The 288,358-nt window shown below is 43.6% G+C and overlaps 1 protein-coding gene across 3 annotated transcripts; it reads left to right on the top strand.

The window, feature by feature from the left end:
* Positions 1 to 74,767: 74,767 nt before the first annotated feature.
* LOC141114270 (NXPE family member 2-like) lies at positions 74,768 to 202,026 on the top strand. 3 transcript variants are annotated; one of them, XM_073607856.1, is made up of 7 exons: positions 74,768 to 74,902; positions 120,806 to 120,929; positions 171,340 to 171,451; positions 175,777 to 176,462; positions 192,008 to 192,069; positions 193,570 to 193,788; positions 201,470 to 202,026. In XM_073607856.1, exons 2-7 carry the CDS (start codon positions 120,871 to 120,873, stop codon positions 202,003 to 202,005), a joined length of 1,674 nt encoding a protein of 557 aa, XP_073463957.1. In that variant the 5' UTR covers positions 74,768 to 74,902; positions 120,806 to 120,870; the 3' UTR covers positions 202,006 to 202,026. The 3 variants fall into 3 exon arrangements, with proteins under 3 accessions (XP_073463957.1, XP_073463959.1, XP_073463958.1); XM_073607857.1 differs by having other exon boundaries at positions 74,777 to 74,979; XM_073607858.1 differs by lacking the exon at positions 120,806 to 120,929 and having other exon boundaries at positions 74,776 to 74,902.
* Positions 202,027 to 288,358: the final 86,332 nt, after the last annotated feature.

Below are 288,358 nucleotides of genomic sequence, written 5' to 3'. Positions count from 1 at the left end.
TTTTCTTTTTTTTATAGCGATCTCCATAATTTTTTCTTTAGTTTTGTGTCAAGTTACCACAACACCATTATTATCTTGTATTTTTTAACCTCAAGGAGGTTGGGGTTGGTGTCTGTTAGGTACCTGGTAGTTGAGCCCGACTGGTGGAAGGAGACCTCTCTTAAGCACTGGTTCAGAAGCCACTGGAGTGGGGACAGTAGTCTACTGAGCACAGTGGGTAGGAGTGCCTGATGCGGTTTCTTGCGATGGCCAGCGCAGGAGCTGATGAGACTTCCTTCAGGGAGGCTGTATAGCGGATGCAGGCAGGAGAAGGATGTTGCAGCAGCAGAACCTGGAGCTGGAAGAGCAGGTGGTGAGCAGTGTCACAGGACACAAGCAAAGCAGAGTCAAACAGTCCGTATCAGCAGGAGATCAGGCAGGTATATGGCAGAAGGGATGATCACAGAATAGTCAGGCAGGCAGGTAATCGGCAACAGGTAACAGGATACAGCAAGGTCAGGCAGGCCGGGTTGGGTAGGAGATAGCAGAGTAGTCAGACGGAGCCGGGTCAATTCACAATAGTAACAACAGGCAGATTACAGAACTCAGGTGCAGAGCTGCAGACGAACAGCACCTGATGGAAGTAACTGACATCTATTTAAAGGGACTTTGGCGCCAAACAGCGCTAGCGTGAACGGGCGCGCGCGGAAGCGCACCAGCGCCCCCCAGTGGGGAATTTGGCTGAATTGCTCTGGAAAAGCCTCTCGTGCACCTGCGTGCACGTATGTTAGCCCGATGACCACCAACACGTCCCTGACATTGTCCCTTGTTAATTTGACATTGTATTTTTAAAATGTACCTGCCTACTCACAAACAAACTCTTTTTTTTTTTTTTTACGTTATAACAAACTGTTTATTTGCAAGATCGTACATAACATGTATAGGGTATTGCTACACAATTTTTCCCAATCATACAGAAGGAATTGCATAAACAAGGTCACTTTATAAATAGAAGAGTTACGTACATTGAATTGTTTCGGTTCTGATGTAATCCTTACATTTCCATAATCCTGTATATAGAGTATTGGAATAAGCACTATTTATGTGCACGTTGTAGATTCTTGTAGCCACCTATCCCAGATTCTGCTATATTTATTTGGACAACCTCTATTGATATAAAGGAATTTTTTGTATGGAAGAGTCGTGTTTATGTCTCTTTTCCAGTCTATCAAACGAGGGGGTTCAGGTCTCATCCATTGTCTGGCAATAATTTTCCTAGCCGAAAATAAAGTTTCTTGTAGAAATATCAAAGTAAATTTATCTAGTACATTTGGAAAAATTCCCAAGAGGCATTGCTTTGGGTCAAGAGTTCAAACTGTCCTTTTTGAAGTAAAACACATAGGCAAGTATTTGTGAAAAATAAATAGCCATTTATTATGGGTCATAACAAAATAAAGAGGAAGGCAACGACGGAGAAACTGGTGAAATTTGCGAAGCCTTTGTACCCCAGGGCAGACATCAATTATTTTACACTCAACATTTGTGGCCTGAGGAGTCCTTATAATAGTAAGCACAATCCAGTCCACGACTACAAGAGATCAGGAACAGCAGCAGATGACATATCTGTCCCCAGGCTATGGTCTTACAACAGCCTGCGTCTTTTGTCAGACCAGACTGAACCCAAGCCATCACTTTCTTGTCTTCCTTCCACGCTTGGTTCCAGGCTGTGGCTCTGGTGTTGTAGTTGTGGCAGGAGGTGGAGGAGGAGGAGGACCATGGTTGAACTCACAAACGTGGCTTTGACTTGTGAGTTCGCCCCTCAACCCCTTGTTTAGGGCTTGTAACATAACTTCCTCATATAAGAGGCGTTTGCCCTCCTCCATTTCCTGCATTTTGCAGGCTACCATATAGGCATAGTCGTCTTGATTATTGGGGGGGTTCTGAGGGCCACAGTAGCCTTCCGAAATAGACCAAATGCTGCCTCCTCCTGGTTACTCCTCTTTCTGGGACTTTTTTTGGAAGGCGGAGGGGAGGGACCTGGGATTCGGGCAGGCTACTGGACCCGGCCACCTCCTGGCTGCCACTTACCCCTGCCTCCTTCTGGCTGCCACTTTCCACAGCCTCCTCCTGGCGGAGACTTTCCTGTGTATGAAAAAGGGACATAGTTTTAGTTTTTGGTTCATCAATCACACACAATTTTCAGCTCATGACTGTTGCAAATTGAATGTTAATAAATAGAAAAGAATAGCAGGATCCCTCGTGAGGAAAGTGGGAAAGTCCTTCTGATGTAAAGTTACAACTCCTTCACCACATAAGCCCAGATACGCTTACCAGAAATGGTGGACCTCCCTACCACAGAAGGTCAAAAGCGCGTGTATCCCCACAGGGATGTTGCAAACCTCCCATAAGGCTTGAACGGTCCTCAATCACAATACGTGAAGCTCCTGTCCAGCAGAAAAATCCAGTAACAGAAGGGGAGACCTCCAAAAGCCAGTAAAGCGATAGTGTAAGCGTTCAAAAAAACAAAGGAAACACTCTAAGTGTACTCCGTTTATTAGGCAAAAGATGTATATAAAAAAGCAGTGCTAGCTAGCACAATCCATAAAACAGTATGTTTAAAAAAGAAGATCCATAGATCAGTAGCATAGAGGTGGCAGCGGGTGACGTCCGTAGAACAAGCACTGCCCCCCGGTCACAGCCTTACGTCCCGATTGGAATTCGTCAGCAAGGGGTGGAGCTAGGAGTCACCCAGCAGCTTATGTAGAGCCACTGGTGTCTGCAGGAAAGGCCGTGAGGCCGGAAGTAAATACTTCTAAAAATGGACAATACATCCAGTGGGGACATCAACGGAGAGTAAAATAAAAAAGTAAAATGATATATGAATGGGATAATTGCCAAGTTGGCAATACTAAATCACTATACAAACGGACAATGTGTACCCGCGGCCATCTCTTTAACATTCTAAAAGGCAAAAACACAATACACCAATATGGGACAAAAACAAGAAAAATATACAGACAAAAATATTCATATGTATATAAAAAATATATAACACCAGTATTATTTATTAGATATGAAACAGTTGAGGTCAAATTCAACATTTAACCCCCTTGGAACCCCAACCTTAGTTTCATGAATCCACAGGGATTCGCATTGACTCAACTGCCTAATATAATTGCCTCCTCTCCAGTGCTTATTTACTTTTTCAAGACCCCAGAATTGCAGACATCTTGGGTCCTGGTTATGGAAAATTTTAAAGTGCTTAGAGACATTGTGTGTTACAAGACCCTTTTTAATGTTGTTAACATGTTCGCCTATGTGGACACCAATAGGTCAAGAGGTTCTCCCCACATATTGGAGTCCACAGTCGCACTGTAACATGTAGACAACTCCTACCGTGTCGCATATAATGAGATTTTTTATTACATATTTTTTGTTGGTCGCTGAGGCAATACATTCTTTTCTCCTTTTGAGATTAAGTATACATTTCTTGCAGGCTGGACATTTCCCACAAGCATAGAATCCTGATTAAAAATGAAAAATTCTATTTTCTTTAGTTATTGGCGGGTCCACCACACTTGGGGCTAGCATGTCCCTCAAAGTGGGTGGTCTCCTGTAAACAAATCTCGGACATGAGGGTAGCACAGTACCTAATATTTGATCTCTTTTCAGAATTTCCCAGTGCTTTATAATTATCTTTTCAAATCTCTTGTGCTGAATGTTGTAATCTAATGTTATTTTGTACTCAGAAAAGTCTTGCTTCTTCCTACTAGTGTCCGAACCTGTGACTAAAGATGCTCGATCCATACTCCCAATGTTATTGATTTCACTGACTATCTGATCTGGGGTATATCACTTTTGTAAAAAAAGATCAGCCAATACATTGACCTGGGAAAAATAATCTGAATCCAATATGCAATTTCGCCGTAGGTGAATGAATTGGCCTCTAGGGATATTGTATAGCCATGAATTGTGGTGACAGCTATCCAGGTATATGTATGCAATTCAATCGGTCGGTTTGAAATAGTTTCTGGTCTTGAATGAACTTCCTTGCTTGAAAATTTCCAGATCCAGAAAGGCTACACAAGAAGCATCCACATTCCAGGTTAAACATATATTCTTGTCATTCCCGTTCAGTTTGGACATAAATAGCTGAAGGCTGACAAGTTCACCCTCCCACACTATGATCACATCGTCTATATATCTTTGTCGGTCTGAGTCGGTCTGCTACCAAAGACAAACTCCTCCTCCCATAGTGCCATGAAAATGTTGGTGACACTAGGCGCAAAACGGGCGCCCATGGCAACTCTGAGTATTTGTAAGGAAAACTTCCCATCGTGCTAGAAGTAATTTCTGGCAAGACAAAAATCTAAAGCCTTCAATAAAAATTCTATGAGAGCAGGTGGCAAAGTGAACTTCTCCAGAGCCCATTGAACCGAACTAAGAGCATCCTGGTGGCCTATAATCGTGTATAACGAACTAACATCAGCCGTTACAAGGAGACTATTATCTCTACAGGGGATATTTTCTACAATCTGAATGATGTGCCTCGTGTCCTTCAGGTAGGCTGTAGTGGTACAAACTAAAGGTTTAAAAAATAATCAATATATTGGCCCAAGCGGGCAGACACGGAGTCTATACCATTCACTATGGGTCTGCCTGGAGTAGACCGAGAGTCCTTATGAATCTTGGGTAGAAAATAGACTATCGGTCTCCTGCAGGCACTAGGGTCCAAATACAATGCCTCCTTCTTGTTTAAGACTCCCTGTGAGGTACCAAATTCAATCACTATTTGTAACTCATTTTTGAATTCAATGACCTTATTTAAAACCTGATAAGTGTTCCTGTCAGATAACAAACGTTCCATTTCTCCTTTGTAATATGATTTGCTCATAATTACCACATAATTCCTTTTTTAATATAAAAGGGGTCACCTACTTTTTTAATTTTCATCCTCCAAATCGCCCATAACCATATTCTTAAAAACTTCAATATGCCTATGTTCATTTTTTGATTTATTTATTTGATTTTATATCTCAAAGGGAGGAAAGAATTTATTGCCTCGGCAACCAACAAAAAATATGTAATAAAAAATCTCATTACATGCGACACGGTAGGAGTTGTCTACATGTTACAGTGCGACTGCGGATTCCAATATGTGGGGAGAACCTCTTGACCTATAGACACCCATAGGTCCGCATAGGCAAATATGTTAAAAAGGGTCTTGTAACACACAATTTCTCTAAGCACTTTAAAATTTTCCATAACCAGGACCCGAGATGTCTGCAATTCTGGAGTCTTGAAAAAGTAAATCAGCACTGGAGAGGAGGCAATTATATTAGGCAGTTGAGTCAACACGGATACTTGTGGATTCATGAAACTAAGGTTGGGGTTCCGAGGGGGTTAAATGTTGAATTTGACCTCAACTGTTTCATATCTAATAAATAATACTAGTATTATATATTTTTTATATACATATGAATATTTTTGTCTTCCTCGCAACTCAAGTAGGTGAGAGGAAGGGGTTGCACCACTGAAACACGTCCATTGATCCCCATGATGGGAGCTAGCACATGTTGACATTAGGCTTGGGATCAGGAGGGAAATTCCCATTTTGACTCTCAATTTGTGTGCATCTTCAAAATTTGGCTTTCACAGGGGTGACATCAACCCATCCAATGAAGTCAAGATCAACACAGTTTGGACATACTAATGTCTGATATTGCCTTCAAATTATCAAAGTTGAACTTTGTAAGTTCCTGAGTTGTGTATTGTTTTATGGTTTTAAACATGCCTGTTTAACACAAATAAGGCTATTTGTACTGTCAAAACCAAAAATGTTATTACAAAAATAGGTTGGTTTGTTGAAAAACCCTTTTCTAATGCACATGTGAATGTGCACAGAGTAAAAAGTTTTCTACTCAACAATGTGTGGCTTCTTATTTCAATGCTCAATAGCAGTTTTTAGACTAAGTTGGTGTTTACAGTGGCAATGGGGGTTATTTACTAAAGGCAAATCCACTTTGCACTACAAGTGCAGTTTCAAGTGCACTTTTGCAGTGCACTTGGAGTGCAAAGTGGATTTTCCTTTAGTAAATAACTCCCACAGTGCTTTATAATTTGCAACAATCAGGCCATTTTCGTGACTCCCAAAAATTAATTCATGCTGCTGAAAATGATGAATATTTATATCAGTAATGCCTTACATACATTAACAACAAAAACAAGGTGTGTGCGTAGCAGACCCACAACATAATAGTTAGCTGAAGAAGAGATTGTCACCTCATGTATCAAATAAATTACATTTGCACTATTAAAGAAAATGGCCAAAAAGAAAAGCCCATTGGATAACCTAGGAGACAGCTAAAAGAAACACAAGCAGTAAATCAAAGGAAATCTTATTTTAGTTTAACTATATTTATTTTTAAAATGTTTCTTAAACATTTTCTGGCATATCAATGGCCCCCCTACCGGCAAAGTACTCCACCTACTTCTGTCTTACTTTGCGGGTGCTTTGGGGGGGCAAGCCAGGACGGCCAGCTTCAAGTGCCGTCAGAGTTTCTTCTTGAAGTCCGGCCACAAGCACAAACTGAAGAGCAGTAATGATCTGAAAAGCACGAGGCTGAAGAGCGCGAATCGTCCATCACCAAACTTCTACTAACACGAGATTAGCAGAAGGAGCCCAAAGGGTGGCGCACTTGGTATTGAACTTTACTTTTATAGTGCCATCGTACGTGTTGTACGTCACCGTGTTCTTGACATTCGGAATTTCCGACAACATTTGTGTGACCATGTGTATGCAAGACAAGATTGAGCCAACATCCGTCGGAAAAAAAACATGGATTTTGTTGTCGGAATGTGCGATCGCGTGTAAGCGGCATAAGTCCATAGGCTTTAATATTGAGTTGGCCCACCCTTTGCAACTATAACAGCTTCAACTCTTCTGGGAAGGTGGTCCACAAGGTTTAGGAGTGTGTCTATGGGAATGTTTGACTATTCTTCCAGAAGCGCATTTGTGAGGTTAGGCACTGATGTGGATGAGAAGGCCTGTCACGCAGTCTCCACTCGAATTCATCCCAAAGGTGTTCTATCGTGTTGAGGTCAGGACTCTGTGCAGGCCAGTCAAGTTCCTCCACCCAAATTTGCTCATCCATGTCTTTTTGGACCTTGCTTTGTGCACTAGTGTGCAGTCATGTTCGGACAGGAAGGAGCCATCACCAAACTGTTCCCAAAAAGTTGGGAGCATAAAATTGTCCAAAATGTTTTCATCCATGTCTTTATGGACCTTGCTTTGTGCACTGGTCCAAATCATTTGGTGGAGGGGGATTATGGTGTGGGGTTCTTTTTCAGGGGTTGGGCTTGGCCCCTTAGGTCTAGTGATGGATTGTCACCAAACTGTTCTTGGATGGTTGGGAGAAGTTGCTCTCAGAGGATGTTTTTGTACCATTCTTTATTCATGGCTGTGTTCTTAGGCAAAATTGTGAGTGCCCCACTCTCTTGGCTGAGAAGCAACCCCACACATGAATGGTCTCAGGATGCTTTACTGTTGGCATGACACAGGACTGATGGTAGCGCTCACCTTTTATTCTCCGGACAAAGTTTTTTCCAGATGCTCCAAACAATCGGAAAGAGGATTCATCAGAGAAAATAACTGATTCTGATAAGTCACAACCGCACCCCCCACAACCACCAGGCCAGAGTTTTATGGAAGAGGCCATTGTTCCCATCAACATGGGTACAAGGTGCTTTGGGAGGCAGAGCTGATGAGTCATTGGTTAAGATCGCCCGCTCCTTAACAACCAGCTATTCTTCACACAGAATTAGAATCGGTCAATATTTTTTCGACCAAACCGAATTCGAATTGCTCCAAAAATTTGGAATTCATTAGAAATGAATAAACAAAACAAAATGAAACTAAACTAAACTAAACAAACTCTGAAATGAATCAACAAAACAAAATTAGTAACATAATGAATCTATCCTAAACAAAACAAAAATTTTTTTTCATTCTGCACATGTCTAATGTGTGGCGGCAAAACGGTGGGCACATATCCATCAATGGGTAGCCAAGGTTTCTGAGCTGAGAATGTGCTCCCAGCACAGAGACCAAGCTGTCAAAGAAAGCACTTGGTCTCTTCTAATGACCAGTAACTGGCGTGACTGGCTCCAGATCATTTGACAACTGTGACAGGCTTTCAGAACCTTTTAAAGGGATGACTGTGTGAGCGGGAAGGGGTTAATATAATAAAACGATTGTGTTTATTTACGTTTTTATTTTTTTATAGAAACTAAAGTTTTTTGACCTCCGTGAAAATGGCTGGCACAAGAACCACTTAGCCATAGACCAAACCAACAATATCTACATACTGTGGAAGAAACATGGTCACCCCTTTGTAACGCTGAGCTTCTTCAACGTCAGGGACTATGCTGATCTCACTCCCCAAATTAACCAAACCGGACATGGTTATTGTCATTACACTTGGGCTACAGTTCAGATCTTTTCCAATTTCTCTGTTCTTCAGAAGGCTCTTCAATGTTCGTAAGCCTATAGCGAACATGTTTTTACAAAGCCCAATAAAAAAGGTCATCATCAAATCTGAAAACACCAGAGAGATTCATTTGGATGTGGAATGTTTTGGAGACTTTCAATATATCTTAGTGAAGGATATCTTCAACGGTCTTAACATTGGAACGATTGGGACATGACTATACCATTTAGATCTTATGCCGCGTACACACGAGCGGACTTTCTATCCTACTTGGTCCGGCACACTTTCCGACGGACTTTGTCCGCCAGGTGCGCCGGACTTTAAAACGAACGGACTTGCCCACACACGCCGGGATTTTCCGGCGGGCTAAGTCCGCCCGTCTTTCCGACGGACTTTCGCCGGAGTTCCGGCGGACTTTCAGAATGAACGGACTTGCCCACACACGGACAAGTCCGTTCATTTTGAACGTGACTCAGGCGCGACGGGACTAGAGAAGGATGTCAATCTTGCCGCTTTTATCGGCGAGATTGACACCTTGCTAGCCCCGTCGCGGGGCATACCAGGCCCTTAGGTCTGGTATGGATTATAAAGGGGAACCCCGCTACGCCGAAAAAACGGCGTGGGGTCCCCCTAAAATCCATACCAGACCCCGATCCGAGCACGCAGCCTGGCCGGTCAGGAAAGGGGGTGGGGACGAGCGAGCGGCCCCCCCCCTCCTGAACCGTACCAGGCCGCATGCCCTCAACATGGGGGGTGGGTGCTTTGGGGGAGGGGGGCGCCCTGCGCCCCCCCCCCCCAAAGCACCTTGTCCCCATGTTGATGAGGACAAGGGCCTCTTCCCGACAACCCTGGCCGTTGGTTGTCGGGGTCTGCGGGCGGGGGCTTATCGGAATCTGGGAGCCCCCTTTAATAAGGGGGCCCCCAGATCCCGGCCCCCCACCCTATGTAAATGAGTATGGGGTACATGGTACCCCTACCCATTTACCTAGGAAAAAAGTGTAAGTAATAAAACACACTACACAGGTTTTTAAAATATTTTATTAAACAGCTCCGGGGGGGGGATCTTCCTCCGGCTTCGGGGGTCTTCTTCCGGCTTCGGGGGTCCCTCCGCTTCATCTTCTCCCGGCGTCCGGTTGGTTCTTCTCCGCTCTCCGGCCTCTTCTCCCGGTGTCGCAGGTCTTCGGCCGGCCCCTCCGCTCTCTTCATGTAGCTCTATTGCGAGCGGAGGTCCGGACTTCTTGGCTTCTTGGCTTCTCTTCTCTTCTCTTCCCCCAGATGTTGACACGACGCTCTCTCCGGCTGGACTGGTCTCTGAGGGCTGCGTTGTGACTTATATAGGCGGAGACCCCGCCCCCATATGATGTCACAGTCCCTGGGCATGCTGGGACTGTGACGTTTTAGGGGGCGTGGTCGACCACGCCCCCTAAAACGTCACAGTCCCAGCATGCCCAGGGACTGTGACATCATATGGGGGCGGGGTCTCCGCCTATATAAGTCACAACGCAGCCCTCAGAGACCAGTCCAGCCGGAGAGAGCGTCGTGTCAACATCTGGGGGAAGAGAAGAGAAGAGAAGCCAAGAAGCCAAGAAGTCCGGACCTCCGCTCGCAATAGAGCTACATGAAGAGAGCGGAGGGGCCGGCCGAAGACCTGCGACACCGGGAGAAGAGGCCGGAGAGCGGAGAAGAACCAACCGGACGCCGGGAGAAGATGAAGCGGAGGGACCCCCGAAGCCGGAAGAAGACCCCCGAAGCCGGAGGAAGATCCCCCCCCCGGAGCTGTTTAATAAAATATTTTAAAAACCTGTGTAGTGTGTTTTATTACTTACACTTTTTTCCTAGGTAAATGGGTAGGGGTACCATGTACCCCATACTCATTTACATAGGGTGGGGGGCCGGGATCTGGGGGCCCCCTTATTAAAGGGGGCTCCCAGATTCCGATAAGCCCCCGCCCGCAGACCCCGACAACCAACGGCCAGGGTTGTCGGGAAGAGGCCCTTGTCCTCATCAACATGGGGACAAGGTGCTTTGGGGGGGGGGGGCGCAGGGCGCCCCCCTCCCCCAAAGCACCCACCCCCCATGTTGAGGGCATGCGGCCTGGTACGGTTCAGGAGGGGGGGGGCCGCTCGCTCGTCCCCACCCCCTTTCCTGACCGGCCAGGCTGCGTGCTCGGATCGGGGTCTGGTGTGGATTTTAGGGGGACCCCACGCCGTTTTTTCGGCGTAGCGGGGTTCCCCTTTATAATCCATACCAGACCTAAGGGCCTGGTATGCCCCGCGCTCGCCGCAATAGGAAGATTTGTTTTTCCTATTGCAGCGAGCGCGAGATGCAATACCATCCCCTCGTGTCGTATTTGGTCCGTCGGACCAGCCTACACACGAGCGGGCTTTCCGTCGGACCAGCACACACACGAGCGGACTTTCCGCCCGAAACTGAGTCCGACGGAAAGATTTCAAACATGTTTAAAATCTAGGTCCGGCGGGCTTTTGGGAAGAAGTCCGCCGGAAAAGTCCGCCGCCGCCCACACACGGGCGGATTGTCCGGCACACTCTGGTCCGCCGGACCAAGTATGCCGGAAAGTCCGACCGTGTGTACGCGGCATTATTCATCCATTAGAGAGTGTTCTTAAGAATCAGATAAACAAGTTTTTGGCTTATCTTTATTAAAAGGTTGTAAACCCTCGTGGTTTTTCACCTTAGTGAAAAACCTTCTGTAGAGGGAGATGTGGGGCGGGGCCGAGTCCTGCTGTCTGTGTCAATGGACGCAGCAGTACTTGGGAGCGCACCCACTTGAGTGACCCCATGGAAAGCGGCTCACTGTGGGGGCACTCGAGAAGAGGAGGAGCCGGGAGCGCCGCTGAGGAACCCCAGAAGAGGAGGATTGGGCCCACTCTGTGCAAAACCCTTGCACAGAGGTTAGTATGACATGTTTGTTATAAAAAAAAAAAAACCTTTACAACCCCTTTAATGTAAAATATTGGACTTCATGAGTGAGAGTTTCTGAAAGAAGAACATATTCCCTACACCCTACAGTCATCTTATCCCAATTGTTGACCTGCATTGGAATCATTACCAGGAGTATCTGGTTGGTTGATACAGGCAACAAAGATGGATGGTTTTAGTACAATTAAAAGGGTAAGTTCACATTTTCACGAAAAATTAGAAGGTGAACTAACTCCAGACATCCTGGCCACCCCTCTGTTAGGGTTGCCACCTCATGCCTTTAAAACTGAACACATATTAATTACACAGGTTCTGAGGCTAATTTAATGCAGATAAAGCACTAAGTGAGTTTAATTGCCACCTTAATCAGCTGCAGAACCTGTGTAATTAACATGTGTTCGGTTTTAAACAGATGAGGTGGCAACCCTACTGCCCCGTGCTGCTGGTGGAGTGGACCGTATACAATACACAGCCCCGAAGTAAGTATTTATCATAATGCTTGCAATACCAAGCGCTCATTGGTCAGTGAAGCCCTGTGGGCATGCTGACCAAACCTAAGCACGTTTGAGGCTACTTATTCTGGTAGAGTGTCCAAGAAGAAGAAGTGCTTCCTTTTGGTCAGCGTGGTTTATTGCATGTGAACATAAATCTAGGTGCCACCTGGTGGCTGGAAAAAGACTACGTAAGAATCATATGTAATATTTTTATTTACCCCCCCCCAAAAAAAAAAAATCCTGTAAATTTATATTTCTTTTTACTTTTAACCAAAAAGTTTTAAAGTAAACACTTATAAAATGTAATTGATAAAGTTGTCACTAGATATATTGTAGAGTAAAATGAAATGGAACAAGTGAGGGCATGTATGTGTGTGTTGTGGAGTTTCTGTCCTTTTGTTCATTGGGTTACTTAGAAAAAAATTTTGAGGACTTTTTTTAATTTGACTTTTTTTAAATTATTGTTCCTTTTTAGTGATCTCTAAATCAGATTTTCCCTATTTCGTGTATGTGGTCGTTATTTGTAAACTGTCACTTTAAATTTTATATTTTTTTGCTGTCAGTTTCTTGGCATTGCTGATGCCTTAAGAGTTCCCTTCACTGGAACTGAGGGGCCAAGCCCAACCCCTGAGAAACAACCCTACACCATAATCCCCCCTCCACCAAATGATTTGGATCAGTGCACAAAGCAAGGTCCATAAATACATGGATGAATGAGTTTGGGGTGGGGGAACTTGACTGGCCTGCACAGAGTCCTGACCTCATCCCGATAAAATACCTTTGGGATGAATTAGAGTGGAGTCTGCGAGACAGGCCTTCTCGTCCGCATCAGTGCCTGACCTCACAAATGCGCTTCTGGAAGAATGGTCAAACATTCCCATAGACACACTCCTAAACCTTGTGGACAGCCTTCCCAGAAGAGTTAAACACATCATAGATGCAAAGGGTGGGCCAACTCATTATTGAACCCTATGGAATAAGACTGGGATGCCATTAAAGTTCATGTATGTGTAAAGGCAGGCGTCCCAATACTTTTGATAATATAGTGCATATAAGGTGATAAGGTGATAAGTGATTTAGTCCAGCCAGAATCTACTCAAAATTAAAACATCATTTTTTTGTGGACTGGTATAAGAGGATCCTTTATTTGCCTTGACACCTCCATGTTTTGGACATTTTGTCCCTGGTAATATTCTGGCTTGTGAACACTTATCAGCTTAACAATAACATCCTTTTTCCTTTGGGGTGACGTGTGCAGCACTCAGCTGTCTCCCAGGGGCACGCTCCTATATCTCATTCTCTATGTACAGCGTGCTAACTCAGGCTTTACTAGCCGTGAGTATAGTTGAATTCTTTTTAGGGGACTTTTTCCTTTATATTGGATACCAATGTTGTTATACTGGCCCCATACATGTGTAGAATGTAAGATGTTACCTGCCCCTGCTCAGAAAATCTGAAGCTCGCTTATCATTCAGAAGTTTGAAAATTTGGCGCTCACCTATGTTGTGGATGCATATAATAGTGCACTCTATTTTAAGATAGAGAGTTTTATTTCATCTGTTACGTCTTTTGAACCTTGGTCGTGTCCGGAAGAAGCCTAATGGCAAAACGCGTAGACACACAAGGGCTCATTGTACTAATAACACAGATGCACATATATGATGGTTTTTACTCTTTTTGAAGATTTTGTCTGTATTTTGTATTTTTGCAATAAATATGTTTGTTTATATTTATATTGTTATCTTCTCCATTGTTTCCTGGCCTATAAAGTCCGACATTTGGTAGTATTCCCAAAAGTACTCCCCTTTTTCCTCAAAGTTTGGTAGTCCTCACAGAAGCAAGAATTCTCTTTAACCCATTAATGCTTCTTGTTCCAATATTGTAACAGAAGTGATGTGGGAGTTATTTATATCCTACTACTTTCGATAACAAATTTTATGTGCAAATTTTTAAAACATTTTAACCTAAATTTGTTAATTCCTAATTTTACTTTACTTTCAGAGATTTAAAATATTGTTTTAATGAAAAGAAAAAATGATGGAAGAACTTGTTTATAGAGACGCTACAACAAAACAGACAATGAGCAACAGTAAAATAAACTGTTAAAAGTACGAAGTATTTATCAAAGTTCATATTGAATTAGTGGAGAGTACAATTTTATTGCAGAGTAATCCAATCTGGTACAGGTGCATCTGGAAAGTATTCACAGCACTTCACTTTTTCCACATTTTGTTATGTTACAGCCTTATTCCAAAATGGATTAAATTTATTAATGTGAAAGAAGTTTGTTTGAAATTTTTGCAAATTTATTAAAATTTAAAAAAATCACATGTACATAAGTATTCACAGCCTTTGCTCAATACTTTGTTGAAGCACCTTTGGCACCAATTACAGCTTCAAGTCTTTTTGAGTATGAGGCTACAAGCTTGGCACACCTTTTTTTGGCAGTTTCTCTCATTCTTCTTTGCAGGACCTCTCAACCTCCGTCAGGTTGGATGGGGAGCATCGGTGCACAGCCATTTTCAGATCTCTCCAGAGACGTTCAATTGGGTTCAAGTCTGGGCTCTGGCTGGGCCACTCAAGGACATTTACAGAGTTGTCCCATAGCCACTCCTTTGTTATCTTGGCTGTGTGCTTAGGGTCATAGTCCTGTTGGAAGATGAACCTTTGCCCCAGTCTGAGGTCCAGAGCGCTCTGTAGCAGGTTTTCAACAAGGATGTCTCTGCACGTTACTGCATTCATCTTTTCCTCAATCCTGACTAGTCTCCCAGTTCCTGCCGCGAAAAAACATCCCCACAGCATAATGCTGCCACCACCATGCTTCACTGTAGGCATGGTATTGACCAGGTGATGAGCGGTTCCTGGTTTCCTCCAGACATGACGCTTTCCATTCAGGCCAAAGATAAATCTTTGTTTCATCAGACCAGAGAATTTTGTTTCTCATGGTCTGAGTGCCCTTCGGGTGCCTTTTGGCAAACTCCAGGCGGGCTGTTATGTGCCTTTTACTGAGGAGTGGCCACTCTACCATACAGGTCTGATTGGTGGAGTGCTGCAGAGATGGTTGTTCTTCTGGAAGATTCTCCTCTCTCCATGGGGAAACGCTGAGGGTCTGTTAGACTGATCATTGGGTTCTTGGTCACCTCCCTGACTAAGGCCCTTCTCCCCTGATCACTCAGTTTGGCCGGGCAGCCAGCTCTAGGAAGAGTCCTGGTGGCTCCAAACCTCTTCCATTTACAAATGATGGAGGCCACTGTGCTGCACACATGTTTCTGTACCCTTCTTCAGATCTGTGTCTCGATACAATCCTGTCTCTGAGGTCTACAGACAATTCCTTGGACTTCATAGCTTGGTTTGTGCTCTGACATTACTGTACTTATGTACATGTGACTTTTTCATTTTTTATTTTTAATAAATTTGCAAAGATTTCAAACAAACTTCTTTCACGTTGTCACTACAGGGTTTTTTTTGTAGCATTTTGAGGAAAATAATGAATTTAATTCATTTTGGAATAAGGATGTAAATGTGGAAAAAGTGAAGCCCTGTGAATACTTTCTGGATGCACGGTACATTAACAGCTCCCATGAATGACCCTTATCATTACCTCATACTTTTGATGGATGCAAAAGCCCTGAGTTTCAAGTGCAGCCATGTTTTCAGGTCCCTGAGGAGGGCGTATGCAGACAGTGGGGGCTATTTACTAAAGGCAAATCCACTGTGCACTTCCAAGTGCACTTGGCAGTGCAGTCGCTGTAGATCTGAGGGGGACATGCAAGGAAAATAAAAAACAGCATTTTTGTTTGCACGTGATTGGATGATACAATCAGCAGAGCTTCCCCTCATTTCAGATCTTCCCCTCAGATCTACAGTGACTGCACTTCCAAGTGCACTTTCAGTACACTTGTAGTGCAGAGTGGATTTGCCTTTAGCAAATCAACCCCAGTGTTTATTGATTTTCAAGTGGACCCTCAATTAATGACAATGTTTCTACTCTAACTATTTCTATATGACAAGATTTGACAATTTGACAACCAATATACATTGTATTATTGAAGCTAATGAAATTACAAGAGAACAAATATATCATTTGGATGCATAAATCTTTAAGGAGATTTAATGTAAACCATTTGCCTCCTCCACATTGTAGCATAGGCATGTTTGGCGGCTAATTGACTGGCATCTTCTTATACTTCAGTGTAACCACCCTTTATTGCTATAACTCCATCATAGCGGGAATGATCAAAATTGTATCTTCATGTCAGGGAAGGCATGTTTGTGGTACTGCTGGAGTCTGTCAGCGCATGCTGACACACATGTGCAGACCGGAGAGTACCCAGGCAGATGTGCATAACCAGGGGCATTGACACGTGCTCATGTGCACGTGCACATCTGTCACTAATACAGGCGCCAAGCAGGCTATTTAAACTGGCTGCAGCTTTGATTCGCTGCTGTTTGGTCTGCAGCTTCTGTGTGTTGTATCCTGATCCCGTGTGACCTCTGATCTTTATCTGGCTTGCTTCTAACCTTTGTTTACCTGCTACCTGCCCTGACCCCATCTTGTCTTTTGGATTCTGATTCTGCTCGATTGATCTCCTGGTACTGACTCGGCTTGTGACCTGACTTCCCTGCTGTCTGTCGTCTATGTCTGGTCTGTCTGATTGCTACAGAGTCGGCTTGTCTGACCCTGCATCTCACTCATCCTGCCTGCTACAACCTTCAGTCCAGCGAGCTTCCATCCGGTGCCTGCTTCCAGCTGTTGTACAGTCTGTCATCAGCCAAGCAGTGGTGGCCCGTGCATTGTGGGCGCACGGGTGCCACCCCCTGACACCTCTGCCACCCTCCCTATTCATGTGTCCGACCCCTTTCAGGACACCGGACTACACCGGACTAAATACTATGGCGGGGATAGGCAGGGGTGTGTATTTTGAAGCACGTGATTAGAGCCAGAGGCTCTAATAGGCTTCAAAATAGGGTGGGCTTGGGGTGCAGAGCACTGCGTCCCGATCCCACCCTGATGTGTGGCATAGCGAATGAATTTTCGCTATTTTCACACTAACGTTCCTCCCTGCCAATCAGCAGGCAGATCAGTGAGACCTCCTGATTGGCCAAAGCATTAGGTGATCCTATTGGATGCCTAACGTTTTGGTGGAAGAGGAGACACAGCAGGGGAAGCCTGAGGAGCCGAACGTACACAGGAGCCGCAGCCGCCGCTTCCTGACGAGGAGGACAGCCGCCGAGGAGGAGGGGGGTTAGTGAAGTGACAGCTGAACCTGGCTGCATTTGACGGGCACAAATGGCTGCATATGATTGGCACAAGTGGCTGCAAATGATGGGCACAAGTGGCTGCATTTGATTGGCAAGTGGCTGCATATACGGGGGGGGGGTGTCTGGACGTTTTTGTTATATGTAAGCATGCTAGACATGCAATGTCCAAGTGGCTTTGTGTAATTTCCCTATTGAAGGGCGGAGTCTGAACCCCTGTTAAAACTCTTTTAATTTTCTTTAAGCTATTTTTTGATACTAATAAAATTAACTTAACTTTTTGTACCCAATATGTTACATTCCTTGTCACAGAAATAGCCTCTTTCCTTCCCTGTCTCTGTACACAAGCTTTAACAAGGCACTGATAGAAGTCACACGATTGCTTTATACTGCTTATGAGAAAAGGTATTTAGCAGTTTATATTTACCAAAATAATTGCATTTCCATGTTCTGCGTACTGTGGGAGACCAGATATAGTGAATGCAGGGACCTGGGTTTAGTAACCTTTTAATCAAAGATGTGCACTTTCTTATCCAGTTTAGTGCAGATATTTGTCATACAGTCATTTTTATCTCTAGTAGTTCCAGGTTTTAAACACTCATTGAAATGGAATTTAAATCTGTACTGAGTGGTAAACCATCACCCCCCGTGACAAAATTAAATTATGGCGCTCTCTCCAATAAGTTTAATCACCTCAAAAAATAATAAATCTAAAATATAAATCTAACCATCACCCTATTACTGGTGTGTATCTAAATAACAAAAATTGAGCAATGGGTATAAGGTAAATGACCTGTTAATACCCTCACAATATGTTCATTGAAAAAAGTCAGTGAAAATCATAATAACACCAAAATACCTAATACATAACGTGATTCAGTGCTAATATTAATCAGATGCTGCTATGTAAACTCAATATCCATATGATAGACTATAAAAAAGAAAAAATAAGTCTACAATCTATAAATATAAGTGCATCATAATAGTGTCCGTGATGGTAATCAAAAACAGCATATAATGTGCAACAACACGTCCTTCTGTTATAAGAGTGTGAGTTCTTCTAATGGAATCTTCCACCACACCTCGGTGCTCAGTGACCACTCTCCCTATGGACAGCCACTCACCAGCTCCTCATGCCTCCACTTTCGTATGAGGCTAAAAAGGCATAGATGACTGCTGCTACTGGCAAGGGTTTAAACCATGTCCATCCAGGAGGCTCGTTCCATATAAAATTGAAAAAAAACTTCCAATAGTGTAATAACGTAAAACCCTTTAATGATTCACACTGCAAAATTACACTTCAACCATTCCACTCACATTGCATATAAAACAAAACAGCACAGCAAACTCCACAGCAATCTGTCCGATGTAATATCACCAACAGCTGAGATAAACCTCCTAGGGGGTATGCGGTCACAGCGGACCCTCTAATCACCAGCGCTCAAAGTGTCTCTCACCCTCTCGCCGCTTGCTTCGTAGATGGGTATAGCTGCCTTCCCCACTGGGTTAACCAAACAGCCAGCTTCTTCCTGTCACTAGTACGTGGTGTTCCTCTTCTCACGGCCACGCCCCCGACATGTTTCGATACGCCTGTATCTTACTCATGGGATAGGCCGTTTTGGACATCCATCACCCCTTATATTCCCTCCTATCTCTAATCGAAATGAAGACGCCTAAGTGCGCATGCGCGCCTCCATATTCGACGGCCAATCGAATGTTCCCCATCTGGAATAAGGGCACCCTAGTGCGCGTGCGCATCTCTCAATCCAGCGTCTGCGCTCTACGAGTGTCCCCGTGACCGCAAATCCCCTCTGATATATACAACACAGCTCATAATATAGCTGCATACTCTGGTACTGTGCGATTAATCCCTCCCAGCCATCATACATCGCACAGTACCAGAGTATGCAGCTATATTATGAGCTGTGTTGTATATATCAGAGGGGATTTGCAGTCACGGGGACACTCGTAGAGCGCAGACGCTGGATTGAGAGATGCGCACGCGCACTAGGGTGCCCTTATTCCAGAAGGGGAACATTCGATTGGCCGTCGAATATGGAGGCGCGCATGCGCACTTAGGCGTCTTCATTTCGATTAGAGATAGGAGGGAATATAAGGGGTGATGGATGTCCAAAACGGCCTATCCCATGAGTAAGATACAGGCGTATCGAAACATGTCGGGGGCGTGGCCGTGAGAAGAGGAACACCACGTACTAGTGACAGGAAGAAGCTGGCTGTTTGGTTAACCCAGTGGGGAAGGCAGCTATACCCATCTACGAAGCAAGCGGCGAGAGGGTGAGAGACACTTTGAGCGCTGGTGATTAGAGGGTCCGCTGTGACCGCATACCCCCTAGGAGGTTTATCTCAGCTGTTGGTGATATTACATCGGACAGATTGCTGTGGAGTTTGCTGTGCTGTTTTGTTTTATATACAATGTGAGTGGAATGGTTGAAGTGTAATTTTGCAGTGTGAATCATTAAAGGGTTTTACGTTATTACACTATTGGAAGTTTTTTTTCAATTTTATATGGAACGAGCCTCCTGGATGGACATGGTTTAAACCCTTGCCAGTAGCAGCAGTCATCTATGCCTTTTTAGCCTCATACGAAAGTGGAGGCATGAGGAGCTGGTGAGTGGCTGTCCATAGGGAGAGTGGTCACTGAGCACCGAGGTGTGGTGGAAGATTCCATTAGAAGAACTCACACTCTTATAACAGAAGGACGTGTTGTTGCACATTATATGCTGTTTTTGATTACCATCACGGACACTATTATGATGCACTTATATTTATAGATTGTAGACTTATTTTTTCTTTTTTATAGTCTATTATATGGAGATTGAGTTTACATAGCAGCATCTGATTAATATTAGCACTGAATCACGTTATGTATTAGGTATTTTGGTGTTATTATGATTTTCACTGACTTTTTTCAATGAACATATTGTGAGGGTATTAACAGGTCATTTACCTTATACCCATTGCTCAATTTTTGTTATTTAGATACACACCAGTAATAGGGTGATGGTTAGATTTATATTTTAGATTTATTATTTTTTGAGGTGATTAAACTTATTGGAGAGAGCGCCATAATTTAATTTTGTCACGGGGGGTGATGGTTTACCACTCAGTACAGATTTAAATTCCATTTCATATTTGTCTTATATATTAAGTGGCAGCTATAGGTAGGTGTCATTTCACCGGAGGTGTAGCACCATCTAGGTGAAGTACCCAAGGCGCAGTGGGGGTTGACCTAGTAGAGGGTGAATTTTGTCTAGGAGTAACCGTATAGTCATAATTTAAACACTCATTATTTTAACAATAACTTTCTTTTTTTTTCTTGGGGTAGGATACATTCAGTTTGTATTCTTTGTATATTTATTCTATCAACATTGACATAATATACACATTTGATAATAGTATTCATAGTGTAATCACATTTGTCAAAAGTCACAGGAAAGACAGGCAAGTTGGTATGACACACAATTTTATGTTTAATAAGGCTCACTTCAACAACTATGCACTTTACTGCAGGATACCTAGGGGCCTGTTTCACAGTTGACTAAATTTCTAACGGTTAACAAACAATCCCATAGCGTTAGTATGGGCATTAAACTTGCGATTTACAAGAATTAACCGCTTAAATAAAGGGCATTTTCACCCCCTTCCTGTCCAGGCCAATTTTCAGTTTTCAGCGCTGTCGCATTTTGAATGACAATTGCGCGGTCATGCAACACTGCACCCAAATGAAATTTTTTATAATTTTTTTTCCCCACAAATAGAGCTTTCTTTTGGTGGTATTTGATCACCTCTGCGGTGAGTGACAAGTTTGAAAAAAAACACAATATTTTTTACTTTTTGCTATAATAAATATCCCAATTTAAAAAAAAAAAAAATGTCCTCAGTTTAGGCAGATATGTATTCTTCTACATATTTTTGGTTAAATAAATCGCAATAAGCGTATATTGATTGGTTTGTGCAAAAGTTATAGGGTCTACAAAATAAGGGATAGATGTATGTGCATTTTTTTTTAACTAGTAAATGGTGCGATTTGCGATTTTTATCGTAACTGCGACATTGCAGCGGACACATCGGACACTTTTGACACTATTTTGGGACTATTCATATTTATATTTATACAGTGATTCATATTTATACAGTGATCAGTACTATAAAAACGCAGTTATTACTGTACAAATGTCACTGGCAGGGAAGAGATTAACACTAGGGGGCGATCAAGGGGTTATATTTGTTACCTAGGGAGTGATTCTAACTGTAGGGGGAGGGGACTCACAAGGGGAGGAGACCGATCAGTGTGCCTCTGTACTGGGAACACACGATAGGTCTTCTCTCCCCTGACAGGTCGTGGTTCTGTGTGTTTACACACACAGATCCATGTCCCGGCGCAGTTACCGGCAATCGCGGGTGCCTCGCAGACACCGCGGCTGCCAGGCACGTGCACCGGCTCCCGAGTGACGCGGCGGGCGCGCGCCCCCCAGACAACCGGGAAGCCCAGAACGTCATATGACGCCTGCCCAGGATGGGAGATCCCTCCTGAGGACGTCATTTGACTATGGGCGGGGTATGAAGTGGTTAATAATGCCTATTCCATTACAGGAAATAAACTGATCCTAATGCCCCACGAACCACACCGCATCTGCCTGCCAGAGCATTTGCGAGGCTTCAAATGCCTCCTAACTCGACATGAGGCTTCAATTTTAAAAAGGCAAAAAGGAAGTGTCGCTTTAAAATTGAAGCGAAGGGGATCACCGCTCCAGGTGGAAATGAGGATATAGAACTCTCCTCAGAACTGGAACACCAGGTGCCGGCTGAGCATATAGCAACATGAGGCAAAAAGGAAGTTCTGGACAGCCGCACTCCGGAATATAGCCTTTATTTGTAAAAAGTCCAACAGATACAAGCCACAGCAAAAAAAATGGGACAAATGAGCTGACGCGTTTCACACTTAACAGTGCTTAGTCATAGCTGCCCTACTACCAAAAACAGTGCAATATATATACTAAAATGTTTCAAATATGTGACTCCGTGTGTAGTTAATTGAGTCTAATTGCTCAATTAAATCTTCAATTGAAAGAAACCCTTGATTAGCAAATGTGTTCAACGTGTGTGAGTTGGGGAAATACACGTGAATATGTGAATTCGGTGAAAAAGATGAAGCAAATGCTTTTATAATTAATTAAAATTAAATTTAAACCAACTAAAATAAAGTGTCTAAATAACTTATTTTGTTTTAATAAATTGTTCCAAGAACTGTGAGCTGTAAATATGTCCAATAAATATGTGAACACCTGAATAGTTGGTGAATAAATGAAATAAAAATAAAATGTGATATGAATTAAACATTAAATAATAGATAATAAAATAAAATAAAATAAAATAAAATGAGTGACTATATGATAATAATAAATCTGTGTTAATGATAATAGTGAAAAATGTATATGTGTAAGTGTGCCAAAACATACTTAATCACAGAGGTATATGTAAATAAATGAATAAATAAGTGCTGTCTAACACCAACTGTGTACCCTCATTTTAGATATGATGATGATTTGGGAGATCCAGGAACTACCTTAAAAAAAAAGTAGAAAAAATAAGTAATAATAGAGAAGAAAAATAGTAGCTGGTCAAATAATCTAAAACATGAAGGCCACCATACCACAAGTACAAAAAAATCGATAAGGTAAAAAAGCCCAATAAAAGCCCAAAAACCCCCCCAAAAAAACAAGTAAGGCAAAGAAATAGAATACAAAGAGAAGTTCAAAAAGGAGTTAACATCGTAAACCACATGATCAAAATCATACTGTAATGAAAAACCTCCATATACCCATATACACATATATAAATTTGACAGTGGGTATCTATATGTACTTAATCACAGAGGTCTATGTAAATGAATGAATGAATAAGTGCTGTCTAACACCAACTGTGTGTAAGGAACGTGTACTCTATATATATATATATATTATATATATATATCCGGTGTGTATACTTTTATATGGGATCCACCAGGTCTTTGTTGTTGTATTTGCAATAGGTATATCATGAAGACATAATATGGAACATTGTTAATAAGTATGTCCAACATGAAACAGAATCCAATTATAGAAATAGATACAAATGAATGCAAAACCAAGTGAACCACTCTACACTAGCATAGGGTAAAGGGGACAAGGAAAAAGGGAAACAAAAACCAAAAACCAGGCAGGGAGAAAAGAGGAAAGTAGGGAAAAAATTATTGTTAATGAGAACAGACAGTGGAAGACATAGCTATGTGTGGCCAATAACGTTTTAACTTGTGGATATATCCTCGCTCAAACCTCCCAATGGTCCATAGTGTTTATTAACATGTACCGTTTAGAGTCCTGATGACTGCCTAAACTGCCCACATGTAGGTAAAAGCCATCTAAATGTAATACTCCCCACTCATGTCCACAACACTATGCAAACAGAATGGTCAGTATCAAGACGGCCAAAGTATTGCCACACTTCCCGTTAAAAACGGGCATATACATGACAATGTTAATTGTATGAACCATAGTAAACTGAAGCCTGAATGGCAAATCTTGTCTGCACTACAACCCATATACACCACCATGAATCTAGTTACAATAGTGAGAAACGTCCCACTCAAAGTTCAATCCTGTCTGGATTCTGGTGTGTAGAGTAAATATCCAGAATACTTCGCACTTGCAAGGTATTCTGAACTTGTCCCCTCCTCTTTTGGGGGTAGTAATTTTCTCCACACCCTGTATAGAAAGGCTAGTGACATCCTTAAAATGTATGAGGTTCCAATGTTTAGCTACATTTGTTTGTGGATTTGTGTTTTTTCAATGTCGTATAGATGATTGTATAATCAATCTTTCAGCCTACGTGTAGTACAGCCAACATACTGGATCTGACATTGTGTGCATGTGATAACATAGATGAGAAATCTGGAATTACAGTCAATGAAGGATCTGATGTCAAAAGTTTTACCGTTTACACTAGAGCTCACAACTTGGCCTCTTTTTATATAGCGACAATAGTCGCATCCTTTAATACCACATTTAAAGTTACCTTTAAAGTGAAGCCAATTGGAGCCTGATTGTGTGCTGGAGAACAAACTGGGTGAAAGGGATCTTCCCAGAGTGGGGGCTCTATGGGAAACCAATCTTATACCATTTTAAAGAATTTCATTGTAAATAGGGTCATTAAATAAGACAGGTAGGTATTTAGTTACTGTATTACAAATTTTTGAAAATTCTGTACTATAGGGTGTAGAAAAAATAGGAACATTACCCATAGAAATGGAAAGTTTCTGTTTGTTGACGTGATTTTTATCTTTCTTCTCATCCAGTAAGGTGTTTCTAGGGACCTTATTGGCTGCAGAGAGGGCCCTAAAAATGACTTTCTCTGGGTACCCTCTATCCTTGGACCTTTGGGTCATGTCCATGGCCTGTTTTTGAAAAGTTTCCGGTGTGCTACATAGTCGCTTTAATCTCAAAAACTGGCCAAATGGTACACCTCTGATGGTGTGTCTCGGATGGGCAGAATCAGCTCTTAACAGAGCATTTCCGGCTTTAGATTTCCTGTATATACCCGTTGTCACCTCACCATTGATACCAAACGATTTCACATCCAAAAATTCAGTGGAGCTCTCTTGGAGGTCCCCAGTGAACTTTAGAGTAAGGGAGTTGTTGTTTAAATAAGAAAGCCAGTTTTCTTATGAAACATTATCGTCCGATGTGATAAACAACAGGTCATCTATGTAGCGACAGAAAAAAAATGTATCCAACCGGCGAGGGCTATCATGTCCAAAGTTGCGGCTCCTCTCCCACCAACCCATATATAGGTTGGCCCGTGAGGGCAAAAATATCGCCCCCATAGAGGCGCCGCATCTCTGGAGATAATAGCCCCCGTCAAACATAAAGAAATTATGTGTTAACAGAAACTCTAAAGATAGTAAAATAAACTCCTGAAGTGCCAATCAGAATTTTCCAGATTCTTTTGAGAAAAGGGGCAACTGCCTGTATCCCCAGGACATGCTAGAATATAGGCTTGTCACATCACAGGTAATCCACCTGTAATTGTCTTTCCATTGTATACCTTATAGTTTGTTGAGCAATTGTTTGGTATCCCTGAGAAACCCAGGGAGACCACAAACCAACGGTTGCAATTGACTGTCCAACCATTCACCAAGGCGCTCATTCAAGGAGCCAATTCCTGCGACAATAGGTTGACCAACAAGGGGGTTTAACCCCTTGTGGACCTTGGGTAAATGGTGGAACACATGAATAATTGGACACTCAGGAATAAACAAGTCTTTCTCTCTCTGTGAAAAGATACCAATGTGAACCGCCCTATCCAAAAGGGAAGACAGTTCTTTTTTCAAAGGTAAAGTAGGGTCAGCTCTAAGTTTTTGATAAGTAGTGATGTCAGACAACTGACTTAAAGCTTCATCTTTATATACATTAGAGTCTAACACAACTACAGTACCCCCCTTGTCCACATTTCTAATCCCAAATTTTACTGTCAGAAGATAAAGATTTCAAAGCCTGTCTCTCATTCATAGATTCTTCTGCATAGGACCCTTTCGACAGCCCTGAGCCAGCTGGGTCAAATCTCTCTCTATTCGTTTTTGAAAAAGATCGAGATCTTTGCCTCTCAGCTGGCTCGGGGCTGACGAAAGGGTCCTATGCAGGATAATCTATCTATGAATCCACAAATGTAGCTAAACGTTGGAACCTCATACATTTTAAGGTTGTCACTAGCCTTTCTATACAGGGTGTGGAGAAAATTACTACCCCCAAAAGAGGAGGGGATAAGTTCAGAATACTTTGCAAGCGTGAAGTATTCTGGATATGTACTCTACACACCAGAATCCAGACAGGATTGAACTTTGAGTGGGACGTTTCTCACTATTATAACTAGATTCATGGCGGTATATATGGGTTGTAGTGCAGACAAGATTTGCCATTCAGGCTTCAGTTTACTATGGTTCATACAATTAACATTGTCAAGTGTATGCCCGTTTTTAGCGGGAAGTGTGGCAATACTTTGGCCGTCTTGATACTGACCACTCTGTTCGCATAGTGTTGTGGACATGAGTGGGGAGTATTACATTTAGATGGCTTTTACCTACATGTGGGCAGTTTAGGCAGTCATCAGGACTCTAAACGGTACATGTTATAAACACTATGGACCATTGGGAGGTTTGAGTGAGGATAAGTCCACAAGTTAAAACGTGATTGGCCACACATAGCTATGTCTTCCACTGTCTGTTCTCATTAACAATCATTTTTTCCCGCATTTCCTCCCTGCCTGGTTTTTGGTTTTTGTTTCCCTTTTCCCCTTTACCCTATGCTAGTGTAGAGTGGTTCATTTGGTTTTGCATTCATTTGTATCCATTTATATAATTGGATTCTGTTTCATGTTGGACATACTTATTAACAATGTCCCAGTTGTGCAAACAAGGATTATGTTTATATGTGTGTGTGTATATATATATATATATATATATATATATATATATATATATATACATAGGGTCATGTATACATCCTTTGGAACATATGTTGAAGTGGGAACGGGGATCAGTTTATATGGCCATGGTTATATGTGTAGTAAGACTGATTTAGAATTTCAGCTAAGAAGCCATTCCTATATACTATGCTAAGAACATTTGTGAGATCTGTAATATTTGTTATAGGCTGTGGTTAAGACACTGAATTCACCCTTTCACCCCCCTTAACACAGACACCTGTGCTCAGCACACTGATGAACACTTTCCTATAGCTAGAGAATGTCAAGCTGATTAATAAGGCAGATAAGGAAACCGCAAGAGCAAAACCTGCAAACTTTGCAAGAGTACAAAAAGAATTTGCTTTGCTAAATTGCTTTGAACCAATAAGAGTAGGTTGACTGCTTAAAAGGGTTAAAAGGTTAGAATGTCTTATAACGGAAATGTATTGTCTGTTCGCTTATGACGTAATATGATGGAAGTTATATGAACACTTTGAAATGTATCGAGAGGATCTCTTGGCGTGTAGACACGAGTCGGGTCAGGAGTGTCCATTCTTTTCTGGCCAGAAGAGTGGAATAAAAATCTCTCATACCAGAGTTCATTGTTCAGCAGTCATTACCAATATTCTGCTACTTCATTTGGTGCATTTGGCCGTGAGGGGGGAATATCGGTGTGACCTGTTGAGGCAGGTGGCACTGTTTTCCACCAGACCTACAAGGAGTGGTCCGAGAGGCCAGCCCTGTGGGCTATATCGTAGTCTCAAAAGGTGCCTTCTAGAACTGTTATCTAGGAGACTGCGCTGTGTCCCATTTGGTGGCCTGCTGTGGACGACCTTCGTAGCGTCAAAAGGACCTGGGAATCTGAGAAGTAGATAGCTGGAGCTCCAACGGGAACAGGTGAGAGTCTTTTTACTTCTGCTTTTGGATAACAGTCAGACAGACAGCCAGCCTCTCGACGGATCGAGAGAAGGGAAGCCTGATCACCTTCCGAGAGAGACGTCCGTTCAGATGATTGTGCATCTTTCGGACGAATCCTCAGTCAGTCAGTAATTTTTGGGTGGGAATGTCTGGTATGATTGATGTGTGTATGAGACATCACTTTGTGGTGAAGTGACCGTGGTCCTCTTCTAAGTGCGGCTCCAGGCCGGGAGACCGCGCCCAGGCCACTGACCGAGGGAAGTGTTGTCTATTGTTCCTACTTGTGTCGAGGATTCAGAGCCCTTACTGAATTCTCATCATTTACCCTACCCTCTGTGTCTGTCTTGGTGTCTGTTAGGTTATAAGTATGGGTGGGAAATATAGTGTTGAATCTCCCCTACAATCCATGATCTCCAACTTTAGGAAGGGATTTGCTAAGAACTGCATTTTAAAACTTAGCCCTGAGAAATTGATAACATTGTGTGAGAAAGATTGGCCCTGCTATGGAGCGCGGTGGCCCCCACAGGGAACCCTTGACTTAGAGACCATTGACTGATTATTTGAGAATATTATGTCAGACTCACAGAAACATGACCAAGACGCACCTTCCAGGAGGAATATCCGTCCAGATGATTGTGCATCTCTCGGATAAATCCTCAGCCAGTCAGGAGGACTGTTCGTTCGGATGATTGTGCATCCCTCGGATAAATCCTCAGCCAGTCAGGAGGAATATCCGTCCAGATGATTGTGCATCTCTCGGATAAATCCTCAGCCAGTCAGTCAGGAGGAATGTTCGTCCAGATGATTGTGCATCTTTCGGACAAATCCTCAGCCAGTCAGTCAGGAGGAATGTTCGTCCAGATGATTGTGCATCTTTCTGACAAATCCTCAGCCAGTCAGTCAGTCAGCTAGGAGAAAACGTCCGTCTGGATGATTGTGCATCCTTTGAACAAATGGGAGATAAAGACCTGCAGTGGATAGAAGCCACAAAAAGAGGAACAGTGTAGAATTATGGTTATGACAAAGAGTAGTACCACTGACAAAACAAACAAGACACATATATTCTCAACCTGAAGAGACAGATCAGCCTCCCCCGTATGTAGATGAACGGACCTCAGATAGAGACAGGTCAGAGCCATGTCCAAATGCCCCGTCCAGTAAACAAGGGGACTCAAGTTGTTGTCCACCTACATCAGATTCAGCAAGTTTGTCAATGCCAAATCTCAGTAAATATACTCCTGACCGTAACACTTTGGGTATAGGCAGGACAGAAATAGGGAACTCAGTAGTAGTCAATGGGCTCCCCAATCAAGTGTCCACTTCCACTCCGAGAAATCCTGATGCAAATAGCCGGACCCTTGCCCCGTCTTTCAACATACCTCTGCAAATGCCCTTAAGAGAACAGGTGGTGGAAGAACATCGGACTCTAGTTTACACCCCTTTTTAACACAACAGATTTACTGAACTGGAAGATTCATAACCCTGCCTACTCTGAGAAGCCCCAAGCCATCACAGATTTGCTCCGGTCAATAACTCAGACCCATAACCCCACTTGGTCGGACTGCCAGCAACTTTTATTGACCCTTTTTAATACTGAGGAGAGACACAGAATTAACCAAGCAGTGCAGAAGTATAAAGGCAAAAGACCCTTCCTATTAGAAAGACTTTGTAGTTTTGGGGGGGTATCAAGTCCAACATCAGTTCCTGTACATGCCGGATTCCCCTATTCCCTTGCTGGGCAGAGACTTACTTGCTAAACTCAGAACATACATATACTTCCAATCTGACGGACAGGCTATCCTAAAATTGCCCCATCCCTTTGAAGCCCGCATACTGCAAGACATCCCGGGACTATGGGCAGAAGACAACCCACCAGGATTAGCCAGACATGTTCCCCCAATCCTTATTGAATTAAAATCAGGAGCCACTCCAGTCAGCCTGAAACAGTGCCCAGTCCCTCTAAAAGCCCTAGTAGGAATACAAAAGTACTTAAACAAATTCCTACACTATGGAATTCTAAAACCCTGTCAGTCTCCCTGGAATACACCTCTACTCCCAGTGCAGAAACCCGAAACAGCTCACTGTCGTCCTGTTCAAGACCTCAGAGCGGTCAATCAGGCTGTAATGACCATGCACCCAGCGGTCACTAATGAACTGTTACAATTACTGTGGGAGGCAGGTTGTAAGGTGTCCCGGAGAAAGGTGCAATTTTGACAAGAGACTGTAAAGTACCTGGGATTCAGAGTATCACAAGGACAGAGACAATTGGGAGAAGGCAGGAAAGAAGCTGTTTGTCAGATTCCCACCCCGAATACCAGACGGCAAGTACATGAATTCCTGGGGGTGGCAGGATTCTGCTGAATCTGGATACCAGACTTTGCCACAAAAGCCAGACCCCTCTATGAATCCACAAAGGGGGGAGAAAAGGAACCCTTTCAATGGGGAGAACAACAAAACAGAGCATTCCAAGACATTAAGGTCTCCCTAATGGAGGCTCCTGCGCTAGGCTTGCCAGATAGCCAAAAAGTCTTCTATTTGTATGTCAGTGAAAAACAAGGAATAGCAGTAGGAGTCCTGACACAATACTCTGGGTCTTGGCAGCGCCCTGTAGCATACCTTTCAAAACAACTGGACACTGTAGCTCAGGGATGGTCATCCTGCCTGCGGGCCATCGCAGCAACAGCCCTCCTTGTGGCCGAAGCTGACAAGTTGTCATTGGGTCAGGAGACTTATGTCCAAGTCCCACACCAAGTACAGGCATTAATGGATTACAAGGGAAATCACTGGTTTACTAACAGTCGAATGGTTAAATATCAAGCTATGCTGTGTGAAAATCCTCGTATCCACTTAGAGACTGTAAACACTTTAAACCCAGCCACTCTGCTCCCCACCTCACAAGAACCCCTAACTCATGACTGTCTCCAGGTAATGGATATGCAAGCCGACCAGACTTGAAAGACAGCCCCTTGGAAAATCCAAACGTTGCGTACTTTACTGACAGAAGCAGTTTTGTAAAAGATGTTTATCCCCAGATATAGACTCAGACAATGGCCCTGACTTTGTCCACAAGTGCCTCCAGGAATTAGCAACAGCACTTAAGATTACTTGGAAACTACACACTGCATATAGGCCACAAAGCTCTGGAAAAGTTGAACGAATGAACCGCACGCTCAAGTCACAACTGACCAAGCTCTGTCAGGAAACCCAAATGAAATGGACCTTGATGTTGCCCATTGCTTTACTGAGAATTCGGAGTAGCCCAACAAAGAGGACAAATCTGTCTCTTTTTGAGGTATTGTATGGTAAGCCCCCTCCCATCATTAGAGGGATAAGAGGAGACTTGCATCAGATAGGAGGGGTAGTTAACCGTAAACTGATACAGAAACTTGGGGAAAGTATGCAGGACATAGGGAAATGGGTTCAAGAGAAACTTCCCATAACTTGTCGAACCCAGTACACACCTTTAAACCAGGAGATACAGTGTGGGTAAAGGAGTGGAACTTAACCCCACTAGGGCCAAAATGGAGAGGTCCTTACACTGTTCTGCTATCTACCCCAACAGCCATTAAGGTAGCTGAGGTGACACCCTGGATACACCACTCCAGGGTAAAATGAGCTGCTGACCTCACAGACTCCTGGCACAGTACAGTAGATCCCCAAGATCCTTTGAGACTGAGATTGACCAGAGAAATCAGAAGGAAGAACTCCAGCCCTGTGTTCAGCACACCCCTGGAAGCTGCTGAATTTACGCATGGCAGAAGATAGACAGACTGCAGCCCTGCGGCCAACACACTCCTGGAAGCTGCTGGCTCAACGCACGGCGGAAGATAAAGGATATCTACTAAGCTCTGCTCCAACCACACCCCGGACGCTGGTTGGTCTACGCACAAGCTGAAGCCTGAGGATATTCATCGGTGTAATGTTTTTTTTTTTACAATAAACATGGTGTTTTATTGGTAAAGTAGATTACATACAGTGTACAGACAAGATCAATACATTTGCACTGCGTCAAGCACACATTGAAAGAGACAATACATAGGAGGTGTCAGTTGTGGGGTATATATGCATCAGGCATGTGATAGTTACGGTATATTACAGCCTTATTTCACCTTCTTAAACTGTAATGGTTAATATCCTCGATATTCAGACAGCATCAGACATGTCAATCAGGTATTGTATTGCATGTAGAGGCATTGCTTAACCAAGTATCCCATATTTTCCCGTATTTGGCGGGGCAGCCCCAGTGAGCATATATTTCCCTCCTATATGGTAATACAGTATTAATAGCATGGACCCATTCTTGAAGCGTCGGGGGTAAGGGATGTAGCCATTTCCTGGCTACCAGCAATCTGGCCGTGAAGAGTGATTCCTGGAGGAATATTTTATGAAATTTATCTGAGTCAGGGTCTGGGAAGATTCCCAGTAGACACTGCTTAAGGCACAATGTCAGAGGGGATCCCATTTCATCATGGATGAATTTAACTATTTGGGACCAGTATTCCTGTATTACCGGGCATGACCATAGAAGATGGAAAAACGTGCAGGAGGGATCATTGCATCTAGGGCATTGTGGGTCCTGGTCAGGTTTAAACTTGGCTAGGCGAAGGGGTGTCAGATATGCCCTGTGCACTATATATAGTTGAGTTAGGCGGTCTGAAAGTTTGGTGGAAACCTTTTTGCAGGCATCTAGGGCGTCCTCCCATTCATCATCTTCCAACCCTGCCACGTCTGCAGCCCAGGGGATTTTCAGTTTGTATGCGGTGCTAGCCGCTAAGGGTCGTTGTAAGGAGTTGTATAGCCCCGAGATCAACCTACGATGGTCCGAGTCCAACAAGAAAAATAGAATATCCAGTTGTTCTACATTTGGGGGGGCTTCAGCAAATTGTACACTAAGGGCATGACGAAGCTGGAGATATCTAAAGTGCATTGTATTAGGGATATTAAAATCTATTTTGAGTTGCTGAAAGATTTTAAGGTGGTATTACAGTAAACGTCTGACAAAAACCCCACTCCGTAGCTAAGCCATATTTCATAATCTGGCACTTTTAATAGTTCCCCCAGGACCGGGTTAACCCATAAGGGAGTGTGGGAGTGAGTGGGCGGCATCTCAAGCTTACGTTGAACCACCTCCCAGATTCTACAATGATGATATAGCAGTCCCTTTTTATCACTGAGCCCGCTGGTGCCCCTAAGTATAATCTGAAAGGGGTGCGTGTATTTATGACCAAAAGAGGAACCTACGAGGGATAAATAACGTTCTTTGTCTTGTTTGTCTAAATGAAAATAATGGGATATTTGCGCTGCTAGGTAGTATAAGTTGAAGTCGGGCATGGCCACTCCTCCCAGTTCCGTTGGATTCTTCAGTGCTTGCCACGACAGTTTGTGGCGGCCCGTTCCCCACACAAAAGAGTTAAGGATAGCCTCAATGGATTTGAATATTCGCAAGGGTAAATATGTAGGGGCATGCCACAGGACATATAAGAATTTGGGGAGGAGGACCATTTTGATCATGTTTACTCGGCCCATCACTCCAAGTGGCAACTTGGCCCACGTCTGTGTTTTAAACTTCATAATGGTTATTAGAGGTTCTATGTTAAGACGAACATAGTCTTCTGGGGACCGGGTCACCACAATGCCCAAATAGGTCATGGCACTAACCCTGAGAAGCGGTGAGCTGGCCTGCATCTCTGTAGGGACACTGATATCCAACGGAAGGATCTGGGATTTGTCCCAGTTGATTTTTAGACCTGAGTATCTACCAAAATTTTGTATCACCTCAAGAGCTATCTGTAAGGAAGGACCCGCATCCGCCAGGTACAGTAACATATCATCAGCGTATAAGCTGATTTTCTCCCGCAAATTACCATGGTTCAGCCCTCTGATTCCCGAGTGTGTTCGGAGAGATGAGGCAAGGGGTTCTACCGCTAGGGCATACAAAAGGGGAGAGAGAGGACATCCCTGCCTCGTGCCCCTGGAGAGAGGGAATGAGTCAGAAATTTTCCCATTGACCAAGACCCTGGCGCTAGGGTTTTGGTATAACAGTCTAATCCACTTAATGTATTTAGGCCCGAAGCCAAATTTTCTAAGGCATTCCCAAAGGTACGCCCACTCGACTGAGTCGAACGCCTTTGCGGCGTCAAGAGACACCACAACCCTAGAACCCAGGGTATCATGTTCAGCCTGGGTATTCATGAAGAGTCTACGTAGGTTAAACGCTGTGTTTTTAGCTGGCATAAACCCAGTTTGATCTGGGTGAATCAGTGTGTGGATGACTACATTGAGACGAAGCGCCAGGATCTTGGCCAATATCTTTATGTCTAATTGAAGCAGAGATATTGGGCGGTAGGATTCAGGTAGTTCCAAATTTTTCCCAGGTTTGGGAATTAGTATTATATTTGCCTCTGACATGGAGGAGGGGAGGGTCTCAGACTCGAATATGTACGCAAATAATTCATGAAGTTTGGGAACAAGGGTCTCACTGTAGCCTTGGATGGATTGAGCAGTGAGATTGCCTTTGTAATCTCCTGTTCAGTGATGGGGGCTTCAAGTATTTCAACTTGGGGTAAAGTGAGAGAAGGTAGTTCTATACTTGATAACATGGATATTATTTCTTCTGTGGGATGGTTAGCATTGGAAGAGTATAGTGATGTGAAGAAGGACCGAAATTCTTCGGCTACCTCCCCTGGGCCTGTCACCAGTCTGCCGGCGGCTGTACGAAGAGATACCACCGTGGGTGGTCTATGATATAAATGCGCTAGATACGCCAATAGGCGACCCGCCCTCTCACCGAAATCGTATTGTCTTTGCTTGTTATAGTAGATTTTCCTGTCCGCTTTCTCAAAGTGAAGATTATTAACTAGTCTGGCCTGCATTTTTAGTTGGTCTGCCGTAAGTGTAGAGGGATGGTCTGTAAAGTTTTTTTCTGCTACTAGTAAGGATTGCTCTGCTTGTCTGAGTATTTACGAGGATGTTTTGCGGTATCGGGAGATACGATGGGAGAGGATTAGGCGGGCATGGGATTTAAAAGAGTCCCAGACCACGCCAAAGGGTGCCGTGCCTTTGTTTGTGTGGAAGAAAAAGTCCCATTCTGAAGCGGCCTCTTCCAGATCAGGGATGACCTTCAGCCAAAATGGGTTAAGCTTCCAATTGTATTTTGTGGGGGGGTGAGTCAGTTTTCAGTGTAATCCAATATGGGGCGTGGTCAGATAATATGCGTGGACTGAACCCCACCTCCCCTAACAGGGGGGAGAGAGTGCGTGATATCAAAATAAGGTCAATTCGCGACATGGTGTTGTGTGATGTGGAAAAACACAAATATGTTTTACTTGTTGGGTTGCGGTACCTCCAGGTATCTATAAGTGCCAGGTCATTTATGGTCCTTCCAAATCTAGTGAATGACTGGGATGGATCTCCCCGGGGCGTCATCGAGATTCGATCCAGCTCAGCATTCATAATATTGTTAAAGTCACCGAGCCACAGTGCGGGCACAGTGGGATAGTGAGACATAAACGCCAACCCCTCATGTAGAGCGTTAAATTGAAAAGGAGGGGGTATGTAGAAGGCCATAATTAGCAATTCCAAACTATTCACCCTAGCGTGCAAAAATAAAAATCTGCCCTGGGGATCAGATTTAATAGTTAGTAGCACAAACTGTACTGTCTTTGCCACTAGTATAGCAATACCCCTGGAGTTAGTAGTATATGGCGCTTGGTATAACCATCCCACCCAAGGCTTTTTGAGTGACAGTTGAAGCTGGCCTGTAATGTGGGTCTCCACTAGTACCATGAGGTCTGCGCGCTGTGCTTTAAGGTATGAGAGGACTGCTATCCGTTTAGGTCTTGCTCTGATACCCCTTACATTCCATGTAAGACATTTAACCTCCAGCGTGCCAAGTATCTAAAATACTGAAGTGCCGGACGGAGGTCGCCCAAGGTAGCACAGGCCGTCCCAAAATCGGGGAGGCCCATACCACCTCCCACCACCCTTCAAACGTGAGTGCGGCAGGGTAGGACCGGCATCTCCCGGCAACATATCGCATGTCCAGTTTGGGTTGTAGCCCAACCCAGTACAAGTCCTCCATAAGTCCAGCCATACACCATAATTTGTTACTTTTCATCATATAACATATATACCAAACATAAAGCCAGTCAGAACAGTCCAACTGGATCTGCAACCAAACTCTGGCGTACCCGGGTGAACAATGCATCTTGTATTTGTCAAATGCAGTTTGCTGGAGCCGGGCATGCCAGGGAAACCATACTTGTGATAAGCAATAAACATAGTGAACGTTACAGAATAATTGAAAAACAGCGGGCTTCATAGGGATACCCGCAACTAGGGGAGCGACATGTCGCTGTAAAACAAGCATTAGCAAAAAAAGTGAGATCACTGAATCAGGGGGCATAGTACTTAAAGTCCCTTTTTTTTCAAGTGTCACAGCGGGTGACCGCTTGCCTTTCGGATATAGAAGATTCGGTCTAAGTCTATGTTTACTCACTGGGTATACATCCAGGGCCCCCAATTGGGAGCGCGGGTAGTTTGGGCAACACGGGGAGTAAGGATCATCAGGAGGGATAAGGCAGTCAGAAGTGAAATATTGATCGAGGAGTGATCCACTTATATGTGTGAGGAGTATTCACACGCAGTTAGTACACAAAGAGGGGGAGAAAATAGCCATCGATGGTAATTGTACTGTACCTGTGCATAGTTATATAGCCGAATTGTTCAGGAAACAAAGTATCCTCCAGGTCCGTTTCATGTCAGGTATAATGTGGTGGGGAACCGTGGCTATCAGGCTGGTTCACGGCCCGGAGGCGCCCTATTCTCCAACCAGGCAAACACCGCCTCCGGAATGTCAAAGAAGTGAGCTCGGTCTGCATCAGCCACCCGTAGTCTCGCGGGGAAAAGCATGGCATACGTGTAATGGCGGATCCGCAATTGACGTTTCGCTTCAGCCCTCTTCTTTTGAACGTCCGCCGAAAAGTCCGGGAATACCTTGATTTCAACATTTTGAAAGGGGATATTACCCTTCAGTCTTGTGAGTCTGAGGACGGCGTCACGATCTCTGAAATTTAGCATTTTAGCGATGAAGGTTCTCGGCGGCGCGCCTTGAGGAGGAGGCTTCGCCGCCAGTCTGTGTGCCCGCTCTACCACAAATGAGGTGGAAAATTCCGTTCTCCCAAAAGTGTTTATGAGCAAATTCTCCAAGAAGGAAGGGGGGTCAGAGCCTTCGGAACCTTCAGGCAGGCCAACAAAACGTAGGTTACACCTCCGCAGGCGATTTTCCATATCGTCCTGCTTAGCAAGCACCATGTTAAGTTGGTGCTGCAGGCGCTCAGTGTGGACTTGGAGTGGCGGCAACTCGTCCTCTACGGTGCTGATGCGGGTTTCCGTTTCTGTCACCCGGTCCCTCAGTTTCTGCAGGTCTTGTCGAATCAATGAGACGTCGATCTTGACCTCTTCAATTTTGCTCGTCAGCGTGCTTTTACAATCTGAGATTGCCTCCAATACACGTGCGGTGTCCTCTGTAGCCGTGTCAGTGTTAGAGGACGGGCCGGCGCCATTTTCTCCCCCATGCTCCTTGTCTGTATTCCGATATTTAGCCAGTTTAGCGGCGGGATCTGTCTTCGGTTTTGTCGGTGACATGTTCCCCGTGTGCAGGAGAGGTTAAGAAATCCAGGAGTAGACGGCAAGAAGGATTTTCTAATCCAGGATAGGTATAGTCGGATAATCGGCTAGCGGAGCTCCCGACTTTCACTCCTCACGCCATGCCAGTCCAGGCCACGCCCCATCGGTGTAATGTTTACTAAAATCTTTATAACGAGACTGTTGATAGTCATAGCAGTGATACTGGCCGAGCTAAAAAGGGGGGAGGGTAATTCATGTGACCCTTGTATAAGGACCACCAGAGTAGGATCCATAGCTATCAAGATGTTACTGTGGCACTCCCATTATCAATGCAAGGGCACAGAGACTGGTACCTGCATACATAATGGGACTACCTATTCAATGTGCTCCGTTGAAAATCAGATAACCTGTTATAACCCTACTTATGCTCCCTATAAAACTTGGCTAACCATTCGGAGCTTTAGCTCCACCGGTAAGCTGGTAAACCATACCCTGATCACCAACTCAAGTATTGCAGAGATAAGTTTTAATTATTTTCTGATTCTCCCTATAGTGTATGGAGTGCTAATATTTTTTTTACTCTTTTTGCATTCTTATTGTTACCATGGGCCAAGGGTCACTATCCCAGTGTTTTATAAGTTAATGAGAGACCCGGCTGGAGCCGACAATGAGGATTAATCTTGGTAGAAGAATGTTTTGTGCCTGCTAGTGAGGTCACCATAAAAAAAAAAAAACAAAAAAAAAAAAAAACTGTATGTTATCTAGTGATGCTTAATCTCGCTCATATTAATCGCTATGATTATGATCAAAGGGGGGAATGAAGTGGGAACGGGGATCAGTTTATATGGCCATGGTTATGTGTGTAGTAAGACTGATTTAGAATTTCAGCTAAGAAGCCATTCCTATATACTATGCTAAGAACATTTGTGAGATCTGTAATATTTGTTATAGGCTGTGGTTAAGACACTGAATTCACCCTTTCACCCCCCTTAACACAGACACCTGTGCTCAGCACACTGATGAACACTTTCCTATAGCTAGAGAATGTCAAGCTGATTAATAAGGCAGATAAGGAAACCGCAAGAGCAAAACCTGCAAACTTTGCAAGAGTACAAAAAGAATTTGCTTTGCTAAATTGCTTTGAACCAATAAGAGTAGGTTGACTGCTTAAAAGGGTTAAAAGGTTAGAATGTCTTATAACGGAAATGTATTGTCTGTTCGCTTATGATGTAATATGATGGAAGTTATATGAACACTTTGAAATGTATCGAGAGGATCTCTTGGCATGTAGACACGAGTCGGGTCAGGAGTGTCCATTCTTTTCTGGCCAGAAGAGTGGAATAAAAATCTCTCATACCAGAGTTCATTGTCCAGCAGTCATTACCAATATTCTGCTACTTCAATGTGACTTCATGATCTACCTATTGCATATACAACAACAGAGATCTGGTGGATCCCATATAAAAGTATACACACGGCGTGGTTTGGAGCCGCTCTAAGATGGACGCGTTGTGCTGAAGCTCCCGTCCATGAGGTTTAACTTCTTTAGCGAACCGCCACTATACAACACTCTGCTATGGTAAGGACAGCCCGCAGTACCTCAGCATCCCGATCCAGATCCCCTCAGAACCAAAATCCCCCACGGGAAGGACATATTCCTGAGATCTTCCGCTCCCGACCCAGAGGAGCCATGCAGGCCGCTCAGCCAGCCGCCTCGAGTAGATCACAGCCCAGAGCGCCTGCCCCCCTAGCTCAGGCACACAGAGCAAATCAAGCATGGGGACAGAGCAGAGACACCCACCCGCAGTCAATTTGGATGACCTCCACAATGTTGCAGCGGACATTAAGAACACCCTGATGGCAGCTATATCTGACATGAGGTCTGATTTACAAGCAATATCACTCAGAGTTGAGGAGGTTGAAACAACCCAGATGCAACACGAGGCCTCCCTGTGCCATGTACAGCAGCTCACAGAATCTCATGCCATACACCTGAGAGACATAAATCGCCATACGGAGGACCTCGATAATCGCGGGAGACGCCGCAACCTCCGATTTAGGGGGATACCAGAATCGATTGACTCACAACAGTTATCTCAATCGGTTACAACCATTGTGAACGAACTTTTAGACAGACCCCAAGATGCCCCGGTAGTCTTTGAACGCATACACAGGGCACTACTACCAAGAGGGAGGGACACAGATCCCCCCAGGGATACAGTTTGCTGCCTTTTAGATTTTTCGCTTAAGGAAGAGGTCATCCAGAAACCGAAATCAGATAATCTTTCAAGGCTCAAACATCAAGATATACCAGGATCTTTCAAACATCACCCTGCAGAGGGGACGCGAATTAAGGCCCTTACTAGACACTCTGAGAGCCAGATCTATTGTATATCGGTGGAAATTTCCCTTTGGCTTGTCTGCAACACACCAAGGCCGAACGGCTCTCCTCAGAGTCCCAGAAGACTTAGAACACTTCTGTTCTACACTAGACATCCCAATTGTCGCTCTGCCAGACTGGTACAGTGATTTCCGTCTTCCTCAGATGCAAAGAGCTACATCGATGGATGGCATTGCAGAAGCAGGCAACTTCCACCTTGGACGTCGCCGACATCACCAAGGGCCTCACCTCTCACCGCTAAGAGATCCAGGCATGCCAAGGAACGGCAGCCCCACAGCCTCCCCTGCACATCGCAGAGCCCGGATCAATTAAAAGAACGGTAATATATCTTTCATCCTTTGGTATGATCCAGGAGTCAGCTTGAAAGTGATCCCAATGGCTATTCTTCCCCGTTAAATGGTTACAAATACCTGTAAAACCCGAACAGACATGCCTATGTCCTTTTCCACGCACCACCGTGATGTTGGACAGCCCCACTACCCATCTAGACGTGGCATGCCACCCATGGCCCATCGCCACTTCCGTCATGGTAACACCACTGAGAGACAATGACATTTTTGCTAACCGAATAGAAGTATGCAAAGTCATGGATAAAGACCCCCTTACTTTGCTGGGACACAATACCTTCACTAACACTCGTCTGAAATAGAAGCTACGGTCGGTAATACTTACCTTACCCATCTACACAGACCCGGATCTAAGTTGACGCCTAACCAGAAGACCAAGAGCAGCTGCTCTGATATATTAATAAGGACTCCTACAGTAAATATTCATATCTTTCTAACTCCTTCCTTCCCCCTGCACACCCCTGCTCTCCTCCTCCTACTTATCCTCATCTCTCAGGACCTTCTCCCTAGCTCTCTTCCCCTTAGAAATAATTCAGTGACTCACCCTATGGTATATTCCCTCAAGCAAGGGTCTCTTATCCTAACAACAACAATTTAATGGGTATATGAGAGCATGAATATTACTATGGTGGTTACGTTTAGGTGGCATGCCATACAACCCTGCTCCTCCCTAGTCTCTTTTCTGTTTTCCTTTCTGGTGTATAACTCAAAAATTCAATCCATAGGCAATTTGGAACAACTTAGTCTGTCTGGAAATCGACAGGGGCGGGCTCAGGTAAGCGAATTACATCAAAACAATCTATTTATCCACACACTCAGTATACACAAAATTAACCTAGCTGCCAGGGGAAGAACTCCTCCAGTGGGAGTAGGGGGGCAGCAAAGGGAAAGGAAAGACAGATTCTGGTGGTAGGGGACTCAATTCTTAGAAGGACAGAGAGGGCAATCTGTAACCAAGACCTGAAGCGCCGAACAGTATGTTGTCTACCGGGCGCTCGGGTTCGGCACATCACGGATCTTGTGGACAGATTACTGGGAGGGGCTGGGGAAGACCCGGCTGTCATGGTGCACATTGGCACCAATGACAAAGTCAGAGGCAGATGGAGTGTCCTAAAGAACGATTTTAGGGACTTAGGAGCTAAATTGAGGAAAAGGACCTCCAAGGTAGTGTTCTCAGGAATACTACCGGTACATCGAGCCACACCAGAGAGGCAGAGGGAGATTAGGGAAGTAAACAAGTGGCTGAAGAGCTGGTGTAGTAAGGAGGGGTTTGGGTTCCTGGAGGACTGGGCCCACTTCTCAGTCAGTAACCGGTACTATAGAAGGGACGGACTGCACCTAAATGAGGAGGGTGCAGATCTGCTGGGAATGAAGATGGCCAAAAAGTTAGAGGGGTTTTTAAACTAGGCGATGGGGGGGAGGGTCCAGAGACAGTGATAGCCAGCGCGGAAGATATTCCAGAAGGTAGTATTGGGGGCATTAGTGGTAGGTTAACCAAAGCACAAAAACACAAGGTGAGTATAGTAGCAAGTCCAAGTTGCAATCTTGAAACACCCAATACGAGGACAATATGCGACCGGTCTAAACTATGTGGCATGTTCACCAATGCCAGGAGCCTGGCGGACAAGATGGGTGAACTAGAGGTACTGTTGTACAAGGAGGATTTGGATTTTGTGGGAATTTCAGAGACCTGGTTCAACAGCTCTCATGATTGGCTGGCAAACATTCAAGGGTATACCCTATACCGCAAGGATAGAGAGGGTAAAAAAGGGGGAGGGGTATGCCTATATATCAAGAATAATGTACAAGTGAATGTGAGAGATGACATCACTGAGGGGGCTAGGGAGGAGGTGGAATCTTTATGGGTAGAGCTCCAAAGGGATGAAGCTAAGGGGAAAATAATACTGGGAGTATGCTATAGCCCCCCTAACCTGAGGGAGGAAGTGGAGACGGATCTCCTATCACAAATTGGATTAGCAGCAAGGATGGGAAGTGTTATCATAATGGGGGATTTTAATTATCCAGACATAGACTGGGCGGAGGGAACCGCGCATTCATTTAAGGCTCGCCAGTTCCTTAGTGTCTTGCAGGACAATTTTATGGGTCAGATGGTAGACGCACCAACTAGAAATAAAACATTACTAGATCTACTGATTACCAACAATACAGACCTGATAACAGATGTGAAAATACGGGGCAATTTAGGTAACAGCGATCACAGGTCAATTAGTTTCAGTATAAATCACACAAATAGGAGACATGAAGGGAACACAAAGACACTGAATTTCAAAAGAGCCAACTTCCCTAAACTACAAACCTTGCTAAAAGGCATAAATTGGGATAAAATATTAGGAACAAAGAATACGGAGGAGAGATGGGTTTGCTTTAAGAGCATATTAAATAAGGGCATTAGCCAATGTATCCCATTGGGTAATAAATTTAAAAGAGCGAACAAACATCCTGGATGGCTTAACTCCAATGTAAAAATGCATATAAAAGCAAAGGAGAAGGCCTTCAAAAAATACAAGGTTGAGGGATCATCCACAGCATTCAGAATTTATAAAGAATGCAATAAGAAATGTAAGGGTGCAATTAGGATGGCTAAGATAGAACATGAAAGACACATAGCGGAGGAGAGCAAAAAAAATCCCAAGAAATTCTTTAAGTATGTAAACAGTAAAAAAGGGAGGACAGACCATATTGGCCCCATAAAGAATGAGGAAGGACATCTGGTTACAAAGGATGGGGAGATGGCAAAGGTATTGAATTTATTCTTCTCCTCAGTCTTCACGAGTGAATCGGGGGGCTTCAGTAACCAAAACTGCAGTGTTTATCCTCATGACACAACACAGGAAGCACCTACATGGTTAACAGAGGACGGAATTAAAATTAGACTTGAGAAACTTAACATTAATAAATCACCGGGACCAGATGGCTTGCATCCGAGGGTACTTAGGGAACTCAGTCAGGTGATTGCCAGACCGTTGTTCCTAATTTTTACAGACAGTCTACTGACTGGAATGGTACCAGCTGATTGGAGAAAAGCCAATGTAGCACCAATATTTAAAAAGGGCCCAAAAAACATCCCTGGGAATTACAGACCAGTTAGCCTAACATCAATAGTATGTAAATTCTTGGAGGGGATGATAAGGGACTATATACAAGATTTTAGTAATAAGAATGATATCACTAGCAGTAATCAGCATGGATTCATGAAGAATCGTTTTTGCCAAACCAATCTATTAACCTTCTATGAGGAGGTGAGTTGCCATCTAGATAAAGGAAGGCCCCTAGACGTGGTGTATCTGGATTTTGCAAAAGCATTTGACACAGTTCCCCATAAACGTTTACTGTACAAAATAAGGTGCGTTGGCATGGACCATAGGGTGAGTACATGGATTGAAAACTGGCTACAAGGGCGTGTTCAGAGGGTGGTGATAAATGGGGAGTACTCAGAATGGTCAGGGGTGGGTAGTGGGGTTCCCCAGGGTTCTGTGCTGGGACCAATCCTATTTAATTTGTTCATAAACGACCTGGAGGATGGGATAAACAGTTCAATCTCTGTATTTGCAGACGATACTAAGCTAAGCAGGGCAATAACTTCTCCTCAGGATGTGGAAATCTTGCAAAAAGACCTGAACAAATTAATGGGGTGGGCGACTACATGGCAAATGAGGTTCAATGTAGAAAAATGTAAAATAATGCATTTGGGTGGCAAAAATATGAATGCAATCTATACACTGGGGGGAGAACCTCTGGGGGAATCTAGGATGGAAAAGGACTTGGGGGTCCTAGTGGATGATAGGCTCAGCAATGGCATGCAATGCCAAGCTGCTGCTAATAAAGCAAACAGAATATTGGCATGCATTAAAAGGGGGATCAACTGCAGAGATAAAACGATAATTCTCCCGCTCTACAAGACTCTGGTCCGCCCGCACCTGGAGTATGCTGTCCAGTTCTGGGCACCAGTCCTCAGGAGGGACGTACTGGAAATGGAGCGAGTACAAAGAAGGGCAACAAAGCTAATAAAGGGTCTGGAGGATATTAGTTATGAGGAAAGGTTGCGAGCACTGAACTTATTCTCTCTGGAGAAGAGACGCTTGAGAGGGGATATGATTTCAATTTACAAATACTGTACTGGTAACCCCACAATAGGGATAAAACTTTTTTGCAGAAGAGAGTTTAATAAGACTCGTGGCCACTCATTACAATTAGAAGAAAAGAGGTTTAACCTTAAACTACGTAGAGGGTTGTTTACTGTAAGAGCGGCAAGGATGTGGAATTCCCTTCCACAGGCGGTGGTCTCAGCGGGGAGCATTGATAGCTTCAAGAAACTATTAGATAATCACCTGAATGACCGCAATATACAGGGATATGTAATGTAATACTGACACATAATCACACACATAGGTTGGACTTGATGGACTTGTGTCTTTTTTCAACCTCACCTACTATGTAACTATGTAACCTGACCCTCCCTCACAAAACTTATAGTACAGGTTACGCAACAACCCGCGGAGAGCAAAACACAGAGTTATCACCCAGAGATTATAACTGAGCACGCCCCTCTCGATACCAGAAAGAGTTTGTTGAAGGCTCACCTTTTCTTTTACAGGTACAATTATTACTGTTAACCTTTTGTTAAGTTTAGTTCATTACGTATGTAACCGAGCAAGTTTGCTCAATGTTTTATATGCTTCCAAGTTCACTGGGGTTAGAATGCTTACACACCCAAGAACTCTACCCAACGCTTACATAGTTTTCTAAGCGTAGATAACAATAACTATTTTACTCACTTTAACAACAGCCAACCACAGTCCTCTGGGCATAAGAGGCAGAATGACACTGATACCACTCCACAGACTCATAATGTACTTACGAGACACCGACGACCCTCTAAAGTACACCGTCTAAACCAAAACCGCTTAAAATCATGAGACCTAGATCACCCTTCACAACATATAGATCTCCTACATTAAGGATGCGTTACTATCTCTATTACACCATAGTCAGAAAACAGCTAAGTTTCTAATCGGGCTCACAGTAAGACCCCCACCCACGTATTAAGCAACCACATAGATAGCTCCACACGACCTCTATGGGACACAGGACATCCTCCTATCGCCGAACGTCACCTTCCACTCCCGCACCCAGCGGAATCCAGTGGTTCTTGCTGACTCATACCGGTCCCCCTCATAGTTAATAAGTGGGTTTGCAGGCCAGCCCACACAACCTTATCCTAGTGTACTTTCCCTGAAGTTATACCCTCATACACCCTTCCCTCACTCCTCTACACCAACCCTTACCCCCAATCCTAAGTTGATAATCCTCAACCTTCAACCCCGACACATTCACAGCCCAGTCTCTGACTCCTCCTAAATATCTTCACAAATTTAAGTATCCAAGTCTCTTAAGGGTAATAATGGCCCCTCGTCAAGCTCCATCAACTACCCCCCGTTATTTAAGAACCGTCAGACGAGGAGACTCCGTCACACAGCGGGAGCCTCCCTCCATGCCAGCATGGGTGCGGAGCGGCCTGGAGAAGAAAATGAAGAAGAGAAGAAGAGAAGAAGGAAGAAGAGAAGAGGATGAAGAAGAAGATGAAGAGAAGAGCGGGAGCCTCCCCCCATGCCATGGGTGCGGAGCGGCCCGAGGAGAAGAAGATAGAAGACACCGCGGAGGAGATGCTGGACGAGAACGCCGGAGGAAGAACCAGAAGAAGATGAAGGAGGATAGAAGAAAGAAGAAGCATTTAAATAAAGGAATTGTCAAAAACTGTCTCTTGTCATTTTTAACATTTTTGACAGTTTTTTTGTGAAATGGTAGGGGTAAGTACCTCCTTACCATTTCACACAGGGGGGGGCGGGATCTGGGTGTCCCCTTGTTAAAGGGGGCTTCCAGATTCCGATAAGCCTCCCGCCCGCAGACCCCCACAACCACTGGCCAGGGTTGTGGGGATGAGACCCTTGTCCTCATCAACATGGGGACAAGGTGTTTTGGGGGCTACCCCAAAGCACCCTCCCAATGTTGAGGGCATGTGACCTGGTACGGTTCAGGAGGGGGGGGCCTCACTCTCGTCCCCCCCTCTTTTCCTACGGCCTGCCAGGTTGCGTGCTCGGATAAGGGTCTGGTATGGATTTTTGGGGGGACCCCACACCGTTTTTTTTTTTTTTTTTTGGCGCGGGGTTACCCTTAAAATCCATACCAGACCTGAAGGGTCTGGTATGGAATTTAGGGGGAACCCCACATCCATTTTTTTTTAAATTTTGGCCGGGGTTCCCCTTAATATCCATACCAGACCTGAAGGGCCTGGTATGGAATTTAGGGGGACTCCCACGTCATTTTTTTCTTTAATTTTGGTTCGGGGTTTCCCTGTGTTGAATTCCCATGCTGTTTTTATCAATGAACTTCTATGTGTATTGTTGGCAATGCAATAGCCGCAGGTAGTTTTAAATAGAATTTTTCCTTCGAAATGTCATTTTGACTGTTCTAAACACGGGAAACATGCGCCCCTTTACAGGCATACTATAGACACCCCCCAGGTACGAAATTTAAAGGGATATTACACTTTTATTGTTTGACTTTAAGCATTATTAAAATCACTGCTCCTGAAAAAACGGCCGTTTTTAAAACTTTTTTTTGCATTGATCCATGTCCCCTGGGGCAGGACTCGGGTCCCCAAACACTTTTTATGACATTAACTTGCATATAAGCCTTTAAAATTAGCACTTTTGATTTCTCCCATAGACTTTTAAAGGGTGTTCTGCGGCATTCGAATTTGCCGCGAACACCCCAAACTGTTCGCTGTTCGGCGAACTTGCGAACAGCCAATGTCATCCCTACTCCTCTCCAAGAATATACATTTGCAAATATCGGACACATTGACAGACGTACAAGGCAGATTCATCTTTATTAAAGGCACATTCAAAAACAAACCAATTACCCTGGCAAACATCTATAGCCCTAATACCTCCCAAGTACCATTTTTTTCGCACAATAACGAGAGAATTAACATCCTTTCAGGAAGGTCTTCTGATCCTGGGAGGGGATTTTAATGTCCCCCTAGACCCTATTGTAGATTCCTCAACAGGTAAATCCCACTTACCGTACAGAGCCCTAAAACAGATCAAAAATTGTTTACAAGAACTATCATTGCATGATTCATGGAGAACCCTGCACCCAAAAGACAAAGACTATACCTTCTTCTCGGCCCCCCACAATAAATATTCCCGTATTGATTACTTGTTCCTATCACAACCGGACCTCCCTACCCTCTCAACAGCGACTATAGACCCTATGACATTCTCAGACCACCATCCCATTTCAATGTCGCTCAATCTCTCAGACACCCCCCAAAGACCCTACTTGTGGAAATTAGACCATGCACTCCTAACGAACGAGCTACAGGTAGAAGAAATCCATTCCTGTCTGAAGGATTACTTCACAGAAAATAACACCCCAGACACGTCCCCTCTGACGCAATGGGAAGCGCACAAATGCGTCATAAGAGGGAAATTGATATCCCTTACAGCCTCCATCAGAAAAGCCAAGAAAACCAATCTATACAACCTTTTCACAAAACTAAAGAAACTAGAAGCGTCCCACAAACAAACGTTAGCACAAAACACCCATATAGAACTAAAAGAGATCCGTAAACTTATCAAAGAAGAAATATATTCCAACATTAAGAAAAAATTCATTCTCTCGCACAAGTTATTCTATGAGTTTGGTAACAAGAGTGGCAGACTGTTGGCAAGGGCCTTACGCAAACAAAAGGCTAATAACACAATACACAAACTACAATCCGCCTCCGGAACGACCCTTACACAAAATGAAGAAATAGCAAAGGAATTTGCGACATATTATTCCTCCCTATATGACCTACACACATCGGAACCCACATCTACCCCTGCGTCAGTAAGAAACCGAAACATTAAATCATTTTTAGATCTATATATCCCCGAGAAATTAACTCCAGAGATAGCTGCATCTCTTGAATCACCAATTACTTCTCTGGAATGGTCCCAAGTACTTAAACAACTTAAACCCGGTAAAAGCCCAGGCCCAGATGGCCTCCCGGCCGCCTATTACAAAACGTTTACAGAGACCCTTCAAGCTCCATTCCTTAGGACCTTTAACTCTCTCTCCCCTACAAACCCCCTCACATGTGGAATGTTAGAAGCCCATATAGTAGTTATCCCCAAAGAAGGTAAGGACCCCTCCCACACGAGTAACTATAGACCGATCTCTCTGCTAAATGTAGACATCAAAATCTTCTCTAAAATATTAGCCAACAGATTACTTACCCTTCTCCCTTCCATCATATCCCACGATCAAGTCGGTTTCATCCCTGGACGAGAAGCCAGGGATAACACGAGCAAAGCAATTAACCTACATCACCTGATTACACACACTAAACAAAAGGGATTCTTTTTGTCACTAGACGCAGAGAAGGCGTTCGACAGAGTATCTTGGGATTACATGCTTGCAGTTTTACAAGCCATAGGACTTGGTCCACAGATGACTGGATTTATTATGTCATTATACAGCACTCCATCAGCGAAAGTGAGGATCAATGGTACTCTGTCGAACGCCTTCCCGATCCGTAACGGAACGAGGCAGGGGTGCCCTCTGTCACCCCTCCTATTTGTATTAACTCTAGAACCCTTCCTAAGAAAAATTAAACTTAACCCAGATATAAAGGGAATTCATTCACCAGAAAAAGAATACAAGTATGAGGCTTACGCGGATGACATACTTTTATTCCTCTCACAACCATTAACCACTTTACCAATCTTACTAACAGAATTTAAGATCTTCCAATCCCTATCCAATCTGAAGATCAACTTCACTAAATCTTTCGCTCTGAACATATCACTAACCCAAAATATAGTAGACCAATGTAAACACAACTTTCCATTCCAATGGAAACAAGACTCTTTAACGTACTTAGGAATACAGATCCCATACACACTCTCTGACCTATACACTAAAAATTTTCTCCCCCTTTTAAACAGGTTATCCTCCGACTTCGAAACTTGGAACAAATTGACATTTTCATGGTTCGGCAGAGCAGCCATACTAAAAATGAACGCCCTTCCCTGTATACTACAGACGATCTTGATACAGATTCCTCCTCTGTTTTTCAAATCATATAGACAGATCAGCTCTAAGTTCTTATGGGGTAAACACAGACACAGAATTAGCCACCACTTGCTCTCCCGCCCGAAAAATCTAGGAGGCATAGGCCTTCCCAACATTTCCAATTACCACACAGCTACCCATCTTACCAGGATAGTTGACTGGAATGTACATACTCAACAGAAAGACTGGGTCTCCCTTGAAGCCTCCTTTATGAAATTAGAATGTAAATCACTCCCGTGGATTTCTTTTAACCAAATTCCACAAGAGATTCAAACACACCCGACGATTGGTCCCACCCTACGTTGTTTTCACCTAATATGCAAAACTCTCCCGATCTCTTCCACTCCCAGTCCATTGACACCAATAAAACTGAACCCGGACTTTCCTCCAGGCATGCACCATCAGTTTTTAGTTGATAACTTACCACATGGACAGACCAGAGCTCATCACTTCCTCCAGCAGGGCAAAATTCTCCCCGCAACGCAAATTGCAACACGCTTTGAAAAAACGCCTATCCCACAATGGACATATCTAATGATAGCACACTACCTCCTAACTCTCGAAAAGAAGGGTCAATGCTCCAGACAACTTACACCCTTTGAAACATTATGCACCAAAATAACACCACAAACACACCTTATCTCACAAATACATAATATGCTTTTCGCTGACCTCAAAGCAAACGACAGTCATCTTTGCAAAAAATGGGAGAAGGACCTATCCATACAAATTACGGAAGAGAGCTGGGAGCGAATATTCTCGCACATACATAAGGGTTCAATTAATATCTCCACTCAAGAAAATGGATTCAAAATTTTGTCGAGGTGGTACCATACCCCAGCATTACTACACAAATTCAAAACCAATATTCCTGAAACATGCTGGAGGTGCCATCAAGAAAAGGGCACTCTACTCATATTTGGTGGTCCTGCGCCCCCCTCCAAACTTTTTGGTCGGAGGTCCACAAAATAATTGGTCAGGTCACCACCTATAATTTAGATTTCGCCCCAGCTCAATTCCTCCTTCACCTATCTCCTTATCCACACAGCACCTACCACAAGTCACTCATGATGTATTTGATCAACGCAGCAAAACAATGCATCCCCATACATTGGAAATCAAACAAGATACCCACTCTGGCAGAATGGTTCGTCAGAATAAACAAAATAGCAGAAATGGAAAAACTAATACACATTGCTCAAGATACACCAACGAAATTTAGCCACAAATGGGCATGTTGGACCCACTTTAAGACTCTGCCTGAATACAAGTCCATTTTGAACTCTCCTACATAACGTGACAGGGTTAGCTAAGGTCACTACCCACACATACAAACTAGATATATTTACCCTTTACCCCCACCTTGCTGAAGTCTTATCCCCTTATAGAACAATACTCAAACATTTTGGAAATACCCAGATATTCGCACCATTATCTAGAGGAGTCAGAGACTTCCCAGTCCCACCTTTCCCATCCCTACCGCCCCCTCCCTCATGCCCCACCTACTCCCCTCACCCGCCCCTCCATCCTCCCCCATCCCCATTCTCTCCCACGCCAGGCTTCTCACAACCAATATGAACATGCAAGTCACCCGCGCATCATACCAATCAGATACCCAACTTGAGATATATATGCCAGTGATTTATGAGAGTGTCTGACACGAATAAAGGGAGGTCCCTACTCCTCGGATAAAGTTCTCCCATGATTAGTAAACCAATTACCTACCACACACCGAATAGATGACAGTGAACAGAACAAGGGAGTCTAAGCTCTTAGGCTGTTAAGACCCTCTCACAGGCACATGCTGGGTTCTTTTTTCTTTATTGACGATGTTAGTATGCCCGTGACTATCAAGCCCGGCTGGGATTTCTCTTAAGTTTTAAACTCATACTGTAAAAGTATTCATGATCTATGTTTACTGTTGTTTGTTACACATTTGCTGTAAATCCTTTACAATTTTCAATAAAATGTTTGAAATAAAAAAAAAATAAAACAAAAGAAAAAATGAAAAAGAAAAAATGAAAAATAATGAATAAAAAATAAAATGAAGATACACATATTACACCTTTACAAAAATAAATATAAGTCAAAATCGGAATTAACCCTTTCAGGCTCTAAAAAGTATACACACAGGATATACATATATGAGCACACATTCCTTACACGCAGTTGGTGTTAGACAGCACTTATTTATTCATTTATTTACATATACCTCTGTGATTAAGTATGTTTCGTCATATCATTCAAATGTTTAATTCTTATCACATTTTAATTTTATTTCATTTAATTTCATTTATTCACCAGCTATTCAGGTGTTCACATATTTATTGGACATATTTACAGCTCACAGTTCATTGGAACAATTTATTTAAACAAAATGAGTTGTTTAGACACTTTATTTTAGTTGGTTTCAATTTAATTTTAATTCATTATAAAAGCATTTGCTTCATCTTTGCACTGAATTCACATATTCACGTGTATTCCCCCAACTCACACACGTTGAACACATTTGCTAATGAAGGGTTTCTTTCAATTGAAGATCTAATTGAGTAATTAGACTCAATTAACTACACACGGAGTCACATATTTGAAACATTTTAGTATATATATTGAACTGTTTTTGGTGGTAGGGCAGCTATGACTAAGCACTGATTTATATAAATATATGACTCAGAGGGTTGGGTGTGTCATTGCCATCATCCCTTGTAACTTTAACCACTTGCTTACAGGGCACTTAAACCCCCCTCCTATCCAGACCAATTTACAGCTTTCAGCGCTGACGCACTTTGAATGACAATTGCGCGATCATACAACACCGTACCCAAATGAAATTTTTATCATTTTTTTCACCACAAATAGAGCTTTCTTTTGGTGGTATTTGATCACCTCTGCGGTTTTTACTTTTTATTAAAAAAATGTAAAACCTGAATTTTTAAAAAAAAAAATGTTTATTTTTTTATATTTTGTTATAAAAAATTTTAAACGGGTAATTTTTCTCCTTCATTGATGTACGCTGATGTGGCGGCAGTGATGGGCACTGATAGGTGGCAGTGATGGGCACTGATGGGTGGCAGTGATGGGCACTGATGGGTGGCAGTGATGGGCAGCACTGGCAGGTGGCACTGATTGGCACTACAGGTGGGCATTGATAGGTGGTACTTGTGGGCATTGATAGGTGGCACTGTGGGCACTATTAGGTGGCACTTTTAGTGGGCACTGATGAGGCAGATGTTCCTCTTCCACTTGGGGACCGATGTCCCTCACATCCGATCCGGTGATCGGCTTTTTTTTCTACTCGCGCTGTCAGCGTGAGTAAAAAAAAAAAACGATTACCGATCTTTTGTTTACATCATGTGATCAGCTGTCATTGGCTGACAGCTGATCACATGGTAAGGGGCCGGGACCGGCCCCTTACACAGATCGGTGATCAGCCAGGTCTCAGTAACTCGGTGATCACAACGCGCCCGGCGCGCGCCCTCCCGGGCGCGCGCAGGGAGCGTGCACAGGGGAGGCCGTCATATGACGGACTCCCGGGAATGTAGGTCCACGCTGTGGCCGTCATTCGGCTATAGCGCGGATGTCTAGAGGTTAAAGACCAAATATATACCTCAAATTGGGATTTTTTGGGCAATGTAATGATTAGAAAAATTGTTAAATTAAAAGCATTTTATTGATACAAAAACGAATAGAATACATATAAACGTACAAATCAATATATGTTTTTGGGGTATTGAATGGTTAAAAAAGACATCAGATACATGAAAACAAATGATGCATCCTACTGCTAAGTACAAGCACCACCCCAAGTTGGTACGATGGCGTCCTGATAGCAGATTTCCAACGCGTTTCAACTTTTATTGTTAAAGCAAAGTCTTCCTCAGGGAAGGACTGCATCACATTCTAAAATTTCAAACAACAACATGATTACTATTATATATACACATGTGCATATCACTTGTATCTAAAGCAATCGCATTTCAACTAAAAAATGACATATGCGACTTACATTGAGGCATGTAGCTGTGAAAAATGCTTCCCCAGTGCTGGCGGGGGCCCTAATCACCGATTGTCTATATTGCTCAAATATCCTCTACGGGGCGGCCTGGTATATTTAAGAGAACCAATATTTGGCAGCCGTGCAGATTAAAAGGCTGAAAAACATAAGATATTTTAAATAAGAAAAATATTGAATGAAAAAAGAAATTTCAAAAAAGATGAAAAAAATGAAAAAAATGGTGGTTCTTAGGAGGCTAAATTTCCCAGAACCGCCACAAAGTAAAGAAGTCCAATACCTTGAGATGGTCATATAAGGTGTAAGGGTGAGATTCTAAGTTGTTGTTAACAGAGAGCTCAGGTCCTAGAGTACCTCTCTATAAAAGAGCCAGTTGTGGAGTGCTGCCCTTGGCCGTCCCTGGCGTCCTAATATATGGGGTGTGGGCATGGTCAGGTGGTGGGCGTAGCATCAATCTAGATAAAGTCTCCTATTCATTGGTGATACAGTGGAGGAGGCGCGGCTTCAGTTGGCCGCCGTCACTGTTAAGAAAAAACCCTTATAAGGTATGCTAGAAGGGAGCGTCACATACTGCCTGTTGTCTAGGCGATGGACGCCTGCCCTCCTCCCTTCATCTCTCCTCCCCGGCCGTGACGCGAGGCTGTCAACCATCCACGTATCCCAGAGGGTGTGGGCGTGGCCTGAGGCGGGGAGAGAGGTGCGTCAAGTTACCAGGGCAACATCTCACATAGGGAGTGTTTGGCATATGTGACGGAGTCACGTGACTCCGATGTCCATTCACTTGAGGGGAGGAGCGCTGTGTGATCTCCACAGCACTATTGGTTGGTTTGTCTGTGCCGCGTGGGGTGTCAAAACATAATAGCCCCGCTGTCTGTCAAAAAGACATCCAGGACTCTAGACGCCACTGATGTGTGCAGCAATGTGAATGACGCCGACATTGTAGAAATAAGCATTGATAAGTGTGAAAAGCGTCAGCTCATTTGTCCCATTTTTTGCTGTGGCTTGTATCTGTTGGAGTTTTTACAAATAAAGGCTATATTCCGGAGTGCGGCTGTCCAGAACTTCCTTTTTGCCTCATGTTGCTATTTTCTTAGCCGGCACCTGGTGTTCCAGTTCTGAGGAGAGTTCTATATCCACATTTCCACCTGGAGCTGTGATCCCCTGCGCTTCAATTTTAACCACTTGCCGCCCGCCATATAGCAGAATGACGGCGGCAAAGTGGTTTCAATAACCTGACTGGGCGTCATATGACGTCCGCAGGATATTGAACCGCTGCGCGTCCCCGGGGGCGCGCATCGCGACGATGGTTGTTGCGGGGTGTCAGTCTGACACCCCGCAACACCGATCTAGGTAAAGAGTCTCTGACGGAGACTCTTTACCACGTGATCAGCCATGTCCAATCACGGCTGATCACGACGTAAATAGGAAGAGCCGGTGATCGGCTTTTCCTCACTCGCGTCTGACAGACGCGAGTAGAGGAGAGCCGATCGGCTGCTCTCCTGACAGGGGGGGGGGGGTCTGTGCTGATTGATTATTAGCACAGCCCCCCCTCGGATCCTACCCAGGACCACCAGGGAAGCCGCCCAGGACCACCAGGGAAGCCGCCCAGGACCACCAGGGAAACCAGCCACACTGGACCACCAGGTATGCCCCCTAGACCCCCAGGGAAATACTAATCAGTGCCCAGGCAGCTGCCAATCAATGCCCAGGCAGCTGCCAATCAGTGCCCACTCCAATGCCTACCACTGCCAGTGCCACCAGGGATGCCTATCAGTGCCGCATATCAGTGCCACGTATCAGTGCCCATCAGTGCCACCCATAAGAACCCATCTTTGCAGCCTTTCAGTGCCCATCAGTGTCGCCTATTAGTGCCCACCAGTGCCACCCAGTGCCACCCATGAGTGCCCATCAGTGCCGCCTATCAATGCCCATCAGTGCTGCATATCAGTGCCACCCATCAGTGCCACCTACCAGTGCCCATCAGTGCCGCATATCAGTGCCCATCGTCAGTGCCCGCTCATTGGTGCCACCTCATCGGTGCCGCCTTATAAGTGCCCATCAGTGAAAGAGAAAACTTACTTATTTACTAAATTTTTTAACAGAAACAAAAGCAAAACTTTTATTTTTTAAAAAATTTTCGGTCTTTTTTTATTTGTTTCGCAAAAAATAAAAACCGCAGAGGTGATCAAATACCACCAAAAGAAAGCTCTATTTGTGGGAACAAAATTATAAAAATGTAGTTTGGGTACAGTGTAGCATGACCGCGCAATTGTCATTCAAACTGCGACAGCACTGAAAGCTGAAAATTGGTCTGGGCAGGAAGGTGTCCAAGTGCCCTGTATTGAAGTGGTTAAAGCGAGACAACGCTTCATTTTTTGATAGTGTAAACAGCACTATATGCTTTCCATTGTATCATTTGCATAGGCGTCTGAGGGACACTTTTAACGCCTCTCAAACTCCTGCTTTTAATGTCAGTGTAAACTTAGCCTAATAGGGCGAAATGTCCATGACAAAAAACACAGAGAATGAGCGTTTTATGTAAATAATAACTGTATTTGCCAACTTATTCCAATGGGTAACATATACTGTATATAAAAGAACAAAATGGAAACCAGTGTGGCTAAATTCTAATGTATGTAGCAGTACTTCTGTAGGGGCTGCTGAAAGTTGTGGTCCACCTGTTACCCTGCCCAGCCCGGCATTCACTTCCCAATCACCTTGAGTCAATGAACAGTCCTTATGTTTGTTTTTGTGTTTTTATTGATGGATTTGAACTTGGATAGGGTTGGGAATTCATGGGATGCCCAGTAGTATTTTAGAACAGTCAACTTGGGACAGAACTATGTACACTCCTTGTACATGACACTTCTTCAATCTCCTCCTGCACAACACTTGCTTGCAGACTATCACTCTCTCCTCTCTCCTGCTCAACACTTAACTCCAGGCACAGCCAGCACATGGTTAGACAGGCAGGGACCATGGGTCCCTCTTCTGTGTAGCAAAAATAAATTAGGAAGTCTTTAGTGCTAGCTGTCTTATGGGGGACTACTGCTCCCAGCAATCCCTCTTCAGGCCCTGCCAGCTCTCCTGGCTGCAGCTGCCCGACCCCATTGCCTGTGACATTTCAGTCCTCACTGGCTCTACACCCAGCTCTGACTGTTGCCTCTCAGTCCTCTCTGGCATGCCTCTCCAGTACTCAACATAGCACATGTCACTCACTAGCCCTCCTGGCTGTGCACACGCCGGTGGTTCCCTCCTGAAGACTTGCCCAGCAGAACTAGCTCCAGCTGTACTCTCTAACTCCTCTCTGTGCCTCCTGTCCATGCGGTCTTGAAGGGATCCTTCCTGCACCTGAGTCCCAGGCCTAAGGTCACCCCCAGAATGGGGAGCGCCCTCAAAGGCCCCGACAGCCTACTATTCCATCCTCAGTTCTTCTACCCGACAACTCCTCCCCAGCTGGGCTGACCCTGGGTATATCAAGGAGGCCTGCCCCCTGCCAATCCTAGTTGGGGATTGGTTAGGGCTCCCTGAGACACCTCAGACAGCTCCACCTCTCTACCCCTCCTCTCCTCTAGAATCCTCTAGAAGCCAGAGGGGGGTAACCGAGAAGTGATGCTATCTGTGAGTCACCAGCCTACTCTGAGCCGCTCCCATCCCACTCAGATCAAAACAATCTTCCAGCTAGGCCTGCCTAAATTTACCTGCACTCACCAAAAATCTCACCTCTAGCACCTACCTAAGTAGAGGGTACTACATGTAAAAAAGCAAACACATAAAGAAAATGGACTTTAACCACTTCTGGACCAAGCCTATTTTTGACACTTGTTAAAATCAGTATTTTTTGCTAGAACATTACTTAAAACCCCCAAACATTTTATATCTATCTATCTATATATATATATCTATATAGATAGATAGATATTATATATCTATCTATATATCTATATCTATATCTATATCGATATCGATATCGATATCGATATCGATATCGATATCGATATCGATATCGATATCGATATCGATATAGATATATTATATAGATATATATAGATATATAGATATATATCTATATATATTGATATATATATAGATATTTTAGCAAAGACTCTGGAGAAAAAAATGTCGGTCGTTGCAATATTTTATGTCACATGGTATTTGCGCAGTGGTCTTTCAAACGCAATTTTTTGGGAAAAAATACACTTCACTGAATTAAAAAAAAAAAACGAAACAGAAAAGTTAGCCCAATTTTTTCATATATTGTGAAAGATGATGTTACACCAAGTAAATAGATACCCAACATGTTACAGTTTAATCGCTTGCCGACCAGTCGCCGTCATTATACGGCGGCAGGTCATCACGATCCCGCGAGCTGTCATAGCCGACTCCTTTAAGCGGGATAGCAGGCGTGCACTGCAGGGGTGCAGATGCTCGTGGCCGACGGTCGCGATGACAGCCGGCCACGAGCGATCGTGGGCAAGGGAGGCAGAAAAGGGACGTGTGTTCAGTTCTGTTCTGTGAGGAGAGACAGATCGTGAGTTCCTAATAGCTAAGAACCACGATCTGTCACTTCCTCTAGATCAGTCCCCTCCCCCTATAGTTAGAAACACACACTAGGGAACACAGTTAACCCCTTGATCCCCTCCTAGTGTTAACCCCTTCCCTGCCAGTGACAATTTTACAGTAATCAGCGCATTTTTATCGCTGTATAAATGCCCATGGTCCCAAAAATGTGTCAAAAGTGTCCGATATGTCCGCCATAATGTCGCAGTCCTGATAAAAATCGCAGATCGCTGCCATTACTAGTAAAAAAAAGAATAATAAAAATGCTATAAATCTATCCCCTATTTTGTAGATGCTATAACTTTTGCGCAAACCAATCAATATACACTTATTGCGATTTTTTTTTTACCAAAAATATGTAGAAGAATACATATTGGCCTAAACTGAGAAAAAATTTGCTTTAAAAAAAAGGGGGATATTTATTATAGCAAAAAGTACAAAATATTGTGTTTTTTTCAAAATTGTCGCTATTTTTTTTGTTTATAGCGCAAAAAATAAAAACCGCAGAGATGACCAAATACCACCAAAAGAAAGCTCTATTTGTGGGGAAAAGAAGGATGTCAATTTTGTTTGGGTGCAGCGTTGCACGACTGTGCAATTGTCAGTTAAATCAACACAGTGCCAAATCGCAAAAAATGGTCCGGTTATTTGGCAGCCAAATGTTCCGGGGCTGAAGTGGTTAAAATTGTGCACGCCCTCGTGGAATGGAGATAAACTACGGTACTTAAAAATCTCCATAGGTGACTCTTTAAAAATTTTTAACAGATACCAGTTTAGCGTTACAGAGGAGGTCTTTTGCTGCAATTTTTGCTCTTGCTCTGATAATCACGGCGATACCTCACATGTGTGATTGTAACACCGTTTACATTTGCAGGTGCGACTTACTTATGTGTTCTTTAAAAAAAAAATATATATTTATTTAATTATTTTTTTACCAGGTTCCCGACTGGCGCACGCCGATGTACGTCGGCAGAATGGCACGGCTGGGCAAATGGGCGTACCTGTACATCCATTTGAATTCCCCGCCTTGCCACTGCATGCGTGCCACCAGCGGCGCGCGCGCGCGCCGGCCGGGTGCTCCGTGAGTCGGGTCGCGGGTCCCGCGGACTCGATTGCCGCGGGGATACCCGCGATCGCCTCACGGAGAGGACGAACAGGGAGATGCTGATGTAAACAGCATTTCCCCGTTCTGCCTAGTGACAAGTGTCACTGATCACTGCTCCCTGTCATCGGAGCAGAGATCAGTGACGTCACACACACAGCCCATCCCCCTACAGTTAGCAATCACTCCCTTAGGACACACTTAACCCCTCCCCACCCCTAGTGGTTAACCCCTTCACTGCCAGTGTCATTTACACAGGAATCAGTGCATTTTTAATCGCACTGATCGCTGTATAAATGACAATTGTCCCTAAAATGTGTCAAAAATGTCCGACATGTCCGCCATAATGTTGCAGTCACATAAAAAAAATCGCTGATCGCCGCCATTACTAGTAAAAAAAAAAATATTAACAAAAATGCCAAACCAATTAATAAACACTTATTGCGATTTTTTTTTTTTACCAAAAATATGTAGAAGAATACGATCGGCCTAAACTGAGGAAAAAAAATGGGGTTTTTTTTATAAATTTTTGGGGGATATTTATTATAGCAAAATGTAAAAAATAATGCGTTTTTTTCAAAATTGTTGATCTTATTTTGTTTATTGTGCAAAAAATAAAAATCGCAGAGGCGATCATATACCACCAAAAGAAAGCTCTATTTGTGGGAAAAAAAGGACACCAATTTTGTTTGGGAGCCACGTCGCACGACCATGCAATTGTCAGTTAAAGCGAAGCAGTGGCGAATCGCAAAAAACGCTCTGGTCAGGAAGGGAGTAAAATCTTCCGGGGCTGAAGCGGTTACACTGTCTCTTTAGAAAAAAATCTGATCACTTTTATTGATGTCACAAGGTATGTAATGCCTTGTGACAGTAATAGGCCCTGACAGGTACTCTTTATATAGGGATCTTAGGTCTAAAAGAAGCAAATCACTTCTTTGCACTTAAAAGTATTCAAAACACCAAAATCGGCATTTTGGTATACTAGGGATTTTTTTTAAATCAGCACCATTGGCAGCCAAGTAAACCGGAAGTGACATTGTGATGTCGATTCCGGGTTACTACATCGGAGACCCGATCGAAGCTGATTGCGTCTTTGTTCCAGACTCCGGCCAGCTGGTCGCTTGAGCCTTCCGGTGGGCAAAACGCGGCAGTACGGGGGGGGGGGGGGAATCCCCTCCCACTCCTTATGATAACAGCTGAGCGGCTAACATCGGAAAGCTGACGACCAGCTCTAAAAAACGGTCCCTGGGTAAAGCCTGCAGCTGAGGGCTTTATCTCGGTACAACCATTTCCTCAAAAGGACGTACAGGTACTTTGTTTCCTGTAAAGTGGTTAAGAAATAAAAATAGGAAAGTACATCCTCTGCAATTTCTGAGTTACAAGGAATGCTTCAAGACATGCAAAAGAACAGTCAGGGCAACTAAAATAAAATGCCGAAACATTGCTACAGTAAGAACACACCAAAATAATTCCTAATAATATAAATTATCAAAACTATCAGTAGTAAAAAGTTTTTCTCCATCACTCAGCTAATGTGACCTCAAAGCTGATGGAGAGGGGCAGGGATGGTCAAACAAGGATGATATATATTATATATATATGCAGGCAACATACATTCTCCTTATCAAATGATGATCTCATTGGTCATTCAAGGTCAGCAGCTAGATGGCAGTAATGGTGCTCAATGAAACCCTGTGGCTTTGTGTAACTTAACCACTTTAATACTGGGCATTCTTACCCCCTTCCTGCCCAGTCCAATTTTCAGCTTTCAGCACTGTCACATTTTGAATGACAATTGCGCGGTCATGCGATGCTGTACCCAAACAGCATTTTTATCATTTTCCCCACAAATAGAGCTTTCTTTTGGTGGTATTTGATCACCAATGGGGTTTTTATTTTTTGCAGTCCAAATAAATGTTTTCTTCGTTTTGGTTACAAAACCTTGTAAATAAGCACGTTTTCTCCTTCACTGATGAGCACTGATGAGGCTGCACTGATGGGCACTGATGATGAGGCACTTATATGCAGTACTGATGGGCACTGATAGGCAACACTGATGGGCACTGATAGGTGGCACTGGTGGGCACTCATAGGCGGCATTGATGGGCACTCATAGGTGGCACTGATAGGTGGCACTGGTGGGCACTTATAGGTTGCACTGGTGGGCACTTATAGGCAGCACTGATGGGTGGCACTGATGGGCAGCTGCGATAGATCGCACTGATAGGCAGCACTGATAAGGAGGCACTGACAGGCAGTCACTGATGGGCACAGAGTGACACCCTAATGAGCAGTGACTGGCATCCCTGGTGGTCTCCACTGGGCATCCCTGGTGGTCTCTAGTGGGCATCCTCAATGGGTCTACACTGATAATCAATGCCTGGGCACCCTGGTTGAAAAAGGCTGGTTTATGCAAAAAGATAGTCAAAACAGTAAGTCACCAACTTGAGTTTAGGAGCTCTTGGCTTTTTTTGCCAAAGCTCCTAAACTGAACTCCATAAAAGCCTATGTGTGAATGTACACATAGGCTTTTGGCAGAGTTTAGTTGCAGCTGCGGGTAGGGGAGCTTTAACCTCCCTCTCCTGAATGTAGAGGAATTGAAGTAGGCTATGTGTACATGAAGCCTACAGCTAACAACTTTGTATTGAATGTACCACTGTGGCTGATAGAAAACTGAGTTAAAAAAAGATTAGAAGACTTAATTTCAATAAATTGCCAGCACCAGACTGCTTGCATCCACGAGTCCTTAGGGAACTTAGCTCTGGTTTGGACAAACAATTAAAAAAAAAAAACTGTTTGGAATGGAGCAAATGTGGTATCAATTTTACTAAAAAGGGTTGAGATGTATAACAGGAAACTGTACATCAGTCACTTGTAGAGTATTGGAGGAAATGAACAAGTCAAGATAATAGTGATAAAGGAGTCATTCTCTAAATGGTCTAATGTTGTGAGTGATGTGCCTTAGGGCTCTGTCACGAAACCAATCCATGTGGCAATGGTAGAGGAAGAGCGTAATCAAATAGGGAGGTGGGCAGCTATATGGCAGATGAGGTTCAATATTGAAAAATATAATGTAATACACTTGGGTGCTAAAATATGCATGCAAAATACTCATAAGGAGGAGCTCCTCTGGAAGAATCAGTGATGGAAAAAAAAGTTGAGTGTCCTTGTAAAATACAGACTAAAAGACCGCACACATGGGCCAAATATCAGGCGGCATCGGTCGGTTCAATAGAAACCGGCCAACATTTGGCCCGTGTACAGGAGCTTCTGTCGAAGGGGCATGACCGAAAAAGCATCTGATCAGCATTTTCAGCCAATGGCTAAGAGCGCTGACTGGTGTGTTCTGGTGGGGGGTTGGGGGCAGCGTCCATTTGTCAGAACGCAATAGCTCAGCAGGGGAGATTGCTGTACTAACATTGGATTGCTAGTACAGTGGCTAGTACAGTGGCTCTTCCTGGGCTTTTCGTTCAGGCTGCTGGGTTGAACAAAATAAAAAATGGATAGTGTGTGCTAGGCTTTAGCAATAGCATACAATGCCTATCTAACAAAGCAAGCAGAATATTCTCATGCATTATATTCAAAGGATAAATCAATATTTCTACCACTTTTTGGAAAAAGCTGGTTCAGCCTCTACATGAAAATGCAGTATAGTTTTGGTCACAAAGCCACAGATTTTCCTTGAACTAGAAAGAATTCAGAAAAGGGCAACAAAGTAATAAAAGGACTGGAGGATTTCAGTTTTGAGGAACAATTGAAAAGATATTTAGCCAGGGCCAGATTTACATCTCAGGAGCCTATAGGCAGAGAATTCTGAAGCACCCATTCCCATTTACAGTATTGGTGGGTGGTCACGTTGTGTATTTCTGCGCCTGTGTTTGATGCTGCAGCAAGATCACAGCAGGTAGCAGCCCACGGCCACAACACAAATGTATGCACCATATATATACAGTGCATCCGGAAAGTATTCACAGTGCTTCAGTTTTTCCACATTTTGTTATGTTACAGCCTTATTCCAAAATTGATTAAATTCATTATTTTCCTCAAAATTCCTCAAGCAATACACCATAATGACAATGTGAAAGAAGATTGTTTGAAATCTTTGCAAATTTATTTAAAAAAAAAATACAAAAAAAATCACATATACATAAGTATTCACAGCCTTTGCCATGGTGCTCAAAATTTATCTCAGGTGCATCCTGTTTCCACTGATCACCTGTGGTAAGGAAAAGCACACACCTGTCTATATAAGGTCTCACAGTTAACAGTGCATGTCAGAACACACACCATGCCATGAAGTCCAAGGAATTGTCTGTAGACGTCCAAGACAGGATTGTATTGAGGCACAGATCTGGGGAAGAGTAAAGAAAAATTGTCTCAATGAGCACAGTAGCCGCCATCTCCATAGATGGAAGAAGTTTGGAACCACCAAGACTCTTCCTAGAGCGGGCTGCCCAGCCAAACTGAGCAATTTGGCTAGAAGGGCCTTAGTCAGGGAAGTGACCAAGAACCCGATGGTCAGCCTGAGAGACCTCCAGCGTTTATCTGTGGAGAGAGGAGAACCTTCCAGAAAAACAACCATCTCTGCAGAACTCCACCAATCAGGCCTGTATGGTGAAGTGGCCAGACGGAAGCCACTCTTCAGTAAAAGGCATGTGACAGCCCATCTGGAGTTTGCCAAAAGGCACCTGAAGGACTCTCTCTTTGGCCTGAATGGCAGGTGTCATGCCTGGAGGAATCCATGCACCACTCATCACCTGGCCAATACCATCCCTACAGTGAAGCATGGTGGTGGCAGCATCATGCAGTGAGGTTGTTTTTCAAGAGGCAGGAACTGGGAGACTATTCAGGATAAAGGGAAAGATGAATGCAGCAATGTACAGAGACATCCCTGATGAAGACCTGCTTCAGAGCGCTCTGGACCTCAGACTGGGGCGAAGGTTCATCTTCCAACAGGACTACGACCCTAAGCACACAGCCAAGATAACAAAGGAGCGGTTATGGGACAACTCTGTGAATGTCATTGAGTGGCCCAGCCAGAGCCCAGACTTGCACCTGATTGAACATCTCTGGAGTGATCTGAAAATGGCTGTGCACCGATGCTCCCCATCCAATGGATGGAGCTTGAGAGGTCCTGCAAAGAAGAATGGGAGAAACTGCCCAAAAATAGGTGTGCCAAGCTTGTAGCATCATACTCAAAAAGACTTGAGGCTGTAATTGGTGCCAAAGGTGCTTCAACAAAGTATTGAGCAAAGGCTGTGAATACTTATGCACATGGGATTTTTTTTTTCCGTTTTTTATTTTTAATAAATTTGCAAAGATTTCAAACAAACTTTTTTCACGTTGTCATTATGGGGTATTGTTTGTAGAATTTTACAGAAAATAATTAATTTAACCCTCTGATTCCCTGTCCAGTTTGGATTTTGCACTTCTTCGGTTTGGTAATTTTGGATCACCTGAAACTCAGAGTCAGTGATTGAGAGCCTGGGGGGAAGAGAAGAGTCATGTCTGTAGGAGCTGAAGGTTGGTCAAAGCTGTAAGGCTGGGTTTACACCATTGCGAATTGGATGCGGCTTCTTCGCATCCAAGTCGCAATAGCAGGAGATTTTGACCCGCTCTCTATGAAGCCGATTCACATATGTCTGCTGCGGCTCTGGTGCGAATTGCACAGGAGCCCTGTGCGTCTTTTGGTTCGTTTCAGGTCCGAAATCAGCCAAAAAATTTGAGCTGAAATCGGACCTGAAACAGTGAATGGAGACGCACCGGAACCCTGAAACTGCATATGTGGTAACTGAAAAACATTAAGCTTGCTCAGCGTGGGGCTAAGCATGTGAGAGATGCTCACATGTGAGAGATGTGAGAGACGCTGACTACTGGAGTTCCGACGGATATCAGCTGTGAACGGCCATCAAGCTATCGAGCTATCAAGCCTAATGCCCTGTACACACGACCGGTTTTGCCGTCGGAATAAACTCTGAAGGTTTTTATGACGGAGTTCCGACGGAATTCCGCTCAAGCTGTCTTGTATACACACGGTCACACCAAATTCCGACCGTCCAGAACGCGGTGACATACAACACGTACGACGGGACTAGAAAACGGAAGTTCAATAGCCAGTAGCCAATAGCTTCCGTCTCGTACTTGCTTCAGAGCATGCGTCGTTTTTGGTGCGTCGGAACAGCATACAGACAAGTGTTTTTTCCGATAGTAATTTTGTTCCGTCGGAAAAATATAGAACATGTTCTCTATCTAAGTCTGTCTGAATTTTCGACAGAAAAAGTTCGATGGGGCATACACACTGTCGGAATATACCATGAGAAGCTCCCATCAGACTCTTTCTGTCGGAAATTCCGCTCGTGTGTACACGGCATAAGAAGGAGAGGGGTGAGGGGAGGAAGGAATAAGGAGAAAAATACTTTTTGCTGTTTGGACGGAGCTGGACGATAGCTACCTGCTGTGTATGCTGTTTATGCCAGATGTGCACTATATACCGCTAAGACTCTGAGTATCAGCACTGCCTGTATTCAATACATTACTATTGTTTACCATTTACTACAGAGACTGCTGAAGAGAGACAGTGTTTAACAGGTGGCAATAGTAATAAAGTGGGTGCTTTAGCAGGTATATGGACTTGTACTTTATTACCTACTTTGCTACTTTGCTCTGCTACTTTGCTGCTGGTCGCTGACTACCTTTATACCCTTTATACCCTGACACCCCATTACCCTGCTGCTTACATGCACTACCTTGCAACGGCCTACAACAGTTGTGTCACTGTGAGCTCTCCCTGTATTCACCCTGCATCAATATCCAGCCATTAGAGCAGTGATGGCGAACGCGTGGCACGTGTGCCGTCACGCCGAGCCGTCTCTCTGGGCACGCCATGACAATTGAGAAATTATACACTGACAAATCATTGAATCGTTCACACCACACCCGCAAACTACATCTTCCACAGTTCTCTGGGGCTAGCGGTGACGTGTCCGAGTGGGCATGACGCATGCTCTGAACGTAAGCACTGAAGCCACGCCCCCATTCTCGAGCATCTGACGTTCCCTGGCGATGCACCTGCTGACATGCCTGCTGTGGGAAATCCCTTCCTCGGAGCTACGGACACCACCGGAGCGACCGGGGACTAACCCCACACCGCAGCCCAGCTGGAAACCGGAGGACAACCGAGGACAGCAGAAAGAACTACCCTATGCCTGTTTAAACTACTCAAATGTGAGTTTAACCACTTGATGACCAGGCCATAGCCTAAAGACGGCTACAGCGCGGTCGGCTTATTCTGGGAGGGCGTCCATGGACATCCTCCCAGAACCTTGCTCCCGCGCGCCCCCTGGGGCGCGCTCCTGGAAAAATCCGTGACCATCGGGTCTGGTAGACCCGGCGCATCACGGATCACGGTAAATGGCCACTGGTAGCGGCCGTTTACCACACGATCGCTCCGTCAAATGACGGAGTGATCACTTGTAAACAAACCGGCGTCATGTCATGATGACCAGGCCATGAAATGCCACTTAGCAGAAATGCTGTAAGAGAACTCACACAGCAAGCACCTGTCTCCATGCAGCAGCTGCCAACCCTCATTCCGCTAATGCCAATGTGCATGCACGGAACCGAAGCCAGAGACAACTGAGATCCAGAGTGGGCATGCACAATTGCACCTCCATGCGAACAAGCGCTAACTCGCACCAGCGAGTGCCAACGCGCTAATGCGCATGTGCCAATGTGCTAAGGCACTGATGCCCATGCGCGCGTGCACGCATGTACGCTGCCGCGAATCCTGGCACACAGCACTCTATATAAACAGAGAGTCTGCCTAGCATCAGTGCTGGATCGTATTCAGCTTGTCCCTGTGTTCCTGTTGTTACTCTGCCTGATTGACCTTGTTCCTGAAAACCCGGCTATCTTCTGATCATTCTCTTGGATCTCCCTTGCCTGTTGAACCTGCCTCTACCTGCAATACTGACCTTGGCTTGGACTTATGATTACAGCTCTGCCTCCTGATTCTGTACCCTGCTGCCCATCTGTTGCCAACCTCTGCCTGTTCTTGACTATGGTTTTGCCTTCTGATTCAGTACCCCCGCTGCCATCCTGTTGACGACTCCTGCCCACTTCTTGATGAGGTACAGGCACAGTATAATACTTTACTTATGTACAATAATGTACGGTGGCTAAGCAGAGGATGGGTCTTGGAGAGATTTGCAGCCTGCTTGGATGAAATTAGGCTGTTTATGAATGAAAAGGGGCAGGAATATCCACACTGATATGACCTGGCTCACCAACCTCATGTTTTTTACTCATGTTTTTTACTGATTTTACAATACACTTCAGTGTACAGAACAAAAAACTGCAAGGTTTAGGGAAAACAGCAGAAAGGATGTTTTCTGATATCAGAACATTTGAGAGAAAACTGCAGGTTTTTGAAAGAGACCTTGAAAGTGGGAAGCTGACATATTTTCCAAATCTAAAAAATGCATTTGGAAAATTCTACAACATTTACAGACAATCCAAACAATCATGAAATCTACAAGGAATTTTCTAGCATTATAGCAGTTGCAAAAGAGAATTTTAGTAACAGATTTTTACAGTTCCGTAAGATGGAGACAACCCTGTGTTTTCTTACTTCTCCAGATAAAGCCAAATGTCAAGAACTTGATCTTTCCTACTTACACTGGTTAGATTTAGAAAATCTTGAAATGGAGCTACTGGAATTTCAAGAAAGCTTGAAAATTTCTGGAAAAATAAATTCCATGACCTGAGTGCAACACTTGAGAATATGGAGTGTGAAGGGATGACAGAGGACAGCACAGTTGCTAGTTCGGAAAATGAAACCCTTTAAAGTGTGGAATTCTCTGCCAAGTAATTTTACGCCAATGAAAACACTTGGGATTCCTTTTCTTACTTTGTTTGGGTCATCCTATGCTTGTGAGCAGCTGTTTTCAGCATTGAATTATACATAGCTGCCAACATTGTAAAAAAAAATTTCGGGACACTTTTTTTGGCTGTAGACGGAGTCACACTATAATTAGGGGGTGGGGCATACGTTTGTAGGTGTGGCATAGGGAAAAGGGAAAATGCGGCGCACAAAGCGAAAATGAAGGGAAAATGCAGAATCAGTGGGACCCCTGAGTGTGTCACCTGCCACGTCGCCTGCCACCAGATGCCATCAGGTGCCCCCAGCAGAGTCCGTCCTTACACCAGGTGCCCCCAGCAGAGTCCGTCCTTACAGCAGGTGCCCCCAGCAGAGTCTGTCCTTACATCAGGTGTCCCCAGCGGAGCCCCTCCTTACATCAGGTGTCCCCAGCGGAGCCCCTCCTTACATCAGGTGTCCCCAGCGGAGCCCCTCCTTACATCAGGTGTCCCCAGCGGAGCCCCTCCTTACATCAGGTGTCCCCAGCGGAGCCCCTCCTTACATCAGGTGTCCCCAGCCGCAGCAGCAGCAGCTTAATTTCTATTGTAGCCACACGTTGATATCAATACTAAAAGCTACCATACTTCCCATACTATAGGCGGGGCAGCACCTATCAGAATGCTACTTTTGGAACAGGCTCCATGGAAGACATGCTTTCCTCACAAGGATGACATTTAAATGAAGCCCACTTTGTCTGCACTGGGCCCCCGTGACTGCACTATCATTTGCATTATAAAGTGAGGGTTTTCTTTGCCAGGTGTGAGCGGACACTGAGAGCTGAGCAGATTCTCATACACAGGCCACGCCTCCCTGCTATCTCTCATACTACAAGCGGAGGATAATACTGGACATCACCAGTCACATGACCCAGAATCAGCTCCTTACAAACCACAAGTGCAAGGAGGCGGGCAGAACGATGGAGCTGCACTGTGATTGGTCCTAGTGCTTCCTGCTCTGTTAGCATGGCAGCGGTTGCTATGGCAGCGGGGAATGCGGCTTGGCTCAGCGTGGAGTGTGATTGTCCAGGTCCGCCGTCTCCATGTCCTCATACCCCGAAGCCCCGCGTAGAACCGCCGTGCCCAGAGATGTGCTTCAGTCATTGCAGAGCCTGGATCTGAGCGTCTCCCCTAAAAACTTCCGGAGGTATCAGGGGAAAGGGGGAGAGAGGAACCCTGGGGAGATAAGCTGAGGGACTGCAAGGGCCGTTCTTCTAATCTTCTTAAAAATGGTGGCCGCGGACCTCTAGCGGCCGCTTGCTGTGAAAAAACTTAAACAGGTAAAAAACGGATTTCCCAGGAAAAGGGTCTAAATCCCGTGAATGTCCCGGGAAATTTGGGACAGTTGGCAACTATGAATTATATCAAATGTGATGCCAGAGATGAACTGAGTGCTGTATGTGTTGCTCTCAAACTAACGGAGTATGAGCCAAGGTCTGACAAGTTATCAGCATGCATACAACAGCAAAAATCACATTAAATGTGCAAAAGCATACCAAATGTCAACTTTTACCGAATACAGAGTTTGCAGTCCAAGACACAAGTTGTTTCTGTGTTAAGAAAGTTTAGTTTTCTTGTTTATCTTGCTCACCCTCATACAGATTGACTTTTACTTTTACTAATACAACACCTATAGAAGCAGGGAAAGGACCCAGAGTATGGCTTGCCCAATACAATTTCAGCAATTACCAGTGATCAGCATCACTAACCAATGCCCAGCAAAGGCATCCTTACCAATGCCCAGCAAAGGCATCTTTAAAAATGCCCAGCAAAGGCATCCTTACCAATGCCCAGCAAAGGCATCTTTACCAATGCCCAGCAAAGGCATCTTTGAAAATGCCCAGTAAAGGCATCCTTACCAATGCCCAGCAAAGGCATCCTTACCAATGCCCAGCAAAGGCATATTTGCCAATGCCCAGCAAAGGCATCTTTACCAATGCCCAGCAAAGGCATCTTTACCAATGCCCAGCAAAGGCATCTTTGAAAATGCCCAGCCAAGGCATCTTTACCAATGCCCAGCAAAGGAATCTTTACCAATGCCCAGCAAAGGCATCTTTACCAATGCCCAGCAAAGGCATCTTTACCAGTTCCCAGCAAAGGCATCTTCGAAAATGCCCAGCAAAGGCATCTTCGAAAATGCCCAGCAAAGGCATCTTTGAAAATGCCCAGCAAAGGCATCTTTGAAAATGCCCAGCAAAGGCATCTTTGAAAATGCCCAGCAAAGGCATCTTTACCAATGCCCAGCAAAGGCATCTTTGAAAATGCCCAGCAAAGGCATCTTTGAAAATGCCCAGCAAAGGCATCTTTGAAAATGCCCAGCAAAGGCATCTTAAAAATGCCCAGCCAAGGCATCTTTATCAGTGCCCAGCAGAGGCATCTTTACCAGTGCCCAACAAAGGCATCTTTACCAGTGCCCAGTAAAGGCATCTTTACCAATGCCCATCAAAGGCATCCTTATCAATGCCCAGCAAAGGCATCTTTACCAATGCTCAGCAAAGGCATTTTTGAAAATGCCCAGGGAACTAGGTCCTTACTCCTGACTAGGCAGAAAAAACTGAAGGCCTGTAGCGGAGGGGGGGTGTATATCACCTAGGACTGCCCATGGGCGTAGCCAAGTCTTTTGTCTGCCTAGTGTCCTACTCCTGTAGGGGGCGATATAACCCTATAGCTCTGAAAAAAAAAAAAAAAAAAACCTTTCCTTTAACCAGTTTCCACCTGGCCTAAAGCAATTTGAGATCCTCCCAGAACAGGGCATGCTGCGGGCACAATCTGTCACTGGCAAAAATAAAGGCAGATAGCCATTGGCGCACTGCAGCTGTATGGAAAGGGCATAACAAGGTGGCCAAGCCAGTGTATCAGGTTTGTATGTGTCTTTAACCACTTGCCGACCAGCCGCCGCAGTTTTACTGCGGCAGAATGGCCCGGCTGGGCGAAACGACCTTATGTAAAGTCGCTTCGCCCTGTGGCCCTGTGCTGCTCACCCCCGGAGCCGATGCGAGTGCCGGCAGTCGCGATGACCGACAGGCTCCCTCGATCGCTCATGACACACCGAGAACTGGGATCTGTGTGTGTAAACATACAATTTCCGATTCTCTGAGGGGAGACGAGACTTATTGTGTGTTGATACAAAGTATGAACAGTGATCTGTCATCACCGATAGACAGTCCCCTCCCCCCTTCAGTTAGAACACAGAGAGGGAACACAGTTAACCCCTTGATCACCCCCTAGTGTTAACCCCTTCCCTGCCAGTGACATTATTACAGTAATCAGTGCATTTTTATAGCACTGATCGCTGTATAAATGACAATGGTCCCAAAAATGTGTCAAAAGTGTCCGATGTGTCCGCCATAATGTCGTAGATCACCACCATTACTAGTAAAAAGAATAAATAAATAATAAAAATGCTACAAATCTACCCCCTATTTTATACGCTTATTGTGATTTTCATTACCAAAAATATGTAGAAGAATACATATCGGCCTAAACTGAGAAAAAAAATTAGCCTTTTTAAAAAAAAAATGGGGATATTTATTATAGCAAAAAGTGCAAAATATTGTGATTTTTTTCAAAATTGACGCTCTTTTTTTGTTTAAAGCGCAAAAGACGAAATTCATTGCTATAAGCAATCATAATATGTAAAATAAAAAAATAAATTCTGATCACTTCTCCAGAGTAGTACAATGTTATTATGGTAACATTATTTTGCTCTGGTCACAGTGTGTTAAAAAAATTGTAAAAAAAAAAATGTAATAAAAAAAAAAAGTTAAAAAAAAAAAAAATATTCCCTGATCACTGCCACACCCATTATAAAATGACGCTTTACTGCACTGGTGAGAGTATGTACAAAAAAAAAAAATTGTGAACACTTTTTTTTTTTATTTCTTCATTTTCCCAAAAAAATTATGATAAAAAATGTTTTTCCTTGGGATCATATCATAAATCATAAAGTGCAAGGACTTGGAAATGACAGTCGAATAAGGAATTTTCTTTTTTTGATATTTATATGCACAAATTTATCACTGATGGAACACTGGTATTAATAATTGAAATTTTTTCACAGCATCTTCGTGGGATTTTTTGTGGGATTTTTTTTTTTTTGTGCGTTTTTTGTTTTTTTCATTGCACAATAGTAATTATCACACTATTTTAATTTTGAATGTATATGTATTAAGTTATCACTGATAGCACACTGGCATTCAATGAAAAAAGTTTTTTTCACAGCATCTTTCTGGAATTTTTTTGTGCAATATTTTTTTTTTTTTTTGTGCAATTTTTACTGCATTTTGTTTTGCGTTTTCTGTTTTTGTTATTGCACAATAGTGACTATTACAGTGGGTGTAATCTTGTTTACCTATCACATGCCAATTTTAGGATGTATGTAGTTTAATTAATGCCTACTTTATAATTTTTGTTTGATTTATTAGTGTGATTCACACCTAAAGGGCCAGCTGTTACACGTATCCACATAGGGTTGGCACCTTTTTATATTTTGAGATAATTTCATGTTTTGTGAATGTCTGCTTTGTTTATGTGCTGAAGGAAACTTGAGTGGGGTGGGGACTGGAAGTCTGGGGACTGAGGTCACATCAGTCTGATTAATTGTTTTGTTTTTTCCCTAGAAAGAACTACAGTGTTTTGAGAAACCAGTTGTATGGCTCTACAGACACCACCACCACCACCACCACCACCACCACCACCACCACCACCAGGTTAGACCAGCTCATCTAACAGTAAGTGTTTTATCTTTCACACCAATACAGCACACATATATTTTGTCTTTGCAGCCTACTGCATAACGCAAGTGGGCAACACAGAAAAGCAACATTATTTTTCTTCTTTCTTTTTTTAAACTTGTACACACATAACATTACAGTTTGGTTTATGAAAATATTGGTTAGGGTTACGACCACTCTTAGTGGAACAGGCGGTGAGGGAAAACCTGCACATGGGGACGTCTGTTCCACTGAACACTGTTGCAAGGTGGTTTAAACAAAATATATTATTATTATACAATGCATTACTGTCTGTTTGGTAACTGCAATATCACTTGCTTATTGATGCCTCTGTGTCCCAGATGGGGAAATTCGCCCTCTATTTGCCCTGTTTACCATTATCACGAAATCCAGAACAGAAATGAAGGAGACCTTTTTTCTATTGATCTTGGTGGCTACCTGAGATTTCCTCTCACTTTCTGTGTTGGTGGCTATTTGGCATTGGACCTGAAGTTGAAGGTATACCTCTCCTGTTGGACACAGGTGACAAAACTGCTGGGTTATATTAACCTGACCTTCATGTAAATGGAGAATTTTTTTTTTACTTTTGTTATGCCTTAAACACATTGTCAACAGCACTATCTACACGTTTGTAGCTTAAATGTCGATATCTGTACTGTTTTCCACTGAAAACAGCCATTTTATGGACTTATTTGAAGTGACAGTTAAAAATTTGTCTCTGTCAATATATTTTGTCATTTATGCCAGTAAAAAAAAGTTGATGTCAGTAAATTTTTGGCATCCTGTAAGTAAATTTCACTTTGCGAGGTTGGCAACATTGCTCCTGAAACCCGTGTGTGCTTTTTCGCCCCGGTTCTTTAGATATGTCATGTGCCACCATGCATCCCTTTGAATAACTTCAGACCAGGCTTAGGACAGTTAACAAAGTTTAAAGCGGAGTTCCACCCAAAAGTGGAACTTCCGCTTTAAGCACTCCTCGCCCCCTGACATGCCACATTTGGCTTGTCATTTTTTTTTTTTTTGGGTGTGCACCTTATTTTTAGTGGGACTTCCTATTCCACTTCTTCCTTCCTCTTTTTGGCAGCTAGGCAACTCCTCCTGTCACCCTAGGTGGCCCCTCCCTGCCAGCGATCTTCTGGGACACAACACAGGTCCCAGAAGATTGGCTGGCCAATAGCAGAGCACAGCGCGAATCGTGCATGCGCAGTGCGCGCACGGCAGTGAAGCCGTAAGCTGTCACGGCCGGGTGCCCACAGTTACTATTACGCTGCCGAGGAGAGGAGGGGGAGAGGAGCGAGCCTCTGGGCGGCCGCATTGTTGGACCATGGGCCAGGTAAGTTTCAGTTTATTAAAAGTCAACAGCTATGCTTTTTGTAGCTGCTAAAAATGGATGGAACTCTGCTTTGACTGAAGTTCTCGTGGCATCAAAACTCATAGCACAAGAATCACAGTCTCATAAATACTGTTCATCAACATCTTTGAAAATGCCCAGCCAAGGCATCTTTACCAATGCCCAGCAAAGGAATCTTTCCCAATGCCCAGCAAAGGCATCTTTACCAATGCCCAGCAAAGGCATTTTCGAAAATGCCCAGCAAAGGCATCTTTGAAAATGCCCAGCAAAGGCATCTTTGAAAATGCCCAGCAAAGGCATCTTTGAAAATGCCCAGCAAAGGCATCTTTGAAAATGCCCAGCAAAGGCATCCTTGAAAATGCCTAGCAAAGGCATCTTTGAAAATGCCCAGCAAAGGCATCTTTGAAAATGCCCAGCAAAGGCATCTTTGAAAATGCCCAGCAAAGGCATCTTTACCAATGCCCAGCAAAGGCATTTTTGAAAATGCCCATCAAAGGCATCCTTACCAATGCCCAGCAAAGGCATCTTTGAAAATGCCCAGCAACTCATCTTTGAAAATGCCCAGCAAAGGCATCTTTGAAAATGCCCAGCAAAGGCATCTTTGAAAATGCCCAGCAAAGGCATCTTTACCAATGCCCAGCAAAGGCATCTTTACCAATGCCCAGCAAAGGCATCTTTACCAATGCCCAGCCAAGGCATCTTTACCAGTGCCCAGTTTGGTTAACTGTACGGGTTGTTTTTTCTGAACTAAAACCTCGGTATTCAGGTTTAATTGCAGTGTTGGCACTTTGAAAAAAATAAGTTGTTTTGTGTTGCAGTTCGGGCACTCGGGCTCAAAAAGGTTCGCCATCACTGGACTAGAGCAATGGGGAAGAAACTTAAGGATGCTGGTGCTGGTGCAGGAAAAGATATAAAAGACATTACAGTGGAGACTGTAGAGAAACCGGACAAGTTAGTCAAGTTGGACAAGTTGGACAAGCTAAACACGGAATTACAGGTGAGAGGTGATGCAACCCAGCCCTGTACACCGACTACAGTGAAGGATAAGCGTGGAGAAGCAGCAGCGGCTAAGCTCGGGCGCTTTGTGTGGAATGCAGCTAAGCAACTGGATTTGGGTAAGGAGCCCCCCGCTACGCCGGCTATAGGGACTCTGGGAATGGTGTCAGCAACTTTAGAAATTCAAGAGGAGTTGGTGAGTGCAATAGAAGTGGAAAAGGGAGCAGCAAAACCAGCAGCGAAAGCTGTAAAGGCTGCGAGGGCTACAGTGGAGGCAATAGAGATTGAGACTGAAGGAAGACAAGCAGAGGGTGGTTTGGTTACTGATATGTTGGTGAGAGGGGGGAGAGAGAAGGACGCTCTGCAGTAAGTGTATTAAGTGTATCAAATACCCCTGCTATTGCTATTGCCTCTGCTAAACGAGCTATCCCCAAGTCTGTAATTATTGATCAAAATACTCAAAATGTTTCTATCTTAGAGGGTGAGCCAACCCTTAAGAGCCCATTCACACAGGGGCAACTTTGGATCCAACTTCAAGTCGCCCCAAGTCGCCCCTAGTCGCCTCAAGTCGCGCTACATGAAAAAATCAATGTAAATGAATGGATCTGTCTTAATGCACACTACTGCAGTCGCTCCGACTTCAGAAAAGGTTCCTGTACTACTTCAATCCGACTTGAAGGCAATTTGTACCCATTGATTTCAATAGAAGTTGCCTCCAAGTCTGATCACTGTTCATACTGAGGCAACTTTACAGGCAGCAGAAAGGAAACAGAAAGTAATTTCCTCCACTAAACAGCCAGCCCCCTCCTTCTCACACACAGCTGATAAGCTCTGATTGGCCACTTGTAAAGTTCCCTGTCCTGGAGGCGACTTCAAGTTGTGTTGTAAGTTGCCCCAAGTCGTGCTGTGATTCATACTCAAGTCGTGTCCAAGTTGCCTCCCAAAGTCGCGCTGGAAGTCGTGTTGCCCCTGTGTGAATGGGCTCTAAAGATGTGTTTCTTGCTATACAGAACTGTAACCATAATTTTAATGCACTAGCTGCTCCGGTTAATTGTTTAAGAGAGGATGTTAATATGCATTTAGATATCCAGAAAGTGAGAGATCACACGACAGTGCTAGAGAACAAGGTTTCCAATATAGAGAAGGAGTCAGCCGGTACACAGCAGGGACTTAAGACAATGAGTCTTCAATCTAGATATCATGCAAATCGTATTGTTGAGATTGGAAACAGACTTATGCCGCGTACACAAGATTGGAAATTCGGCCAGCAAAAGACCGATGAGAGCTTTTGGTCGGAAAATGCGACCGTGTGTATGCTCCATCGGACTTTTGCTGGCCAAATTCCAGACAGCAAAAGATTGAGAGCATGTTCTCAATTTTTCGGTCAGCAAAAGTTCCTATCTGAAAATGCGATCGTCTGTAGCAATTCCGACGCGTAAAATTCCTACGCATGCTCGGAAACAATTTGACGCATGCTCGGAAGCATTGAACTTCATTTTCTCGGCTCGTCGTAGTGTTGTACTTTACCACGTTCTTGACGGTCGAAAGTTGTGGGTGTGTGTGCAAGGCAAGCTTGAGCGGAATCCCGTCGGAAAAGCCATCATATCTTTTTCCGACCAAAATCCCGATCATGTGTACGCGGCATTAGAAGGAACAATATATGTATTCTTTGGTCCCCGGAACGCATGGAAGGGAGAAACACTGCTGAGTTTATTAAAAAATGGTTGCTGGAGGTGTTTGAGAAAAAAATTTACACTCTTCTTTGCGGTAGAACGGGCGCATCGTATCCCCGCTAGACCACCTCCCCTCGGGTAATATGCCCCGACCGATTATTTTAAAAATGCTCCATTATAGGGACAGAGACAAAATACTGTCTTTAGCCTGTACCAAGGGGAATATTGAAGTTAACAACTCTAAAGTCTCTTTCTTTCCGGACTTTTCGGTTACAGTCCAAAAACAGAGAGCTCAGTTTATGGATATTCAAATCCAGTATGCAATGCTCTATCCCGCTAAACCAGATCATGGTTAAAGGAGAGATTATGTTTTTTGTTGATCCTAAAGAGGCAAATGATTGGCTTGATAGAAATGAGCAACACTTGAAATGAGCAACACTTGATTTGATACGTGACTGCCCCTGATTCTAGTATTCTAGTATGCATATTGCTTGCTGGCTGGAATATCCTCCCCCCCCCCCCCTTTATTTATTTTTTTAAAATTTTTTTTTCTGTGGGGGGGGTGTAGGGGTTCTTTTTTTTTAGGGTGGTGTAGGTTTTCTTTTTTTGGGGGGGGTGTAGGGGTTTTTTTTGTTTTTGTTTGGTGGGTGTTTTTTTGGGACTGAATTTTTGGACTTTTGTACATGTGAAACGTGTAATGCATATATAACTTGTTGTGACCTACTATAGCTTGCCATAACTTGTGCTGTAACCTGGTGTGGCATGCTGTAATTGGGGTATAGCTGGGTATTTGATATATGCTATGTTGTGTTATGTATTATGTGGCCTACGTATGGCTTTCTATAGGACTTATGTTATATTGCTTAATATATTGCTTATTTAGAGTATCTACTATGCAGTTAAATAGTTTCGCAGAATTTTTTTTTTTTTTTTGTGCTGGGGTGTAAGGGTTTTTTTTTTTTTTGAATAAATTGGATTTTGGATTTTTTAATTTTTGTATATGTGAAATAGAGGTCGACCGATATATCGGCCGGCCGATATTTGGCGTTTTTTACTTAATCGGCATCGGCCGATTGTGCTGATAAAAAAGGCCGATTATAACTTCAGCCGTGACTTGCAAATGACTTCTGTAATAGAAGTTAATGCAAGTTTCCCTAAGTTATCTGTGGAGAGGATTCTCCCCTCCTCTGGGCAGCCTGCCAAGTCTGATAAGAAGATACATTTGTATCTCTTTCAGGTTCTTTTTATCAATAGACTGAACTCCGTGGAGAAGTTTTCAGTTTAACCATTTAAAGACTAAATCTTTTCTGACACTTGTTGCTTACAAGTAAAAATCCTGTATTTTCTGCTAGAAAATCACTTAGAACCCCCAAACATTATATATATTTTTTTAGCAGAGACCCTAGGGAATAAAATGGTGATTGTTGCAATATTTTATGTCACACGGTATTTGCGCAGCGGTCTTTCAAACGCAATTTAAAAAAAAAAAATACAGTAATGAATTGAAAAAAAAAAAAATAAGCAGTAAAGTTAGCCCATTTTTTTTCGTCCAAAAGTTTTGATTACCTGTTTTTGTGTATTTATTATTTAAGATAGTTTTTTTTTTTTTTTAAGGTTTTTTTTCTAAATTATACATACAAGTGAACTGATTGAAGGTTTGTTTTGTTTAATGTTTAAATGAAAAAAAATTTCTGTATTACTTAAGGCTGCTTTCACACTGGAGCGGGCAGGCGTTGATGGTAAAACGCTGCTAGTTTTAGCGGCGCTTTACCGTCATTTTAGAGGCGCTATTCGGCTGCTAGCGGGGCGCTTATAACCCAGCTAGCGGCCGAGGAAGGGGTTAAATGCGCCCCTGAAGCGCCGCTGCCAAAACGCTTTGCAGGCGCTTCGGCAGCGGTGCGCATTCATTTCAATGGGCAGGAGTGGTGGAGCAGCAGTATACACCGCTCCAAAGATGCCGCTTGCAGGACTTTTTTTTACATCCTGCCAGCGCATCGCCTCAGTGTGAAAGCACTCGGGATTATCACACTGAGACTGCAGGGGAGCCGTTTTACAGGCACTTTACAGGTGCTATTTTTAGCCCAAAAGCGCCTGAAAAACGCCCCAGTGTGAAAGGGGTCTAACTGTTAGATTTTATGAGATGAAGGGAAAAAAGAAAGGAAAAAAAAAATCGGCCAAATATATCGGCCCAAAAAAATCGGCATCACATATCGGCCATCGGCCACCGCGATTTCTAAATATCGGCATCGGCATCGGCCAGAGAAAAACCCATATCGGTCGACCTCTAATGTGAAATGCATATACAACTTGCTGTGACCTGTTATAGCTTGCCATAAGTTGTGCTGTAACCTGGTGTGGCATGCTGTAATTAGAGTATAGCTGGGTATTTGATATATGTTATGTTCTGTTATGTTATGTGTTATATGGTTTACTTATGGCTTTGTATATGACTTACATATCTATGGATTTATAATGAATTATGTCCAGTGACCCCGAACTTCGAACAGGCCGGACCGAACACCTAGAACTGTCTAAAAACAAGACAGATAAGTAATGGGTTTTCCTGTTTCGGATCCCATGTGAGGCACTTCAGCAGAGTGATGTAGCACTTGGCGAATGGGAAGGTGATGGTGCACACGGAACGCGGACGGATGGTGTTGTTGGCTCCACATTCCAGAATATCCTGATCCTCATCCACCTGGTATATGACGGAGATCCTGATCACCTATTTGGATTGCTTCCTATCTATATAATCCGTATGGGAATGTCTATGTGACCCTCTGTAATTAAAGGGTCCTGGTCGTCGGGTGAGAGGCCATTCTGTTTACTGGTGAAGGGCACATCTATCAGTCACTCATACTGCCATTACATCACGCTTGTTTGGTGGAATCTCATCGTTTTAAGGACACTTTATATCATATTGTTATCCTTATATTAAGTTGCACTATGTATATTATCCCTTTATGATTATGTTTTGTTCTACTTAGCGCTGCACCCTTTGCAAGCCTGGATGAACTTTTTTTTTTCTCCCCATTTACATCCTTCTGCATGAAATTGGTTCTGCATTCATAAATTATGGATGCATGTGCTGATTGTTTTCTTTTTTGTTTTGTTTTTTTGTTTTTTTCCCCCTTTTTTTTTGGGTTGTTCTGGTTGGGTTGTTTGTTGTTTGTTTTCCCCCTTCCCCTGCCCGCTCTACCTTCAAACAGTTTTTTTGTATTTATGGTCTTATCTCCTCCCCTGGATATACTGTATTTTTCGCTCCATAAGATGCACCTGACCTTAAGACGCACCTAGGTTTTAGAGGAGGAAAACAAGAAAAAAAATATTCTGAACCAAATGGTGTACTAAAATATTTTGCAGTGCCCATGAAATGAAGCCTGACCAGTGCCAAAGAAATGCAGCCTGACCAGTGCCATAAATGCAGACTGACCATTGCCAATAATGCAGAGTGATCAATAATGCAGACTGACCATTGCCAATAATTCAGAGTGACCATTGCCAATAATGCAGAGTGACCATTGGCAATAATGCAGACTGACCATTGGCAATAATGCAGAGTAACCAATAATGCAGAGTGACCATTGCCAATAATGCAGAGTAACCAATAATGCAGAGTGACCATTGCCAATAATGCAGAGTAACCAAAAATGCAGACTGACCAATTGTCCATTGCCACAAACACAGCCTTACCTGATGTTATCCCATCCGGTCTTAGGAGCAGTGTCAGGCAGGCCCAGCCGGGAGATCGCCTGGCGCTCACAGGGGGTTTGGATGTCTGTCCCCTGCTCTCCTGTCTCTTCCAGTGGTGACGGCGGTGGGAGGCGCCCTGCCATCATCGGCAGGGAGTGGTGCCAGCGCTGATGGGGGTGGTGCCTGATGTATATTCGCACCATAAGACGCAGAGACATATTCCCCCATATTTCTGGGGGAAAAAGTGCATCTTATGGTCCGAAAAATACGGTATGTTTGGATAAATGCTTGGGATCCCCTTCTGCTTCTGTGTACTATGTCTACTATGTATCATTTAGGTGGGGATGGATACTGGTATATTGTTATATACGGGTATAAGGTATATAGGCATAGTACTAATAATAGTTTATATTTGTATAAACTGAAAGATGGCGACTGAAATATTAGAGGAATTGGGGGCAGGAGGCGGAGCCTAGCGGAGCAGACATGCATTGTTAGAGCTCCACACCGCTGAGGAGAGAAGAGAAGGACAAAGCGGAGCCTGCAGACTCAAAAGGTATCCATTTGAACCTTTTTGCCCCAGGGAACAAACTGTGAAAGTTTGGGCAGGAAATATGGTACTGGGAGGAAACCGTGGCAGAAATAAAAATCACCTCACAAAGAGCTCACAGGCACTCACTGCAGCTGAAGCAGCTCCAGTCACCTCACAAGATACAGCATCAGGGCGCTCTCACAGACAGAAAATGTCACAGCAAGACTCTCCATTTGAGTCAGATACAGAACAAATCCTCTCACAAACTTCTCCACAAGCCTCCTCAGTATCCCCAGTAATATTATTACAATTTGAAAAGATGCTTCATAAGGCTTTAAAACAAACCTCAGACCAAATAACAAAAAGCCTAACCAAAGAAATAAGAGAGCTGGGAAACCGCACCGCAGCCTTAGAAATAAAAATGGATGAAATTGAAATTACAACCCAAGAAAATATAACAGAATTGGAACAATTAAAAAAAGAGAATTTAATACTTCAAACTAAGCTCGAAGATTACGAAAATAGAGCCAGACGTTCAAACTTGCGCATAAGGGGAATACCTGAAACTGTGACAGACCTGCAATCTACTATTACTGCTCTATTACAAGAACTAAAGCCAGATATCCCTATTGAACGTTTAGAACTGGACAGAGTACACAGAGCCCTCACAGCCAAAAAGAAAGATGGACCCCCACGTGATATAATCACAAAATTTCATTATTACAGAACGAAAGAACAAATACTAATTGCTGCAAGAGAAAAAAAGGAACTTAATTTTCAAGGACACAATTATCAAATTTTTGCTGACCTATCCCAACTTACTATTACTAAAAGACGATCCATGAAACCCCAACTAATGGAACTGCAACGCCACAACATTATGTATCAATGGGGCTTCCCCTTTTCAGTCAGATTTAACTACCAAGGTACAATTTACAGAAGCAGATCAGCAGATGAACTACAACAAACCCTTTTAAAATTAAATCTGACAGAACCCACAAGCAGCAACACTCCCACACGCATAAGAATGGCATCATCTTCACCTTCAGGCAGCACCCAGAAAATTTCAGAACAAAATGGGAATCATCATTCTCACAAAAGAGGCCGTTATGCCACATCATCCATGGACCAAGAAGATTCAATGGACTGACATCCTAATTCCTGATATCTCTTCATTTATTATACTAAGAGATGGTTCTCTATAAAAAACCTGTATTTATAACTGAATGTAACTGCATTCTGATAGTCACACACTGTGTGGGATCATGTTACATTCCAGTTATATTTCTTATTACTTCTGATTCATATAGCCTTAGAATATATAAGTGAAATAAGGAAATTCTTGTTCAGTTATATATTATCAGGTAATAACAATAGATTTATTACTTTTTAGGACAAATATGTTCAATAATCCAGAAGTAATGGAAGCTTTTTCTTTCTTTTCTTAAAACAAATATATTATTACCTAACTAGTTCCTAGAATTATGTTTTTGTTTATTCTAATCTGAAGCAATACAACCTCAATTTTATGAGTTAACATATCTAAACAGTTACATATGAATAAAATATGTAATTGTTTACTCTAAAAGGGTTAAAATCCCAAAATAATTCAAACTATCTTCATCAATACCAAAGTTATTACCAGTACCTTTCTAACTGAATTATTTAGCCTAGGGCAAGACTAACCATATACAACCACCCTGGAATAAATAATTTCAACAAAAACTATATTCTGCACTCCAATTAATAAAACATCATTTTGATGTTTTTTGACATAGCACTTCTCTCCTGTAAGCGGAAGATCCGTGTACCCCCATTAGCCCTCCTCATTCTCCCAACCATATTATGTGGGAGTGTGACGAAGGCACTTATTCCCCTGAGAGAGATATTTATTCTCTTTCACGGGTAAATTGTGATTACTTGCAATCTAATCTCATATGTTTTTTGTTTACTCTTTACTCCAGAATTCACTGGTTTCTTTTCTATCTATTCATCTCTTCAGTCCACACAGGTTGATCTGCGCAGTCAGCTCTGCATAACAAAAAGTAAGTCAAAACTATTTGATCTGTTGCCATGGCACCACTGAATATACTTTCCCTGAATGTTCAGGGAATAAATGTCCCTCAAAAAAGGACCAAAGCCTTCCGTACTTTCCATAACAAGAAGGCTCACATAGTATGCCTCCAAGAAACACACTTCACCAAAGATTCTACTCCAAAATATATTTCTCCTTTTTATCAACAAATTTACACGGCTTCTGCCTGTACCAAGCAAAGGGGAACTCTAATTGCATTTCACCGATCCACACCATTCACCTTATCATCAGAAATTAAAGACCCAGAAGGTAGATACCTGATACTCATGGGTTATATAATGGATACAGCAATCACGGTGATTTCCTACTACGCTCCTAACAAACAACCTACACCATTCCTCTCACATATATTACAAGTGATTAATACACACAAAATAGGAACAGTGATAATGTGTGGGGATTCGAACCAGGTCCTCCTCCCATTTCTAGATAAATCACCTTTTACACCATCCAAAATAACCTCTAGATTACCTTTTTCTCAACTTCTTTCCAAATACAATCTGGTAGATTCATGGAGAGAAAGTAACCCAATGAAAAAGAAATTCACTTATTTCTCGCACCCTCATCAAACCTTCACCAGAATAGATCATATTTTTCTAACAATAGGAATGATACCAGAAATTATTGCATCAGATATAATTCCGATTCCGTGGTCTGACCATAATGCAGTATACACTACTATAGCCTCAGCCATACCAAAAGCGCATGACCCAACGTGGTACTTACCGGACATAATGCTCAAACACCCACTACATCAGATGGCCATTGAACAAGCTTTAAAGGAATACATATCAATTAATAATACAACAGACATCTCCCCAATAACACTGTGGGAAGCTCATAAGCCTGTCTTGCGTGGTACAATACAAAGACAAATAGCACTATTTAAACGGGAACGCAAAAATCTAGCAAAAAAACTAGAACTCAATTTTAATGCAGCCTACATATCATTTCAAGATAATCCATCTCAGAGTACAAAATCTCATCTGGAAAAATCTAGATTGGAATACGATCTATTTCTCACTGAGTCAGTTGATAAATCCCTCAAACGCTCCAAACACAATTTCTACATGAATACAAACAAACCAGGTACATATTTGGCTCGGGCATTAAATTCAACTAACAAATCTTTCAAACCAATACGTTTGAAATTATCAAAAAATGTTTACACTTGTAATCCAGTTAAAATAGTCCATAAATTTCACTCACATCTCGCAACTTTATACAAGACAAACAATGAATTTAATCCTACAGAGGCTGAATCCTTCTTCTCAAAAATAACCTTACCTGAGTTATCTCAGAATCAAAAAAGCAGTTTGGATGAGCCTATAACTATAGATGAAGTTGCTAACGCCATAAAAGACCTAAAACTTAACAAAAGACCAGGCCCAGACGGCTACTCGGCTTTATACTATAAAACATTCTCAGAAATACTCTCTCCCATTCTCACTGAAACTTTTAACAAACTTCTAGATGGACATTCTTTTCGGCAAGAAACACTAATGGCAATTGTTTGTATGATCCCAAAACCCCTTTCTGATGATACTTCCTGTGTGAATTATCGGCCTATCTCTCTGTTAAACCTCGATATTAAATTATTAGCAAAAATAATAGCAAAACGCCTCAATAGCATTATAGGAAAATTAATACATAGAGATCAAGTAGGCTTCATGCCAAATAGACAGGCAGGCGATAATATACGCAGGGCAGTGTTATTGGCACATATTGCTAAAAAACGGAAAATTCCTTTATGTTTTCTATCTCTCGATATTAAGAGGGCATTTGACACAGTATCCTGGCAATATATGCAATATTCATTACAAAAATGGGGTTTTGGACCCCACTTTTTAACATGGATCAAAGCATTATATAATAAACCCAAAGCCTATATAAAATATGCTGGATACAAATCTGAAGCCTTTAATATCGAAAGAGGTACCCGACAGGGTTGCCCATTATCTCCCTTATTATTTGCCCTTATACTCGAACCCATGGCCCAATACATCAGAACAAACCAAACTATAACTGGCATTGAAGTAGGAGGTATTACACACAAATTATGTATATTTGCAGACAATATATTACTTTTTCTATCATCACCACAGGTCTCTGGTCCTAACTTAATACCAGCTCTTGATGGATTTGCAGCCCTATCCGGCCTTATGATTAATCCTAAGAAATGCCTAGTGCTTAATATTTCACTCACAAACATGGAATTGATCCCGGCTAGGGCTGCACTCCCATTCACATGGGCAGAAAAATCAATCCCATATCTTGGAATTCATTTAACAGCATCTCATTCTGACTTATTCTCAACCAATTATCCTCCTGTATTAAGACAGATCACAAATCTAATAAAACAATGGTTGCAACTTCCTTTATCCTGGATGGGGAAAATTAATGCAATCAAAATGACTATTCTACCCAAATTGCTTTATCTATTCAGAGTCCTCCCTATTCCAATTCCTTCCTATTTTTTGAGAATAGTACAAAAAAGAGCAACTTCGTTTATATGGGGCTCTTCTAAACCACGTATACCTATACACACACTACATCTTCCCAAAAATAAAGGAGGCCTGGGATACCCTAATTTTACTAACTACTACAGAGCAGCACATTTGGCCAGTCTGTCCAAATACCATGCAAAACAGGAAATCCCATTATGGGTATTTATAGAGGCTTCAGAAAATGACCCTCTATTAATATCAAATTTATTATGGCTTGATCCTAAAGACCGCTTTAAAATTCATAATCCCATAACTAAACACTTCTTATCTCTCTGGGATAAACTAAAAACCAAATATCAGTTACAATCTCCACACAATCCTCTCCTTTCTTTTATCAGAAATCCGGCCTTTTATCCGGCATGGATCTACCCAAATTCTTTTAAAGCTTGGACAACATCAGGCATTCAGACACTAAATGACTTCATAGCATCTAAATCATTCCTTTCATTCCCATCGCTTAGAGAAAAATATGATCTACCAAACTCTGAGATATTTAGATATCTCCAAATCAAAAATTTCTATACACCATTCCTAAAGGGGGATACACCATTATCCCAATTATCCATTTTTGAATCAATCTGTACAAAAGATCCATTTGCTAAAGGTACAATTTCATCACTTTATAATCAATTATATGGAGTAGCAAATCTTAATAGACCCTCTTACGTTCAGAGGTGGGAGGAGGACCTGGGACGAACTTTAGAAGACACGGACTGGTCTAACATATGGCTCACATCTAAGTCATCTTCACCCAACATCTTAGCACTGGAGACAAATTATAAAGTCCTAACTCGCTGGTACCTTGTACCCGCTAGAGTGGCAAAATATTCACCTAATACCTCAGCTCTTTGTTTTCGAGGATGCCCAGAATTAGGCACATATTTACACATATGGTGGACGTGCCCAGTAATCCAAACCTTCTGGAAGGAAGTCTTCGTGATTGCATCTAAAATATTTAAAAAAATAATACAACCAGATCCATATTTAACTTTACTTAATCTAAAACCGGAATGGTTAACACTCTCTCAATTCAAACTAATGATCCAACTAATAACGGCTGCAAAACAAACAGTGGCCAAGGCATGGAAATCTCCTACATTGGTACTAGCAGAAATAATTCACAGAATGAATAATACAATGTCCCATGCTAAGATGGTAGCCATCGATCAAAATCAAATTCCAAAATTTGAAAAACTTTGGCATCCTTGGATAAAACAACAGTTCCTGTCAAACTTCAATGACTCTGTCTTGTTGCCATGGTAACAGATTAAATGACTTACAGAGACACCCATTCTAAGGCTTCAAAGAGAACTAAAAAGAATAATAAACTGACGAGCGGGACAACCTTGTGGACCATTACCTCTACCTTTCAACCCTTTTTCTTCTTTCTCTTTCCTTTTCTCCACCTTACGATTAAAGCTCATTATCAGAATTTATTTGACCTATATACACTCTACTTGTAAACAATATGTATAGTAGGTATAAATCATTTAAATACCTACAAAAGTAACTAAGGAAATTATATATATCTTTAATTTAGGTTTATGTGAACCCAATGTTTAATATTTGAAATTTCATGATATTTACCTATATAAACCTTACTGTAAAACAATGAGCTTACTTTATAGATCCTTGTAAATTTACTTTATGTATCTTTATAACATTGTATACTCAATAAACTTCTTTGGACAAGGAAATATTAGAGGAATTAAGGATCGTATTAAGAAACAGGCTAAGTTTAATACTTTGAGTCAACATTCACCATCGATAGTATGCCAGCAGGAAACACAGGCTTTAACTCAGGCAACGTTTACCTTGTTACAGAATAAAATGTACCTTACTCAGTATCATGCTGTATACTCTACATATGCTAGAGGTACAAGTATATTTTAATTTCATCTAAATTACAATTTTCCTGCAGGATACCCCGTTTTATAGGTATTGTAGAGAAATAGGTCTACAGGACATATGGCGTCTTAAAAACCCGTCATCTTATGCCTACTCATGTTGTTCTAGTACTTACCAGACCCTATCTAGGATAGATTTGACATTAGGTACGGAATCAATTCTTCAATGGGTATCAGATATACAATATTTGACCAGGGGTTTAATCAAAACTAGGAACAAACCTAAGTGGCGTGTTCCTAGTTTTTGGCTAAAAGAACTGTCTCAAGGAGTAGAGCTATAAGTGAATTCTTCTACAATAATGAGAAATCGGCGTCACATCAGGTGGTATGGGACACCATGAAAGCTTTTTTAAGAGGGGTCCTTTTGAAGGCAATAAGCTTTCGTAAAAAATCTGATTTAGAATGGGAATCGGCATTAGCAGCGGAGGTGCAGCAAAAGGAAGCCCAGTTCATACAAAATCCAACCCCTTCTAACCGATGCGCCTGGAGAGATATACAAATGTTATATGAACAAACAGCCTTGGATAATGCTAATTGGGCTTGGTTTCTCTCCAGGTGTCACGGTTTTGAGGAGGGTGAGAGACCAGGTCATATGCTAGCGGTAGTAGCAAAATCTCAAGAAATGAACAGTTTTTTCTGCCTATAGGCAGAGAATTCTGAAGCACTCATTCCCCCCATTTACAGTATTGGTGGGTGGTCACGTTGTGTATTTCTGCACCTGTGTTTTGCTGCAGCAAGACCACAGCGGGTAGCAGCCCAGGGCCACAACACAAATGTATGTACTATATATATATATATATAGTACATCCAGAAAGTATTCACAGTGCTTCACTTTTTCCACATTTTGTTATGTTACAGCCTTATTCCAAAATTGTTTACATTCATTATTTTCCTCAAAATTCTACAAACAATACACCATAATGACAATGTGAAAGAAGATTGTTTGAAACATTTGCAAATTTATTAAAAATAAAAAATGAAAAAAAAAAATCACATCTATATAAGCATTCACAGCCTTTGCCATGGTGCTCAAAATTTAGCTCAGGTGCATCCTGTTTCCACTGATCACCTGTGGTAAGGAAAGGCACACACCTGTCTGTATAAGGTCCCACAGTTAACAGTGCATGTCAGAGCCATGAAGTTCATGCCATGAAGTCCAGGAAATTGTCTGTAGACCTCCAAGACAGGATTGTATTGAGGCACAGATCTGGGGAAGGGCAAAGAAAAATTGTCCCAATGAGCACAGTGGCCGCCATCATCCATAAATGGAAAAAGTTTGGAACCACCAAGACTCTTCCTAGAGCAGGCCGGCCAGCCAAACTGAGCAATTTGGGTAGAAGGGCCTTAGTTAGGGAGGTGACCAAGAACCCAATGGTCAGCCTGACAGAGCTCCAGCGTTTCTCTGTGGAGAGAGGAGAACCTTCAAGAAGAACAACCATCTCTGCAGAACTCCACCAATCAGACCTGTATGGTAGAGTGGCCAGATGGAAGCCACTCTTCAGTAAAAGGCATGTGACAGCCCACCTGAAGTTTGCCAAAAGGCACCTGAAGGACTCTCTCTTTGGCCTGAATGGCAGGCGTCATGCCTGGAGGAATCCATGCACCACTCATCATCTGGCCAATACCATCCCTACAGTGAAGCATGGTGGTGGCAGCATCATGTGGTGAGGATGTTTTTCAGCGGCAGGAACTGGGAGACTATTCAGGATAAAGGGAAAGATGAATGCAGCAATGTACAGAGACATCCCTGATGAAGACCTGCTTCAGACTTCTGGACTTCAGACTGGGGCGAAGGTTCATTCTCCAACAGGACAATGACCCTAAGCACACAGCCAAGATAACAAAGGAGTGGCTATGGGACAACTCTGTGAATGTCATTGAGTGGCCCAGCCAGAGCCCAGCCTTGCACCTGATTAAACATCTCTAGAGTGATCTGAAAATGGCTGTGCACCGATGCTCCCCATCCAATGGATGGAACTTGAGAGGTCCTGCAAAGAAGAATGGGAGAAACTGCCCAAAAATAGATGTGCCAAGCTTGTAGCATCATACTCAAAAAGACTTGAGGCTGTAATTGGTGCCAAAGGTACTTCAACAAAGTATTGAAAAGGCTGTGAATACTTATGTACAAGGAATTTTTTTTTCGTTTTTTATTTTTAATACATTTTCAAAGATTTCAAACAAACTTTTTTCACGTTGTCATTATGGGGTATTGTTTGTAGAATGTTAAAGAAAATAATGAATTTAATCCATTTTGGAATAAGGCTGTAACATAACAAAATGTGGAAAAAGTGAAGCGCTCTGAATACCCTTCTGGATGCACTGTAATTGCAAGCGCATTATATCACTGCACTACCGCAATATATATATATATATATCTATATATATATATATATCTATATATATATATATATATATATATATATATATTTAGATATACAACAACAATGTTGCTACATGATCATCCTGACCCCCCGTGGGTGGCTGAAGCCCTAGGTCTGAAAATAAAAAAAAACGGTGGAAAAAAAAGAATGCCTACAGTGCCTATTGCGAAATCCAGCTCTGGGTGTAGCAGGGTGTCTTAGAGGGAGCCTGCAGAGGTCCTGTTCAAGGTTTAAACATTCCCTAGGCTCCTCTCGTACACTTTTAGAGACCTCTGATTCCCAGTCCAGTTTGGGTTTTAGTCATTTTGGATCACCTGAAACTCAGAGTCAGTGCTTGAGAGCCCTGGGGGAAGAGAAAAGTCATGTCTGTAGGAGCTGAAGGTTGGTCAAAGCTGTAAGGCTGGGTTCACACCATTGTGAATTGGATGCGGTTTCTTCGCATCCAATTCGCAATAGAAGGAGATTTTGACCGGCTCTCTATGAAGCCGATTCACATATGTCCGCTGCGGCTCTGATGCGAATTACACAGGATCCCTACTCGTCTTTTGGTCCGTTTCAGGTCCGAAATCAGCAAATAAATTTGGGCTGAAACAGTGAATTTAGACGCACCAGAACCCTGAAACTGCATATGTGGAAACTGAAAAACATTAAGCTTGCTCAGCGTGGGGCTAAGCATGTGAGAGATGTGAGAGACGCTGACTCCTGAATAGGGATGGGCTCGGGCGTGTTCGCACAATCCACATGCAGAGCCCGCCAGGAAGTCGGCATGGCGCTAATCACAGGCAGTGAGACATTGTCCCGATGCGCGGCTGCAGAGATCGGGAAATGTCTCACTGCCTGTGATTAGCGCCATGCCGACTTCCTGGCGGGCTCTGCACATGGAGTGTGCGAACACGCCCAAGCCCATCCTTATGCTGGCCATACACTATACGAAAAATCGGCCGAAAAATCGTTCGTATAGACACTTCGTTCGTTTTTCGGCAAGTTAATGGGCACAAATCGATAATCGTTTGTTACGTTTTTGTGGGAAAAAAACGAACGGGAAGTTTGGAAAATTTCTGCCGAACGTACGATAAATTGCAAGGTTAATGTGTTTCCCGTCCGAACTGTCTGCACTAGGTATATGTAAAAAAACGAACAAAAAATTATTTATTCATGTCCACTGAACAATTTATCGGTCATTATATGATGGCACGATCGTTTGCGGTCACGGTCGAACGTTCGTTTTTCGAAAATGGGTTCGGCCGATTTTCTGTATAGTGTATGGCCAGCATTACTCCTGGATCTCCGACGGATATCAGCTGTGAACGGCCATCAAGCTATTGAGCTATCAAGCCTAAGAAGGAGAGGGGTGAGGGGAGGAAGGAATGAGGAGGAAAATACTTTTTGCTGTTTTCTGTTTGGATGGAGCTGGACGATAGCTACCTGCTGTGTATGCTGTTTATGCCGGATGTGCACTATATACCGCTAAGACTCAGAGTATCAGCACTCTGAGTATCAATACATTACTATTGTTTACCATTTACCGCAGAGACTGCTGAAGAGAGACAGTGTTAACAGGTGGCGATAGTAATAAAGTGGGTGCTTTAGCAGGTATATGGACTTGTACTTTATTACCTACTTTGCTGCTACTTTGCTCTGCTACTTTGCTGCTGGTCGCTGACTACCTTTATACCCTGACACCCCATTACCCTGCTTCTTACGTGCACTACCTTGCAATGGCCTACAACGGCTGTCTCACTGTGTGCTCTCCCTGTATTCACCCTGCATCAATATCCAGCCATTAGAGCAGTGACATGAGCAATGGGGAAGAAACGTAAGGATGCTGGTGCTGGTGCAGGAAAAGATATAAAAGAAATGTCTGTGGAGACTGTAGAGAAACTGGACAAGTTGGTCAAGTTGGACAAGCTGGACACTGGATTACAGGTGAGAGGTGATGAACCCCAGCCCTGTACACCGACTGCAGTGAAGGATAAGCGTGGAGAAGCAGCAGCGACTAAGCTAGGGCGCTTTGTGTGCAATGCAGCTAAGGAACTGGATTTGGGTAAGGAGCCCCCCGCTACGCTGGCTATAGGGACTCTGAGAATGGTGTCAGAAACTTCAGAAATTCGAGAGGAGTTGGTGAGTGCAATAGAAGTGGAAAAGGGAGCAGCAAAACCAGCAGCGAAAGATGTAAAGCAGTGGTCATCAACCCTGTCCTCACGGCCCACTAACAGGCCAGGTTTGCAAGATAACTGAAATACATCACAGGTGATATCATTTGCTGCTCAGTGATTGCAGTATTCTAGTCTGCATCTCCCCAAGGTAATACATAAAATCTGGCCTGTTAGTGGGCCCTGAGGACAGGATTGATGACCACTGCTGTAAAGGCAGCAGAGGCTACAGTGGAGGCAACAGAGATTGAGACTGAAGGAAAACAAGCAGAGGGTGGTTTGGTTACGGATATGTTGGTGAGAGGGGAGAGAGAAGGATGCTCTGCAGTAAGTGTATTAAGTGTATCAAATACCCCTGCTATTGCTATTGCCAGTGCTAAAGGAGCTATCCCCAAGTCTGTAATTAGTGATCAAAATGCTCAAGATACTCAAAATGTTTCTATCTTAGAGGGGGAGCCAACCCTTAAAGATGTGTTTCTTGCTATACAGAACTGTAACCGTACTTTAAATGCACTAGCTGCTCAGGTAAATTGTTTAAGAGAGGATGTTAATATCATGCATTTAGACATCCAGAAAGTGAGAGATCACAGAACAGTGTTAGAGAACAAGGTTTCCAATATAGAGAAGGAGTCAGCAGGTACACAGCAGGGACTTAAGATAATGGGTCTTCAATCTAGATACCATGCAAATCGTATTGATGAGATTGCAGCCTGCCAAAAGTACCCTACCATTTCACAAAAAAAGTGTCAAAGATGTTAAAAATAACAAGAGACAGTTTTTGACAATTCCTTTTTAAAGTCTTCTTCTTTCCATCTTCTTCGTATCTTCTTCCTTTCTTCTTCCTTCGGTTTCTTCCTCCATCTTCTTCTTCCTCTGGTTCTTCCTCCGATCCTCTGCTTCTTGCTCCGGTGTTCTCGTCCGGCATCTTCCTTCACGGCGTCTTCTTCTCGGCTTAGTTCTTGGGCCGCTCCGCATCCATGGGAGGCTCTCGCTGTGTAGCGCTTCTCTTCGTCTGACACTTCTTATATAAAGGAGGTGACCCCGCCCCCCTCTGAAGCACGGGGACCTGACAGGGACTTCCCTATGGCTTTCCCCGTGACGTCAGAGGGGACGGAGTCACCCGGTTACGTAACTGGTGACCCCGCCATGGATGCGGAGCGTCCTAAGAACGAAGTGGGGAAGAAGACGTTGCGGAGAAAGATGTTGGACGAGAACACGAAGCAGAGGATCGGAGGAAGAACCAGAGGAGGAAGAAGATGGAGGAAGAAACCGAAGGAAGAAGGAAGAAGACCCGAAGAAGATGGAAAGAAGAAGACTTTAAATAAAGGAATTGTCAAAAACTGTCTCTTGTCATTTTCAATATTTTTGACACTTTTTTGTGAAATGGTAGGGGTACTTTTGTACCCCATTACCATTTCACACAGGGGGGTGGTATATGGGGGTCCCCTTGTTAAAGGGGGCTTCCAGATTCCGATAAGCCCCCCACCCGCAGACCCCCACAACCACCGGACAAGTGTTGTGGGGATGTGGCCCTTGTCCTCATCAACATGGGGACAAAGTGCTTTGGGGGCTACCTCAAAGCACCCTCCCAATGTTGAGGGCATGTGGCCTGGTACGGTTCAGGAGGGGGGGGTCGCTCTCTCGTCCCCCCTCTTTTCCTGCAGCCTGCCAGGTTGGGTGCTCGGATAAGGGTCTGGTATGGATTTTTGGAGGGACCCCACGCCATTTTTATTTTAAATTTTGGCCCGGGGTTCCCCTTAAAATCCATACCAGACCCTGCAGGTCTGGTATGGATTTTGAGGGGGACCCCACGCCATTTAAAAAAAAAATTTTGGCATGGGGTTCCCCTTAAAATCCATAACAGACCTTAAGATCAACAAACAGCAGCTACAGGCCTGATATTCTTCCACGCCTTTATCCAGACCCTTTGCCGCCATCTGTCTTTCTCAAGACCCCGAATTTTCCCTACCTCACCAAGAATCTCACACACCACCACCGGAACAGGAAGGACTTTCTGCCGAAGGGATACCTGACACCGTGCATTCCAGGTGTAATATCAGACTACTAAGCTGACTAGAAAAAGAGTGTCCAAATCAAATCCCTTGCGATTCTGCAATGCTCCATACACCCACTCAGCATAAGACATGCAAGGCAGGAAAGGAATATTCAGAGCCCTCCCCACCTTTTTATAGACTTCTATATTGAAAGGGCACTGAAGCAAGAAGTGGTCCATGGTTTCCACTTCACCCTGACACTCCACTCTTGGACAACCACGATTGTCCAAAGAGCGGCACTTCACGTTCCCCCTCACATAGAGCCTACCGTGGAAAGCGAGCCAGGCCTGGTCCCTAAATTTCAAGGGAATCCGCTGAGAATTTATTAAACGTAAACCCTCCCTCATAATATGACCTGGGCAACCCTTAAGGCCAGTGGCGCATGAAAGACAGTACCCACGATCTTCTCCCCCAGGAGTCTCCTAGGAAGGGACCTGATATCCTCCGCTGTCACATGCCACCGTTTAAGAATTTTCAGGCACAGGGCAACATAAGCCGGGAGCTTACCATGCTTGATCCTTAGGCTTTTCACTGGCCTGCCACTCTCCCAACAGCCCAGAAAAGGTCTAAACCAGATCTGGAAAATACCTACCCATCCAGGCGGTCTCTCTGCTAGCATGTTACCAAAATTGTGTTTCAAAAACATCAGAGAGAAGAACACAACCGGGTTGACCATCCCTAGGCCACCCTTCCACCTAGATAGGTAAGTCACATTCCGCTTCACAAGATTCAGCCTGTTCCCCCATAATAATTGGAAGAAACAACTATAAATCCTGGTATAGCAAGACTCTGGCAAGATGCAAACAAAGCTGACATACAAAAAGGTAGGAATCAGGTAGGTCTTAATCAAGTCCACCCTTTCCCTCAAGGAGAGCCGCCACCCTTTCCAGCATTTCACCTTGACATCAGCATCATTCAGCCTGGCTTCCCAATTTGACTTACTGTAATCATCAGGGCCAAACTTGATGCCTAATACTTTGACTTTCTGCTGAGGCCTCGGGAAGGTGTCCGGAAGTGCAAAGCTCTCACCTCCCTCGCTCATCCAAAAAACTTCACTTTTATCACGGTTGACCTTGGAGCCTGATGCCTCAGAATACTGCTCTATAACTGAAACCACCTCCTGTGCCTCCTTTGTCCCAGAGATAAAGACAGAAATGTCATCAGCATAGGCTACAACCCTCAAGGGCGGCTCACCAGTAATGCCCACCGGCACCCCGCACAACGGTCCGCTCTCTAGCCTTTTGATGAAGGGGTCGATTGCGAACACGTATAGCAAAGGGCTCAGCGGACACCCCTGGCGCACCCCCGATCCAACCCCGAAGGGCCGTCCAACCCAACCGTTAACAAGCATGAAGCTCTCTGCCTCTCTGTATAAAGTCTTAAGCCATCCAATAAACCCACCCTCCAGGCCATACTTGTCAAGGAGAAGCCAGAGGTACTCATGATTGACACGATCAAAAGCCTTCGCCGGATCCAGTGCCAGCAAATACTTTCCCCAGCCTTCAGCCCTGCAACGTTCCAGAGCCTCCCGGACAGCTAACACCGCTGAAAAAGTGCTTCTGCCCTGGACCGAACAGTGCTGCTGACGAGAAAGCAATCTGTCTGCTACTGACGACAAGCGCCAGAAAATTATCTTCGCCAGAATCTTTCTATCGACATTGAGAAGGCTAATGGGGCGCCAATTCTCAATCATCGAGGGATCCTTGCCTTTTGGACAACAGAATCACAGCAGATTGTCTCATGGAGGGAGGGAGCGAACCCTCCTGCAGACAGCCGTTAAATACCTCCACAAGATAAGGTACCAAGCTGGATTTGAAAATCTTATAAAATTCAGCCGTCAATCCGTCTGGCCCAGGGGTTTTCTTAATAGCCAGACCATCTATAGCTTTGACTACCTCTTCTGCTGTGATTCCCCCTGTCAAACTTGCAAGCGGAATGTTATTACCCAGACCTGGTTGTAGAATCCAGAAAACTCGACATCTTTGCCTGATCGAGGTACTTCTCCCCCAGAAGATCCACATAAAAAGACCTTGAGACCTCCAGGATCCCTGACCTGGATTTCGTCAAAGAGCCCGTACTATCCCTTAGCCCAACAACCGTCTTAACTGCTGCGCTTTGTTTGCAGTTCTGATAAGGGTCGGGCGAGTGATATTTCCCGTAGTCCCTTTCCAGAACCAAAGAAGCGTGCTGGTCATACTGATACTTCCTAAGGAGAAGTTTCACCTCAGAGATTGCCCCGGAATCTCCACCACCCGAGACAAGGCGATCAAGTTTTCTCCGCAGCTGCTGGTAGGGAATGTACTTACCAAGCTGTTTCCTTTTTCCTATGGCTTTGAAAAACCCACTAATCCGGCTTTTGGCAAGCTCCCACCACTCCGACTGCTGCAGAAATCCAGGATGGTTACCTGAGCCTGAAAAAAATCCTCAAAAGATTGTCTTACCTCTTCGTCATCCAGCAGAGCCGAATTCATCCTCCAAATACCCTTTCCTTTAGGTGGCATATCTGAAGCATTGAGAATCACAGACAGCAAAAGGTGATCAGAAAACTCCACCATACGACACTCAGGAGCCGAAAAGGCAGAGTCCCCTTTTTAAAAAAAAACTATCTATCCTGCTCTCACAACTGCCTCGCCTAAATGTGTACCCCGTGCTGTCTGGGCAACGCTTAATATGCGCATCTTCCAGACCTGCTTCCCTGGCTATCGTATTAAGAAAAACGCTATCATATCTCAGGCTGTCAGTGGAGCCTTTCCTGTCTTTGGGCCTAGTAACGGTGTTAAAATCACCTCCAAAGACAACTTGCCGAGATGTAAAAAGGAAAGGCTTAATCTTTGTAAAGAGGCATTTCCTCTCCCATCTAGTCTGTGGTCCATAAATATTTATTAAACGCAGATCATGCCCCTTCACAGAGACGTCCAGGACCATACACCTTCCAATCTCTACCTCGATAACCCGCCGACACGTTACCATGCCAGTAAAAAGTACTGCAACTCCGCTGTAAGGCTCAGCCGCAAGAGACCAGAAGGAGGGCCCACGCCTCCACTCCCTCTTTGCCAGGTGGACATCGGCAAGTCCATTTAGCCGGGTCTCTTGCAAAAATAAAATATCAGCATCCATCTCGCTGAGCAAAAATAAGGCCATATTACGAGCCCTTACAGATTTTATGCTGGCAACATTAATCATTGCCAACTTTATCGGAGTGGGAACTGCCATCAGGATGATTGAGGTAGGCGTTTCTTAGCCTGAGCTCCCTCCCCCCTTACTGGAGACTAGGGATGAGCTTCGAGTTCGAGTCGAACTCATGTTCGACTCGAACATTAGCTGTTCGCAAGTTCGCCGAACACCGAACAATTTGGGGTGTTCGCGGCAAATTCGAATGCTGCGGAACACCCTTTAAAAGTCTATGGGAGAAATCAAAAGTGCTAATTTTAAAGGCTTATATGCAAGTTATTGTCATAAAAAGTGTTTGGGGACCCGGGTCCTGCCCCAGGGGACATGGATCAATGCAAAAAAAAGTTTTAAAAACGGACGTTTTTTCAGGAGCAGTGATTTTAATAATGCTTAAAGTCAAACAATAAAAGTGTAATATCCCTTTAAATTTCGTACCTGGGGGGTGTCTATAGTATGCCTGTAAAGGGGCGCATGTTTCCCGTGTTTAGAACAGTCTGACAGCAAAATGACATTTGGAAGGAAAAAACACATTTAAAACTACCCGCGGCTATTGCATTGCCGACAATACACATAGAAGTTCATTGATAAAAACGGCATGGGAATTCCCCCCAGGGAAACCCCGAACCAAAATTAAAAAAAAAAAAAATGACGTGGGGTTCCCCCTAAATTCCATACCAGACCCTTCAGGTCTGGTATGGATTTTAAGGGGAACCCCGCGCCAAAAAAAAAAAAAAACGGCGTGGGGTTCCCCCAAAAATCCATACCAGACCCTTATCCGAGCACGCAACCTGGCAGGCTGCAGGAAAAGAGGGGGGGACGAGAGTGCGGCCCCCCCCCCCTCCTGAACCGTACCAGGTCACATGCCCTCAACATTGGGAGGGTGCTTTGGGGTAGCCCCCCAAAACACCTTGTCCCCATGTTGATGAGGACAAGGGCCTCATCCCCACAACCGTGGCCGGTGGTTGTGGGGGTCTGCGGGCGGGGGGCTTATCGGAATCTGGAAGCCCCCTTTAACAAGGGGACCCCCAGATCCCGGCCCCCCCCCTGTGTGAAATGGTAAGGGGGTACTTACCCCTACCATTTCACTAAAAAACTGTCAAAATAGTTAAAAATGACAAGAGACAGTTTTTGACAATTACTTTATTTAAATGCTTCTTCTATCTTCCTTCATCTTCTTCTGGTTCTTCCTCCGGCGTTCTCGTCCAGCATCTTCTCCGCGGCGTCTTCTATCTTCTTCTCCTCGGGCCGCTCCGCACCCATGGCATGAGGGGAGGCTCCCGCTCTTCTCTTCATCTTCTTCTTCATCCTCTTCTCTTCTTCATCTTCTTCATCTTCATCTTCTCTTCTTTTCTTCTGCGGGCCGCTCCGCATCCATGCATGGAGGGAGGCTCCCGCTGTGTGACGGCGTCTCCTCGTCTGACGGTTCTTAAATAACGGGGGGCGGGGCCACCCGGTGACCCCGCCCCCCTCTGACGCACGGGACATGACGGGACTTCCCTGTGGCATTCCCCGTGACGTCACAGGGAAGTCCCGTCAAGTCACCGTGCGTCAGAGGGGGGCGGGGTCACCGGGTGGCCCCGCCCCCCGTTATTTAAGAACCGTCAGACGAAGAGACGCCGTCACACAGCGGGAGCCTCCCTCCATGCCAGCATGGATGCGGAGCGGCCCGCAGAAGAAAAGAAGAGAAGATGAAGATGAAGAAGATGAAGAAGAGAAGAGGATGAAGAAGAAGATGGAGAAGAGCGGGAGCCTCCCCCCCCAATGCCATGGGTGCGGAGCGGCCCGAGGAGAAGAAGATAGAAGACGCCGCGGAGAAGATGCTGGACGAGAACGCCGGAGGAAGAACCAGAAGAGTCAGAAGAACCAGAAGAAGAAGAAGATGAAGGAAGATAGAAGAAGCATTTAAATAAAGGAATTGTCAAAAACTGTCTCTTGTCATTTTTAACTATTTTGACAGTTTTTTAGTGAAATGGTAGGGGTAAGTACCCCCTTACCATTTCACACGGGGGGGGGCCGGGATCTGGGGGTCCCCTTGTTAAAGGGGGCTTCCAGATTCCGATAAGCCCCCCGCCCGCAGACCCCCACAACCACCGGCCACGGTTGTGGGGATGAGGCCCTTGTCCTCATCAACATGGGGACAAGGTGTTTTGGGGGGCTACCCCAAAGCACCCTCCCAATGTTGAGGGCATGTGGCCTGGTACGGTTCAGGAGGGGGGGGGGCCGCACTCTCGTCCCCCCCTCTTTTCCTGCGGCCTGCCAGGTTGCGTGCTCGGATAAGGGTCTGGTATGGAATTTAGGGGGAACCCCACGTCATTTTTTTTTTAAATTTTGGCCGGGGTTCCCCTTAATATCCATACCAGACCTGAAGGGCCTGGTATGGAATTTAGGGGGACCCCCCCAATTCATTTTTTTTTTTTTTAATTTTGGTTCGGGGTTTCCCTGGGGGGAATTCCCATGCCGTTTTTATCAATGAACTTCTATGTGTATTGTCGGCAATGCAATAGCCGCGGGTAGTTTTAAATGTGTTTTTTCCTTCCAAATGTCATTTTGCTGTCAGACTGTTCTAAACACGGGAAACATGCGCCCCTTTACAGGCATACTATAGACACCCCCCAGGTACGAAATTTAAAGGGATATTACACTTTTATTGTTTGACTTTAAGCATTATTAAAATCACTGCTCCTGAAAAAACGGCCGTTTTTAAAACTTTTTTTTGCATTGATCCATGTCCCCTGGGGCAGGACCCAGGTCCCCAAACACTTTTTATGACAATAACTTGCATATAAGCCTTTAAAATTAGCACTTTTGATTATTCATGTTCGTGTCCCATAGACTTTAACGGTGTTCGCATGTTCGAGCGAACTTTTTTCCTGTTCGCATGTTCTGGTGCGAACCGAACAGGGGGGTGTTCGGCTCATCCCTACTGGAGACCTTGACCTCTTTAGAGAACACTCTACCTCATCTTCCTCCATCTGAGACACGGAATTAGAAGACTCCTCCTCCTCCTCAGATAAGGACCCAAACTTGTTTCCCAGCGGTAGATCATCTACCTCTAAGGATGAAACCGAGGAGGCAGAGGTCAGGACTACCTTATTCCTCCTTCTCCCCACCTTGGTCCACTCTCCCTCCTCCCCTGAAACATTACCCTGAAAGACCTTATCTACATTATTAGCAGTGGCAACTTCCCCCTTCTTCACCTTAGAACCTTCACTAGAGGTTTTACGCTGCCTTAGGGAAGGCCCTGATGAAGCTGCCACCTCAGATCTGCACGAATCTGCCCCTTTGGCAGCCTCAGACAATCTGGATGACTTATTTACTTTTGGAACACTGGGCACTTGAAACACTGGGGAAGAACACACAACAGAAGTAGACACAGGCACAGTAGGGAGCACAGACTGGGGAGAAGACACAGTAGGGATCACACCTTCAGGCTGGGAAACTGACACCTGGGGGGGGTCCTCAGGACTAGCTGAAACAGCTCCACCAACCCCTTGCTGCCCCCCACGTTCCTCCTCCTCCTCCATCCTCAGAAGTTCTTCCACCACCTCTGGCTGATTATGGAGGGCTTCAGGGCAAAGACTATAGGGGTGACCTAACTTGTTACAAAGATTACAACGAATACTATTGCAGTCTTTTGCAACATGCCCTGAGCCCTGACAGAGGGAACATTTCTGCACAGAACATGAGCTTGAAAAATGCCCCTTTTCACCACAGCGATGACACAACTTTGGTTGCCCTGCATAAAAAGTAATAATCCTATCACGACCTATAAAAGCAGACGAAGGGATGTGCTTAACAACATTACCCGTGACATGCAGTTTTACCAACACCGTCCAACCTCCTGTCCAAATCCCCCTATCATCTACAACTTTCCTCAATGGAGCTTGGACATCAGCATATCTCCCCAACCACACCACCAGATCCGCAGCAGGAATGGACTCATTGCGTACTAGAATGGTGACGTTCTTATATAATGGCTGGCGAGAGATTACTTGGGTGACAAACCTGCCCATTTTGGGGACTCCTTCCACCTCTGCTCATACCTCTCCCAAAAGACATCTAATCCTTCCGCCTTGACAAAGGAGAGGTCATACTCATATGACCCAACTGGGCTGATAAGGGCAAAAACCTCCTCTGCTTTAAAACCCATCCCCAGAATACGGTCCACCACATCTCTCCTATTTGGGGGGGGGGGGGCCTTCTCCAGTCCACCTCAATTGAACCACATTGCAGCGTTTAAAGGAGCTACCAGATGGTGTCAGATTGGCCTGACCTTCACTCACATCAGTCCTAGTGACCGCAGAATAACTGGCCCTACTCACCCCTGGGACAGGTGCAGCCACCGCTGTAGCATAGGAAATAACTGCACTCCTTGCAACATCCTGCACATCACTTTTAGTTACAGACCCCTCTTTGGATAAGTTAGAAACAACATTATCATCAACAGATGGAACAGAGACTTCTGACACAGAAATATCATCTACATTACCCTTGGTAATTCTTACTTCATTACCAGTAACTAAAGGGTTACTAACAGCGGAGATGTCTTTATCAGCACTCTTCACAGCAGAGTCTGCACACCCCTCACTGGCTCTCTGTACACAGGTGGTAGTCTCAGCCAGGAGATGAGCTTGCTCTCCACTGCCCTCTACAGCACCATCTATAGGAACTACATCTCCATTATGTTGTATAGGGAAATCTTTAACAAAAACGGCTTTTTCAGCCAACCGATGTTTCAAAGGTTTTGGGGGGACATCACTATCCTCTTCTTTATCCTCAGATGATCCAGACACGGCAAACTTGCGACCATGCAAAGGGGATTCCATTTCTGTGATTAACTTAAGCATTCCTGCTCCCTTCACAGGCTCAGATGGATCATCTTGCTCCATAGCCTCCTGCTGCAGTGACAAGGGCACAGAACTTCCTTGGCCCAGTGGCATACTGGCAGTCAAAACACCTGACTGCTGATCACTCACAACCTGTGTGCCAGAGCTTTCTCCACTTTCTGTAGGCATACTGATACTTGGCTCAGAATGTAAAGATTTTCCAGCGTGCTGGCCAGAAACACAGTCCAAGCCCGAAGAAATTTTTTTAATTTGCACTGACCTTTCTTTCTCGCACTCTGGTGATGCTTCTCCTCCACTGGACTCTATGGTCCCTCTGCGCATTGTACGGAAGCGATCATCATTGCCATATTTCTCCTTGAAAGCTTCGCTGGTTTCTTTCAATGCAGCCACCAGCAGACTCTGCTTTTCCACTTTAGCCTCCAAAGCCATTAACTCAGGCTGCATTTGTCTTCTTTTGGAACTGTGAAGCCGGTCATTTGCAATTTTTTTATGTTTGAAGTCAAACTTCAACTTCGCCAGTACTTCCTCCTCCTTGGCAATTCTCGCAATCCTAGCACAAATCTTCTTTCTGTAGGCTGACAGGCTTTCACCTTTAGCTGGGCCATTTCCCAGGTCCTCAAACACTGGTATGGGAGGACCGGTACTCTGGCCATCCGGGGAATCCTCCCCGGGGTCCACCCCAGATTCCTGCATCCACTCTGGATATAGGGAGTAATCAAGCTTCCTGGATCAGTAGCCCTCTCTGGAGCTCAGGAGATCAGCAATAGTGCAGCCACACCCTTTGCAGCTGTAACAGCTTCAACTCTTCTGGGAAGGCTGTCCACAAGGTTTAGAAGTGTGTTTCTTTGGGGCTATTTGACCATTCTTTCAGAAGTGCATTTGTGAGGTCAGGTACTGATGTTGGATGAGAAGGCCTGGCTCGCATTCTCTGCTCTAATTCATCCCAAAGGTGTTCTACCAGGTTAAGGTCAGGACTCTGTGCAGGCCAGTCAAATTCCTCCACCCCAAATTCGCTCATCCATGTCTTTATGGACCTTGCTTTGTGCACTGGTCCAAATCATTTGGTGGAGGGGGGATTATGGTGTGGGGTTGTTTTTCAGGGGTTAGGCTTGGCCCCTCAATTCCAGTGAAGGGAACTCTTAAGGCGTTGGCATATTAAGACATTTTGAAAAATTTCACACTCCCAACTTTGTGGGAACAGTTTATGGATGGCCCCTTCCTGTTGACTGGGTACCAGTGCACAACGCAAGGTCCATAAAAACATGGATGAGCGAGTTTGGGGTGTAAGAACTTGACTGGTCTGCACAAAGTCCTGACCTCAACCCGATAGAAAACCTTTTGGATGAATTAGAGTGGAGACTGAAAGCCAGGCCTTTTCGTCCATGACCAGTGCCTGACCTCACAAATGCGCTTCTGGAAGAATGGTCAAACATTCCCATAGACACACTCCTAAACCTTGTGGATAGCCTTCCCAGAAGAGTTGAAGCTGTTATAGCTGCAAAGAGTGGGCCAACGCAATATTGAATACGGACTAATGCCCCGTACACACGGTCGGACTTTGTTCGGACATTCCGACAACAAAATCCTAGGATTTTTTCCGACGGATGTTGGCTCAAACTAGTCTTGCATACACACGGTCACACAAAGTTGTCGGAAAATCCGATCGTTCTGAACGCGGTGACGTAAAACACGTACATCGGGACTATAAACGGGGCAGTGGCCAATAGCTTTCATCTCTTTATTTATTCTGAGCATGCGTGGCACTTTGTCCGTCGGATTTGTGTACACACGATCGGAATTTCCGACAACAGATTTTGTTGTCGGAAAATTTTATCTCCTGCTCTCCAACTTTGTGTGTCGGAAAATCCGATGGAAAATGTCCGATGGAGCCCACACACGGTCGGAATTTCCGACAACATGCTCCGATCGGACATTTTCCATCGGAAAATCCGACCGTGTGTATGGGGCATTAGACTGGGATGCCATTAAAGTTCATATGGATGTAAATGTAAAAAAATATATAAACTAAATATATATGCTCGCGCTAATGGTGTATCCAAAAAAATAAATATATAATACAAAATGCAGCTGCTATACACAAAGTACTAATCACTTGAAAAACTTTCAAAAAGATATAGCGCTCACAAACACAGTGGGTGAAAATGCAATAAATGGTGAACAAACAAAGTCCAAATAAAAGTGACTAAAGGTGCTCCAATCCAAAGTAAAGGAAATATAAGGTGCTTCAAAAATATTCAGGTGTACAACACCCCCTCATGTATCCCCACTCACCAGATCAGAACGACCCCCAGCTTTTCAGTCTGGTGGGTCACTTAAAGCTTGGCAAAGATATCCTGGGATGGAGGATATGGTGTCAAATCATCAGGTCCAGAATTCCTTTATGAAGTTCCTCAGCCAGGCAAACAGGTACCCAGAAGTAAAAAAGAATGGAACTGATAGTGAAGTACCATTAAAAAAGGTTTTATTGTAAAAGGGAGTGGGTACTTACAAAAGATGAGATCAAACAAGCCTCAAATATGAAGCTGTGAGTATAAAAATGCCGTTCCTGGCGTGCGTTCCACGGGACCGGAAGTGACATCAGTGACACCAGAAATTGCGTCAACGTTTCGCCCTCCCAGAGGGTGGGGATACATGAGGGGGTGTTGTACACCTGAATATTTCTGAAGCACCTTATATTTCCTTTACTATGGATAGGAGCACCTTTAGTCACTTTTATTTGGACTTTGTTCACCATTTATTGCATTTTCACCCATTGTGTTTGCGAGAGCTATATCCTTTTTCACATGTGCATGTAAAGGCAGGTGTCCCAATACTTTTGACAATATATTGTATGTTGCAGGTCAAACACTTATTCAGGCATAGGAGGGCACTGTTTATCCACAAGGCAGTTTCCAAAAGTAATATTACAGACATTTACATACCACAAAGCCAGAGGAACACTTCCCTAGGATATTATTAGTTGTTGACACTGCATTCCACATATTCTTGCAGATATGCGGATGCCAGTGGAAGACTGTTCCAGGAAGCTAACAGAGTAATAGTAAACCTATTCTTTCCCTCGTTGATAGGTACCTCTCCCAAACCAGTGTGGGCTTTGTCACTATCTTACTCCCACACTGTAGAAACATTGAATTTTACAGTATCCTACTATTTTTTGAATCCTTAGTCAAGATGGCTGCCCATGCACATGATTCTGTCTTTAAATTCTCTTCATTTTAAAATGTGCTAGATCCATTTTATAATGTTTTGGTGTTTGGTCCTGGTTGATTGTTAGAGATCTATTGATTTCTCCCTAAGTTTGGCCTTGTTGCAATTTTCTCTTCTACCACTAGGTGGTACTTAGTGGTACTAGATATGAGAAGGGCAACATAAGGTCAGGTTATGGGTATGTGGGGTGTCTCAGCCAATGGGCAGGGGTTTTCTTGGATCCCTTGGCCTGCTGGGAGAGCCTATATATTCGTGAGAGGTCATGTGATCTGTGTTCTGTGCCACCTGGACAGCTGTCTGGGTGGATGCGTGTTGTATTGCCCAGGCTGCTAGGCCAGAGATTGGGCCTATCCCAGGCACCTCTGGCTGCTAGGCTGGCAAGTAGACATGTGCATTCGTTTTCGTCCGAATGCATTTTCGTCCGAATTTCAGGTATTTTCGTTATCGTTTTAACCAACGATAACGAAAGTGCAGAGTCCGAAAAACGAAAGATCCGACATAAACAAATGCTTTATTTTCATTTTCGTTGCTACAACAGTTCGATATAGATAGGAGATTCGACATGATGATGACAATAACAGTCTGTGTCCATCAAACCTGTGGTGCGAATGTGCCTAAGCTTAGCTCTATTAGTCCAAGATTATTCTACATAGAGAGAAAAGATTCGACGTAGAGAGAAAAGATTCGACGTAGGGGAGGAAAGATTCGACGTAGGGGAGAAAAGATAAATAAAAATAATGATGATGATGAATGTTATTGGCTGATTGTAACCAAAGAGGAGGAGCAGTAAAATAGCTAGAACTAAGTACACACGTACTTTGGCTTATGGTGTCTGTTGAAAGTTCTAAGAAGATTCGACGGAGCAAGTAAACTATACGGCGTTGTACAGTTTAGCTGCTCCGTCGAATCTTCTTTGCACATTCGACAGACACCATAAGCCTTCAATGACAGATTCGACCTTAATTTGGATTTTCGGACGAATGCAATTTTTAACGAAAAACAAGATAAATAAAAACGAATTTCTGGAGTAACTAAATACATTTATTTTTCGGACGAAAACGAAATTCCGAAACGAAATATTTCAGTGTGCACATGTCTACTGGCAAGATAGCAACGCAGGGTTGGGATTGTGGCTTGCAGTCCAACCAAAAGTGATGGTTCTGCCATCCAGAGAACCTGTCTATTACTATTAAGATGGCTGCCCAAAAGGATTGCTGTCCTCTCCAAAATGACTGCCTGGAGCCCATAGCAGGAGACATTTATAGGGCGTACACATGGTCGGACTTTGTTCAGACATTCCGACAACAAAATCCTAGGATTTTTTCTGACGGATGTTGGCTCAAACTTTTTTTGTCTACACATGGTCGCACAAAGTTGTCGGAATTTCCGATCGCCAACCACGCGGTCACGTACACCACGTACGACGAGACTAGAAAAGGCCGGTTCAGAACCAAGCGCGGCACCCTTTGGGCTCCTTTTGCTAATCTCGTGTTAGTAAAAGTTTGGGGAGAGACGATTCGCGCTCTTTCAGACTCGTGGCTTTCAGATCGTTTTCTGCCGTTCAGTTTGTGCTTGTGGGTTTGTATCTGCTCTTCAGTGCGTGCAGTCAGTTCGTATCGGAGTTTTCTGTGTGATCTTGCCCGCTCGTTGCTGTTTTTCAGGTCGCTCTTCACAGGCCTTGCTGTTCTTCAGTGCGTTCTGTTACTTCGTTCTGAGCAGCCGACCGTTTTCTAGCCATGTTTCGTATGCGTACTCCTCGTAGAGTTCGTGCTGTGCGGGGGCTTGGTGTTGGGGTCCTGACCTTGACACAAGTCCAGTCCATGAACAGGGTGGGGAGGAGTTCATGGACCAAGAATTGGTTGCTCCAGCGTGACCAGTTCTGTCATATGCCTTTGCTCCGTGAGATCCGTGAGAATAATCCTGATGATTTCAGGAACTTTCTCAGGATGACGAACCCCGTGTTTCACCGTCTGCTGGCTTCGCTGACCCCCTATATCAGCAGGCAGGATACCTGCATGAGGCAAGCCATCACTCCGGAGCAGAGGCTCGTCGCTACCCTGCGGTACTTGGCGACGGGGAGAAGTCTGCAGGACTTAAAGTTCTCGACAGGCATCTCCCCCCAGGCTCTGGGGATCATTATCCCAGAGACCTGTTCTGCCATCATACAGGTCCTGCAGAAGGAGTATATGAAGGTAAGATTTTTATCCTTTTATATCACATTTTATTGTATATAATGTTTGCTAATATATTGTATTTCTTTCCTCATTCCCTAATTACCATGCTTGTAATATGCTGTGAATGTCCCCTTTGTCCTCATGCATGCTGGATTTTTGTGTAATTATTATTTTAGGTCCTTCATACATATTTGCCCTTCACTAACCTCCCCAGCATGGTGTCTCCTGGCCCTATATTCACCTCATGTAGTCACTTAACAATGTATTTTATCAGCTCCATAGTAGCGCTTTACCCCAAACACCCCCTAAAATGTTTGGAAATGTTATTTTTGATTTAAATTCAGGCAGAGTGGCAGAGGCTTTTTTTTGTGGTGTCCCCAAATAATTTTTAGTAACCCTCCCTCCCCCAACTGCTAAGTCAGCTGATCCCAATTCTCTATCTATCCTCAATCATTTATCTGCTGACTTTGCCAAACCCATACACACTATACCCACCTCTTTAGTGCTCAGATTTATGGATGAATTCCCCAAAGCATGTAGTGCAAGGGCCTGCCTGTATACTTTCCAATGGTACTGTTTAAAGTTTTTGTATCCTATTATTATCTTGATAGGTAATAGCAGAATGTCCAAATGTCCTCAAATGTGTACAGTATGTATTTATATCTTTGTATTCAGACACTTCTTACCTGTCCAGTGGTCTGCCAATAGTGTAACTAAGGAGGGGCTGTTCAAAGTAATACCCATTATTTAGGCATTCATCTCTCAATGAAGTGAAGAGGGTTACCTGTCCAAGATTTCCACACACCCCCTATAATCTTAGAAATGGCTCATGAGAGGGGGGGGGGGGGAATATGATAGGTGTACCTTATACTTTGGCGTTGTTAAATTCCCCTTAGTAAATGCTATCTGGAGGTTGCCCCATAATGTTTGTGTATAATCTGCTTTCCATGTTTCAGAGTAAAAATAGTAATGTTTATTGTTTTTTCATCAACAGTTTCCTTCCACGCCACAGGAATGGCAGACTGTGGCCTCCCACTTTGCCGAGCGGTGGGACTTTCCTAACTGCGGAGGGGCAATTGATGGGAAACACGTCCACATCGTCCCACCACCCAACTCGGGGTCGTACTATTATAATTACAAGGGGTTTAATAGTATAGTGATGTTGGCGGTGGTGTCGGCTAATTACGACTTCTTGTATGTGGACGTGGGGAAGAATGGCCGGATGTCTGATGGTGGAGTCATCGCCCAGACGGAGTTCTACAGTCGTCTCCAGAATGGCAGCTTGGACTTGCCAGCTCCAGAGGACAATGTGGAAGGACTCCCATTTGTGTTCGTTGCTGATGAAGCGTTTGCACTGGGGGACCACCTGATGCGGCCATTCCCAATGAGGACCCTCACCCCGGAACAGAGGGTTTTTAATTACCGGCTGGCCAGAGCCCGAAGAGTGGTGGAGAACACATTTGGAATCCTGGCCAGCCTGTTCCGACTATTTTTGACACCCATCCATATGGCAGAGTATAAACTGAACCATATTATACTGGCGTGCTGTGTTCTCCATAACTTTTTAAGGAAACATTCGGCCAACTATGCTGGCTCAGTTGGGCCTGAGGCCGGAATCCTACATCAAACCACACTGACGGCGCTTGAAAGTGGCCGTCCTGGCTTGCCCTCCCTGAGTGCCCGTGATGTCCGGTTACGCTACCTGGAGTTCTTTGCGGGTAGGGGGGCTATCGATATGCCAGCAAATCTGTGAAGCCTTTTTTATAATAATAAAAAAAAAGAAATTCTTGGTGGACATTTACTGCTTGTGTTTGTTTTAGCTGACCCTGACAGAAATGTGTTGAGTCCAGAAAATGTCGTGATTGTGTAACCTTATACAAAGCACTGTTGGCTGTTATTTCCTAAATGCAAAAACACATTTCACTACAAGTGCACTTGCAACTGCACTGAAACTGCACTTGTAGTGCCAAGAGGATTTGCCCTTAGGAAATAACACCCATTTTTGCAGAAAACAGCAATGACATCACCCAAAAGTGTTGTATTGTAGTGTTGAGACAATAATCCACACATTCTTGAGTAAGCAACTTTTTTATACCTGCACAATCACATGTGCATTTACCAAAGGTTTTTAAAACAAACCAACATGTTTGTTGTATAACAATTTTTGCAGTAGCATTATCAAAAATAGAAATGTCCATTTCAGATAAAACAGGCCTGTGTAAAACCAACAAGAAAGCCATATCAGACATCAGTATTTAGGAACTGGGTTTGATATAGCGTTCAGATGGGGGGAAATCACCCCTGGAAAAGCCAAATTTGGAAGATGCACACCAATTTACGAATGTCAACATGTGCTATCTGCCATCAGGGGGGATCAAGGGACGTGTTTTGGGGGAGCAAGCCCTTCCTCAACGCTACTTTATAATTGAGGAAGGGGTTGCACCCCCAAAACGCGTCCATTGATCTCCCGTGATGGCAGATAGCACATGTTGGCACACTGTGTGCATCCTCCAAATTTGGCTTTTCAAAACATTGCAAAAAAATTTAAAAGATTGGACCACAATCCAAAAAGTGATTTTGTGGGGTTTTAAATTCGCCCCAAAACATCAATGATGTTATTATTTTTTTTAATAACATCATTGATTTTTTGCTGTATGTTTTGCAGTTCGACATTACACCCCATGATCTCCCCGATCAGGATCTGGGCACTTTCTGATGTGAAACGTTCTGGATCCACAACATCACGATCACCTAAAAAGAGAGAAACAAAACAAAAACAGGTCTCAAAAATCTGCCACCATCCATCTCGTTTACCTGAGCCTGTGGTCGCAGACACTCACCTGTTGTGGTGCCAATCTCCACCACATCTTCTTCTTCCTCCTGCTCAGCTTGGGTTGGTGGTATTTCACCTTCTTCCAGAGGTGGGGGGTCTCTGGTTTCCTCGGATGGGGGGTGTCCTCCGAGTCTTTTCTCCCCTATGTAAAACAAAAATGGTATAATTAGCACACAGATATTTGCAGAACTATAAATAGGAAACATTGCTTGGAAGTGGGGTACAATTGTCTATTTTAGCCGAGTTCCAAGATGTATTTTTTTTATTGGCCTTTGTCAAGCTGCAATACTTTACCTGTTTAGTACAAGCTTCACAGATGGAGACCCCCCTATAGTATACACTGGAGCACCTGTGTGGCCCCCCTAATAAAAATGGTGTTCTTGTGTCCCACACTAGTGCTCCAGTGTCCAGATGTGAAAACAGCTGCTCAGTGTCCTCTCCTTACACAGAATCTAGTTGGCATTTCATTCTAGTAACAAACCCATCTACACAAACAAATATTTGGCATCCAAGTAGGCCCAAAAAAAATGTGGGAAAATGCATATGGCCTAAACAATGGTGTTTTAGAGGCCAAAAGAAAAATGTTTGATACGAACGAATAATGGGCCCATGAACATTAAAGTTGCCCTTTTAAACTGTACAATTAAGAAAAGCATATGGAGCAGCACGAATGCAATAAAGACAGAAAGAATAGGAACACAGCACAACAACTTACTTTTTTGCAGCACTCTCCGGATCTTTCGGTACTGCTCTGGCTCTCTTAATTTCAGGTCCGACCACCGCTTCCTGAGCTGATCTTTCGATCTTCGTACCCCGAAATTCTTGTGAAGGCTTTTGACCACTTTCGCCATGATCTTTGCCTTTCTGATGTTGGGGTTGGGGTAAGGCCCATACTTTCTGTCATAGTTGGACTTCTTCATGTTGTCGACCATCTCCAACATCTCCCCAAAGGACAAAACGTCTTCTTCTGGATCGGGACGTGTCAGGATCTGGGCTTTCCTCCTCCTCCTCCTCGTTGCTATAATTAGCACACACCTTCTCTAACTCCACCATGTGCTCTTCACTCACTGCGCCGAACGAAAAGGGGCGGGGAATAGACTAGAAAGAACGCCAGGGGCGGGCGGAGTTACACGCATGCGCAGTGTGTATAAAGCGTAACACGCGTGCGTATTACGTACTATCTGTGAGCGGAGGAAGGAGCATTGGACGCGCCGATCGTAAGAACGAAGGTAAGAGACAAACTTGTGCCTATACTGCTTCTACATTGAAGCCTATATTGTAACAAGATTAGGAGAGTTTTGTCTGACATTAGGCTTTGTCTTGTGTTGTGTCTTGCAGTGAACATGGATATCTTAGTGAAAGACAATGACTTCATGTCAGTATTCATAGATATCTTAAGGGAGCTGCCCTGTCTGTGGGAGATTAACCACTCCCATTTCAAGAACCAAGCAAAGAGGAAGGCAGCACTGGTGCAATTGTGTGAAATTGTGAAGCAGGTGATCCCCACGGCAGACATCACCTATTTAAAGATTTTCATTGGTGGCCTGAGGAGTACATATCTAAGGGAGCGCAAGAAAGTCCAGGATTCCCAGAGATCCGGAGCAGCAGATGACATCTATGTCCCCAGGATGTTGTACTACGACAGGCTGCATTTTCTGGCAGGCCAGACTGAACCCAGACCATCCCTCTCCAGTCTTCCTTCCACGCTTCCTTCCCCCCCCGGCTGAGGCTTCTGACGCCCAACCTGGGCCTTCCAGGCCACATGTGGAGGAGCCCAGATTGAGCCAGGTATAGCACTCCTCTAAATATTTCTGCTTGTCCAATCAATGATGTTAACTAGATGTTAGTTTGGAGTAATAATTTAGGATTGTGAGTGATGAAGCAACAACTAAAACCATGTCCCTTTTTCATACACAGGGAAGTCTCAGCCAGGAGGTGGCCGGGCCGAGCCGGCTGGCTGATCTGCAGGTCCCTCCACCCCCCCTGAAAAGAGAAAGTAGCAGTAGGAGGAGTGCCCTAGAGGAGGCTACCGGAGGAATCTTTTGGAGGGCTACAGAGGTCCTGGGAGCACCACAGACCGTGGAGGAGGACATTGCTGCCGTCATTGCCTATAAAATGCAGAGGATGGAGGAGGGCCAACAAGTCTTGTGTGAGGCGCTCATATTGGAGGCTCTTAACAAAGGTATGAGGGGCCAAATGACAGCTCAGACACACCTTTGCGATGGTCCATCTCCTCCTCCTCCTGCAGGTCCTCCTCCTCGTCCTCCCTCTCCTCCAGGTCCTCACAGTCCTCCTCCAGGTCCTACTCCTCCTCCTGCCACATCTCCAACTGCACAGCCACAGCCGGGAATGAAGCGTGAAAGGAAGACCAGAAAGTGAGGACCCTGGATCCAGTCTGGTCGGCCAAAAAATGCAGCCTCTTGTGGTACCACAGCCTGGGGACTCAGATGTCATCTGCTGCTTTCCAGATCTCTGAGAATTCTGGACCAGACTGCCCTCCCTTACATATGCACTCCTCAGGCCACCAATTTTGATGTTCAAGAATTGATGTCTGCCGTGGGGGTCCCAGGCTTCGCTAATTTCTCATGTTGAGCCAGTGTTGCCTCCCTCTTTGTTTGGTTCTGATCCCTTAATAAAGGATTTTTGTTTTGAATTATACTCTCCTATGTGTTTTACTTCAAAAAGGACAGTTTTTTTGTGAGGATTCAGGTACATTTCAAATATACAATGTGAAATGAACAAGGGACACCAACACCAAACAATCTCCTGGAGATTAAATAATAAAAGATATCAATGGTGTTGGGGTAACTTGACACAAAAACACACCCAAAAATATTCTGGAGTAAAAATAAAAATAACATTGAACAAAGATCAGCCTTTGAAAAAATCCAAACATTAAATATAAAAAAAGGCTTAAAATCCCCAAAAAAATTAAATAAAAAAAAAAAAATTCTGTCAGATGTGACAACTAATAACAATATATTCAGGGAATCCCAATAAAAAAAACAAAATAAAACTTTGTGAGAAGTGTGTGTGAATATGAGCAGCAAAACGACTTAATTCTTGTCACATTATAAAGAAGAAGAGAGTGCGCTGTATTAAACCATTTTTAACATTGCAGCGTGACGAAAATGCTGTATCCATTGCGAACGCTAAGTTTACCAGAACGAGCTGTTCCATCTTGGAATTTCTTCTGAGCATGCGTGGCACTTTGTGCGTCGGAACAGGCCACACACGGTCGGAATTGACGCGATCGGATTTTGTTGTCGGAAAATTTTATCTCCTGCTCTCCAACTTTGTGTGTCGGAAAATCCGATGGAAAATGTCCGATGGAGCCCACACACGGTCGGAATTTCCGACAAGACGCTCCGATCAGACATTTTCCATCGGAAAATCCGACCGTGTGTACGGGGCATTAGTCTTCAATGAGTACATGATGTTCAGATGTGGTAAAGGTTCGGTATAAGATTGGTAAAGGTGCAGACTAAAATTTGTAAGTTTGGTTTTCTATAAGTGCAGTATAGAGTACAGTATGCAAGCGGTATGTGTTTGGCACACTTGGTGTCCTGCTCTCAGTGACAAGCAGTATCAGCAATGGGCAAATAGCCCTCTCACCAGTCCCTAGGGTGCTGTGGTGAATTCGGGCTGTGGAAGGGGGGCCCCCTCTGTCTCTCCCCAAATGCCACCTGTGATCAGTGGTGGGTAGCAGAGGGTGAGTGAATGCTTCAGTCTCCCTGCGGCAGTGGTGCAGGTGCTGTGATGTGGATAATGCTGTGCTGCCCCCAGGTGTCATCATTCCCAGTCTCAGGCTCAGATCTGCACTGGCACAGTCTACCGCTGGCAGGCAAATATTCAGGACAGAGGTTTTTTCTTTCTAACTCCCTCAGCACCAAGAAGAAGAACTTTCCTGGCCATAAAAATCATCATTCACTCTACTGCACTAGATTCACTATTGGGATCTGTAGTGCAAAGAGTCAATTGGCCCCATTTTATGGCTGCCATCTCAAACTACAATTTGCAGGATTCTCAGCGCTCTGCATAGAAGTCCATGGGCTTTAGCTCTCCCCCTCCTGGCCGGAGGAGAATGGTGCAGCATAACATCAGTATCTCAAGAGAGAGAGAGAAGAATAAAAGGCATTACAGCTATTTTGCTGTAGCCTAGCACCTAAAACATTTCAAAAAGACATCCTGTAGACTGAGTTACTGGAGCCGGAGTGCATGGACTTGTGCTTGTGGTGGTGGGCAGCCTCTAGACTATTAGAGAAGAGCCAGCTCTTACCAGCAGCCCCTGCAGGGGTTGCACTCCACTAAAAATTACCTAGAATTAAACACAAGATTCACCCCACCCACTTCCTCATAGGCGTGCCAGGGGTGCCTAGGCACACCCTAATCACCCTGTGTGATGCAGAATCCCAGTGCCGAACCCCCAGTGGCAGCTGAGGCTACAGAGAAAAGGACTGGGGAATCTCTGTCCTCAGTTCCTTTCTCTGCTATTTCACCAAAGCCTCTCAATGGGGCTCCTAACAAATTTAGAAAAAATTAAAAAATATTAAAAATAACATTATACAAAAATTATTTTAAAAAAATATTGTAAAAAAAAATTAAAAATTATTAAAAATAATATTACCGTATACAAAAATAATTTTTAAAAAATTGTAAAAAAAAATAATAATAATTTTAAAAAAATGACACCATCCACTGTTCCACTGACACCACCCACTGCTCTACTGTGCATGTGTGTTTGAACTTTGGGGTGCACACCCTAATGCAATAGACTGCGCACACCTATGCACTTCCTCCATTGACTTCAATGGGATTTGCCTCTAAGTTCAGATTTGCCGAACGTTAAACAAGATTCACAAAGCCCTGGGTAAATCGACCCAGACAGATTTGCCCAGTTGTTCTGTGTTGCATCATCTTCGGTCAAGAAAAATATTCAGAATCACTAACATTACAATTCTTGCTCACTTGTGTTGCCCTCCCCATGTCCTGCTTGCTGACATAAGAGATGGGGATACCTGGCACACCAAAGAAAGTCTCCAGATATACAGTATATCTGCATTCATAAATTCTGTGTTCGAATCAATAAATATGTTTGCGTAATAAAATACAAATGTAGAAAAAAATATACACAAGGCTGCAAGCACAACACAGTATGTCAGCCTTTCTCAACCTTTTTACCACAGAAGTACCCTTGACATAATTTTCAGATCTTGGAGAACCCCTGCTAAAAGTCATTAATTGGGGGCAATTTTGTTGTTGGCCAGTAAGAAAGATGCCCCACTTACAATGGTGGTCAAAACACCACCCTTACAGACAGCTATAAAGATAACTGGTTTCATACAGTTGGCTCTGGCACATGGCACTGGACCTGGAATTGTGAAGGCACCACCGAATGGGAGGTCAATCAGTCACAGCTCAAGGAACCCCTAGCAACCTCAGGAGGAACCCTGGTTGATAATGATTGATGTATATACTAAACCAAAAATAAAAACGCATTGGTACTGCACTATGTATACCAAATACAGTATGTGACCCTTCAAAACCAAACATGACAAACTTGAATAAAAATGGTAATACAAACACAATAAATGAGTCCTGTGATTTTTACACCACATTTATATGCAAAAAAAGTCCTTGTGGCAGAAGGTGAAATCTGATCAGGATTGACTGAACTGAATTGTAAAGACCACCACCTGAGCCCCAAGAACACTATGAGGCTTTTTTCCTTTTTTGAGCTGGATGCTTGACATGTGCAATTCTTTTCAGTCCGAATCTCTGCATAAAATAGTAACGAATTGCATTGAAATTTGTTTACTTTCACTTTATTTTCGAATAAATTCCAAATTGTCTGAACAATTTGAATTCGGATTGGTTGAAAAATGATTGACTGATTCGGATTCCGTGTGAAGAATATCTGGTTTTTAAGGAGCAGGCCTGGGAAGCCAGCTGCCACATTCTTAACAACTGATGCCTCACAGCTGTCAGCGGGCTTGCCCACTGACAGCTGAAATGTAAACAAAAGAATGCCAGCAATAGAAAAATCTGAAAAAAAGCAGCGTGGTGTCCCCCCCAATCCATACTAGATCCTTATCTGAGCATGCACCCCAGCAGGTCAATAAGGGAGGGAACGAGCAAGCGTCCCCCCCAAATCATACCAGGCCACATGCCCTCAACATGAGGGGGTGCTTTGGGGCAGGAGGGGCCTGTCCCCCCACCTGAAAGCACCTTTTCCCTATGTTGATGGGGACAGTGGCCTCTTCCCTGGGTGGTGGTTGTGGGGATCTGTGGGCGGAGAGCAATGGATCTACATTTGGCAACATTTTTTTTTAATAAAGGAATTGTCAAAAACTTGTGTACTGTCTTTATTCACTTTTTACACTTTTTTGGTAAATGGGGAGGGGTATTATATATCCCATACTCATTCACATGGGGCTGGGGGGGGATCTGGGAGCCCTCTTGTTAAAGGGGGCTTACAGGTTCCAATAAACCCCCCGCCCGCATTCCCCCATAACCACCGCCCAGGGTTGTGGGAAAGAGGACCTTGTCCCCATCAACCTAGGGACAAGGTGCTTTGGGGTAGAGGGGGCAGAGCCCCCCTGTCCCAAAGCACCCACTCATGTTGAGAGCAGGTGGCCTGATTGGTTCAAGAGGAAGGGGGCGCTCGCCCCCCCCCCCCCCACTTTCCTGGCTTGCTGGGCTTCATACTCAGATAAGGGTCTGGTATGGATTTTGGAGGGACCATTTTTTTTGGCATGGGGTTCCCCTTAAAATCCATACCAAACCCGAAGGACCTAATATGGTTTGGGGCGGGGCACGCAGTTTAAATTCAGAATTTTCTATTGCCGACATCCTTTTGTTTACATGGCACTGTAGGGCGCACACTCACATTGAACTAAACATAAAACTAATAAAAAATACTTGACACAGTAAAATTTGGTATTTAACCCTTTCATGACTAAGCCTATTTCTGACATTTGGTGTTTACAAGTTAAAATCCGTATTTTTTGATAGAAAATTACTTAGAGCCCCCAAACATTAGATATATATATATTTTAGCAGAGAATCTAGAGAATAAAATGGCAATTGTTGCAATATTTTATGTCACACGGTATTTGTGCAGCGGTGTTTTAAACGCAACTTTTTGGGAAAAGGGACACTTTCGTGAAATTTAAAAAATCGAAACAGTAAAGTTAGCCCAATTTTTTTGTATAATGTGAAAGATGATGTTACGCCGAGTAAATAGATACCAAACATGTCACGCTTTATAATTGCACGCACTCGTGGAATGGCGACAAACTACGGTACCTAAAAATCTCCATAGGCGACGCTTTAAATTTTTTACAGTTACCAGGTTAGAGTTACATAGGAGGTCTAGTGCTAGAATTATTGCTCATGCTCCGACGATCGTGGCGATACCTCACATGTGTGATTTGAACACCGTTTACATATGCGGGCGCGACTTCCGTATGCGTTTTCTTTGCTGCGCAAGCTCGCGGGGACGGGGGGGCGCAGTAACATTTTTTTTTTCTTATTTATCTTATTTATTTTATTTATTTTTATGTTATTAAATTGTGTTTTTAAAAAAAAATTGATCACTTTTATTGCTGTCACAAGGAATGTAAACATCCCTTGTGACAGTAATAGGTGGTGACAGGTACTCTTTATGGAGGGGTCAGGGGTCTAAAAGACCCCCGATTCCCCCTTTGCACTTCAAAGTATTCGATCAAGGGGTTAATATGGCGCACAATGGAGGTAGCCGAGTACATATAACTAAAAATGGTGGGGGGAAGGGGGTGGGTTGGGGGTTCCTGAGAGGGGGAACTTATTAGTCCATGTAAGGATAAAATGGAAGGCAGCCAGTCTATAAAAGCTAGAAGAAGCTCTGGAACAATAAAAAAGAAAGAAGGACGGCGCCCTCTAAGTGCAGCATGTATGTTAAAAATATTTGTTACAATAGATAAAAACACTCACATTTGAGTTGCTAAAAACCAGCATGTAAAGTAGTTTCATCTGCGTGCTCTCGGGGGATGTGGGTGTCACGGGCCAGTGGGGGGGTTCCTGGGATGTGAGTCCTGTGACCTGGGTCCTGGTAGCTGTTCCGGTGGTGCCGAGGGTCCTCGGAGCCTCCGGGCGGCCAGGATGTCGGTCATGGATCCTCCGTGGAGCGCCGTGCTGACCTGCGTCTTCACTTCCAGGAGCGGGGTGAGGCGGGCGGTGCTTCGCGTTCGGGGCATGCGTGCTCCTTCATCAGGCTATGCTCAGGTGCATCGGTTGTTATCCCTGGAAAGCCGATGGTCCGCTCTAAGAAACGGTAACGGGATGATGCCTGCAGCTGTGGGCATCATCCCGGTATAACCCCCGAAAGCCGAGGCTGCACATCTGCGTACGCTCGGCGGGAAGGGGTTAAAATGGCCGCGGCACCTTTATTGGTATTTAATTTGAAATCTATTAAACTTTATTCAAATATCAATAAGTAAATTAATATATATCCAAAACTTTAAACAAACTTAAAATTCGCTCAGTCATAGAACTTGTGCTATAAATGAATAATTCATAAAACAAAGTCCCCCCTTGATTCAAGGGTGACATAACCACATAACGGTGCCAGCGACAGGGTGGGAGGGAGGGAGGGAGGGAGGGGGAGCTTGCCAAGCCAATCCAGGACAACTGCAAACGGGTCTGACAAGGGGGGCCTTTTATAGCCCCATACACGTGCAGGAAAAATGTGTTTCCCGCCTAAAAACTTTGTGATAGGCTCTCTTTTAAAATTTTATAAAAAAAAAAAACTTTATTAAAAAACACGACGGCCACAATCCTATGTTAGGGGCTCTTAATTTGTGCCCACTTGTCATTCATCTGTCAGCGGGGAAGCCTGCTGACAGCTGATGAGTCATCGGTTGTTAAGGACGTGGTGGCTGGCTTTCCGGCCCGCCCCTAACAACCAGCTATTCTTCACACAGAATTCAAATCGGTAGATAATTTTTTGACCAATCCGAATTCGAATTGTTCCTAAAATTTGGAATTCGTTAGAAAATTTGTAAACTGAATGCAATTAACCACTTCCCGACTGGCTCCTGTAGATATACGTCGGCAGAATGGCACGGCTGCGCAAAGTAAGTTACTTTGAATTTGTCACCGCGTGTGTGCGCGTCTGCCGCAAGCTCCGTGAGTCGGGTCACGGGTCCTGCGGATTTGATCGCCGCGGGGATACCCAGGATCGCCTCACGGAGAGGGTGAATGGGGAGATTCTGATGTAAACAGCATCTCCCCGTTCTGCCTAGTGACAGTGTCCCTCATCTCTGCTCCCTGTCATCAGGAGCAGAGATCAGTGACGTGTCACACACAGCCCATCCCCCCTACAGTTGGAACACATCCCTAGTACTGACTTAATCCCTCCCCGCTCCCTAGTGGTTAACCCCTTCACTGCCAGTGTCATTATACACAGGAATCAGTGCATTTTTATAGCACTGATTGCTGTATAAAGGACAATGGTCCCAAAAATGTGTCAAAAACGTCCGATATGTCCGCCATAACGCCGCAGTCACAATAAAAATCGCTGATCGCCGCCATTACTAGTAGCAAAAAAAATTATTAATAAAAATGCCATAAAACTATCCCCTATTTTGTAAATGCTGTAACTTTTGCGCAAACCAATCAATAAACACTTATTGCGATTTTTTTTTTACCAAAAATAAGTAGAAGAATACGTATTGGCCTAAACTGAGGGAAAAAAAATGTTTTTTTATATATATTTTGGGGATATTTATTATAGCAAAATGTAAAAAATAGTGCATTTTTTTCAAAATTGTCGCTCTTATTTTGTTTATAGCGCAAACAATAAAAATCGCAGAGATGATCAAATACCACCAAAAGAAAGCTCTATTTGTGGGGAAAAAAGGACGTCAATTTTGTTTCGGAGCCACGTCGCACGACTGCGCAATTGTCAGTTAAAGCGACGCAGTGCCGAATCGCAAAAAGTGCTCTGGTCAGGAAGGGGGTAAATCCTTCCGGGACTGAAGTAGTTAAACAAATTCCTAAATGAATCATCAAAGCGAAATTAGTAATATAACAAATCTATCTGAAACAAAACAAATTTTTCTACTCTGCACATGACTAGCCTCTGAGGCTGAGTTTGTTTCTGTGTATATGGTTATTTGCCGATTAACAGCAGAGTGTGTAAATGTGTCTATAAACATATCCACCTGCAGCTGCCATTAGAGATCATGGGCTTATTGTTCAAAGGATTCATTGTCCTCTGTAATTAGGGCCCACCTGAGAGGTGAGCGCACGGGTCCTGTTGGTGGGCTTCATAATCGTGTTCAATTGATCTCGAGTGGATTTCACCTTCTCAAACACTGACTTTTTTGCATATAAATGTGGTATTAATAATCACAGGACTTATTGTATTTAAATTTACATTTTACATTCAGACTTGTCACATTTGGTTTTTAAGCGTCAAATACTTTCCATGTGTTTTGTTTATATAACAAAGCACCAATATATTTTTACGTCTGTGTACAAAATCAGAATTGCAAATTTTCAATCAGGACAGAAGGTGGAGAAAATGCTCTGTGACACACCTCATGGCCATCACAGATCTATTTCAAGAAACAGTAAATTAAAATATAATATATTAGGGCACATCTCAAATCAGCTTGCTTTAGAGATGCACAATCAGCTATAATTATAATAGCCTATTAAAGAAAAACGTAAATAAGTACAGATTTAGGAACAACTGGAATGAGTAAACACAATTCTTTTTGTCCTCTAGTCTATAGGTGTGTCTACATGACACGTAATCGCTGAGTTTTGAAACACATACATCACAAAATAAGAATGACAAAGAATGGAAACGATAGAACAGTTGGTGGCAAAGACTTAAAAAAGACAATCAGGTAATAGACTTTGCTTTTAATTGATTGTGTTGATTTATATGATGGCATGTATTTTATTATAATATGCAGCGTATATGTGTATTTTAACAGGTCACATTATAAAATGTCATATTTCAAAGTATATTATGCAGTCTAAAATATTCCTATAAAATAGGTATGATGGGTTATTTTCTGTTTTATAATAGGCATAATATGCATTCAATATATTAGGTCTTTTATAATATAATGTGAACTTTCTATATAACATGCATGTTAGTTTGTTATTCCATTTTAAAGTTTTGTACTGTATGGAGCATAATATTTTAAAGACTTCAGACTTCGCTGTCCAAAGGGGTGAATTCACTATAATGCATGTGAAACGTTGTCACCTGCACTCAAAAATGCTATTTCTATGTAGCAAACTAATGTACTGACAGTTTTCATGGAATCCAATTAAAGAGCTAATATTTGATTTTCCTGGACCTCCCCATGTCAGCCTACTATGGGTCAGCTCCGCCCCCTCTGACCCCTCCAGGACCACCTCTTTTCTAGCCCATAAAGGGCGGCTGGCTGCCCACACCAGTGTTAAAAAAAAAAAACAAGCCTCGCGACAGATAAACTGGGTGGGAATCCTCCAGCTGATATGGGGAGGATCCAGGAAAGGAAAATTACGGTAAGTATGGACAACAATTTTCCCTATTCCTGGACCTCCCCATGTCAGCCTACTATGGGTCAGCTCCGCCCCCTCTGACCCCTCCAGGACCACCTCTTTTCTAGCCCATAAAGGACGGCTGGCTGCCCACACCAGTGTTCAAAAAACCCCGCCTCGTGACGGATAAACTAGGTGGGAATCCTCCGGCTGATATGGGGAGGATCCAGGAAAGGAAAATTACGGTAAGTATGGACAACAATTTTCCTTATTCCTGGACCTCCCCATGTCAGCCTACTATGGGATGTACCAAGCAATATTAAGAAGGGAGGGAAGACAAAAAATAAAAAATAAGCCAAACCCTCAATGCAATGTTACTCAAAAATTTTTAATGGGCAACAGCTGCCGTAATACTGTAGAGCCAAATGTTTCCTCAGGCGGAAAAGCCATATTAAGCTTGTAATGCCTAAAAAAGGTGTTGGGCATGCTCCAGCTTGCTGCTCTGCAAACTACCTCAGGGGCGACCTTTGCGTATGCCCAGGATGCTGTCATACCCCTCGTCGAATGTGCTTTGATCTCTGAAGGAGGAGGAAGGCCCAGCGTTTTGTATGCAATATGCATGGTCTTGACAAACCAGGAAGACCCAACTCTGGATGTTGCTGGCATACCCTTTAGGCCCCATTGGGAAAACCTACAGCTGATCTTGTTTGCCAAAGCTTTTAGTCCACTTCAGGTAGGTTGAAACCGCAGTGACCAGGTCTAACCTACTCCACTCATCAGCTGTATCCACCGGAAAGGCTGGGAGAATGACCTCCCAGTTCATATGAAATTATGTGGCCACCTTAGGTAGAAAGCTCAGTATCGGTCTAAGGACTATCTTGTCTGGGAGCACCAAACAATATGGTTCTTTAGATGAGAAGGCGCACAACTCTGAGTCTCTTCTGGCCGAGGCCACGGCTAATAAAAAACAAAACTGTAAAAAGAAATAATGAACAAGAGAAAGCTTGATCAAACGGAGGAACCAGCAATGTTCCCAAGACTAGTGTTAAGTCGTCTTTTTTTGAAAAAACAATTTCAATGGAGGACTGATTTCTATGGCTACCCCTAAAAATCAGATCACAAATGCATGTAGAGCATATCTTGTACACAACATAGCCGACAAGGCAGGGATTTGACCCTTCAGGGAATTATAAGCTAACCCTTGGGACTACTCTGCAGAAACTCCAAAATGTTAGATACTGAAGGAGATCCAAGGTCCCAACCCCTTTCCGTAGTATTCCAGATCCGGTGATAGGTTACATTCGTTCTGACGATCCTGTAATAATGTCATCAACTTTATCCTCCTGCGGTTCGGGTGTCAGGCCTCATTCTGAAGAAGGAGACTTTGACAAGGAGGCAGAGGGATTGGTGAGCCCAACTTTATCCTCCAAGCCTGAGGGAACCACAGCTCCCTGAGCCAGTAAGGTAGGACTACTATTGCTGTGACCCTTTCTTGCTGAATCTTCAGCAGGATTTTGAGAGCAAATAGAAGCGGCGGGAACACATACACCAAGGGGAAGTTCCAAGACCTGGAAAGAGCCCCTGACACAATGCCTAAGGATGCTAGGTCTGGGTGAAGAAGCAAGGCAGTTGACAATTCTCCAATGCCATAAGATCTATCAAAGGCGTCCCCCAGATCCTGAAGATCTTGCATAGGTACTTGGGGTTGAGGCCCCCATTTGTTGTGATCCCCCTGCTGCGTCTCCTCCTCGGCACCTCCCCCCTGCTCCCGGCCAGTATGATTGCTTCTCCTCCTAGGTCAATCGGGTCTCAGGACCCGCTTCCTGATTAGCCGGGAGGAGAAGCAGGAAGACAATAGGGAATATTAATTTGCTATTGTCACACAACTGGGTGGGTTCAGGGCGCAGTGCTCTGCGCCCCAAGCCCACTCTTTTTTTAAGCCAATTAGAGCCTCAGGCTCTAATCACGTGCTTAAAAAAAAAATCCATGCGTCTGGGGCCCTGTATGTAGAGTAGGGGCCGGGTGCATGGATTAGGGGGCAGCGCCCCTGCGCCCTAATGGAGCTACCGCCACTGATATTGGGGTTGATTTACTAAAGAATTAGAAACTGCCTACTTATCAAAGTGAATGTTCACTACAATAAGATGAAGCTGTGTTCAACTATTTACATGCTAGTTAAAATTCAGTTTTAGTGTAATTGCCTGACACATGAATGGGCATTCGAAGTGAACATAGCTTCACCTTATTTACTAGCATTCACTTTGCAAAACAAACATTCATATTGCAAAGTAAACAGCCTGTGCTCTTTTGATTAATCAACTCAACCATGTTACTGAGGATAATTTCCGGAGCTTTGTTATTACATGATCTATGATCTACTGATAATCAATGATTACTATGATCTAAAGCAACTTTTGTGAACCTTTTTGTAACAGAAGAACCCTTGACATTTTTTAGATTTTGGGGAACCCCCACTAAAACCAATTCATTGGGTTGTTTGGAAAAATGTCCTTTACATTGGTGTGGTCAGTAGGAAAATGTTCCCTTACAGTGGTGGTTAAAATGCCACTAATACAGACAGTTAAAAAAAGATAATTGGTTTTAGGGATGAGCCGAACACCCCCCCTGGTTCGGTTCGCGGCAGAACATGTGAACTGACAAAAAGTTTGTGCGAACACGCAAACACCGTTAAAGTCTATGGGACCCAAACGTGAAAAATCAAAAATGCTAATTTTAAAGGCTAATATGCAAGTTATTGTCATACAAAGTGTTTGGGACCCGGGTGCTGCCCCAGGGGACATGTATCAATGCAAAAAAAAGTTTTAAAAATGGCCGTTTTTTTTCGGGAGCAGTGATTTTAATAATGCTTAAAGTGAAACAATAAAAGTGAAATACTCCTTTAAATATCGTGCCTGGGGGTGACTATAGTATGCCTGTAAAGTGGTGCATTTTTCCCGTGTTTAGAATAGCCCCTGCAGCAAAATTACATTTCTAAAGGAATAAAAGTCATTTAAAACTGCTTGTGGCTGTAATGTATTGTAGGGTCCCGGCAATATAGATGAAAATTATTGAGAAAAATGACATGGGTCCCCCCCCCAGCCCATTACCAGGCCCTTGGGTTCTGGTATGGATATTAAGGGGAACCCCGCACCCAAATAAAAAAAAAGGCGTGGGGCCCCCAGACCCTATATACTCTGAACAGCAGTATACAGGCGGTCCCCGGGTTACAAATAAGATTTGGAACAGGTACATTTTTTAAGTGTAGCTCCAGCCAAAAAATCTATTTTTAAGCTTTTTGGATAACATAGGGAAGGGTTATCACCCCTGTAACATTTGTTTTGCTGTCTGTGTCCCTGTTCAGGAGATTTCACCTCACTTTCTGCCTAATGACAGTTGAATTTTGAAAATTTTGGGTTATTAGATAAACAAGGATTGGTGATAAAGCATAAGTGGGGACACCTTTTTCCCATATTAACTCTTACAGGAGAGAATTTCCCTTCCTAGGGGTAGATTTCCTCTCCCTTCCTGTTGTCTCCCTCCGTTTGTAAGTAGGAGTCGTTTGTAGGTCGGATGTTTGAAAATAGGGGACCGCCTGTATATATTATACAGCCTGCCCTATATACTCTGTGGAAAATTGGGCCTTAGGTGTTGGTGGTACCAGAACACAGTAAGCCCTCACAATTACTCTTGGTGGGCGCTGGAACGGGCCCTGCTGTGAAATATTGTATTAAAAATTGTAATTACATGCCACTGTTAAACAGGGGCAGAAAAATTGGGCCTTTGGTGGTGGTGGTGCCACAACACTGTAAGCCCTCACAGTTACTCTTGGTGGGCGCAGGAACGGGCCCTGCTGTGAAATATTAGATCAAAAATTGTAATTACACGCCCCTGTTAAACAGGGGCAGAAAAATTGGGTCTTAGGCAGTGGTGGTGCCACAACACTGTAACCCCTCACATATTCTCTTGTTGAGCGCAGGAACGAGCCCTGCTGTGAAATACTGGAGCAAAAACTGTACTTACATGCCCCTGTTGAACAGGGGCAGAAAAATTGGGCCTTGGGCGGTGGTGGTGGTAGCACAACACTGTAAAGCCTCACAGATACTCTTGTTGAGCGCAGGAACTGGCCTTGTTGTGAAATATTAGATCAGAAATTGTAATTACACGCCCCCGTTAAACAGGGGCAGAAAAATTGGGCCTCAGGCAGTAATGGTGGTGGTGCCACAACACTGCAACCCCTCACAGATATTCTTGTTGAGTGCAGGAATGAGCCCTGCTGTGAAATATTTGATCAGAAATTGTAATTACACGCCCCTGTTAAACAGGGGCAGAAAAATTGGGCCTTAGGCAGTGGTGGTGGTTCCCTGAAAGAAAAAAATTCTTAGAAGCTATCATCATGAAGATTGAGGGGGAATAGGATAGCCACTCAGCATAATAGGATAGTCACTCAGCATTAGGGATGAGCCGAACACCCCCCCCATTCGGTTCGCATCCAGAACATGCGAACAGGCAAAAACTTAGTTCGAACACGCAAACACCGTTAAAGTCTATGGGACACAAACATGAAAAATCAAAAGTGCTAATTTTAAAGGCTTATATGCATGGTATTGTCATAAAAAGTGTTTGGGGACCTGGGTCCTGCCCCAGGGGACATGTATCAATGCAAAAAAAGTTTTAAAAATGGCCGTTTTTTCGGGAGCACTGATTTTAATCATGCTTAAAGTGAAACAATAAAAGTGTAATATTCCTTTAAATTTCATACCTGGGGGTGTCTATAGTATGCCTGTAAAGTGGTGCATGTTTCCGTGTTTAGAACAGTCCGAGGGCAAAATGACATTTTTAAAGGAAAAAAGTTATTTAAAACCACTATCGCTAGCGCTGGCTCTAATGAATTGTTGGTCCGGCAATACACATAAAAGTTCATTGATAAGAACGGCATGTAATTTCCCCACAGGGGAACCCCGAATCAAAATTTTAAAGAAATGCGTGGGGGTCCCTCTAAATTCCATACCAGGCCCTTCAGGTCTGGTATGGATATTAAGGGGAACCCTGCGCCAAATTTTTTTAAAAAATGGCGTGGGGTCCCCCCAAAAATCCCTACCAAACCCTTATCCGAGCATGCAACCTGGCAGGCCGCAGTAAAAGAGGGGGGGATGAGAGAGCGCCCCCCTCCTGAACTGTACCAGGCCACATGCCCTCAACATTGGTAGGGTGCTTTGGGGTAGCGGCCCCCCCAAAGCACCTTGTCCCCATGTTGATGGGGAGAAGGGCCTCATCCCCACAACCCTTGCCTCGTGGTTGTGGGGGTCTGCGGGCGGGTGGCTTATCGGAATCTAGAAGCCCCCTTTAAGAAGGGGACCCCCAGATCCTGCCCCCCCGTGTGAATTGGTAATGGGGTATAAATGTAACCCTACCATTTCACAAAAAACTGTCAAAAATGAGACAGTTTTTGACAATTCCTTTAATTTCTTCTTCTTTCACAGCTTCTTCTTCCATTTTCTTTCTTCTGGTCTTCCTTCGGTGTTCTTCTTCTTCCTCCATCTTCTTCTTCCCCTGCTTCTTCCTCCGCTGCTTCCTCCGGGCTTCTCATCCGGCATCTTCCTCCGGCTTCTTCTTCGATTCGTCCTCCGCACGATCCGCCTCAGTGGGAGTCTTCCGCTGTGTGAACGCTTCTGTTGAGGTGACAGTTCTTATATAATGGAGGGTGGGGCCACCCAGTGACCCCGCCCCCCTCTGACGCACAGGGACTTCCCTATGATTTTCAGAGGGGGCAGGGTCACACATTTACGTAAACAGGGTGACCCCGCCCCCCTCATAGGGAAACACCGGGGGTCAGAGGGGGAGGGGTCACCGAGTGGCCCCGCCCTCCATTATATAAGAACTATAACCTCAACAGAAGCATCACACAGCAGAAGACTCCCACTGAGGCAGATCGTGCGGAGGACGAATCGGAGAAGAAGCCGGAGGAAGATGCCGGATGAGAAGACCGGAGGAAGCAGCAGAGGAAGAAGCGGGGGAAGAAGAAGATGGAGGAAGAAGAAGAACCCCGAAGGAAGACCAGAAGAAAGAAAATGGAAGAAGAAGCCGGGAAAGAAGAAGAAATTAATAAAGGAATTGTCAAAAACTGCCTCTTGTCTTTTTTTAACATTTTTGACACTTTTTTTGTGAAATGGTAGGGTTACATTACCACATTACCAATTCACACGGGGGACCAGGATCTGGGCGTCCCCTTGTTAAAGGGGGCTTCCAGATTCTGATAAGCCCCCCGCCTGCAGACCCCCACAACCACTGGGCAAGGGTTATGGGGATGAGACCCTTCTCCCCATCAACATGGGGACAAGGTGCTTTGGGGGGGGCCGCTACCCCAAAGCACCCTCCCAATGTTGAGAGCATGTGGCCTGGTACGGTTCAGGAGGGGGGGTGCTCTCTCGTCCCCCCTCTTTTCCTGTGGCCTGCCAGGTTGCATTCTTGGATAAGGGTCTGGTATTGATTTTTGTGGGGAACCCACGCCATTTTTTTAAAAAATTTTGGCGCGGGGTTCCCCTTAAAATCCATACCAGCCCTGAAGGGTCTGGTATGGATTTTGACGGGGACCCCCACGCCATTTCTTTTTTAAATTTTGGTGCGGGGTTCCCCTTAATATCCATACCAGACCTGGAGGGGGACCCCCACGCATTTTTTTTTTTTAATTTTGGTTTGGGGTTCCCCTGTGGGGAAATTCCATGCCGTTTTTATCAATGAACTTTTATGTGTATTGCCGGACCGACAATTCTTTATAGCTGGCGCTGGCGATAGTGGTTTTAAATGACTTTTTTCCTTTAGAAATGTCATTTTGCAATCGGACTGTTCTAAACATGGGAAACATGCGCCACTTTACAGGCATACTATAGACACCCCCCCAGGTACGAAATTTAAATGAATATTACACTTTTATTGTTTCACTTTAAGCATTATTAAAATCACTACTCCTGAAAAAATGGACGTTTTTAAAACTTTTTTTTGCATTGATACATGTCCCCTGGGGCAGGACCCGGGTCCCCAAACACTTTTTATGACAATAACTTGCATATAAGCCTTTAAAATTAGCACTTTTGATTTCTCCTATAGACTTTTAAACGGTGTTCCGCGGCTTTCGAATTTGCCGCGAACACCCCAAATTGTTCTCTATTCGGCGAACGGGCGAACAGCCAATGTTCGAGTCGAACTCATGTTCGACCCGAACATAAAGCCCATCCATACTCAGCATAGGCAGTCTTCAAGGGATCCCACATCCATAGAAAAATCAATCAGTTACATCAGCATCACGTGCTTGGTAGCTGGTGATCCAAGACTGATTCATTTTTATGAATGTGAGCCGATCAACAGAGTCTGTGGACAGGCGCACTCTGTGATCGGTTACAAAGCCTCCAGCAGCACTGAATATACATTCAGAAAGAACGCTGGATGCAGGACAGGCCAGTAGCTCAGTTGCATATTGAGCAAGCTCTGGCCAGTGGCCTTCCGAAGATGTTTCATCCTCTGCTCCCTCTGCGAAGGCTGGATAAGTTCTGCAACCTTACCCTTGTAACATGAATCAAGAAGGGTTGCCAGCCAGTAATGATCCCTCTCCTTGATACCACGAATCCTAGGGTCCTTTCGCAGGCTTTGCAGGATCAGGGAGGCCATGAAGCGAAAGTTTGCAGAGGCATTCAATCCTGAGTCCTCTGGGTCACTAAGGATTACATGATCCGCAACCACCCCCTCCCAGCCACGTACAACTCCATGGGTTTCTGGGGACTGAAAAAGATCCCTTGAAGTCTGCTGCTGATGCGGAGTGTTATCCTCCAACTCCATGCTGACACAATCCTCCTCCTCTTCTTCTTCTTCCTGTGTGATCGGCAGGCCCACAGGAATACTATCTGGATAAAGGGGGCCTTGAGAGGTAAAGAAGTCCTCCTCTTCCTCCCACTGTTCTGCCTCAAGTGCCCTGTCCATTATTCCACGAAGCGTGTGCTCCAACAGGAAGACAAGAGGGACAGTATCATTGATGCATGCACTGTCACTGCTCACCATCCTTGTGGCCTCCTCAAATGGTGACAGGACAGTGCATACATCCTTGATCAGTAGCCACTGGCGTGGTGAAAAAAAACAAGCTCCCCTGACCCTGTCCTGGTGCCATACTCACACAGGTACTCATTGATGGCCCTCTGCTGCATGTGCAGCCGCTGCAGCATTGTCAACATTGAGTTCCACCTGGTGGGCATGTCACAAATGAGGCAGTTCATGGGCAGGTTGCATTCCCTTTGAAGGTCAGCCAGCCGAGCACTGGCATTATATGACCGGCGGAAATTACCACAGACTTTCCTGGTCTGCCTCAGGAGATCCTGTAAGCCCGGGTACCTGCTCAAGAACTGCTGCACAACCAAATTCAGGATGTGAGCCAAACAGGGAACATGGGTCAAGTGTCCCTGTCGGAGGGCGGAGAGGAGGTTGGTGCGATTGTTGCATACAACCATTCCTGGCTAAAGCTGGCATGGCGTCAACCACCTCTGAGCCTGCCCCTGCAGAGCTGACAGAATCTCTGCCCCAGTGTGGCTCCTGTCCCCTAAGCAGACCAACTCAAGCACCGCATGGCATCTTTTTGCCTGAGTGCTTGCGTAGCCCCTTGAATGCCTATGGAGCACCGCTGGTTCAGAGGACAAATCTGCAGAGGAAGAGGCTATAGAGGATGAAGAGGAGGAGGGGGTGGAGGAGAGAGCTGTGGCAGAATCACCACTAGCATTTTGGAGGCGTGGTGGCGGAACAAGCTCCAACAATACTGAACCCTGTCCTGCATTCTTCCCAGCTGCCAGCAGAGTTACGCAGTGCGCCATGAAAGAAAGGTAACGTCCCTGTCCATGCCTGCTGGACCATGAGTCAGCGGTAATATGCACTTTACTGCTGAACGCCCTGTCCAATGAGGCCAAGACATTGCCTTCCACATGCTGATAGAGAGCCGGAATAATGGCCTTCCCTGAAAAGAAATGGCGTTTGGGAACCTGCCACTGAGGTACCGCACATTCCACAAATTCACGAAAGGGGGCAGAGTCTACCAGCTGAAAAGGCAGCAGTTGAAGTGCTAGCAATTTGGCCAAGCTAGGATTCAGACGCTGAGCATGTGGATGGCTGGGACCGAATTTCTTTTCACGGTTTAGCAACCGGGGTAGGGAAATTTACCTGCTAAAATCAGATGTTGGTGCACCGCTATCAGATTGTCCGCAAGTACTTGGGACACCTATTTCTATACTATTTCTATTTCTCTCAGTGCAGGTTTCTGAGAGGGCTGGAGGTATAGTGGGGTTGGAGATCCCAGCTTATGAGGACCAAGAAGAGGTCCGCCTTGTTCTTTGATGTGGGTCTTTTAAGTGCTGTTGCCAACAGACTGCAGGAGAGGTTGTCATATGTCTGGTCAAGCATGTGGTGCCCAAGCGGCTGCTGTTTTGGCCACGCTTGATACGCTTCAGACATAGGTTGCAAACAGCAACGGTGCGATCTGCTGCACATGTGTCAAAGAAGCCCCACACCAAAGAACTTTTCAAAATATGCGGGGAGTCAGCAGCGCCCTGCACCTATATGCGGTGTGATGCAATAGGGTATCTGCCCTTTAGCCGCCCCCTGCAGGGCATCCTGCCTCGTTGGAGATGTGCCTCCTCCTCCTCTCTTCTATCAGGCACCCAAGTTGAGTCAGTGACCTCATCATCCCCTCCCTCCTCGTCACTGGAGCAAACTTGGCAGTATGCAGCAGCTGGGGGAACATGACTGCCAGTTTCTTGTCCTTCTTGGGCACCCCCTCTCTCTAGGCTCAAGTTACTCCCTTCCTCAACCTGGGTACCATCATTGGAGCCTGCGCATCCTCCTGCAGCATGTACCAGACACTGTGGTCGAATAGTTCGGGGGACTCCTCTGTGCATGATGGTGGAGCTAGGGATGGAGAGACTGCTGACATGGAGCCGATGTAATAGGCCTCTTTGGCAGCTGCATTGGCAGGCAAACTACTCTGAGCCTGGGTGACAGAGGATGAGGAGGATGAGGATGGCTTTGTTATCCATTCCACCAACTCTTCTGCATGTTGTAGCTCAATAACACAGCCACTTGCGGAAAAAAAGGAAAAGCGTGCCCCACGGCCACGTGCTGAGGATGCACCGTGTCCACGACCAGCATTGTTGACTACAGACACAGAGCCTGCTTGCCCTCTTTTAGTGGCCTGTGAGCGTCTGCCTCTCCTTGGTGGCCTTCCGGACATGCTGTAAATTTTGTTTAGCAAAACCACACTACACTGTATTGTGTACTGTGTAAACCACCAGAAAAGCAGTAGCAACTGCACTAGGGGTGCACGGTACTGTGTACACCACCAGAAGTGTAATAACAACTGCACAATAGTAGCAACTGCACTATGGGTGCACGGTACTGTGTACATCAACAGAAGTGTAATAGCAACTATGGGTGCACTGCAATGTGTACTGTGTACACAACCAGAAAAGTAGTAGCAACTGCACTATGGGTGCAGGGTACTGTGTACACCACCAGAAGTGTAATAGCAACTATGGGTGCACTGTATTGTGTACTGTGTACACCACCAGAAAAGTAGTAGCAACTGCACTATGGGTGCACGGTACTGTGTACACCACCAGAAGTCTAATAGCAACTATGGGTGCACTGTATTGTGTACTGTGTACACCACCAGAAAAGTAGTAGCAACTGCACTATGGGTGCATGGTACTGTGTACACCACCAGAAGTGTAATAACAACTGCACTATAGTAGCAACTGCACTATGGGTGCACGGTACTGTGTACACCACCAGAAGTGTAATAGCAACTATGGGTGCACTGTATTGTGTACTGTGTACACCACCAGAAAAGTAGTATTAACTGCACTATGGGTTCACGGTACTGTGTACACCACCAGAAGTGTAATAACAACTACACTATAGTAGCAACTGCACTATGGGTGCACGGTACTGTGTACACCAACAGAAGTGTAGTAACAACTATGGGTGCACTGTATTGTGTACTGTGTGCACCGCCAGAAAAGTAGTAGCAACTGCACTATGGGTGCATGGTACTGTGTACACCAACAGAAGTGTAATAGCAACTATGGGTGCACTGTATTGTGTACTGTGTACACTGCCAGAAAAGTAGTAGCAACTGCACTATGGGTGCACGGTACTGTGTACACCACCAGAAAAGTAGTAGCAACTGCACTATGTGTGCACGGTACTGTGTACACCAACAGAAGTGTAATAGCAACTATGGGTGCACTGTATTGTGTACTGTGTACACCGCCAGAAAAGTAGTAGCAACTGCACTATGGGTGCACAGTACTGTGTACTGTGTACACCGCCTGAAGTATATTAGAAAAAGTACACCAGGAATGGCCTGCAGTCAGATATAGGCTTGGCTACACTGGATGCAGTGTATATATATATATATATATATATATATATACGAAACTGACTGTATGTGTATATATATATATATATATATATATATATTAAATACACTGCAGCTAACTGAATAATCTGCCTGCCTGCTCAATCTAAATCACACTCTCTCTCCGTCCACACCAACAACAGACTACACAGGGCTGACGTGCAGGCAGCCTTATATAGTGTGGGGCGTGGACTTAGTCCCCCGGAGCCATAATTGGCCAAAGGCAACTCATGTTCGACCCGAACATAAAGCTCATCCCTAATTGGTTTCCTGCAACTTACTCTCTGCCAAGTGGTGTTACTATTAGATGAGAGGTCAATCAGCCACAGCTCAAGGATCATTACCAAGTTCTGGAGGAACTCTGGTTGACAAAGGTTGAAGAAAATTAATATCTGTTTGGTTTATATATACTGTATGGTTATAACGAACCAGATATTTTTTTTTTATTTTCAATATGTTTATCCTGAGTAAAGATTAGAATTCAAAAAAAAAAAAGTACTACTTTAAAAATGTTCAGTTTTTTTGTCAGTGTCTGTGGACATTAGACCCTTGTTCTTAGATATTTTGCCAAGATCCAGTGACTGTTTATCTGTCTTTGGGACTTTGGAAGATATCGTTAGATATAAACTTGTATTGATCACCCATTGACCTTCTGAGAATAGCAACAAGTGATGTAGGGCCTTATGTATCAGCATGTTCCCTTTGAAACCTAGAGGAAAATTAACACAGCCACCAATGGGATGCAGACTTTCAGGTAGGTCAAAAGCTGATTGGTGGCTGAGGAGAGGTTTTATTTTTTTAATGCATGACCTACATTATAAGAAACTGTCATAATCAGTGGTGCTAAGTATGTGTTATGGGGTATATCACTTATTTTTTTGGGAAAATGGATGAGAATTCTACTTTATGTAGGCCAGAAAAAAGCAGGTCAGATATCAAATTGATTAAATACAAGGGTGTGGGCTGAATATCAATTTTTGTTTAAACTGCTGGTCGGGGCTTTAAATAGAATCAGTTATATTGGAATGATGCAGAAATCTTAATGTGAAGTAATGAAATGATTCCACCCTACATGTCCTGACCTAGTGCAGACTCCCATGAAGAAAAATACAATTTACAGAGGAAACAATTAATTTCATTATTATAGTGAATACAAAAATAAAGTCTTCCCACCCTAAGTTAATCCTGTGGTGGGATCCTTCCGGGCCTGCCTCCCGAGCTCCAGCCCGAGGTAAAACCAATTTCCGACATGGGTCCCTTAAGAGCCACTGACAGCCTCCCTCAGGACTGCTTCTCCATTTTCCACCTGACTCCCCTTGCTGGCATGGCTCATGTCTATTTAAGGGCTTGTTGAGTGAACGGTTTGGGACAAGCAAAAGTTTGGCCCGAACATCGCCTATTCGCCCGTTCGCCCAACACCTGAATTTTGCTTCACAGTGCATTCTAGGGCCCTAATTAGATGGTCAGGTGCAAGAATTTGCCAATTAGGGCACAGAGCCCTGATTGGACTTAGTGATAATTACTTTGTCCAATCACTTATTGTGACTCTGAGTGTAGAGTGTTAGTGTAGTGTTAGTATAGTCTGAGTATAGTGTGTCAGTATAGAGTATCAGTATAGTAGGTCAGTAGAGTGTATCAGTAAAACGTGTCAGTATAGTGTAGTGTCAGTGTAGTTCAGTGTTTAACACAGCATTACATAACATTTAGTGTATTATACAGTGCTGTATACCCTGTACACCGCAGTTTTTCTGACTGCGATGCTGGTGTTACCCCTTTCTTATATATATATATATATATATATATATATATATATAGTTTTTAAATTTCTGTTAAATGTAACCACTTGCCGACCAGCTCACGTACTTTATATTGTGGCAGATTGGCAGCGCTGTGTGAATCACTGTATCTGTACGGCGGCTTGCGCAGGCGAAGTTGCAGGCGGGAACACGCCTCCGGCGGCACGCTCTCGCTGCATGCTGCGGGAGCGTGCCCGCAGGTTTGGTGGACTCGATGTCCACCGGCAACCCACGATCACCTAGTACAGAGGCATTACGGGGATCTGCCAGTGTAAACAAGCGGATCTCCGCTCTGACAGGGGACATGTCAGAGATCTTTTGTTCCCAGCGATCGGGAACAGTGATCTCTGTCATGTCCCAGTGATCCCATCCCCCGTACAGTTAGACAACACCTAGATAACACTCTTAACCTCTTGATCACCCCCTAGTGTTAACTCCTTCCCTGCTAGTGTCATTTTTACATTGATCAGTGGATTTTTATAGCACTGATCAATGCAATAATGACACTGGTCCCCAAAAAGTGTCATTTGGGGTCAGATTTGTCTGTCCCACTACAATTCGCAGATCGCCACCATTACTAGTAAAAACAATAAAAAATAATAAAAGTCCATAAATATATCCCATAGTTTGAAGATGTGATAACTTTTGCGCAAACCAATAAATATACACCTCCTTTTTTTTCTTTTACCAAAAATATGTAGAAGAATATATATTGGCTTAAACTGATGAATTAATGTGTTTTTTTTAATATATATTTTTACTTTGGATATGTATTAAAAGCAAAAATTGTCGCTCTTTGTTTGTTAATAGCGCAAAAAATAAAAACACATAGGTGATCAAATATCACCAAAAGAAAGCTCTATTTGTGGGAAAAAAAGGACGTCAATTTTGTTTGGGTACAGCGTCATATGACCGCGCAATTGTCAGTTAAAGCGAAGCAGTGCTGTATAGCAAAAAATTGCTTGGTCATTAAGGGGGCAAATCCTTCCGGTCCTTAAGTAGTTAAAGTGCACCAAATACTACTTTTCATTCAAAAAAGTGCATCAAATTACACATTTCCCAGTTACTTTTAAATTTGGTTGATAAGCCCCCCCCCATCATGTCTGGGAGGCCAACAGGCAAAGGTGGATGTGGTTCGTCCTCAGGCAGTTTCCCGTGCTATCCAGCCACAGTTAGCAGAGGAGGTGGTGGACTGGCCTACTAAACTATCCTCATCCTCCTCATCCTCTATGACCCAAGCTGACACTGGTGTGCAGTCCACCGCAGCTGCCGGAGTGGCTTATTCTGCCTCCTTGTCCACAGCTACTCTTGTCACAGCCCCAGCATTATGCATTGAGGAGTCAGCTGAATTATTTGAACAAAGCGTCAGCTACTTGCTTCTTGAGAATACACAGACATTACTTGATTCTGATGTTGGTTCTCAGGTAGAGGAAGGGATTAACATGAGTCCACAGAAAGGAGAGAACGCTGATAAACAACAAAATGGCAGCCATGTTCCCCCAGCCTCAGCGTATTGTCAAGTTGGCTCCAATTAATGAGGCTAGAGGGGATGATGATGATGAGGTCACTGACGCGACTTGGGTGCCTGATAGAGCAGAGGAGGAAAGTTAGGGGGAGAAACAACCTCAACAAGGCTGGATGTCCTTCAGAGGCAGCCATCATGGAAGAGTAGAGAGCAGCCACCTCTTTCCATCAGATTATGAAGCTGTTATCTCCCGGTCCACTTCCCGCAGCTCAGCTGTGTGAGCTTTTTTAGCACATGTGCTGCCGATCAAACTATTGCAATTTGCAATCTCTGCCACAAACAGATCAAGCGTGGCAAATACACCAGCATTTTGAGTACCACATGCTTGACAAGACATTTAACCTCCCACCACTCAGCCCGTTGGCAAGAGCACCTGAAAGCCACATACAAGGGACAGAATTTTTCTCTTCCTCACTGCTCACCTTTCATGTCTACCCCTGCTATATCTCATGACCTCTCAGCAGCCTCCACTGACAGGAATGATGGTATAACAAAGGGTCTCACAGGTCTTTGCAACACGTCTGCCAGAAGCACACTACCAGCTGTAGAGTATAGCAGGCACATTTCTCAGCTCCAGCTGCTGCATCGAAAAGAAAAAATAACACCCTGTCACCCAGATGCCGGCATCTAAATTCTAGTTTGTCCAAATCGCTGGCTTTACAACTCTGCCTTTCTATTTGGTGGATTCTGTCCCCTTCCGGGAATTTGCAGAATGTGTTGTACCACAAAGGCAGGTTCCCAGCCGCTATTTCTTTGCACATAAGGCCATTTCAGCTCTGTGACATCACGTGGAAGGCAAAATTTTGGCATTGTTGGGCAAGGCAGTCATCCACATGGTGCACATTAGGGATGGGCCGAACACCCCCCCCGTTCGGTTCGCACCAGAACAAAAAAATTTGTTCAAACACGCAAACACCAATAAAGTCTATGGGACACGAACATGAAAAATCAAAAGTGCTAATTTTAAAGGCTTATATGCATGGTATTATCTTAAAATGTGTTTGGGGACCTGGGTCCTGCCCCAGGGGACATGTATCAATGCAAAAATAAGTTTTAAAAAAGGATGTTTTTTCGGGAGCAGTGATTTTAATAATGCTTAAAGTGAAACAATAAAAGTGTAATATTCCTTTAAATTTTGTACCTGGGGGGTGTCTATAGTATGCCTGTAAAGTGGCACATGTTTCCCGTGTTTAGAACAGTCTGATATCAAAATGACATTTCTAAAGGAAAAAAAAGTCATTTAAAACTACTCGCAGCTATAATGAATTGTCGGTCCGGCAATACACATAAAAGTTAATCAATAAAAATGGCATGGGATTCCCCCACAGGGGAACCCCGAACCAAAATGTAAAAAAAAAAATGCGTGGGGGTCCCCCCAAATTCCATACCAGGCCCTTCAGGTCTGATATGGATATTAAGGGGAACCCCACGCCGAAATAAAAAAGATGGTGTGGGGTCCCCCTCAAAATCCATATGGGTCTGGTATAAATTTTAAGGGGAACCCTGTGCTAATTTTTTTTTTTAAAATGGCGTGGCGTCCCCCCAAAAATCCATACCAGACCCTTATCCGATCATCGCAACCTGGCAGGCCGCAGGAAAAGAGGGGGGACGAGATAGTTTACGTAAACGGGTAACCCCGCCCCCCTCTGACACGAGGGGAAAGCCATAGGAAAGTCCCCGTGCATCAGAGGGGGGACGGGGTCACCGGGGGGCTGTCACCAATAAAAGGAGCGTCACACAGCGGGAGACTAGCATTGAGGCGAATCGGAGGACAAAGTGGAGAAGAAGAAGCCGGAGGAAGATGCAGGACAAGAAGACCGGGGGAAGAAGCAGAGGAAGATGGAGGAAGAAGCTGGGGAAGAACAAGATGGAGGAAGAAGAAGAATACCGAAGGAAGACCAGAAGAGGATGAAAGAAGAAGCAGAGAAATTCACACATGGGGGGCAGGATCTGGGGATCCCCTTGTTAAAGGGGGCTTCCAGATTCCGATAAGCCCCCCGCCCGCAGACCCCCACAACCACCGGGCAAGGGTTGTGGGGATGATGCCCTTCTCCCCATCAACATGGGGACAAGGTGCTTTGGGGGGCTACCCCAAAGCACCCTCCCAATGTTGAGGGCATGTTTCCTGGTACGGTTCAGGAGGGGGGGCGCTCTCTCATCCCCCCCTCTTTTCCTGCAGCCAGCCAGGTGGCATGCTCGGATAAGGGTCTGGTATGGATTTTTGGGTGACCCCACGCCATTTTTTTAAAAAAGTTTGGCGCGGGGTTCCCATTAAAATCCATACCAGACCTGAAGGGCCTGGTATGGAATTTGGGGGGCCCCCACACATTTTTTTTTAATTTTGGTTTGGGATTCCCCTGTGGGGAAATCCCATGCCGTTTTTATCAATGAACTTTTATGTGTATTGGCGGACCGACAATTCATTATAGCCGCGAGTAGTTTTAAATGACTTTTTTTTGATTTAGAAATGTCATTTTGATGTCAGACTGTTCTAAACACGGGAAACATGCACCACTTTACAGGCATACTATAGACACCCCCCAGGTACGAAATTTAAAGGAATATTACACTTTTATTGTTTCACTTTAAGCATTATTAAAATCACTGCTCCCGAAAAAACTGCTGTTTTTAAAACTTTTTTTTGCATTGATACATGTCCCCTGGGGCAGGACCCAGGTCCCCAAACACTTTTTATGACAATAACTTGCATTAACCTTTAAAATGAGCTCTTTTGATTTCTCCCATAGACTTTTAAAGGGTGTTCCGCGGCTTTTGAATTTGCCGTGAACACCCCAAATTGTTCGCTATTCGGCGACCGGGCGAACAGCCAATGTTCGAGTAGAACTTGTGTTTGACCCTAACATAAAGCCCATCCCTAGTCCACATTACTGCTGACGCGTGGTCAAGGACGCATGGTCATGGACAATATATTTTGTTCATAGCACACTGGGTAACTCTGCTTCCAACTAGGAAGTATGCAGGACAGGGCTCAGTGCTGGAGCTTGTTTTGCTGCCACGTCTCCATACAGCTGGTGGTGATAATGCGAGATCTGTCAGCTCCCCCGTCTCCTCCTCCTCCTCCATGCCCTCCTCTGCTGGATTGTGCTATGAACCACCAGTACCCCTAAGCGTTCAATATGCCATTCAATGAGTCAGGCAAAAACATGCCATGCAGTGCTTTAGCTGGTCTGTATAGGGGACAGAAGCCACACCAGAGCAGAGATTCTTTCAGCGCCGCAGGGGCAGGCTCATAGGTGGTTCACGCCATGGAAGCTTGAGCCAGGAATGGTGGTGTGCGATAGGGGTACCTTCTGTCCGCCTCCCAACAGGGAAAGTTGACACGTGCCATGCTTGGCACATGTCCTCGATTTGGTGGTGCAGAATTTCTTAAACAGGTACACAGGTGTTAGGTACCTTTTCCGAGGCCAAGATGCTGAGAGAGGCTCCCCTTGCAGCTAAGCGCAGTATACCCCTGAAGGTGGTACAGGAGGTATAGGGCTCAAAGAAGCACGGGTTGCCAGCAGGTTGAGAAGGCTTGAACTGACGATCACTTGGAGACTTTGCTTGAGACGACGACAAGGAGTATTCCGGACACTTAGTAAAAGCCTGGCTGAGGGTAGAACACAGGAGAGCAGATTGGAGGCTGTGGTGATGCCAGCTGAGGGTCAATCACAGGTAAGTGATAAGCAAAGTCCGTGAGCCAAGTCGGGGGTCAAACACAGGTAATCAGGCAGTTGCAAGTATAGCAAAGTCTGTGAGCCAAGCTGGGAGTCAAACACTAGAGAGGAGATCAGAGCAGGTCAGGAGGCAAGCTGAGGTCACAACAGGAATCACTTGGAAGTATAACACAGGTTCAAGAACAAGGAAGAGCTGAAGACAATCCAGCAACTTGGGTCAGACGGAGGCAACCTTATATAGGCCAGCAAGGGAACCATCTGTCACATGATGTGCCTATGGTGCCCATTTTTTTTCTACTCGCAAGATTGCCAGTACTTCCACGGCCTATTCCCTGACACTATTTCTCTGACAGTACCCCTCCCCCCCTCCAAGGGGCAGCCTCCGGATGCCCAAACTAGCCATCTTTCTTGGATGTTTGTTGTGGAAGGCTTGTATAAGATGTGGAGCATGCACATTGCTAGAAGGTTCCTAGGAATTATCTTCTGGGGGTTACCCCTTCCATTTGATGAGGTATTGTACTTGCCTCCCTCTTTTTCTACAGTCCATAATGGCTTCCACTTCAAACTCCGCCTTGCCTTCTACCAGAACTGGAGGTGGTGGTAGTTCTTTTCTCCTGGGAAAGGGACTTGGGACCACCGGTTTTAGTAGCGAGACATGAAAAACTGGGTGACACTTGTAAGAGGCAGGTAGTGATAATTCAAAGGCCACCAGATTTATCATTCTCTTAATCTTGAAAGGCCCAATGAATTTTGGTCCTAATTTCCATGATGGGCAGGAGATTTTAAGATTTACAGCAGACAGCCATACAACATCTCCTACTTTGAAAACAGGGTTGTCTCTTCTTTTCTTGTCGTGGTATTTTTTATAGTTTTCTTGGGCCTGTTGCATGGCTTTCTGGAGTTGCTGGTAATTGGTCTGAATGAAGTTTATCCGATCCTGGACCGCAGGTACTGAAGCTTCTGGTATGGAATTAGGTAAAAATAAGGGATGGAACCCATAATTTGCCCAAAAGGTTGATTGATTGGTGGCAGTATGCAAGGGATTATTATAGGCAACCTCTGCACACAGAAGAAGGGACACCCAGTCGTCTTTGTAGCAGGTACAAAAACACCGTAGGTATTACTCCAAGGTTTGATTTGTCATTTCTGTCTGGCCATTGCTCTGTGGGTGGTATGCTGATGAAAGAGATACTTCTATTGCCAAGGATTTGCAAAGATCTCTCCAAAACATGGAAGTAAATTGTACTCCTCTGTCAGGAACAATGTTTTCGAGAACCCCATGTAATATAATGATCTCTTTGATAAAAATATTTGCTGTGTCTGGGGCAGAGGGTGTGCCAACCATTGGTAAAAAATGTGCCATCTTTGAGAGGCAGTTCACTACCACCAGGATGGTAGTGAATCCCTTGGAAGGAGGTAATTCAACAATAAAGTCCATAGAGATCTTCCTCCAGGGTTGTTCTGGAATAGGCAAAGGTCAAAATAGACCCCAGGACTTGGCATTGGACCTTTTGTTGTGTTTGCACGTGGTACAGGAACTGACAAAATTCTTACAATCTTGCTTCCAACTGGGCCACCAAAAGGAGCACTGTATAAGGTCTGATGTTTTCTGTACCCCGAAATGACCTGCAAGCTTGTGGTCATGGAAGGTTCTCAAGACTTGGAGTCTCACTTGTTGAGGAATGAAAATCTTGTCCTGAAACCATAGCAACCCATCTTGAGTCTTCAGGGAGGAGACTTCAGGTTCAGTGCACTGGCTGGAGGCTTGTCTGATTGCTGTATTCAGATCAGGTTGGATGAGCAAAAAGTTTTGTGCAGATAAAATGGTACTGGGCTCAGTTGTCTCAGGGACATCTGGAAACATTCGGGAAAGGGCGTCAGCTTTCCCATTCTTGTAGCCTGGCCAGTAAGAAATATGAAAGTTGAACCTGGAGAAAAATAGCGCCCATCGAGCTTGTCGGGGTCTTAGACGTTTCGCTGTTCTGAGGTACTCCAGGTTCTTATGATCTGTGAAAATCATGATAGGGTGAGCAGCCCCCTCCAGCAAATACCTCCCTTCCTCCAAAGCAAATTTGATGGCCAATAATTGCCGGTCGCCCACGTCATAATTCCTCTCTGGAGGAGTCATCTTCCAAGAGGCAAAGGCTACAGCCTTAGGTCCTTGGCGTTGGGACAAGATTGCTCCTCTAGCTATCTCCGAGGCAGCTATCTCCAACACATAGGGCAAGGCTGGATCTGGGTGCTGTAGTATTTGAGCAGAGGTGAACAGATTTTTCAATTTATCAAACGCTATTTGCGCCTCTTGAGACCACTGAAACCGTAACTGCTGACGAGTCAACTGGGTAATGGTGGAAATGATAGTGGAAAACCCCTTCATGAACCTCCAATAGAAATTAGAGAAGCCCACGAATCGCTGGACACCTTTTTTGTCTACAGGGGCTGGCCATTCCAGAATTGCCTTTACTTTTTGTGGGTTTGTTGCGATTCCTTTAGTGGATATAACAAGTCCCAAAAACTGTACGACTGTTTTCTCAAAGTTATACTTTTCTGCTTTAGTGTAAAGTCTGTGTTCCCTGATAGTTGCAAGTACTTTCTTTACATGGGTTCGGTGGAGTTCCAATGTGGCAGAAAAAATTAGGATGTCGTCTAGATAGACGATGACAAAGTTGTCAAGGAATTCTCAAAAGATGTCGTTTACCAGGTGTTGGAAGGTAGCTAGAGCATTGTATAGTCCGAATGGCATAACAAGGTATTCAAAATGACCAAACTGTGATCTGAAAGCCTTCTTACATTCATCTCCCTCTCGAATTCGAACAAGATTGTAGGCTCCACATAGATCCAGCTTAGTAAAATTCCGAGCAGTTCAGAATCTCTGGAAGAGTTCTGGGACAAGAATGAGCGGGTAATGATTTTTAATGGTGATCTTATTAAGATCTCTATAATCCACACAAGGTCTGAGAGTACCATCTTTCTTCTAAACGAAGAATATACCAACTCCAGCTGGGGAAGAAGAAGGGCGTATGAACCCTTTTTTCATTGATATATTCTCATAAGGACTGCAACTCGATTTCTGATATAGGGAATATCCGGCCAAACGTAATCTCAGTTTCTGGTAGCAGTTCGATTGGACAGTCATAAGCTCGATGGGGTGGAAGATTTTCGGCTTTTTTCTTACCTAAAACGTCCATAAGCCGTGGGGACATTCTGATGAGTATTTGGTATTGACTGAACAGTCAAACAGTTGGCCGAGTTGCTGTAAACAATAGACAGAGGAAAAGGATATTTCTTTCTTGATCCAATTTATTTGAGGACTATGGGCCTGTAGCCACGGAAGTCCCAGAATGATGGGGAACATGGGTGAGCATATAACATCAAAACAGATGAACCTGGATTAGGCTCTCAGGGGTATATTAGGAATCGAGTAGTATTGCCACGTGACTTGTAAAGGTGGCCCCGCCCCTCCAAAACGTGTTGTCATAGCAACAGAGCAGCCATCCCATACGTTGTGCAGCTCCGAGCTCTATGTCAGCTTTAACAGCACCCACGAGTGTTATCTCTCTGCCGCCTCCCACATTGCGGCTTGCACTATCACTATAGGACTCAGCTCAAACTGGACTCTGACAGTGTCTCCTGCAGCCATTTCTATCTTTGGAGTTTGCCCCATCCATTGGGCTGGATGTCAGATCAGCCAGCAGCAGGCTGTGGAAATCTCCCTGGGTGTTCTGTTCTGCATTTTTACACCTGCAGCGTCCCAAGAAGGAAAATCATCCAAGCTGTCAGTTCAGACATTCTGCTGGGGGATGAGATCAACACAGTGGCTACGAAGTAACCATTTGGGATGTCATGCCTGATAAAAGCCTCAGTTTGTGAGTGCAACTTTTTACATTGTTTTTAATCGTTTTGGTAATAAAGGTACCTGCACTATGAGCCTGTGCGCTCCCTCTCTTTTGTTCTAAATTAAAGTTTAAGTATAGCCAAAACATTAGTTGTTTTGGATAAAGTAGAGAAAGGATTAGACCTGGTTTTATTATTGTCTGTGTGCCTGCTGGGGAGATTCAGCCTCTCCATTTGTTCTGGTACAGTAACTCTTGTCACTGGGTTAGAAAGTGATGAGAAATGCAACATTATGGGAATTCCTGTTTTTTAAACACTCCTTCAGTCTCCTCTCGCATTACTAAGTTACTAACTGACATATCAGCATGGATGTCGCACCACTTCCTTAAACTAAATCTCTCGAAAACTGAGCTATTAATATTCCCCCCCGCCCGTGCCCCCCTCCATGACTTTTCCATCAAAATGAACAATGCAACCATCAGTCCCTCCCCTCACGCCAGGGTACTAGGTGTAATCCTAGACTCTGACTTGTCATTTCAGCCTCAAATCCAATCGCTGTCAAAAGTTTGTAGAATTCACCTCCGTAACATCTCTAAAATTCGCCCTTTTTTAACAAATGAAACCACCAAGCTCCTCATTCACTCCCTTGTTATCTCTCGCCTTGACTATTGCAACTCCCTTCTCATTGGCTTACCGCTCCATAGGCTATCCCCTCTTCAGTCTATCATGAATGCTGCTGCCAGACTTATCCACCTTACCAACCGCTCAGTGTCTGCCAACCCTCTACTTCAATCCCTACACTGGCTCCCAATCACCCAGCGAATTAAATTCAAAATTCTAACCATAACATACAAAGCCATTCACAACTCTGCCCCAAGCTACATCACTAATCTTGTCTCCAAATATCGCCCAAATCGACCTCTCCGCTCTTCTCAAGACCTCCTGCTTTCAAGCTCTCTCATCTCCTCCTCCCATGCTCGTCTCCAGGATTTCTCCAGAGCCTCTCCCATCCTCTGGAACTCGCTACCTCCATCTATCCGGCTATCCCCTACTCTTGCTACCTTCAGGCAATCCCTGAAAACTCATCTCTTCAGGAAAGCCTATAATGTCTCCAACTAATCTCCTACCACTTCCACCAGCTCATTCCCCACAGTTACAACCTTTTGTACCACCTGCCCCACCCTATTAGATTGTAAGCTCTTCTGAGCAGGGCCCTCTTAATCCTATTGTATTGTATTATAACTGTATTGTCTCCCTTTTATATTGTAAAGCGCTGCGTAAACTGTTGGCGCTATATAAATCCTGAATAATAATAATAATAATGTTCTACAAACTGCAGCTCGGGGGGCCAGATGTGGCCCTTTGCTTGCTTTTATCTGGCCCATGGGGCACTATTTCATCCACTGATACCAACAATGGGGCATAATTCCCCCCTACTGAGACCAATGAAGGAGCACAATTCCTCCCATTTACACCAACAATGGAGCACAATTCCTCCTAATGACATCAACAATTGGGCAAAATGACATCAATGATGAGACAATTCCTCCCACTAACAACAACGATGGGCATTGTTTATTCCCACTGACATCGGGAACTTCTCTACTCCCATTGGCCACAGTCCAGCCCCCCCACTGAGACCAGCGATGGGGCACATCTCCTGCCACCGACACCAACGAAGGGGCATAATTCCACCCCTCCCACTGAGACCAACAATTGGGCACAATTCCTCCCAATGACACCAACAATTGGGCCCAATGACACCAATTATGGGGCACAATTCCTCATTGGGCCCAAAGACACCAATGATGGGGCACAATTCCTCCCAATGACACCAACTATGGGGCATTGCTTATTCCCAACAAAGTCGGGATCTTCTCTACTCCCATTGGTGAGTGACAGTAACTGTAGAATTTTTTAAACGTCGCCTATGGAGATTTTTAAGGGTAAAAGTTTGATGCCATTCCATGAGCAGGCGCAATTTTGAAGCGTGACATGTTGGGTATCAATTTACTTGGTGTAACATTATCTTTCACAATATAAAAAAAAATTGGGCTAACTTTACTGTTGTCTTATTTTTTATTCAAAAAAGTGAATTTTTTCCAAAAAAAGTGCACTTGTAAGACCGCTGCGCAAATAAGGTGTGAAAAAAAGTATTGCAATGACCGCCATTTTATTCTCTAGGTGTTAGAAAAAAAACAATATATAATGTTTGGGGGTTCTAAGTAATTTTCTAGCAAAAAAAAAGTTTTATACTTGTAAACACCAAAATCTCAAAACGAGGCTAGTCCTTAAGTGGTTAATTATTGTTTAGTAGGAGGAAATAATTATACTCTTTGTGTTGTAACGCTCTTGACGTTTGTGTATTTATTTTAGTTACATGCATAGATTACTATCTTTACTTGGCAAGAAATGGGGTTGTGACCTGTCCACTTATTTTTTATGAAAATGCACCAACGTGCCTCCATCCCAATAATTACAGAAAAAACAGAGGATGGAAGCGGGACTTTGTGTGAGGCACGTTGGTGAATATATACCAATTAAAAAGAATGTCAAAATGGGATATCAAAAGCAAATCTTATATATAATAAAGTAATTCAAAAGAAATATTGCAGGGTGATGCTGGTATAAAATTTAATGACAGATCTTAAAACCAGATACAATAGTGAATAAACACGTAATGAGTCACCATGAAACATATTGCAAACAATATAAAAGCAGACATAATTCAATTGCTGGTTGTACATTCACAGAGAAAAATAAATTTTACTGTAAAATATTATGTGCATCATAAGTTGTTAACTCCACGTGTTTCTTGGCTTGAAACCAATCGTCAGGAGTCTGATGCAGTTAAGGTGCATTGAAACAATAAACGTATATTATTATGTGTACCGGGGTATGGAGGAAAGAGACATTAGGAATGCAAGTAACTGATATACTCACACATAATGCGTAGGTCAGTGTTGACCCATACATAAAAGTGCAGCATTGATCCGGGTCCACCAAATCTCCCCCGGGGCTGAGACAGAGAGCGAGCCCCAAGAACCGCCGGCCATGGCCATCAATGGGGCCAAGGCACCCACGGGGGTCGCCAGGCCGAGACAAACAGCGAGGCCCAAAAAACAGAGGAAGAACTGTGGAGGTAAAAGGAAAATAAAGTATGAGAGGTAACCTGAATGTGGGGGTGGAGAGTGAATGTGAGGGGCCGAGGAGAAAGTGAGTATCTATGTGTGAATAAAAGCCATGAGCAGAAGATATGTGTGGGGGAATGAGTGGAGGAGGTATTGGTGCGTCTAAGGAAGCCACTGCTGGTGTCAGTGGAGCGGTGTGGAGGTGTGCAAGAGGATTACCGTGGAAAGGAATGCCGGGCCAGGCTGCATGCCGCAAGGAGAACATGGCGAAACCTCGAGGTACCCGGCCAATGACAGCCGTTATATGGCCGCGGGTCAGGGGCGTGCTCACGCCAGCGTCATGCAAGGACGTGATGATGCGACGGGGGAGGCAAGGGGAGGGGCAGCCAGGGAAACGTGTTTTTTGTGCAGTCTGGTGAGATTTGCAGCCATTCAAATAATAGGCTGCAAAATCGCACCACACTGAATTGCACAGAAACTTGGAGCAAACTCCTTTGAAAACTGATTCACGCGCATTTTGCTTTTCAGAGGTGTTTGGCAGGTGGTGAGGAGGCGATATATTACTTCTTTACCGCCTGATTTACACCTACAATGGTTGTACTTTCAAACTGCAATTGCATGCATAGCAGTTAGAGCTTTAAATCAGTGGGATGGACAGGGGGACAGAGGGACGGACAGGGGGACAGAGGGACAGGGGGACCGTGGGAAGGACAGGGGGATGGACAGAGGGACGGACAAGGGGACAGAGTGATGGACAGGAGGACAGAGGGATGGACAGGGGGACAGTGGGATGGACAAATAAAAATGAATAAAAAACATATTAATGAGGGGGACATCAACTGTTATTGATAAAACAGTTGATGTCCCACTCAATATTTAAACCATTGGGGGCATGAGAATCCAACATATAGATCCAGTTTGTTTGGGATCAAGAGATGGTTCTCCTACCATTGCTGCCGCGCCAATGGGGTACGTATTTCTCTATACCAATAAAAACAGTTCCCTTGGGGTCCCTGTTATGCACAAGGTCATAGTGTCTAGAGACACTGTGCTTATCAAAGCCTTGCTTAATGTTAGTAATATGCTCTCCTAATCTAACATTCAATTTCCTGATGGTTCGTCCCACATACTCCAACCCACATGGACACCTAAATAGGTATACTACACATTTAGTGGTGCATGTGATGAGTGACTTGATGGAGTATGTGGCACCAGTACCACTAGAAGTAAACTCAGTCAGTCTCCTGTCATGTAATGCATTGACCCTACAAACATTACATCTCCTACATGGGGAGAAACCTTTTAAATCCCCAAAAAAGGTAGGCCTAGTAGGTGGAACTGGAATATTAGGTGTCAATAGATGCCTGAAACTGGTGGCTCCCCTAAATAAAACACGTGGTTTATCCGATAATAATGGTCCAAGAACCCGATCATTCTTAATAACCAGCCAATGCTTTTTAATAATCCTTTTAATCGCCCAATGCTGACTCGAGTAAGTCGTGAGGAAGGCCAATCCAAAGTCCTCCCTATCAGCGACTTGAGGGGGTCTATCACTTAATAAATCCCTACGGTCCTTGTTCCCTACCTCCTTAATCAGGGAATCTAGGTTAGCTTCATCATAGACTTTATCTATAAATCTAGATTTCAGTGTTAGGGCCTCCCTATAGAATTCATTTAAGTCGGAACAATTCCTCCATAAACGCAAGAATTGGCCCTTGGGAACTGCGGTGTCACGAACACGTACTTACCGAGGCCGAGATGCCGAGAGCGGCTCGCCCTTACGACCACGCGCACCCAGACCCCCGAAATGGGTACAGGAGGCTGGGGGCACGCGGAGGCACGGGCTTCCGGACGGATAGCAGGTTCAGAAGCTGGAAGCGGGTGCCCCGGGATCCGGGGGGGAGCAAGGCTGCAAACACAAGCAAAAGTTAGGGAATAGGCAGGTATAATAAGGATAGTCCAGCAGAGAAGTGGTTAACCAGGCCAGGGGTTTGGTACACAGATCAGGCAGAGGTTACTTAGGGACAATCCAGGAGAGTAGTGGTTAATTCAGGCAGCAGGGTTCGGCACACAGATCAAGCAAGGTACTAGGGACAATCCAGGAGAGTAGTGGTTAATTCAGGCAGCAGGGTTCGGTACACAGATCAAGCAAGGTACTAGGGACAATCCAGGAGAGTAGTGGTTAATTCAGGCAGCAGGGTTCGGTACACAGATTCAGGCAAAGCACTAGGGAACACAGGCTCAAGGAACAGGGGAGAGCTGACGACAAACCAGCAACCCGACTGGGTGCTGGAGCCGTCAGATATAGCCCCCGTGCCCGGCGAGCGCGTCAGTGTGACGCGCTACCGGGCACCCGCACGGGCCACGGCGCGCACACGGGGACCGCCGTGCACCCGCGCGCGCCGCACCATCAGGCCGCGGACGGGTGTGCGGCGAAGCGCTCGTCCCGTGCGCATGCGCACCGGAGCCCGGCGAGCGGAGACGCTCCCTGGCTCCTGACAGTGCCCCCCTCCTAAGGGCGGACACTGGACGCCAAGGCTGGCCATTAGTTCTGGATGATCTTGATGAAATGCTCGAATTAACTGTGGAGCGTGTAGATTCCTGGCGGGCTCCCAGGAATTATCTTCGGGGGGGTACCCCTTCCATTGAATCAGGTACTGTAACTGTCTGCCCCTCTTCCTGCAACCAAGAATGGATTCCACTTCGAATTCATTCTCGCCATCGATTCTGACTGGCGGAGGAGGAGGTTCTTTTCTTCCTGGAAAAGGGCTGGGCACCACAGGCTTCAATAGTGACACATGAAAAACGGGGTGAATCCGGTATGTCTTGGGAAGTGTCAATTCCACCGCCACAGGGTTGATAATCCTCTTGACTTGAAAAGGCCCAATAAACTTAGGCCCGAGCTTACGAGATGGCAGTGGTAATTTTAGATTGATGGTGGACAGCCAGACCTCGTCTCCTACGTCAAATTTTGGGTTTGTCTTCCTGCCCCGGTCGTACTGCTTCTTATAGTCCTCCTGGGTCTTGCGTAATGTATCTTGAATCTTTTGAAAATTGGACTGTAATGAGATTATCCTATCCTGGACTGCAGGAACTGCCGTTTCGGGAATGTTGTTAGCGAAGGATGTGGGATGGAACCCACAATTGGTCCAGAAAGGAGTCTGGTTGGTGGAGGCATGGATAGAATTATTGTACGCAAATTCAGCGTAGGAGAGGAGGCTCGCCCAATCATCCTGAGAACCCGAGCAGAAGCATCGGAGGTACTGCTCTAGCGTCTGGTTGGTCCTCTCTGTCTGACCATTGCTTTGGGGATGATAAGCTGAAGAGAGACAAATGTTGATACCCAAAGTCTTGCATAGTTCCCTCCAGAATTTGGACGTGAACTGAACGCCTCTGTCTGACACGATGCTTCTTGGTATTCCATGGAGCCTAACGATCTCCTTGAGAAAGATGTTGGCCGTGTCTACGGCAGAGGGAGTACCCCTCATGGGCAGAAAGTGGGCCATTTTGGAAAGGCGGTCGACAACAACTAGGATGGTGGAGAAACTCTCTGAGCTGGGTAGGTCAACGATGAAGTCCATGGACACGTCAGCCCATGGTCGTTCCGGAATGGGCAAAGGTCTGAGCAAACCCCAGGATTTGGTGTTCTGGCCCTTGTTTCTCTGACATAGGGGACAGGACGCCACATATTCCCTACAGTCCCTTCTCCATCCTGGCCACCAAAAAGAACGAGAAAGGAGTTCGGCCGTCTTCTTGTTCCCGAAATGTCCTGCCATCTTGTGATCATGACACATCTGAAGGGCTAAGGACCGAGTCACTTGAGGTACAAATATTTTTCCCTTAATCCAGAAAAGGTCTTCATATTTTTTTAGGGAATGCACAGCTGATTCCGTACAAGTGCCTGATGAAGATTTGATGGAGGATATTAAGTCTGCTTGAGTTAGTCCAAGAAAATTTTGAGGAGAGAGGATCGTGCTGGGTGTTGGTGTTTGGGAGTCTGCGGAAAACATTCGTGACAGGGCATCGGCCTTCCCGTTCTTTGCCCCAGGTCTGTATGCAATATGGAAATTAAAACGAGAGAAGAACAGGGCCCAACGGGCTTGGCGGGGTTTTAACCGTCTTGCTGTTCTGAGGTACTCGAGGTTTTTGTGATCCGTAAAGATCATCACCGGATGAACTGCCCCCTCCAGCAGATACCTCCATTCCTCCAAAGCAAACTTTATAGCCAACAGCTCTCTGTCACCCACGTCGTAATTGAGTTCCGGTGGGCTGAGTCTCCGAGAAGCGAAAGCTACTGGATGCAAGATGGCCTTTGGTCCCTGTCTCTGGGAAAGAATTGCTCCGGTTGCAATTTCTGATGCGTCTACCTCCAGTACGAAGGGTTGAGTCGGGTCAGGATGGCAAAGGATTGGAGCAGAACTGAATAGTTCTTTTAACTTAAGGAAAGCCTCTTGAGCGGCTGCGGACCACTGGAACGAATGATGCTGCCGAGTTAGTTGGGTAATAGGTGCCACGATGGCAGAGAATCCCACGATAAATTTCCGATAGAAATTGGCGAACCCTATAAACCTCTGTACTGCTTTTTTATTTGATGGAGCTGGCCACTCCTGAATTGCCTGAATCTTCTGGGGGTCCATTGCAACCCCATTGGTGGAGAGTATGAATCCCAAGAATTGTATGGTTGATCTCTCAAACTCACACTTTTCGGCTTTTAGGTATAGCTTGTGTTGCAGAAGAATAGCAAGAACTGTTTTAACGTGCCTCCTGTGCATCTCTAGCGTAGGGGAGAAGATGAGGATGTCGTCCAGATACACCACCAGGAAGTCATCTAGATATTGTCGGAAAATGTCATTCACTAGATGTTGGAAGGTGGCTGGAGCATTGCATAGGCCGAATGGCATCACTAAACATTCGAAGTGACCGAATCTGGATCTAAAGGCCGTCTTCCATTCGTCTCCAGCCCTGATCCTGACGAGGTTGTAGGCCCCCCGGAGGTCAAGTTTGGAGAACACCTTGGCCGATCGGAACCTTTGAAATAGCTCAGGAATGAGCAGCAACGGGTACCGGTTCTTAATTGTGATGTTGTTGAGTTGTCGATAATCTACGCAGGGTCTTAGGGTACCATCTTTTTTTCCCACGAAAAAGATACCTGCTCCGGCGGGTGAGGATGAAGGGCGGATGAAACCTTTCTCCAGATTTTCGTCTATGTACTGCTTTAGAGCCTCCAGTTCGGTTTCAGAAAGGGGAAATATCCGGCCAAATGGAATCTCGGAACCAGGAAGAAGGTCAATTGGACAGTCGTAGGCCCTGTGAGGTGGTAGGCGGTCAGCCATTTGTTTACTGAAGACCTCTTGAAACTCGAGATACTCAGAGGGGACGTGTTGGAGGTTGTTTGGCGGTACCGCCATTGTGGCACAAACTTTGGAATCCGGAAGCAGGCAGTGTTGGGAGCAATACTGAGAAAGGAAGGATACTGACTTGGTGCTCCATTTGATTAGCGGATCGTGGGCTTGCAACCATGGTAGGCCAAGTATGATGGGGAAGATTGGTGAGCGAATTAGGTCGAGCCGTAAGAACTCCCGGTGGCCGGAGTCTGTGACTACTGAAATAGGTTGGGTCTCCTGGGTGATGGGACCCGAGCAAGGAAGGGATCCGTCGGCTAGGTGTATTTGTAGATCCTGCTCTTTGGTTCGTAGAGGGATCTTCAATCTGTGTGCCAAGGCGGAATCTATGAAGCAGCTGCAGGCCCCGGAATCAACGATGGCCTGCAGGCGAGTCTCCTTTTCCGGAAGCTGCAGAGAAACAAACAACATCACATAAGCCTTAGGGATGTTATGGTTAGGAAAGTTCAATATGTTTGACTGAGGAAACTTACTGGGCCTGATCGGACAGCTGCGCAAGAAGTGCCCGGTTCCTCCGCAGTAGAGGCAAAGGTTAGACTGCCGCCTGCGCTGCTTCTCCTCAGAGGTCAATGGACCTCGGACCAACCCGAGCTGCATTGGTTCGACTTCAGGGACCGATGCAGTGGTAACTGAAGGTGAAGTTTGAGGTACTGTAGAGTGAGGTCGTGGCGACGCCCAGGCAGGGCGAGGCTGCTGAAACCGTTCTGAGCGCCGCTCCCGAAGGCGCCGATCGAGCTTTGTAGCTGCTTGGATGAGTTCCTCTAAGGAAGCAGGGGTCTCCATCCTAGCTAACTCATCTTTGAGTAACTCAGACAGGCCTTGGCGATACTGGTAACGTAGGGCCGGCTCGTTCCAGTTGGTGTCGGCCGCCCACTTACGGAACTCTACTGTATAGTCCTCAATAGGTCTTCTTCCTTGGGACAAATGGTGCAAGATAGCTTCGGCGGTGGCCATGCGTTGCGGATCATCGTAGAGCTGGGTCATACTCTCAAAGAATGCTTCGATAGTGTTCAGGGCAGGGCTGCTCTGTTCCATCAGGCTGTGGGCCCAAGCCTGGGGTTCCTCGGAAAGCAGGGAAATGACAAACCCCACCTTGACGATTTCTGAAGAGAAGGTTCTTGGCTGTAGGGCGAAGTAGAGGGAACATGCGTTTTTAAAAGCCCTAAACTTCTTGCGATCTCCCGAGAACCGTTCAGGTGTAGGGACCCTGGGCTCAGGAAGGGCCATGACCACAGTGGGGTTGGCCGGAGCTTGGGGAAGCGGACCCCCACTGCTGGGTGCAGGAGCTGCGGCTGCGGAGGGTAGTAACCCGGTGATCTGCTGTAGGCGGTTATCAATTTGTGTATAACCTTCTTGTAGCTTCTGTACGGAGTCCGCCAGGGTAGACACTTGCTGGCACAGGATCTCCAGAGGAGAGCGCGCTCTGTCGGCCTCAGACATCCGGCTGGTTTGTACTGTCACGAACACGTACTTACCGAGGCCGAGATGCCGAGAGCGGCTCGCCCTTACGACCACGCGCACCCAGACCCCCGAAATGGGTACAGGAGGCTGGGGGCACGCGGAGGCACGGGCTTCCGGACGGATAGCAGGTTCAGAAGCTGGAAGCGGGTGCCCCGGGATCCGGGGGGGAGCAAGGCTGCAAACACAAGCAAAAGTTAGGGAATAGGCAGGTATAATAAGGATAGTCCAGCAGAGAAGTGGTTAACCAGGCCAGGGGTTTGGTACACAGATCAGGCAGAGGTTACTTAGGGACAATCCAGGAGAGTAGTGGTTAATTCAGGCAGCAGGGTTCGGCACACAGATCAAGCAAGGTACTAGGGACAATCCAGGAGAGTAGTGGTTAATTCAGGCAGCAGGGTTCGGTACACAGATCAAGCAAGGTACTAGGGACAATCCAGGAGAGTAGTGGTTAATTCAGGCAGCAGGGTTCGGTACACAGATTCAGGCAAAGCACTAGGGAACACAGGCTCAAGGAACAGGGGAGAGCTGACGACAAACCAGCAACCCGACTGGGTGCTGGAGCCGTCAGATATAGCCCCCGTGCCCGGCGAGCGCGTCAGTGTGACGCGCTACCGGGCACCCGCACGGGCCACGGCGCGCACACGGGGACCGCCGTGCACCCGCGCGCGCCGCACCATCAGGCCGCGGACGGGTGTGCGGCGAAGCGCTCGTCCCGTGCGCATGCGCACCGGAGCCCGGCGAGCGGAGACGCTCCCTGGCTCCTGACATGCGGACAACCAAGAGCGATGATGGCAGGAATCAAGCGGAATGAAACTATTCCTGTCGTTTGATTTAAAATAGGTGGAAGTAGTAATTACACCATTAACAATCATAATAACCAAGTCCAAAAAGTGGATTTGGGTAGGGCTGGCTTCATGGGTAAGTACTATACCTCTGTCATTATCGTTAAGAACAGACAGGAAAGTGGTAACAGAATTGATGTCGCCATCTCAGATGAACAGAACATCATCTATAAATCTTCTCCACATGACCAATTGGGGTGGTTTATCACGTAGGACTATGTCCTCCTCCCACTTGGCCATGAAGAGATTGGCCATACTGGGAGCGTATTTAGCTCCCATGGCCACTCACTCCCACTCTCTTTTGGACACAGCTGATCACAGATCGTGTTAAGGGGCCAATCACAGCAGCCCTTTGCCATGTGATCCGCTGTGTCCAATCACAGCTGGTCACATGTAAACAGACTTGCCAGTTATTGGCAGTCCTTTCCTCACATACTGTCTCTGTGTGAGGAAAGGAGAGCCGATAACTGGCAAGACGGACAATACATTATTTACACTGAAAATCAGGGCACTGATAATCAGTGCAGCCCCATCAGTGCAGATCAGTGCAGCTTATCAGTGCCCATTAGTGCAGCTTATCAGTGCCACCTATCAGTGCCCATCAGTGCCGCCTCCTCATCAGCGCAGCCATATCAGTACTTCCTCATTTGTGCCCAATAGGGATGAGCTTCGTGTTCGAGTGAAACCCATGTTCGACCTGAACATCGTCTGTTCGCCCGTGCGCAGAATTGCGAATGATATGGGCCGTTGGCGCCAAATTCGTGTGGCGTGTCATGGCCCATAATTCACTGTGGCATTGCAGTGCATTGCTGGCTGATGATTGGCCAAGCATGCACTATGACCCGCATGCTTGGCCAATCACAGCGCCGTCTGAACAGAGAGCTGTAATTGGCCAAAGCCAAGGAGGCTTTGGCCAATTATGGCTCAGGGCATTTAGTACACGGCGGCCCTGTGTAGTGTGTGGTCCGGCGTTGAAAGAAATAGACAGAGAGACAGTGTCATTTGATTTAAGTTAGATAGATTAGGCAGGACTGTCAGTGAATTAGCTGCACCTACAGTGTATTGTGTATATATATGCATCCCAGGTGTTGTGTATATATATATATATATATATATATATATATATATATATATATATATATATATACACTGTATTCAGTTTAGCTAGATCCGTTCCTGTTATCTTCCTACTGACAGGCAGGCTTGTCTTGTTACAGTATTTACAGCTACCTGAAGAAAATTGCTGGTGTTCTTTTGATCCTATTAGTACTACAGTCAGGCAACTAGACTATTTACAGTTAGTGTAGTGCGTCCTCCTCACAGTGTTCAGTTAAAGCTACAAGTTAGTTTAGTGTGACCTCTGCACAGTGTTCAGCTAAAACTACAAGTTAGTGTAGTGCGTCCTCCTCACAGTGTTCAGCTAAAGCTACAAGTTAGTTTAGTGTGACCTCTGCACAGTGTTTAGCTAAAGCTACAAGTTAGGGTAGTGCGTCCTCCTCACAGTGTTCAGCTAAAGCTACAAGTTAGTGTAGTGCGTCCTCCCCACAGTGTTCAGCTAAAACTGCAAGTTAGTGTAGTGCGACCTCTGCACAGTGTTCAGCTAAAGCTACAAGTTAGTGTAGTGCGTCCTCCTCACAGTGTTCAGCTAAAACTACAAGTTAGTGTAGTGTGACCTCTGCACAGTGTTCAGCTAAAGCTACAAGTTAGTGTAGTGCGTCCTCTGAACAGTGTTCAGCTAAAGCTACAAGTTAGTGTAGTGCGACCTCTGCACAGTGTTCAGCTAAAGCTACCTGTAGAAGGTTGGTGGTGTTTTCCTGATCCTATCACTACCGCAGGCAGCTAAATAAGCTACAAGTTATTTTTTTTGCGAGCTCTGCACAGTGTTCACCTAAAACTACCTGTAGAAGGTTGGTGGTGTTTTCCTGATCCTATCACTACTGCAGGCAGCTAAATAAGCTACAAGTTAGTTTTTTGCAAGCTCTGCACAGTGTTCAGCTAAAGCTACCTGTAGAAGGTTGGTAGTGTTCTCATACTACAGGCAGGCAGTTGATTTTGCTAGCTGCAATATCAGTATGTATATATATATATATATATATATATATATATATATATATATATATATATCCCAGATTAGTGCAGCTACAGGCCATCAGTATGTCTGGAAGGCCAACAAGGAGAGGCAGACTGTCACAAGCCAATAAAAGAGAGCAAGCAGGCTCTCTGTCTAGAGGCAACAGTGCTGGTCGTGGAGACGGTGCATCCTCATCAGCACGTGGCCGTGGGACACGCTTGGCCTTTTTTTTCGGCAGCTGGCCGTGTTGAGCCGCAACATGCGGAAGACTTGGTCGAGTGGATGACCAAGCCATCCTCCTCCTCCTCATCCCCTCTCACCCATGCTCAGGGTACTTTGTCTGGCAAAGCAGCTGCCAACGCGGCCTCCTACCTCGGCTCAATGGCATCAGTGACTCCTTCCCTAGCCCCACCATGTCCTCTTGAGGAGTCCCTCGTACTGTTTGACCACAGTGTTTGGTACATGCTCCAGGAGGATGCCCAGCGTTTAGAAGGCTCTGATGATGATACTGAGCTAGATGAAGGCAGTAACGTGAGCACGGACAGAGGGGGTGCCCAAGAAGGACAGCAATCTGGCAGTTATGCTCCCCCTGCTGCAGCATACTGCCAGGTTTGCTCCAGTGATGAGGAGGGAGGGGATGATGAGCTCACTGACTCAATGTGGGAGCCTGATAGGAGAGAGGAGGAGGAGGAGGAGGCACATCACCAACGAGGCAGGATGCCCTCCAGGGGCCAGCCTAAGGGCAGCACACTGACTGCATCACACCCCAAAGCTCTGCATGTGCAGGGCGCTGCTGTCTCTGCGCGTTATTCCAAAAGTTCTTTGGTGCGGGCCTTTTTTGAGACAAGTGCATCAGATCGCACCGCTGCTATTTGCAACATATGTCTCAAACGTATCTCACGTGGCCAAAACATCTCCCACTTGGGCACCACATGCTTGACCAGACATATGTTGACCTGCCATGCAGTTCGTTGGCAAGCATACCTAAAAGACCCACACCAAAGAACAAAGAGGACCTCTCCTTGCTCCTCGTCAGCTGAGATCTCCAACCCCACTATACCTTCAGTCCTCTCTGAGACCTGCACTGAGAGGAATGAAGGTGTAGAATTAGGTGTGTCACAGCCAAGTACTTGTGGGCAATCTGCTTTTGGTACACCGACGTCAGATGCACGGTGTTGCACCACCGAAAGAAGTTCGCTCCCAGCCATCCACATGCCCAGCGGTTAAATGCTAGCTTGGCAAAATTGCTAGCCCTTCAACTGCTGCCTTTTCAGTTGGTAGACTCTGCCCCCTTCAGTGAGTTTGTGGAATGTGCGGTTCCTCAGTGGCAGGTACCCAAATGCCACTTTTTCTCACGGAAGGCGATTCCGGCTCTCTATGTGGAATGTAATGTGGAAGGCAATGTCCATGCCTCGCTGGACAGGGCGGTCAGCAGTAAGGTGCATATTACCGCTGACTCATGGTCCAGCAGGCATGGACAGGGACGTTACCTAAGTTTCACGGCGCATTGGGTGACTCTGCTGGCAGCTGGGAAGGATGCAGGACAAGGTGCAGTAGTGTTGGAGGTTGTTCCGCCACCACACCTCCAAAATGCCACTACTAATGATTGTGACACACCTCTCCCCTCCACCCCCTCCTCTTCTTTTTCCTCCATGGCCTCTTCCTGTGCTTTGTCCTCGGAACCAGCGGTGCCCCATAGCCATTCAAGGGGCTACGCAAGTATGCAGGCCAAAAGATGTCATGCGGTGCCTGAGCTGGTGTGCTTGGGGGACAGGAGCCACACTGGGGCAGAGGTTCTGTCAGCTTTGCAGGGGCAGGTTCAGAGGTGGTTGACGCCATGCCAACTTAAGGCAGGAATGGTGGTTTGCGACAATGGCACCAACCTCCTCTCTGCCATCCAACAGGGACAAATGACCCATGTGCCCTGTTTAGCTCACGTCCTTAACTTGGTGGTGCAGCGGTTCTTGGGCAGGTACCTGGGCTTACAGGATGTCCTGAGGCAGGCCAGGAAAGTCTGTGTGCATTTCCACCGGTCATATAATGCCAGTGCTCGGCTGGCAGACCTCCAAAAGGAGTTTAACCTGCCCAAGAACCGCCTAATCTGTGACATGCCCACCAGGTGGAACTCAACGTTGGCCATGCTGCAGCAGCTGCACATGCAGCAGAGGGCCATCAATGAGTACCTGTGCGGCTATGGCACCAGGACAGGGTCAGGGGAGCTTGTTTTTTTTCCCCACGCCAGTGGGCCACGATCAGGGATGCATGCACTGTCCTGTCACCATTTGAGGAGGCCACGAGGATGGTGAGCAGTGACAGTGCATGCATCAGTGACACTGTCCTCCTTGTCCACCTGTTGAAGCACACGCTGCGTGGAATAATGGACAGGGCACTTGAGGCAGAACAGAGGCAGGAAGAGGAGGACTTCCTTAGCTCTCAAGGCCCCCTTTATCCAGACAGTGTTCCTGCTTGCCCGCCGATCACACAGGAAGAGGACGAGGAGGAGGAGGATTGTGTCAGTATGGAGGTGGAGCCTGGCACTCAGCATCAGCAGCAGTCTTTAAGGGATCAGTCCCAAGAAACACATGGACTTGTACGTGGCTGAGAGGAGGTGGCTCCGGACCATGTCGTCCTTAGTGACCCAGAGGACTCCGGACCGAATGCCTCAGCAAACCTACGCTGCATGGCCTCCCTGATCCTGCAAAGCCTGCGTAAGGATCCTCGTATTCGTGGTATCAAGGAGAAGGACCAATACTGGCTGGCAACCCTCCTTGATCCACGTTACAAGGGTAAGGTTGCGGACCTTATTTTGCCGTCGCAGAGGGAGCAGAGGATGAAACATCTTCGGGAGGCCTTGCAGAAACGTCTGTGCAACACGTTCCCAGAGACTGGGAGGTTACAAACTCCTGTTTCTGGACAACGTGTTGCTGAGGCTTCGGTCAGTGAAAGAAGGAGCGGTGGAGAAGGTGGCCATCTGACTGATGCGTTCAGACAGTTTTTTAGTCCGCAGCCCCAAGGTATGATCGGTTCCAGCAACCATCGTTTACATGGTGCAGGAATACCTAGGAGCAAGATCTGACTTGGACACCTTTCCCACCGAAAATCCTCTGGGTTACTGGGTCTTGAGGATGGATCACTGGCCAGAGCTTGCACAGTATGCAATTGAGCTACTGGCCTGTCCTGCATCCAGCGTTCTTTCGGAACGCACATTCAGTGCTGCTGGAGGCTTTGTAACCGATCACAGGGTGCGTCTGTCCACTGACTCGGTCGATCGACTGACCTTCATAAAAAAGAATCAGTCTTGGATCACCACCAGCTACCAAGCACCTGATGCTGATGTAACCGAATAATTTATTTGAAATCTCAGATCCCTTCAAAGACTGCCTATGCTGATGCTGAGTGACTATCCTGAGTAATTATCCTCTTCCTCCTCAATGATCACGCTGATAGCTTGTAAGAACATTTTTGGTTCTGGGCGCCGCCACCAGTGCCTAAAGCCCAATTTTTCAGCCCCTGTTTAACAGGGGCGTGTAATTACAATTTTTGATGCAATTCTTTTGCAGCAGGGCTCGTTCCTGCGTTCCAACTAGAGTATCTGTGAGGGGTTGCAGTTTTGTGGCACCAGCACCAGTGGCTAAGGCCCAATTTTTCAGCCCCTGTTCAACAGGGGCATGTAATTACAATTCTTGATCTAATATTTCACAGTAGGGCCCATTTCTGCACCCACCAAGAGCGAGTGAGGACTTACATTGTTGTGGCACCAGCACCACCACCACCACCACCAAAGGCCCAATTTTTCTGCCCCTGTTCAACAGGGGCATGTAATTACAACTCTTGATCTAATATTTCACAGTAGGGCCCTGTGAGGGCTTACAGTACTGTGGCCACAACAACACCTAAGGCCCAAATTTCTGCTGAGTATATAGGGCAGGCCCCTACTTTCAAACATCCAACTTACAAATGACTCCTACTTGCAAACGGAAGGAGACAACAGGAAATGAGATGAAATCTACCCCTAGGAAGGGAAATTCTCTCCTGTAAGAGTTAATATGGGAAAAACATTTCTCCTTTCCACTGATGCTTTATCACCAATCCTTGTTTCACAAAAAACCCCAAATTTTCGAAAAACATTTCTCATCGGGACAAAAAGTGAGGTGAAATCTTCTGAAGAGGAGCACAGACAGCAAAACAAATGTCACAGGGGTGATAACCCTTCCCTATGTTTTCCAAAAAGCTTAAAATAGATTTTTTGGCTGGAGCTAAACACGTTAAAAATGTAGCAGTTCAAAATTACAAACAGATTCTACTTAACAACAAACCTACAGTCCCTGTCTTGTTTGCACCACCTGTATACTGCTGTTCAGAGTACAGAGCCTGTATACTGCTGTTTCCTTTTTTAATTTGGGTGCGGGGTTCCCCTTAATATCCATACAAGACCCAAAGGGCCTGGTAATGGACTTGGGGGTACCCATGCCGTTTGTCTCACTGATTTTCATCCATATTGCCAGGACCCGACATTACATTAAAGCCGCAAGCAGTTTTAAATGACTTTTTTTCCTTTAAAAATGACATTTTGTGCAGGGACTGTTCTAACCACGGGAAACATGCGGCACTTTACAGGCATACTATAGACACCCCCCCCAGGTACGATATTTAAAGGAATATTTCACTTTTTTTTTTTTTTACTTTAAGCATCATTAAAATCACTTCTCCCGAAAAAATGGCCGTTTTTAAACGTTTTTTTTCCATTGATACATGTCCCCTGGGGCAGGACCCAGGTCCCCAAACCCTTTCTAGGACAATACAATGCAAATTAGCCTTTAAAATGAGCACTTTTGATTTCGAACGTTCGAGTCCCATAGACGTCAATGGGGTTCTAACGTTTGTGCAAATTATCGATCCGTTCGCAGGTTCTGGTGTGAACCGAACCAGGGGGTGTTCGGCTCATCCCTAGTGCCCAACAGTGCAACTTATCAGTGCCTATCAGTGCCGCTTCATCAGTGCCCAACAGTGCTGACTCATCAGTGCCCATAGAGCAGTCTATCAGTGCCCATCAGGGCAGCCTCATCAGTGCACATTAGCGAAGAAGAGAAATGACTTATTTGCAAAATGTTATAACAGAAAACTTTTTTTTTCAACATTTTCAGTCATTTTTTCATTTGTTTAGTAAAAAATAAAAAACCCAGTGGTAATTAAATACAACCAAAAGAAAGCTCTATCTCGAAAAAATGTCTTGAAAAAATAAAAAAATTAAATTTGGGTACAGGGTTGCATGACTGCGCAATTGTCATTCAAATTGTGAAGGCATGAAAATTGGCCTGGGCAGTAAGAAGCTGAAAGTGCTCGGAACTGAAGTAGTTAACAGAGCGGACACTGGAGCTTGATTTGGCTGCTCAGCATGCGCTTGTGTACCCAAGTGCTTCCATGTGTAAGGGTAACCGGAAGGGAAAACCTTTTTTCTTTTCTCTTTGGGGCTGGCGCTTCAGCTGAGCATTAAGAGAGCCCGACACTCCCCTTTCCTGACAAACACCCAATCTATGCTCATCACACTGGAAGGTCTCAGCAAGTAGTAGGAGATGAACAGCGCAACATTAGAAACATTAAAGTTGCCATAAAGCCCCTTTCGTTAGTAAAAACCCCAGACATTCCTAAAAGCACCTCTGCCTAATAAAAAACATCAACCCTTCATATTTTCCATCCTAGCAAAGCCATTTCAAGGTTTAAAGGGAAATAGATCCATTGAAAATCCCTCAGTAGTATTATAACTGAATGAGACAGTTGTCTCATTTTTATTAAAATAATAAAATAAAAGCCATAAATTATTCTTAGGTAAATTGTGGCTTTTAATGTAAAAATTAGACAATTGTCTTAATTATAATGCTACTGAATGAGACATTTTTTATCGCATTTTCAAGGGATGAATGTCCTTAAATCGTGTCCCTAATGCATGATTTCCTGAAAGGTGACTGTATGCATATATGGATAAATGTGTGCATGTACTGTATGGATAAGTGACTGTAGATGACTGTGTGCATGTATGAGTAAGTAACTGTATGCATGTGTGCTTATATGACTGTGTGTATGAATGTGTGCATGTGTGGCTAAGTGACGATGTAGGTGACTGTGTGCAGTTTTGGGTAAGTGACTTATGCGACTGCGCATGTATAGGTAAGTGACCCTTTTCATGAATGGGTAAAGGATTGTGTAAATGAGTGTGTGCAATTGTATGGATAAATGACTGTAGCTCTGCCTTATTGTCAAGTGAGTTTCACCATAGGTCAAATTAATCTTTAGTTTGTCTTATGATATTTTGTGCTGGAATTTCAAAGTTTAACAAAAGTGCTCATTCCTTTTTGAAATTTTCAGCTCTCCAAGGAATTTTATTATTTTTTATCAGGACAAGTAGATTGTCATGAGGGACAAGTAGATTGGGACCCTTGGACCACAAGTAATTTTTTTAAAAGATTTCCACACCCCTGATGATAAAACACAACCATCATTGACATTGTGCTGAGTAGTATAGAAATGGTTATGGTAGTGGGCTAACTCAGTGAAGTAAACAGTGAGTTGTATACAGTGGGTCTGACTTAAGGCATGAATCTGCCGTGTCCTACAAACCAACTTTTGACTCACCCACCCCTATGTGTTGATGAGCACTTTTAATTATTACTCTTGCACCTTTTGCATGTGCGAACACAACAGGGTTGATGTATTAAGACTGGAAAGTGTAAAATCTGGTGCAGCTCTGCATAGAAACCAACTAGCTTCCAGTTTTTTTTTTTTCGTCAAAGCTTAATTGAACAAGTTGAAGCTAGAAGCTGACTGGCTACTGTACACAGCTGCACCAGATTTTCTATGCCCCAGTTTTAGTAAATCAAACCCAATGTGTCTCAAAGCCCTAAAATCATCAGTACATCAAGGTTGAGGGATCATCATCAGCATTCAAACTTTATAAAGAATGCAACAAGAAATGTAAGGGTGCAATTAGGGCGGCTAAGATAGAACACAAAAAACACCTAGGGGAGGAAAGCAAAAAAAATCGCACAAAATTCTTTAAGTATGTAAACAGTAAAAAAGGGAGGACAGAACATATTGGCCCCATAAAAAATGAGGAAGGACATCCGGTTACAAAAGATGGGGAGATGGCGTGTTGAATTTATTCTTCTCCTCAGTCTTCACAAGGGAATCGGGGGGCTTTAGTAACCAAAACTGCAGTGTTCATCCTCGTGACACATCACAGGAAGCACCCTCATGGCTAACAGAGGACAGAATTAGAATTAGACTTGGGAAACTTAACATTAATAAATCACCGGGACCAGATGGCTTGCATCCGAGGGTACTTAGGGAACTCAGTCAAGTAATTGCCAGACCATTGTTCCTAATATTTTACTGACAGTCTACTGGTACCAGCAAATTGGAGAAAAGCCATTGTAGCACCAATATTTAAAAAGGGCCCAAAATACATCCCTGAAAATTACATTAACATCAATAGTATGCAAGCTCTTGGAGGAGATGATAAGGGACTGTATACAAGATTTTAGTAATGGATATAAAGGGAAGTGTAGGTGTGGTGCTGTTCTAAAAAAGAAAGTGTTTTATAAAAACTAATTTGTTATACCCTCTGCAGTGCTTCAAAGCAAAATGTGATTGGTGAGAAAATGTCAAAAAATTGTAGATGCCTGTGTGTATACACCCCTAACAGGGTGTGATACCATAAACCAATGTGCAAGTATGTTATCCTCTAATGGCTAAACTCACCTAAAAAGAGGGAATATTATATAGATATAAGCATGAATGGAAAACATGAATGAAAAGACAGATGTATTATCCTCTAATGTCCACGTCTGAATCTGCAGAAAGGGGAGTGAATATGCATAAAGAGAACTTCAGTAGTGCCTTTCTTGTAATGATGCTGAATCTTCTATATAAAAAAAACAGTGTTGGGGTAAAGCTAATGTTCAATGATTAATGCTAAAAAGTAAATGGATGAATAAAATAAATCTGTCTGAATTGTGTTACACCCTTTGGCAGCTGGTTGACAATATAAATTTGTCTGAATTGTGTTACACCCTCTGGCAGCCGATTGACAATGTAATTTCAGCAACCAGAAAGGGTAATCCAGCTTACCCAACTTACTCCTATAGTTGATATAGTTTATTGGACGCTCCTGTTGACGTCCAATGGCGAAACGCGTAGGGCGGGGTCACGAACGTCTTACGGTCACCTCCGGTTTGACGAACAAAGTCTTCTGACGGCATCCATCCACCCATATTTTCATGCTTATACAATTTACATAAAATGCGAGTACAACTTTTTAAACTAATAAACAAAGGTTTTAAAAAACGGTTTTACGCTATGGGCATCCCTTCTCTCCTACATGATGAACATACAAAACGCTGCTAACAACATTTAAAGCACAGACCAGGACTGCCAGGGATTGCTACACAGTGGCAGATACTGTGGCTGTGCAGTACCCCTGTGCGGGTGTGAGGCTATTTGGTGAGTGCATGCACATTAGGAGCACGAATAAGGAGCACCATCACTAGCTGGCACCTGAAGTAGTTTTTCCTTTTTTTTAATTTTTTTTGGGAACTACAATACTGTTTTTCAGTAAACACTGGACTATTTTTCTAGAGCACATGTCACTTTGTTAAACAGCTTATTTGGCAGCACTGGACACTTTTTGAGCACTAAGCACTTTTTGAAATATGCACTTCTATTAAGATTTTCAAATGGTAATTATACTAACTGTGCAGAATGCATTATTAATTAATCACATCATTGGTGAACAGTATAGGTCTCAGTTTGTACATATCTTTTTACTGATTAGACAGCCAGGGGGTGTAACACATTTTTGGACACTTTATTTAAATCACTTAAACCACTTTGAATATCAACTATAGGAGTAAGTTGGGTAAGCTGGATTACCCTTTCTGGTAGCTGAAATTACATTGTCAATCAGCTGTCAGAGGGTGTAACACAATTCAGACAGATTTATATTGTCAACCAGCTGCCAAAGGGTGTAACACAATTCAGACAGATTTATTTTATTCAGCCATTTAATTTTTAGCATTAATCATTGAACATTAGCTTTACCCCAACATTGTTTTTTTTTTTTTATATAGAAGATTCAGCATCATTACAAGAAAGGCACTACTGGAGTTCTCTTTATGCATATTCACTCCCCTTTCTGCAAATTCAGACATGGACATTAGAGGATAATACATCTGTTTTCTTTAGCATTTATGCTTATATCTATATAATATTCCCTCTTTTTAGGTGAGTTTAGCCATTAGAGGATAACATACTTGCACATTGGTTTATGGTATCATACCCTGTCAGGAGTGTATACACACAGGCATCTACAATTTTTTGACATTTTCTCACCAATCACATTTTGCTTCGAAGCACTGCAGAGGGTGTAACACATTCGTTTTTATAAAACACTTTCTTTTTTAGAACAGCACCACACCTACACTTCCCTTTATATCCACCATAGTACACTCCACCTAGGTGGAGGTGCACTTGTAGAGGCAGCAGTTCCTTTTTTTCTTTATATTTATTTTTCTCCTTGCACAGATTTACTTATATATTACTTCAAGATTTTAGTAATGAGAACAGTATCATTAGCAGTAATCAGCATGGATTTATGAAGAATCGTTCTTGCCAAACCAATCTATTAACCTTCTATGAGGAGGTGAGTTGCCATCTAGATAAAGAAAGGCCCGTAGACGTGGTGTATCTGGATTTTGCAAAAGCATTTGAAACAGTTCCCCATAAACGTTTACTGTACAAAATAGGGTCCTTTGGCATGGACCACAGGGTGAGTACATGGATTGAAAACTGGCTACAAGGGCGAGATCAGAGGGTGGTGATAAATGGGGAGTACTCAGAATGGTCAGGGGTGGGTAGTGGGGTTCCCCAGGGTTCTGTGCTGGGACCAATCCTATTTAATTTGTTCATAAACGACCTGGAGGATGGGATAAACAGTTCAATCTCTGTATTTGCAGATGATACTAAGCTAAGCAGGGCAATAACTTCTCCGCAGGATGTGGAAACCTTACAAGAAGATCTGAACAAATTAATGGGGTGGGCAACTACATGGCAAATGAGGTTTAATGAAGAAAAATGTAAAATAATGCATTTGGGTGGCAAAAATATGAATGGAATCTATACACTGGGGGGAGAACATCTGGGGGAATCTAGGATGGAAAAGGACCTGGGGGTCCTAGTAGATGATAGACTCAGAAATGGCATGCAATGCCAAGCTGCTGCTAACAAAGCAAACAGAATATTGGCATTCATTAAAAAAGGGATTAACTCCAGGGATAAAGCGATAATTCTCCCACTCTACAAGACTCTGGTCCGGCCGCACCTGGAGTATGCTGTCCAGTTCTGGGCATCAGTCCGCTAATAAAGGGTCTGGAGGACATTAGTTATGAGGAAAGATTGCGAGCACTGAACTTATTCTCTTTAGAGAAGAGACGCTTGAGAGGGGATATGGTTTCAATTTACAAATACCGTACTGGTGACCCCACAATAGGGATAAAACTTTTTTGCGGAAGGGAGTTTAACAAGACACGTGGCCACTCATTAAAATTAGAAGAAAAGAGGTTTAACCTTAACCACTTAAGGACCGAGCCTCTTTCTGAGATTTGTTTTTTTACAAGTTAAAAACATTTTTTTTTTTTTGCTAGAAAATTACTTAGAACCCCCAAACATTAAAATATATGTACAAAATAGATCTATGGTATATTACCAAAAAAGATATTCTGTGTGAGCAGCGCTAGATATTTAAACACTCAACAAATAAATGTTCAAAGTGAAAACCGTAGTCAACTGAATGGTCAACTAACACTTAAAAAATTAAAATTAAAAATGAAGAGGAAATAGTCCCTTTAAATGTAGCCAAAAGTGTAGGTATCACAGTTCATAATGCATTCATCTATAAGCAATTGGTGTTGATAGTCCCAGGGATGAGAGCAGTCACATAAATTAATCAATCCTTCTTCCAACATACACCCCACTAACTTGTAGGTTTAGCTGAACACTGTGAGGTGGACGCACCACACTAACTTGTAGGTTTAGCTGAACACTGTGAGCAGGATGCACCCCACTAACTTGTAGGTTTAGCTGAACACTCTGAGCAGGACGCACCCCACTAACTTGTAGGTTTAGCTCAACACTGTGAGGTGGACGCACCCCACTAACTTGTAGGTTTAGCTGAACACTCTGATCCTTCTTCCAACATATGGTCCTAGATAACGAAGAATAAATCTCCCTATTGGAATCTTACCAGATCAAGCTGGGACACAAGCATATATCAATGGATCATCTGTGGCTCCGGATCTCTCCACGGGATACAACACACTGGATCTGTTTGCTGGTGGGATGGTCGGATGTGTAATGTAAACAAGCATCTCCCTGTTCTGCCTAATGACACTGTCACTGATCACACTCCCTGTAATCAGGAGCGGTGATCAGTGATGTGTCACACACAGCCCCTTCCCCCCACAGTTAGAATCACTCCCTAGGACACACGTAACCCGTACAGCGCCACCTGGTGGTTAACCCCTTCACTGCCAGTGACATTTTTACAGTAATCAATGCAATTTTTTAGCATTGATCGCTGTATTAATGCCAATGGTCCCGAAAATGTGTCAAAATTGTCCGATGCGTCCACCATAATGTCGCAGTCATGATAAAAATCGCTGATCGCCACCATTACTAGTAAAAAAAAATATTAATAAAAATGCCATAAAACTAACCTCTATTTTGTAGACGCTATAACTTTTGCGCAAACCAATCAATAAACACTTATTGCGATTTTTTTTTTACCATAAATATGTAGAATAATACGTATCGGCCTAAACTGAGGAAAAAAAAATGTTTTTCTATGTATTTTTTGGGGATATTTATTATAGCAAAAGTAAAAAATAATGCGTTTTTTTTTAAAAATTGATGTTATTTTATTGTTTATAGCACAAAAAATAAAAACCGCAGAGGTGATCAAATACCACCAAAAGAAAGCTCTATTTGTGGGAAAAAAAGGACGTCAATTTTGTTTGGGAGCAGTGTCGCACGACCGCGCAATTGTCAGTTAAAGCGCCGCAGTGCCGAATCGCAAAAAGTGCTCTGGTCAGGAAGGGGGTAAAATCTTCCAGGGCTGAAGTGGTAAAAAAATGGTGTCACTTTTATTCCTAATGCAAGGAATGTAAACATCCCTTGTAATAGAAAAAAAGCATGACAGTACCTCTTAAATATGAAATCTGGGGTCAAAAAGACCTCACATCTCATATTTACACTAAAATGCAATAAAAAAAAATAAAAAAATACATCTGTCATTTGAAAAATGAAAAAAAAAAGGCCCTTTAAGAGCTATGGGTGGAAGAGACGTTTTGACGTCACTTCCACCCTGCAATGATATGGAGACAGGTGGGGCCATCTTCCCCTCACGTGCCTCAATGTCTAGCCAGGAGAAGGACCCGATCGCCTCCGCTGCTACCAACGGCTCCGGTAAGCGGCGGAGGGCCCCGGAGCTCGACGGGAGAGGGGCCCTTTCTCCCGCCACCGAAAAAAGGGATCTCGAGGTGAATCCGCCGCAGAGACCACTTATATCTGAAAGAGGACCAGCTAGCTGCTGCCGTAACAATGATATTTCTCTTCAAAATACCGATGTAAAACTCCGTAAGTGGTTAAACTGCGTAGAGGGTTATTTACTGTAAGAGCAGCAAGGATGCGGAATTTCCTTCCACAGGTGGTGGTCTCAGCGGGAGCATCGATAGTTTCAAAAAACTATTAGATAAGCACCTGAACGACCGCAACATACATGGATATATGTGTAATACATATATTATACAATGTAATACATATAATCACACACATAGGTTGGACTTGTGTCTTTTTTCAGCCTCACCTACTATGTAACTATGTAACTATATCTAGAACAGATGGCTAGAAGAGGCGGCAAACTATTGCCTGATTCTGGTAGCAGATTTATAATGGCTGAATTGTATCTACACAATATGCTCTTCCACCAACAAAAGTGCCAAAACGGGACAAGTAATCCTTTTTGTGGATCCCATTGGAGTGCTACAGAAGTAAACTGTGGGCCTGACCTTCTACACTAACTTGGTATGACCCACTTTGTGAATTTTGTGAAATCTAGAAAGTAACTTGATGCTGGTCCTTCATTGCCTAAATAAAGGCTAGAGCTAGCCCTGGACCAAGCTGTGTTGACTTATGGACCGCCCACTGTATATATATATACGTCAACGTTATATACTGTGGTTATGGCAGCAGCTGCCATAACCCTAGTTTTTTTTTAAACAGTGGGTGATCCTCTTTTACATAAAAGTGGTCCCAGTGGCGGATTCGCCACGGCGTCGGTAGTGGCAAAAACTATCCAATCCCGTGAAACGATGGGCAGGACGTTGAGTGAGGGCAAGATGGCCCCCACTCAACCATATGCCCTTGGAGGACTGGAGTAGCGTCTGACGTCACTTCTGCCTAATGGCCTTAAAGGGCCAATTTTTTTTATTAGTGAATGTAAAATTACATTTTCTTTTTTTTTGTGTAGTGTAAATGTAAGATCTGAGGTTTATTTGACATCAGATCTCACAATAAAGAGGACCTGTCATGCTTATTTCTATTAAATGTGATTTTTACATTCCTTGTAATAGGACTAAAAGTGATAACAATTTTTTTAAAGGGACAGTGTAAAAATAAAAAAATAAAATTAAAATAAATAAGAAAAAAGAAAAAAATTGAAAGCAACCCATCCCTCTGAGCTTGTGTGCAGAAGCGAATGAATACGTAAGTCACACCTACATATGTAAACGGTGTTCAAATCGCATATGTGAGGTATTACCATGATCGTTAGAGCAAGAGAAATAATTCTAGCAATAGACCTCCTCTGTAACTCTAAACAGGTAACCTGTAAAAAAATTGAAAGCGTCGCCTATGGAGATTTTTAAGTACCATAGATTGTCACCATTCCACGAGCATGCGCAATTTTGAAGCATTACATGTTAAGTATCTAGGGTAACATCATCTTTCACATTCTGCAAAAAAATTGGGCTAACTTTTTTTAAATTAATGAAAGTGTATTTTTTTCCCAAAAAATTAAGTTTAAACGCTGCGCAAATACAGTGTGACATAAAATATTGCAACAACCTCTATTTTATTCTCTAGGGTCTCTGCTAAAAATGTATATATAATGTTTGGGGGTTCTAAGTAGTTTTCTAGCAAAAAAATACTAATTTAACTTGTAAACAACAAATGTCAGAAAAAGGCCTGGTCTGCAACTCAACTGCAGTGATTTCCAGTGAGGTTTCGAGTGAGGTTGCAGACCTAGCTGTGTGTCCTGCTACAGTTCAAAAGACTGGCTGAACAGATTTTCAATTTCAATTCTCTTATAGTTCAACTGTGTACTGTCTGCCTGGAATACAGCTTTAAAAAGACTTGCCTCCCTAACCCACACTGAATTAAGTTTTTCAGGTTGACGTATCTTAGAAATTTTAAGTGCCCAATTTGAATGCAAGTGAGAATTTCTCCCATTGCCAATCTAGCCTAACCAAGACAACACAATTCTTTTCTAGGGTTTATGACAAGATGAAGTCTTTGTGGAGCCATAAATTCACCCTAATTTTCCTATTCCTAAACATTATCATTATAAGCGCCATTATTCATTATCGAAATCTAATGGTTGTGGTAAGTCTTTTGGTTCTATAGGTTCTTAATAGAAATGTATGTGTACTTGCCAATTACCATTATGTAGCGCATCCCCCGTAGGAACCGCTGGTGAAAGGGATCCCCCACCCTGCACAGCCAGGCACACCAAATTTTTCACAGGCTTGCTTGAGACAGGAAACAGTCTATGTAGCTTTGTTTTGTTTTTTTTATTTAGTGTTTTTTTTATGGGGATAGGGCTATTATGGGATGCCCACTTGACTGGAACAAAGTCTCTTCAGGGACACTTTAACTATACACACTCGACATATACTCCTCTTCCCCCAGCACATTACTTGCTTGCAGAACAACTCAAATCCAGCTGGAACACAGTTTGCAAGGCACTCAGCCAGATCAAGCAAAGACCCTTTTACAGGCAGGGTGTGTAGAAAAAGTCCCAGTGTCCAGCTACATTCAGTGTCCAGCTACGTTCCTGTGGCTACTGATCCCAGCACCACCATAGTTGCCAACATTGTAAAAAAAAAATGTGGGACACTTTTGTGGCTGTAGGCGGAGCTGTCCAATAATTAGGGGGCGGGGCATTTCTCAGCAGGCGTGGCCTAGCAAAAACAGACAAGTGCAGCGCGCTTCGCGCGCCGCCGTGGAAAATGGGCGTGGTTTACGCGAAATTGTGGGCGTGGCTTAAATGGGCGTGGCTCTATAGGGTGTGGTTAGAGTCTGAAATGAATGAGGGATGGAGAGGGGGAGAGAGGGGGAGAGAGAGGGAAATGACGGGACAGCAGCCCTAGATCCTACACAATAGAAATATGTGTATTCTAGAAAGTTTAACAATCAGCAGATAAAGATACTCCAAACACCTGGTGTTAGCACTTCAATCATCCCAGCACCATGGTTGTTATGGTGTCAGGATGATTGAAGCGCATTATTTCTATTATTATATTGTAATATAAAATGAAATCATTCAACTCACCATAATGCAGAATCAGTGGGATCCCTGAGCGTGTCACCAGCCACGTCGCCTGCCACCAGCCGTCCGTCCTTGCTTCAGATGTCCGAGCAGAGTCCGTCCTTGCATCAGATGTCCCCAGCGGAGCCCCCCCTCACACCAGGGGCCCCCGGCGGAGCCCCCCCTCACACCAGGAGTTCCCGGCGGAGCCCCCCCTCACATCAGGAGTCCCCGACGGAGCCCCCCTCACATCAGGAGTCCCCGGCGGAGCCCCCCCTCACATCAGGAGTCCCCGGCGGAGCCACCCCTCACATCAGGAGTCCCCGGCGGAGCCCCCCCTCACATCAGGAGTCCCCGGCGGAGCCCCCCCTCACATCAGGAGTCCCCGGCGGAGCCCCCCACACATCAGGAGTCACCGGCGGAGCCCCCCCTCACACCAGGAGTCCCCGGCGGAGCTCCCCCTCACACCAGGAGTCCCCGGCGGAGCCCCCCCTCACATCAGGAGTCCCCGGCGGAGCCCCCCTCACATCAGGAGTCCCCGGCGGAGCCCCCCTCACATCAGGAGTCCCCGGCGGAGCCCCCCCTCACATCAGGAGTCCCCGGCGGAGCCCCCCTCACATCAGGAGTCCCCGGCGGAGCCCCCCTCACATCAGGAGTCCCCAGCGGAGCCCCCCCTCACATCAGGAGTCCCCGGCGGAGCCCCCCTCACATCAGGAGTCCCCGGCGGAGCTCCCCCTCACATCAGGTGTCCCCGGCGGAGCCCCCCCTCACATCAGGAGTCCCCGGCGGAGCCCCCCTCACATCAGGAGTCCCCGGCGGAGCCCCCCCTCACATCAGGAGTCCCCGGCGGAGCCCCCCTCACATTCAGGAGTCCCCGGCGGAGCCCCCCCTCACATCAGGTGTCCCCGGCGGAGCTCCCCCTCACATCAGGTGTCCCCGGCGGAGCTCCCCCTCACATCAGGTGTCCCCGGCGGAGCTCCCCCTCACATCAGGTGTCCCCGGCGGAGCTCCCCCTCACATCAGGTGTCCCCGGCGGAGCTCCCCCTCACATTAGGAGTTCCCAGTGCCCCCCTCACATCAGGTGTCCCCAGTGCCCCCCCCTCACATCAGGTGTCCCCAGTGCCCCCTCACATCAGGTGTCCCCAGTGCCCCCCCCTCACATCAGGTGTCCCCAGTGCCCCCCCTCACATCAGGTGTCCCCAGTGCCCCCCCCACTCACATCAGGAGTCCCCAGTGCCCCCCCACTCACATCAGGTGTCCCCAGTGCCCCCCCCACTCACATCAGGTGTCCCCAGTGCCCCCCCCTCACATCAGGTGTCCCCAGTGCCCCCCCCTCACATCAGGTGTCCCCAGTGCCCCCCCACTCACATCAGGTGTCCCCAGTGCCCCCCCACTCACATCAGGTGTCCCCAGTGCCCCCACCACTCACCTCAGGTGTCCCACAGCGGTGCGCGCGCTCCCCCCCACCTAGAACCCCCGCCCCTTTCCATATCAGACTGGCAGCGGGGCGGGGGGTAGGCGGGCCGAGGCGGAGCGGGGCGAGGCGGAGCGGGGCGGGCCGAGGCGGAGCGGGGCGAGGCGGAGCGGGGCGGGCCGAGGCAGGGGGTGGGCGGCGACGCAGAAGCTTCGTCTAGCCCCCCCCAGCCATCTTCCTGAACTTCCACAAAATGGCGGCCGGCCGCTGACCTCGGCGGCGGCGGCTGCGGATTCAAAAACGGGAACCGGATTTTTCGGGACATTTCCCGGGACACCACAAATCCGGGAATGAAGTCCAAGTCCCGGGAATGTCCCGGGAAATCCGGGACAGTTGGCAGCTATGCACCACCTCTTCAGGCACTGCCAGCCCATCTGGCTGCAGCTACCCCTTTCACTAGCCACCTGGCTACTTGTCACAGTCCTCCCAGACTGTCTCACTCACCAGCCACCGACTGTCTTCTCCCTGGAGATCTCCCGGATGTGCTCGCTGGCTCCTGCTGTCCTCACTCTTGCTTCCGTGCCTCTGGACAGGACTCCTCCATGTGTTTTGAGAGGATCCCTCCAGTACCCGAGTCCCAGTCCCAAGGTCACCCCCCCAGACTAGGGGGCTACCTCAAGTTCCTCCGACAGCCTCCTCAGCACTCTATCTCCAGCTCCGACCCGAACTCCACACTGCCCCTGCTGGCCTGACTCTGAGTATTTAAGAGAGGCCTACCCCCTGCCAGCCCATTGCTGGGGATTGGCTGGGGCCCTCCTTCATACTCCAGGCAGCTCCTCCTAACTTCCCTCCCATTCTTCTGGAAACTTTTCCAAGGTTCCAGCAAGTAAGGGGGGCTGCCAGCCAAGCCAAACAATTCACCTACATTACAAAAAACCTATGTTATGTACAACCTAGCACTCTACACTAGAGGGTACAATTACTTTACAGAGACCCTGGTTTTGAAGATTCATACCTAGATTTATTTATTGTGCATAGATTTATCTGTCCTATGAAAAACTCCAAGGTTTGATATAGAGAAGCCACTGACTGCCTTTGCATCCTTCGAGCCATGGTGTTGGTCAAAGCAGAGGACATCATGGTTTTTTTTTTAAAAAAGTGTCTCTACCTACTCCTCCTGAAAGACATCACACTGTGCAAATGCAGTAAGAGGACTGTAAACTTGCACGCATCTTCTCTGTTGATGACATTTCACTTACCCTTCAGCAATGAGCAGGTGCTTCAAGAGGGGAACCCCAAAATGTGCCCTGAGTTCCTTAGTACCACTGGAAGCCAAAAGGAGGTATATATTATTTGCATCCTGAATTTAACAAAAAAGAAGACTCATCACACCTATCCCCCTCCCCTATTCACCTGTGTCCTGGTTTGATTGGAAAGGAGATCTGAAAAGCTTGATCACTGATCACTGTAAAATAAGATGATCTCAGCGAATGTTGGGTTGTTGCGTCCGAGTTGTTTTTAAAGTGTAAAGGTGAAGTAATGACACCCTGCCAATATTACCCAGACTCAGACAAAGATTAAAAGACAGGATAGGAATGAAAGTGGGAGTTCACTTATTAAGGGATGTTCCAAATGGGCTTTGGTGGCTTTGGCCATTCTTCACCCAGCGGTACCTTTTTTTTTTTTTTTTTGAGCTAGAGATTACACAAGCAGGTATCAGCAATATCTTTTTTATCCACCCAGTAAAGGACAATTTTGTCTGCCATGCTTGAGGAAGGTTTTCATTATCTGAAATCCAGTCCAGTGAATACTTGACCAGGTTCCGAGAGATGTTTTTATACCTCTTCTCTTGGGCTGCTGGATCCCTTAAGGAAGCACACACTCTAGTCTGTAACTGCAAATTACATTATGCTGAGGGGTTGTACTATGCTGAAACATCTACATAACCACAAAAAGTTAGTTTAATACTTGACTTTTGCTTTATAGATTGTCCCAGCTAAGCCTACTGAAACTGTACAGAAAACATTCTTTAAAGGCACGGCCCCAACAGAAGATGAGATTAGGATTTTTAACAAAATATCTGCTATTATCCCTACCATTACAGTTACAAACTTTGACAAAACAACAAGTGGCAAGAAGAGCAGAGCCTTTCTGTATAATACAAGACAGAAATATTGTGTTGGGGAGACATTAATTGTGCAAATAGAGATGTTTGACCATTTAGGTAACAAAAAAACCTACGGAGGAGACTTTATAAAAGCAAAAATATTTTCAACAAATCTTAATGCTGGAGCAACAGGCAAAGTTGAAGATTTTAATAATGGAACATACCATGTCTATTTCACTTTATTTTGGGAAGGGAGAGTTTACGTATCTTTAGCTCTTCACCACCCCAGTGAAGCTGTTTCGGCACTGTGGAGGGCAAGAAACCAGGGCTATGGCCTTGTTTACTTCATAGGAACCTTTATAAATGGAACGCAACAAGTCAAGACCGAATGTGGATTTCAACTAAATGGAATAAAAGATGTGTGTGAATATAGATACGAAAAAGAAAATGAATCATACTTTTGTACCAAACCAAAGAATTTTGATTGTCAATCAATAGCAATTCTTCAGTCATTCAACAGGGATTTCTCATTTCTCAACAGCCTAGAGAAGACCCTTGTTAAAAGGTAACTTTTATGTTTTGAAATGTGTTTCTTTTTTAATATTTGGATTCAAAACCCTTTAGAAATGCTCTTTTGAATTTTAGAGCTTACAACAATGAAGAGAAACATGTCTCGAGCATTCTTTACAGGATTTAGCTTACTTTAGGATGTACACTTAGCATTTCATGTTTGCAAAAGTTTTACTAATTGTACTGTTGGTTTTGAAAGTACTGGTTGGTCCTTATTCTGAACTAGTGCAGAGATAAAGCTTACCATATGCTATACAATCCAGTTATACAATCTTCTTTGGATCTATACTATACAGTGTACAAATATGTAATGTAAATGACTGCCTTACTGGATAAAAATTGGATGGATTGTTTAGGTTTGTCCTTATATTACATAGTTTTGGTAAATTTAAGGAGACTGTGCAATCTCTGTACAATAAGATTGTAGTGGGTACACCATAAGGCCTAAACATGGCCGTTAACGAATATATATGATATTGCATATGTTTTCTTCAAGAAAATTTTTTAAAAAAATGTTAAAGTACAACAAAAGGCAAAACTTTTTCGTTTTAGATTCAAATAGGGAGGGTTATAACTCATCTGTGTTCCATTGGGGAGATTTCCCTTCACTTCCAGTCCCATAGCCAAAACAGGAAGTGAGAGGAAATCCTTCCAAATTAAGGGATTCCCTGGTGGTCATTAGAGCTATTGTTCCCAATGGAAGATTTTCCCTCTATTCCTGTTTTGGGGAAAGCCTGAAATTTGGGATTTTCGTTCACTTTCTGTGATAATGGTGTACAGGTAAAATAGAGAGAGTAAATCTGGAAACTGGAAACATTGCATATACATTTTCATTTCAAAGTAGCAGGTGGGGCTCTAGGCTTCTTGTCATGTGTTTACCACACTAAAATCACCTGCTTTTCTGGAAAAAAAAAAACAGATTTCTCTTCACAGAGCTCAGTAGGTCAAGCTGAAATTAGCATTCATCAAGGAGAAGCAGTTACACAACACCCAGGAGACTAGAAGGATCACCAGGCATCTTGAGATTTTTGTGTGTGACATTCTATAAAAAAAAAGAACATATGTTAAGAGAAGAACATAAGTAGTTTTCATATACTTTAAGTTTGTGATCTCCCAGAACACCCAGATCCTTCTCCATCATTGACTAATCCAGATGTAGATTAGATTGTAAAATACATACAAGTTTAAGTAGCACTTACTCCAAAGGAGCAGATGTTGCTTGGGTCCCCTGATTCTGGGTGACAACAACCATTCAGGCAATGCCATACCCTTTGGCACACCAAGGCTAAATTAGTTATAGCAATAATCAATAACAGATCATAGGTTTATACAACACCACAAATAACTGTAGGGCCAAGTGTCTCTGCTCCTGAACCCTTAAGCTGGCCATACATGGATCGAAATTTAGTTGGTTCAGCAGGGGCCAGAATTTTGATCCACGTATGGGCAGGGTGGTCGTAGAGAAGTCAATCTACCAATTGATTTCTCTACGACCACCTTGTCAGATTTTTGCCTCTCAATCAGTGCTGCCGGCTATAGCCAGCAGTGCTGATTAGTGTATTCTGAAGGCAGAGAAGTCTCCCCGCTGTCAGAATACAAAGGCTCAAAAGAAAGAATTCCCCCATCCACATTGATTTTGTGGATGGGTGGATGGGGGAATCAAGTCATTTTTTTTTTTTCGCTAAACTAGCTGGTAGTAAGAAAAAAAAAGACTTATCTATGGGCTGTCTTGAAGTAGAGAGGTCCTAAATAAAGAGGTGGTAATGAAAGCTAAAAGTCCTTCAGTCTCTCCAAAGCCCTCTACCTAGCCAGTGTAGTTTAATTATTGGGGCCCAAAGTTCCTGTGTTGAAGTGTTCAAGTTTAAAGGGGATCCCACAATACAGGGTGTAAGTACCCAAATTGTATCCTAAAGTATGGTGACACTGTCCTTTTAAGAAGAGGTGCTGTGTTACATTTTTCAACAGTAAACCTCATTTGCCACATAGATGCTTAATCAAACAGTACATCCAGGTCAGTGTAGACATCTTAAGGCATCAGCATACCAAGACATTTTGGACAATTTCATACTACCTACTTTGTGGGAACAGTTTGGGAATGGCCCATTACTGTTCCAACATGACTGCTCATCAGTGTACAAAGCAAGGTCCATAAAGACATGGATGAGCGAGTTTGGGGTGGAGGAACTTGACTGGCCTGCACGGAGTCCTGACCTTAACCCGATAGAACACCTTTGCGATGAATTAGAGTGGAGACTGCGAGCCAGGCCTTCTCATCCAACGATCAGAAACCATGAATCAGACTGAGACAGAAGTACAGTTAAACCTCACTTGTTTAATAATAATAAAAAAAGGTAAACAGAGTAAACATAGTCAAAACATAGCCAGAGTGCAGGAATGGATAGTCAGACAAGCCAAAACGTCAGGGAGCCAGAGATGAGCGTAGTAGAACAACAAGCAGGATCTGGAGCCAGAAGGAATGTCAGCCAAGCAAGTCTTCAACAGGAACACAGGAGAGCGTCTCTAGAGATGTGACCAAGGCAAAGGCAGAGATCATCTGGGCTGGACAGCTTAAGTAGGCAGGACTGACGAGCAGGATATCATTAACAGGTGAGTCTCTGTGGAGAGATAGGAGCTGGCAATTAGCCGACAGCTGAGCAGCCAGCTCAGAGAAGGAAGGGCTGAGCCCAGCCTTGACAGTACCCCCTCCTCAATGACCCCTCCCCCTTGGAGGACCACCAGGCTTGAAGGGAAAACGTCTATGGAAGTCACGGAGGAGGACAGGGGCATGTACGTTCGAGGATGAGACCCAAGAGCGTTCCTCCGGACCGTATCCTTTCCAATGCACCAGGTACTGTATGCGTCCACGGAACCTACGGGAGTCAACAATGGACTGTACTTCATACTCCTCATGGTTCTCAACCTGTACAGGGTGAGGACGAGGCTCCGAGGTGGTAGAGCGGTTGCAGACCTAAGGTTTTAATAAGGAGACATGAAATACATTTAAGATACGCATATTAGAAGGAAGGTCTAATACAATGGTCATCAACCCTGGCCCACTAACAGGCCAGGTTTGCAAGATAACTGAAATACATCACAGGTGATATCATTTGCTGCTCAGTGATTGCAGTATTCTAGTCTGCATCTCCCACAGGTAATACATAAAACCTGGCCTGTTAGTGGGCCCTGAGGACAGGGTTGATGACCACTAGAAAAAAAGAGAGAGAGGAGCGCCCCTAAGTAAAATGCTTTATTCAATGTGATAAAAGGAAAAATAGCCACTTACATATTGGCAAAGAACAAGGCTCTCCACAAAACGATAACTGATGGTGGGCTGCAGATGGAGCGCAAGCTGGGGAGGTGTCGCTAGTCCATGGTCGCAATGAGTGCAGAGAACCGGGCCAGGAACAGCCGCTCATGCAGAGAGGGAGAGGACAGCTCGCAGAGCCAGCGTGTGACGTCAGCCAGGTAGGAGACACAACGCGTTTCAGAGCATGCGCAACGGCCGTAAGGCGCATGCGCTCTCCTTTCTCAAGTGTGATGGCAGAGAATAGACGGGAAAGCATTTATGTGTGTGCGCCAGCTGCAAAACACACGCAGCTGGCCAAAAAGGGGAGCTCTATATGTGGCATTAATAAAAACAAGACATAGCACGATATAATTGGGAAACATAACTCCAAAATTAGATAAGACGTGAATGGCAATAACAGTTTAAGAATTAAAATAGAATTAAAATGATAAATTACTGATAGAAATCCAGCTGACCTACCCTAAAAATAGGCATGAAAATGAAAATAAAAATAAGAATAGGAAAAATATGAAATAAGGATGAAAATAAAAATAAAAAATAATAATAAATAATGGGATTATAATGAAATTTAATAAAAATAATAATATAAAAACAGTAGTGGGAAATGGGAAGTAATGTATGAAAGTAATATTAATGAAAACAAAAATAAAAATGAAAATAAATATAAAAATAATAATAATGATGAAAATTAAAACAAAAAATATAAAGGGGCGTGGCGTCCGAGCCCGAAGATGGCCGCTTAGCTTCCGAGCTCCACCACACCACCGGGGCAATCCGCTTCCATCGGAGCAATCGGAGGTGCCATCCTCTTTCATCCGACACATCAGAGTCTACTATACCACCAGGGATGCCGAGGAGGAGAAAAGAACCTCCGCCACAGCTCAGCAAGCTGCCGGGCTACTTCTCCACCTCAGCACGGCCTCATCAAAATGGCACCCAGCCGAAGTGCAAGCAGAAGCAGGCCGCATCCACGAGCTATCCGCCCGGCCTGAGTGACGCCGATCCACAGAACACGCACAGCGGATCGTCCTCAGCGGCATCCACCCCCACTACCAGGAGTCCTGCTAAGTCCAGACAGAGGACATCTTCTCCACAGGGAAATCGGCCGCAGCAAGACATGGAGGTGAGCGCACACACTACCTCACATTCTCAGGCCTCAGCAACCCCAGATCCCATAGAGGGATTCCCTACCTCAGGACAACCTGTTTCAGACACTGTACTCAAAGAGATGCTAATGTCCCTGAAGTCATCTCTACATCAAGATATGTTGCTGACAGTACAAAAATGTCAGGCAGAAGTACATTCATTGGGAGGAAGGGTAAATCAGATTGAGAACACTCTGGACTCACATGCATCCTCTTTCAACAAAATGGTGGATGCTCATACCATTCACTCAGATGAAATTTCCTGGATCAAAGATAAATTATCTGACCTTGAAGACAGATCCAGAAGGAATAACCTCAAAAGAAGAGGCATTCCTGAATCTGTCTCTGCATTGCAACTACCGCAATATGTCCAAGAATTATTCACAGCGCTGCTCCCCGCAATGTCTGCGCTGGAGCTCACGGTAGATAGGGTGCACAGAATACCAAAACCATCCTTTTTACCCGATGATGTACCCAGAGATGTTCTGCTAAGACTCCATTTTTATAAAACAAAAGAAACCATTTTGGCTTCATTCCGCAACCCCGATCAACGGCCACCTCAATATGCCTCTCTACAGCTACTCCCTGATCTGTCTAGGCATACCCTCCAGAAACGCCGTAATTTAGCCACCATTACTAAAGCGCTACGCAACCATCACATACTTCACAGGTGGAAGTATCCGGCTGCGCTCTCAATCACACATAACGGCACAACCACCACGGTCTCCACCATGGAAGAAGGTCTGCACATCCTCAGGCAATGGGGAATACTGTCGGAAGCATCTCCGTCTCCTATACAAATTGACTCTCCTCAATACATGCAGGCAGAATGGCAGGTGGTAAAAAGAAAGAAAAGTGACAAAAAACCTGCTCAAATGTCTGATTGATCCTAATAGATTTACTCAATCCTTATGTCTACACTCCCCCGGTGCAGGCACACTTGGAAATTTTTCCAATACCCCTCAACCTTATTGAACAGTGTTTATGGATCAAGAATCCCCCTGTGGATTCTCCTATCACCCTGTAAACTTTCCTTTTTTTCCCTCTAACTTGTTTTGTTCTTTGTTTTTCACTGTTTTTATGGATCAACAACCATCTACAGAGCCATACCCAACTACGCTATTATGGAAAGTAACGTACAACTTTTGCAATCTAACTGTCTGCTTCAAGGGATACTCTAGAGGCAAAGCCAACCTGGAACAGAAGTCATTCATCGAGCGTGAGTACTATCAACCCTCGACATATAGCATACCCTCCAACATGCCTAATGCCAGTTAAAACATTATCCATCAACGCCCATGGTTTAAACCACCCAGCCAAGAGAGCATCTCTTGGAAAGAAGTTGACTCTTCTCAATGCAATATTCTATGCGCTCAAGAGACACACTTCCATCATGCAGCCTCACCAAAATGCTCTCATAGAAATTTCAAACACTATTTCTTCTCCAGTATGAATGCGAAAAAGAGACGGGTTATGGTGGCTATTAAAGACTCTATATCGTTTCAACTTCACTCCAAAATATCCGACGAAGCAGGCCGGTACCTCATTCTTGTATGCAACATCAATTCCACCCGTTATACTCTTGTGAATGTGTATGTTCCTAATACCAAACAAATTCACTTCCTAAACAGATTGATGAAAAAGCTGAAAAGAATCCACAAGGTTCCCTTATAATTTGTGGGGACTTTAATATTACTCCTGACCCACACATGGACTCTACCTCGACCTATTCCAAAAGATCTCCTTCTCTAACTGTTTTCCTAAGATCGCATGATTTGTTCGATAGCTGGCGCTGCACGCATGCTAGTGAACGAGACTTCACATTTTATTCTCATAGACATTGTATTTATTCGAGGATCGATCTAGTCTTGATGGACAAGTGGTTGCTTCAAAAAGTAACTCAAATTAAAATAAATAACATTACTTGGTCGGACCACGCTTCTATCCTCCTGACACTTGGGGATAAATACCCTACTAATGGGGCATTCATCTGGCACGCAAGCCCTCAAGTAATACAAACACCAGCCACTAAGAAATTGTTAGAAAACCACTTGTCTGATTACTTCCAGATCAATTCCTCTTCCACAAATGATCCGTTTGTTCTATGGAATGCCCACAAGGCGTACATTAAAGGTATATTTATTCAATTGGCCACAAAACTTAAAAAACAGAGACAGCAGCGGCTTGATACCCTTCTTGCAGATATCAAATTTCTAGAGGATCTAGATAAAAAAACCCTACACGCCAGGTTAGTAAAAAACTGACAGCTCTGCGACACGATCTCAGATTAGAATTACTTCATTCCTTTGAGGAAAAGGAACGACGACTTAAAATGTCATTCTATTCGACCAGCAACAAAGCTGGAAAAGAATTGGCTCGCAAACTACAAGGCCAAAGCTTCAAAACTAAAATACCTTACATCATAAGCCCTACCTCCAAACAAAAAGTATTTGACCCCCAAATTATTGCCAATGCATTTAGCGAATACTACGGATCCCTCTACAACCTTAATCAAGACAGTCTTATTGACCAACCGTCACAAAAAGCTATAAATGATTTCCTAAAAGATATTAATCTACCTAGTCTCTCCACTTCTCAAATTCAAGCCTTGAATTCCCCTTTTACACTATCTGAGTTACTGAAAGTTATTGACACTCTCCCCACCAATAAGTCACCAGGACCGGATGGTCTGACAGGGGAATATTATAGGAATTTTAAACACTATTTAGGACCATACCTCCTTAAAGTATTTGAAGCCACTGCCGTCTCATCTTTTTTTCTTTCTGAGATGTTAGAAGCTTTAATAGTTACGTTGCCTAAACCAGGGAAGACACCGGATGCTCCTCAAAACTTTAGACCGATTTCATTATTGAATACTGAGCTAAAGCTTTATGCTAAAATGATAGCAATAAGGCTCATTGACATTCTCCCTACTATAATCGACCCAGACCAATGTGGATTCACCAAGGGCAGACAAACATCTGATGCTACTAGAAGATTAATAGATGTGATTCATATAGCTAAGAAGCTTGGGACGCCTTCCCTGCTTCTTGCTCTGGATGCAGAGAAGGCGTTCGACAGAGTACATTGGACATATCTTGCAAGCACATTGGAAAAATTTGGTTTTAAAGGCCACATACTGTCTGCCATACTATCTCTATATACTTCACCATCAGCCCGGGTATACACTTCCGGTATGCTATCTAAACCTTTTAAGATCACAAATGGTACCCGCCAGGGATGTCCACTTTCCCCACTCCAACCTCTTAATGGAACCCCTAGCGTCCAGCATAAGGCAAAACCCTAATATACAAGGCTTTTCCATCAATAACCGCAAACACAAGTCTCTTTGCAGACAATGTGATCCTCATGTTAACAAATCCGGTGTCATCCCTACAACATGTATCTCAATTACTGCATGACTATGGCTCGATATCATACTACAAAGTAAACAAAACCAAATCTTATATATTGGATCTTGGTGTAGCGGCAAACGATAGCACAATTCTGCAAAACAGATACCCGTATGTATGGGACTCCCATGAAAAAACGTATTTAGGTATTAAACTAACATCCCAACCTGCACAATTATTTCATGCTAATTACCTTCTGTTGATACGTTCATTAAATACGGGTCTACAGTCCATAAGCAAGCACACATTGTCTTGGTCAGGTAGGCTGGCCGCCTTTAAAATGCAAATCCTGCCGCAAGTACTCTATATATTTCATACAGTTCCCATTCCAGTCCCTCGACAACACTTTAAAACTTTACAATCCACACTTTCTAGATACTTATGGGAAGGCAAAAAAGCTAGAAGCCCTCTAACCATCCTCCGCAAAACAAAAACAGCAGGAGGGGTTGGCTTACCGATATTAGCTGACTACCATCTAGCTGCAATCCTAGCACAACTAAGAGGGTGGTTTCCCCACCACCAAACACCACTTTGGTGCACTATTGAACAATCTACAATACTAGGAGGCAACCTCTATGATTATTTGTTAGCTTTTATGCATCTTAAATCCAAACCTTCTGACCTCTCTCTCCCGATTCTAGCAACACTAAACTCATGGAAGACCTTGATAACTACCAAATCTAGATCATCCCCTACCAAATCTCTGTCAATCCCTATATCAACATTGGCTCTCTTGATCCCAGACATACCCGTGACTAAATGGATAGCGAAAGGAATACAATGGGTTTCAGATGTACACTCTGGCACTAATACTAGAACGTTTGATGATCTACAATCGTCCTATGACCTCCCTTTTTCAGACAGATTTCAGCATTTGAGAATTGCTTCTTATCTCAAAAAACATGACATCAATTACAAGTTATTTTGTCAGATTCATATATACTTAAATGCCAGACTACCTCGTAAAGGAGGTATATCATTATTCTATACCTATCTCCATGATAAAAACATATTTACCAAAACGAACTCCATGCTAGCATGGGAAAGAGATCTCAACGACTCCTTTTCCCCACAACAACGGCACAAGGCTTTGCAACATATACATTTGGCTACCAAAAGCACCAACCTCTGGGAACTCTCACATAAGATTACACAACGATGGTATTTAACACCCTATCGATTAGCTAAATTTGACCGCTCCACACCTTCCACTTGTTGGAGGAATTGTGGGCAACCGGGCACTATCTATTACATCCTATGGGAATGTAAACACCTGTCCTCATATTGGTCCCACGTCTTCAAAATCCTACGTCAAACAACAGATCTAAATATAAATAACTCCTCTTCATTAGCCATCCTAAATATAGGCATAGAAAATATCCCGCCATTGTATAGACAATTTACTATTCACTTATTCCTAGCTGCCAAACTAGTAATATTAAGAAAATGGAGATCGTTAGATCCACCAGAGATAGAAGAGACTGTAACTACATTATCTTTGCATTACACTTATGAGAGGATGCTAGCATCCATTAGTGGAAAGTATGACACATTTCTCCCACGCTGGCAACATTGGATCAATTGGTACAACACCCATCGTAAACCAATATGATCTCACTTACTATCACTAGGGTGAATTATCTCAAGCTTTTCTGCTCTTTAAGAACCTTATCCTTCCCTTTCTATATGGCTTCTGAATTGATCCTGTATAATACATACATTAGTTACTTTTTACTAGTTATGAGCTATACGCTCTTGTTATATAAATGCTAACAGATATAAAATGATTAATACTGCTGTTGACATATAGGCATGTGTAGGCTGTACCTCCACTGAGCCACAGTTAGTTCCCAACGGGGTGACTAGCGGAGGTATATAGTCTCTCCTGCCTTGCTCTACTCCTCATAATTCAAGGTATTGTACTAAGGCTGTAAAGTTATTTGAATCTGTTAGCCTCTATTGTTTTGGTTTTTATTTCAGTTTACGATACCTTCTGCTATATGTAAACATGATGTATATCTTTGTAAACTGACAAAATTTTGAATAAAAATTATTTAAAAAAAAAAAAAAAAAAGAAAGGGTTAAAGTAAAAAAATATAAAAAAAAAAAAAATATATATATATAAAAAATATATTAAATAAAGGATAATAAATAATATATTAAAAAATTGTGAAATGTGAGAATGATAATAATAATATAATACTGTCAAAGATAAGAAATAAAAAAATGAGGGAATTTGGCAAAAAAACTACAGTAAACACCTAGGTGTAGAGTGTAAGTAGTATAAAATAATAATCCTAAACTGAGTACATCTAGGTATACATATATACACACAGTTTCCATCTGTAACACAGCAAAAAACAGCAAAAAGTGATAGAACAAATTATATGCATATATATAAAAACAAATGCATTACAGATAACAATAATGGTAAAAAATGAATTGACAAATGTGCTCAAAGGAAGATGGGACAAGAAATTATAAAATGGTATTAATCTTGAGTTCCTCGTTTAAACCATTGGGGGCAAGGGTGTCCAAGGTATATATCCAGAACATCTCGCGTTCACACAGACGCGAGAAACGTTCCGCTTCAGAGGAGCCCCTGGGTATGGACTCAATGACCCAAACCCGAAGGCCAACAGTGGACATGATGTTCCAAAAAATGGTGTGGTACGCTATGTTTGTCACTGCCCAGTTCAACAAGGCGGCGGTGCCTACCAAACCGTCGCCTTAACGGAAGAATAGTACGACCGACATATAGCATCTGGCAGGGGCAAATGAGACAGTAAACCACATAATCACTAGAACACTTATGAAAATTTTCAAATGAAAAGACCCTACCCTTGTGGGTAAAGCTCTTTTGTCCATGATTGACAAAATGACAGGTCTTACATCGAGGTTTGTTACACCTATACATCCCTTTAAGGGGAATAAGGCAGAGAGGATTCTTCTTCTTCTTTCTTCTTCTTCCTTCTTCTTCTTTCTTCTTCTTCTTTCTTCTTCTTCTTTCTTCTTCTTCTTCTCAAAAATTAGCACTTTTGATTATTCATGTTCGTGTCCCATAGACTTTAACGGTGTTTGCGTGTTCGAACAAATTTTTTGCCTGTTCGCAAGTTCTGGTGCGAACCGAACAGGGGGGTGTTCGGCTCATCCCTACTGACCACCAATGTAAGGGGGACCTTCACACTGGCTATTAGTGTGAATGAAAGGATTTTACATCAACAACCAATAAAGGGGAATTTCTACACTGGCCACCAATGTAGGGGGGATTTACACTCACCACCAATTTAAAAGGGGCTTCTACATGAACCACCAATGTAAGTTTGGATTTTTTTACTGATTACCAATATAAAGAGGAGTTTCCACACTGGCAACCAATGTAATGGGGATTTACACTCACCACTAATGTAACAGGAGCATTCACAGTAATAATCACCAATGTAAGGAGGGATTTACACTGACCACCAAAGTAAGGGGGACCTTCGCACTGGCCATTAGTGTGAATGAAAGGATTGCACACCAAGCCTCAATGTAATGACAAGATTTACACTGACTACCAATGTAACTGAGACATTTAGCCTGCGTTCACATTTGTGTGTGTCGGGAATGCATGCAAAATCGCTTTCCTGACACCACAGAAATGTGCTGCTCTTTAGCAGAGACACAGCAGTGCCATTAATTGTTAATTAAACCCTCATGCATCTGCTGAGATGTGGGTATTCACATCCACCAAAATTCACAGTGCTGTGGCACAATGTTTTTTTGAAAAAGGGTTCCACCACCAATTTGCTTACCTTTGCAGAACAGGCTGATGTTAGGCTTAATGACCACAGCTGTAGGCCGGACTTTCAAGTATGCCCCTTTTCCTCCCCAGTGGGCAGCATTCAGCAGAAGTGATGGTGGATTTGAATTTGGGGGGGGGGCATGATATGCATATCGCCTCTATTTAAATATCAATGCCACCGGTCTAGGCTATTTTCATATTAATGCTGCCACAGTTTACTTATCAATGCTGGTTATTTACATGTAAACACAAGGTCTGCAGGTGAGTCATCTGTACATGCCAAAAGGACAGAGCTGGGCATTAGTAACAGAACTTCACACTGAGATATCAGGACACAGCATGGGACTAAAACTTCAAAGGACAAGGGAATTTAAACTGGGATAGTTGGCAAGTATGAGGCAGCTGCTTTGGGCCCCACAACAATGATGGGGCCCAGGGCAGCTGCCCCTTTTGCCCTGCCTTAAAGACAGCCCTGCATGTGGGGGACACAGCAAACATGTGAAAGAAGGGGCTCTGGTCAGATGAGACCAAAATTTTACTTTTTGGCCTAAAAGCAAAGCGCTAGGTATGGCAGAAAACCAACACTGCACATCACCCTGAACTCACCATCCCCACCATTAAAAAACATGGTGGTGACAGCATCATGTTGTGGGGATGCTTTTCTTCAGCAGGGATAGGGAAGCTGATCAGAGTTGATGGAAAGATGGATGGAGCCAAATACAGGGCAATCTTTTAAGAAAACCTGTTATGCCGTGTACACACGAGCGGACTTTACGGCAGACTTTGTCCTGCGGACTTTTCGACTGACTTTACAACGGATTTTCCGATTGAACGGACTTGCCTACACACGATCAACCAAAGTCCAACGGATTCGTACGTGATGACGTATGACCAGACTAAAACAAGGAAGTTTATAGCCAGTAGCCAATAGCTGCCCTAGCGCCGGTTTTTGTCCGTCGGACTAGCATACAGACGAGTGGACTTTTCGACCGGACTCGAGTCCATCGAAAAGATTTGAAACATGTTTAATTTCTAGGTCCGTCGAACTTTTGGGGAAAAAAGTCCGCTGGAGCCCACACACGATTGAATTGTCTGACGGACTCCAGTCCGCCGAACCAAGTATGAAGTAAAGTCCGGTCGTGTGTACGTGGCATTAGAGCCTGCAAAAGACTTGAGACTGGGTGGAGGTTCACCTTCCAGTATGACAATGACCCTAAACATACAGCCAGAGTTACAATGGAATAGTTTAGATCAAAGTATATTCATGTGTTAGAATGGCCAAGTAAAAGTCCAGACCTAAATCCAATTGAGACTCTGTGGCAAGACTTGAAAATTGCTGTTCACAGACGCTTGCCATCCAATCTGACAGAACTTGAGCTTTTTTGCAAAGAAAAATGTGCAAAAATGTTACTCTCTAGATGTGCAAAGCTGGTAGAGACATCCCCAAAAAGACTTGCAGCTGTAATTGCAGCGAAAGGTGGTTCTACAAAGTATTGGCTCAAGGGGGCTAAATACAAATGCACACCACACTTTTTCAGATTTTTTTTGTACAAAATGTTGAAAACCATTCATTATTTTTCTTCCTGTTCACAATTATGTGCCACTTTGTGTTGGTCTATCACATACAATACCAATAAAATACAGTTACGTTTTTGGTTGTAACATGACAAAAAGTGGAACATTTCAAGGGATATGATTACTTTTTCAAGGCACTATACATTGGGGGCAGAGCACTACATTTCTGTTGATCAAAAGGTTTGTTCTGTATTTGCTGAAAATGTTCTTAGTACAAAAAAAGAAAATAATGTAGCCACCACATCTATAAATTGGTGTACTGTAATATATAACATTTTTTTTCTTGGGTTTAGATATTCTTCAACATTAGTTGTCAATCCGTTATCCAATTATATTATATTAATAGACACCTCTTTATATAAGAAAAGAACATATAAATTGTCTTTTTACAACAGGTCAGTTCCAGCTAACCTGCATATGTTATAAAACAAAAAATGTAATTTAAAAAAAATAAAAAATAAAAAAAAAATAATTTGAGGCTAAAATCCTTATCTGCCAGGTAATAAGCACGTACAGTTGGTTTGAACACCAAGTTTCTTCATGGAAATCAATGGGATATACAGTGGGGACGGAAAGTATTCAGACCCCCTTAAATTTTTCACTCTGTTATATTGCAGCCATTTGCTAAAATCATTTAAGTTCATTTTTTTCCTCATTAATGTACATACAGCACCCCATATTGACAGAAAAACACAGAATTGTTGACATTTTTGCAGATTTATTAAAAAAGAAAAACTGAAATATCACATGGTCCTAAGTATTCAGACCCTTTGCTGTGACACTCATATATTAAACTCAGGTGCTGTCCATTTCTTCTGATCATCCTTGAGATGGTTCTACACCTTCATTTGAGTCCAGCTGTGTTTGATTATACTGATTGGATTTGATTAGGAAAGCCACACACTTGTCTATATAAGACCTTACAGCTCACAGTGCATGTCAGAGCAAATGAGAATCATGAGGTCAAAGGAATTGCCTGAAGAGCTCAGAGACAGAATTGTGGCAAGGCACAGATCTGGCCAAGGTTACAAAAAAATTTCTGCTGCACTTTAGGTTCCTAAGAGCACAGTGGCCTCCATAATCCTCAAATGGAAGATGTTTGGGTAGATCAGTACCCTTCCTAGACCTGGCCGTCCGGCCAAACTGAGCTATTGGGGGAGAAGAGCCTTGGTGAGAGAGGTAAAGAAGAACCCAAAGATCACTGTGGCTGAGCTCCAGAGATGCAGTCAGGAGATGGAAAGTTGTAGAAAGTCAACCATCACTGCAGCCCTTCACCAGTCGGGGCTTTATGGCAGAGTGGCCCGACGGAATCCTATCCTCAGTGCAAGACACATGAAAGCCCCCATGGAGTTTGCTTAAAAACACCTGAAGGACTCCAAGATGGTGAGAAATAGGATTCTCTGGTCTGATGAGACCAAGATAGAACTTTTTGGCCTTAATTCTAAGCGGTATGTGTGGAGAAAACCAGGCACTGCTCATCACCTGTACAATACAGTCTCAACAGTGAAGCATGGTGGTGGCAGCATCATGCTGTGGGGGTGTTTTTCAGCTGCAGGGAAGGGACGACTGGTTGCAATCAAGGGAAAGATGAATGCGGCCAAGTGCAGGTATATCCTGGACAAAAACCTTCTCCAGAGTGCTCAGGACCTCAGACTGGGCCGAAGGTTTACCTTCCAACAAGACAATGACCCTGAGCACACAGCTAAAATAACGAAGAAGTGACTTCACAACAACTCCATGACTGTTCTTGAATGGCCCAGCCAGAGCCCTGACTTAAACCCAATTGAGCATCTCGGGAGAGACCTAAAAATGGCTGTCCACCAATGTTTACCATCCAACCTGACAGAACTGAAGAGGTTCTGCAAGGAGGAATGGCAGAGGATCCCCAAATCCAGGTGTGAAAAACTTGTTGCATCTTTCCCAAAAAGACTCATGGCTGTATTAGATCAAAAGGGTGCTTCTACTAAATACTGAGCAAAGGGTCTGAATACTGAGGACCATGTGATATTTCAGGTTTTCTTTTTTAATAAATCTACAAAAATGTCAACAATTCTGTGTTTTTCTGTCAAAATGGGGTGCTGTGTGTACATTAATGAGGAAAAAAAATGAACTTAAATGATTTTAGCAAATGGCTGCAATATAACAAAGAGTGAAAAATTTAAGGGGGTCTGAATACTTTCCGTCCCCGCTGTATATTGACATATGGTTAATGTTATAACCCCGTCCCTGATTGTAGATGGATTTGACAACATTTCCAAAACAACAATATATTTGTTTTAACCTTTACTTTCTTAATGTGCATTTTCTATTTTTTAGAGAGAATATTGCAGTTAATATCCAAAAGGATTTTGAATATATTGATGTATCCACATGTGCAAGTATGTATTTTTAAACTGCCATTAAATTAATTTCATCTTTTCTCTATCATTAAAGTATAAGTGCACTTTTAAACAAGTTGCACTTGTCTTTTTGTCCTGACCTAAACCTTCTCACCCTTCCACTCCTCATGTAAATACTTCAATCTGATGGCTGCAGCCTCCACTAATTGTTCACATTCTGGCCGCACCTGAGCATATTTTGGTGATGGTGTAATTTTTTGTCTTGTCTGACACTGACCAACCTGTTACTGGTAAACACAGAAGGAGGTACAGGACATTTCCTGCCGGCATCTGTGTTTACCAGTGACAGCCTGCCCCTTAAGCAAGAGAGCAAGGTGCAGCATGGTGTGGTGGGTAGTGAATATACAGAGTCCAAGTTAGTCAATAAAGTTATATTGTAGAAATGTTTAACACAACTTATTCAGGCCTGGCAGGTAGGCACACCCGTATGAAGCCATTTATGAACAGTGACAGCGGTATGAAGACTTGAGGATGCTGACAGCGCCTGCACGATGAGCGGATTGCGGTCTGGCCAATCCACATCCAAAGGGAGGCTTCCTGAAGAGAAGTCCCTGCACTGGCCCTACTCCACTGGAACCATTCCCTACCTCTAAACACTGTCCCTGCCAAATTGGGAACCAGTCCCTACACTAGCCTCTCGCATAAAGCACATCAAACCAGGGAGCCAAAGCCTTAAATAGACTCTTCCTGACCCAAAATGACCTCTGGAATCACATGGGCCGCCAGCATCCAGTCCGACAGTCTTCTTGTGACCGCAGGAAGTCATAGAGGAACCCAGTGCCTCCCCTTCTGCATTGCTGCTTTGGTTGAGTGTCACCTGCAGTGGAGAATACAGACTGCACCTGCCTACACCCCCCCTTTCTTTGACAGATGCTGTCCTCAGCCTCGCAACACAGCAAAGAACCTCACATAACAGCACAAAACATAATTACAGTAATAACAGTAACATTTCAAATAACATAATCAGAGTACTTTGCAGGGAGTTGTCCTCGGTTGGATCACGTTGGGTGGGGGACCTCACTGTTTTCACCTTCTGAACTCTCATTTCCTGATCGGAGCCCCGAGGCCTCAGGTGGTTGAGGGTCAACAGGGCCCTTCACCTGGGCCATAGGCTGCACCCTTGGAAGAGTCCAAAGAATCTACAGGACTGGCAGTCTCTGTCCATTGATGCATCGGGGGTACTCTCCTCCTCAGGTTCCACTGCAGGTACAGCTTCCTCTCCAGCAAGCCTTCAGAAGAACAGTTTTAAGAAATTTAAGGGAAATAGTAGAGTACTGCTTAGTGACAATTAACTATTCTAGATTTTCCCTGTAAAACAGGAAATCTTCGCTTTCCTGGAAAAGGTCCACTTCAAAACCTTTAGCTAAGGTTTGACTGTACTTTACATGTTCTGAGATCTTGACAATCTTGACATTCATTGAATATATGAACATCAAAAATGCAAGAGTACAATAATATTTTTTTTTGTTTTTTTACCAGGACCACCATCAGCACCGCTAGGAGAATGCAAGATAGGAATGGACTCCCCATTTCCCAGCGGCTTTGTGCTGAAAAATATCTGGAATCCTGCTTTTTGTAAAATCAAAAACTTTAGTACTCAGGAACAGATGTACACTTGTTTACAGGACAAAATGGTCTATATTTTGGGAGACTCCACATTAAGACAATGGTTTAATACTCTGACAGGTACATTAAAAGGTATGTTTGTCTACCTATGTACTTTATATGATAAGGTAAAAAAAATTGCATTTTTACTATTTTATCTAGTACAGTATGTTAAAGCGGAGTTCCACCCAAAAGTGGGACTTCCACTTATTTGCTTCCTCTCTGGTGCCATATTTGGCACCTTTTAAGGGGACAGAGGAGAACAGGTACCTGTTTTTGACATGTCCCTGTCCCCACTTTCGGGAGACGGCGCCACGGCCAATTAGAACTTCCCTTGGAAGTTCGACCCCCATTCCTCCTTCCTCTGCCGCCGGGCCAATTAGAAAGCACAGCGCTGTAGGGAACTGTCTGTAAAGCCGAAAGGCTTCACTGCCAGTTTCCCTTAGTGGAGTTGGCAGTGGCAGCACCCGACAGCTGATCTGAAGATCGGCTGGGGTTTCCGACATCACAGGCTTCCTGGACAGGTAAGTGTCCATATATTAATAGTCAGCAGCTACAATATTTGTAGCTGCTGACTTTTATTTTTTTTTTCCCCTGGCTGGAACACCTCTTTACGTATATTATTGCAGAGTGTAATACTTTGTTGTAAATACCCAAACAAAACAAAAAAGATCCCCTATGATGGACTTTTCAGGCACACCTAATTTAAGATTAAAAATATTTGATTGAGAGTATTTCAGTAAGAAATTTTAGAAAATACATCTATAATATAATTTGAAAAACAATAAGTATCTAACGATATCGAAATACATTGCAAATCACAGTTGTAAAGTTCGTTTAAGGATACACTTACATATATTTTTTGGTGACGTGGTAAATTAAACTTCCATCATATTACATTTAAAAACAAGAAAGATATAACAGAGGGAACTGTGCTTGCTGACTTTATACTTCAATAGCACAACCATCAAAGGAGTTTTTTCAAGGTTGTGTAGTATATAAATCCCAGGGAGCCAACTCTCCGCCCCCTCCACATCCCACAGAGAGGGAGTGGCCAGAGGAACTCGCTGGAGTCACATATAAAAAGGTCCTGCAATAAAAGGCATAAATCATTCTAGGGTATAATAATAATCAAAATCAAAATAATAAAAAGATGTATTTATATGTTGTTATTAATAAATATATCCTTTAATGGTATTCTTATATGAATATTTTTATGTGTACCTGAATATTGCAGATGACAATAAGCCAAGGCAGGAGAAGGGCTCTATTGTAGGAGAGCTGATCTCAACTAAAAAAGTATGATAAGTTGAAAATTGACTAATTGATTGTTGGACCATTTTTGGAAAAAATTTAAACATAATAAAATGCTGGAGAGGAAAGAATATCGTAGAAAGGAAAAAAACATGTATTTATTCCTATATGGTGTTTTGGTGGGCCATATATTTTTATATTAATCTATTACAGATAATATATAGACACTATCGCATTGTTGAGTAGAGGCTGAATAAATAAGCCACAATTTGTGTTTGTTAAATATAAATAGAATAGCAGAATGGTTCAAAGATATTCTTTCCAAAAGGGTATTAGTTTCAAAAAGGATGGTATAGTCCCAATAGAGTTTCATAGAAGTAAATATAAGTTGGCATCATTACCTTAAACTGGGATCTCCAAATAGACAACAGCACGTCCTGATATCCAGCAACCAAGTGTGGTGGATACAGTACGTGCTTGGAGTTGCATCTTAAATATCAATCCCTCTCCAATCAGCTGGCGCAAGTAATTGCGGCAGCTGATGTATCTGGAGAGGGGAGGAGAAAGCAGGTCTCTTGCGCACCACCCCATCTCCAGTGCACATGCACCAAACGCCGGCATGTCATAACGACGTCACGTGCACACCGCCCACTGACACACACAGCTTCACCACCGGACAGTGCATGTCCGCTGGAGTAGCAAGATGGAGACCAAACGAAGATGTAATCACGTCTTCGTTTGGTCTCCATAAGCCACTGCGGGCTAATTAGCCCAGGCGGCTTAGTGTGCCGGGTGGTCCTAATGGCCTCTCTGTGGAACAAGGGGGGGCAAGAAGCAAGACTGCAGAGGGAAAAATACCAAACACCAAAACATCAGTCACATATGTAAAACATACAAAATGCATGTAATATAAATACATATATTTTTAGATATTGAAGAAGTCTTCAGCAAGCAGCACACATTTTTAGACAGAATTAAAACTTTTTACAACAGGAAGATATTGTTATATAGCAGTGTATCAAAAATACAGAATATAATACAAATAGGTAAATGGAAAAAGATAGGGGGCATAGTGGTTACCGGTTATATCTAAACATGTTATACATCCCAAACAGAACAGGGTTAATGATTTCTGTATAAATGTAGAGTCTAGATTATCAATATATATAGTTTATTTTTCCATTCTTCCCGATGAAAAGCCCTCAAGGAATGGTTTAAAGCAGACAGCTTAATTTAACCCTGGTGACTGTGTAGCTTTCAACTTATGTATCCATTGGAGAAGGACCTTGTTCCAGTCCCCTCCCCTGGAGCTGGGGTGTATACGGTCCAGGATCAAAAATGTAACATTTGGAAAGTTACTGCCATGTACTATTTTTACATGACCTTCCAGAGGGAGATCTGAGTTGCATACCTGCATACTTCTTATATGCCTGTATGCCCTCCTCCAAAATTCTAGTTTTGTTTTTCCGATATAAAAACAACCACAGCTACATTGCAACATATATATCACTCCAATTGTTATGCAATTTGCGAAATGTTTGGGATAAAAAATTTGACCATTTGGAGGATAGGATTTTTTTGAGTAAGCATAAATTTACAGTAGTTACAGGTCCCACACATGTAGTTTCCTTTATACTTACAATGATTTTTACTTGATTCTCATTTCAATTCACTATTTACAACCCTATCTTTTACAGATGTAGCTCTTTTAAAAGTAAAAAGGGGTGTAGCGGGGACAAATTGTCCCAATGATGAGTCAAGTGTTAGTCTGTGCCAGTATCTCTCTACAATTGTTTTAATTTTTTCTTGTTGATTAGTATATTTTGTAATAATTCTTAGAGGATTGGCATCTTTTTTGGTGTCTGTGCATGGAGTAGTTTATTTCTAGGTTGTATAGAAGCCTGTTTATATGATATTTTTAAAGAGGCATGAGAGTAGCCTCTGAGCAAGAGTCTAGCTCGTAGTTTTGCCGCTTCTATTTTGTAGACAGTGTCATCTGAACAATTGCGTCTTATTCTTAGACACTGACTATATGGTATTGAGTCTATTAAGGCCTTTGGGTGGAAACTTGAGGCATGCAGTATGGTATTGCCAGCTGTGGGCTTTCTATATAGTCTGCTACAAAGGGTACCTCCCTCTCCTCTATAAACTTTCACTTCCAAAAATGTGATGCATTCCCTATCATAGGACATTGTAAATCCTAGGTTAAAGTCATTCTTGTTCTTTCTAAAAAGACATTGCTGAAGCATATCTGGTGATCCATCCCAAACAATGAAGATATCGTCGATGTATCAATACCATCCCAGGATCTGGTCCGTATATATCGAAAGAGCCTCATCTGCCAAAAACATTTTCTCCCACTCCCCCAGATACAGGTTGGCATATGATGGGGCACAACAAGTCCCCATCGCAACCCCCTGCATCTGGAGGTAGTAGGAGCCATTGAAGATAAAGACATTATGTCCAATTGAATGAATGAATTATCATTATAACTTGGGTCTGAGTCTCCTGCCTGTTGTAAAATATGTTTAATGGCTGCCAAGCCTTTTTCATGGGGAATTGAACTGTATAGTGTTTCAACATCTATTGTGGCTAGCAATACATGATCAGGGATGCATAGGTTGTCAATGCTTTGTAAGAAATTAACTGTGTCTTTTACATAAGACGATAGTAATACAACATATGGTCTTAAAAATGTGTCTATTATTTTACTGGCATTTTCACTAATTGCGCCCGTCCTTGAAATAATGGGTCTTCTGGGCGGGTTTATTACATCCTTGTGAATGTTAGGGAGTGAGTAAAAGGTAGGGACTCGAGGGAAGTTGTTCCTAATAAAGTTCCATGTATTTTTTGTGATTGCAATTATTCAGATAGGCAGTGTCTACTAATGCACAGAATTCCTTATTATATTTCTCTACAATGTCTGCCGGGATGCGGTGGTACCAATCTTGGTTTTTAAGAATTTTATTGCACATATTAATATATTTTTCATTGTCTAATAAGACAATATTGTTGCCTTTATCTGCAGGTTTAATAGTGATTTGATTATTATCAGAAAGTTGTTTTAACGCCAGGACTTCTTTCTCTTCTTTAAACTTGTGGGACATTTTGTATGCATTTTTAATTTTTCTAAATCTTTGTTTACTAGTTTAGGAAAAGCGGCTAGCATTTGGGTTAGTACTGTGCGCTGGACAAAAGTCAGATTTTTTCTTCAGTGACGATTTATTAAAATTTGTTTTGGGAGATCGACTCTGTTCCTCCACTAATTCTAAAATCCGTGGAAGATCGATACAATCGATGAGATCTGCTGTATCATTTTCCTCAAGGGGGGAAATGAGCTGTTTAAGTGCTTGATTTTCTTTTGGGGTGCAGTCTGTATTCACCCCTTGTTTTTGAGTTTTTTTAAGATTAGTTTACTGATGAATAATTGGAGATCCTTATATATTTAAAATTTATCCAGATTTTGGACAGAAATTTTGTCTCTTTTTAAGGACTATTATTTTGTCTTCAGACAGATTATGTGATGAAAGATTGATTACATTTAAGTCAATCTTATAGCGCTACTTGTGTGTATGTATTGAGATTGGGCTGTGATGGCCTGACACCTGCTAGAATTCGTTCTAAAAAAGAAGGATCACTGGAGATTAAATCTAATGAATCAGAGGACGAAATATTGGATTGAGAGATAGGTTCTCTCATTTGTGATTTCTGTGCAGGAGGATCACCTTCTCCCAGAGTTTGTGCATTACCTTGTACCATAGAGTTGGTCGGAAATAATCCCAGTGTTTGTGTAGTAGAGTGAGATGGTTTGTGAATATTGTTCAAACTTGTTTTTTGGCTTTCTGGACTTGTGTAGGGTCGCCATAATATTGACGTTTCGTGCTTTGTGCATTTTGTGCTTATAAGATGTCTGAGAAGAAACCAATAAAGGGTTAGGCACCTGTTAGGAAGAAACAGTGTTGTACTTGACTAAGGTTTCCTTTATTATTGATGTATTTATTTTGGGTCCATTTATAGGCCCTTCTTGGAATGCCTTTTTTATCCCGTGTGAATTTATGTCCTTTTTTAATTAGTATCTCTTTATTAAAAACCTCCAGATGTATTTTTAATTTATTCTCCTTAATTATTAGGGATTTATGAGTTTTAAATTGTGGCAATTTTCCACATAAACTAATAATGTCTATATCAAGGGCATTTGATCTTTTATTGTATTCTCCTATTAAAATTTCCATTAAATTCTGTGAGCAAGTCTGCAGTAAATACCCAAGTTAAAATTCTAAATTTTTATAAGGTATGCAACTTATGTAAACCATTGAAACTTACAAGGACATGAAAACTTACTAATAATGTAATTATGTATTTTTGACCGAGAAATAAACTAGGCTTAAACTAGGCTTATCCCAAAGTGGTCAGTGTCCTACATACTTTCATCTCTGCTGGAATTATTCAATTAAATTATTAGAGATCTCCCCCTTTTACCAAAAAGTGATGTAATCCCTTGTGTCTAGTGGTAACTTAGCTGTTCCTCATTCCTTAATCATTATGCAGAGGATCCACTCATATCGGGGTTTAGAAACTGACAGATTAAAAAAAGAAAATTAAACAAAATGCCAAAATAACTGAAAAAAAATGATTCATTTGGGCCAACAAAAAGAAATTAATGCTTTCCATAGAGCAGACTTCTATATTGTAAATATGGAGCTGGACTAAACATTGCTTGCAGAAACTCTTGCCTAATCAGTCAGGTGCTTTATTCAATGATATCTAAACTCAAAAACAAAAATATTGTATGTAGCACTGACCCCCGAAGAAGCTGCTGGTATTTGATTGGGCCTGTACTCTGCTCTTACACCCCCAATAACTTGACTCAATCCCTTTGACACAGCTGTGGTGTAGTGTTGATGTGAAGCAAATAGTAAAAGACAACCCCACAATGTGCAAATAAGTAATAATATAACTTTGTTATTACCTGGGCATCTGATGCTTCACCTGCTGAAAATAAGAAGAACAGCACTCCACACCAATGGTCTTAACCAGGAACGAAATTTTACTGGAACTGGTATAGAATAATTATTACAGTATTTGCACTGTCACACAAACGTAATGCAACAGCCTAAAAGGTTTTTTTCACAACAGTCTGTACACATGAGGTTATCTTAACTGACCCCTGGAAGTGCATCTCCAAGTGGGACTAATGCCCAGAGTGAAAACACCTTAACTCTGGGCACCTTCCCACTTCCAGCACATTCTGGTAACCAAAAGAAGACAAATGTTATTCCATAAAGCACAATACAATTCCTAGGGAGCTCCACCTGCTTTATAATGCAGTCCCTCTGATAATCAATAGGATGCAAGGCCTTATAATGAGAGATGCAGTCTTTTCTTTCTTCTGTCTTCTGCTAGCTATTTGTGTGGTACTAATTGTAATCCAACAGTGGAAAAAAACAGGATTAAAGGAAAATTGATGTTGGAACTATTCTTGTAGTGCAGTACACCTGCAACTTCCTTCGGTGCAATTTGGCTTTTAGTAACACAGTGCCAGTAGTACAGTGAAGGATAGGCTTTAGGCCTGTTTAAGCTCAGTCCTTTTGTCTGTGGGACTACAGGTCCCAGCAACACTGTGTTATAAGCTTCGGTGTAAAAAAGTGCGTTAATAAATTATGAGCGGCAGCCCTCTCAGCCAACCAGGTCTGGAGAATGAATAGAACAGCTCCACTCCAGTGCACTCAGTCTTGCTCCTCACCAGCTGGCGCCGTTACACCGCTCCGCTCTGCGGGATGAAACGGCACCTTCTGATGGCTCCGACGGGTGCTTCTGGATCCTTCCCAGTTCTGTCACACCGTCTTTCCAGCTTGCAGGTACAAAGCAGAGTCGCTGATCGCGCCGCTCCGCAGCAAGTGTAGGCCGCGCTCCCTAGAAACCTCCTCACAGGTCCTTGTAGGCAGGCCACATGTCCAGAAGAGACCCAAGATGGCCACGCAGGGCCTTTTATAACCTACCCAGCATGCAGTTCAGTGCTGAGTGTCTATGGGTAGGTCACTTGGCATTGTGGGTAGGTAGGTCATTGTAAAATGTAAACAAACAGTCACTTCCTCTAACATTTCTCCATGTTCTTGAAATAGAAAATAAAATAAAGTCCATTTCACGTTTTGGCCACTAGATGGTGCCAAATACCAAAGTATGCACTGCCCATACTTTTACATTACATTAAAAAGACAGGCAAAAATTATCAGCGCTACATTGTATATTGCAGTTTATCAGTTCTCAGATGTAGTGGCTGCATTTGTTTTCTTTCTTAAGGTTAAGAACATTTACAGCAAGTACAGAAAATTCTGGTTGATTATATCAGAAAATGAATTGTAGGTTCTGTGATAGATATGATTTCAAAGCACAAATAATATTATCTTCCTTATGTAAACGACTAATCTTTTTACATTTTTTTAACTAATCTGTTTCTAAGGTATTTATTCAATGAACAATTTATTAATTTTCTTTTGCTTTATTTAAATCTACCATACAGGATTGAAAAGATTTAATCTCCATAGAGCTGGACTAGAATCTCTGCTCATGGCATCAGATCAGGAGAAGAACATTCTGCTTTATTGGAAAAAGCACAGCCATCCTTTTGTTGCAAGCCACTTCTATACAGTCAAAGATGACAACTATATGAGTCGGGAGATAGACCAGCTGGCTGGTGGTCCACACTATGTTCTTGTCATCAGCATGGGACAGCACTTTCGACTTTTTCCCATCTATCTGTTCATTAGAAGGGTTCTCAATGTCTACAAAGCTGTACAGCGCCTCCTTGTACGAAGTCCAGACACAAAGGTTATTGTTAAAATAGACAACACCAGAGAGATCGATGCAGATCCTGAAAGACTCAGTGATTTTCATGGATATATCCAGAACCTGATACTGAAAGATATGTTCAGCAACCTTCATGTGGCTATGGTTGATGCCTGGGACATGAGCATTGCTTACCCTACAAATAATGTACATCTACCAGAACATGTAATCAGAAACCAGATATTCATGTTTCTAACATATATTTGCTGATTAAAAAAACTACATGTGAAACTGCTGCATAGCAGAATGTACTATTTCTAAGGCCCCTTTCACACAAACGTTCTGATCAGGCCTGCTTGTCAGCTTTCAGACCTGATGGACCTGATCAGATGGTCCATTCATCCCAATTGACTGGCGGACGCAAAGGGTCTTGTGTCCGTTTACACCTGTCTAGTTCAGTTCCGATCCGGTACGCTAAAAATAAATTGAAGTGGATCCATCTCCCTCTGTCTAGGTCAGGGGTAGGCAACCTCGGCACTCCAGCTGTGGTGAAACTACAAATCCCATAATGTCTTTCCCTTTAGGAGTCATGCCTGTGATTGTCATGGTCTTGCATTGTTTCATGGGACTTATAATTTCACCACAGCTTGAGGGCTGAGGTTACCTACCCCTGGTCTAAGTAGATTGGATCAGTGGTCAGTGGGGAGTAAATGAACAGCAGAGTCCATTTACACCTGGCCGCCCATAGAGCATGTTGTAAATAAGTCCGACACGAGTACTTTCAAATAATACGATGATCAGAATCCTTCAGAGTCCCATTCAAAGAACTTGATCCCTTTCTGTCATAGCAAGGATAGAGGCACTTCACCTTTCAAGCATATACTGTATATCCAATCCAGTCCACACTTATCCCTTTCAGGTTGCGGGCGGCTTCCAAGGCTTCTCCTCCCGGCCAATCCATTCTTAAGACCCGTTTCCTGTCCTGATTGGCCAGGAGGAGAAACAGGGAGACAATAGCGAATGATGATTCCCTAATGTCACAAGTGCGGGGGCTCGGGGCACAGTGCTCTGCACCCCAAGCCCAAACTTTTTGAAGCCAATTAGAGCCTCAGGCTCTAATTATGTGCTTCAAAAAAAAAAAGCTTGTAGAAATCTATGCGTCTGATGCCCCACATGGAGATTAGGGGGGGCACCCATTGTGGACGGGCCGCCACTGATCCAATCGATATTATACAACTAGGTGGCGTCCATGCATGCAATCATGTATAGTATATTCTAGACCCATCCTTCCATAGTATTGTGTCAGCAATCAAAATCTTTCCTTAAAGAGGAAGTAAACCCTCAGCAAAAAAACAAAAAACAAAAAACCCTGCAAGACAAAGGCATAATTAGCTAGTATGCATAGCATACTAGCTAATTATGCATTACTTACCTCAGATCGAAGCCCCCGCATCGGTCCACGTCTCCCCCTCCGACCGCCGACATGTTGTCCCCGAGTGACTTCCGGGTATCGCTGCTCCAGCGCTGTGATTAACCGGAGCCGTGATGACGTCACTCCGCGCATGCGCGCGGGAACGGCACAGTACAACTGAAGCAACGGCATATAGCGCCATTGCTACAGTTGTCTTAAGTGCGCATGTGCCACATGACGTCGGCACATGCAAATACAGGGATATCTCCTAAACCTGCATGGTTTAGGCGATATCCTTGTTAGCTACAGGTAAGCCTTAATATAGGCTTACCTGTAACATAAAGTTGTAAACAAGGGTTTACAACCACTTTAATATATAGCTTTTTCCAGTTGACTTAAAAGTAGAGCAATCTGATTGGTTAGTTTTACCAACACATTTGATCTTCTTCATGCTTCTTGGTCTATAACAACTGTAGGCATAAATTTCAATTGAAGCTGTGTTTCCTGTATTGACTTGCTGACCGGCCCATAAAAAAAAAAATATGTCATTACTTTGACGTTTAATACCGGGGTTTTGGCAGCAGCTAGCTGCCAAAACCCTGGTATCATTTTTTACTATGGCCAGTTCTCTTTCACATAAAAGTGGTCCCGCAGGCGGATTCACCGCAGGGTCACTTTTAGAAGTGGCAAGAAGGGAGGCAAGAAGGGAGACATCGGTGAAGCCTGGAAGCGATCCGATGTGGCCGTTGCGGCAACGTCTGACGTCACTTCCGGTTCTTGAGCCAAAAACAAATCTTTTTTTTTTTTTTTTTTTCACAATGCAAAGAAAAAATGTTTTCTTTTTCTTTTAAAGGTAAGTGAGAGATCTGGGGTCTTTTTGACCCCAGATCTCTAAATAAAGAGGACCTGCCATCCTTATTTCTATTACAAGGGATGTTTGCATTCCTGGTAATAGGAATATATGCGATCAAAAATAAATAAATAAATAAATAAACAAATAAAGGGACAGTGTAAAAATAAAAATAAAAAGTAAAATAAATAAGAATACATTTTTTTAAAGCGCCCCATCCCTGCGTGGGCAGAAGTGAACACAGACTTAAGTCACACCCACATATGTAAACGTTGTTCCAACAACACATGTGAGGTATCACTACGATCATTAGAGCGAGAGCAATAATTCTAGCTCAAGACCTTCTCTTTAACTCTAAACAGGTAACCTGTAAACATTTTTAAAGTGTTGCCTATGGATATTTTTAAGTACCGTAGTTTGTTACCATTCCTCAAGCGTGCGCATTTTTAAAGCATCATCTTTCACATTATACAAAAAAATTGGGGTAACTATTGTGTTTTTTTTTGTCAATTTATTAAAGTGTATTTTTTTTTTTACAAAAACATTGCATTTGAAAGACCACTGCGCAAATACTGTGTGACATGCCACGTTCCAAGTCACTTAAATCTCCTTTCTTCCCCATTCTGATGCTTCGTTTGAACTTCAGCAGGTCATCTTCACCAAGTCTAAATGCCAAAATGCATTGAGTTTCTGCAATGTGATTGGCTGATTAGCAATTTGTGTTACCATACCAAGCAGTTGAACAGCTGTACCTAATAAAATGCCCAGTGAGTGTATATAAAATATATATACTTATATCTACAATACATATTGTACATTTTACACCTACAGGGCAGAGCGGCTCCGTTCACATCCACTCTGCAGAAACTGAGCAGACATAAACCTGTCATCCGCTCACTCTGCTCTGATCAGCAGGAGATCAGCAGAAAGATCCCCTGCTGATCAAAATGGAGTCCGCCCTGTATGATAGGTGCCTAAATGTGAAGTGGAAATGTTGGTGGTATGGTAACATGCATCTCATAATCTATTTATCTTAAAAGTACAAGAGAAAAGAAAACCACAACAGCAGTTAAGTGTCCAAGTATGTTTATTTCCTCAAGATCTAAAAAGACTTCAATAAGGCTTAATATGCTGTTTAAGATGAAGTAATACCAGAACCAAAGGATTAAACAAGATGAAATATGCTTATGTTAAAAAAGCAGGCATTTGACAACTAGCTGTTGCAGTTCCCCTGAGGATTGCTTTGTGTAACAATAATCTCTGCACTCCACTTCATATATCTCCACTCTGAACAGAGAACAGAAAGAAAAGTGCTGAATGGACTTTACTGGTTGCCACCTTTAACCCCAAACATAGGAAATGAGTACTTAAAAAATGTATAAAAGCACAAAAGTTTAATAACAACGTGAATCAGCTAAAATGTTAATGATGTAAAAACATATAGATCTCAAATCCATCAAACGTTGTAAATTGCATTTCCAAATAACATGAAGGCAGTGGTCTAAATGTGCTGAAACCTGTAATTATATGATCCAATAGAATCTGATACTTAGGTACTTTCATTTATGGGGCCAAAATACAGGGTTCACTGATGGATCTCTACACGTTTCGCCAACAGGCTTCTTCAGGAGATCATGCATGCACAGAGTTAGAGCCAGAGCCTATAAAGTGTCCAGTCCCCAAAGAGGTAGGGAGAAGGGGACCCCCAGAGCAGCCCACAGATCTGATGGCAATACAACAGGGCCAATATGGGAATAGCCTCATGGGGCGATAAAACAAATGGTGAGTGGTGAATGGTGAAGGCAGATAACCAAAAATCGATAGCCAAAAAGGATAACTAAAAACAATAATGACCTATCCAGGCAGCTGGTGAAATTCAGTTACATTATTATTATTATTATTATACAGGATTTATATAGCGCCGACAGTTTACGCAGCGCTTTACAACGACATTAGGGCAGACAGTACAAGTACAATACAATTCAATACAGGAGGAATCAGAGGGCCCTGCTCGTTAGAGCTTACAATCTAGGAGGGAGGGTCAAGTTATACAAAAGGGTAATAGCTGTGGGGGATGAGCTAATGGAGAAAATAATGCAGTTGTTAGATGGAGGCAGGATAGGCTTCTCTGAAGAGGAAAGTCTTCAGGGATCGCCTAAAAGTGGATAAATTTGGAGACAGTCTGACAGATTGGGGTAGGGAATTCCAGAGGATGGGCGAGGCTCGGGAGAAGTCCTGGAGGCGGATATGGGAGGAGGTGATGAGGGAGCTAGAGAGCAGGAGATCTTGGGAGGAACGGAGATGGCGTTTAGGTTGGTATTTTGAGATTAGGTTAGTGATGTAGCTGGGGGCAGAGTTGTGGATGGCTTTGTAACTTATTGTTAGTATTTTGAATTTAATTCTTGGGCGAGTGGCAGCCAATGGAGGGATTGGCAGAGAGGGGTAGCAGACACTGATCGGTTTGTAAGGTGGATGAGTCTGGCAGCAGCATTCATGATGGACTGAAGGGGGGATAGTCTATTTAAAGGTAAGCCAATGAGGAGTGAGTTGCAGTAGTCAAGGCGAGAGATAACCAGGGAGTGAATCAGGAGCTTTGTAGTTTCACTGGTTAGAAAGGGACGTAGTTTAGAGATGTTGCGGAGGTTGAGGCGGCAAGCTTTGGAAAGTGATTGGATGTGGGGCTGAAAGGAGAGTTCAGAATCTAGGATAACACCTAGCACCCTGACATGTGGGGACGGGTGGATGGTTTTGCCATTGCTCTTCACAGAGAAGTCAGGGGAAGAGGCACGTGGGGGAGGAAATATTATAAGCTCGGTTTTGGACAAGTTGAGTTACATAACGCCTTATACTTATAAATTCACCATCAAATTTTTGCAGTTGCTGGTCCATAGAGCGCTGCACCAACCACCTTTGAAGATGTATGTCCACCTGTCTACCTATAGTTTCTGTGTCTACTTATCTTTGGAAGCCCATAGATATCAGCAAAAAAGTTAGACATGCAGGCAACCAATCAGGCTCTACAAACTTTCTTATCAGCAAGGGAGCAATAATGATGTTCCCCACAACAGCAGGAGAGTGGCTCACAGGCCACCCATGGACAAAAGACTATCAACTGTCATCTTATGTTGAGGATTAGCCTAAGCTAGGATTGTGGGGCAAAGTAGGCAAATACATCTACCTGCATAGTAATATCTGCTCCTGAGAGATACTAAAGAAGTTCTAGGTCAACTTATAGTTGTAAACTTTTGGGCCACTTGCACACGGCTGTAAAAAATGAGATGAATGGTAAAAGAAAAAATGAGATGCATAGTTATCTATGGAATAATGCACATGGCTGAGTAAAGATCAGTAATACAGCTTTGAGCACAGAGCTGTAAAACAAAAATGTAAAATTTTACATTTGAGTACAATAATTTACTCCCATACGCATGTTTAGCCATCTATAAGCATGATTACGTGTGTATAAATGAGTATATTACAACACTGGCTATGAAGAAGAATTTTACTTGTCCATATGCTTACACACCTTTACACGCCTATACTCAACATTACTCAGGTTTTTACACACAGTGCGTTTGATTTACTAAAACTGGAGAGTGCGAAATCTGGTGCAGCTCTGCATAGAAACCAATCAGCTTCTAAGTTTCTCTGTTGAGGCTGTTGAACAAGCTGAAGTTAGAAGCTGATTGGCTACCATGGACAGCTGCAGAGATTTTGCCCTCTTCAGATTTAGTAAATCAATCCTTGTTTTTTTCCCCAGAGACTGTCAACAAGTTCCTGAGCAAATCAAAAAATTCTAAAGCCCGTGTACAAGAGGCCTAAATCCTACAGTATATTCTACCTCTGCCTAAGGTGATATGTAAAATGCATTTAACAAACTCTCCATAAGAATGTGTGGAGAACACAGAGGCTGGTGACACTTGAAGCTTAGCTTTCAAAATCCTTAATCGTGACAGGTTCACCATAAGCACAGATTTTTAAATCATTTGGTAATGACTAGACTGGAGAAAAGTCAGAATGCGCCACCTAGAGTATATCCTGGGATTACATTTCTGTGCGCCCCATAATGCAAATTATGCTTTCCAAGTGCAATGGTAGCGAGAGGTGGATTTCCTAACTTTAAAGTGTTACTGAACCCAGGACCCCGCATTCACTATATATGGTCACCCACCATACACAGGACATGGAAATGCAATTAATTTTAGTAAATATAAGCGGCTAAATACCTTTTTTTCATCAACAGCATTTATCAGTCTTGTAACTTCTATCAGTGCCTGGTCAAAGCTTGTAGGAGGAGTTTTCATTCACCTCTGACTGTCCTATGAGGCTGCATGACCCCTGACATTCTGTTTGAGCAGTGCTAATTGGCCCTGTGCTAATCACATGCACCCTCCAAAAAAAAAAAAAAAAAACCCAACCCTGTAGCAATACACACTAAACTGAGCATATGCAGAGTGTCCCCGAGGCTCTGTACTATCAGGAGATGGATTGGGGACTGTGGAAGAAGGGGAGGATCGGAGAATACAGGCTCAAACTTCCTTTTTACACAATGCAGAAGATTAACCCCTTAGGTTCCACAGTGAGTATAACAAGCATGCTTTACTGCATATACAGACTGATTTTACTGTTGTGGATTTAGTAACACTTTCATTTTCTAAACTTTTTATGCATAAATTTAGGCAAAAATGTATTCTGCTACATGTCTTTTGTGAAAAAAAAAATCCTAATTAGTGTATATTATTTAGTCTATAGGAAAGTTATAGTGTGCACAAAATATGGTATTTACAGTATTTTTGAAAATTGATCAATCATTCCTCAAGGCTCTTAAAATGCCAGGACAGTACAAATACCCCCCAAATTACCCAATTTTGGAAAGTAGACAGTCTGAGGCATTTAGTAAGGGATATGGCGAGTTTTTTTGAAATTGTGATTTTTATTTGTCACAATTTTTTGGAAAATAAAGAAATCAGATATTTTTTTTTTCACATTTTTTATTTATATACCGTCACCAGAGCAGTATAGCTTCATGATATGACTCGTGTAGCAGTGATCAGGGACGCGGACTGGTGACAGCTTGTTAAAGAAAAAACAACTAAAAAACATTTTCAAATAATTTTTTATTCAATATTTTAAATATACACTTATTTTTATTTTTTTTAGCATAATTTTTTTTTTAAATGTTACTATTTTTTTTGGAAAATACTTTCATTAGAGTAGTTCAAAGTGACCACAGGGATTTAAATTCATTTTTTACACTTTGATTGCTGGTACAATGAAGATCATATTGATTCATAACAGCTTTGTTACCACTGTGATCACATGATCGCCGGTTCCCGAGTAATGGGATTCGCATTCTGGTGCGTCTGGACAGCAGCCATGCGGGGAGAGCGCCCCCCTGTGTCTGTACAGGCAAAATGACACACGGATATGTCGCTTTGCCTGTACATGCTGCCCACCCGCAGTAAATGTACTGTGGGCAGTCGGCAAGGGGTGAGAGTGTGGTAAGGAAAGAAGCCTACTTGACAGGGATAGTGTTTAGCACAGGGTCAGGTTCCAGGCAAGGAGAGATAGCTCACGAAAGGCTCCCTCTTCACAGTATACACTCCGGTAAGCAAGTGCGAAGGCTTGAGGCTTCCAAGAAGGGATACTAGCCCTGGAAATGAAAGCCATCCTCTGGATTGCATATACCAGTGCGGAAAAGCAATTATCTGTGCTGTTGCTAGAGTGTGCCAATTTTCAAAAATTATTCCCTCCCTCCCTACCTACATCCTTCTATCCTAAAAATCATGTCATCTACTGTACAAATAAATATATAAAAATTTAGTACAAAAACCCCACGCTATTATTTATAAAAAATACACCACCATAAAAGATTAAAAAAAATATATAATAAAAACCGTGAAAGAGCAGCTATCACTCCACAGTGCAATCACCACACTAATATCAAAAAATGTAAACCTACTAAAAGTAAAGCACTCCCTGATATATATTACAAATGTAGACCCAAATGTGCATATAAGCAATGCCGCTCATAAATTACACTTTCATCTTTCTGTACATGATTTATGACGATTGTATAATGTATGAGGGGTGTTGTTTATATATGCACATTTGAGTCCACATTTGGTAATTTATAGTAAGGAGCACTTCACTGTTAGTATGTTTAAAAATAAATATAAAATAATAATGAATAGAAACAAAAGGACCAACACTCTGTATATGACAGAACAGAAAGCTCTCAGCCAGATAAAAAAACTATACAATTGGCTGCAGGTGGGATCTATCCTAACAGGGTGTGTGGACTTGATGTGATGGGTCTGTTATATTTAAATTTTATTACTCTCACATCATGGACCGCACATCAAGTTATTATCAGACCTTTAGATTTCATTTTTGTAGAAAAACTTCTTATGTATCCCATCCATCTTGGCTTTGTTAAATATTATGGCAGCTGTATTCCAATTAACAACCTCATCTTAATCTTTTTTTTCTCTCATTAAGGGTTTATTGTATAAATGTAAAATTACAAAATTGTTATCTTAATCTAAACTAATCCCATTTTACAAATTTCCCCAATAACCTGGATTTAATTTCCAACGAAAGGTTGTCTAAACCAGTTACAATAGAAATTAAAACTCAAGTGATAATCTCAATATCACACCCTAATTCTAATACATATCCAGAGATATATTTCCTTAAATTAGGACATTTTCCACTATCAAAGGATATTCAATTTGTGTAATACACATTTAAATGTAACCTTCATTTTACCATGTTTGGAAAACATATTCAAAATAATTGTGATCACATTGTTCATCATTAGATTAATTAACCTGGCACATTTTGTTATAAATGTTTTGTCTAAAAAACTGAAATTGACATGGTGTGCTTCCAGTTTATCACTGATCTCTCATCCCAGCTACATTCTTTCATGAGAGTGCAAAGGAGGAGGTCACATCTGCATACATGACACACACGGGAGATAGAACTAAAGGTCCCTGCATTCACACACACACACGAATATCTCTCTAAAATCGCTTATATTTTTCCCATTTGTACACAACACATGCATATCATTCTCTCAGTTTCTTTTAACTCTCTTTAATATTACCCTGCTTAAATTCTGCTTTCCTTATTTTGTTCAGATATCCTTTGCATCCCGTGTATTGTAATCCCATACTTCACATACTCTAGCTTCTATGATCAGACGGGCAGCCATAGTGCTCATCCCATCTTCCCCCTCTGACAACATATAAAATATTCTGTTTTAACTCTCATTTCTCTGTCTTAACCTTACTAGTTGTAGTGCCTGACCCCAAATTCATCCCACAACTTATCAAAATGTCCCTTTCTGTCTAGTGTTAATTGTCACCCTTGATGCACCCTGCTCACATAGATAGTTGTTTCTCTAGCTGTTTACTCTGCATGATTATTAGTCCCTGTGGACTTTGGTGGTAACCCACAATGGGTAACCCACAATGGTAACCCACAATGGGTAACCCAGTTACCCATTGTGGATCCCTGTCCACTGGCCAGTCTTCTCTATGTGTACCTATACCCTCTTGCCTCTAAACTACTTTATCTTGCAGATGTACTACATATACCTGTGAACAGCACTATTCTTACCTTTTTTATCCCCCCCCCTTTTATTATATTCCCCCCCCCTCCCAACAATCTTCCAGTGTCCTGGCCCTCTCCCTCTCTCCTCCCCCCCCTTTCTGTGTTTCCCTCCTGGCAGGAATCCTCGCATTCCACCCACTGGCCTCCCAGCTCGCCCTCTTTCTCCTCTCTATCCCGGGTCGCCCCGGCCCTGGCGGGGCGGCAGTCTGCTCCCCACTCGGCGCAGGGGGGCCGCCTGGTGCGACAGTGTTCGCTACAGGCGGCCCTCTACATACTGGAGGACTCGGATCGAATGTCCGATCCGTGCTCCTCCAATCACTGCGCCGTGGGTCTTCGGCGCGGGTCTCGGCTCCCCGCCCCGTGCGACCTACGCCATCACGCTGGGGTCTGACGTCACCGCGGCTCACGGACACTCCCCGGCCGCGGTCTCCGGGGGACCGGCACGCGCGCCCCAGGCTCGGGAGGCCTCTCCTTGCCCACCATTGGCTGCACCCGTGACCAATCACGGGTGCGGCCTCATTATTTATGACGCGGCTCCCTCTCCATTAATCCACGGCTCTCTGCCACACATCGCCGCTTGCCGCTGCTACAACCACCAGGTAACTAGCTTTTCCATGCACTGTCATGGATCCCTCCAGGCTTATGCACCTTTATCCAGTTTTGTCTCCCCTCCTCCCTCATTCATGCCTTACCTATACAGGTTGGACCTCCTGGCCTGGACCTCCTGTTGGAGCATTCATCTCCACTGCTCCCACACTGCCATCACCCCCCCTGGGGCACCGCTACCCTCATAGGGAATCGGATGCATACAGTCTGGGACAGCACACAGGACCAGTGCATTTGCTCATCAGGCCGGACCTCAAGAAATACCAAACCCCCCCTCTGGAGACCTGTAGTCTCCTGCCTGCAAGGGCCCTCTTTCGGCCCTCTCCAGGTATTTTTATTTCTTTTTTTTTTTCATACCCCACATATCTACTAGCCCTGTCCCACATTGGGGGTATTTTTATAATTCTTCCCCCCCGGGACATACCTCCCTACCTGGTGGTAACATTTCCCTCTCACTCCTTTGACCCTCTACAGATTGGAGCATACTTCAATTACTCTTTTCTACGGTGGCTCTGTGGCGCCCTCTGTTGGGGAGCTCTCTCTCAGGCCGCCCCGCCAGGTTCTGGGTGTCACGGGCCTGACGTGGACTGGGGGCGAACGATCCGTGGAGGTCCAGTGGTGTGTCTTTTTATCCCCCTAACCAACCATACCCCCCCTTTCTTTTGAGTGCTTCATTGGATACAAAACAGTAACACATGCCCTCCAAGCAACATAATATGGTCAGTACCTCTAATGTTTCTCACCTTGTACAAATTACCATACTCCCATAGTAGTATAGCTACACTATCCTATGATGTTACCGACCTTTTTGTACATACATTACTGTATAGCTTGTTCATTATTGTCTCTTTAATTTATAGACATACCCTCTGTGCTTGCTGATCCCTATCAGACACCCCTGAGGAAGAGTTTTATCTCGAAACGCGTCGGGTACTCTCTGGGTGTGTGCTCCATACACACCTGGAGTCCCATGATTGTGGATCTTTTTGCATGTTGTATTTCCATGTTTCCATGTTTATAACTTGTATCCTGTACCTCATGCCTCATCTATTGTACCCCCTATTTACCCGTATCCTTACCCCAATAAACACCCAAACTTTTGCAATCATACCTACATCTACTATACTCTTTATTATACTCTATTACTTATGAGTAGGTGTCCCCTTTAAAGTCCCCTAAGAGGATCAAATTTCCATTTCTACCTTTTTTTATCTATAACATCCCGATGGACAGTAGACAGTGACAACATAACATAGAACCACCAATCAATATAGTTCGATTAAGGGGAGTAAAATAGGTACCCTTTGTCCCAAAAATGCCTTACCGATCAAGGAAGTCTGATAACTCAAATGTAAGCAAAAGGCTTACCTCAGCCGGCTGATTATCAGAAATTCCCAGATCATCTCAAGCTCCTCATTGCGGATTCTCAGGGTCACCTGCAAATCCCCTCCTAGGCAAAGCTCGCTATCTGACATGGGAATTTCTATCCTCATATTGATTAGTGGTTCCAAATTAATAATAACTACTGCAGTAGGGAACAGACACAAAAGATACACTGCGCATCTTTCCAAATAGCTGTTCTGCTTTATTATGACGCAATTGAAGGTTTTTATACACATGATTACGTAGGTATCACATTAATATTACAATTGTATGTTTATGGTAACAAGGGGCATAACATAGGCAGACTAATTCTAATCAGGACTCGAAAGAATGCAAACATGTACTGAAAACATTATAAGTGCCCTGTGCACAGTGAGGGCAGTGTGCAATACATACAAAATAGAATACAATTATATACAGAACACACAAATTTCCTTTACATAATCTATGATCTGCATTTTGATTTTTTCTGTATTTGTCGTATCAATAATGTCCATGTACCGTATTTATCGGCGTATAACACGCACCGGCGTATAACACGCACCTCAATTTAGGAGGGAATTTTAAGGAAAAAAAACTTTTAGGAGGGAAGTTGAAGGGAAAAAAACTTACATTTAAATGCCCATCATTGCAGCCTTCTCAGTGCAGCCTTGCCCCAGTCCAGCCTTGCCCAGTGCAGCCTTGTCAGTGCAGCCTTGTCAGTGCAGCCATGTCAGTGCAGCCTTGCCAGTGCAGCCATGTCAGTGCAGCCTTGCCAGTGCAGCCTTGCCAGTGCAGCCATGTCAGTGCAGCCTTGCTAGTGCAGCCATGTCAGTGCAGCCATGTCAGTGCAGCCTTGCTAGTGCAGCCATGTCAGTGCAGCCATGTCAGTGCAGCCTTGCTAGTGCAGCCATGTCAGTGCAGCCATGTCAGTGCAGCCTTCCCCAGTGTCCAGTCCAGCCTTGCCCCAGTCCAGCCTTGCCCCAGTGCAGTCTTGCTGAAGCCTGTGAGCTTCAAAATCGCCGACCGCGATTTGAAAATGGCGCCGCCGGCGCCGAAATACACAGAGCCGGTCCTCGGCTCTTCTCGGCGGCTCTCGTTTACTTTCGGTTCCACTCGGACGGTGAGCGGAGCTATCCGAAACTAGCCGAGTATACTCGGCTAGGTTCGGGCGGCGCTCGAGTGAAACCGAAAGCCGCCGAGAAGAGCCGAGGACCGGCACTGTGTATTTCCGCGCCGGCGGCGCCATTTTCAAATCGCGGTCAGCGATTTTTTAGTTCTGACAGGTCAGGATCGCAGGGGATCGGCGTATAACACGCACCCGCGATTTTCCCCTGATTTTAAGGGGAAAAAAGTGCGTGTTATACGTCGATAAATACGGTATGTGCAATAAACTTATTATTATTATTACCAATATCTTGTTAATATTTTTTCATGATTGTATTTCAAATTCATTCATTATGATTATAAACATCATGGAATACCCCCAGGGGTTCATGACAATAAATTATATTAAAATCAATTATTTTAACCACTTGCCGACCGCCGCACGACTATATACGTCGACAGAGCGGCACGGGCAGGCAAAAGGACGTGTATGTACGTCCTTGCCTGCCCGGTGCCTGCGGCGGTCGGCAAATCTCCCCCGGCGATCGGAGGTGAGGGGGAGGCCATCCATTCGTGGCCCCCCCCTCGCGATCGCTCTCAGCCAATGGGATCATTTCCCTGCCTCTGTATTGTACACAGAGGCAGAGGAAATGATGTCATCTCTCCTCGGCTCGGTATTTTCCGTTCCGGGCCGAGGAGAGAAGACTGCAATGTAAGTGCACCAACACACTACACACACAGTAGAACATGCCAGGCACACTAAACACCCCGATCCCCCCCCCCGATCGCCCCCCGATCCCCCCCCAATCACCCCCCCCCCCTGTCACAAACTGACACCAAGCAGGTTTTTTTTTTTTTTTTTTTTTTTTTCTGATTACTGTATTGGTGTCAGTTTGTGACAGTTACAGTGTCAGGGCAGTGAGTGTTAGGCCCCCTGTAGGTCTAGGGTACCCCCCTAACCCCCCCTAATAAAGTTTTAACCCCTTGATCACCCCCTGTCACCAGTGTCGCTAAGCGATCATTTTTCTGATCGCTGTATTAGTGTCGCTGGTGATGCTAGTTAGGGACGTAAATATTTAGGTTCGCCGTCAGAGTTTTATAGCGACAGGGACCCCCATATACTATCTAATAAATGTTTTAACCCCTTGATTGCCCCCTAGTTAACCCTTTCACCACTGATCACTGTATAACCGTTACGGGTGACGCTGGTTAGTTTGTTTATTTTTTATAATGTCAGGGCACCCGCCGTTTATTACCGAATAAAGATTTAGCCCCCTGATCGCCCGGCGGTGATATGCGTCGCCCCAGGCAGCGTCAGATAAGCGCCAGTACCGCTAACACCCACGCACGCAGCATACGCCTCCCTTAGTGGTATAGTATCTGTACAGATCAATATCTGATCCGATCAGATCAATACTAGCGTCCCCAGCAGTTTAGGGTTCCCAAAAACACAGTGTTAGCGGGATCAGCCCAGATACCTGCTAGCACCTGCGTTTTGCCCCTCCGCCCAGCTCGGCCCAGCCCACCCAAGTGCAGTATCGATCGATCACTGTCACTTACAAAACACTAAACGCATAACTGCAGCGTTCGCAGAGTCAGGCCTGATCCCTGCGATCGCTAACAGTTTTTTTGGTAGCATTTTGGTGAAATGGCAAGCACCAGCCCCAGGCAGCGTCAGGTTAGTGCCAGTACCGCTAACACCCACGCACGCACCGTACACCTCCCTTAGTGGTATAGTATCTGAACGCATCAATATCTGATCCGATCAGATCTATACTAGCGTCCCCAGCAGTTTAGGGTTCCCAAAAACGCAGTGTTAGCGGGATCAACCCAGATACCTGCTAGCAACTGCGTTTTACCCCTCCGCCCAGCCCAGCCCAGCCCACCCAAGTGCAGTATCGATCGATCACTGTCACTTACAAAACACTAAACGCATAACTGCAGCGTTCGCAGAGTCAGGCCTGATCCCTGCGATCGCTAACAGTTTTTTTTGTAGCGTTTTGGTGAACTGGCAAGCACCAGCCCCAGGCAGCGTCAGGTTAGTGCCAGTAGCGCTAACACCCACGCACGCACTGTACACCTCCCTTAGTGGTATAGTATCTGAACTGATCAATATCTGATCCGATCAGATCTATACTGGCGTCCCCAGCAGTTTAGGGTTCCCAAAAACGCAGTGTTAGCGGGATCAGCCCAGATACCTGCTAGCACCTGCGTTTTGCCCCTCCGCCCGGCCCAGCCCAGCCCACCCAAGTGCAGTATCGATCGATCACTGTCACCTACAAAACACTAAATGCATAACTGCAGCGTTCGCAGAGTCAGGCCTGATCCCTGCGATCGTTAACAGTTTTTTTGGTAGCGTTTTGGTGAACTGGCAAGCGCCAGCGGCCTAGTACACCCCGGTCGTAGTCAAACCAGCACTGCAGTAACACTTGGTGACGTGGCGAGTCCCATAAGTGCAGTTCAAGCTGGTGAGGTGGCAAGCACAAGTAGTGTCCCGCTGCCACCAAAAAGACAAACACAGGCCCGTCGTGCCCATAGTGCCCTTCCTGGTGCATTCGCCAATCCTAATTGGGAACCCACCACTTCTGCAGCGCCCGTACTTCCCCCATTCACATCCCCAACCAAATGCAGTCGGCTGCATGAGAGGCATTTTTATGTCCTCCCGAGTACCCCTACCCAACGAACCCCCCCAAAAAAGATGTTGTGTCTGCAGCAAGCGCGGATATAGGCGTGACACCCGCTATTATTGTCCCTCCTGTCCTGACAATCCTGGTCTTTGCATTGGTGAATGTTTTGAACGCTACCATTCACTAGCTGAGTATTAGCGTAGGGTACAGCATTCCACAGACTAGGCACACTTTCACAGGGTCTCCCAAGATGCCATCGCATTTTGAGAGACCCGAACCTGGAACCGGTTACAGTTATAAAAGTTACAGTTACAAAAAAAGTGTAAAAAAAAAAAAAAAAAAAAAAACACAAACAAAAATATAAAATAAAAAATAATAGTTGTCGTTTTATTGTTCTCTCTCTCTTTATTCTCTCTCTATTGTTCTGCTCTTTTTTACTGTATTCTATTCTGCAATGTTTTATTGTTATTATGTTTTATCATGTTTGTTTTTCAGGTATGTAATTATTTATACTTTACCGTTTACTGTGCTTTATTGTTAACCATTTTTTTGTCTTCAGGTACAGCATTCACGACTTTGAGTGGTTATACCAGAATGATGCTTGCAGGTTTAGGTATCATCTTGGTATCATTCTTTTCAGCCAGCGGTCGGCTTTCATGTAGAAGCAATCCTAGCGGCTAATTAGCCTCTAGACTGCTTTTACAAGCAGTGGGAGAGAATGCCCCCCCCCCCCACCGTCTTCCGTGTTTTTCTCTGGCTCTCCTGTCTCAACAGGGAACCTGAGAATGCAGCCGGTGATTCAGCCAGCTGACCATAGAGCTGATCAGAGACCAGAGTGGCTCCAAACATCTCTATGGCCTAAGAAACCGGAAGCTACGAGCATTTTATGACTTAGATTTCGCCGGATGTAAATAGCGCCATTGGGAAATTGGGAAAGCATTTTATCATACCTATCTTGGTGTGGTCAGATGCTTTGAGGGCAGAGGAGAAATCTAGGGTCTAATAGACCCCAATTTTTTCAAAAAAGAGTACCTGTCACTACCTATTGCTATCATAGGGGATATTTACATTCCCTGAGATAACAATAAAAATGATTAAAAAAAAAAAAAAATGAAAGGAACGGTTTTAAAATAAGATAAAAAAGCAAAAAAATAATAAAGAAAAAAAAAAAAAAAAAAAAAAAAAGCACCCCTGTCCCCCCTGCTCTCGCGCTAAGGCGAACGCAAGCGTCGGTCTGGCATCAAATGTAAACAGCAATTGCACCATGCATGTGAGGTATCACCGCGACGGTCAGATCGAGGGCAGTAATTTTAGCAGTAGACCTCCTCTGTAAATCTAAAGTGGTAACCTGTAAAGGCTTTTAAAGGCTTTTAAAAATGTATTTATTTTGTTGTCACTGCACGTTTGTGCGCAATTGTAAAGCATGTCATGTTTGGTATCCATGTACTCGGCCTAAGATCATCTTTTTTATTTCATCAAACATTTGGGCAATATAGTGTGTTTTAGTGCATTAAAATGTAAAAAAGTGTGTTTTTTCCCCAAAAAATGCGTTTGAAAAATCGCTGCGCAAATACTGTGTGAAAAAAAAAAATTAAACACCCACCATTTTAATCTGTAGGGCATTTGCTTTAAAAAAATATATAATGTGTGGGGGTTCAAAGTAATTTTCTTGCAAAAAAAAATAATTTTTTCATGTAATCAAAAAGTGTCAGAAAGGGCTTTGTCTTCAAGTGGTTAGAAGAGTGGATGATGTGTGACATAAGCTTCTAAATGTTGTGCATAAAATGCCAGGACAGTTCAAACCCCCCCCAAATGACCCCATTTTGGAAAGTAGACACCCCAAGCTATTTGCTGAGAGGCATGTCGAGTCCATGGAATATTTTATATTGTGACACAAGTTGCGGGAAAGAGACAAATTATTATTTTTTTTTTTTTTTTTGCACAAAGTTGTCACTAAATGATATATTGCTCAAACATGCAATGGGAATATGTGAAATTACACCCCAAAATACATTCTGTTGCTTCTCCTGAGTACGGGGATACCACATGTGTGAGACTTTTTGGGAGCCTAGCCACGTATGGGACCCCGAAAACCAAGCACCGCCTTCAGGCTTTCTAAGGGCGTAAATTTTTGATTTCACTCTTCACTGCCTATCACAGTCTCGGAGGCCATGGAATGCCCAGGTGGCACAAACCCCCCCCAAATGACCCCATTTTGGAAAGTAGACACCCCAAGCTATTTGCTGAGAGGTATAGTGAGTATTTTGCAGACCTCACTTTTTGTCACAAAGTTTTGAAAATTAAAAAAAGAAAAAAAAAATTTTTTTTTTTGTCTTTCTTCATTTTCAAAAACAAATAAGAGCTGCAAAATACTCACCATGCCTCTCAGCAAATAGCTTGGGGTGTCTACTTTCCAAAATGGGGTCATTTGGGGGGGGTTTGTGCCACCTGGGCATTCCATGGCCTCCGAAACTGTGATAGGCAGTGAAGAGTGAAATCAAAAATGTACACCCTTAGAAATCCTGAAGGCGGTGATTGGTTTTCGGGGTCCCGTACGCGGCTAGGCTCCTAAAAAGTCCCACACATGTGGTATCCCCGTACTCAAGAGAAGCAGCAGAATGTATTTTGGGGTGCAATTCCACATATGCCCATGACCTGTGTGAGCAATATATCATTTAGTGACAACTTTGTGCAAAAAAAAAATAAATAAATAAATAAATTGTCACTTTCCCGCAACTTGTGTCAAAATATAAAATATTCCATGGACTCAACATGCCTCTCAGCAAATAGCTTGGGGTGTCTACTTTCCAAAATGGGGTCATTTGGGGGGGGTTTGTGCCATCTGGGCATTTTATGGCCTTCAAAACTGTGATAGGTAGTGAGGAGTAAAATCAAAAATGTACGCCCTTAGAAATCCTGAAGGCAGTGATTGGTTTTCGGGGCCCCGTATGCGGCTAGGCTCCCAAAAAGTCCCACACATGTGGTATCCCCATACTCAGGAGAAGCAGCTAAATGTATTTTGGGGTGCAATTCCACATATGCCCATGGCCTGTGTGAGCAATATATCATTTAGTGACAACTTTTTGTAATTTTTTTTTTTTTTTTTTTTTTTTTTCATTATTCAATCACTTGGGACAAAAAAAATGAATATTCAATGGGCTCAACATGCCTCTCAGCAATTTCCTTGGGGTGTCTACTTTCCAAAATGGGGTCATTTGTGGGGGTTTTGTACTGCCCTGTCATTTTAGCACCTCAAGAAATGACATAGGCAGTCATAAATTAAAGACTGTGTAAATTCCAGAAAATGTACCCTAGTTTGTAGGCGCTATAACTTTAGCGCAAACCAATAAATATACACTTATTGACATTTTTTTTACCAAAGACATGTGGCCAAATACATTTTGGCCTAAATGTATGACTAAAATTGAGTTTATTGGATTTTTTTTAGAACAAAAAGTAGAAAATATCATTTTTTTTCAAAATTTTCGGTCTTTTTCCGTGTATAACGCAAAAAATAAAAACGGCAGAGGTGATCAAATACCATCAAAAGAAAGCTCTATTTGTGGGAAGAAAAGGACGCAAATTTCGTTTGGTTACAGCATTGCATGACCGCGCAATTAGCAGTTAAAGCGACGCAGTGCCAAATTGTAAAAAGTGCTCTGGTCAGGAAGGGGGTAAATCCTTCCGGGGCTGAAGTGGTTAAAATTTTCATCAATCACAATGACATGCTTCATGCAAAGTCCCACCTCCATTTTCCACATTTTCCAAATGTAGTTCAGTTGATTAGGCTGTTTGATACAAAGCAATGGTTGACTACTTTAAAGTAGAACTACATTTCATTTGAGCACCACAAACCAAAAAATACTATTTATTTAATTTTTTATATTCAAAGCAAACCTGCCCTACTATCCATGTCTCCATGCTTTATTTTGTTGAGAAATCGCTTTGAAAAAAAACCCTAGCATTTCTGATCATGGCCATCTTGAGTAAGGGCAGATGATTCTAGTAGCACTTACTTTCTGGAATCCACCTTCCTTAGTTTAGGCATGCAAGCAGGAAGGGGTGTGCTTTGCTGAGAAAGCCCCTCCTCCCCTCCAGAAGACTCCTGGGATGTATTACATAATTTGTCTAGGCCTGGAAACCAGCAAGTAATTGCTAAAATGTAAAAGAAAAGATTAAAACAAGCAAATATGATAAACTTTATTATGCATTTAAATAATGCTAGCAGCATGAGGATTAGAAATAGATAATGTTGACTGAGAGAGTAAAGTGACATTAAAGGTTATACCTACCTGCTCTGTGCAATGGTTTTGCACAAAGAAGCCCTGTTCCAAGGGTTGCCACCTTTTCTTCAAGCCAAACCAAAACACTTAAGCGACAAGTGTCGCTTAAGTGTTTTGAAAAACAAAACTTGGACCAAACTCATACGAACAAACAAAAAAAAAGGGGGAGGGGGCAGGCGGGTAGGCCAGATGGCAAAGGAGGAAAACAAGAGATTAAAAGGGGGAACAGAGAGGGAAAAGAAGGTGCAGAATAGAAAAGAATAAGGTTGTGCAGGGGGGGCAGAGGAGGTCAGTTGGAGAGGCCTGGGCCGGTCAGGTGCAAAGTTGGACAAGCGTAGGACCACCACGGGCCCCACACCTTGAGGAATTTAGCATGGGAGTCATGGAGGATACTAGACATCTTCTCATTAATCATGAGAGTCGTTAAGATGCTCCTCACCTCTGCAAACAAGAAAGCCGGCCCTTGATATTGCAGCAATAAACAAATAGGTGGCCAGTTTCTGCTGATAGGAGAAAAGGCCTGGGATCAGACAATAGAGTAAGGCCAACTTGGCATCTTTGCGGGTAGACACATGGAAGAGCGTGAACAGAAGACAGAATACCCTTGACCAGAAGCCCCCTAAGCAGGGGCTGGGCCACCAGATATGAAGTTCATCTCCATGCTGACCACAGCCCCTGAAGCATCTATTACTGTACGATGGGTTTGATTTGGCAATATGGGTTGGGACCCAATACCAGCGGAGGAGTACTTTATAGGCTGCAGCATTTTTTTTAAGGGGGAACACTGTGGACTAGGGGAACTCTGATGTAAGGGAGTTTCTGCTAACCAAACCTCCCACTTACATCAAAGTTCACAGGGCACCCCTTACATCTGAGTCCCCCTTACCTTACTCATTTGGTTAGAGGCAGGAAAGAGAAGGGAGGGAGACTTTAGTCACAGACAGTGGATGGTGAGCTCACTCACTCGAGGATGGAGGCTCAGGTATTGACACCTTTCATCCACAATGTATCTGCTGGTTGCTGAGCTTCAAACTTCCAGGCCACACATCCCTTTCCTAAGGAACAGAACGTCGGGGATTGGTGTGTGGGTTGGCAGACAGAGGGGTAGGGGAGGAAGGGGGAGGAGCAGATAAAGTCTCCTCTCCTGTCAGTGTATGAGGGTGGAGCCTGTGTGCACACCTATGCACTTGGCGGTTGTGGTATTTGGTTACTTAGGGAGCCACAGTCCATTCTGAAAATTGTGTCCGGGTTTCAGGTGGACTGAAACCCGGACACACAATTCAAAACCTGGACTGTCCAGGTGAATCCCAGACAGATGGCAACCCTACCTGTTCCCCCTCTTCTCGGGTCCCCTGCGGGTACTCCAGGCCCCTTCCTTCTGCCTAGTGTAAGCAGCTTTCTATGGGGTCTCCTATGCCACTGCTCTGTGTGTCCATTCACACGCTCAGCTCTGAACACCCTCTCTCCTCATTGGCTCACTGGCTGTTATTGACAGTGGCTACAACTGCTGTCTCCACCAATGAAGAGGGAGAGACCTGGGAGAGCTGAGGCTCTAATGCACATTGCTGGATCGAGATGGGGTTCAGGTAAGTTTTGGGGCGGGGACGCTGCACACAGAAGGTTTTTTACCTTCATGAATAGGCGTGCAACCTTTTTCACACAAATATAGCTTTCTTTTAGTAGTATTTGATCACTACTGTTTTTTTTTTTCATTTTTTATTATATAAAAACAAAAACAATATTTTTTACTTTCTGCTATAAAACATATCCAATAAGATTTTTAAAAAAAATCGAATTTCTTCATAAATTTTGGTCAAAGTGTATTCTGTTACATGCCTTTGGTAACAAAAAAATCCCAAAAGGGGAATAAGGATTGGTTTGCATAAAAGATATAGGGGGTCATTTACTATAGCGCCAGGAAGTACTGGGCACTATGGCAAATAATAGCTCCCATTTTAGCCAAATAAAATTTCAACAGGCGAATGTGCGAATGAAAATTAGCGCCATTGTTGAGAAACATACATTGGTAAATTCCAAATCGGTGCTAATTAGCGCTTCCGCGTATATGCAAATGCCAATTCCTACCAAGTTATATAGTACTGCACTGTAACCATGATCCATGTATGTGAAAGAAACATTTTTATGTGAGATGTGCTCTACATCGTGTGCATCTATTGATGTATGTTGCAATTAGTATTCCTAGTTTTTTTCCTTCTTTTGCTAATGTATGCAGTTATGAATGATTATTACATAGTAATGTCTGCTATTCTGTAAAGTTACATGTATTAAACATTTAGGTTACCTATTTGTTGTATGTTGTTTTTTATTTTTTAATTTAGGTGACTATAAAGAGGTAATTATTTATATTCATTCTTTAATCATACTACACTATTATGCAGGTCTCGTACTTAGCACAATGGCTTAGTGGTCTGCTCAGATGTCTCCACAGCACTCACGGTACAAGTTCAAATACCATCCACCAGCTGTGTTCATTTTTTCAGTGCATAAGCGAATTAAAATAAACAAACAAAAAAATGTAATCTGCCCGTAAGTTAGTGTGTGGTGTTTGGAATTTCACACCATAATAGTATTGAATACTTACATATCATTGCATGCATTTGAAGAGTTATTATAATAGAATCAGCCAAACTTAAAGTGCATTAGCTAATTGGCATTCACCTATTTTCAGCATATGCTGCTTTGGCTAATTGGCTAATAGTCATTTGCCTTTTTTCCACCAATTCAATCCTTTAGTATCTCTCTGTGGGATTTGAACCCATGAGTTCAAGGTAGAAGTGCTGACCACTAGCCTATTGGGCGTAGCGCAGTCATACATAGAAAATACATTTACTGGTGTTTGATGTTTCTTCTCCCCGAGCTGTCTCTCCTGCCGCCGCCATCTTCTCCCGCTGATGTGTTCTTCCGTGCAGCCGGTTACCCACTAATAAAAAAAAAGCCGCTCTTCTTGTGGCGGTCTTCTGTGGCCATCCGATAATGTCACCCGGAAAGTCCGCTCCATGGCTATGTAAGAGACGCCACACAGTGGGTGACAAAACAGCAGAGGAAGACCGCCATGGAAGAAGAGCAGCTTTTTTTTTATTAGCGGGTAACCAGCGGTGCGGAAGAACACAGCAGATGGAGAAGATGGTGGCGGAAGGAGAGACGGCTCTGGGAGAATACAGCTCAGGGAGAAGATGGAGGAGGGAGAGACAGCGTCTGGAGAAGATGGCTCAGGGAAGAAGACAGCTCGGAGCTATTTTACAATAAAGGACTTGTCAAAAACCGGCTATTGATTTTTTTACATTTCACTGCTTTTTTTGGTGAATGGGTAGGGGTAAAATGTACCCCATACGTAGTCACATAGGAGGGCAGGATCTGGGAGCCCCCTTGTTAAAGGGGGCTTCCATATTCTGATAAACCCCCTGCCCACAAACCAACAACCACCGACCAAGGTTGTCGGGAAGAGGCCCCCTGTCCTCATCAACATGGGGAAAAGGTGCTTTGGGGTATGTGGCCTGGTAAGATTCAGAAGGGGAGGGTGCTCACTCGTCCCCCCCTATCCTGACCTCCAGGCTGCATGCTCAGATAAGGGTCTGGTATGGATTTTGGGGGGCCCCACATCAAATTTATTTTACATTTTGGTGTGGTTTCCCCTTAAAGTCCATACCGAAGGGCCTGGTATGTACAGGGGGGACCCTATGACATTTTTTTCCTTGAATTTTGGAATTCCATACCATAATATTATTGAATAAGTACATACCATTGCATGCATTTGAAGAGTTAAAATATGGAATAAACCAAGCTGATGTACATTGGCTAATTATGCTTCTGAGTACAATGCACACTTCCAGGAGGTGATGCTGTCAGTGGGATTTGAACTCATGGCTTGAACCTTTGAGGGCAGCAGGTTATACCGCTATGCTACAGAGCTGAGCACATAGCTACAGAGAAAAAACATTTACTAATGTTTGATTCTATACAATAATGTTTTGCATTTCATGCATTAATATTATAGTAACAACCATGCTCATGCTGATATGGCATTGGCTAATAGGCATTCGCCTCTTTTCAGCATATGCTGCTGAGTCTAATGCAAGCTTTCAGTAGGTGATACCATCTGTGTGATTTTCAGCCATTTGAGCACAATTATATTGAGAACATACATTTACTAGTGTTTGATGGTGGGACTACTTTATATTCTAGGTATAATAGTACTCAGCACAGTGACTTAGGCCCCTTTCACACTTGTGCGACCTGAAAGTTGCAAGATTTTGATGCCACTTTAAGCAATGCCTGTGTAATCTTGAGGTCTATGGACGCAGGAGTTGCAGGGAAAGGCACACAACTTTCCCGCGATTTTGCATCAGCAATTTTGCCGCAATTCCAGGGAATGCCTGTGTAAACTTGAGGTCTATGGACCTCAACTCGCATCAAAGTCAGACCAAAGTAGTACAGGGACTACGTTGAAGTCAGTGTTAATTGAAGTCGCACACATATGAATGGTATACATTGAAAATCATGGGGTATGACTTGTCATGCAACTCTGATGTCCAAAGTCGCACAAGTGTGACTCAGCCCAACTTTGTGAGCGATTTCAGAGACATCAGTGCACTTTCATGTACAGATGTCTAGTGAAATCACATAGGTCCCAACTGTTCTCCTTTAAGAAGGTGTCCTATGCCTAACTACTTTTGCTAATAGGTGTCGGACAGTTCCATTGCCATCGATAGGTGCTGATTTGGCCCGCAATTTGACATGTCAATTCAGAGCTATGTGAACATGGGTGAAGTTGCATAGATATTAGAGCTGCACGGTTCTGGCCAAAATGAGAATCACAATTTTTTTGCTTAGAATAAAAAGATCCTGATTCTCGCAACTTAAATCTTTCACATCCCCAAAAAAATTGGGCTAACTTTTTTTTTTTTAATTCATTAAAGTAATTTTTTCCAAAAAAAATTGAATGTGAAAGACCGCTGCGCAAATACAGCGTGACATAAAATATTGTAACCACCACCATTTTATTCTCTAGGGTCTCTACTAAAAATATATATAATGTTGGGGGGGTTCTACATAATTTTCTAGCAAAAAAAAAATGATTTTAACCTGAAACCAACAAATGTCAGTGTTTAAGTGGTTAAACTTTCCTTACTTACACCGAAGTCTATTTCATTGACAAATTGTTACAATGTTTCTAGTTAAGTTCACTGATAAAGAATGTTCTAATTCTTGGCAGACTTCCCGGTTTTTCTATTCCTTTCTTTTGATGGCTGTGGCTTCAAAAGAGCAGAGAGAATTCTTTGCATAGCAAGAATCGTGAAACGCTTTTTTCAAGATCGCAAAGGGGAAAAAAAAAAATCACGATGACGATTAATCGTGCAGCTCTAATAAATATGAATGGAAATCATGGGGTACAACTTTTCATGTGACTCTGAGGTCCAAAGCTGCATGAAAAGTCACCCAAGTGTGAAAGTAACCTAATGAGATTAATTGATAACACCTTTGAATAAGGCCCCATTTGCACTTGTGCAACCTTAAAATTGCACAGCTTTTCCATGACTTGAAGCAATGTCTGTGTAATCTTGTGGTGTATGGACCTCAAATTGCATCAAAGTCAAACCAAGGTAGTGCAGGGACGAATTTGCTACACTTTCAGGATGCACAAGTGACAATAGAGACAAATTCAAAGGTGTTATCATTGAATCTCATTCACACTGCTGCGACCTGAAAGTCACACTATTTTGCTGCCACTTTGCCACTGCAACTTGGCCCCAACTTCTGGGCATGCATGTGTAATATTGTACCGATATACCTCAAGTCACATGAAAGTCACACCAAAGTAGTACAGGGACTACTTTGAAGTTGGTGCGACTTAAAGTAGCACAGCTATGAATGGTTATCATTGAGAATCATCTGTATGTGTATGTGTATGTGTATCTGTAAAAATCTGTATTGCTACATATATTTGAAGGTAAACTTAAGGGAGTTTGATAAGAAATGGTGTCCCTGGGTTAGCAGCAGGTGAAATACAAAGACAAAAGGCCCAGTTTGAGCCCTGGTTCACACTGACAGAGGGAGGAAAGCGTCCAGCTGAACTCACACAATTTCATTCCTGCATGTCAGTCCCGACTGTGGGGGCAACATCAGAGACATCGGTGCAGGTTTCTGCACCAATATCAATACAAATCGCACCAATTAGAACAGTGCAATTGCCACAAATTTGACATGTCAAATCGCACCAATGTGAACCAAAGCTGACACATTCAAACACTGCCTAACCACCAGCTGAATTCATTACCTGCAATTCTCCACAGCTGTTATATATAAAGATTCCACATTTATCATTAACTTGCAAGTGTGCAGAAGCCTAGGTTTACATTGAAGCGATTTGTCATGCGCTTTGAGAGATCAAATTGCATGACTATTGGCAGCAATGGCACTGTTCCAATCGATGCAACTTTTGTGGCACTGCACCAATCTGCTAAAGTAGTTCCTGCACTACTTTTGCCGATTTCAGGTACGACTTCAATAGACATTTGTGTATGAAGCCACACGGATGTCTATTAAGTCGCACCTGAAATCACGCTGACCTTGCTACTTTGAAATCGTGCTACTTCAAGTGAAGTAGCACGATTTCAAAGTAGCATCAATGTGAACCAGGGCAAAGATATTTGTTTTTTGGTGCACAAATACATATTGAAATAAAATATAAGAGATATTGCACTTTCCCAAAACCACCACCCACAAAAACTAAAGAGAAAGAAAAGTAAAAGAAAAAAAAAAACCACAACAAAAGTTCAATAATGTACTTTTATTTTACCAGCAGAAAAAAAAAAAATTACATTTACTAGCTTCAAAAAAATTTGGACAGGATATATGGTGCTACATTTAGCAATGGGAATTTAAGGGCCCTGCTCATAGGAGCTTACAATCTAAAATTAGACAAAACCTTAGAGTGGACACAGCTTTAATTTCAGTGTATAACGGGCAACACATCACATTTTTATCTGCAAGATTATAGAAACATACTTAACAGTCATTCTTACAAAGGATTCCCACATATTACAAAAGACTTATTCAAAACACCCACCACCAGCCCACAATCCACACATACATACATTGGTGACCATGTTCTGCTGGAAGCTGCATTTTGGTGTACAGGATTAAACGAGAAAAAAAAAAAAGTGTAGGTCAGCAGATGCTTCCAGACGATGTTTGCATGATCAGACAGGAACAATACACACACAACATTGACAGCATGGCCACATAAACCCACTTTTGATTGAAAAAATGCACAAGAATTTCATCAAATATCCCTAGTTGGGCATTTGTCAATAGGCACAATATCATTCCTTCTCCCCCACAAATCACAGCAAAAAACTTGACCTTCTCAGGCCAAACGAACCCCCCTACTGCAGACCTTTATATAAGAGGTTGTATTGTTAGCACACTGACACGCCCAATAGAAGTACACACCCACCAGTATCTTTCAATCTCTTCATGTATGTCTAAAGTGATTGCACCTGATGGACAGGAACACATAATACTATTCGCAACTATGTTAGCTCTTGGCTATGTGCATCAAATCACCAACTACAGGACAAAGATCAAAGTCCATTTGCATCCAAACAAAGCGATGTAATCCTTCCTTGTCCCGGGATGCAGAGAAAGACGCCGCCACAATACGAGCCGCCTCCATGGGAGAAGCCCGCTGAATGACGCTGGAACTGCGGTGACAGTTCTTAAAAAGCTGAGGGCAGGGCCACCCATGACGTGCGCAGGTGACCACGCCCCCCTGACGCAACGGGGAAACGCCTCAGGGTTACCCAGTGACATGTACAGGTAACCCCGCCCCCCTCTGACGCCACGGAAAACCCGTAAAAATTTGGACAGGATATATGGTGCTACATTTAGCAGTGGGATTTTAAGGGCCCTGCTCATAGGAGGTTACAATCTAAAATTTGACAAAATCTTAGAGTGGACACAGCTTTAATTTCAGTGTATAATGGGCAACACATCACATTTTTATCTGCAAGATTATAGAAACATACTTAACAGTCATTCTTACAAAGCATTCCAACATAATATTACAAAAGACTTATTCAAAACACCCACCACCAGCTCACAATCCACACATACATACATACATACATACGTGACCATGTTCTGCTGGAAGCTGCATTTCGGTGTAAGCGATTTAACGAGATCAAAAAGGGTAGAAGGTCAGCAGATGCTTCCAAACGATGTTTGCATGATCAGACAGGAACAATACACACACAACATTGACAGCATGGCCACATAAACCCACTTTTGATTGAAAAAAGGCACAAGAATTTCATCAAATATCCCTAGTTGGGCATTTGTCAATAGGCACAATATCATTCCTTCTCCCCCACAAATCACAGCAAAAAACCTGACCTTCTCAGGCCAAACGAACCCCCCTACTGCAGACCTTTATATAAGAGAGGTTGTATTGTTAGCACAATGACACACCCAATAGAGGTACACGCCCAACAGAAGTACACGCCCACCAGTATCTTTCAATCTGTCTCTTCATGTATGTCTAAATGGATTGCACCTGATGAGCAGGAATGCATAATACTATTCACAACTGTGTTAGCCCTTGGCTATGTGCATCAAATCTCCAACTACAGGACAAAGATTGAAGTCCATTTGCATCCACATAAACAAAGCAACAGTTTTCTAAGCCTATGTACCTGTGCAGTGTAAAGCCTACAATTTGAAATGTCCAAGTCCCTGGGCATGATTAGTGCTAATAAACATTAACATCAGTCCCTGGCTGCAATGAGCTTCCAATATAAAGTCCAAAATGAATGTTCTTACATTAGAACCTATTTCGACAGGAGACAAATAAGATGCCAGCACGTCTTTGGATTGTGGTGAGAAACCCACACAGAGGGAACATATAAACTTCAACACAAGCATGTTGGGGAATTGAACCAACATCCCAGGTGCTGCTAGACAGAACTGCTACCCACTTAGCCACCATGCAGCCCCACACATGTTCTCCACATCTCTGTGGTGTGAACCAGCCCTAAGTCCATAGCCATGCTCAGTGTCACAAGCAATATACAATATATTGGCCTAAGTATTGGGACGTCTGCCTTTAAACGCACATGAACTGTAATGGCATCCCAGTATTAGTATTGGATTCAAAACTCATTTGGCCCACCCTTTGCAGCTATAACAGCTTCAACTCTTCTTGTCCACAAGGTTTAGGAGTGTCTATGGGAATGTTTGACCATTCTTCCAAGTGCATTTGTGAGGTCAGGGACTGATGTTGGACGAGAAGGCCTGACCTACAGTCTCCTCTCTAATTCATCCCCAAGGTGTTCTGTTGTGTTGAGGTCAGGACTCTGTGCAGGCCAGTCAAGTTCCTCCACCCCAAAATCACTCATCCATGTCTTTATGGACCTTGCTTTGTCCACTGGTCCAAATGATTTGGTGGAGGGGGGATTATGATGTGGGGGTGTTTTTCAGGGGTTGGGCTTGGCCTCTTAGTTCCAGTTAAGGGAACTCTTAAGGCGTCAGCATACCAAGACATTTTGGACAATTTCATGCTCCCAACTTTGTGGGAACAGTTTGGGGAAAGCCCCTTCCTGTTCCAACATGACTGCACACCAGTGCACAAAGCAAGGTCCATAAAGACATGGATGAGCAAGTTTGGGGTGGAGAAACTTGACTGGCCTGCACAGACTCCTGGCCTCAACCCGATAGAACACCCTTTGGCTGAATTAGAGTAGAGCAGTGGTTCTCAACTCCAGTCCTCAGGACCCACTAACAGGCCAGGTTTGCAAGATAACTGAAATACATCACAGATGATATCATTTGCTGCTCAGTGATTGCAGTATTCTAGTCTGCATCTCCCCAAGGTAATACTTAAAATCTGGCCTGTTGGTGGGTCCTGAGGACTGGAGTTGAGAACCACTGGAGTAGAGACTGCGAGCCAGGCCTTCTCATCCAACATCAGTGCCTGGCCTCACAAATGCACTTCTGGAAGAATGATCAAACATTCCCATAGGCACACTAAACCTTGTGGACAGCTTTCCCAGAAGCTGTTCTAGCTGAAAAGGGTGGGCCAAATCAAATTTTAACCCTACGGACTAAGACTGGGCTGCCATTAAACTTCATGTGTGTGTAAAGGCAGGCGTCCCAATACTTTTGGCTAAATAGTGTATCTGGAAAAGACTTACAATAGTGGTGGAACCCTCCTACACATAACTACTACATTTAGACATAGTTATAGGACCTGGGAGATGAGACAACTTCTCTACATGAAATAACATGGTTGGGATTTGAACCCAGACACTCAGGAATACTAAGCAGAATCTAACCTCTAACCTCTAAGCCATGGAGCTGCCACATGTGAGAGTCTCCTACACATAACTACACATAACTATACATAAAACACATAAATACTGCATTTCTATGGACATACACGTGATGGAATTACATTACTCAAGAGTTATTCTTCTTGATTTATTCTGTGATATTTGGTGTTTTTTTGTGGGTGAGAGAAGAATATTACCCTCAAATTTTTGGGAATTACATTTTGATTTCTGATGTTGGTACACATATCACATTTGGGCTCAAATTATGAATATTTGGAAATGATAAAAAGCACAAAAAATTGTGATTTATTTTAAATTTGCATCAGCAATGGTATTGTTTGTGCTTTGTAAAGACACCTGTGTGAGTTTGGGGTAAAGATTGTTGTGAGATGGAGAGTAACAAGTGTAAGTGACAGAGAAAAATATATTTTACCAAAACATCAAAACAATCCACATTCTAGCATTCTTAAAATCAAAATATTTTAAGTAGAAGCAACAATGTTGCAAAGGAAAATGTATTTCACAGAAAGATACATTTCATCTCAACATTAAAAGGTTGCTGCAATTTGCGCGAATTAGCGCCATGGCTCTATAGTAAATGACCCCCATAGGCTTTTATATAGCTCATTTTTAAATATACCTCTGAATATACTCCTATATATTATTTATTTCACCAGATTTTATTAAGTATACATTCATATTATTATATGTATGTTTTTTTAAATGTGTCATATATTTATTAATATGTATTTATTAGGGCTACTTCTTACCAATATAGGTTTACGACTGTTACGCCCACACTATACACTTTTATTTAGTAGGTATCCCTTCCTAAATTGTCCATTTAAATTATTGGTACCTCTATTCTTTTAAACACATAGTCCAATACACACATTATTGCCATATACCATCATTGATGACACAATACTAACTTGATCTACTAAAACTTGGCCACCATACACATCAATTTACCTTTCTAAAAATGGCTGTGCTTAAATACATTAGCGGACTACAAGAAAATGGCCGCTATAACACTTCCGGCAACGCGATATAAAATACATTCCTCTCCAACCAATCAGGTTCCCCAGATGAAGTCACGAGTGGTGACGTAACACGTAGGGAGTGGCAGAGCACAGACGTAACCGGAAGTCTAGTAAGGAGGCGCTCTAAATGCCGCTTTTGCTGTACTCGCTTGTTTTTAAATATTTTAAATGTAAGAGACCATTTTTCCTTGTCAAAAGAAGTTTATTGAGTATACAATGTTATAAAGATACATAAAGTAAGTTTACAAAGATCTATAAAGTAAGCTCATTGTTTTACAGTAGGGTTTATATAGGTAAATATCATGAAATTTCAAATATTAAACATTGGGTTCACGTAAACCTAAATTAAAGATATATATCATTTCCTTAGTTACTTTTGTAGGTATTTAAATGATTTATACCTACTATACATATTGTTTACAAGTAGAGTGTATATAGGTCAAATAAATTCTGATAATGAGCTTTAATCGTAAGGTAGAGAAAAGGAAAGAGAAAGAAGAAAAAAGGTTGAAAGGTAGAGGTATGGTCCACAAGGTTGTCCCGCTCGTCAGTTTATTATTCTTTTTAGTTCTCTTTGAAGCCTTAGAATGGGTGTCTCTGTAAGTCATTTAATCTGTTACCATGGCAACAGGACAGAGTCATTGAAGTTTGACAGGAACTGTTGTTTTATCCAAGGATGCCAAAGTTTTTCAAATTTTGGAATTTGATTTTGATCGATGGCTACCATCTTAGCATGGGACATTGTATTATTCATTCTGTGAATTGTTTCTGCTAGTACCAATGTAGGAGATTTCCATGCCTTGGCCACTGTTTGTTTTGCAGCCGTTATTAGTTGGATCATAAGTTTGAATTGAGAGAGTGTTAACCATTCTGGTTTTAGATTAAGTAAAGTTAAATATGGATCTGGTTGTATTATTTTTTTAAATATTTTAGATGCAATCACGAAGACTTCCTTCCAGAAGGTTTGGATTACTGGGCACGTCCACCATATGTGTAAATATGTGCCTATTTCTGGGCATCCTCGAAAACAAAGAGCTGAGGTATTAGGTGAATATTTTGCCACTCTAGCGGGTACAAGGTACCAGCGAGTTAGGACTTTATAATTTGTCTCCAGTGCTAAGATGTTGGGTGAAGATGACTTAGATGTGAGCCATATGTTAGACCAATCCGTGTCTTCTAAAGTTCGTCCCAGGTCCTCCTCCCACCTCTGAACGTAAGAGGGTCTATTAAGATTTGCTACTCCATATAATTGATTATAAAGTGATTAAATTGTACCTTTAGCAAATGGATCTTTTGTGCAGATTGATTCAAAAATGGATAATTGGGATAATGGTGTATCCCCCTTTAGGAATGGTGTATAGAAATTTTTGATTTGGAGATATCTAAATATCTCAGAGTTTGGTAGATCATATTTTTCTCTAAGCGATGGGAATGAAAGGAATGATTTAGATGCTATGAAGTCATTTAGTGTCTGAATGCCTGATGTTGTCCAAGCTTTAAAAGAATTTGGGTAGATCCATGCCGGATAAAAGGCCGGATTTCTGATAAAAGAAAGGAGAGGATTGTGTGGAGATTGTAACTGATATTTGGTTTTTAGTTTATCCCAGAGAGATAAGAAGTGTTTAGTTATGGGATTATGAATTTTAAAGCGGTCTTTAGGATCAAGCCATAATAAATTTGATATTAATAGAGGGTCATTTTCTGAAGCCTCTATAAATACCCATAATGGGATTTCCTGTTTTGCATGGTATTTGGACAGACTGGCCAAATGTGCTGCTCTGTAGTAGTTAGTAAAATTAGGGTATCCCAGGCCTCCTTTATTTTTGGGAAGATGTAGTGTGTGTATAGGTATACGTGGTTTAGAAGAGCCCCATATAAACGAAGTTGCTCTTTTTTGTACTATTCTCAAAAAATAGGAAGGAATTGGAATAGGGAGGACTCTGAATAGATAAAGCAATTTGGGTAGAATAGTCATTTTGATTGCATTAATCTTCCCTATCCAGGATAAAGGAAGTTGCGACCATTGTTTTATTAGATTTGTGATCTGTCTTAATACAGGAGGATAATTGGTTGAGAATAAGTCAGAATGAGATGCTGTTAAATGAATTCCAAGATATGGGATTGATTTTTCTGCCCATGTGAATGGGAGTGCAGCCCTAGCCGGGATCAATTCCATGTTTGTGAGTGAAATATTAAGCACTACGCATTTCTTAGGATTAATCATAAGGCCGGATAGGGCTGCAAATCCATCAAGAGCTGGTATTAAGTTAGGACCAGAGACCTGTGGTGATGATAGAAAAAGTAATATATCGTCTGCAAATATACATAATTTGTGTGTAATACCTCCTACTTCAATGCCAGTTATAGTTTGGTTTGTTCTGATGTATTGGGCCATGGGTTCGAGTATAAGGGCAAATAATAAGGGAGATAATGGGCAACCCTGTCGGGTACCTCTTTCGATATTAAAGGCTTCAGAATTGTATCCAGCATATTTTATATAGGCTTTGGGTTTATTATATAATGCTTTGATCCATGTTAAAAAGTGGGGTCCAAAACCCCATTTTTGTAATGAATATTGCATATATTGCCAGGATACTGTGTCAAATGCCCTCTTAATATCGAGAGATAGAAAACATAAAGGGATTTTCCGTTTTTTAGCAATATGTGCCAATAACACTGCCCTGCGTATATTATCGCCTGCCTGTCTATTTGGCATGAAGCCTACTTGATCTCTATGTATTAATTTTCCTATAATGCTATTGAGGCGTTTTGCTATTATTTTTGCTAATAATTTAATATTGCGGTTTAACAGAGAGATAGGCCGATAATTCACACAGGAAGTATCATCAGAAAGGGGTTTTGGGATCATACAAACAATTGCCATTAGTGTTTCTTGCCGAAAAGAATGTCCATCTAGAAGTTTGTTAAAAGTTTCAGTGAGAATGGGAGAGAGTATTTCTGAGAATGTTTTATAGTATAAAGCCGAGTAGCCGTCTGGGCCTGGTCTTTTGTTAAGTTTTAGGTCTTTTATGGCGTTAGCAACTTCATCTATAGTTATAGGCTCATCCAAACTGCTTTTTTGATTCTGAGATAACTCAGGTAAGGTTATTTTTGAGAAGAAGGATTCAGCCTCTGTAGGATTAAATTCATTGTTTGTCTTGTATAAAGTTGCGAGATGTGAGTGAAATTTATGGACTATTTTAACTGGATTACAAGTGTAAACATTTTTTGATAATTTCAAACGTATTGGTTTGAAAGATTTGTTAGTTGAATTTAATGCCCGAGCCAAATATGTACCTGGTTTGTTTGTATTCATGTAGAAATTGTGTTTGGAGCGTTTGAGGGATTTATCAACTGACTCAGTGAGAAATAGATCGTATTCCAATCTAGATTTTTCCAGATGAGATTTTGTACTCGGAGATGGATTATCTTGAAATGATATGTAGGCTGCATTAAAATTGAGTTCTAGTTTTTTTGCTAGATTTTTGCGTTCCCGTTTAAATAGTGCCATTTGTCTTTGTATTGTACCACGCAAGACAGGCTTATGAGCTTCCCACAGTGTTATTGGGGAGATGTCTGTTGTATTATTAATTGATATGTATTCCTTTAAAGCTTGTTTAATGGCCATCTGATGTAGTGGGTGTTTGAGCATTATGTCCGGTAAGTACCACGTTGGGTCATGCGCTTTTGGTATGGCTGAGGCTATAGTAGTGTATACTGCATTATGGTCAGACCACGGAATCGGAATTATATCTGATGCAATAATTTCTGGTATCATTCCTATTGTTAGAAAAATATGATCTATTCTGGTGAAGGTTTGATGAGGGTGCGAGAAATAAGTGAATTTCTTTTTCATTGGGTTACTTTCTCTCCACGAATCTACCAGATTGTATTTGGAAAGAAGTTGAGAAAAAGGTAATCTAGAGGTTATTTTGGATGGTGTAAAAGGTGATTTATCTAGAAATGGGAGGAGGACCTGGTTCGAATCCCCACACATTATCACTGTTCCTATTTTGTGTGTATTAATCACTTGCAATATATGTGAGAGGAATGGTGTAGGTTGTTTGTTAGGAGCGTAGTAGGAAATCACCGTGATTGCTGTATCCATTATATAACCCATGAGTATCAGGTATCTACCTTCTGGGTCTTTAATTTCTGATGATAAGGTGAATGGTGTGGATCGGTGAAATGCAATTAGAGTTCCCCTTTGCTTGGTACAGGCAGAAGCCGTGTAAATTTGTTGATAAAAAGGAGAAATATATTTTGGAGTAGAATCTTTGGTGAAGTGTGTTTCTTGGAGGCATACTATGTGAGCCTTTTTGTTATGGAAAGTACGGAAGGCTTTGGTCCTTTTTTGAGGGACATTTATTCCCTGAACATTCAGGGAAAGTATATTCAGTGGTGCCATGGCAACAGATCAAATAGTTTTGACTTACTTTTTGTTATGCAGAGCTGACTGCGCAGATCAACCTGTGTGGACTGAAGAGATGAATAGATAGAAAAGAAACCAGTGAATTCTGGAGTAAAGAGTAAACAAAAAACATATGAGATTAGATGATACATTGTATAAATTATTTTTTGCAAGTAATCACAATTTACCCGTGAAAGAGAATAAATATCTCTCTCAGGGGAATAAGTGCCTTTGTCACACTCCCACATAATATGGTTGGGAGAATGAGGAGGGCTAATGGGGGTACACGGATCTTCCGCTTACAGGAGAGAAGTGCTATGTCAAAAGACATCAAAATGATGTTTCATTAATTGGAGTGCAGAATATAGTTTTTGTTGAAATGATTTATTCCAGGGTGGTTGTATATGGTTAGCCTTGCCCTAGGCTAAATAATTCAGTTAGAAAGGTACTGTTAATAACTTTGGTATTGATGAAGATAGTTTGAATTATTTTGGGATTTTAACCCTTTTAGAGTAAACAATTACATATTTTATTCATATGTAACTGTTTAGATATGTTAACTCATAAAATTGAGGTTGTATTGCTTCAGATTAGAATAAACAAAAACATAATTCTAGGAACTAGTTAGGTAATAATATATTTGTTTTAAGAAAAGAAAGAAAAAGCTTCCATTACTTCTGGATTATTGAACATATTTGTCCTAAAAAGTAATAAATCTATTGTTATTACCTGATAATATATAACTGAACAAGAATTTCCTTATTTCACTTATATATTCTAAGGCTATATGAATCAGAAGTAATAAGAAATATAACTGGAATGTAACATGATCCCACACAGTGTGTGACTATCAGAATGCAGTTACATTCAGTTATAAATACAGGTTTTTTATAGAGAACCATCTCTTAGTATAATAAATGAAGAGATATCAGGAATTAGGATGTCAGTCCATTGAATCTTCTTGGTCCATGGATGATGTGGCATAACGGCCTCTTTTGTGAGAATGATGATTCCCATTTTGTTCTGAAATTTTCTGGGTGCTGCCTGAAGGTGAAGATGATGCCATTCTTCTGCGTGTGGGAGTGTTGCTGCTTGTGGGTTCTGTCAGATTTAATTTTAAAAGGGTTTGTTGTAGTTCATCTGCTGATCTGCTTCTGTAAATTGTACCTTGGTAGTTAAATCTGACTGAAAAGGGGAAGCCCCATTGATACATAATGTTGTGGCGTTGCAGTTCCATTAGTTGGGGTTTCATGGATCGTCTTTCAGTAATAGTAAGTTGGGATAGGTCAGCAAAAATTTGATAATTGTGTCCTTGAAAATTAAGTTCCTTTTTTTCTCTTGCAGCAATTAGTATTTGTTCTTTCGTTCTGTAATAATGAAATTTTGTGATTATATCACGTGGGGGTCCATCTTTCTTTTTGGCTGTGAGGGCTCTGTGTACTCTGTCCAGTTCTAAACGTTCAATAGGGATATCTGGCTTTAGTTCTTGTAATAGAGCAGTAATAGTAGATTGCAGGTCTGTCACAGTTTCAGGTATTCCCCTTATGCGCAAGTTTGAACGTCTGGCTTTATTTTCGTAATCTTCGAGCTTAGTTTGAAGTATTAAATTCTCTTTTTTTAATTGTTCCAATTCTGTTATATTTTCTTGGGTTGTAATTTCAATTAAATCCATTTTTATTTCTAAGGCTGCGGTGCGGTTTCCCAGCTCTCTTATTTCTTTGGTTAGGCTTTTTGTTATTTGGTCTGAGGTTTGTTTTAAAGCCTTATGAAGCATCTTTTCAAATTGTAATAATATTACTGGGGATGCTGAGGAGGCTTGTGGAGAAGTTTGTGAGAGGATTTGTTCTGTATCTGACTCAAATGGAGAGTCTTGCTGTGACATTTTCTGTCTGTGAGAGCGCCCTGATGCTGTATCTTGTGAGGTGACTGGAGCTGCTTCAGCTGCAGTGAGTGCCTGTGAGCTCTTTGTGAGGTGATTTTTATTTCTGTCACGGTTTCCTCCCAGTACCATATTTCCTGCCCAAACTTTCACAGTTTGTTCCCTGGGGCAAAAAGGTTCAAATGGATACCTTTTGAGCCTGCAGGCTCCGCTTTGTCCTTCTCTTCTTTCCTCAGCGGTGTGGAGCTCTAACAATGCATGTCTGCTCTGCTAGGCTCCGCCTCCTGTCCCCCCGTAAGAGACCATTTTTAACCCCTAATAAATTACTATTCTTAATGAACGTACTACACTATCAGAGCCTCTCTGTTTTTTTCTTCCTCTTTCCCCCACCGGGCCGCTGTGATCTGGAGGTAAATATTCTATCAGGTGGTCAGTTATATCACTGGTGGAGAGGAATGGAATTAAATCTAATCTAGTGAGGGAGAATGACCAGGAGGCTATAGTGACGTAACCAACAGATATTATATCATGGTGCTTGTTTACCAAGAATACTAAGGTGAGAGTTCTGAGAGCTTTAAGTTATTGCACAATTATACATGAAGATCTGCATGAAGTCTGACCTATCCAGTCATTTTCACACTGAGACACCTGTTTATTTTGGAGGGGCAAGACAAAACCATTCGCTGTATACCCTATGAACTTGCACTAGTTTTGCACCTAATTGGAACACTTGATTGATCATTTGATTATTTTATTAAGTTTTTTTATCTTTTTTGCTGTTTTTCTAAATCTTCCATCAAATCCTTTGTTTTCATTGTTGCATTTATTAGATATATTTTTACTGTACACTAATTGCTACAATATGTGTGATTAGATTTAAATGCTCGAGATCACTTTTTAAAAATATTTGATTGAAGTGAAATTTTTACTGTACACTAATTGCTACAATATGTGTGATTAGATTTAAATGCGCAAGATCACTTTTTTAAAATATTTGATTGAAGTGAAATGTGAACACTTTTTGGTTTTGCTGCTATCGTTTTTAGATATCACCACACATATTTAGTTTTTCTCACTTTTTTGTGTTCATTACACACTTTTTTACTATTACTCATTTTTAGCGCGAAGGACACTTTTACTTAGTGTTCGGTTCAGGCCATCACTTACAAGGCAGTATCATTTGCAAAAACTTTAAGCAGAAGGTTATCAGAGATTCAAGCTCTTGGAGATTCAAAGTATATATATATATATATTCTTTCCTTTCCAGAAAGAGTAGAGTTGGATCTTGTAGATCATCCTGCATCAAACGTAGCAACAGACTGCTATTTAACAGACAGCTGGACATTGCCTAACTTTCCAGAACATCACACAGGAAAGTCACACGTACTGTTAATTTTCAGAACTTTAAAGGAGTATCTCTCCACAATTGTCCCTTTCAGGTCATCTAAATAAACCTTTTGTCATTCCAGCTGGGAATCAAGGGAAAGAGGTTACTGCCTGGATCCTAGCAGACTTGGGTTGTGTATATAAGACTATAGGTTGCGAGCCTCTGTCAGTGGCGGCGGAGCACTCTACCAGAGCGGTTGAAGCCTCATAGGCAACACATTCAAGAGAATCTATGGACCCTGTACAGGGGTATCATGCTCGCTCCAACATTCCTACTCAAACTTGACGGAATAGATGCGAGTGCCTTGTCATCAGGGGACTTTGTAGGAAGGACTATTCAGTCCTCTGTCTCATCCTAATTAGAAGATTGGTTTGACAAATAGATCCCACCCTATCAGCTAGTTATTTATCACTAGTATGCTGCCATGTTGGCGTCAGGAATATTGAAAATTTTATCAAATACTTACCGTAATTTTCCTTTCCTGACGCCAAACCATGGCAGCATATGAGCCCACCCATGTGTGTTCAGGTATGTGGCTTGTTACAAAGAATGGGGTGGCGGCTAACCATGCCTTCATTTATGCTATTCACTGGTCCCTGAGGGAGTGGTCAAGAGGCGGAGCTCTATCACTAGTATGCTGCCATGGTTTGGCGTCAGGAAAGGAAAATTACGGTAAGTATTTGATACAACCTCTTTTTCCTATGATTTACGCTTAATATGATCATCCTGTGATCGCTAGATCTCAAGTTGTCTCGTATTGCCTCATCTGAGATCGGACTTTGATCATTCGTAATTAATAGATCTAGCAATGCATTCTTTCTAGTCGGGGAATCCACCAACATGAAGTTGTCCTGTAAGACATTCACGAAATGATGGGCCTTTAATGAGTGAGCTGTCCCCTCTGCCCAGTCAATATTGGGATAATTGAAGTCCCCCATTATGATGACATTTCCCTGCCTCGCTGCCATTTCTAACTGTAATAGGAGGTCCAGCTCCTCCTCCTCCCTCAGCTTGGGGGGCCTGTAACATACCCCCACTATTATTTCCCACTTACTTCTTCTCTTTGAAGTTCTACCCACACGGATTCCACCTTCCCCCTTGTCCCATTCACAATGACATTCCTCTCTACCACCCTTACATCATTTTTGATACACAAACACACCCTTCCCCCTCTTCTACCTTCCCTGTCCTTCCAATACAAGGAATACCCCTGGATATTTGCCAACCAGTCTTGTGAGCTGTCAAACCAAGTTTCTTTTATTCCCACAAAGTCCTCCTTGTGTAATAGCAGCTCCAGGCTTTGTTTTTGATTTGTCCACTCATTCACCCCAGGGATAGATGTTATGACTGTATTATCACTACTGACTCCACTATTACCTTCTGTCCTTTGCTCACTGCTGGCTATCGCTTCCTCTGAACCCCCCCCCCCAATACCTAGTTTAAAAGCCCCTCCAACTTTGAGGCCGTCTTTCTTCCCAATGGATCTGCACCCTCCCTATTAAGGTGCAGCCCGTCCTTACTAAAGAGACAGTAACCGAATGAGAAGTCAGCCCAGTTCTCCAGAAACCTGAACCCCTCCTTCCTACACCAGTTCCTCAGCCACTTGTTAGTTCCCTAAGCTCCTTCTGCCTCTCTGGTGTGGCTCGAGGTACAGGTAGCATTTCTGAGAATACCACCTTGGAGGTCCTTCTCTTCAATCTATTCCCTAAGTCCCTGAAATCATGTAAGAAGTAAAATGGAGAAAAAAAATGGCATGGGGTTCCCTTTAACATTTCTACCAGCCTGCATGGTCAGGAAAGGAAAGGCAGCAAGTGTGCCCTCTCCCATTCCTGTACAAGACAAGGCCACAGGCTTTCAACATTGAGGGTGTACATTGCAAGGGGGTGGCAAAGCTACCCACCTTTCAAAGTACCTTTGTCACAATGTTGAGGGACAAAGGCCTTTTCCCCACCCCCATTGCCCCAAGAAGGGGGTAATATGGGTACTGAAGGAGAAATCTTGACGAGTCCTTTATAGTAAGGGAATAACCTGATATCAGGCTCATGTTCCTACTCTTTCCCCACCTCCTATTTTGCTGGGATATCGAGACAATGCATATTATTTCCCTTGCCCAGAAGATGGACTTCTCTTTCAGAATGCTGCCTGCCTTGACCGAAATGAACCACACATGTCTAATATTCACCTCAAACTCAAAATCTTTATCAAATGATTACAATGACTCTTTAAATCACATTTGATTTAACAAAAACAGAATTATTTCGTAATGGTACTCTAATAACACACAGTTTTTGATTTCAGCATTATGTGTAGTTAGAATCCGACTGGAGTTCAATTTCAGTCCGAATTTCGGACAAATTTTGTTACGTTATTCGGAGCATTCGGTAAAATTTGTTAATATTGTAATTCGGGTATTCAGATATATCCGAATCTCCGAATAATGAAAAATTTGTCCGAGTATTAATTTGGAACGAAACGAACCACACATGTCTAATATTCACCTCAAACTCATGGGAGCCCAGAACCTTAACTTTACCCCTAACTGTTGCTTCCCAGGGTCCCTGCTCAGTGATATTCTAATTTCATATATTTGAATAATGTATAATTGACTACCAATGTCCTATCTGATACTTCTATATATAGGGGGTCATTTACTATAGCGCCAGGAAGTACTGGGCACTATGGCAAATAGCGCCCATTTTAGCCAAATAAAATTTCAACAGGCGAATGAAAATCATATCAGTGGCGAACACACGTTAGTAAATTCTAAGTCAGCGCTAATTAGCGCTTCCACGTATATGCAAATGCCAATTCCTACCAAGTTGTTATATAGTACTGCACTGTAACCATGATCCATGTATATGAAATAAACATTTTTATGTGAGATGTGTTCTACCTCGTGTGCATCTATTGATGTATGTTGCAATTAGTATTCCTAGTTTTTTTCCTTCTTTTGCTAACAAATGCAGTTATGAATGATTATTACAAAGTAATGTCTGCTATTCTGTAAAGTTACATGTATTAAACATTTAGGTTACCTATTTGTTGTATGTTATTTTTTATTTTTTAATTTAGGTGACTATAAAGCGGTAATTATTTATATTCATTGTTTAATCATACTACACTATTATGCAGGTCTTGTACTTAGCACAATGGCTTAGTGGTCTGCTCAGATGTCTCCGCAGTACTCAGGTACAAGTTCAAATACCATCCACCAGCTGTGTTCATTTTTTCAGTGCACAAGCGAATTAAAATAAACAAACGAAAAAATGTAATCTGCCCATTAGTTAGTGTGTGGTGTTTGGAATTTCACACCATAATAGTATTGAATACTTACATATCATTGCATGCATTTGAAGAGTTAATATAATAGAAACAGCCAAACTTAAAGTGCATTGGCTAATTGGCATTCACCTATTTTCAGCATATGCTGCTTTGGCTAATTGGCTAATAGTCATTTGCCTTTTTTCCACCAATTCAATCCTTTAGTATCTCTCTGTGGGATTTGAACCCATGAGTTCTTCAAGGTAGAAGTGCTGACCACTAGCCTATTGGGCGTAGCACAGTCATACATAGAAAAGGAGGAGCGGCGTGCTGACGTCACCACCACACCACACTGATCCCGGAAGACACGGGCAGCATCTGAGAGCCGGCCGGCTTGCATTGTTTTTAAGACGTTTTTACACTGTAAGTGCATTTCCTATATTCTACATTTTAATAAAGCATAACTGTATTACGCTATGGAGCATCTCTCTTTCTATTTTTGGGATTTGAGCACCAATACCCCAATCCTGTGAACTTCAGAGTGGGAACCTTGCAGAGACCCAGTGGCTGGGGGACACAGCCACTCACTTGCACGATCTCTGTGACAGGAGATCTAACCATCTGATAAGGGGCGTTTTTGTCTGAGGTGGAGGAACTTCCTATATCACCACGCTCCCCAGGGAGATATTTTTGTGCATGCCTCACTCTGTATCAAGATTGGTGCTTTCTTCCCTTACCAAAAAGTTGTTTCTCTCATAAGGACTGTTATTTGAAAGTATGGACTTTGCAGCATTACATGGTCCTTGATTCTGAGTTTCCACTGTTTTATCCATTCACCATGAATCGTGCAGTTTGTGGAGTTTAGTCTACATTGTTTTAACAATATTCACTTAATTTGTTTTTTTTGTATGCATTTTTCATCGATTTTGAGTGTTGTTTATCACCAGGAATGTTCTTGGCATGGTTATACTCACCTGTTATAATCACGTTCACTTATTAAGCAGCGCAGCCTATTCCATTTAGCTATTTGAGGTGGGGGTTGTCTCTCATTTGTGGTTGCAGCAGCACAATTATATTTTTTGTTTTTCACAGACACATTGTTTGAAGATAAATTAGAGGGACAGCGCAGTATAATTTTTTTTGAAAGAAAATACATTTACTGGTGTTTGATGTTTCTTCTCCCCGAGCTGTCTCTCCTGCCGCCGCCATCTTCTCCCGCTGATGTGTTCTTCCGTGCAGCCGGTTACCCACTAATAAAAAAAAGCCGCTCTTCTTGTGGCGGTCTTCTGTGGCCATCTGATAATGTCACCCGGAAAGTCCGCTCCATGGCTATGTAAGAGACGCCACACAGTGGGTGACAAAACAGCAGAGGAAGACCGCCATGGAAGAAGAGCAGCTTTTTTTTTATTAGCGGGTAACCAGCGGTGCGGAAGAACACAGCAGATGGAGAAGATGGTGGTGGCAGGAGAGACGGCTCTGGGAGAATACAACTCGGGGAGAAGATGGAGGAGGGAGAGACAGCATCTGGAGAAGATGGCTCAGGGAAGAAGACAGCTCGGAGCTATTTTACAATAAAGGACTTGTCAAAAACCGGCTATTGATTTTTTTTTAGTGAATGGGTAGGGGTACAATGTACCCCATACCTATTCACATGGGGGGCAGGATCTGGGAGCCCCCTTGTTAAAGGGGGCTTCCCCCTGCCCGCAGACTGACAACCACCGACCAGGGTTGTCGGGAAGAGGCCCTTGTCCCCATCAACATGGGGAAAAGGTGCTTTGGGGGATGTGGCCTAGTAAGGTTCAGAAGGGGAGAGTGCTCACTCGTCCCCCCCTATCCTGACCTCCAGGCTGCATGCTCGGATAAGGGTCTGGTATGGATTTGGGGGGGCCACATCAAATTTATTTTACATTTTGGTTTGGGGTTCCCCTTAAAGTCCATACCGAAGGGCCTAGTATGTACTGGGGGGGGAATTCCATATCATAATATTATTGAATAAGTACATACCATTGCATGCATTTGAAGAGTTAAGATAGAATAAACCAAGCTGATGTGCATTGGCTAATTATGCTGCTGAGTACAATGCACACTTCCAGGAGGTGATGCTGTCAGTGGGATTTGAACTCATGGCTTGAACCTTTGAGGGCAGCAGGGTATACTGCTATACTACAGAGCTGAGCACATACCTACAGAGAAAATGTATTTACTAATGTTTGATTCTATACAATAATGTTTTGCATTTCAGGCATTAATATTATAGTAACAACCATGCTGATGTGGCATTGACTAATAGGAATTCACCTCTTTTCAGCATATGCTGCTGAGTCTAATGCAAGCTTTCAGTAGGTGATACCATTCAGCCATTTGAGCACAATTATATTGAGAACATACGTTTACTAGTGTTTGAGGATGGGACTACTTTATATTCTAGGTATAATAGTACTCAGCACAGTGACTTAGGCCCCTTTCAACACTTGTGCGACCTGAAAGTTGCAAGATTTTGATGCCCCTTTAGGCAATGCCTGTGTAATCTTTAGGTCTATGGATGCAGGAGTCACAGGGAAAGGCACGCAACTTTCCCGCGATTTTGCATCAGCAATTTTGCCGCGATTCCAGGGAATGCCTATGTAAACTTGAGGTCTATGGACCTCAACTCGCATCAAAGTCAAATCAAAGTAGTACAGGGACTACGTTGAAGTTCAGTGTTACTTGAAGTTGCACAGATCTGAATGGTACACATTGAAAATCATGGGGTATGACTTGTCATGCGACTCTGATGTCCAAAGTCACACAAGTGTGACTCAGCCCGACTTTGTGAGCGATTTCAGAGACATCAGTGCACTTTCCTGCACAGATGTCTAGTGCAATCACATAGGTCCCAACTGTTCTCCTTTAAGAAGGTGTTCTATGCCTACCTACTTTTGCTAATAGGTGTCCCTTATACTCATCTCAAAAAGTTGGGAGGTAAGAAATCGCCCCCTGAAGTCGCCCAAAGTAGTACAGGAACTACTTTTGGTAATCGTTGTGGCGTTGCACCAATTCGGACAGTTCCATTGCCGTCAATAGGCGCTGATTTGGCCTGCACTTTGACATGTCAATTCAGAGCTATGTGAACATGGGTGAAGTTGCATAGATATTAGAGATGCAGGGTTCTGGCAAAAATGAGAATCACAATTTTTTGCTTAGGATAAAAAGATCACGATTCTCGCGACGTAAAATCTTTCACATTATCCCCAAAAATTGTGCTATTTTTTTTTTTTTTTAATTCATTAAAGTAATTTTTTCCAAAAAAATTGCATTTGAAAGACCAAATACAAGACTGCGCAAATACAATGTGACATAAAATATTGCAACAACCACCATTTTATTCTCTAGGGTCTCTACTAAAAAAATATATATAATGTTTGAGGGTTCTAAGTAATTTTCTAGCAAAAAAAAAAAAATAATTTTAACCTGAAGCCAACAAATGTCAGAAAAATGTTTAGTGTTTAAGTGGTTAAACTTTCCTCACTTACACAGAAGTCCATTTCATTGACAAATTGTTACAATGCTTCTAGTTAGGCCCCTTTCACACGGGACGGATCCGTGTTGATCCGCCCCGTGTTTATCCGCTGCTCAGCAGGGATCGCTCCACTTTCCCCAGCTGAGCAGGCAGATGACAGGGCGGGACCCGCACACTGTGCAGGGACCGCCCTGTCAGATCTCCGCTCTCCCCTATGGGGGATCGGAGGAACACGGACCGTCTGTCCGTGTTCCTCCGATCCGCTCTGCAGACGGATAGAAAAATAGGATTTTCTTCCGTCCGCAGAATCGGACGAGAGCGGAGGCGGACAACATCGGGTGTCAGCGGATGTACATCCGCTGACACCCGCTATCCCATAGGGATGCATGTATGTCCGTATTTCATCCAAAAACGGATGGATGAAATACGGACATACGGTCCGCACGTGTGAAAGGGGCCTTAAGTTCACTGATAAACAATGTTCTAATTCTTGGCAGACTGCCCGGTTTTTCTATTCCTTTCTTTTGTGGCTTCAGAAGAGCAGAGAGAATTCTTTGCATAGCAAGAATCGTGAAACGCTTTTTTCAAGATCGCAAAGGGGAAAAAAATCGCGATGACGATTAATTATGCAGTTCTAATAAATATGAATGGAAATCATGGGATACAACTTTTCATGTGACTCTGAGGTCCAAAGCTGCATGAAAAGTCACCCAAGTGTGAAAGTAACCTAATGAGATTAATCGATAACATCTTTGAATAAGGCCTCATTAGCACTTGTGGGAGCTTAAAATTGCACAACTTTTCCATGACTTGAAGCAATGTCTGTGTAATCTTGTGGTGTATGGACCTCAAATTGCATCAAAGTCAAACCAAGGTAGTGCAGGGGCAAATTTGCTACACATTCAGGATGCACAAGTGACAATAGGGCCAAATTCAAAGGTGTTATCCTTGAATCTCATTCACACTGCTGGGGACCTGAAAGTCACACTATTTTGCTGCCACTTTGCCGCTGCAACTTGGTCCCAACTTCTGGGAATGCCTGTGTAATATTGTACCCGATATACCTCAAGTCACATGAAAGTCACACCAAAGTAGTACAGGGACTACTTTGAGATGGTGCGACTTAAAATAGCACAGATATGAATGGTTATCATTGAGAATCATGGGGTACAACTTGTCATGCAACTCAGAGGTCCAAATTTGCTGGAAAATTCGCCCAGCTGTGAAACAAGTCATATATATTTTAATAAAAGGAGCTCTCATTTATACTTGCATAGTCCTTACTGATTTACATTAGCAGAACAAATGCAGGAAGTGATGTGTGCACATGGGATGGAAGCAAATGTGCGATGATGCCAAACAAATCAATGAACCCCACCCACACCAAATCTAACTACCACATCCACCCCACATTGATTAAGTACAAGTACATATCCTATACTTACCTGGCAAATGAGCAGCACCTCCTCTTTGCTAAAGAGACCTCGCCATGGAGATCCTGACCAGCACAGGAACTTCCGTGTGCATACAATGACTAATTTCTGGGTCAGAAGGTGAAACCACACTCTTGATTGCAGCTGCGAATATTTGATCGCAACCACGATTAGTATTTTTTATTTTCGTTTATTTGCAGATATGCAAATCTGTATTTCTACATATATTTGAAGGTAAACCTAAGGGAGTTTGATAAGAAATGGTGTCCCTGGGTTAGCGGCAGTTGAAATACAAAGACAAAAGGCCCAGTTTGAGCCCTGGTTCACACTGACAGCAGGAGGAAATCGTTCAGCTGAACTCCCACAATTTCATTCCCGCATGTCAGGCCCGACTGTGGGGGCAACATCAGAGATATCGGTGCAGGTTTCTGCACTGATATCAATACAAATCGCACCAATTAGAACAGCGCAATTCACACCAATGTGAACCAGAGCTGACTCATTCAAACACTGCCTATCCACCAGCTGAATTCATTACCTGCAATTCTCCACAGCTGTTACATATAAAGATTCCACTTTTATCACTTACTTGCAGGTGTGCTGAAGACTAGGTTTACATTGGAGCGATTTGAGAGATCAAATTGCATGACAAGTCACAGCCCATTAGCGGTAATGGCACTGTTCCAATCGATGCGACACCGACAGGGGCGGACTGACAACTCATGGGGCCAGCGGGCAATAGGAGATTATGGGGCCACACAGTATATATATATATATATATATATATATATATATATATATATATATATATATACATATATACACACACACACACACACACACACACACTGAAAAAGGTACCGGAGAGGCAGGGCAGCTATAATCTTAGGATCTTTAAAAAAAACAGATTTTTACATACTGTCCCTGGTTTTATTGAGGCTGGCAACCCTGATGGGGCCCCTTAGTGGCATGGGGCCCTCGGGCAGTGCCAGAGTGCCCAAATGGTCAGTCCGCCCCTGGACACCGATTTGCAAAAGTAGTTCCTGCACTACTTTTGATGATTTCAGGTGTGACTTCAATAGAAATCTGTATGAAGCCACATAGATGTCTATCAAGTAGCACCTGAAATTGCGCTGACCTTGCTACTTTGAAATCGGGCTACTTCAAGTGAAGTAGCCCGATTTCAAAGTAGTATCAATGTGAACCAGGGCGAAAAGACTAGCTTTTTAGGTGCACAAATACATATGGAAATTATAAGATATAAAAAGATATTGCACTACCCCAAAACCACCACCCCCAAAACTAATTAAAAGAAAGAAAAGAGAAAAACACCACAACAAATAATAATGTACTTTTATTTTGCCAGCAGAAACAAAATTATGTACATTCATTTACTAAAAAAACTAAAACAAAATTCTACAGGATATATGGTGCTACATTTAGCAAAACATTTAGCAATTGGATTTTAAGGGCCCTGCTCATAGTAGCTTACAATCTAAAATTTGTCTAAACCTTAGAGTGGACACAGCTTTACTTTCAGTGTATAACGGGCAACACATAATTTTTATCTGCACGATTATAGAAACATACTTAACAGCCATTGTTCTTACAAAGCATTCCAACATAATATTAAAAAAGGCACGTATTCAATACATAACACCCACCACCAGCCCACAATCCACACACATATATAGGTGACCATGTTCTGCTGGAAGCTGCATTTCTGTGTACATGATTAAGCAATGAGCTCAAAGAGTAGAATGTCAGCACATACTCCCAAACCATGTTTGCATGGTCAGACAAGAACAATACACACATAACAGTGACAGCATGGCCACATAAACCCACTTTTGATGGAAAAAAAGCACAAGAATTTCAGCAAACAACCCTAGTTGGGCGTTTGTCAATCTGCACAATATCATTCCTTCTCCCCCACAATTTTTTTTTTGTCAATTCAGTAAATGGACAACACACATATACTGTCAATACTTAGTGACTGCGTCCTTCACATCATATGACCAAACAAATTAATAATACAGAGCACATCTTAATAATCATGCAAATATATCAAAAGACATTCCACTTATCCCTCTTCCAATATCTCCCAGCTTCTTCCTCCCCCATCCCTTTCACATCAAAAAGATAAATATATATCCTAGCCAAAAATATCCTCACCGCATCTTCTACAGAAATTAACCTCTTCCTTCCTACCCATATATTCCTAACATCCCACATTACTTCCTTGTAGACAACAGAAAAGCACCATGCCTTTCTGGCTGCATTTTTCTCCGATCTCCACAAACCCAGAACCACCATTTCCTCCCTTACAAAAACCACCCCCACCACCTCCCTCAGGAAGCTCTTTAACTTTCCCAGCACTTATTTAGCGAAGACACAGTTCCAAAACACGTGGAACACGTCCTCCACTCCCCCATAGCCCTCCCTTGGACACAACTCCGATCTTACCAAAATTCCTACTTTTCAGAAAACTCATGGTCATCAGACACCACATAAAGGTCATCCAGGATATGTCCCTTTGGCAATTAGTCACTCCTCTTGTGCTCTTGTGCACTTTCCTTCTCTCTTAAGTACTGTATCCCATTAGGAAAAATCTCCCCAGCAATCCAAGCTTTAAGTTTCTTTTTATCACCAACCTCCCTCCCCAGACCCCCCAACCTCCATCCTTCCCAGATCTTGGTTAGGAAAAAAAAATACTGAGGAACGACCCATGCCTGTGGCTTTTCCAGGGCCCACCTGTAGAGTCCCCATCTTGTAAACAATCTTCCTCCAAGGTACTGCATCATCTCCTTCCCGATTCTGTCACCTCTTAGGGTCCTTATCAACGTCACCCAGTAATGCAGCATCAAAAAGTCCCTGATCTTTGGAAATCTGAAGCCACCTTTGGCCCTTGGTTTAGTAATCTTCTCCCTTGCACATTTCTCCATCCTCCCTCCCCAAAAGAACAAGAACAGTAGCCTCGTCATCTTCCTCACCCAACCATCAGGAGGTGGGATATAACCGAAACATACAACATAATAGAAAGGATCACTGACTTGATGATCAGAACTTTCCTGGTGCAGGACAATTCACGCATCTACCACGTAGACAACTTTTCCTCCACTAGCTCAGTCACCTTCTGAAAACTGCGACTTCCCCTCAACTCCCTGTCAAAACACACACCCAGCACCTGCATCTCTCTACCTTCTAAATCTGTCCCTCATTCACCTCCATCTCACGGCCCACACTACACACCTGACACTTACTCCAATTCACACTCATCCCAGACACACTGCAGAACAGACTCACCTGCAATCTTCCACACCGCACATTAGCCATTCCACCAGCCACTAACACATCATCCATGTACCCCAACACTTTCACACTCCTTCCACCACTGCCAGCCACAAACACACCCTTGAATGCCTTGTCCTTCACTGCACTCAGTAATGGCTCCATCACGCAGATGAACATCAAAGGCGATTGGGGGGCACCCCTGCCTAACACCAGACATCACAGGGATACTCCCCCCTAGGGTACCGTTGACCAAAACCTGACTTGACACCTTTGTATAGTCCTCTGATAACCTTCATCAGCTGGTCCGGAAACCCTAGGACCTCCAGAATCTGAAACAGAAACTGATGTGAGGCTTTGTCGTAGACCTTTTCAAGGTCAATCGACTCTAGAAGGCACGGCAAGTTGTTAGATTGCGCGTAGTATACGACATCCCTCAGTAATGATAGATTGTCGTAAATCCGCTGACCAGGAACTGCACACACCTGCTGCTCCCCAATCACTTCGCCAATCACAAGCTTGACTCGATTGGCAATCAACCTTGCCACAATCTTGTAGTCAACATTCAACAGTGTAATTGGCTGCCAATTCCGAATGTCTCTCTTGTCACCCTTTTTATAGATGAGGGTAACCACCCCCTCCCTTAAGGACTTTGGAATCTCCCCCACTTCAAACACCAGCCTCATCAACTCACACACCTCATTCTTCATCACCTCCCACGCTTTACAAAAGAACTCAACAGACAACCCATCCTTCCCAGGTGTCTTATTCCAGTTCATCCCATCTATCACTTGCCTCACTTCCTCCTCAGACACAACCACACACTTACCAAACCTATCCTCCTCAGACAATCTTGCATCCACTTTCTCGCAATACTCTTGCATCTCCTCCACGTCTGCCTGCAAACAAATGCGTATAAAACTCACTCACCGCCTCTTTCACCTTCTCACCATTCACCTCCTGTCCCTGCACCATCACCGATTTCATCCAAGGAGGGCCTAGGAACTGACCAGAATCTTCCCAGAAGCTGTTCTAGCTGAAAAGGGTGGGCCAAATCAAATTTTAACCCTACGAACTAAGACTGGGCTGCCATTAAAGTTCATGTGTGTGTAAAGGCAGGTGTCCCAATACTTTAGGCTAAATAGTGTATCTGGAAAAGATTTACAATGGTGGTGGAACCCTCCTACACATAAATACTACATTGAGACATAGCTATAGGACCTGGGAGATGAGACAACACTACATGAAGAAGCATGGTTTGGGATTTGAACCCAGAACCCCAGGGATACTAAACAGAAGTTCTAACCTCTAAGCCATGGAGCTGCCACATGTAATAGCCTCCTACACATAAATACACATAAAAACACATAAAAACTGAATTTCTTTGGACATACAGGTGATGGAATTACATTACTCAAGAGTTATTCTTTTTGATTTATTCTGTGATATTTGGTGTTTTTTTGTGGGTGAGAGTAGAATATTACCCTCAAATTTTTGAGAATTACATTTTGATTTCTGATGTTGGTACACATATCACATTTTTTGGGCTCAAATTATGAATATTTAAAAATAATAAAAAGCACAAAAAATTGTGATTCATTTTAAATTTGCATCAGCAATGGTATTGTTTGTGGATTGTAAACACCTGTGTGAGTTTGGGGTAAAGATTGTAGTGAGATGGAGAGTAACAAGTGAAAGTGACAAAGAAAAATATATTTTACCAAAAATCAAAACATTCCACATTCTATTATTCTTAAAAACAAAATATTTTAAGTAGAAGCAACAATGTTGCAAAGGAAAATTTATTTCAGAGAAAGATTCATTTCCTGACAGACTCCATGGCAGCCTACGTGTGGGTTAACCCCGCCTCCTCTCCAATGCTATAGGACCCCATTCCCATAAATGAGTACTCACCACTTGCTACTGCGTTCCTTTTTTGTCCTCCTCCCACGGACCTACACAGGATGTTCGCGTCCGGTCGGACGGATCCAAGATCATGGCATACCTCTTGCGGTGCAGCTCAGGGCCCAGCCATGGGCAGGCGAGTAGAGCTTAGAGGCTGAAGTTTTCCCCTTTTGGTGGAGGGATGGTCGCCTCTGTATGCCGAAACTTCTGTACGCATCAACGGCTGGCAAGGTCGGAAGCATAGTTTTTGTCTCCATGGCAGTGTTTCTCTGTGTATTCTGTCTCCCCCTAGGTCTCCCCGGCTCCTGTTACGATCATGCCGGTCGTTTTGGGACCTCTTTTCGCCCCTCATGGCGGCTGGAGCGCTGGTGCATTCCAGCTTGCCTCAGCACTTCCGGGTGCGGCCGTTCGCGCTGTTCGCGCATGCGCAGTAGCCTCCTCGAAACCGAGGCTTGGCTCGTGCATGCGTAGTGCAGCGGAATACTCAGCAAACCGCACATGCGCGGTACGATCACCGGCCTATGGCGCAGGTGCGTGGTGGGCGGTGACGTCATGGGCGGGGAGCTTTAAATTCCGCTCATAGACTCCCTCACAGTGGGAATTCCCTCACAGTGAACGGGAGTGGAGCGGTCTTCCCCATACCCAGCTCTGGTCATCGCTAGGTGAGTGCCTGCCGTTTTGGTGTACACTGTGTGCTTTTGAAAATTTAAAAAAAAAAAAAAAAAAAGGGAAAAGAATTAAATGCAATTTATATTCTTAAAAAAAAAAAAAATATATATATGTATATATATATATATATATATATATATATATATATATATATATATATATATATATATATATATATATATATATATATATATATTTAAAAAAAAACAGGAAAAAAGGGCGGAGAGAAATTTCTTCCGTCACGATTGTTTCTATGATGAGGTGGCTTTTCTTTTGGCATATGTTGCAAATACATGTATGTTTGCTTTGCGGCAGATGACTTTTCCTTACTGGTTTCTCGGCCCATCCAGGCCATTTTTCTTTCTGCAGACCAGCTGCATTGTGTCGCCCTTCATCTGCAAATCATGGATAATTCACCGCCTTTAAGTGGCCAGCCCTCTCGCACAAGGTATGTGCTTATGAGGGGAGGGGTGGAAAGTCAGCCGCATGGTAGTATGCGTTATCTGATGTTGGTCCTGCCATTTCCCCTTCCCTACTGTGTTTTTTCTTCCAGCCCTTCTAGATCGGACCCTCAGATCGTGGTCCAGAATGATAAAGACCTTGCCAGGCCGCAAAGCCAGTCTCCTTCAAGATCCAGACGAGACTCTGCATCTGGAAACCACCACCAGGGGAGACGCTCTCATTCCTCCTCCAGACACCGCTCCAACCGCCATGACAGCCGCTCTGATCGAAGAGCCTGCTGGGGATGTGGAACGCGAGTTCTGGAGGGCAAGTCACTATGTGATCGGTGCTATGCCCGGACGGTCAGGGAAAAAGAGACGGAGAACCAACGCTTGGAATCTCTTGTTAAACGTGTGGTACAGCAATCCCTGAAAGAGTTGGATTCTCCCCACACGCTGAGTCAGTCTACTTCACTGTCTGGCCCCCCGGCTGATGAGGCCCGTGAAGACCCGGGCACTTCCCAGCCTTATGTGGCCTCTCTTGATTCCTCAGACGACGATCCTCAGGAAGAAGAGGAGATCGGAGGTTTTGACTTCAACATGGTATCACCATTAATTAAAGCAATCAAGGAAGCCCTCAAGTGGGAGGATCCCGCTACTCCCCCAGCTAAACAGAAGAAATTCTTCAAACACCTTGGGAAAGAACGCTCAAGTTTCCCGCTCCTTTCGGAGCTGAAAGATATTATAGATGAGGAATGGAGTAAGACGGACAGGAAGTCTTCTATGGCAAATAAAACCTCCAGATTATATCCCTTCAAGTCGGAAGAGGTGAAGTATCTGGAGAATGCTCCCCTCGTAGACGCTGCCTTAATGTGTCTGGCTAAACATGTCACACTTCCCCTAGAGGATGCGGTGTCCTTCAAGGATGGTCTTGAGAGAAGGATTGACCAGGACTTGAAGAGGATTTATGGGCTGGCCGGCACGGCCTGTAAACCGGCTTTGGCCCTGGTGGCCATGTCAAAAGCCATGGAGGCTTGGATGGAGAATGTGGATTTCTTCCTTAAGGGAATTTCGGAGGAGCTAGCAGGAAGTTCAGCAGCTGCAGAATTAAAGCTAGCGGCAGTCTTCTTGGGGGAGGCATCCATTGATTTGATACGCCTGTTGGCGCGGATTATGCTGTCGTCAGTTACGGCCAAGCGGGCCTTATGGTTACGTCCTTGGCTTGCTGACCCGATTTCCAAACAGACCTGGTGTAAGATTCCCTTTGAGGGATCTTCACTGTTTGGCAATAAACTCGACAATGCCATATCACGTGCCATGGGTGGCGAGTCGGGCTTCCTTCCCCAAGATAGACGTCTTCTTGGTCGGAAGAAACCTCAGTTTAGAAGACGTTCTCCGGAGCGCTCTAGGGAAGCTCGTTCTTACAAGCCCGGCAGGGACTTCAGGAAAAACTGGAGCAGAGGTCAGACATCCTTTCGCAAGTCCACCAAAGGCCAGACATCCAGCGGCCGTGAGCAAGCGAAGTCTTTTTGAGATTGCGCCCGCCCAGGCGGGTTGCGTAGGGGCACGGCTGCGCCTCTTCTGGCACGTCTGGGTGGCCTCGATCTCGGACTTTTGGGTAATAAGAACAGTCTCGACAGGTCACAGATGGACCTTCTCCAATACTTCTCCTCCCAGATTTGTCTCCACTCTTCTACCCCGGTCGGAAGAACAAAAACAAGCCCTACTGTCCTACGTGGACCTTTTGAAATCTCAAGGAGCAGTGGTACACGTCCCCAGGGACGAATGGTTTCAGGGGGTTTACTCCCCTCTCTTCTTGGTTCAGAAAAAGAGTGGCTCTTGGCGCCCGGTCATAGACCTGACCTACCTGAACGAGTTTATAGAGCAAGGGTAATTCAAGATGGAAATTCTGTCGACCATTCAGCAAGCTATTCAGCCAGGTGATTGGATGATTTCCATCGACTTGAAGGACGCTTACTTCCACGTCCCAGTAGAAGAGGGGCTTCACAAATATCTACATTTCCAAGTAGGACAGGATCATCTGCAGTTTATCTGCCTCCCCTTCGTGTTGACAACGTCCCCCCGGGTTTTTTCAAAAATTCTCTTAGCCACAGTAGCTCTCATAAGGTTAAAGGGAGTGCGTCTCTACCACTACCTCGACGACCTCCTGGTACATTCGCAAAGCAGGGAGCAGCTGCTGGCCCACCGGGAACAGGTGATCTCCACCCTATCCAGCTTCGGGTGGCTCCTGAATTTAGCAAAAAGCCACCTAATTCCAGCTCAATGCCTAATATATCTAGGAGCTCAGTTCGATACCGTGAGAAGCACTATTTCCCTTCCACTACAGAAAATTACGGTTGTTCGGGACAGAATTTCTCGGGCTCTACATACCACACACCTGAAAGCCTCTCAGTGTCTGGAGATCGTCGGCACGATGGTCTCTACGACTCCCATGGTCAAGTGGGCCTTGTGGAGATTACGTCCCTTCCAGTCAGGGTTCCTGCAGCAGTGGAGAATAGGGGACAAGAATCAAGTCATCTGTGTGACATCATCAATAAGGAACAGCCTCTTTTGGTGGCTTCAGCGCAAGAATCTCCTGGCGTGTCACTCCATTGCCCCCATCTCCTGGATCACGGTCATGACCGATGCCAGCGGGACTGGTTGGGGAGCCCTCTGCGGTTCGAACCTCGCCCAGGGCAAATGGGATTCCTGCCTCCCAGTCCCAGGTTCAAACGTCCTGGAACTCAGAGCGGCCTGGTGTGCACTACAATCCTTCTCTCACCTACTGAAGGGGAAGTCAGTGCTGTTAAGGATGGACAACAAGATGGCCGTCGCTTATGTGAAGAGGCAAGGGGGTACCCGGAGTCCCACTCTCCTTCGGGAAGTCGAGCCCATCCTTTCTTGGGCACAGAAGAACCTTTGCAATATCTCGGCGGTGTTTGTCCCAGGAGTCCAGAATACTCAAGCAGACTTCCTTTCACGCACCGAGCTGGACAACAACGAGTGGTCCCTTCATATGGAGACGTTCAGATGGGTCTCGTCACTAGGGATCAACCCCGAAGTGGATCTGTTCGCCTCCCGCCACAACTTCAAGCTGGAGAAATTTTACGCCAGAGGCCATTGCAGCCAGGCTTTCGGGTCAGACGCACTGACGGATCTTTGGAGGTTCAACAAGGCATATGCCTTCCCGCCGCTTCCAGTCATCCTGAGATTCCTGCAGAGGCTCTGTTCGGAAACAGCCGAAGTGTTGACAATAGCTCCATACTGGCTGAACAGGCCTTGGTTCCCTCTCCTTGTCCAACTCAGCTTCAGGGACCCGGTGCCTCTCCCTCTCAAGCCGGACCTTCTTTCTCAGGGGTCAGTCCTGCACCCGTGTCCGGCAGTGCTGAGACTGATGGTCTGGTTCTTGAGAGGGAGAGGCTAATCTCGCTTGATTGCGCTCCTACAGTGATCTCAACTCTCATGAGCTCAAGAAGATCTAGCACAAATAGGGTCTACAGTAGAATCTGGTCCAAATTTGTGGATTTTTGCTCTTCTAGCGGCAGGTCTTTTAGACACCCGGGGGTGCAAGACGTTCTCAGCTTCCTTCAAACAGGCTTATATCTACCATTATCCATCAGCTCACTTAGGGTCCAGGTGTCTGCACTGTCTGCCTTCTCTGGGTCCTCTTGGGCAACTAATCCGTTAATCCGGCAATTTTTTCGTGGAGCTTCAAGGCTCAAGCCCCAAAGGAAATCCAGATTCCCCAAATGGGACCTGCCATTTGTCCTCGACTCAATCTCCGGACTCAGTACTACCGGGCCTTCCCCGCTCTCTATCAAGGACTTCTCAGTAAAAGTTGTCTTTCTAGTAGCCGTCACATCGGGAAACAGAGTCTCTGAGATTGGCTCTCTGGGTTGTGAAGAACCCTTCCTGACGTTCTTCCCAGAGCGGGTAGTCCTCATCCCTATGCTGGGTTCTAACCCGAAAGTGTCCTCGGTGTTCCATGATAATCAGGAGATAGTCCTTCCTACATTTAGGTCTCCGGGGTCCTCCGAGATTCATCCTCTGGATGTAGGGGAAGCAATCAAAGAATATCTGAGAGTGACTTCTCCCTTCAGACGTTCTGACCATTTATTTATTTTACACTCGGGAAGCAATAAAGGGAAGAAAGCCTCGATTAGGACGCTCGCTACTTGGATTGTACAAACTATTCAACAAGCATACAGGGAGAAGGGCTTGGCTCCTCCACAGGCGGTGACAGCTCACTCCACCAGGGGAATGGCAGCTTCATGGGCGGCAGCTCGACACGTGGCCCCAGACACCATTTGCAAAGGGGACTCGTGGGCCTCTATCAACACTTTCATGTCTCATTACTGTATTTAGCCTGCTTCATTGTCCTCTGTAAACTTTGCTTTGAGAATCCTATCGGTTGATAGGACAAATTAAAATTATGTTTGATTCAGCATACCCACCCGTGTGGTCGGCTAGTTATTTCCCACACGTAGGCTGCCATGGAGTCTGTCAGGAAAAAGGAAAATTTATTATCAAATACTTACCGTAATTTTCCTTTCCTGATGGACTCCATGGCAGACGGAGTTCCCACCCATTGGTCAAAGAGTAGGCTAGTTACGGAACGCAGTAGCTAGTGGTGAGTACTCATTTATGGGAATGGGGTCCTATAGCATTGGAGAGGAGGCGGGGTTAACCCACACGTAGGCTGCCATGGAGTCCATCAGGAAAGGAAAATTACGGTAAGTATTTGATAATAAATTTTCCTTTTTCATCTCAACATTAAAAGGTTTTTTTTTTTGTAAAAGTTACAATTGTTCCATTAGAATCAATGGCTGAAACTTGCATTGGACTAAAATAGAGCAGATTTTCACTTCCAAAAAATGCTCTCTAATTAGCTCTCATTTTGGTATTTACTATAGTGTCAGGTAAAAAAGACACTTGAGTTAAAATGAGAGCTATTTTCAGGTCTGAGCATGCTCAGTTGTGTTGGCACCTAGTTGTCCAAAACAGGGAAAAATTATCTCTTCTCAGACTTTTAAAGATATTTCAGTGTAGAAATCACTTTTTTACACAGTTTCAAAGCAGATTATCTTAAAATATTATACCGCATATTCCAGTACTATTTAAGAAATTATATCATGCTTTAAACATTATTTCCATGTGCACTACTCCAGGTTTTACCAGCAGGGCGTGGGGCTTTTAATTCAACTTGAAAGACTAGATTACTAATATAGAAATTCTTTAAATAACATGCCCGGGGTGTGCTTTAAACCTACATATTTGCGCACCGGTTAGAATACCATATGCTGTTATCCTGCAGAGCAGGTGTGACCACATAAAAAATAAATACTGTAAAATTAAAGCTCCACTATGCCAAAATCCTGCTTTTTGTGTAATTAAAAAATCCATGGCTGCAGAGGAATAAACTTCTCATCACTGTGTGAAGTTGGATGTAATGAAGATGTGGTGTGCCCCTGCGGTCACTTAATACTCTTTTGCTAGTGAAGCTGTTGCAGAGAGGTGCTCAACTCCTGGGCATATAAAATTATTTTTTAAATTTTTTTTAGAAAAACTGTTCTTGCATGTTTCCCCACCTCCTATTTTGCTGGGATATCGAGACAATGCATATTATTTCCCCTGCCCAGAAGATGGACTTCTCTTTCAGAATGCTGCCTGCCTTGACCTTGAAACTGATTACAGGATTATGGTTGCAGTAAATCTAAAGGTGACTGCTATACCCTAAATCAACCACAAAAAATTAAAAACAAATAGGCCCGTAATAATTGGAACTAGAAACAACAAAGGGGCTGAATTCCCAAAGCGTTAGCGATCAGAATTAATCTCTCTCTATACAGTTTTTCAACGTTTCCTTTTTACTTCCTTACAGAGAATTTCAATACAATGACACTATGGGGGTCATTTACTATAGCGCCAAAAAATTATCCTGCAGTACCAAAAAATAGCTCTCAAAAAAGGCCAGAAAGACTTCAACTCTCAGAAAGTCAGCGCTAATGCAAATGGAAAGCAGCGCTATTGCCGCCAATAATGCCTGTCAGATCACATATGCTGGAATAGTGGAAGTCAATGGGGCTTGAACCTGCAAAATCCAAAATTCTCACTGAAGGCTTATATCCAAGTTCTTTGCCATAAAAATTGTTTGGAGACCCGGGTCCTGCCCCAGGGGACATGAATCAATGCAAAAAAAAATTTAAAAAAACGGACGTTTTTTCGGGAGCAGTGATTTTATTAATGCTTAGAGTGAAACAATAAAAATGTAATATTCCTTTAAATTTCATACCTGGGGGGTGTCTATAGTATGCCTGTAAAGTGGCGCATGTTTCCTGTGTTTAGAACAGTCTGACAGCAAAATGACATTTCAAAGAAAAAAAAAGTCATTTAAAAGTACTAGCGCTAGTGCCGGCTATTAATGAATTGTCGATCCCGACAATACACATAAAAGTTCATTGATAAAAATGGCCTGGAATCCCCCACAGTGCATTACCAGGCCCTTTGGGACTGGTATGAATATTAAGGGGAACCCCGAACCAAAATTTAAAAAAAAAATGGCGTGAGGGTCCTCCCAAATTCCATACCAGGCCCTTCAGGTCTGGTATGGATATTAAGGGGAACCCCACGCCAAAATAAAAAAAGAGGGCGTGGGGGTCCCCCTCAAAAACCATACCAGACCTGAGGGGTCTGGTATGGATTTTAAGGGGAACCCTGCTCCAAAATCTTTTTTAAAAAGGCGTGGGTGTCCCCCTAAAAATCCATACCAGACCCTTATCCAAGCACGCAACCTGGCAGGCCGCAGGAAAAGAGGGGGATGAGGGAGTTCCCCCCCCTCCTGAACTGTACCAGGCCACATGCCCTCAACATGGGGAGGATGTCCCCATGTTGATGGGGACAAGGGCCTCATCCCCACAACGCTTGCCCGGTGGTTGTGGGGGTCTGCAGGCGGGGGGGCTTATCGGAATCTGGAATCCCCCTTTAACAAGGGGACCCCCAGATCCCGGCCCCCCCTGTGTGAAATGGCAATGGGTGCATTGTACTCCTACCATTTCACAAAAAAAGTGTCAAAATTTGTAAAAAACACAGACACAGCATTGGACAAGTCCTTTATTAACAAAGAAAAAAAAATTCCAGCGATGTAATCCTTCCTCATTCCGGGATACGGAGAAAGACGCCGCCACAATACGAGCTGCCTCCATGGGAGGAGCCCACTGAATGACACTGGAACTGCCGTGACAGTTCTTAAAAAGCTGAGGGTAGGGCCACCTGTGACGTGCGCGGGTGACCACGCCCCCTCTGACGCAACGGGGAAACGTCGCGGGGTTACCCAGTGACATGTACAGGTGATCCCACCCCCTCTGATGCTACGGGGGTTTCCATGGCGTCAGATGGGGCGGGATCACCCGTACATGTCACTGGGTCACCCCACGACGTTTCCCCGTTGCGTCAGAGGGGGCGTGGTCAGCCGCGCACCACGTCCACCACAATATACCCGTTACCATTTCACACAGGGGGGGCCGGGATCTGGGGGTCCCCTTGTTAAGCCGCACGGATGTCTATCAAGTAGCACCTGAAATCACGCTGACCTTGCTACTTTGAAATTGTGCTACTTCAAGTGAAGTAGCGTGATTTCAAAGTAGCATCAATGTGAACCAGGGCAAAGAGATTAGTTTTTTGGTGCACAAATACATATTGAAATAAAATATAAGAGATATTACACTTTCCCAAAACCACCACCCACAAAAACTAAAGAGAGTATTGGTAACTGTAAGCGCAAACACACAAGTCCATATATAACAGGAGATATAAAGGGCTGAGCAACTTAGTCCATAGGGGACACGCTGGAAGTTCAAGGTTAAGTGGTAACCGGTAATGTAATGGTTAAAGTAGGCTGGTAGGCTAGGCGGCTGCTGTCCTCAGAGAGCTGGCTCTGTGATGGATGAGAGAGGGGTTGTCAGGAAAAGGCATCTTGTAAATATTCCAGCAAATTGAAGGTTAAACGAATACCTGTGCACAGAAGCGCCATCCGGCACTCGCGCGCGTGCAATAGCGCCAATAGCGCTAATAGCGCACACGGGCGTACGCGCATGCGCAATAGCGCCAGTAGCGCCGCATGGCTGGTAATCCACCTTCTGCAGCCCAGCATCCCTGCAGCGTCACCACCACAGAATCAGAGGGAACACCAAGGACCACATACCTATACAGATGAGCCTTTTATATTATTATTATTATTATTATTATACAGGATTTATATAGTGCCGACAGTTTACGCAGCGCTTTACAACATTAGGGCAGACAGTACAAGTACAATACAATTCAATACAGGAGGAATCAGAGGGCCCTGCTCGTTAGAGCTTACAATCTAGGAGGGAGGGTCAAGTGATACAAAAGGGTAATAGCTGTGGGGGATGAGCTAATGGAGAAAATAGTGCAGTTGTTAGATGGAGGCAGGATAGGCTTCTCTGAAGAGGAAAGTTTTCAGGGATCGCCTAAAAGTGGATAAAGTTGGAGACAGTCTGACAGATTGGGGTAGGGAATTCCAGAGGATGGGCGAGGCTCGGGAGAAGTCCTGGAGGAGGTGGTGATGAGGGGGCTAGACAGCAGGAGGTCTTGGGAGGAACGAAGATGGCGATTAGGTTGGTATTTTGAGACTAGGTTAGTGATGTAGCTGGGGGCAGAGTTGTGGATGGCTTTGTAACTTATTGTTAGTATTTTGAATTTAATTCGTTGGGCGAGTGGTAGCCAATGGAGGGATTGGCAGAGAGGGGTAGCAGACACTGAGCGGTTTGTAAGGTGGATGAGTCTGGCAGCAGCATTCATGATGGACTGAAGGGGGGATAGTCTGTTTAAAGGTAAGCCAATGAGGAGTGAGTTGCAGTAGTCAAGGCGAGAGATAACCAGGGAGTGAATCAGGAGCTTAGTGGTTTCATTGGTTAGAAAGGGACGTAGTTTAGAGATGTTGCGGAGGTTGAGGCGGCAAGCTTTGGAAAGTGATTGGATGTGGGGCTGAAAGGAGAGTTCAGAATCCAGGATAACACCTAGTACCCTGACATGTGGGGACGGGTGGATGGTTTTGCCATTGCTCTTGACAGAGAAGTCGGGGGAAGAAGAACGTGGGGGAGGAAATATTATAAGCTCGGTTTTGGACAAGTTGAGTTTGAGGAAGTGGTGTGACATCCATACAGATATGTCGGTTAGTAAGTTAGTGATGCGTGAGGAGATTGATGGAGTGAGTTGAGGGGTGGAGAGATAGATTTGTGTGTCATCAGCATAGAAATGATATTGAAAGCCGTGAGAGGCTATCAGCTGACCCAGGGAAGAGGTGTAGATTGAAAATAAAAGAGGTCCAAGAACAGAACCTTGGGGGACCCCGACAGAGAAGGGAAGAGGAGTGGAGGAAGTAGAATTGTAAGTGACACTGAAGGTGCGTTGGGATAGGTAGGATGAGAGCCACTGAAGAGCACAGTCACGGAGACCGAGGGAGTAAAGTTTTTTGAGGAGGAGGGGGTGGTCAACCGTGTCAAAGGCAGCTGAAAGATCCAGAAGTAGGAGTACAGAATAGTGTCCATTGGTTTTTGCAGTTAGTAGGTCATTTGTGAGTTTTAAAAGAGCAGTTTCTGTGGAGTGTTGAGGGCGAAATCCAGATTGAAGGGGATCAAGAAGGTTGTTTTTAATGAGGTGGTCACTCAGTTGGTTGTAAACCAGGCGTTCAAGGAGTTTAGAGGAAAAGGGGAGCAAAGAGATTGGGCGTAGGTTGTTAAGATTGGTAGGGGCCAAGGACGGCTTTTTGAGTATGGGGGTGACCAGTGCATGTTTTAGAGCATCGGGGAAGATGCCAGAAGTGAGGGAGAGATTGAAGATGTGGGTTAGAGAGTGTAGGATGGGGTCAGAGGGTGACCGTAGCATTTGAGAGGGAATAGGGTCCAGGGGACAGGTGGTTAGGTGGGCGACAGAAAGGAGTTTAGCAACTTCATCTGTAGTAGTAGATTTGAATAGGGGGAGTGTCAGTTGTATCTGTTGACATGGGGTCTTAGCTGGGGGAGATACCAGTAGAATAGAGATTTCATCACTGATTGTATCAATCTTGTTTTTGAAGTGATTAGCGATTTCCTGGGCAGTGAGTAAGTCAGTGGGTGGAGGCGGTGGAGGACAAAGTAGAGAGTTGAAGGTAGAGAAGAGTTTACGGGGATTGGATGAGAAAGTGTTAAAGTTGTGAAAGTTGTAAAATAGGTTTGCTTGGCAGTGTGGAGGAAAGAATAGTATATTTTGAGGGCAGATTTGTATTGGTTGAAGTCTTTGAGAGACTTAGTCTTGTGCCACAGACGCTCAAGAGCGCGACTACGTTTTTTGAGAATTTTAGTGTCATCTGTTTGCCAGGGTTGTAGGGGTCGAGGCCTGATTCTGCGTGTAGTGAGGGGAGCGAGCTTATCCAGGGCGGAGGACAGAGATTTATTGTAGATGGACATGGCTTGGTTGGGGCAGGACATGGGAGAGATTTTGTCATAGAGGTGGTCAGTAGCAGAATAGAGGAGACAGGAGTTGAAGTTGCGAAAGTTTCTACGGGTGGTGGTTAGGCGATTGGAGGGAAAGGTGGTGGAAGACAGGGGGAGAGAGAAACTAATAAGGTGGTGGTCCGAGAGAGGAAAAGGATTGTTTGAGAAGTTGCATGGAGTGCAAAGGTAGGAGAATACAAGGTCAAGGGTGTTGCCATCAGAGTGAGTAGAAGCCTGTACCCATTGCTTCAGGTCAAATGAAGAGGTTAGATTAAGAAGTTTAGAAGTAGCGGGAGTGTTTGTATTAGCAGGGATGTTGAAATCACCAAGAAGGATTGTGGGAATATCCGAAGAGAGAAAGTAGGGTAGCCAGGCAGAAAACTCATCAAGGAAAGTCGATAATGGTCCAGGGGGCCGGTAGATCACAGCAATTCTTAGGGAAGTAGGAGAGAATAGACGTATACAGTGGGCTTCGAATGATGAGAGGGAAAAAGAGGGAGGAGGGTGAATAACCTGGAAGGTGCTCTGGGGGGATAGGAGGAATCCCACTCCACCTCCCTTGCGTCCATTAGGCCTAGGGGAGTGAGTCCAGTGAAGTCCACCCTGGGAGAGGGAAGCAGGAGAAGGGGTGTCATATTCGTGGAGCCAGGTTTCGGTGAGAGCAAGTAGATTAAAGGAATTAGTGACAAAGAGGTCATGAACAGCAGTGAGTTTGTTGCAGACAGAGCGGGCGTTCCAGAGGGCACAGGAGAGAGGGAGGCTGGCGTTGGGAAGAAGAGGAATGGAGACTAAATTGTGTAGATTGCGACTACTGCCAGAGGGTGTAGGGTGATGGTGATGGGTGTGTTGGGCACAGTTAAATAGGGGAGGCCCAGGGTTTGGGGAAATATCTCCAGCGATTAGGAGAAGCAGAAGAGTGAGGGAGGTAATATGAGAATATGATTTGTATGAGGGGACATGCTTTAGTATCCTGGGGGGTATTTTAGCAAGTGGGCTTAGAGTTAGAAAGAGGTGATGAATGCAGTAGTAGGGGGAGGGGAGAAGTGAGGGTGATATGTACAGATTGTGTGGTGGAGCAGAGGGATGTAGAAAAGAGAGCTTGAGGAGAGAGGCTGCAATTGTGAAGAGGGGGAGAGGTAAAGAGAGCATGTTTCAGAGAAGGTGAGATAATATGAAAATGAGATCACCTGCAATCTGCTATGGTTAGCTTTGTGCAAATCGCTGAAGTGCAAGAGCAGAAGTGTCACTTATTTTCAGAACCCCACTTCTTTGGAAGAACCCCCTCTATGTGCAGCCCCCTGTATGTGCTCCCCCGTAAAGAAGGCCTTGTTATATACTGTGTTGGGTGTGGATGGAATCTGGCAATTAATCAATTAGGAGGGGATATTAGGAACACAGCAAGCAGGGCATAACTTTCACACCACAATCAAACTGCAAGGGGACTAAAAGGCCAAAATTGTAAAGATAAGGAAACCCATAATTTAGGTAAGACTTAATGGCTAAATAAACATTGAAATAATGTGAGCATGGCTACAGATGGAGTTGAGACAGCAGTGACAAACAGATTTACCAAAAATGTATATAAGCGGTCAGTCAATTTTCAGTTTGCAGGACATGGGAATATAAACGCAGATTACCAAAAATGTATATTTATACATTTATATTTATATTTATATGTTTTTATCCTGTAAATGTGTTTTTACCTGGTGTCATTAAACATCATTTGTTAATACTACACTCAAGTGGAGCTTCCTTCTCTATCCCTCTCACAAAAACTAAAGAGAAAGAAAAAAGTATTAGAAAAAAAAACACCACAACAAAGCTCAATAATGTACTTTTATTTTACCAGCAGAAAAAAAAATTTACATTCATTTACCAGCTTCAAAAAAATTTGGACAGGATACATGGTGCTACATTTAGCAATGGGGTTTTAAGGGCCCTGCTCATAGGAGCTTACATCTAAAATTTGACAAAACCTTAGAGTGGACACAGCTTTAATTTCACTGTATAATGGGCAACACATCACATTATTATCTGCAAGATTATAGAAACATACTTAACAGTCATAATTACAAAGCATTCCAACATAATATTACAAAAGACTTATTCAAAACACCCACCACCAGCCCACAATCCACACATACATACATTGGTGACTAGTTCTGCTGGAAACTGCATTTCGGTGTACACGAATAAATGAGATCAAAAAGGGTAGAAGGTCAGCAGATGCTTCCAAACAATGTTTGCATGATCAGGCAGGAGCAATACACACACAACATTGACAGCATGGACACATAAACCCACTTTTAAATGAAAAAATGCACAAGAATTTCATCAAATATCCCTAGTTGGGCATTTGTCAATAGGCACAATATCATTCCTTCTCCCCCACAAATCACAGCAAAAAACCTTCTCAGGCCAAACGAACCCCCCTACTGCAGACCTTTATATAAGAGAGGTTGTATTGTTAGCACACTGACACACCCAATAGAAGTACACGCCCACCAGTATCTTTCAATCTATCTCTTCATGTATGTCTAAAGTGATTGCACCTGATGGACAGGAACATGTAATACTATTCGCAACTGTGTTAGCCCTTGGCTATGTGCATCAAATCTCCAACTACAGGATAAAGATCAAAGTCCATTTGCATCCACATAAACAAAGCAACAGTTTTCTAAGCATATGTACCTGTGCAGTGTAAAGCCTACAATTTGAAATGTCCAAGTCCCTGGGCATGATTAGTGCTAATAAACATTAACATCAGTCCCTGGCTGCAAAGAGCTTCCAATATAAAGTCCAAAATTAACTTTCTTACATTAGAACCTATTTCGACAGGAGACAAATAACATGCCAGCGTGTCTTTGGATTGTGGTGAGAAACCCACACAGGGAGAACATATAAACTTCAACACAAGGATTAGCATGTTGGGGAATTGAACCAACATCCCAGGTGCTGCTAGACAGAACTGCTACCCACTTAGCCACCTCACACATGTTCTCTGCATCGCTGTGGTGTGAATCAGCCCTAAGTCCATAGCCATGCTCAGTGTCACAAGCAATATACAATATATTGGCCTAAGTATTGGGACGCCTGCCTTTAAACGCATATGAACTGTAATGGCATCCCAGTATTAGTATTGGGTTCAAAACTCATTTGGCCCACCCTTTGCAGCTATAACAGCTTCAACTCTTCTGGGAAGGCTGTCCACAAGGTTTAGGAGTGTCTGTGGGAATGTTTGACCATTCTTCCAAGTGCATTTGTGAGGTCAGGCACTGATGTTGGACGAAAAGGCCTGACCTACAGTCTCCTCTCTAATTCATCCCCAAGGTCTGTTGTGTTAAGGTCAGGACTCTGTCCAGGCCAGTCAAGTTCCTCCACCCCAAAATCACTCATCCATGTCTTTATGGACCTTGCTTTTGTGCACTGGTCCAAATGATTTGGTGGAGGGGGGATTATGATGTGGGGTTGTTTTTCAGGGGTTGGGCCTCTTAGTTCCAGTTAAGGGAACTCTTAAGACGTCAGCATACCAAGACATTTTGGACAATTTCATGCTTCCAACTTTGTGGGAACAGTTTGGGGAAAGCTCCTTCCTGTTCCAACATGACTGCACACCAGTGCACAAAGCAAGGTCCATAAAGACATGGATGAGCAAGTTTGGGGTGGAGAAACTTGACTGGCCTGCACAAAGTCCTGGCCTCAACCTGATAAAACACCCTTTGGCTGAATTAGAGTAGAGACTGCGAGCCAGGCCTTCTCATCCAACATCAGTGCCTGGCCTCACAAATGCACTTCTGGAAGAATGATCAAACATTCCCATAGACACACTAAACCTTGTGGACAGCCTTCCCAGAAGCTGTTCTAGCTGAAAAGGGTGGGCCAAATCAAATTTTAACCCAACGGACTAATGCCCTGTACACACGGTCAGACATTGATCAGACGTTCCGACAACAAAATCCATGGATTTTTTCCGACGGATGTTGGCTCTAACGTGTCTTGCATACACACGGTCACACAAAGTTGTTGGAAAATCTGATCGTTTTGAACGCGGTGACATAAAACACGTACATCAGGACTATAAACGGGGCAGTAGCCAATAGCTTTCGTCTCTTAATTTATTCTGAGCATGCTTGGCACTTTGTGTGTCGGATTTGTGTACACACGATCGGAATTTCCGACAACGGATTTTGTTGTCGGAAAATTTTATAGCAAGCTCTCAAACTTTGTGTGTCAGAAATTCCTATGGAAAATGTGTGATGGAGCCTACACATGGTCGGAATTTCCGACAACAAGGTCCTATTACACATTTTACATCGGAAAATCCGACCGTGTGTACAGGGCATTAGACTGGGCTGCCATTAAAGTTCATGTGTGTGTAAAGGCAGGTGTCCCAATACTTTTGGCTAAATAGTGTATCTGGAAAAGAATTACAATGGTGGTGGAACCCTCCTACACATAAATACTACATTTAGACATAGTTATAGGTCCTGGGAGATGAGACAACTTCTCTACATGAAGCAACATGGTTGGGATTTGAACCCATACACTCAGGGATGCTAAGCAGAAGTTCTAACCTCTAAGCCACGAGCTGCCATGTGTGAGTGTTTCCTACACATACCTATACATAAAAACACATAAATACTGCATGTCTTTGGACATACAGGTGATGGAATTACATTACTCAAGAGTTATTCTACTTGATTTATTCTGTGATATTTGGTGTTTTTTTGTGGGTGAGAATAGAATATTACCCTCAAATTTTTGGGAATTACATTTTGATTTCTGATGTTGGTACACATATCACATTTTTTGGGCTCAAATTATGAATATTTGGAAATAATAAAAAGCACAAAAAAATGTGATTCATTTTAAATTTGCATCAGCAATGGTATTGTTTGTGGATTGTAAAGACACCTGTGTGAGTTTGGGGTAAAGATTGTTGTGAGATGGAGAGTAACAAGTGAAAGTGAGAGAGAAAAATATATTTTACCAAAACATCAAAACATTCCACATTCAAGCATTCTTAAAAACAAAATATTTTAAGTAGAAGCAACAATGTTTCAAAGGAAAATTTATTTCAGAGAAAGATACATTTCATCTCAACATTAAAAGGTTTTTTTTTGTAAAAGTTAGAATTGTTCTATTAGAATCAATGGCTGAGACTTGATTTGTACTAGAATAGAGCAGATTTTCACTTCCAAAAAATGGTCTCTAATTAGCTCTCATTTTGGTATTTATTATAGCGCCGGCTAAAAAAGACACTTGAGTTAAAATGAGAGTTATTTTCAGGTCTGAGCATGCTCAGTTGTGTTGGCACCTAGTTGTCCAAAATGGGGAATTTTTCACTTCTCAGACTTTTAAAGATATTTCAGTGTAGAAATCATTTTTTCACACAGTTTTAAAAGCAGATTACTTTTAAATAATATACCGCATATTTCAGTACCATTTAGGCAATTATATCATGCTCTAAACATTATTTATTGGAGTTTGAGCGTTTTTTTTAAAAAGCCCAAAAAAATCCACTCTATGTTATCCTATGTGTCCATGCACACATGGACGTTTTTTAGCTTTAATGAGTTTATGGGCTTTTTTCTGAACGCCAGAAATTTGCGTTCAAAGTGCCGTTTTTCACCGCCAAAAAAACGCCAAGCGCTGATAAACGCTCATAAACGCTCGTTGATTAGCATTTGGCGTTCTGTTTTTTCAATGCATTGTGGGATTTTTGGAGTGTCCTCTGTGTATTTTCATTAAAAACGCCCATCAACACTAACGCTAAAAACGCTCATAAACGCTAGTACAAAACGCTGTTATAAGCACGTTTTTCAACTAAAGTTTTCTGCCAGCAATCTGGCGTCCAGAAAAAGCTTTTTTGAGCTTCAGTGTGCATGGAGCCTAAGGGTTTGGGCGCTATTTGGTTTCAGGGAACTATAGTAAATTCCATTTTGGGAGTATTTTCTCACCAGCACTATAGTGAATAACGTTTTAGCGCTAATTAGCGGCAATTAGCGTTAATTAGTGCCACAGCTCTATAGTAAATGACCCCCTATGTATTAAGCATAATCAGCACCACAGTTAACTCAATCAAAACAATCAGTCCGCCAATCAAGATCATACTTGATCGCATTGTGTATGGCAAAAGGATTTATTCATTAGTGCAAAACGGATTAACAACCAAATTATTAGTGCTAACCCGAAAGTGATCATGATGTATAATTCTGTGTATTAATCATAATCAACACCACAGTTATTCAGATCAAAACAATCGGTCCACCGATCATGATCTTGCTTGATTGCACTGTGTATGGCAAAAGGATTAATTCGCCAGTGCAAAACGGATTAACAGCCAAATTATTAGTGCTAACCCCGAAGTGATCTAGATGTACTGTATAATTCATTTATGACATGTTTAAAATTCGAATAAGTATAAAATCATTTTCATGAGACAGAGTGCTGCATAGGAACTTATAATTACCTCCTAACCTTTGCATGTTAATAAAATCCGCAAATAAATATTTTTGATATGAGTAATACTAATTCATATTCCATTAGATACATGAGAGCCACATATGCCGCTTACTGTTATTATACTGTATTCATACATTTTTTTTTTAAAGTATTTTTAAATGTAGTTTATAACAATTATTGCAACCCCAATGTTCAAGAATAATAGCATTACCATGTTAGTGTCACCCAAATAATTTATCAAAGCGTGAAAACTAGCAATAGAACATAAATGAACAGATTCTATATTATATTTAGATTTGACTCTTTTAAAATTAATAAATTCATTAATATATACTAAAAACTAAAATTACCCTATAAGATAGTTAAAAACCACTAATAAAACAATTTAAGTCTAACTCAACGTTCATTCCTCGCGGGCTAAGTGTATTGGTTAAATAAATCCATTTTGTTTCGCATTTGGATAATTCCCTTACCCTATTACTTCCTCTCCAATCAGGCTGCATTTTTTTCTATCCCCCAGAATTTTAATCCTGAGGGATCCCTGTTGTGTTCGATTTTAAAATGCATAGAAACGCTATGTTCCTTGTAGCCAATCTTAATATTACTAATATGCTCAGAGACATGTTTGCCTAAAGTGTGTTTGGTACGACCTATGTACTTTAAATTGCAGGGGCATTAAAGTGCATATACGACATGGGTAGACATACAAGAGATGAAATCTTTTATTTTAAATGTCTTAGAGTTTACAGTCGATTGAAACTCAGTGATTCCTCTCAATCTCGTATGCACTTGTCGGCAAGATATACATCTTCAACAAGCATGAAAGCCAGGACTATCCCAGAACACAGTAGGTATAATTGGTGGATTTAGTATTTTTTTAACTACTTTGTCCCCAAAAGATTGACCTTTTCTAAAGATAACAATGGGATTTTATGGAAGGGCTTTGGTTAAAATTTTGTCAGTGCTTAATAATGCCCAATATTTTTTAAAATTGGCTTCCACCTCTTTATACTGAGCATGATAAGCACTAATAAAGCCCCATTCATGTTTGGTGTCTTTTTCTTTATCTTTAATCTTAGCAACCAAGCAGCCTCTTTGGGGTACTTTCTGCAAATCATTAATAGTTTTATTTAAGATAGCAGTATGATAACCTTTCTCCACAAAACTTTTTTTAGGACTTGTGCTTGCCTTATGTAATCTGTATCTAGAGAGCAATTCCTCCTAATTCTTATAAATTGACCTTTGGGTACATTTTTTATCCATGTCGGGTGGTGTCCACTGTGGATCGACAGATGACTGTTGCGATCAGTCTGTTTAAAAAAACATTTAGTGACCAGATGACGGTCAATCAACATCACAGTGACATCTAAATAGTTGAAGGATTCCTGACTCCACTGGCATTCTAATTTGATGCTATGGTTATTAATGTTCAGGTCATTAATAAATGTAACTAAGGAGGATTCTGAACACCCCCATATGAAGAAGAGGTAATCAATAAATCTTTTATAGGACAAAAGTTCTCTTTTGCGTTGTCCATATTTAAATTGATCCTCCCATGCCCTCATGAAGAGATTGGTTAGTGATGGTGCAAATTTCGCGCCCATTGCAACCCCCTTAATTTGTGTGAAATATTTTCCTGAGTACCAAAAATAGTTATGACTTAGACAATAGTCCAATGCCATAGCTAACAATTTCATTTGAATGAATGGTAGGTCATCTCTTTTACTTAAAGCCCAATTTAAGGCTAATAGGGCATCTTCGTGCTGTATTATTGTGTATAACGAAGCAACGTCTGCAGTAACTAGAAATACGTCTTGGCCATCCGGAATGCTAATACTATTCAATAGTTGCAAAAACTGCCTAGTATCCTTCAGATAGGCTTTAGTATAATTGCACTCTCTTGTAAGAAAAAATCTAAGTACTGACCTACTCTGGCTGTCACTGAATTAATACTATTTACTATGGGTCTTGCTGGTGGGTTATGGGGATCTGTATGTATCTTGGGCAACTTATATATTGTTGGTACTCTACTGAAGCTGGGGACTAAGTATCTTTTTTTTTTTTTATTTAATACTCTCATATTGTAACTTAGTTCAATCAAATTGGCTAAGTCCTTCCTATAATCAGCAGTGGGATCGTTCTTTAGTTATATATATGTATTTATATCCAACAGCATAATATTCAATTGCGAATGATAAAAAGTATTATCCAAGATAACCACCCCTCCCCCTATATCTGCTGGTCTGATAATCACATCTTTTTTTGATTCCAGAGATTTAAGCCCATCTTTAATATATTTTGGATTTACATTTTTTCTTGGTATTAATTTTTCTACATCCTTCAAAACCATCTGTTTGAAAACCTCAACATGTTTATTAGAAGGTTGTGGAGGATTAAATCATGATTTATTATTCAATCCACTATCAACACCAATGGTAGTGTTATCAATTTTATTCATTGGCCCTGAGTTGATGCCCAAAAAATATCTCTTCATGTTTATTTTGCGTATATATTTGTGGACATCAATGTACACACTAAATTTATTGATTGGCTTATTAGCTACACATTTAAGACCCACATTTAAAATGTTCACCTCTTTATTGTTGAGTTTAATATTAGCTAAATTGTAAATTCCATCTAATCTACATCCTTTCTTCTTTTTTTGGACTCTACGTCCCCCTCTACAACCCCTGTATCCTGTGTTCTGTTTATTATTGGTAGGGATGATTGCTGCTCGAGTTGAGGAGGGTTCCACCACCCTTGTTCTTTGGTGTATTGAGTCTTCCCTGGGGGTCTGCCTTTCCATTGGCTCCCTCTCCATCCTCTCTGTGCCCCCCTCCCCCCTGGCCTAAAAAATGCCTACTTGTCCTGGGACTATCATTGTAATCATTTAACCTCTCATAAGATTGGATGTTGGTATTGGATATGGACTCCACTGGTCTCTATCATCATGATATTGTTGACTGGGCCATCCGTGGTTATATTGTTTGTCCCTATTCGGGTATGGACTATAATGTTCATTATTATCATTGGTATAATTCTGAGGGGGAACTTCTGTGGAAGGTCTGCACTCTTTTGTGGGTACTGATAATAAGAGTATGTATTTTGATCATTCTTCCCATTTTTCTCATTTTTTCTCCCTCTTCTCCCTCTTTGACCACCTCTTCCTCTTTGTACGGCATGTTGAGGGATATGTGTCCATTTAGGTGTTTGTGGTTCTATAACTGGACCTATGTACGGAGATTTTCTTGCTAATGGTGGTGCTAGTGTGGCCTTCTCATCCACATCTTTCACCTCATTATTGGTTGTTTGCCATAAATAGATAGTATTACTTCTAAAGTCACCCATATCTCTATGGTACTTTTTGATTTTCTTTTTTTGTGTTTCTCTAACTATTTTTTCTAGTTTCTTTTTTATATCAGCATTAACGTTTTGAGCCTGCTGTATGTCCTTAATCAGATCTAGTTTCTTTTGTAAATCTGCTATTTTTGATTATAATAACCTCATTTTATCACTTTTCAACACAAGTTGCTGTAATTTCAAACCAACTCCGTTGAAAAAATCTAACCATTCACTCATAGATCCCTCATCGTTCAAGCCGTATTGTGCGGTTACCTCCCACCTGAGGCTTCTCATAATGATTTTTTCTTTTAGATATTGTTCAAACGTGCATATATCCCACCAGGTGCGAATTTGTTTTTTTAATGTGTGATCCAAAGTAATCATTCATTGACTCTGGTCCACATTTTCAACTGGTGCGACATCTATTGCAAATAAGGAATCTCAATTAATAGTGCGGTTAGTAATAAATTTAACTGCATCCATGGCTGCTGTCGGTAGCTAGAATTTAAACTGACAAAAATTGAGAAATAATCAAACAACTATAGATATCTCTCCCTCAGCGCTCACGGTGAAGATACAATATCAACCAAGCTGCTACTATAATAAAAAAAACAATGTAACAAAATTGAGTCCAAAATAAATATTTAAACACTAATAGCACTTATATATTCTGAAAGTCTTTCAAACTGTCCACTTTTGACAAAATAGGCAGCCAAAATGTGAGAAAGATGATATATTTTGGGAATATACCGTATTTATCGGCGTATAACACGCACTTTTTCCCCCTTAAAATCAGGGGAAAATCGCGGGTGCGTGTTATACGCCGATCCCCTGCGATCCCCCGCTGACTGAGCGGAGCGATCGCCGTCCGCGATTTGCAAATGGCGCCGCCGGCGCCGAAGTACACAGAGCCGGTCCTCGGCTCTTCTCGGCCACTTTCGGCTTCCCTCGAGCGCCGCCCGAACCTAGCCGAGTGTACTCGGCTAGGTTCGGCTAGCTCTGCTCACAGTCATGCCCATCCTGGGCGGGACTACGAGTGGAGCCGAAAGTGGCCGAAAGTGAACAAGAGCCGCCGAGAAGAGCCCAGGACCGGCTCTGTGTATTTTGGCGCTGGCGGCGCCATTTTCAAACTGCAGTGACACTGACATGTCACTGCAGTTTAACTGCAGCCTGGGCAAGGCTGCAAAAGGACACAGACAAAGCTGCAGATCGGCACTGGCAAAGCTGCAAGGCTGCAAATGGACACTGATAAGGCTGCAAATGACACCAAGGCTGCAAATGACTACAAGGCTGCAAATGACACCAAGGCTGCTGACTGCAAGGCTGCAAATGACTGCAAGACTGCAAATGACACTGGGCAAGCATGCAGATGGACGCTGTGCAAGGCTGCATTGATGGGCATTTAAATGTAAGTATTTTTCCTTAAGATTGTTTTTTTTCCTTAAAATTACCTCCTAAACTTGGGGTGCATGTTATACGCCGGTGCGTGTTATACGCCGATAAATACGGTATTATGTTTTGGTTTTTTTAATTCATTAAAGTGTAATTTTACAAAAAATACAGATTTTTACTTGTAAACAACAAGTGTCAGAAAAATGTGTGGAAGATGTGCCACAGGTGGCCCATGCTCTAAATGGTGAACAGAACAACAGCCATGGGTCAGGTCAGGGTTTAGGAACAGTCCACAGGCAGTCTATATGGGGAGAAGATATAACCAATGAACCATCAATAATCTGGCGCTATATTCTGTAATAATGGATCAATATTTCAGGAATCCAAAAGACCAAGTAATTGTCCATAGCTACTGAGGTTATAACAACCTGGAGAGATGGGCAGAAGTCATAGCCAAAATATATAATATATAATATAATATAATAATATATATAAAATATATATAATATATATAAAAGCGCTTGGGACTTAATATACTTAGCTTAGTGTTTTTCACATGACATTGTCCTCCATAAAAAAAGAATTACATTGCATATTAAACCTGCTTGGACATGTATAAGAACAAGAAGTTTTGAATGATAACAGCCACAAGGCCAGAAATGTGGTTTTCGGTGCATGCAGACAAAATTCACTTGCTGGTCACAAGATCAATGGTAAGCAATGTACATGTTGATCATAATGTGCCTAATATAGTGCATTGAGTCTTGAACTTACATATCCCCCAGTGACAGGGGGTCTGCATGCACTGAAAGCCAAATTTTATAGCCTTGTGGATCTTATCAATAAAAACTTCTTGTTCTTATCCATCTTGTTTAATTTATCACAGTGTGATTATTTTTTTATGGAGGACAATCTAATGCGAGAAACACTAAGCCAATTGCAGTAACCCCCAAGCGCTTTTGGATATATTTTGGCGCTATGGGGAGGACTGTCACCTATCTGCTCCCGGATTCATGGGACTCACCATCCGCTGGCTCTCCGCACCACCAGCTGCCGCTCCCATTAGGATTTCAGCTCCCACCCGGCAGCCTCCCGAGTCCCGAGCACACAGGCTGCATGGCTGGGGAATACAAGTACAGCACAGCGCCCCTGCCTGCCTTCCGTGTACCCGGTCTAGGTCGCCATTGTTCCATGATGTGGACCTCGATTTGCGAGCAGCACTGGCTCAAGGGGCAGCTACTTTGGGCCCTACAACAATGATTGGTCCCAGTGCAGCTGCCCCTTTTTCCCCCCGTTAAAGACGGCCCTGCCACTATAGGCCACTGATCACCTTCATTAGTAGTAAAAAAAAAAAAAAGAAGATCCAGTATATATACCATAGTTTGTAGACACTATATCTTTTATGCAAACCAATCCTTATTCCCCTTTTGGGATTTTTTTGTTACCAAAGCCACGTAACAGAATACACTTTGACCAAAATGTATGAAGAAATTCGATTTAAAAAAAAAAATCTTATTGGATATGTTTTATAGCAGAAAGTAAAAAATATTGTTTTTTTTTAGTTTTTATATAATAAAAAATGAAAAAAAAAAACAGTAGTGATCAAATACTACTAAAAGAAAGCTATATTTGTGTGAAAAAGGTGCAGTGGTGCACGCCTAATTAGCAGTTAAAGCGTGGTGCGTAGTGCCGAATAGCAAAAAAGGCCCTGGTCATGAAGAGGGTAAAACCTTTCGGAGCTTAAAGTTGTTGTAAAGGCTGAAGGTTTTTTACCATCATGCATTCTATTCATGAAGGTAAAAAACTTTCTGTGTGCGGCGTCCCCGCCCCAAAACTTACCTGAACCCCATCTCGATCCAGCAATGTGCATTAGAGCCTCGGCTCTCCCAGGTCTCTCCCTCTTGAGACAGCAGTTGTAGCCACTGTCAATAACAGCCAGTGAGCCAATGAGGAGAGAGGGTGTTCAGAGCTGAGCATGTGAATGGACACACAGAGCAGTGGCATAGGAGCTCCCATAGAAAGCTGCTTACACTAGGCAGAAGGAAGGGGCCTGGAATACCCGCAGGGGACCCGAGAAGAGGGGGAACAGGTAGGGTTGCCACCTGTCTGGGATTCACCTGGACAGTCCAGGTTTTGAATTGTGTGTCCGGGTTACAGTCCACCTGACACAATTTTAGAATGGACTGTGGCTCCCTAAGTAACCAAATACCACAACCGCCAAGTGCATAGGTGTGCACACACGCTCCACCCCCATACACTGACAGGAGAGGAGGCTTTATCTGCTCCTCCCTCTCCCACCCCTACCCCTCTGTTTGCCAACCTACACACCAATCCCCAGCGTTCTGTTCCTTAAGAAAGAGATGTGTGGCCTGGAAGTTTGAAGCTCAGCAACCAGCAGATACATCGTGGATGAAAGGTGTCAATACCTGAGCCTCCATCCTCGAGTGAGTGAGCGCACCATCCACTGTCTGTGACTAAATTCTCCCTCCATTCTCTTTCCTGCCTTTAACCGAATGAGTAAGGTAAGGGGGACTCAGATGTAAGGGGTGCCCTGTGAACTTTGATGTAAGTGGGAGGTTTGGTTAGCAGAAACTCCCTTACATCAGAGTTCCCCTTTACACCAGAGTCCACAGTGTTCCCCCTTTAAAAAAATGCTGCAGCCTATAAAGTACTCCTCCGCTGGTATTGGGTCCCAACCCGTATTGCCAAATCAAACCCATCGTACAGTAATAGATGCTTCAGGGGCTGTGGTCAGCATGGAGATGAACTTCATATCTGGTGGCCCAGCCCCTGCTTAGGGGGCTTCTGGTCAAGGGTATTCTGTCTTCTGTTCACGCTCTTCCATGTGTCTACCCGCAAAGATGCCAAGTTGGCCTTACTCCATTGTCTGATCCCGGGCCTTTTCTCCTATCAGCAGAAACTGGCCACCTATTTGTTTATTGCTGCAATATCAAGGGCCTGGAAGAGGTCAGCTGTCTCGTTTGCAGAGGTGAGGAGCATCTTAACGACTCTCATGATTAATGAGAAGATGTCTAGTATTCTCCATTACTCCCATGCTAAATTCCTCAAGGTGTGGGTTCCCGTGGTGGTCCTACGCTTGTCCAACTTTGCTCCTGACCAGCCCAGGCCTCTCCAACTGACCTCCTCTGCCCCCCCTGCACAACCTTATTCTTTTCTATTCTGCACCTTCTTTTCCCTCTCTATTCCCCCTTTTAATCTCTTGTTTTCCTCCTTTGCCATCTGGCCTACCTGCCTGCCCCCCCCCCCTTTTTTTTTGTTTGTTCGTATGAGTACGGTTCAAGTTTTGTTTTTCAGAATTTTCCACACCCCAACCCCTGAGCTTAAGCTCAGCCACCCTAAGTTGACCCCTGGCCTCGGCCGGAGGGTTATTGTTGTTCGACAGTTCATTCTACGAAACATGTTCTCAATGTGTATTCTTCTGTGCTATGATTACTGCTCATATCCCCCGCGTGGGATCATCACAGCTATTTTTGCTTTTCATATATCTCAATAAAAAAATTGTACCAAAAAAAAAAAATTGCTGCGTGTCGCTTAAGTGTTCTGGTTTGGCTTGAAGAAAAGCCCTAGGAACAGGGCTACTTTGTACAAAACCATTGCAGAGAGCAGGTAGGTATAACCTTTAATGTCACTTTAAAGCAGAACTTCACTCTCTCAGTCAACATTATCTATTTGTAATCCTCATGCTGCTAGCATTAATAAATGCATAATAAAGATTATCATATTTGCTTGTTTTAATCTTTTCTTTTACATTTCAGCAATTACTTGCTGGTTTCCAGGCCTAGGCAAATTATGTAATACATCCCAGGAGTCTTCCGGAGGTGAGGAGGGGCTTTCTCAGCTAAGCACACCCCCTCCTGCTTGCATGCCTAAACTAAGGAAGGTGGATTCCAGAAAGTAAATGCTACTAGAATCATCTGCCCTTACTCAAGATGGCCATGATCAGAAATGCTAGGGTTTTTTTCTTCAAAGTGATTTCTCAACAAAATAAAGCATGGAGACATGGATAGTAGGGCAGGTTTGCTTTGAATATTAAAAATGTAGTTCCACTTTAATTAGTCAACCATTGCTTTGTATCAAACAGCCTAATAAACTGAACTACATTTGGAAAATGTGGAAAATGGAGGTGGGACTTTGCATGAAGCATGTCATTGTGATTGATGAAAATTAAAAAATAATTGATTTTAATATAATTTATTGTCATGAACCCCTGGGGATATTCCATGATGTTTATAATCATAATGAATGAATAAATGATATAAATAATATATAATTTGAAATAGAATCATGAAAAAATATTAACAAGATATTGGTAATAATAATAATAATAAGTTTATTGCACATACATGGACATAATTGATATGACAAATACAGAAAAAATCAAAATGTAGATCATAGATTATGTAAAGGAAATTTGTCAGTTCTGTATACAATTGTATTCTATTTTGTATGTATTGCACACTGCCCTCACTGTGCACAGGGCACTAATAATGTTTTCAGTACATGTTTGCATTCTTTCGAGTCCTGAATAGAATTAGTCTGCCTATGTTACGCCCCTTGTTACCATAAAAATACAATTGTAATATTAATGTGATACCTACGTAATCATGTGTATAAAAACCTTCAATTGCATCATAATAAAGCAGAACAGATATTTGGAAAGATGCGCAGTGTATCTTTTTGTGTCTGTTCCCTACTGCAGTAGTTATTATTAATTTGAAACCACTAATCAATATGAGGATAGGAGTTGCCTATCTATAAATTCCCATGTCAGATAGCAAGCTTTGCCTAGGAGGGGATTTGCAGGTGACCCTGAGAATCCGCAACGAGGAGCTTGAGACGATCCGGGAATTTCTGATAATCAGCCGACTGAGGTAAGCCTTTTGCTTACATTTGTTATCAGACTTCCTTGATCGGTAAGGCATTTTCGGGACAATGGGTACCTATTTTACTCCCCTTAATCAAACTATATTGATTGGTGGTTATATGTTATGTTATGTTGTCACTGTCTACTGTCCATCGGAATGTTATAGATAAGAAAGGGAAGAATAGTGCTGTTCACAGGTATATGTAGTACATCTGCAAGATAAAGTAGTTTAGAGGCAAGAGGGTATAGGTACACATAGAGAAGACTGGCCAGTGGACAGGGATCCACAATGGGTAACTGGGTTACCACCAAAGTCCACAGGGACTAATAATCATGCAGAGTAAACAGCTAGAGAAACAACTATCTATGTGAGCAGGGTGCATCAAGGGTGACAATTAACCACTTCCCACCCGGCCACTGCACATATACGGCCGGGTGGGAGCTCCCTCCTTCTGACTGGACGTTCCCGAACGTCCTTCAGAAGGAGCGGGATCACGCGGGCGCGCTCCCGTGCAGCCGCGCAATCCCGATGCGCGCGTGTCACTCGGACACGCCGCATCTCAGAGCGGCAGGAGGGCAATGTGATTTGCCCTCCTGATCCGCACGATGGCTGTGTGTAATCACAGCCATCGTATAGTAAACAAGGGGGAGGGGGTGGCAGATGACAGGAGATCGCGCCGCCACGTGCCCGCGCAGCGGCGCGATCCCGATCTGCCTGTGTCCCCCAGAGACAGCACAACACAGGAGGGCCCTGTGATTGGCCCTCCTGATCACATGACGACTGTGTCCAATCACAGTCGTCATGTAATGTAAATAGAGAGCGTAGTAACTGCTCTCATCTCTTCCTCTCCTCACACAGAGCCTGTCAGTGAGGAGAGGAAGAGAGATCTGTGCTGCAGCCAGGAGATCAGTGAGTAATAAAGCTGTTTGTCTGCTGTTTACCCACTGATCACCCAGCTAGTGTCCCCAAAACACAGTGTCCCCAAAACACAGTGTCCCCAAAACACAGTGTCCCCAAACAGTGAAAACACCTGTCAGTGAACATCTGCCCGTCAACAACTGGCACATCTGTCCGCCAACAGCGTGCACATCTGTCCGCCAACAGCGGGCACATCAGCCCGTCGTCATCAGGCACATCTGCCCGCCTGCCATCAGGCACATCTGCCCGCCATCAGGCACATCTGCCCGCCTGCCATCAGGCACATCTGCCCGCCAGTCATCAGGCACATCTGCCCGCCAGTCATCAGGCACATCTGCCCGCCAGTCATCAGGCACATCTGCCCGCCAGTCATCAGGCACATCTGCCCGCCAGTCATCAGGCACATCTGCCCGCCAGTCATCAGGCACATCTGCCCGCCAGTCATCAGGCACATTTGCCCGCCAGTCATCAGGCACATCTGTAGCCCGCCATCAGGCACATCTGACACCGTCAACAGCTAACACATCAGCCCGTCATCAGCTGACACATCAGCCCGTCAACAGCTGACACATCAGCCCGTCAACAGCTGACACATCAGCTGCCCACCATCATCAGGCACATCTGCCTGCCTGCCATCAGGCACATCTGCCCGCCAGTCATCAGGCACATCTGCCCGCCTGCCATCAGGCACATCTGCCCGCCTGCCATCAGGCACATCTGCCCGCCTGCCATCAGGCACATCTGCCCGCCAGTCATCAGGCACATCTGCCCGCCAGTCATCAGGCACATCTGCCCGCCAGTCATCAGGCACATCTGCCGCCCGCCATCAGGCACATCTGTCGCCCGCCATCTGACACCGTCATCAGCTGACACATCAGCCCGTCATCAGCTGACACATCAGCCCGTCAACAGCAGGCACATCTGCCCGCCCGCCATTAGGCACATCTGCCAGCCGCCATCTGCCCACGATCAGGCACATCTGCCACCCACCATCTGGCACAGCCGCCCACCATCTGGCACATCTGCCGCCTGCCATCTGACACATCTGCCCGCCAACATGACAAAAAGGTCTTACAGCGCAGAGGAGGCTCTCCAAATACTCCAGAGTATGTCGGACGAGAGTAGCGGGGAATTCTCTCCGTCAGACTCGGATAGTGACTATGAGCCAGTGGAAAGCAGTGGCTCCGAGTTGGAAACAGAGGAAGATACAATCCTAACAAGGAGAATCAGGAGAAATGAGCAGGAGGAGGCATTCACCAGCAGCGCAGCACTCCAGGGCATCCACCAGCAGGCATCCACCAGCAGCGCAGCACTCCAGGATGATATGCAGGCATCCACCAGCAGCCCAGCACTCCAGGATGACATGCAGGCATCCACCAGTAGCGCAGCACTCCAGGGCATCCACCAGCAGGCATCCACCAGCAGCGCAGCACTTCGGGATAGGCGGGCATCCACCAGCACTTCTGCAACCTTCCTAGAAGATAGGCCAGATGCTAGCAACGGATCCCATCAACGAGGCAGTGCCCATACTAGCCTCCCAGATGTTCTACTGTATCCAACATGGCTGCCCGATACATCAGTAGAACCTGTAATACCCCTTTTCACAGCCCAGCCAGGCCCTCAGATGCAGACGGAAAATGTAACCCCACTTTATTATTTTCATTTATTTTTTACCAATGAACTCCTAACCTACATTGTGGAGCAATGTAATCTATACGCCAGCCAACACATAGCCAACAATCCCAGTTCCTCATATGCCCGTCCTTTTGTTTGGAAACCCCTCACCGTAGAAGAATTTAAAATTTTCCTTGGCCTAACCCTCAACATGGGGCTGACAAAAAAAAATGAACTCCATTCCTACTGGTCTACCCAACCTATCCACCACATGCCGATCTATTCGTCATTTATGCCCAGAACCCGTTATGAGATGATCATGAGATTTTTACACTTCAATAACAATGCCCAATGCCTCCCTCGAAATCATCCCAGTTACGATAAGTTATTCAAAATTCGGCCCCTAATCAATTTTTTTTGCGCCAGCTTCAAGGAGATGTTTACCCCTGATAGAAACATATGTGTGGATGAATCCCTGGTGCACTTCACCGGAAGACTGGGAATAAAACAATACCTCCCCAGTAAAAGAGCCAGACGTGGGGTAAAATTTTATAAGGTGTGTGACAGGGCCACGGGTTACACATATGATTTTATGATTTATGAGGGAAAAGACAGACAGCTAAACCCCCCTGAATGCCCTACCTACATGGGAACAAGTGGCAAAATTGTCTGGCAGCTGATCCAACCATTACTTGGGAAAGGTTACCACCTTTACGTAGACAATTTCTACACTAGCCTCCCACTTTTCCGCCATTTGTACCTGAAGAACACTGTGGCCTGTGGGACAGCACGGACCAACCGCAAAGGCTTCCCACAAAGATTGGTCACCAAGAAATTAAGGAAGGGTGAAATGGCCAGTATGCGAACTGAAGAAGTACTAGCGGTGAAGTGGAGAGATAAAAAAAGAGATGTCTACATCCTTTCAACAATACATGACGACACCTTGGTGGAACTTCAGAGAAGAGGAGGCCCCATACAGAAGCCAAAATGTGTGCATGAGTACAACCTATACATGGGGGGGGTGGATATGAACGACCAGATGATGCAGCCCTACTTGGCCACCAGGAGATCACTATTTTGGTACAAGAAAGTCGCCATTTATTTGATGCAACTTGCCCTATTTAATTCCTATATCATTTTTTCTAAGTGCACCCAAAGTTCCCTACCCTATCTAAAATTCCAAGAAGAAGTTTTCACAGCCCTTCTCTATCCCCAAGGCCAAGCCCCTCAACTAATTCGCTCCGATGCGTTAGCCAGACTCCATGAAAGGCACTTTCCCGAAATCCTCCCTCTTACCCAAACAGGTCGCAAACCCCCAAAAAAATGTCGTGTATGTGCAAGTAGAGGAATTCGCCGTGACACCCGATACTACTGTCCCGAATGTCCCTCCGAGCCAGGGCTCTGTATTGGAACATGCTATCGGAGCTATCATACTTCACTACACTATTAGTACAGTGAAGGTGATTTTTTTCCACTATCTGCCATTTCTGTGAATGACCCGGACTGTTAACGACTATGCCTCTGCCAAACATGTTTCTGCCTTCAACGTAAATTGACCCGGACTGTTAACGACTATGCCTCTGCCAAACATCTTTCTGCCTTCAACGTGAATTGACCCGGACTGTTAAATGACCATGATTTTTGCCTGCCTCCTGAACTGATCATTTGCCCTGCCACTGTACAGCACAGGGGTCTCACATATGTGAGGGGCTCCAGAAAAGGTTTTCCGAGTGGAGAAAACATTTTTCTCCGGGTTTTTAGTTTTCTCGGATTAGGGTCTGGAGACTCGGAGGCTTCGTAGAGATTTGGGTGGGAAGAAGCCTCTACCCCTGTCCTCAGGTCTTACCTGACCAAGGCCCAATGTACAAAGTGCTGCCTGCTGCCACCTGAACTGGCCATGCCTTTTGCCTGCCACATGACCTTGCCATGCATTTGCCTGCCACATGACCTTGCCATGCCTTTGCCTACCACCTGGACTGGCCATGCCTATGCCTGTTACCTGAACTGCCTGCTAAACCTTGGACTGTACTGAACCATGTTCATACTTTTCCATATCTGTCTGCTGCCTGGACAATTCCTGGACATTTCCTTTGGCTGTCTGGACAAATGCTTTGGCTGCTCTGGAACGGTATTCCTGCCTGCTAAAACCACAGGTGAGCTTTTTTTTTTTACCTTTTGCTCAGCAGAATGTATTTTGGGGTGTAATTCTTGGTGTGTACATGCTATGTGTTAGAAGCCTGGAGGTGCTACTTGCATGTTGGGCCTCTGTATGTGGCCAGGTAGTGGAAAAGTCTCACACATGGGGTATCGCCATACTCAGGACGAGTGGCAGAATGTATTTTGGGATGTCATTTTGGCTATGTACATGCTATGTGTAAGAAAGATCTTCTAAATTGACAACTTTGTGAGAAAAAAAATAGGTTTTCATTTTCTTTCCACATTTTCCAAAAACTTGTGGAAAGAAATTACATGTTAAAAAGACTCATTATGCCTCATAGAATATACATTGGGTTGTTTTCTTTCCAAAATGGGGTCATTTTGTGGGTAATTCCATTGTCCTGGTGCTCCAGGGCCTTCAAAAATGTGATAGGTACTCAGGAAATGAAATGTGTAATTTATGCCTTTAGAACGCCTGATGGTGCTATATGGATGTTGGGCCTCTGTATGTGGCCAGGCTGTGGAAAAGTCTCACACATGGGGTATCGTCACACTCAGGACGAGTAGCAGAATGTATTTTGGGGTGTCATTTTGGCTATGTACATGCTATGTGTTAGAAAGATCTTCTAAATTGACAATTTTGTGAGAAAAAAATAGGTTTTCATTTTCTTTCCACATTTTCCAAAAACTTGTGGAAAGAAATGACATGTTCAAAAGACTCATTATGCCTCATAGAATATACATTGGGTTGTTTTCTTTCCAAAATGGGGTCATTTTGAGGGTAATTCCATTGTCCTGGTGCTCCAGGGCCTTCAAAAATGTGATAGGTACTCAGGAAATGAAATGTGTAATTTATGCCTTTAGAACGCCTGATGGTGCTATATGGATGTTGGGCCTCTGTATGTGGCCAGGCTGTGGAAAAGTCTCACACATGGGGTATCACCATACTCAGGACGAATAGCAGAATGTATTTTGGGGTGTCATTTTGGCTATGTACATGCTATGTGTTAGAAAGATCTTCTAAATTGACAACTTTGTGAGAAAAAAATAGGTTTTCATTTTCTTTCCACTATTTCCAAAAACTTGTGGAAAGAAATGACATGTTCAAAAGACTCAGTATGCCTCATAGAATATACATTGGGTTGTTTTCTTTCCAAAATGGGGTCATTTTGTGGGTAATTCCATTGTCCTGATGCTCCAGGGCCTTCAAAAATGTGATAGGTACTCAGGAAATGAAATGTGTAATTTATGCCTTTAGAACGCCTGATGGTGCTATATGGATGTTGGGTCTCTGTATGTGGCCAGGCTGTGGAAAAGTCTCACACATGGGGTATCGCCATCCTCAGGACGAATAGCAGAATGTATTTTGGGGTGTCATTTTGGCTATGTACATGCTATGTGTTAGAAAGATCTTCTAAATTGACAACTTTGTGAGAAAAAAATAGGTTTTCATTTTCTTTCCACATTTTCCAAAAACTTGTGGGAAGAAATTACATGTTCAAAAGACTCAGTATGCCTCATAGAATATACATTGTGTTGTTTTCTTTCCAAAATGGGGTCATTTTGTGGGTAATTCCATTGTCCTGGTGCTCCAGGGCCTTCAAAAATGTGATAGGTACTCAGAAAATGAAATGTGTAATTTATGCCTTTAGAACGCCTGATGGTGCTATATGGATGTTGGGCCTCTGTATGTGGCCAGGCTGTGGAAAAGTCTCACACATGGGGTATCGCCATCCTCAGGACGAATAGCAGAATGTATTTTGGGGTGTCATTTTGGCTATGTACATGCTATGTGTTAGAAAGATCTTCTAAATTGACAACTTTGTGAGAAAAAAATAGGTTTTCATTTTCTTTCCACATTTTCCAAAAACTTGTGGGAAGAAATGACATGTTCAAAAGACTCAGTATGCCTCATAGAAT

The sequence above is a fragment of the Aquarana catesbeiana genome, linkage group LG12 (assembly GCF_042186555.1).
Source record: "Aquarana catesbeiana isolate 2022-GZ linkage group LG12, ASM4218655v1, whole genome shotgun sequence".
NCBI classification, from domain to species: Eukaryota; Metazoa; Chordata; class Amphibia; order Anura; family Ranidae; genus Aquarana; species Aquarana catesbeiana.
The sequence above is the reverse complement of the archived record's forward strand: the minus strand, read 5'-3'. Positions and strand labels throughout refer to the sequence as shown.

What these genes read in the sequence shown, in the direction of transcription:
- LOC141114270 (XM_073607856.1), top strand. Translation starts at nt 120,871, where the DNA reads ATGACAAAGAATGGAAACGATAGAACAGTTGGTGGCAAAGACTTAAAA. An exon ending in ATCGAAATCTAATGGTTGTG is followed by an intron (nt 171,452 to 175,776) that starts GTAAGTCTTTTG and finishes TTTGCTTTATAG; the next exon opens with ATTGTCCCAGCTAAGCCTAC. An exon ending in GAGAAGACCCTTGTTAAAAG is followed by an intron (nt 176,463 to 192,007) that starts GTAACTTTTATG and finishes TCTATTTTTTAG; the next exon opens with AGAGAATATTGCAGTTAATA.